The sequence below is a fragment of the Calonectris borealis genome, chromosome 8, assembly GCF_964195595.1.
Source record: "Calonectris borealis chromosome 8, bCalBor7.hap1.2, whole genome shotgun sequence".
In the NCBI taxonomy this organism is placed as follows: Eukaryota; Metazoa; Chordata; class Aves; order Procellariiformes; family Procellariidae; genus Calonectris; species Calonectris borealis.
The window spans coordinates 34,061,813-34,264,883 of NC_134319.1; the positions used below are offsets into that span (position 1 = coordinate 34,061,813).

Sequence of the window (203,071 nt, forward strand, 5' to 3'; positions counted from 1 at the left end):
ATTATGTTATGAATAGCTTAATTTTTTCCTTTGCGTTTTGTCAGTATACCAAGCCAGAGTCAGTAGTGACTGTAAGCCGTTAACATGCTGTCTTCATGTTCTCAGTCTGATACAAAGGTGTTGTGTTAACATTGGAATATTGTTAGCCTTGTTGTTTCTAACTCATACCTTAGTAGGCAGTTTCTGGAGCAAAACTTCTGGTCAAAATGGCCGTGTGTCTGAACGTCATGTTCGGTCCTGGTGGTATTTCGCCAGGATGAATTTGAGATGTGTTGTCAAGGAACCATGGAGAAACCCAAAATATGGATTGAATTGTTACTTAGGGGAGTCTCTCAATCTGTATAAATACTGACTCAATATTCAAAACCCAGAAGAGTTGTTAAATTATAAAATATTACTCTAAGGCTGGGAAAACTGACTTAATGATAGACTGTTACTATCTGGTATCGCGATACAGCAGAAGCCGTTACCCAGGAGGGGAAGGTTGTGATTTGGAAGAGAACCATCACAGCAGTCCCAGTTGAAAGCTTGCTGTGGGTGTGTGCGTAAGGAGGAAATCTGCAGCGGAATAATGCTGCAATGAAAATGGGTTGAACTCCTTAGGCTTTATCCTGAGATTGCAGGAGAATTGATGATGCAAAGACTAAGCTAGACTGTTGTGTGTTCATGCCCAGTACAAGATTATTTCCTGTAGTATTTTTCTACTGATATATTTAACCTAACCTAAAAAGATTTAAGATTCCGCCCCCCCCCCCCAGTCTTGAAATATTTCATGATGGCCTTATTTTTCCTTTGCATAATGCCATTAATCCTAGCTAGGTACAAGACTTGCCTTAAAATACTTTCTAAACTCAGTAAATGCGAATAAAAATAACTCTATACTTCAAAAAGATATTTCACTCATTCAGATGACCTTCCAATAGTTTATTTCCATAAATCATAGTGATGTCTGGGGATTTTTGACAAGGTTTTTCTTTTCACTCATGGTTGCAGACACTCGAACGGGCTCAAGCTATTTCTTTCTCTCAAGGGAAATGACTTTTTTGTTACTGCAGTTTTATTAGTGCTGGTGATATGTGATTATAGTGATTAAATAGTGATGATGCATGTCATGTAATTGAGATCAAGGTAGAAGAGCAGGTGTGTCACAGCACGTTTTCCTCAAGCTGAGGATGCAGTAGGTTCGGTCCCTGTTAAACAGCAGCAACAGAAGGGGAACTCTACGCTTCCCCATGCTGCCCCTGTAGAGTTCTGCCTTTCTTACGTTAGTGGTTTGAATGTTCCTTCCCAGAGACAGCCAACTCCAAAGGTAGAGAGAAATTTTCGCTTAGATTGCTCTTGTTGACGTTTTTTATTTACAATCCCATTTTTAAAGCTTTCTATCACACATACTTAACAAGTAAGTATTTAAACTAGACACAAAAATGATTTTCTGAACTGTCCTCTAAATAGTGGCAGAATTTAAGGGAATGTTTCTAGTTATTTCAGACTTAAAGCAAGCTGTAAGCATTAAAAACAAATGCTGTTTAAAAAACACACACAGACCCAACACCAAACCCTAGATTTGTTGACAAATATTGTGCCAAACGGAAACTGTAAGAGAAAATGGAAATGTTATACTGGCATGTTTGCAAGATGACTTTGACACCCTCCTTGCAAAAGTATCATGAAATGTTTCGCATCCAAATGTGTTCATGACCTTAGGTTCTGTGTGGCAAGCCAAAGTTGGTATTTTCAGCAAGGGAATCGCAAGTGCTGATGCTAAGGTTGTAGTCAGTTTTCATGCTTATTCAGAAGTTAAGTCAGACACTGAATTACAACTATTGTTCCCTCCAGTAATATTATTCTTTGTGGGCTAATGGATTTTCTTTTAGATAACAATATATGATGGGATCGTAAGATAACTTGATAGCAGTTAGACCATAAAATATTTTGTGGAGCATGTCAGAGAAATATCTTAAAGATAAACTTACTAAAAACCTCTGTTATTTGATACAGCATTTCGTGTTTGGAGAGCCAAAATTGACAAAATCCTTTAGTTACTAAAGATGGACTATTCCTGTGAAAAGATGGAATTTAATCTGTGTTTCATTGTGAAAGCTGTGTCAGGGATCTGGCTTCTGTCTGATTTTTGTGCTTTGTTTTTGCTTCAACTTTGTAGGTTGAAGGGGACCAGTTACCTCCAGAACATACCGTCAGCCAGTATGAAACATGCAAGATCAGGACAATAAAAGCTGGAACTTTGGAGAAACTTGTGGAGAACCTTCTGACAGCTTTTGGGGATAATGATTTTACCTACATCAGTATCTTCCTCTCAACATACAGGGCCTTTGCTTCTACTAAGGATGTACTGGAACTGCTCCTTGACAGGTAAGAGCCAGTATATCATGGAAACTGAGCCATCATTTACATGATAGGGGGATATTGTCAGGAATTTCTTCCATTACTTTTAGTGGACATGGACTTAACAACCCAATGGACAGATGTCAAGAATACTGCAAAATTTAGAATTTCAGCATAAACTTAAGACGTGTAAATGCATGCTGTCCACATCCCAACTCTCATTAAAGCATAGTCACCAGGTAGGGAAAATGTGCTATGTCTGACTGTTAAGGAACCAAACTGGGACCGACACAAGAAAATTAATATAGCCTTCCCCTCAGAAAAAAACAGAATGTCTGGGCTGCGAAGTCATACCTAGAATAGATTCCTGTGTTTTGCTGGATACTGATATTTTCAGACCTAACTCTCCTGTTTGGGTGCTGCTGATTTGAAACAGGGATTGTACAAACACAGGAAAGAATTCACTGTCCTCTTCTGTTACTTCACATGAACATGCAGGCATACATTTTTGCAGACAGCACAAGAACCACTTAATGTTATAAGAATAGCTTTTATGGCAAGACCGTTAAATCATGCCTGCTATAACTGTATAAATGCTTAGAACATGCAACCTTAGTTTTCTCACCCTAAATTCTAACTGAGGCATGACTGGGTCAGAGGTGATCTTATTTTGGGAGTATCATATTTACTGCACTTTCAAAATCAAGTGATGTACAGAAACAGTTATTCTGGCATATAGTAATTAGAACAGAGGAGTAGCATAAGAACTCCTAGGTTTCAGTTTGGCTCTCCCACTAGGTAGATAAGGAATAAGGCATGGATAAGTTATCTGTGCTTTTCTTTTGTATCTGAAAAGGAGTATAATACTACTTGCTTTGTAGGAATGTTGTGTGGCTTAATTAATAACGATGTTGAAATGCCTAGCTGCCAGGCCTGCTGTGATTGTAATAATAGCTGTGGTTGCTCAAGTGCAATAACTTCACAGCCAGGTAAAACGCCAGATGAGGAAAGAGCAGCCATCCTGGGGAGCAGACCGTACAGTTAGATTTACTACTGTGAGCTTTACCTTTCAGTCCATACCAATTCTGACGCAGAACATGAGGAGCAATAAAAATTGACAGTGCATATATACAAGAATATAAAAATGTTAAGGAATTCCTTCTTTTAAATGGGTCATTCTTTCTATACCCTCAGTTTTGGATTCTATGTTTTGGACATACGTATCTTTGAAGAATAAAATATGAAAGGACACCAAGTTTGTGTGGATTCTAGTAACTTTAAAGAGGAGCTGACTTGCCAAGTGACAGTGTGTCATGAGAATCTCATGCTTCCTAAGCATGTAAATTGCCAGAGCCACAAATTTATAGGAGAAACCAATGGTTGTATGCATATACATTGTAACTTTCAGCCAGTAATGTTTCATACGTGATTTATTGTACTTACTTTTACAAAGATACATTTTTAGCAGAAAAAGTTGGAATAAATAAAATAGTAGCTTTGCCCAAAATGGCTATTTTAAATATCATTTCCCTAACAGTGCAGCTTTTGTTGCTCTTTGTTGGTGGGTTGCCAGACTGCTCTTTTGGGATTCTTATGTATTAATTGACGTGTATCTGGGGAAATTTTCTTTCTATAATCAATGAGAACTTGTGAGTAGTTCAAATAACGTGAATCAGGCAGTCAAGGCTCTAAACCTGATGATACACACCTCGCTTTTCAATTAAAGGCTCTTAAGTTGTGTTAAGACAACTTATTTTATCTTAAAGTACGTTCATATATCCTGTTTAAATGCCCAGAAAGCATCTTTGTGTGCATTCCCCACCCAGTTCAACACAGTTTTGAGTTTTAGTAACTTCCATTCTTAGTTCTCTCTTACTGAGGTACTTCAGTAATACAAATAAATGTCCCACCTGAGACTGTGACCTCATTTTACAAAGCACTGTACAAACATGCCTAGAATTATTTGCAACAGCCCCCACCCTGAAGACCCTCTACTGTCAACAGATGATAAAGAAAAACAGTGAGAGGAATAGACTATGGTGCAGGTACCTAGGAGGCACGTACTTAGGAGGACGCAAAGAGAGAGTAAGGGTTTAACTCATAGCGACAGTTTTGGGATTCAACCTGGGTTTTCACGCATCCATATTTTTACATGTCCATATCTGGTTGGTTTTTGCTGTCCTCAGGAGGCAGAAGACTGTTATGCAAAGAGCAATTCATATATTGCACTTATTTAATTTGTGTAATTATAAAAGATCCCATGTATCTGAGGAGGAAGTTTAGAATCTACTATCAAATCTGTTAAGCTGGGTGATCGCCAAAGTGATGTTTTTGGAGAAAAGTTCTTGATGCTGGGAGGCTGCCTTGGGTCCTTGGTGGTGGGCTGGCTCTTTGGTCAGTGCAAAGCCCCTGGGCAGGACGAGGAAAGGGGTCTTGTAACTGTTGGGCTGTTTTGTCCTCCTGCGTGCTTCTGTGCAGAGGACTTTGCGTGTATAACCCTTGTATGGGACAGGTGATTATTTCATGTGCAAGTGTCTGGATCTTTTCCTCTTGGTCACCTCACCTGGCTGGATTCAATGGGTGCTCCAGGTGGTCCTGCCCAAGAGGCCAAGCTGTGGGTGCTGGGGGAGGTCTGGATGAACTGAGGCATGGGAAGGCACGTTCAGCTGCGGCGTCCCTGCTCGTGCTTTTCTCCCTTTGCACTTAATAGGGGATATCGCTCTCCAGAATTGTCAATTCAGCTCTTCAATGACTACTGAAATAATTAAATCTCTCTGTAATTGAGGATTGAAGCATTTTAAACTTGAGGTTGGGGCCAAAGGGGTAACCCATTGAAACAGCAGTCCATCCTACAGTCAATTAGCCTTGTTATGATTTTGATCGTTTTGTGGTGTTTCATCACTAGCCATTAAAATGTTTAAGCTCTGTTAAGGCTGCACTGTTATAAGGACGATGAAAAAGTCTTTTGGGAATCTTGCTTTTGCACTGACGTTTGTAGAGTCTGCTAGATAAACTGTTCTGTTTTCTTCCCATATTTTCCCCTAGTGAAAAGGATCGTAGCAACTTAAAAATAGAAACATACAAAATTAGTGAAACATTGAAGTTATATAAAATCAGATACTCAAAGATCAGGAATCTGAGAGGGGGAAGAACTCAAGATCTTTATGAAGCTCATCATCATGGGCTTTAGTTTCTATTTCTGTATTGTTTTCTTTAATGTAGGTATTAATGATAGGATTTTAAAAACAACCTGTAGAAAGTAATTACTCATTCTTTGAGAATCATTGGTCATGAGACACCTAAACTCTTTGGGCTCCTGTGAAAATGCCAGCTCCGTGCAGTAAAGGTTTCTGTAAATTGTATAGCTGGTGCAATTTAGCTCAGTTAACTCTGCAATTAAGTTCTTAATGTTTTCATATCTGGGAATTACATCTGTAATATTACAATTGGATTGCAGCACAAAAGAAGTGGCAAGTCTGATTTATGAGGCTTTGTTACGTTTTCTCAGGAGTGTATCAGAGGAGAGAAAACCAGCCTTGATTGGAAAAGAAATTAAGCAGACAGGACTAACTCAGCTTTGAAATGTGTGCATAGCCAGTTTATAAGGGATTTCATTTGAGCATTCAAGCAGGAATGAACAGGAAAATAGGTGTCCTCTTCTAAAGACCACGTGCTTGTTATTCACTGCATCGTTGGCTGCTTATTGAGGGGCAGGATCTTGGGCCAGACTTGTGCACTGCTGTGTCCTTGTGGTCCTGAAGAGATTGAGTTCCTGTCCCGTTGGTTTTTGGCATGGTAGAAGCCCTGCTTTAAGGAGGGACATCCTCTTGTGGTTGGCTTTGAGGGTAGGAAGGGAGAATAAAGGAAGTTCATATACTGCAGTTTTGCTTCAAACAAACAGCCTAAATGATATTTGTAGCAACATCTCAGGTAAGTTTGGGTAGTCCGGCTGTTTAGAGCAGCAGCAAGTCAGGAGCATACCTGACTCTAAGGAAGTCGGCCCTGCCCTCCTACTCTGATGCTGCTTTAAAGAGGTGAAAATGTCAGAAGAGGGCAAGAACACACAAGGGAGAAGTCTCCATAGAACAGAACTTTCTTTTCTAAGCCCAATTCTGATCCTACTGGCATGGGTACCTCTCAGAGCAAGTTACAACGTCTCCTTCAGAGGAAGGGCACGGAGGCTGCCTGACCTTGTCAACATTATCCCCAGCCTTTTATAATAAATGATAGAATCCACAGGAAATCCTAGGAGGTCACCACTTCCTTCCCCTCTCACAAATCTTAGGAGTTTGGTGTATAAGAATCCATGGATGTTTCTCTTGGCTTTTCGAATATCATGGATAATCTAGAATTTTATGGCTTGGGACAAAATATAGATGAAACTTAAGCTATAAAAGTTAGAATGATTTACATGCAGCTATGGAATATGGACTTGTGAAGAAAAGCAGATGTTATAAGGAAAAATAAAAAAAGAAATGGATGGTAATTGAATTTAACCAGCTTAGTTTTCATCTCTCCATTAGTGTAGAGTAAGTAGCAAAGAGCCTGCATTTTTGCAACTTTCTCGTTAGTGATACTTGTTAATAATAACAGCACAGAGACTAAAGTGGGTGTCAGTGCATAATCTGTGTTTTCTAAGTACTTGTATTTTGTTTTCCAGTGAAGTAAAAAAATAATGAAAAGGGCAATCTCTTAAAAAAACAAGTAAGATTTTGGCATTAGTTGTCAATTTTAGTTTCGTGTGAAGAGCTTGAGCCCTGTTTCTTATCCTTGGTGATAGAGCAGGATTATGGAGTAAGGGAACAATCATGAATGGCAACGCTGAGCTCTTGTTGTTTGGTCCAAGGGACAACAGTGATGTGGCCACATCAAAAAAGGCCCTTCCAACTTTTTACAGGTGAGCAGCTCCCTGACATAGAGTAGGAGGGAACAGCATCTGCACCTCCCAGTTGTAGGACATATTTTTTTGTAGGAACGTACACATTGACAAACTTCCTCCAAAATTTATGTGTGGAAGCTGAATCGCCCTCAAGTCCAGTGCATTCAGTTTATATTGGATTTGCTGTGGATACACCTCTCGCTGTGAGTTCTGCAGAATTGTCTGATGTATGCATTAGACATACACAAATCCAGATTAGACAAAGAGAGTCCTGGGACTCTTGGAAAAGTGTCCTGGGAAATCTGGATATTTTGTACCCTAAGTGTGTGAGGATACCTGTTGGTCATTTGATGTTGTCTGCAGAGTGTCCTGCCCAAGCAGTGCAAGCGTTAACTGATTTTGGGGCATGAAACATTTATTCTGTCCAAAAAAGGTGCGATGATCTTCCCCGAGTGACAGAGGCAAATAAAAAAGCAGATGCTGTACTTAAGAGAAACTGAAGTGTTAGGGCAGAAAAAAAAATGAACTTTTAAAAGGTTTGAATAACTCAGAATACTGCGTGCTTTTGTTAAATCATTCCGCACTGCGGTGAGGTTTTGTGGAATCTTCTGGGCAAAACCTTTTTCCCGGCTTGGGCCTTACTCTGTTAAAATAAGCTGTGATCTGCCCTGTGAGCGTGTGAGGCTCTGCAGCCATCGGTAGCTCCTAGGAGGCCTTTCGGGGCTGCACGCTGTAATCTTCGTTCCCTGCAAGGCTGCGGAGGAGTTGGTAGTTTTCTTTCTCTCCCGGTGTGGTAGGATGGACTAAAGGGACACGCGTGTTGCTTACCCTGCCTTTACTCCTCTTCACGTGACGTCGGAAAGCGGGAGGAGGTCCTCCCAAACACACACGGCTTCGGTTATGTCACGGCAGGGATCGCACAGCTGCACGGCGCTGGTGCTCGCCGTGTTTTTGATTCCCGCAGCCAGTGCTGGCATTGTCATCACAGGAATGCACAAACCAACGGGGCGGAGAGGAACATTTCTAAAGGTGCTTTCTGTCCTGCAAGACATCCAGTGCAGTGAGTGGAGTCACACAAAGTATCGAACAAGGCCTGTGAAAAGGTTTAAATTGTTAATGTACAATTCGGACTATTTTAAGACCGATGCAGTTCCCCGTGTTTCAGTCAGAAGACACTTACTGGATTTTCGGTGCTATGCTACTTATTGTAGTGGACTTTAAATTGGGCCCTTTGGTAACTTCTGTCTTTAGTAAAATCAGAGATGTGCTATTTGCTTGCTGAGCAACTTTTAACGCTTGTTGGAGATTGTGAATAAATCTGTTCTGTTGTTTTTTTTTTTTTCCCCCCCTTCCAGGACTTCAAATTAAGCTTTTGCTTTTTATTAAATTTGAGACTGGAGCCCTATTCATTCTTTTGGCTGGATTCAGCCTGTAAAGGTTTTCTTTTAACATACAGTAGAAGTCAAACTAAACAAAATCTTGGGCATAAGCTGGTATGTTGAAAAGTGAGGGGGATGACTTGTATTTTCAAAGCTATTTCAGAGTAATTGGACATCCGCATCCCTTTAGTATTCATGGAAGTTTGGCATCTAAATGCGGCAGACAGCTTTGAAAACCTGCCAAGTCTTTAACACTGTACGTTCTGATATTTTCTCTTTGTTTGGTAGAAGTGGGTAGGGAGATCTAAAAGAAAAAAATCTTGTTGGCATTTTGATGTGAAAACCCTTGATGGAAGTTCCTGGAGAGAGGAAAAGGAGACCAGCTCCTCCTGCCCCTGGGTGTGGGGATGCAGCGTGATGCCTCCGCAGAGATCCTGCGGTATCCCCAGTGTCGCCGGGCACGCTGTGGAATTAAACGCTCGCGAGTGTGATGGAAGCCAAAGATGTTTAGCTGTCCAGATGAGAGCAGAACCAGGCCAAGTTCCTCTCTTAGGTATTTTATTTTGTCCTGGTAATCGTGTTCCTTGCAACGCTGCTTAAAAGCGGTTACGTGCTGTGCTTGGCACAGTTGCATATAAAGTAGCAACCGGTCCCTATCTCAAGGAGTTCACAGAGAAGGGAACGGATACTGTTTGATGGGAGAGCCAGAGCTGGATGATGACCGCAAATAAGTTAATTTTACATTATCGCTTCATTTCTTCTGCTGGAGGATGGCTCGATAGAGGGTAAATGGAGAGGGAATAAAGGCAGAGAGAGGACGTTGAAGGAATGGGTCCTTCGTAGCAGCCTATGCTTTTAGGACAGTAGCTTTATATAGCATTTGGCTCACTGTTGTTGCTGTAGTGTCTATTCTTTTCTCTGTTGTTTTCCTGTATACCAGGTGGTTTGTCTACTCAACTGAAGCAGCAACTTCATTTCCATGATTCTACGTGTGTATAATTCAAAACACCTTACAATTCTTGCTGAGGATCTCTGCTTCCAGTCACTTGTTTTGATGCTTATAAGCCTTATTTAGGGATTTGTTTGGGGCTTTTGCAGAGAACCACCTTTCCTTGTTATTTCTGAGTTATTCGAAGAGTATTTTCCTCCCTCTTCTTCCCTTTCCCTCTTAACAGAGATGCAGGGGTGCATTTTCTACTCTATTTTTTCAGTATTTAAATTTTCAGTACTACCCATTACATTCTGGTCTCATTTGCTTAGTCAGTCCCTTTGAGTGGAGTCTATAACTTTCCAAACGCCAAGCAAGGCTGAACAGTTCTGTGGGCTACAGGATCCTTTTGTTTCTCATGTCTCTTTTTGTATGCAAAGCATTCATACAAGGCTGGGTAGTGAATGGCTCTTTGTCCAGAAGCTGGTGAGAACAGAGCAGTGGAAGTCTGCAGAAACGCTGTTCTTTACATCAGATGTATCATTAACTCCTCCTAACCCGTATTTAATGGCCTGTTGCTCATGCAGAGCTCTTGCGTTGAGAGATAGGCAGAGGTTTACATCTGGAAATATAACAAAGAGTTATATACGTCTCCCGTTTTGTACAGAAAGTTGCCTACGCTTTATTACTGTGTTATGAATTTATATTACAAAAATCAGCATGTGTCTCTCTAGTGGGATTTAAATGCAAGTGCCTAATGTTCTGCAAATACATATTTTATATTTCGTACAATACAAGGACAATGACATTGTGAGTCATCTCAATAAATTTTACTCTAAGAATTAATGGCAAGTTTTGAAAAATGAATATAAAAATTGGATTTTTATTCGAAAACTGAAGTTTTCTTTGCATATTTCTCCCAGCAGGGGGAAAAATGTCTTTCATCTATTGGCTAAGATGTGTTTTAGTCATCTTACCTAGTAGATGGCAGTGGAACATGAAATCCTCTCCCTTTAGCAACAGAACAGGAGCAGCCGTCACAGCATGTAATGTACATTATATCAGCAGCATGTCTTGATTCTGTCCTGCACAATCTCCGCTGAGCAGGCATCAGCATAGTTCTTTAAATATCCCCCCTATGCTCTTTTCGTATCTTTTTGGTAAGATGATATGTTACCCAGTGTTATTTGGAAATGCAGGACAATCTGTAGGTCTGCAAGAGCAAATATTGAAACCAATAGAGTTAAATCAAATAAAAATAGGTTAAACTTTACACTTCGGCTTAGCAAAGTGATGGAATTCACTGAAGTGTTTGGCAGTATTGTTCTTAAGGCTTCTCTGATTTATTCCATCCTTGCAGTAAAGCAGTGGGACGTACCTCAAATAGTTAATTGCATTCACTTTGAATTGCAAATGCTAGTAATGAGCATTTAGGGTATGACTGAGAGCTGAGAGAGGCCAGGTAGGATTAAGTGGTGAATTTGGGCATAGCCCAGAGTCAGAAAGAAGGTATCTATCCAATTTTACAGCTTCAGTAGTGCTGATCCCAATAAAAGGAGCACGGGCAGGGTGTGAAATTGCTTGGGAGAATATAGGAGAAAGCACAGAGGCCATTGATGCGCTAAAAATTTCAGCACAAGATTGACAGCCATTCTTGTACCAAGCCGTGGTTCCTCTGTGAATGCTCCTGTTGTGATTCACTGTGAGCACCGAAGGATCGAGGTGTTATTCAGCATGTTTTAGAAGTGGATCCTTACCCCGTTGTCAGTTTAGCTAAGCGTATTTTTCTTTAGATGTTTGGATTAGCTCTGTGAAATCGCAACAGCAAAATGGGTTATCCTGTATGTACCTCAAACTCTAAGGACCCTTTCTGTTTTAAGTCATCCTTAAAACCTACTGTCATGCTTCTGCTGTCTTATAGGACCAGCAGGATTGTTTCAGGATAACTGAGAAGAATTTGGGCCCTTTGAAATATAAGCTTGCAAGTTTTTATGCATGTGTTACGCCTTTTTTCCTGGACAGATAACATGCTGAGATTTCCCAAGTCTTCCCCACTGGTGTGAGAACGCAGGTTGAATGAGAGACAGCGTATATTGGTCAGACTAAGCTACCGGGGTCAAGCAGTCATGATTTGGTTCTCAGCTTTGTCACAGATATGCGGTAACAACTGGAGCAAATAATTTTTTGTTATGTCTACCTGCAACGTAGTTGGAGATGCAAGATGTGGTTTTAAATGAGCTGTTTCAGACAATGCAAGTGGTCTTACCACAGTACTCCCAAGGCTAAGTAAGCCCCAGCTGACCTCTTACAACTGCGGCTACGCTGCTCCTATCAGAGGGATTACTTGTTTGCCTTTGTTAGTTTGGGTTTACTTTGCAGTGCACTGGAATGTACGCAAACCCTCGATCTCTCTCTGCCGCAGCTTCCCCATCCACAGTGGAATTGTCCAACGTTAAGCCCTTGTCATAAGATTATTGAAACTTAAGTTCTTATTTTAAAGTATTGTGGAGTTCTGAGATGGTGAGCCGTGGTAGGGCAGAATATCAGTATGAGGGTGGTGAATGGTGGTGCTAACACATGTTCTTTACGATCTAGCAGATCTGCTGGTGAGGGTGAGCTTGAATTCCGTTACACTAGTTGACTTTCTGTACAGATCTGGGATTCTTACAGATGAAGCCTCAGACTGATACTTTAGAGGAGCATGAAACTACCACCTCTTATTTTTATCCCTTGAAACATTTTGGATGAATTTGCTACAGTTCTGACCTGAACCTTCTGGACACAAACCGACAGCCCGCTGTATTTTCTCTATCTGATGTTACTAGGATGTTGGAGCACAAACACTTAAAGATGCACTTGTACTCCTAACTCTTCAGATTAATTGCAGGTGCCTGACACAATTAGTTGAGCACAGAATGTGTAAAATCAGCTTGCCTTGTTCTGGACTGTGAGTAATTGTCCGCCTTCATTAAAGCTGCCTGTAAGGAACCATGGAATTCTTTATGGAGCTGTACATCTGAAACAACAGGCACTCCCATTGAAAATGAAGTACCTAATCCTGCCTTCAAGGCACGTGCATTGCCTATGTAGGTAAGAGATTTTGCTTTGCGCTGTTGGAGTTGTGCCCATGGTTTTCTCTTTCCCAGTGGCATTTTCACAGCGCCACGGGCCATTCCCACTCGTGACAACTGTGTCAGTAGTTTTGGCACAACTGGGCATTTGCCACCCGGAAAACTTTGTGTGAAATCACACTTGGAGTGAGAAGGAATGACAAATACTAGAGAAACAGAAACTGTATTGGAGAAAGTGGTTGTGTTACAGCCTCACTGCACACTGGAATATTGCTCTGGGAAAGGACGGAGTGAAAACGGGCAGAAAGGGTCTTGGAGCTGTGAGCAAAGAAACTGTTTTGGTTGATTCCTCCTATGAGCAGGCTGCTTCATATAAATTAACAAATTAGGTTGGAAGATACTGGCTGTCTCTTTAGGAATTTTTTCCTTCTAAATGAAATAATCTTCAATCTCCTTAATTTTGCCCAACTGTTAGATTCCATATTTGTAGTTTGAGCTAGAAACACTTTTTAGTTGTTTATGATAATTGTATATGTATTATGCTATTTGGGATTTTGCTTTTATTCAGTAGAGGTTCCTCTAAACACTCGTCTCATTTTTCAGGAATGGAAACCTGGAGACCTCAAGCTGTGAAGAAGTTGGAAGCCAGAATTCCTCCGAATCCAAAACAGTACTCAGGACGTAAGTGTGGTTTTGCACTGTACAGCGAGCCCTAGTCAGGATTCGGTATTGGAGGAGGATGTGGGTAGCATAGCTGTTGTTTCCTCTGAAAATTCACAGCACTGTTTGCTTGCTTAAACAAGCTTGTGTAAAGGCCAAATATCAACTGTCTCATAACATATCCAATAATATAACCCAGAGATCTTTCCGTCGGGGAAATTGTCTCAGAATTAAACATGAGATGAACACATCTAGGCCAACATTTTGTTGATTAAACAAACAAGGAGTGTTTGTTTCCCCTGCCTTATCTATAGTAGTAAATGGTTATTGCTTATGACTGATTTAATTGTGCATTACAACAGTGTCTGCAGACTAAAGCCGAGGTTGTTTCAGGCAACGTGTGTATGCATGTATCTTTTCCATTAGTGCCCCTATGATTTACAGTGTGCTTTTAGAGTGAAATTTAAATTCTGAAGTCGTCCTAATTTGCAAGAAAAATAGCAAAGCTGTTTTGAAATGCAGTTTAAATGGGGAAAAAAGTGGTTTGGTTATCCTCCTAGCATCATATGAAACTACGTTTTATCTTTAAACGTTGGGTGTAAAATGTGCCTTAGGTCATCAGCATTTGTACTTTGACATCTGCATGATCTGTGGTTTGCATACATCACGGCAGTAAAAAGGAGCTGCATCGTTGTATTTGATTACAATCTGTGGTGATGCTTGATTCCTGTCAGCATTACTGAAGATTGTTTTTCTATGAATTTATCTCAGCTTCCACCTGTTAAGAAAACCTTAGATTTTTTTATTGGTGTGCTGATTTCTCAAGGTGTAATTGAAGAAGCAGCCTTTAGTTTCCTTTTGTTTTGAAAGGGATGAAAAATGTTGAACTTTCTATCACGAGATACACAGTCCAAACAAGACTGAGAAATACACTGCAGTATTTTCATTCCTGGGATTCAGGCAGGCTGTCGATTCGAATCACATTCTGTTCTACAATATTGGGCCTGCCCTTCCCACTGCTTACCTCCGTGCTTTTCTGATGGCCTGTGTGTTAGGATAGGGGGGTTTGAGTCTGGCTTAAAACAGTTCAAATATCCTTGTCCAGAAATGTGCCGTTAACATAGTGAACACCTCCCTGTCCTCCATTGTCTGAATGGAGTGGTTAGACAGTGGGGTCGCTTTGCCTTCTGTCATCCATGCAGAAACTGTTTTGTTTAACCACCAGAGATAAATTGGTAAAAGCTCCTTGGCTGTGCGCGTTTCAATAGCTGTCTCTGAAAACACAATGAATTATGCTTGCTTGACTGCAGAAGAAATGTAGAGCTTAATTAATGTCTGTAAATGATACAGGATTCTCAAAGGCTTTAGTTAGAAACAAAATGTTATCGCTTGTTAATTTATTTTTTTTTTAGCACTTAGCAAGGACGGAAAGCTACAAGCTCTGATTATTTGGGCTGTTCCTCTTGCCCCATGAGACTTGACATGGGAGCTCAATTCTCCTGGCTGGCGTAACAGAGCGCTATCAATGTTTTCTCCCACTTTGCCATGAGAACTCAGCAAAGAACAGCTGGTAGTTAAAACTTGGTCACAAGCACCAAGAGGGCAGTATTATGCCTGCAATAATAGGCAGCCACCGGGTTCCCACACTCCCATCCAAAATGAGCTCTAGGGTCTCTTCCAGCTTTGGGCAGACCATTTGAACTTCCCCTATCTCACTCAGTCCAACCATAAAATATGAGCAAAAGCGGCACCCTTCCTGCAAAATAGATTAAGGATTTATATTGGGGATGAGGAAGAAAATTTCACCAGTATAAATCATGTTGGGATTAATCCCCCCCACCTTTTCATGGATCCAAAGGAGCTTGATTATGAGATGGAGAAAAAAGGGGTGAAAGTAATCTTGATGTTAGTGTCACGCAGGCTTTGGGCAAAATAAATCAATTTGTTGTTACGTCTAGAAGTTAGCGTGCAAGTGAAACAGCATTTAGTAGAAGCATGTTTGTTTTATTTAATTTTTTTCTTAACGGAGTTGTTTTCCTACTGACATACCCATAGGTTATCATATACCCCCTGCCTAGTTGTTTCCTGCTGCATCAACGCTGTCTTCCCTCTTGGCATGTAATCGTCACGTAACGCCTTTGCACTGACAGGGACTGACAAATGGATGGAGTCTGTGGTCCTACTCCTGTGGTAGCAGATGAGTTTATCTGACACAATTTTCATGAATATATTCAGCACAGCTGATTTTGATCCTTTGGCCCTCGTAAGATACCTTTTATGTCTGAATTTGATACCTGTTACCCAACTACTTATTTATAGAAAGCTCAACAATGAAGTTGTCAACAAAGTAATTTGTCAGGTATACGTGTTTTAACAGATCCTGTATAAATGTGAATTCACTTTCCTGCCTTAAAAATTTCCATTGCTCTCCATTGCTCTGGCTACTTGTCTCTTAGATATGATTAATGGTATCTGGAAAAGAGGTTGGCTTTGTACTCCTGTTGTGAAACACGTAGTTCTAGTAGTTCAGGTTTTCTCTTGTCTGGGATAATTCCAATATAATTGCATTTACCCTCTTTTCTCATAGAACAGAAACATGATATAATTGTGCTCTCGGTTTTATATGACTTGGAGAAATAAGAGGAAGAAGCAATAGAGCCCTGTTATTTCTTGCCATTAACTCTGTATTTCTCAGAGGAAAAATAACTTGTGGGGAAGCCCGTGGTCTGTGGCCAGAGATCTTCTGCATTTGTCAGACTCCTGTTGTGACAGTTCAGATGCTTTAAAAATCCATTTGAGGCATTAGAAATGGGGATGCAATTTGAAGCATTTCCACTGGTTTGACACAAAAAAACACTACAGAAGTTAAAAACAACAGCAGGAGAAGAATTTATGGCTCTTTACATGTCTCATAGAGCTTTAAAGAAGAGAGGGGTTTTTGCAAAAACTTAGGTATGTATGGGAGGAATATTATGCTGTATGTGGTGTACTGAAAGCCCAGAAGTTACTAATTTCTATGTTGAAATTCTCTGTGTTTTTTGTACATGTAGTATAGAGTTGTGACATGATTTGAGAAGGAAAATGCCTTATGTACGTAATTTTTTTAATTATTGTTTTAGCATTCTACCCAGTGCTCGTGTAGCTCAGAACCTGCAAGTCCTACACGAGGGCTTGAGCGCATTCGTGGCACGGCCTTGTTTGAGGGACTTGTGGGAGCTGTAAACCCACCCTTGTGTTTCCGAATTCTGGGCCTGAGCCAGCAGTTACTTCTCACACTTGTTGCAGTGACATGTAGTTGTTACTGACCCAAGATCACTTCAGCTATGTTCGGAAACATGCCTTCTAAGGATCTGTTCTGCCAAGGGGATTTTCTCCTGTTCACTTAAGCATCATTCCTATCATTTTTGGACCGCTGGAGTGGTTAAAAAAATCATTATTTTTCAACAGGGATCTGAATTACATCTAAAACAAAATATCTTTCGGGCTTTTTATTATTATTGCCCTTTTCTTTAAAACTTCGTTCAGTAATACACAGTTTAAACGAAGGTACTGTGATTTTGTAACTTTAAAAATACACAGACAGTTTGGACCTCAAAGTTATGAGTAAGCTCTGAACACCATCAAAAGTTTTGTGAGCTTAAAAAAACCTGCCGTGCATGACTCTAAGCTTTTTTTTTTTTTTCCTTCTTTTAAATATCAGGACCCACCTTAGCTTTTCATGTTCAGTAGCTTGCTTTCCACAGTTCTCACTACTTTCAGTCAGTCAGAAAGTTCATGATTGCAAGTAACAGAAGAATAAAGTCCACAAAAAGTCAGATATTCCAGTCAAATGTCGCAGTTAGATGGACTTCAGCCTGTGTTTCCAGAAATATGATGCCATGCCTCTCCTAATTGTCTGATAAGAGAGTTGTAAGGAGTAACTTACTTGACCCTCTATCTCCTCCTATAAACAATTCCTCTTGCTCTTCCTTGCATCATATAAGCAAGATTGCCTGGTGCTGTTTCTCAGTTCTGCATGGTTTTGTGTTGAGGTGTGACAGAGTTGCCTTCTCATCTTAGTTAGGTCGTCGTTGTCTTCAGAGTTCTTTGTGTTCACTACATGTTTTTTAGCTTAGGACTTCTGTTGACTTTCAAAAAGAAGAGTAGATATAACACACCAAGACGTGTCAATTCAGAATAAAACCATACATACACTAAACATTAAATAAAAATTATCAGTATGATGAGTAGCATTAAGAATTAAAGAGAGATCCATATGATAGTATAGCTTACATCGTTTGTAGAGGATTTGTACTATAATTCAATTATGTTTTTTGTTTTTTAAGTGAGGTTGTATAGTTCGAATGTGTCGTTTGGTACATGTGACCTGACAAAAAGCAAATGAGGAAAGAAAGTAGAGCAAAAAGAAATAAAGTACTTTTTCTTGTTTGTGTCTGATCTGAAGACCCTACACACCTTCACCCTTAAAGGGGGAAACTTTAATGACATAGTCGCATCCAAGAGATTTCAAGCACCTTTACATATTCTGGGAGAGGGATCAGCAAGCCAAACAACTAATGCTGTTTGGGGACTTCAGTTCTTCTGAAATGGTTGTGTGTATTGCCTACGAGATAGTTAGAAACAATGCTTTTGGTGATCTGAACTGATCGCTGTGATCTCTATTCAGAGCAGGAGAGTTCCTCAGTTAACTTTTAACTCATGGTTAAAAGGCAGAGTTTTCTACGCAGAATGACCTGTGAAATAACTTGTGCCCTACTTTCCTCTCCCTACTGAAAGATGGTGTTAGTTTTGATCTCTGGGCAATCCACTGCTGGCAGACAACTATACCCGAACCACAGACTTGTGAATTTAAAGAGGTGATGTATTAAAGGAGCAGAACATTTCTTTCCCAGAAGATAAGCACTGAAGAACTGGTTGGAGCTGGTTGAGGACAGAGAAAGAACCGTAAAGCCTTTGCGGTATAAAATATCGCAGCTGCTTGTACCTTTTGGAAGTCGGTAGCTTCACTGGATACTGGGACGCCTCTGAGTAACGTGAGGGTCTGAAGCAGTGCTGGGGCCACGTCACTGATAGGACTTGCTAGGTGTGTGAGACCTGGAGAGCTGATGCAGCACATCACACTCCATGGATAAAAGGTGCTGAGCTTGTTGCCACGAGTTTAAAAGATTTCTGTCAGTGAAGTTCCCAGAAGTGATTCATTCCTGTTCAGCACACACAAAAAAACGTCCAGCCTGGCAGTTCAGGCTTGCCTGCAATGTTTGCCTTCGGGGAAGACCAGTTTAATGTTAACTGAATCTAGTTACTTGAAGACCTCACTCAAAGATATAGCAGTACGCACCTGAGATTACCTGTGGGAGAGGTTTTTCAAGAAGCAGACAGTGTTGCCATATTGGTCCATGGACTTGGACTGTGATTTTTTTGTTTGTTTGCTTTCCAGCCATCTAACGTTGGTACGTTTTCTTTAAAAATACCCTTTAGGCGTGTTGGTAAATATAATGGGGAGAGGAAAAAGCGTGCCGTCTCCCCCTGTACGTAGAAATAACTCCTGTGTTTGTAGCTAGTAAGAGAGTCCACAGCCAGGGCAAATGCGATGAAAAGGAAATGCTGTGCCGTAAACAGTGAGTTGATTACGTTTACATCTCTCCTTCTGATGAAACCAAAGCAAGTTTAAGAGCTTTTATAAATCCCGGTTTAGGTTACATTTCTCAAGGATACTAAGGAGAAAGCGGTAGAACTGGAAAACTGGTCTCCTGGTTGCAGTATGAAGTTTCAGTGGGGATTTTAATTATCTTTTTTTTTTTTTTTCCTGGCTACATTGTATACTCACATCCCCAGTGCTGTAAAAGGGAGGATTCTTGCTGGAGTTGGACCAGCTGAATGAGAAGCAGAAACAGTTTATGTAGTACAGAATGTAAAATAACTGTAAGCCCTCAAACTCTCCTCTTCTGCAGTCCTAAGCACTGCCATGGCTGAGTTCTGAGGCTTTTAAATCCTAAATGAGCTTGAGTAACAGTAAAAGTCCTTTCAAGCCTCCTCTTGCAGTGTAAGGTTGTGGTTTCCGTCTGCTGCTGGCTTCGGTTTGCTGATTGGGAGTAGATTGGTGGTGCTCTCCCTCAGATGAATGACAGGCCACAGAAATGAATCAAAATGCTTGGGGTTTTCTTTGTTGTCTTGAATGTCAGCTCCTAGTTGCATCTGCTTTATTATCAAAATGTGGAATTTATTTGTTGCTAAAACTTGGAATGTGGCGCGATTGAAAACCGCAGACAAAGCAACTCAAAGCTAAACTGAAATCTCGTTGTTTCATTCCAAAGCAATTGGGTAAAACAGTTCAAATAAAGAAAATTAAGGAACCACATGGCATGTCTTGCATGTTTACCCCTCCTCTTCTGCATTAAAATAGCAAATACCGAAACCTTCAATGTAATACTGCAGCATTTGGAGTTTCTCATAGTGATAAACAAACACTGACCCATGGCTTCTCGTGCATTTAGACCTTGCCGACAGAAAACTCGTCTTTCGTTTCCTACTCAAGTTAACAGTCCTGCTGGAAAACAATGTGCACTGTTACAGTACCGCAGAAATAAAACTGGTCCTGAAACATTGTATTCCAGGAGAACAGACACCAAAGGAATGTGAGACAAATGGAAGAAAATTGGCTGGAAGTTTCTGATGCCTGGGAAATCCATGGTGGGAAGCAGTTAAGATGCATTTGGGAGAGCAGCAATCAGCATTCATTCCAGTAAAGCCAATTAAGCTAAAACAACAGCAGAAACCAATGTGGTTACATGAGAAGCGGAGTCAAAGACAGGGCAGTATAAGCAATGGAAGAGTGGGAGAGTTATGAAAACAACCAGAACCAAGCAAAAAAGAATAATTAGAAGAGCAAAGAAAAATAATGATTGGCATCTCAATTAAAACAAAGAACAACTAGCAGAGCTATTCCCTTAGTGACATTACATGCTTCTCGGCAAAAGCCCCCCCTGTATGCTATTCAACCAGTTCTTCCCAAATCAAAAGAAGAGTAGATCACTTGCTGGAAGTCATCAGCATTATTTACAAACGGACGGGGTGTGAGAAGCTACCCCTACATCAGCCTTTGCTTGCAGTTTACATACATTTTACCCTGATTGAAAGCTGAGATTTAACTGCCCATGTTGTTATTTAACAAGCAAAATTAAGAAAATACAGCTGGCTCGATTTAGTCTGTGTGAGCAAGCCTGAAAGCTATTGCATGGACAGTGGAGGAGAGGGAATAGCCCTCTGTAAAGGTTATTCCACTGATGGTCTTAAATATGCGTCTGGCAAATTACAGATAGTTTTATGCATGTTCCTGTCTAACTTAATAAGAAATCAGTCATTTAATCTCTTTTTTGCAATGAGGTTCTCCTTATTCTCCTTAATTGTTGAGATTCCCTTCTATACTCATTCTTTAGAAATAGTTGTGGTGGGAAAGAAAACACTGCTTTTGCCTTTTTGGCAACCAATGATCTCTTTAATTCCTATGCAGACCTCTTCAGGACCAGTGTTATAGCTCTCTTCCCAGTTGAGAAGACTACACAGAATTTCTGATAACCTGTTGAATCACATGTGATACGAAGGCCCCATTTTCCACCTCCTCAGTGCCCTGCTAGCTCAGCTTAACAGAGGTGTTAGACTTGGAGCTGCCACGGTTTCATCACGTTTTGTGGTAGCTCATGGGCAAATGGGGGTGGATGAGTAGTTGTGTGTTCCCAGTTTGTGAACGACAGAATCAGATACGCTTCTTCCACCTAACAGTAGGTAGATTTTGCAGACTGAAACCTTCAGAAGTGGGCTTCAAGCAAAGCTGGTATGGAAATCAGAAGACTTTCTGATAGGTGTGAAACTTGAAAGCATTGCTGAACAGAGCCCAGAGTCTGTGGTTGGCAGGACAGGAGTTAAACATTAAAAAGTTTTTTCTTATAGGCAGGAAAGGAAAAATTTATAGCTCATAATCAACTCATGAAAAATGTAGTCTGTGATGTTTCTTTCCTGTCTGAGATTTTGGAAGGCTCCCGTTCCTATCTGTCTCTGGGTCTGTCAAGTACAGGGAGTTTCTTCTCAAGGCCAGCAAATGTAAAGCTACTGCGAGATATGGGCAATTCTCCAGCCCGTTTTCAGAAAGCTTCCCTCCCTGACACACCAATTAAACAGTCGGGCGATAGGAGGTCAGTAGGGCACAGTGTACCTTTTTTCTCTTTCCTATTTCCCCTCTTGACTGAAATGATTTTGCTGGCAAAAATCAGTGTCTGTAACAGCTGTGAACTCCTCACCCTGCTCTGGGAGACTGGGTCTGTCTTCAACTCTGTTTATTCTTCAACTTATGAAAGCAGCCGTCCACCAAGCCTCTGGAAACTGAGCTTAGCATAAAGAGTGTGTGAACAATATTAGTGCTAGAACTTATCCTGTGGAGAGGCTCCTTCTTCCAAATCATTGCTGAACTGGTAAATGCTCATAAGAAAAGAATACCCAACCTAGTTTTTGGTGGTGGAGCCAGTAGGGATGATGGTGAGTTTGTGATGTGGGTGAGGAAAAGGGGCACAGAGCAGGAGGAAATACAGGATTAGGCATGGAGCGAGGCACAGCGTTCCCCTGCCTGTGGTGGAAAAGAAATGAAAATACTGTGGACATAGGACAGTGGTGTTTGTGACTGCAAGTGCTGCTGTGACGCAGCGTTCTGGGTGTGTGCGGGGCTAGAGAGGACGATTAAAAATGTGAGGAGAGGGGAAGGTGGAGCAAGAGCTTGGGAGCATCGCTGTGGGCATCTGTCTGTCGTGGCCTTTCTTGCGCCTTGGGATGTGGAGCTGGGCTGGCACTGTTGGCTTCGCCGCGGTGGTCGTGGACCACTGGCTGTTGTGTGACACCTGTCCTGACTGAGAAAAATGGTCCTGAAGCTCCAGACAAAAAGTTTGGCCATCACTGGCCTAAACCATGAAGACCGTACTTGTTGCATCTACGGCGGAAGCTTGCTTGAGCAGAGTTGTGAAAATTTGGCCCCAAATGGTTTTCAAACACCAAGAGAGTCTTCCAAGCTGCGCAATCTGTGTTTCATGTTTGCAATGAAACCCGAAATCCAGAATACGTTTGCGTGTTAATTTTTGGTTGTAAATCCTTTTTGTAGCTCTAACATTGTAATTCCAGAGTTTCCCCTGTCAGGAAGCCTAACCAAACAGTATTACTGACAGATTTCCAAATACGCTAATTAGAAATTCAAAGTTGCCACAATATCAGAGAAAGAAACAGAAGAAACAACAGACAAATGGATAGGGCTTGTAAAATAATATCTATATGGGATTAAAAGTTAATTGAGTTTTGAGGAAAAACCAATACGGTTAAAATGAGACAAGGAGAGCGGGAGAAACTATCTTTACTCTTTCTTAACTATTGGTTTATTTTGAATGCCCCTGAGCAGCTGAGTTAACCAGATATTGCTGTGGTTTCTCTACTTGCAGAACAAACATGCCAGTATTTGTATGCTGCTCTGATACGAGAGCTTTTTGGGTTGGCTTTTGGGTTCCTCATTGTCTACATATGAAATCTATGTTCGTATTTGAACTCCGCTCATGATCTCGTAATTTGAGGAAAGAGAGGTCCTCCTGGCATGCTTGTCCCTTTCCATTTTGCAGCTATTAACATGATAGACCCGGAGCCACTGCATCCGTGTTTTTGAGGATTTGAACTTTAAAAGCCAAGTGCCTGACTGTCGTGAGCACAGAGCACAGATGCTCTTTGAGCTGACACGTCGGTGTCTCTAACTGGATACTCGTGGTTAAAGGATTTTACCGAGAGCACGGCCCTTCTCCTCTTCATGGAATGTCATTGGGAGTATGGGAGTATGGAGTGTACTGTTATTGCATGAGGGTCTTGTGAAATGGGGTGATTGGAATAGGTATCAGGGAAGGTTTCTGTAGATGTGAAAAAGATGGCCCTTGGAGGGCTAAGCTCTCACAGCTAACTGCGTCTGCAGAGCCCTAAGCGTCTGCAGAACCGAATAGGACCTGCTGCAAACGAGGGCTGTTGTGACTTGGTCATCTCAGCTGTTTCTCTGGTGGCAGTGGAGCTCGTGACATCTGCTTCCCTACAAAAGTGTGCTTCTTCTCTCCTAAACATCTTCCCCCGCTTTCCATGACAGCAATACCTGTAAGTCACCCCTCGCGCCTGCCACAGCATTGATGACTACTGGGTGGAAGAGATCTGAAATACAGGGATGGTCTCAGTGTCACAGAGGAAATCTTCAGGACTTCCTTTCGTCAGGAACTTTAGATGGTTTTTGTGCCTTTTATTCTGGAACAAGGGGCTTTTCCCCTCTCACGTTATGTCCTACTCTGAACACCACAGTAGGTGATCATGAGACAGCGGCCATGGCCAGTGTGTCATGTTATGGGATCACAGACAAATAGTCCTTTTCCCTAATCTCTCTGTCAGCTCAGGTAAACAAAATTCTCTTTAAAAAGTTTTTTGATATGCCGCCTGTGTCTTCCCAGCCTGTAATATGTGCTGTGGCCAGTGCTAATTGGTGCACCAAAATACACATGCTGATTTACTGGCACAGAACCAAAAATCTCACAGTCTTTCCTGCAGCAGAAAAAAATAAGTTGATCACCATTTTTTATCCAGGCTTGAAATTTCTTAAAAAATTGAAGAAATTTGGTTATTTTTCCAGACTTTTTCCGGTTTTTCCACACTTAGTTGAAATTTGTCAACAACATTGTAAGTTATTTCTGGAAAACCATAGCATAAATTGTAAGTCTTATTTTCTTACAAAATCAAGTTGAAATGATGAAAAATCCCTGCAAAGACAGGATTTAAAGGAATTCCCACAACCATACCTTTGTGCAGTATTTAAGTACCAATCTAATAGGTGGGTGTGGATTAAAACCTACATAAACCAGGAAAAGTAGATAAATAGATCACTTCCCTCCGTTTCAGGCAGGGTGGAAACCACATTGATTCATCAGCTCTGGTTTCCCCTCATCCCCCTCAGACGGTAGAAGGGCCGTTCTCTGCAATTGGTGTCTTTTTATCTGCATGTGTGTAAGAAGGTCCGGGATAACTTTCCTGAACGAGATCCAACGCTCCTATAACTCCTTAAGCATCCTTTTCCTGCACCGCCAGCATGACCAAGATACCTTTTTGCATGGCATAATTTGACAGCCCCTCCTTGTCTTTGGGCAAAGGGTAAAATCAAGATTCTGCTGATGCATTTTTGTTACGCATTTCATCCTAAGATTAGCAAGACCAGTCTGTCTTCTGTGTTCAGCTATCTTGGCGCTTCGAGCTTGATACTGGGCACTGGCAGCACAGTGCTGCCCATGCTGCACGTGTCACGATTAGGGTTTTATCTTCACGGATGAGGCAATCTCACTAGCTGGGTGTGCTCGTGGGGATTAGGTTCAGGCTTAGACTGCTTTTTTGCACAACCCAAGGTTTCATGAACGGGCAGTCTTTCTACTAAGACAGCAGATGATGAGTAATACGGTGTGAAGGAATATGCAGCTTCAGTTTGATCCCCAGATTCTGCAGCAGCAGATTGATGAGAGGAAGGGCACCAAAGGAAGCGTTTGATTTAGCGCTTCCAGTGGGAAGCGGCTACTCTGAAGGAGCCACAAATACGTTGTTTCCTCCCTGCTATTTTCCCACAACATCCTAGGGAGCAGTAACGGAGCAAACATTGCAGCCTCGCCGGGCCGCAGCTTTTCCCACTAGCACAAGAGGGAATTAAGAAATTATGTTCTGCTTTTGATTGTGTGCGTAATGTCTGGTAGTTATTCAAACATGGTCACGGTACAGCTAAGCAAAAATACTTCAGCTGATTAGACAAAGCATAACTCCAAGGTAATTTGCAAGCCTCGCTTTGCTAGCTTGACAAACAGTGCAATACAGGGAAGCAGGATCATAATGAATGCCAGCAATAGAAAATTATTTGGTTTTATCTGAGGTGCTGGCTTTATATGCTTGGCAGAGGGCTATTTCTATTATTATTGATGCCGGAGCAGCGCGAGGAGCACCAGCAGCGGCAGGACACACAAGTACACGTGGGCAAGTAGAAGCTTGACTGAACAGGGGGCATTCCCCCAGCAGCTGACCCCGGACCCGCTGACTGGATGAGCCAGCGAGGCACGGAGCCCGCACCCGGCAGCGCGGGAGTTTTAAGCAGGCGAAAACAATCAGCCCAGCTGATTGCAACGGACGCCGGAGAATATCTATTTCCCAGCGGGCAGGGAACAGTGACTTTCCGTTTGTGGACGCTTTTGTGAAATTGTAATGGACCAGCTGTATCAGCTGAATGTTCACAAGTCCGTGGGGCCCGATGGGATTCATCCCAGAGTTCTGAAGGAGCCAGCAGATGTTATGGCAGGGCCCCTCTCGATCATCTACCAAAGGTCTTGGGAGTCTGGGGAAGTCCCTGCTGACTGGAATCTATTCCAATCTACAAAAAGGGCATGAGGGAAGACCCAGGGAACTACAGACCTGTTAGTCTAACCTCAGTCCCTGGAAAAATTAGGGAGAAGATTATACTGGGTACTGTTGAAAGGCATTTAAAGAATAATGCAATCATCAGGCACAGTCAACATGGGTTCACAAAAGGAAAGTCCTGTTTAACGAATTTGATATCCTTCTATGATAAGGTCACCCGCCTAGTGGGTGAAGGGAAGGCGGTGGATGCAGTTTTTCTGGTTCTTAGTAAGGCTTTTGATACTGTCCCTCACAGCGTCCTTCTGGCCAAGTTGTCCAGCTGTGGGATGAGCGGGTTCCCGGAGCAGCGGGTGAAGAACTGTGGCTGAAGGCCGAGTTCAAAGGGTTGCAGTGAATGGGGCTGTACCTGGCTGGCGGCCGGTCACCAGCGGTGTTCCTCAGGGCCCAGTCCCAGGGCCAGTGCTGTTCATCAGCGATCTGGGTGCAGGAGTTGAATGCACCATTAGCAAGTTTGCTGATGATACCAAACTGGGAGGTGCTGCTGACTCTTGAGGGACAGGAGGCCTTGCAGAGGGCTCTAGATAGATTGGAGCTTGGGGCTATGATTAACGGGTTGAAATTTAACAGGACGAAATGCCGGATTCTGCACCTAGGACGGAGTAATGCCGGGCCCAAGTGTAGACGGGGGGAGGAGTGGCTGGAGCGCAGCCCCGCAGAGGGGACCTGGGGGTGCTGGTGGGCAGCGGGCTGGAGAGGAGCCGGCAGTGCCCCGGCAGCCAGGAGGGCAAACCGCATCCTGGGGTGCACCAACGCAGCAGGGCCCGCCGGTCAGGGGAGGGGATTGTCCCGCTGCATTCGGCGTTGGCGCGGCCCCACCATTTGAGAAGGGTGGGAAGGTCCTTGAGTGCCCCCAGAGGAGGTGCCAGGGCTGGAAGGCATGTCCTGTGCGGAGCGGCTGAGGACGCTGGGCTTGTCGGGTTTGGAGAAAAGGAGGCTGAGGGCGACCCCATTGCTCTCCACAGCTTCCTGGGGAGGGGACGTGAGAGGGAGGTGCTGAGCTCTTCTCCCTGGGGTCCAGGGACAGGACGCCTGGGAATGGTTCACAGCTGCGCCAGGGGAGGTTCAGACTGGACATGAGGAAGCATTTCTTTACGAGAGGGTGGTCAAACCCTGGAACAGGCTTCCCAGAGCGGTGGTCGATGCCCCAAGCCTGTCAGTGTTCAAGAGGCGTTTGGACAATGCCCTTAATGCTTTAACTTTTGGTCAGCCCTGAGCTGGTCAGGCAGTCGGACGAGCTGATCGTTGTAGGTCCCCTCCAACTGACATAGTCTGTTCTATTCTATTATCTTAATTGCTTTATCTATCATTATTTGATATCCTGAATTTAATAGAAGGGTCTCAATATAGCTTAAATGGATTTGATTCTTTATTAGTTTGCATTTTGGGGTTGTAACTTCACTGAAGTCCCTAGCAAAATCTGACTGATGTCTTAGTAAGATTCCATGCATAAAAAGGACAAATTAAATTCCTTGCTCAAAAAGTCCTCATACTGCCTTCACATGGGGTATGAATGTCTCAGTGTTTTTATTGTTATATTAGATACAGATACATATGATTGCATCAATACATGCTGTATACAACCAGCGTGCTCTCTGTGTATTTGCTCATAGTGCAATAGCATCGATCTTACGAGCCTGGCTCGATCAGTGCTCTGAGGATTTCAGAGAGCCGCCCGACTACCTGTCTTTGCTGAAGTTGCTGGATTACCTGAAGAGGAATATACCTGGCTCTGACCCGGAGAGGAGGGCGCAGAACCTCTTGGAGCAGTTCCAGCACCAAGAAGTGGAAAACGATGGTAAGTTACCTCTCCCTTCTGTCTTCCTGTTCTCCAGACCGTATGGTACCACAGGGATTTATGTGGAGTACGCTGCATCAACTCTCATGCTAATTGACAATATCGTGAGGCTCACCAATGACTTTTTTCTTGTTTCTTTTTTTAAAAAGAATCTCCGTATGAGGCTGCAGGTTCTGTGCGGGATGAAATAGTCGTACAGTGTAGGTGCCTATGCCTGTTCATTCTGGGGTGGATTGGGAAATCCAGGACTTCTCTAATATTTAGCCAAAGCTTTGCGATAGCTGCAGCAGCTAAGTGGTTAATTGTCAGTGCACTTCCCATGTCATTGAGTTAAAACACACAGCTGCTCTTTAGCTGGTCTTCTCATTTCAACCCCCCCCTAAGAAAAGCCCAAACCAACAAAAAGCAAAATACAGAGCTGCGACAAAATACAGCTTGAGTCACAAGCCTTGTTGTCATGAAGCTTTTCTTCCTAGTTACCATCATGTCAAAGGAAGTGTCTGTGGCTGTTTTTTCCTATTTGAGTGGCCGGCTGCTGGTATCCAAGGACAGAGGAAAAACTTACGTTATTGGGGGTCACAATCTACTGAAACAATAGTGAACTGTAGTAACACAAATATGCTGTGTGCAGCGTCAAGCCTGACACATACCCTTATCCTGGTCAGAAAGCTTCCTGTGGCACAAGCTGAAAAGTCATAGGAGCTCACGTAGTGTGTGAATGAGAACTAGAATCAACTTCCAGCTTTGGTAGAGGGGCAAGAGGGAATAATTCATGTAATAAAGGATAAAGGAAATGACAGAAAGAAACGATTTCATCCCATAAAAATCATGTCTGCCGGATGTTCCAGAAATACCATGTCAATGCATAATAGTGTGAAATGCCAAATTAACTTGGTCGTTAACACAGACATAAAAAGGAGTACCGCACAGGGCCCAGGAGTTTTCCTTACTGAACACAGGTAAGTGGACAGGATTGCTAATATGTGCCTTTTGATGTCCTTTCCTGGGTTTGGTTCCCACAGGTCAAACAAAGAAAGCTCACGAAAGCTATATTTGTTCATCTGTTGTTCAAAGTGAACAGAGGTTCCCAGAAGCCCTGCTTCTGCATTTGTTTCCTCAAGTTGAAAAGGTTCCTTTCTGAGTTATAGATGGGTCAATTTGAATGATAACATTTTCCAAATTGTGGCAGAATAGAGGCTGTTAATTAGAATAAAATAAGAGGAGGAGAATGCAATTAACCTGCTCAGTCTGCAGAGAAGAGTTTTAGAAATGTCACTTTATCAGAGCTCCATCTTTGTTCATTTCAGAGATTTCTTTCAAAACTCTTAGTGTGTTGTCTGCAATCAAGACTTGCTGATAATTATTTTTCTAGAGCGTTCATATTGTGCTATGAATTTACAAATTTGGGTCTTAATCCTACAGTTTCATTTGTGTAATCAGACTTCCGTTCAGTGCTGCCATCAGCCGTGCCAGTAGATTAGATTGCAGTACCAGATACATAGATAAAAGCTGTTCCTGGCCTCAATTCTTGCAGCTTGAGCAATACAAAGCAAGGTGAGTCAGAGACTGCAAATTCAGAAGGGGCGCGTGGTTGCTCTCAGTGAAGTCAAGAGAGCAGTTGGGCTTTGAGAGGGCTAAATGGAGCAGAGCGATTTGAAGATGATGAGATACTTGAGTACAAGAGGATTCCAGCTCCTTGGAGACTAAAGACTGGTTACACGTTTTTGAAGGTGAGAGTGAAAGGAGAAAAAGAGACATGAAAAAAGAAAAGGAAAAACTTGCGTTGCACTCCAGGACCTGATTTTAAGGGTGCTGTGAGGTTTTGACTAGGATTGCAACTCAGTGATGAGAATTTTCAGTTGAATTTCAAGAGCTGAAAGGAAAATGAGGAGTTACGTAGCCAAAAAGAGAGAGAAAAAAGTGTGACTCTTGTAACAGTTCAGTAGAAGTCCATTTAATTATGCGTATCGTTACAAAACAGCCACAGAAAAATAACGCTGGAACAGAGGTCTCCATTTATCGCATTTAGCTCTGTCAATAAATTGTGCAATTGGAATGTACAGATGGAAATCTGGATACAGCCTGTAGTTGTAATTTGTTACATCAAAACTGTAGCAAATTACATTGATGATTATGTTTTGCTAATTAATGAAGAAAGGAAAAATGAAGTATTTTGAAAAACAATGATGAAGTATCACTTTATCTGCTTTTGTTCCTTTAATGTCTGTTCTGCTTTAATTGGGTATGAAGTATTGCACAACATACTCTGAAATGCGCTGCTTGTTTTTGTTAATGAAATCTCACTTGTAGTATACTCAGTACTTTCGTTGTTAGTCTTCAACAAGTCCATGTTTTTTTCCTCCCTTCTTATGGAGTTACTGTCGCCTTACAGTAAAAGGGATTAGGAAGAGGATTTATTTTCAGAGATTTTCTGTTTGACTTCCTCCTCTACCATGGGAAACAAGGGCATATTTCTTTGTGTTTTAATGTGGCTTTATTCCCAACCTCTGGGAGCCAAAAGGTGACATGGGAATATCTGTACTGGATCGGGTCCCTCGATGAGGACAGCTCTCCTCTCTCACCTCTTCACTGCTGCCCAGTGCAAATTTAGAAGCAGCATTGAGCGGAATGCTGTAGGTGCTCACTGTATTCCCTTCCCAGATAGGGAAGGTGAGGGATGCGGGAATAAACTCTCTTCAATATAGTCCATGTAGCCACAAATGGTGCCAAGAAATCCGATATCTCCTTTTATTTCCACACATGGGAGATGAAAACTGGATATAAGAGCATTCCTAATGCAATATTTTGGGGCTATAACTGCAGTCTCGTCCCTCTGCAGTTTGGTTTTTTTTTTTCCCAGATTATAAAATGCATAAATACTGAAAAGTAGAGCAACAAAATTCTGCGATGTTAATAAGGAAATTTTGTTGGGGGGATGGTGGTGTTTTTTCTTTCAGAAGAATGGTTATCGAATGGGTGAAGTCACCTCTCAGCTAAGAGACCCTGAACAGCACACTTCTCTAACTCCATTTCTTTTTCTTCCATCTTTTCTTTGCTAATTTAATCTTCTGGTCATCATCTTTCTCACTAAAATATGCAGCACAGTAGGGCCGTTACATCAGGCAGGACCCTTTGGGCATTCTGCCATAATATATACAGTGATGTTTTAAAACAAACAAACATCTGCTTTGATTCACTATTTCCTGTATAAATTTACTAAGTCGTGTTTTCCATCCTGGACAGATGGGTTCCATAGCACTTCCCTCTGTAACCTGTATGATGAAGAGGAAATGGAGATCAGCAGTCCAGAAGACTTATCTTTTTTCCAAGACGACCTTGTGGCAGAACAGTTGACATACATGGATGCAGTATGTGGAGTATATGTACTACTTGAAATGCTAGGGGAAATAGTGCTGGGCTTCTAAAAATTTTTTTTTTCAGTTATGTCAATATAAGTATAGTGTTCCAGAACAGGTCTGTTGTTGGGACGCAGAACACTGCTCTGCTGGGTTATCCAAACTTGCTTCGTTCATTGGGCTTTTTCCTTCAGTCATTCTGAAGGTTTGGGTTTTTTTTTTAAAGTGTGAATGTATATTGTGTAGTCTTTTTTGCAAAGTTTATTATTCGACACTTAAGAAATAGCACATTTTGACTATATTGCTACCTGGCCTAAAGATGTATAGGTACCCTTAACTCTAGTGCTCTGATTTGGTTTGTCTGTATCAATCTCCTTCAAAATATCATTGTATAAAAAATTTTCCCCTTGCTTATGCAACTGATATAAAAATGTCTCTTATTTTCCCAGGACTATTTAGCTGACAGTTCTTTTAGGGCATCAAGCCTATAAAGAGTATGTCAAAGTGTATATTTTAAACTAGGAAAAAACAAATATTTACCTTTTAATACCATGTTAGATTTAGATCCAACTTGTACTGTAAACATGCATTTCTTCTTGTGGACCATAGAGATCTAGGAGAATCCTGCTGACTTAACACACCTCTATGTCTCTCTAGACGCTCTTCAAGAAAGTTGTGCCCTACCACTGTTTGGGATGCATCTGGTCTCGAAGGGATAAGAAAGAAAACAAGCACCTGGCACCTACCATCAGAGCCACCATCTCTCAGTTCAATGCAGTTACCAAATGTGTTGTCAGCACTATCCTGAAGAGCAAAGAACTCAAAACACAGCAAAGAGCCAAGATCATTGAGAAGTGGATTCATATTGCACATGTAAAGCATTTATTCTAGACTGTTTAATGTTTCTTGTGCGGGTGCCTTGGAGTGAGGGAGTTGGGAGGGGAGAAAGGGCTTGTATGCATTGGTCCCAGGCCAGTGAACATCTTAGTGCTAATTCTTTCTATTTTTGACGGACTTTCTTTGTAATAGCAGATGGAGTATTGCCCTTTCTCCCCTCGGTTCCTCTACCCACCATGGAAATGGGTTTGATGCTTGTCTGTTCAGAGGGTTGGGAGTGCTAATCAACGGGTGCGGCAGACACTGTGTCTTGCAGATGGGGAGTGCCATATACTTGATAATGTAACATTTGTGGTAAGATAGGTATAAATTCAGCCAGTTCACTTCACTAGGAAGAAAATACTGCTCATATCAGTGAAAGAAGTGAAGTGATAGTTGATATCATCCAAAGGTTAGACTTGTTTTCAGAGGAAAGTTTAAGAAGAATGGAGTAGGACTGGCAGTGCTGCAGGCAGCGGGCACAGTCGGCGTAAGCTTTGCGCTTACCTGCCTTTGGCCATTCATGTTCAGTCAATGAGCATCACGTTCCCTCTCCTGCGTCTATGAACGCCACGGGAGTTGAAATCAGATATGGAGGAAGATTGTCAGCACAATTGTCTGTTTTCATACATTTATACATATGTGTGTGTATATATGAAAGTAAAGTAAATACAAGGTTTTAAGTAAGTGCAGACGAAGCTAACTTACTTCTAGGAAGTAGTAGCCTCTTTAACATGAAAAAAAAGAAATTATTGTTTGTACTCTTTTGTTTTGAAAAATTCTTGAGGCTGAAAAGTCATTTGCCTACTGAGTTATTCACAGATCACGTTAGGTACACAAAACAGCTAGTTTGGAGGGGGTGAGCGGTGCAAGCAGGGACCAGAAAAAATAAGTAGAATTACAATATGGTACCAGTCTCCTCATCTTCTTACCTTTCTGCTTTATCATTGTCTCGCATGTTTCTTTAACACATTTTTACTCTTTGCTTCAATTCCTTTCTCATGTAGCAGATTAGGTGTTTCTTAATCTTTGCATGAAAGGGTTTTGCATGCCTTCTTTACATAACTCCAGTTTGCTAATTTCTTAGATTTTATCTTTAATATTTTACTGCAACCTTTTTAACTCCCCTCAGAGCACTGGGCAGCTGGCACAAAACTAGATCTCTCTTCTTTTGAAGAGAACATTAAAGCACTTTCATATGGACGTGCGTTGACTTTTGTTTTAAGAATGGCATGGATTCTTTCCGAGCTATACAAAATAAGCAGTCATAAAAGGCTCAAGCCAAACAGAGGCTTTCCAACCTTGACAATGCACTTCTGTGCTTCCAGAGGCAGTATTGTTAGTCCTGGCACCTAAGCTCTGGCAACTGCATGGTTCAAGAAACTGGTATGGGGAAGTAGGCTTTCACCTCTCTTTTGGCACTTACGTCGACTCGTTTTTGTTATCATCTGATGGCTGCTTTATAGCCTGTGTGAATGGATTAGGAAGTCTGATGCCTATTTTCTGTGTGCAGATCTTTAAGTTGCAGAGGGTACCAGCTAAAGGGGCCCTTACGGGGCAGACTGGTCTGCAGTCTGGGCGAGCAAGTACGAAGCAGCTTCCTGCTCATCACGGGGCAGCAGGGAGGCCTGGGGAAGCCAGGACAGGCACCACGCTCATCATACTTGTTCTGTGGACGGAGAACGTTGTTCTCCACCTCTGTTGATTCAGTGCTTCTCCCTTTATTTAATTCATACACGTAATTAAATACTCCAGTCTTAGCTAAGCACATGAAAAATGCATGTGCACGCTCTACAAAATAATTGCACATGTAGAACAGCTAGTTGCATATATACTTAGCTGCCCACTTCTGAAGAAAGTTGCTTGCTTTGTGCATGCAGATGAGTGTTTTGAATAGTTACATGCCTGAATTAGAAAATAATCCACTCATTAAAGTGCAGTTATTCACTACAGCTAACTCTGTAACTTAGCAGCACGGAGTTCCACGTTTGTTATCTGTTGGTGACTTTTGGATCCCGTTTCTTGGTTTACAAGATAAACTGAATACTTTTTCTAACTGCCAGCCCTCTCTGCTCCACCTAGATCTAAGGTTCCTGAGCAGGAGCAGCCAACTTCACTCACACAATATTTTCTTTAAAAATAAAAAGTAAAAATGAAATCATTAATATCCTGTTATGCTTAATTTTTTTAAATCAAAGTTGCTTCTGCACAGGATTCTTTCTGGTTTTCCCCTTGTGAAGGACACAGCATGAAACAAAGTTATTCAAAGCAGTCTTAAAAAGTCTTTTTATATACAAATGAAAGCTTGCTAAGGTTTAGTCTGCAGTCAGTTAAATCATTGAGAACACAAAATCCAATATTGAATTCCTAATATGCTTTAAATTATGCAACGTGCAACTAAGTCAAGATGGTTCCAAATTGGATCTTCCAGTCCAAACTCCTGTTGTATTTAAAAAAACCCAGAAATGCTAAGAATTTGTGCCTCTATGTTCTCCCCAGCCTGAATTTCAAGTTGAACGTAAAGAAAGAAGGATCTCCTCAAATGTGTCAGTCCCTGAAGAAGAGCGGTTATGTGGCTTCTTTGGCCCCAAACCATGAGAGAATAGCTTTCAGGTCTTGTGTGTCCTACCACCTGATCTTGAACTTGGTCTTTACCTAGCCTAACTGCCAACCTGCTTCAAGTGCTGTCTGCCCAGTCAGCCGTCTTAAGCCACACTTTGTTAAATGTAGCCTCCTGAGTTGCACAAAGGGTTTTTTTAGGTAAATAAATGGGAGTAAATGTACTTGCCTTAGTTGTTCAGTCAATTTTAATGCAACTCGTGAACAGAGTTGCTGATATATTAAGGTCTGACTTTTGTTTATGCTAAGGTTGCTTTACACTTGTTTAGTCCTACAAAGGAAATAAATTATGTCTTTTTTCACTGTAAGGATCCTTTACATAATCAGCATTATTAGTGTAATAATCAGCCTCATAAAAATTTGCAGAAGCAGAATTGTAGTTTGTAGTTTGAATACCTGCTCATCTACATGCAACAATCAAATGGGCATGTGTTTTGTCTGCTTAATTTGCATGTACAGACAACTGTTTGTGAGGGCTTGTATTTGCAAGAGTTTCTTAAGTCTGTGGTGCCCGTGCTGTGGTTCATGAGCCACCAACAGATTTACAGAGTTCCTCGAGGAATCAAGGCCAGACTTTCCCCCTCCCTTCCTTGCTTGCATCTGCTTTACCAGGAATCTATGCTATTTTTTTGAGACTTAAGTTTTTCGGTGTCCTTTTTGCATCAAAGCTTTTGCCACAGAGGAGCTGCACAAGAAATGTCTATGAACCAGTCTCTCTGTTAGGATTTGATCCCAACTCTGGAAAAGCTGGGAAGGTTTTTCTCTTTAACAGTGTGCACATACTTGAATAACAGGTTATTCCTTTGCATGTCTTTATTTTTAATTGACACTTAGATGACTGAGGGTTTACATTTTAAATACCACATACAAAGACGCAAAGCCTGCTTTTTCCCCTAAAGGGTAAAAGGGATTGGTAACTATAAAGAGCTTTTTCAGAAGAGTAACATTTGTGCTTTTTAGCCTGGCTTGATGGACTCGGTTCCACTTTTATTTTTACTAGGAGAACTGGAAGCTGTAACACTGCAACATCACCACAAATACATGAAAGTGAGGAAAACAAGATATAAGTGCCAAAGCCCATAAAGTGTTTGGTGGCTGGAGGGGGGAGTGATACTTTTGATGCTCGGTATTTGTACAGCTGCCTGCTTAGCAGTGAGAATGTGTAGCAAGCATGACACCGGTCAAACAGAAGAGCACTAACATATTCGTAATGCTGACATTTAATGCTCCTGTATTTCTAACCGCTCCTTTCGTAGGAATGTAGGATCCTGAAGAATTTTTCCTCCTTGAGGGCCATCATTTCAGCACTGCAGTCCAACTCCATCTATCGGCTAAAGAAGACCTGGGTGTGTGTTCCAAAGTAAGCCTCCCGCTCCGCTCCTGTGGCTAGCCCCAAACAAAGGCAAAAAGCTCAGTGCTCTTCCTTTTCATCTTGTTTTTCTCAGTCTTCCTATTCTGCTCCTTCATGGACATCTGTTCACTTAGAAGAACCTCTCATTCCTGTGAGGCTCAGACCCCTTTTTTTGGGTCTGACTGCTGTGAGCTCCTCTTTCATATTGAGGGGACAACCTGCCCTCAGGGATACTGGGTCTCTTCTGTCCTTTATAGCACATTGGATATTCCACAATGTATTTTGAAAAACTGTGGGACTAGCTACTCACCCAGCCCATGCACATCACTCTCGGAAGGTCAGCAAAAGGGCACCATGATACTTGCCTGTTGTCCTCTGTCCCGTGAAGTTGGAGGAGGTCCAGGTTGCTACAAACCCTCACTAATCCTTTCCTGGTCCTGACATTTCCTTAAAATATATCCCCAAACTACAAAATCCAAATCTGAATTGAAGACAATATTTCTCACAGGGGAATACCTTTTTGTGCAACTGGCGTATCTACTGCACGCCAAGCAGACACCAGAAATCTCTCTGTAGGAAAGATGGTATTCTGCTCATTCAGTTTGGGAAGAATAGATTTTCTTTCCTTTGCCTTTGATAAACAAAGAAAAATGTCACTCTGCCACGCAGTATACTTCTGCATTTCCCCTAGAGAGAGGTGGGTCTTTCCTTCCGCTGTCCCGTGTTCCTGTTCCTGATCAAAATATTGCCATCTTGTGTTTATAGTGTTGGGTCATAGAAAGGGACTCGTACACTTAAACGCTTCTAGCTTTCCAGAGCACACGGAACAGGGCAAAAATGAAGTACTTAGGATACCTCTCACAGCTGTTTTTCTGTTCCTTTGTATCCATTTACCCACTTTATTACAACAATCTCACGCCCTGCAGTGCGATTGAAAACCCTGCTCAGGGTCTGCGTACCTATGGCGTTTCTTTGTGATGCTGTCAAATAAGGCCTGACTTTACTGGGAGCAGCAGCAGATCCCAGGAAGGTTCCTGGTAGATGTGCAGCACCTCATTGGATGCATTTTGGTGGTTTTATCTTTTATATGCCCAACTGTTAACGATTCATGAGAAAAAATAGTAATTGATCTGATTTAGAGTGCTTACTAATAACCTAAATGACTTAATCTTTTCCTGTCCAGGGACATAATGCTGATGTTCGAAGAGCTGTCTGATATCTTCTCAGACCATGACAATTATGTGACAAGTAGGGAGCTGCTAATGAAGGTGAGAATTATCTTGAGTTGCGAGGCTTGTGATCTCAATCAAAGCTGAGGTTAGCCCTTTTTCTAACTGCCAAAGCTCCTCTCTCCCTGAACTACTGTATGCGGTGCTCCGGGGAAGGCAGGTCTGTAAAACCTGTGCTTTTCTGCTGGGCTGAGCGGTGATTTCATTGTTCCTCAAAGAACCTACTCTAGCATTGGCCCGTTGAGCTTGGATACCCACAAATGGCGGGCTGCAGCGGCACAGATTCTGTGTGGGCTTGTTCACGAGATAGCAGGTCAGGACCCCTTGGAGCCCCTCAAGTTGAATGTCACGCTGCTGTAGTTAGGTAACTGGTAACGCTCCCTCGGGCACGGTGATGTCTAGCTCAAGAAGAGCTGCGTGCGCCGTACCGTACCTGTGATAGCGCTGGAGCCCCAGCCAGAGCGAAGAGGTGCTGCACAGTGTAATTTTACTGAGATGAGTTACAAATTAGCACTTTGACTTCATACTGCTCTGTATAGAGAGAGAAACTGCTCGCTTGTGCACCCTCTGAGCAGACCTGGAAAGGCTCGGGTTTGCACCCCAGTGCAGAGCAGCTTCAGATGAGATTCTCAACTGGGTTGCACCACTGTCGTGCTTTTGACTTCACTGGAACAATGCCACTTAGCTTCAGCTGAGGAATTAAACCAAGATATTTATCCGACTATCCCGTACCTTTCTTGGAAGTAGAAAACAGGGCTGGGAATTTCAAAGGAGCGGGCTTCCTGCTCTGTGTGTGGCCAGATGGACAACAAAGCAGGCTCTGTCTGAAACAGTTTGACTTGTGCGCTCTCCTGGGTGAACCCCAACAAGCTTGGGAGCTTGAAAGGAGTGAGGAAGAATAGAGGGAAAGGTTATATACTGTAGAAACTAAGGCATGTTTGTGGCAGTTTTTTCTGTTTACATAAAAAAGTTTCTATAAACTGGCTAACCAGTTTAGGTTTTGGCAGTTCATCCAGTCTATCTGGCATTTGTACCTTACCCCTTTGCCTTGGTATCCGAAACACTGTGTTTTGCTCAGGAATGATGGGTGAGCACATTCAAACCTGTCTGGTTTGTTTATCACCCCTTTATCAACATCTGTAGCTAGATTTTAAAGCAGATGAGACAATAATAAGTGTAGAGGGAAAATGTGTGTCCAGAACAGCTTATTTAACTTAATATTAAAAAGACAAAACAACAACTCAATCCGAGCCCAGACCTTCTGGCTCCCAACAAATCACACTCTCCAGCTGCTGTAAGTAGATTTGCAAAACATTTTGAAAGCAGTGAGAGGAGAAAAATTCCACAGAATAGCTAGAACCTCTCTTCTACTTCTCGTCTTGGACCATTTTGTAATGATTGGAGGATTAATGTCCACTGAATCCTTAAAGTCTTTGTTTTCTTTCACTATAAATAGTCTCTCTAGGGAAGCCGTGTTTGACCTTGCCTATCCATTCTGCAAATTTAAGTGTAGAGTGGACAAAATGCCATATGAAACAGGTTGGCCAGCGCAGAGAGGGAGCACTGTGTTCTCTCCTCCCCAAACCATGGCTCTGCTGCGAGCTGCAGTTTTGGCTTCTGTGCCTGCCCGCCGGCTGCTGTTAGAGAATATCGAGTTTACCTTTCAGGATCTCGAAGACATTGAGACAACACTCCTTTTTCATTTGCTCCTGTTTTTCAGCCGAGGAAGGAAATACAGAGTTTGAGTGATCTGTCCATTAACTGTGACTGAGAGAAGTAAACGCTGTAATGAGAGGATCTTTACAAGTGCAGGCTGTTGTTTTGTGCCTCTTAAAAAGACATTGATAATGATTCATGACCCATCTATCCGGCCACTGGAAAAAAGAACAGTAACTCCCAGCATCCCGTATGGATCCAGGGAAATGAAGGCTATAGATCTATTGTGAAATACCTCATCCATTCATAGGAAAGCTTGAATTGTGGAGATTAAACCTATTACCTCCATTTCCTGCGTGGTTTTGGATTAGTCAATAAGCCACAGAGGGTAGTTGCTGGATCTCTATATTGCGGCGTAAGAAAAACACCAAAGCATTACATAAGATAGAGATGTTTACTCGTAGCAGTCCTGACTAGGAAATTAAACAGAAATTCTAAGGTCAAGAGTGTCAGGGTAGAGTTCAGAGAAGCATCTGGGCACCTGAAGTATATCTAAGCTTCTCTGATTTAAACTCTCAGGAGATTTTCAGTAGCACTTAGCTTTGGCCGGAGTAGAGCTATTTTGCAGAAAAAATTCCCTTATGGTCATCTTGTGGGATTTTGTCCCAAATTCCCAATCAGTGTACGAGTCCCAGAAAATGAGCACATGTACGTATATATGCTGTGCATGTACCTGCACGGCAAATACTTTTGCCGACCTAGCTTGCCTGGTTAAATGTATTTGTAATTATTTTACACAAACGTAGTTGCCAGCTTACCACTTAACTCCTCCGTTAATCATCTTTTAATTCCCTTACAGGAAGGAACATCCAAATTTGCAAATCTGGACAGCAGTGTGAAAGAAAATCAGAAAAGGACACAGAGGCGACTGCAACTTCAAAAAGATATGGTGTGTCTGGGGTCCTTTTCAAACTGGTAACATAGTTAATCGTAATTGGTGAATTATGTAAGAAGCAAAATCTGGAAAGGTATTTGACAAAGCGAGTGTGCAGTAGGTAATGCTCTTGGATGTGCCCTCTGTCAAGCAAAACAAATGACATCAATGCTATTGATTAGCTGATACAAAGCAAATGAACCGAAAGGTTTAGACTGAATACATCGTCAGAATGTTTGTCCCTGTAAATATATGCCCAAAGCTGTCTTTCCCTTATGCTGTGCATCACAGTAAGCAGGTAATAAAATGTGTGTGTGTATATATCATACGTATAGACAACCCACATATGCGTACATCTGTATATATAAACAATTACACAGTGGGATTCGTGCTGCCCCCAGCTCAAGCTGTATGGCCTACGCTGAGCTGCCAAGCTCTAACAGCTATGGTTTTTAGTGCAATTCAGCTGTCATTTTACTCCAGTAACGCCCATCTGAAACGCTGGAGGAAATGGATATGCAAAGTATCAGCATAGCCAGTGCGTTCAGCGATCTGATAATGAGAACGCTCAAAGATTTCAAGATTTGGTGGACGTACGCAGGGACCACGTTATGTTCCCCGGCGCCAATCTTCTCCGGTCCCCTGCAAGGGGATAACTGGGTGTATAGGCTTGCGGGTCCCATCCCCACTTCCATTTGCTTCACATCCCAACCAGGTGTTCGGGATGGACGCTGAGCCAAGGCTTTGGCCTTAGTTTCAAGTCTTCCAGAAATTTACTAAACCTGTCCTATAAAAGAGTAATAAATGATTGATGAATATAAGCATGTGTTCATCATTTTCAACTGTCTTGTTTCTGTCCTACAAGAAAGAATTCCATTAACTGCTTTTGTTACCCTTTAGAGAGACATACGGGCAAAGCCACACAATTTTCACGTAGTAAAATACGTAATGTAAATACTGGAATTCTTGTGATAAAGAAAATCAGCTCTGGCCAGAGCAGAAATCGCATTTACTTTTAAACAAGCTCATGAAGCTTCTGACATACCAGCTTGAAAATTGCACAGACTTCTACAGAGATTGCTTTGTAAAATGTGTCTGGTTTCAAGTCTGCTCGTGAAAATGGCTTTTGTCTCAAAGTTGGCAAAGATTTAAAAGGACAGGGGGAGAGAAGTCTGGGATAGGAAGGCAAAAGTGCTGAATATAATTTTTTGTTTGTCTTTTAGTTTGACTGGAAAAATATGGATCCTTTGGAGTGTAGAAACAAGCATTTCCTTCACAAGTGTAGAAACAGCCTGACTTCTACAACTGCTAGCAGTCTAGAAAGTTTAGAATTTGAATAATTACTATTCAAATGCAGTGAATGGCTGGGGAAGATGGTAATTTCTTGGAGAAAAAACCTGTGACTTGATTTGACTTGACTGTCACATGGTATAACAACATCATTAAGTAAAAATCCACTGGCATGAAGCAGAGAGAGAAACTGCTTACACAGGCTAGCCAGGACCGTTCCCCAGCTCTTTCTCTTGCAGCAGGTAACCAAGGGACCCTGTCCCTGGTGCTCAACGCTTCTTCCACAGCAGGGCTCCCTGGTGACCCACTGTTAGAAATCAGTGTATGGTGGCAATATTGTAATATAAAACCACTTGGCAATATCTGTGAGAGCTCTCACTAGAATTGGATCTAAATTCTAGGTTAGATACTGAGGATGATGTAATGAAAGAAAACATAATTTATAAGACCACAGTTTGGCTAAGCAAACTACTTTTATTTCATTTTCTTATACAGGACTATTCTAGCATTCCGATTATTACCATTTCTCAGTCAATTAATGCAACATTGCTCTGATCATTTGCAGGGAGTAATGCAAGGCACGGTGCCTTATCTTGGTACCTTCCTCACTGACCTCATCATGCTTGACACAGCCCTTCAGGACTCTATCGAGGTAATTTGGGGCAATTTTTTCAATCCTAAATATCCTCCCTGCCTTCCCGGCACTGAGTGTGTCTGTTCCTGTATCTTCTACTGGGTTCTTGTGCAGTTCTTAAAAATGGAGGAATCTGTTTTCAAAAAAAAGGAAACAATATGCAGTTTTATTAGCAACATGAATCTTGTGTGAATTTGAGTGCAGTTATCTCAAGGGACAAGCTTAGCTTGTATTTTGCTTTGGCTTCATATAGGTTAGAAAATCTGAAGAAAGTAGGCTTTCCATTACTCTCTCTTATTTTTCTGAAAACAACATTTTAGGTGTAAAGACTTCTGTGAATAATTGGTAAAATACACAGAATCACAAATTCAGCTCTTCAGACTGATCACCGAAGTGCTTCAGTATTGACTCAGATGCATCTGAGCCCTAAAGTGATTAAAGACTTGTTTTTTCATTTCTCTGTAGCTGAACAAGCCGGGGGAACCAATCTAGCATAGGAAGGGAAAAAGGCTTGCAAGGGAGTCTGGTCGTTTAACAGAGACTGAGGATGGGGCCGATTTGCAAAGGTGTTTGTTTCAAAGGTTTTCAAATACCTTTGAGAATCGGCCCCATTAATGGAGACACTTGAGCAGCCATGCTGCCGGCGCTCAGCTCGTTGTACTGGTGTTGGTATTTATGATAAGAATGGGCAAATACACTTCTCCCTGGGCTGGTACTGGTTGCTGGTTTGTTTGGTGGTTGGTTGGTTTGCAACACTGCACTAAAGCAAGGCCCGTGTAAGGTTGCTATCTATCCACTTTCTTTTTGGCAGTTTCCCTTCTGTCCATGCTTTGTGTTCAGTTGGTGTTTCTGAAACTCGCTGGGAACGCTGCTAAACTCACAGCGCAGGCAAAAGCCGAGTTTGTTTCTTGAATGCAAAATCCCGCTAGCGTTCTTCAGGCCTGATCTCGACACAGCTTTTATGAGCATTCTTGTACTGGGCTTTTCTTCTTGGGCAGATTGCCATTTAGGCCATGAGGACAGACGTCCTTTAGAGACTCGGATATATGAGTGCGGTGGTTTTTACCAGATCTGGAAACAGGTATTTTTAGAAGGTCCTTGCTCAGGGCAGGTCTGTGCTTTACATTAGCCTTGCTACTTCATCCTGTTTGTGATTAAATTCAACTGAGCATGTGCTCTTCTACTCTGATCCCTTCTCTTTCCTTCCAACAGGGTGGCCTGATCAATTTTGAGAAGCGGCGAAGGGTAAGTTGAATATTCTGTAATCTTTAGTTTACCGATGCCTTACTTTTAGAGCATTCTCTTGGTGAGGCCTGTTGTCTTTGCTCGGGCATATAAAACGGCCGCTAATTTTAATGCAAGTTATTTGTACTTGAGGAAAGAATAGATCCCTGAAATGCTGTGAGCCTCTGCCAAACTGTCAGGGGTGGCGCAGGAAGAGAACCTACTTTTTAGATGTGTGCAATAGGGGAAGAGGAGCTGCAGGCCACTTACTCCCACGGAATTTACATCTGGGGCGGGCGCGTTCCCTCCGTTTGGTGTTCATGGGAACACGTTACACGTGTATGTCCTATGTGTTGAGGGTGAATCAGACCTGGTGGCATAAGACCTTTGCTTTCCAGAAGATACAGTTTGTAAACATCTTCCGTCTGCTGCAGTGAACTGTTTGTAGGTGAAAGGCTTCAGAGAGCGAACTAGGTTCTCGGGACTGAGAAATAAATGCTATCAGTCTTTCCTTTCAGCCCGATCCTTGTTGGTCAGAGATAAGTAACGCTATGTAGGAGTAAAGGTACTGGGGTTACATCTGTCTGAATGAAGCCGTGCCAGATCTCCCTCCTGGGGTCTGAAAGCAGACTTGGATTTGGCTGTGATGGAGCCATTTCCTTCCCTTAACTGCTCCCAGCTCTACAAACCACTTCTTGGGCTTGCCTTGTATGTATAACTGCACGGCTCAAGATACTAATAACGAGATACGCGAGCTTCTCCATGGTCATCAGTCCAGCTTCATACAAACCAGCAGCAAAGCTGCCCTCCGAGCCATGCCGAGTGCCCAGCTCCATTCCTGCATCCCGATTCTGTAACCTGCTCTAACACGAGGGGGTTTTATGAATTATTTTGGCAACGTGTGTATGCAAGTGCCATTACAGAACAGCAGCGCATTCTAGTCACGCCTGTTAAGGGTAGCATTTTATGTTCCTTTGGTGCAACTGTGAGTGCACAAAGTGCAAAGCCGGGGCGGATCAGACTCTCTGCTTTCATCGCAGGCCCCTAATTATTACCCTTGCTTGCTGCCTGAGAACCACCTCAGTACAGAGCACGATTCTTCTCTCGGAGCTGGTCTGGCCAGCGCGGGGGTGAGAGGGTAGGGTAATCTGAAGAATTTATGACCCTTTGCTACCCTTGTTCCTAGAAGGAACAACCAGCAGTGCTGCCATTCAGTGGGTTTGCGCCGGCATTACACTTTGGTTAGTACTTGGGAAAAGCTCTGTGGTTCCTTGTGTTTGTCTTCTGATTTGTGCGTGTCTGATAAAATGTTCACATTTCAATGCACATTATGGATGCTGGGGGTAAAAAAAAGGTCTTCATTGTTTGAATAACTGGTTCTTGATATAATCAGTTACTCAACTGAAACTGAACTTCAGGACAAACTAAGTTGGTCCTGGATCTGTGGTTGCGTATGTTCAGTATATGAATGAGTCTATTTGGCTTTATCGTGTTTTCTAATGAGAATTCCTATTTGATTATTTATTTTCTTAGGAATTTGAAGTAATTGCCCAAATTAAGCTCTTGCAATCTGCATGTAACAGCTATTGCATGACACCAGACCAAAAATTCATCCAGTGGTTCTGGAAACAGCAGGATTTAACTGAGGAGGAGAGGTAGGTTCTCAGTCCCGCTGGCAAAGCAGGCTTTTCTTACCCCACACCCGGCTGCAGGTAGGTTATGTCAGTCTTTAGCTATCCTCTTACAGGAACTTACATCTACTGCTGCTCCAGGAGAGTGGAAATACATCTGCCTTCTGCTAAACAGCTGTAGAAAACCTGTTGAACACTTAGCAGGGTTTAGTTCTGAGATTGGAAATCAGGCTTCTGACTTTGAAATATGATAGTCTGTTGTGTCTGGGCTGCCTGTACGCCCAGACACTGCTCAGAAGTCGATCCTAAGGGATGCCAAGATGCAGTCACTGAGCGTTCGGCTGGTGGATGCGGGCAGCAGGTAGCCAAGGCAACGCAGAGCTCGCTGAGCGCTCACCAGCTAAATGTCTCCTGGGCATCTGGGGTGGGTTTTGCAGCTCCGCTGAGTTCTGTGCTACTGCACACGCTGCCAGATCAACCCAAGACAATTTATTTACAGCATTTTAGTATCTCCACTAGGTATTTGAATACCACTCTGCTGCACTAAGAGTGTACTCACAGATACATACTGCATTCTACTGAGTCGTAGTAAAAAAAATATGTCAGCTTATCCAAGATTCACATGTTAAGTATTTTCTTGACTTTTTTTTTTAAATACAATGATGAATGTCATCCAAAAAAGCACTAGTTTTTAAAACTATTATAAAGAAGTGAAATATCCCCTTCACCATGGTAAAATGTAGACAGAGCTATGTTCCTTTTTGTGGGGTTGCAGCCTTCTATGAAGTGGGAATAACTGAAGGTTTCTCGAATTTCTTGAACATTGCTACTCTGAGATATATAACTAATAGCATTGTCTGTAAAAATTAACCCAGTGGCCTCTGTCCTGCAGTTACAGCCTTTCACGTGAGGTTGAAGCAGCTGCGGACACTAGCACCACATCACCGAAATCTCGGAAAAGCATGGTGAAGAGGTTCAGCCTGTGAGTACGATGGGGCGAGGGGCATTTACTGTGTTAATATGAATCTGAATAAATCAAACAAGCGAGTACTCATTTCACTAGCTGAAAAACCTGGCTGGGGATCCAGACCGCTGCATTACTTTAAGGAGACACCATCAGCTAGAAATGCACACTTCTGTCTGAAGCTGTCCCTTTCTATTGTTCTAAGTAATTATGAGGATTATTAATGATGAAAGAGGTTAGAAACAAACAAGCCTTGCTAAGGTGTCAGAAAAAGGAACCATTTTAGTGCTGGATTATAAGTTCAATATCTATTGTGTAATAACTTCCCTTAATGCAGTAGCAAAACAGAGTAAATGAGGATAAAGTCTGGCCTATTATTAGTCTAATTTGCTATACGCATGCAAAAACTCCGTGCAGGATTTTAATATGAAAATCAAGGTTAGCAAAAAGGCATTTGAGAATAGAAACAATCTGCCTAACTGCCTTCAAGTTAGAGAAGGAAAAAAATCATGGGGACGTGGTCCAATTTGGTCTAATCCCGCAAAGATTCAAACAGGAGGTGGGTGGAGAACGGGGGCACGCAGCTAAGCACACACAGGAAACAATACACTAGCAGGAATTCAGGGAAAGCTGCAGGGAATGAAAGCAGAGATCAAGGACTGAAGTAAAAATATCTTAAAGGCGAGAAATTTGAACCTGATGCGAGAGGAGGTATGAATGACTCCCACATACCAGTGGCATGATCAAGATGAGGGGGGAAGTGATTAATTTAACAGCACTATCAGCTCTTAACTCTCCTTTCCTGCTTGGTTCTTGTACCTCGTTTCCTCAGAACAGCCAATAAGCCGTTCATTTCATGTCAGCGATCCTGCAGGTTAGGGTCTGAAGGAAGAATAGATGTTTCCGATCTAGAGTTTTGAGTTATGATAGCAAAAAAAATCCGGGCAGCTGTTTGGAAAGTGTTTCGATGGGTCCATCCGAGTTGGCGGTGATACGTTATGAGAATGTGAGCTTTGAAGATGACAGTGCCTGAACTCTCGGTGGCCTCTCATTTGTGTCTCCCTTGGCGCGTGCCTAAGCCGTGCGTAAGAATTGTCGCAGCGGAGCACAGGCTTTATTCTCTCGTTTCTGACTGTTTCAGTGCTGTAGTATTGTAATTTACCCTATCAAGTTTGTTTGCACTATGCAGTCCTTGTCTAAAGAATTGTTTCATCTGCATTCTGAATGTATTTTGCAAATTAATACTGTAGAAAAGACTGGCATAATTCATCCCGGAAACAGTGAGTGACACCTCTCTAAATTGTTTTAAATCATTAGCTGCATGCTGACATAGCATCTAATTCACCTTGCTTCTCTACCGTATATATTATACAAGTTTGTTTCCTTTGACACTCCTTTAAATTTATTTGACCTGCATTTAGAAATGAGTCTCGGAGAGGGAGAGCCTATAATTTACACTTTCTTGTGATCTCCTCATTGTGTACCTGTCTGTTTAGACTCTTGGAGAGGAACTGGTATCAGTGGCACCTTTATTGAGTGAAAGAATTTGCAGCGGGGATGAATTTGCCTTTTGAAGACCTTTGCCCGGCGTATGGCCGTGCGTTACCTTTCACGCACTGACCTACTCACGGCAGCTGAGTCGGTCTTGAGCTGCCTTGTGTCAGGGGGACCAGGGTGTGCCAGCAGCGAGCAGGAGCCAGCTGCCATGCCTCTAACTTGCCCCTCGTCCCTTGGTTTGTAAAGGCATCGGGTTTACGATCTATCGCTTCCTGGCAAGTGAGTCTGAAAATTTAACAGACCGAAGTGGAGTCTCGTCTGCGATACTTGGGCATTAGCTCTGATTTTGGCCTCGCGGCTGGTGGGTACGCTAGGTCAAGAAGATATTGTGTTAGCGTGTGACAAACTCTTGACAAACCGTATAAACAACATAGAGGAAATGGAAACAGTAGGCCACCCCAGATAGGAAAACAAAACAATACGTAGGATTTTTGAACCAAGTGACAGCTTTGCTCAGCCCAGCTCTGCTCTGCTTTCACTTACGGGCTGTTACGCGTTCTTTTCTATACTAGGCTGTTCCTAGGCTCCGAGGTGATCGCCCATAGCACACCCATCAAAGAGCAACCCAAATCGACTCCAGGTGGGAGCTCTGGTGAAAGCACGGACTCGGCCAGTGTTTCATCATGTGAGTTTAATCACTCTGAATCTGAAGACATCTGCATCACTCCTGTAGGCACTCCTGATGATCCTCAGAAAAAGGTATGCTCTGGGCCTTGTTGCCAGCATAAATAGCCTGTGAGAGACTGTCGACACTGCAGGCAGGCCCTGGACGCTTGCCCAAGCGTGTTGGTCTTGACTAGAGCATTGCTTTCAGTGGAATGGAGAGACTCTGGAAGTAAATGTGTAAAAATGGAAGCAATCCAGTCAGGATTTTTGCACAATCCCTTCTATGTTGCCAAGATACAAGGCAGACTGAAGTTCTTCCCTGAAACCAGATTTTCTTGTGGTGCCTGGCGGTGGTTTTGGTTTAGGTGAGGCCCTAAGGCATGAGGTTAATTTTTCTTTTGGTCCCTTGTTGTACTTTTTGAGAGGGATGGGGCAGGCTAGCAGCCTTTCTACCTTGCAGCCTGGGGGAAGTGGGGTGAGGAGCCTGAGCACCACACTCACAGATGGCGGTGCTTCTGTCCAGCACACGGCAGCGTGACGTTAACAGTGACAGGGACAAGAGGATTCATAAGCCCCCACAAACAAAAAACAAATGAAACAGGAGATGGGATCAGCTGAAGAGGAGTAAGATCAACAGCTAGTCGTTTCCTCCTCGAACACCTCAGGTTTGATGAGTTACTCTGCTGTTGGCAGCCTGCTGCCGTGTCCATCATGCTCAGTCGTGTGTACGCTAGTGACAGCACTGCGAAGTCCTGGGGCCGGCAGAGCAGCTGCAGTTGACCAAGCGATAGGCAGGTACGGTCAGAGCTCGCCAGCCCTGCGGGTTTGACCTCCCGGGAGCTCCCTGCCGCCAAGATGAACGCCTTGCCTTGGCACAGTTCAATTCCACCGGGGAAGTCGGGGTGCGGTGCTGCTCCGCCTCCTCCTGCACGCCAGCTCACTCAGCACACGCAGCCGGTGTCTTACACAGAGGCACCAGCGCCCCAGGAAATCCCTCGTTTTGCAGAGGAGCAAAGCCCTACCCCCGCACACTGGCAGCTGGGACGCCCCACAGCAAAATGGGTGTAAGGCTGAAGCTGTGAGGGTTCGTGCTGGGAGCGGATGGGCCGGGCGTGTGCCGATACCATCCAGGGAGACAAAGCAATAAAGACAGGAACCCAGCAGAAGGGATCTGACGGGAGGGATCCACAGGGACGTCTTTCCTACAGACTTTTCCCTTTTGAACTAAATTGCGTTAACTGTATCGCTGAAGCCCTTTTTAGGGATGCTTTGCTGAAGAGTGTTATATGGGGGTTTAGCTTATGGATACTTTAAATAAAATTGTACTAAATATTCTTAAACCAAATGAAGCACGAGGACCCAGACGCCGGCACCCATAAACCGTTTAAACTCCTTAGCTGGAGCAGTTGTTACAGTGATTTTGATAACCAAATTGGAGAGGGAAGATCCTCTCAGCAGTTTTTGAGCGAGGCAGATGAAGAGAAAGGCAAAACCCTGAGCAGCAGGGAACGTAAGGGCGCAGTTTCCATCGAGGAAAGACTATTCAAGGAGAAGTGGCAGAGGGGGAGGCATATGTGTATTTTCACCCCAGTCCAGCTCCCGGTATAAAGGCTCCAACCTGGTGCTCAGTCCCAGTCCCCGGCTGGTTGCCCGCAACCCGATTCTGTTCGTTGTATCTGCTGCCACCTCCTGGCCTGCTCCTTCTGAGAGGCGAGAGCCGCGCACAGTGTCCGGCACACCCAATCGGACATAAGTTTTCATTAAAATCGTGCAATTAATCAAGTGAAGTTCACTTTTTCTGCAGGCAAGGAATACCACTGCCAGCCTGCTGGTCAGAGTGCAGATGACTGAGGTTTTTTATATGCCTTCTGCTTTCTCCAGTTCTTCCTCCAGAATAGCACACGCAGACCTACAAAACGTCCAGTTTATGACAGCGTTTTTCTTTCTTTTTGTTGTGTAGCTCTCTGAATCCTCCTCCTCCTCCTGCTCCTCCACCCAGTCCACGGAAACATCTTCCTCGGGGGTGTCATCTTTAATCTCATCCCCTTCTGTGCTGTCCTCCAACGACAAGTGCTCTCTCTCCGTGACACCCATTACCTCAAAAGCGCTGCCTCCTGTTTACAACCAGCAGAACAAAGACACGTGCATCATCCGGATCAGCATAGAAGACAACAATGGCAATATGTACAAGAGCATCCTGGTGAGTCGTGTGGGAACAGCAAAACGCTGTTGTGGGTGATGTTTTCATCTAGGGTGACTTAAGCGAACGGTGCTTTTAGTTTTGAGAACACCTATTCACTGAGCCAACTAATCGAACCTGGTTTGAAAGGGAAAATGACAAATGTTACGATTCAATGTACGTGGAGCATGGTCTGAATGAGAGGTTTGAAAATAGCATTTGTGGAAGGTTCTGGTCTTGAAATTAAAGTTTTTATTTTATCAACAAGTTCAAAGTGAAGCATTCTGATCAAGTGCAGGCTTTGCTGCTCCTGCCCTTCTGCTAGCGCTAGTTGCTTTTTCTCTAGCTCGGAATTTGTGTGCCAGTTTTGACACAAGATGCCACGTGCCAAGTTTTGCCTGGAGACGCTTTCCCCAGGAGCTGGTTTCCGGAAACCGGGAGCTGCACGCGAGGAAGCTGACAAGCCCTTTAATTACGCAGCCTCTCTCTGCGGCAAAGGTTGCCAGCCCAGCAGCAACCAGCGTTCAGGTGTTTCCCTCGATGCTGGTTCCATGGAGGGACACTGGCAGTGCCGGGCCGATGGCCGAGGGAGTGCGGGGCCTGTGCTGGCCCTGGGCGACGTGACTCGCCTGCACGCCATCTCTGCAGATACCTGACGGAGACTCAGCTGCTGAGCAAACACTGCGGGTCCCTCGGGGCCCGGGGGGAGCAAACACACAGGGGGGTTGTTCTTAGCACGTTCAGCTACCTTATGATTTTAATGGTCTGACCTCCCCAAATTGCAAAGAGCCGTTCCCCGAGGGCCTGACAAGCCCGGCTCCTGGCAAGACAAATCTTCCTTTTCACTGCATACGGCTCCGGAGGGACCCTGTGTCTGCTCCGGATGCACAGCACTTCCACAGCAGACAGTAAACCCAGTTACAAGGCCAAAAATCTTTGCAGGATGTCAAAGAAAGTATTTAGCACAGGAGACTGCAGATTAATTGATGTCTGCAAACAACAGATGGGGCAGCTATTTATGTGGACTTTTATGGCTAGAGAGGACAACATCTCATCTCTCCAACTGTTTGCTCAGGAGAGCAGACGCTGCAAGTTACTGCTGTCTCTTCTAGTACAGTATTTGTCGTCTTGAACTAAAAACCCACCACCACCAAATGTCACAAATACCACCTTTTAGTATCTAGCAGTACCTACTACTTCATTACCGACCCATCATATTTTTTCAGTTCTCTGGAATCTTTTCCAAGACCAAGCGGCCTGCAGAAAGGCAGGCCTTTGCTAATTACTAAATCATCATATAGAGTGAATAAGCAGAATGTCTCATTGCAACTCTCTCTTTCCAGCTAACTAGCCAAGACAAAACTCCTGCTGTCATCCAGAGAGCTATGTTGAAGCACAACCTGGAATCCGATTCAGCTGAGGATTATGAGCTTGTACAGGTCATCTCCGAGAACAAAGGTAGGGAAGCAGAACTCTGCTGCTGCTTTAGTTCTGCTGGATTTTGAAGGAAAGAGTAAAACACGAAGCAACGTTAGAAATGCCACGGACGTGTTGTCACAGCTGCCAGTGAGAATAACCCCGCTCGGTAACTGGTGCGCAGGGATGATTTATCACGGCTTTATAGAGGCGGAGCTCACCCGCGGGCTGCCAGTAGACCCTTGTATGTGCACCGCGACTGTAGAGCTATGGACCGAAGAGCAGCTGCGCTCCCCCGGGGCACAGTCTGCCACAGGGGTTGGGTGGCAGGGTACGACCTCCCCGGGGATGCCACCACTGTCACCGGTGCAAGGAGAGCTTTCAGCACCGCCTCCTCTCGGAGTGGCTGCCGGGGCCTCCGCCAGGCTGGACGCGGTCTGGGTTTGGCCTCCGTCTCCTGTCCTCTGCGACCCTGCGCCCCCTTTTTTGTAGGCCAGCTGCTGTGGGTGCCACCCGACGCAGCTTCGGCCGAAGAGGCACCGCAGGACAAGGAAAGGGGCCCTGGCCGCGTACCCAGTCCCTGTTCTCCCCTGGCTTTCCTTCTGCTACCTGCGGTACTGCAAATTAACTCTTGCTCTGGTCCCTCTTTTGCAGAGCTGGTGATGCCAGCCAACGCCAACGTGTTCTACGCCATGAACAGCCACGTGAACTTCGATTTCATCCTGCGGAAAAAAGCCTCGGACAACGGGCAGGTGAAAATGAGGGGCCGTTGCAGCCTGACACTCCCCAGAACTGCCAAACAGGGGTGCTGGAGCAACAGGCCCAGCAAAATTACACTGTGAGGGGGACAACGGCGCAGGGAGGAGAACGGGTTGAGAACTGTACCTTTGCTACCATCCAGTATTACGGAATCACAGCGGATGAATGTATCAGTATTCAACTTTGAAAATATTTGAGGCTGAAATGCAAAGTGAGCATTTGGTAGACCTACAGCCAGAGATGTGCCTCTCCTCCCTTGCAGCCGGATATGGACAGACAGACACGGATTTACGGGACAATACGGACTGGAATTTTTTTTTTTTTTTTTTTTTGTTTTGCACATTAGCCTAGGAAGGTGAGAGCCCCAGTTTGAGGGGAAAACAGGACTGCAACATTTGTCTTAAGAATACCACACAAGCCAACTCTTTTTGTGAGAAAACATTTTCCCTTTGTGCCAGTATTACACAGAAGAACGTCTAAATTTATTTTTATAAAACTGGAGAAGAAAAGTCTCAATACAACTCTGCCTGAACCAAGGAGGAGGTCCCAGCCAGCCTCCAGCTGACTGACGACTGACGGGAGCACTGGTTTGCGGAAGGTGTGGGTGAGCCGAGCGCCACTAGCAGCTGCTGCCTCCGAGAGGCATTCGCATCGATGAAGAAGCATCGCTGGAGACAGCAGAAACTGCAAGTGTGCGTACTGCTTTCACACAGCTGGCAAACTTCTTTTTTGCACTTGTTCCACGCCAGAAAATTACCTATTTTGGACTTTTTTTCCAAAGAACTTTAAAAGGATGGACTGCACTTGCTTTTGGATGAATGTCACGGTTTGTTCATGGACAAGGCAAACAAACACTACTTGTCTGGATTTAGGTCTTGTCTTAATGCCACTACAGGGTGGTTTTCCTTTTACTTTGCTAACCCATTGAACAGAAATCGATGCCTTTTGCGTGTACTCTGAAATGACTGATGTACCTCTTTGTAATGTGCAATCACTCTTCGAGAGCAAAACTTTTAACTCACGTTTTCATTCATGAGGGGCAACTACATGACCTTTTGTTTTAAAAGTGGGTATTGAGAGGAGATAGCCAGGTTTTAAGCACTACCCCAAACAACCAGAGATTTTATATACTTGTAGCGTTATGCTGCGTAATCTACAGGCACCTCCCTTGCTCTTTTCATACATCTATTAAATGAATTTCCTGACATGGTACATCCTTTCAGCTGGAATAGAGAGTTCAGCTGGAACACAGAACTTTTAATCATCTGTTCTCTGTGAAACTTTAAATAATGTACTTCTTGAGTCTTTTCCCAGAACACAAGCTTCCTTGAAAGTATAGTTAGAGGTTTTATTTTAAAAAGCCATAAATAAGACATTGGATTGTAAGCAGCCCTTACTGAACAGGCTGTCTTTCAGATAGATTAGTATTAGTTAAAGTAAATTCAAATACTGAATGTTATACTTGCCTTTTTTCCCACCAGTTCTGTAGCACTAGTGTTTAAAATTGGGCTCGGATTACATTTATCAGTGATAAACTCATGACGCAAACAATGCTGCGTTGTACCACCTTTTACACTACAGGAAGATTTATCACCTCTGTTTACAAGTAGCACCATGCAGGGCCTAGTCCGAATAGTTTAGGAATTCCAGTTGTATTTTTGTTGAGAGGGTGAAGATGTTGAGTTTGTAACTGAGCCTTAACCTTTGCCCAGAGTTAGGGCAAGATTAAAATAGAAGTTCAGTTTTCTTTGCATTTCAGTGTAAGCATGCATTGATGTCTGTACGGTATCATTTGTAAGGTATAGTGTAGAGGTTGTATGTCTGTATTAAGCTGAAAGGTGAATGTTCTTGATTTTAAAATTACACCATCCAAAAGGTTATATATGAAAAAGATTTTTTTAATTGCTTACCTGTTATCTTTATACAATAAGTATATAAACTTTTTTCCACTAATATTTGCCTGGCGTTGATCTATTTTCTTCTCTTAGACTTTATTACTGCATGTCAGTTGTGCTTTCTTTTTTTTTACACCTCACACCACTTCCCTCACTGTCACTCTCTTCAACTTCATCACTTTTACTGTTTTAACTTTCTCACCTTCTTCCAGCTCCCACAACTCCTCTTCCCTGCCATCCAGAGAACGTGAAACACCACATTTTAGCTCTATCCCCTTTAGCCGTAACCCTTCAGCCACAACCTTCCTTCAGCCTTGGTTCACTCTTCAACATCCCGCCCAGTAACAGTTTTGCACTGTGTGTAACACTGTCAGCGTTACTGTCGGGCACTTTTTTTTTTTAATCCCTCAAAGTTCTTATGAAGATGGCTTCCGTGTTTCTTCAGCAGCGTGGCTGGAAGGGCTGTCCAAGTAAAGCAGGCTCTCACCTGCGTTACCCGTCGAGCGGCAGCAGCTCATCAGGAGCTTCCTGGGAGCTGAAGGTAAACGTCAGCACAGCAAAAGCCAGCCCCGTGCGTCAGCCAGGGACACCAACCTGCTGTTGCTATGCAATATCTTGTGCTATTTTCTGAGCTTTCAGGTTAATGATTTCTGTTGTAATTAACTGCGTAACTTAGATTATACACAAATTCTACAACTTCTTCACGAAATCATTCTCTTTTGGGTCACTGAATGATTTCTGCAGCAAGTTAACACACACAAAAAAATTGTTTCCATCTTTTCCCCATTGTCCCCATCGTGTCATGTCTCCTCCTGGCCGCACAACCATGAGCTTGGGGTTTTCTTCCCCTCCCCTGCACACAGCACAAACGCTTGGAGTTTACGCACCACAGCCGCCGCTTCCACCTTTTAGCACAGTCCCTCTTCCCCTCAGACCTGCCATGCCACAACTCACTGCAGCACTGGGGGAGACTCCCAAAAATGCCGAAAGCCACACCGTGAATCCGCGAACTATGGCAGTTGCCTTTGCTATTGTAACATGAGAGGCCCTTTAGTGACAGGCACAAGAAAGATTACCCGGAATTTTTTTTCTACTTAAACTACCCAGTGAGACAAAACACAACAACAAAACCTTACTCGATTTCCTTCAGGATAAATACAATCTCTTCGAGAACTAGGAATTTCACATTGCCATATTGAGAGTACAACAGCACTCTTGCTTTTTTAAACAAAAGCAAAGACAGAGTCTTTAGGTTACCAGCCGTCTTGTTGCAGATGATGATAACCATTTTCAGGGCCTGTCACCATAACCCTTCTCGTGAACAAGCTGCCTTTTCAGCTGGCTTGCTACTTCTACTTCGTAAAACCTGTTCCTGGCTTCCACCGGTCTGCCACCACTGGGGCAGGCACTGCTGGGGGTTTTTTCCATCAGCTGGGAGCTCCTGGGGCTTAGCTCGGATGCTCCACAGCAGAGCAAAAACCCCATACCAAAAGGAAGAAAGGGGAAAAAAAAAAGGGGGAAAAAAAAAAGGGGGAAAAAAAAAAGGGGGAAAAAAAAAAGGGGGAAAAAAAAAAGGGGGAAAAAAAAAGGGGAAAAAAAAAGGGGAAAAAAAAAGGGGAAAAAAAAAGGGGAAAAAAAAAAGGGGAAAAAAAAAAGGGGAAAAAAAAAAGGGGAAAAAAGGGGGAAAAAAAAAGGGGGAAAAAAAAAGGGGAAAAAAAAAGGGGAAAAAAAAAGGGGAAAAAAAAAGGGGAAAAAAAAAGGGGAAAAAAAAAGGGGAAAAAAAAAGGGGAAAAAAAAAGGGGAAAAAAAAAGGGGAAAAAAAAAGGGGAAAAAAAAAGGGGAAAAAAAAGGGGAAAAAAAAAGGGGAAAAAAAAAAGGGGAAAAAAAAAGGGGAAAAAAAAAGGGGAAAAAAAAAGGGGAAAAAAAAAGGGGAAAAAAAAAGGGGAAAAAAAAAGGGGAAAAAAAAAGGGGAAAAAAAAAGGGGAAAAAAAAAGGGGAAAAAAAAAGGGGAAAAAAAAGGGGAAAAAAAAAGGGGAAAAAAAAAAGGGGGGGGGAAGGGGGAAAAAAAAGGGGGGGGGAAAGGGGGGACGAAAAAAGGGGGGGAGGGAAGGAGGGAGGGGGGAAGCCCTCTGTGGTTCATGCAGCAGCCTGGCAAATTCTTACTTATCACTTGTTAAGTTCTGCTAACAAACTCATTTTCGAGATGTGCGACCAAATGCACCTCCACCTTTGGGCTGCGGGTGCTAAACCTGCGCCGGGATGAGCCGTACCCCAGGACAGCGCAGCAAACAGCCAGGAGGCTGCGTCAAGCTGGTGCTCCTGCTCGCGCTCAGTTTTGAAGCCCGTTAGATGAGTCAAAAAAGAATAAGTGGAAAAATATCAGAAAAACATAGAAGTGTTTCAACTGGCTCCTACTTTTCCAAAACACAGTTAATTCTGAGTAGGGCAAAGCCTGGGCAACACCTGCCAAGGAACTGAAAACACAGACAGGAAAAAACAGCACTGGTGGAACCACTGGCCATCCAGCAGGTCTTGCGTCTGTAAATAAATAGAAAATTGTGTACATATACACACATACATGTGTGCATGTAGGTAAAAGAACAATCAGCTAGATTGAGGCCATATCTGCTCTGAAATGGACACATTCATTTAATTAATTACATTTTTATTCTTAATTTGTTTCCCCTCTCCCCTGAAACCGCCGTCAAATCCCTTACACCACTCACTTCCAGAGTCAACTAAAAGAAAAAACACACAAGAAAAAAGAAAACAACAAAACAACCCCAACGCTGTTGTCAAGATGTTTTTAATAAACTGCTACTGCTCTACTTAAGGAAGTCAAAGTTAAATAAAACTCAAGCTCCCTGAGCATCCAAACCAGCTCCACCGACAGCATCATTGCCCAAGCACTGCGTTAGCCAGCTCCGTCCCACACGAGGTCCGTGCAGCAGCTTCCCCCGGCGGCCAGCGCCAGCCGCATCCCGCCTCGCGCCCCTGCCCTCGCCACGTCTGCGGGACTTGCTGCAAGGCCGGGGTAGCCCAGTGGCTCCAACACCAAGGCTGTGCAGGTGACGCAGAGACCTTTTTTTATCATTTGAATGAGCTACGTTAAGGTTAAAAAAGCAGGGGGACTCAAATCCCATTTTTTTTTAAATCCATTACATATTTCCTGCCTGGCCAATACAGCGACGCTCCTCACCTCCCCGGGAAGAGCCCAGCAGGACCCCAGCCCAGCGAGCAGCTCCGGGAGCTGGGATGGCACACTCGCCCCCAGGGTGTCGGTCCCTTCCCTCTGCAGCCCCCGGCACAAGGTCGGGAGGACCATGAGGGTCATTTTCAGCCGAGATGTTCATGGAGAAAGTGCTTCAATAGGATCATGAAAGGTCAGAAGAGGAAGGGTTGGAAAAAGCAGAGCTCTGGCTGACACAGGTAAATCACTCCCATGGTTGGGGGAAGAGAGGCCTCTCTCGTGGAGATGGGTCTTTCACAAAGCACGCGAGGGCGGGAGAGATACGCAGTGGTGATGCACACGAACGTGAGCCCTTACGTGGAGAGGCAGCCACAACACGAGACCAGAGAAACGATACCAGGCCAAAGGGACTCGCCCGCCCAGCGCTGGCTCATCCCTGCTGTTCCGCCAGACTGAGGCGCACGTCACGTTTCCACAGTCACGTATCTACAGTGACACCTGACAACATGCTGGATGCTCACCAGTTCACGGGTGTCCTGCTTCCGAAGGCCACACCACGCTTCTTACCAACACCTCGGGATGGCCACGCTCGGCAGTGCTTGGAACAGGTCGGACTTGCCGCTCCTAACGCGAGACCTGAGGAGGAAGCGAGAGGGCTTGTCAGAGGGGAAGGACCCAGGTGAGCGTGGTGGCCCGCGGCAGCCCTGCTCTCCACACTCACCCCATCGCACCGGCATCTGCTCAGCCCGGAACGGCTGAGGAAGGAAGACGGCTCCGGGCAGCAGCTGCAGAACCGGCACGTTAATATGGCCAGTGACTCCACGGCAGAGCAACACAGCTGAAAACCCCCTGAGCTGGCCCTTCCCAGCCAGGGCTGCTCCCACCCAATGAAGAATACACACAGCGGCTCATCTTGCACCAGGTTCTATGTATTATCAGACCGGCTGATAGGTAATAACATGTCTTCTTTAGCAGAAAGCACAACATTGATCAGTAATTATTAAAAACAAACAAAAATTTAAAAAAAAAACCCAAACAAAACCAGCCACACATACTCAACCGCACAGATCTGCCAGCAGGCGAGTCTCTGGAGCGCAAGTCCGGGAGGGCGTCCTCCCACCGCAACAGCAGCCTGCAGGGCGAGCTCTGTGCCACCTAACCTAGGCAGCCGAGTCCGTCATCACCCGGCCTCTGAGAAACATTTAAAAAAAAAAAAACCAAACACCATACTCTGCTGACGTGTTAGCCTACAGCAAGTACATCAGAAGTCATCCAAAAAAAAAAAAAAGACAAGTTTGCTACTCACATGAGAAAATATCAAGACAAGTTGCCTTTTCGTCCTGTAACGCACGATTCTATCAAGGCTGTCGAGAACAGTACAACGCTAACATTTCTGTAGGTTGTTTTGTTTTTATAAAGATAGTCGTCAAGCAGTTCATAACCAAACTTTTAAAATTTAAAGTTCCTAGAAGTCCTACACTTGGTTTTATGGCCTAATTAAACAGGCCTGCAAATAGGTTGTCAGGCTTTGTTTTCCTGAAGGAATAAATTGAGGCAGGGGGTGAAGCAGGACATGACATGGACTAACTCCTCCTGTGTTCCCTTCAGACAGCGCAGAGACAAAGAAAACCAGCAACCTCCACCTTCTCTGCTAGCTTCCAAGATTTTAGACGTGCCAAGACATCAGTTCTGGCTTGGGAGGCCTGTTTAGATGGGATCTAGCAAGTTTTAAAATTTACGGAGGGGAAGCCAGCAATAGTTTTCTATAGAAGTGCGATGAAGGAGATGACCCTACAGAGGAGCGCTGCTCCAGTACACTGAACATTTTTGGAAACCATCTTGATTCCCCTTGAAAAACAAAACCAGTAACTCAAACGCTTGCCTGCAGTTTCTCGCGGTGAACAGGGTTATAAAAGCCTACGAACCTACAAGGCGTAACAGTTACACAGCAGCCCAGTTACAGCTATCCAGGAAGGTATTAACACTTGCACACCTCTATATATTAATCTTTATAAATACAGTATTCTACACGAGGAACTGTAGAAAGACGTCATTCAAGGTTATCTTTTTTACAAAAGCTTGTGAGGGCTTTTGTTCAGATCTCTGCCTTTTATTCTGCCAGTCTGGAACACTTGCTCTTTTTCCTCCTTCATCTCCCACCCAGTCCTAAGCGGCTTGGTTAGCCGTAACAGTCGGGTCCAACCACTGTGCTTTGCCATTCGAAGCAGTGGGAAGGAGACCACATGAAGAGCTGCTCTACAACTTTCAAGGGTGAAAAGCTAAAGTGTGAGGCAGGTTCAGAGTCCCGGGGGAAGCGGGCAGTCATAGTTCATCCCTGGAGGACGGCGCGTTGAGAGACGACTGGGAAGGCAGGGCATCCTTGTTCTGGGCGTCGCTATGGATCTTGCCCTGCTGCCGGGATTTCCAGGAGTGTGTTCTGTCCCAGTCCGTGGAGACGGTCTCGTTGTCCCAGATTGTAGAGGTCTCTGTGTCGCTGAGGTAGCCCGGCTGCCCTGTGTAGTGGGTGGGGTAAACAAGCAGGGGTTCTGCTGAAAAGGCTTTCAAGTCTCTGGACTCGTAGTACTCCATGTACTTCGCTCTAACGAGGGGAGAAAAATCATCAGGAACAGAGTGAACGTTCATCAGGGCCACTGCCTATAACTGAGACACAAGCCAATCCACGGAGCAAACAGGTCCCAGGGAGTGGAGGTAGCTGCTGGGGTGGGTCTAAAGCAAGCCTGACTCTCTACAGCCAGAACCACGTGCCTTACAACCACACACAACCTATACAACCAAAGCCTCCATAACCAGAGACAGCCAAGTGTCTCGGAACCAGCCCGCAATAGGGACAATTACCCCTCTGCAGCAGGGCTGTCACCTCCTTCGACCTGTGCCAGGAGCTCTGCTGCAGACAACCAAAAAGCACAAGGAGTAGCCCTGTCCCCCACCAGCCAGGCTGCAGAAGCGAGACACACCAACGTGATCTGGCTTAAGATCGTTCAGCAAGACCCATCTGGCGCCAACCCGAGCAACGAAGGCATCCTACTTACACAGGGTGCTTGTTGTACATGACCGGCAGAAATTCATCTACAGGCAACATCTTGCTGAAAGGCTCAGCTCCGATGAGTTTCTGAGCCCCTTGGAAAGAGATTGCGTACCCCAGGGTCCAGTACGAGTAGTCGGCTTCCACCAGGTTCATGACATTGGGAACTGCTTTCTCAGGCTCCTGCACTTGCATCCTTTTCCGGCCAATGTAGCTTAAAGGGCGAAAAGACCATGGAAATTGGAACCAAAGCGAATCTGCAGCAATTAGGACCACAAGACTGCTCATGTCAACCAGGGAAGGGCAAAGGGTCAATCCAAGAAGTAATTCCCAACCAGGGTCACAGGTTTCTCTCCTGCACCACTCCCAGACATCCAAGTCTTAACCCAGTGGGTGGTATAGCTATGAGAGACTTCATAAGGGAGCTAAGATGACACGGTCCAAGCCTCAGGACTGAGCTGTGTCAGTTCCTCTGTCACAGCAGCATCTCCAGACACCGTTGAGATCAACCAACACTGCCCACAAAGGGCAGTAACGATACCCAATGGGAGTTCCAGCATCAGCCTGCCCCAGAAGGCAAATCTGGTCTGATGGGAAGAGCCACCAAGAAGTCTCTGCCACCCTCCCCTGCACTCCAGCATTAACCTACATCTCTATCACGACACAGCAGGTGCTGCCGACCTCTGCGAGCCCAGGAGCTCCCAGGTGGCTGAGGGCCAGTTACTTACATAAGCTCCCAGTCTAGCTGGGCTTGTTCAACGTCATCCATCAGCTTCGTGAGCTTCCTTTTAAACTGGTGTTCAAAGCGCACATCATCCTCAATAACAAGCGTCTTCTCCAGTTCTCTGTTTACCACCTGAAACAAGAGGGTTCAGAAGTGATGACAGTGGCACAAGTGCGCCACTCCCTGCACCCTGAAATTGTTGGGGTCATCCTGACCTGGCACTGCCTTCTAGACCATGCAGGTGGGGAGGCTGCAGAACCACTCCCAGATTCACAGCTCAGCTGGGAGAGACTGCAAGAGCCGGTGAGAACAGTCCTGAAAATACCCTGTGGCTGAGCATCTGCATCCTAGAAAAACCCTCCATCTGATGTTGCACCATGTAGAACCCATGAGCTACCGCCTAGCATGACCACAGCAATCACCTCCTCAGAGGAACGTGCAGCAGCCTTTGATGCCAAAGCTGCTGTTCAGAAAAATCTCTGTTGGAAGAAAGTGTTCCTGAAGTCTGGGAAGGAGGACAATCGAGCATATCCAAAGTCTGGCCCTGACGACTTAGAGAACACACACGCAAAGGCATCCTGCATGTAGGTTCCCATGTTATCATCTGACCATAGCTTACCTGACCAACCTAGTGGCCTTCTATGATGGAGTGACTACATGAGTGGACATGGGAAGGGCTACTGATGTCATCTGTCTGGACCTCTGTAAGGCCTTTGACACGGTCCCCCACAACATCCTCTCTCAAGTGGAGAGGTATGGATTTGATGGGTGGACTGTCCAGTGGGTGAGGAATTGGTTGGATGGTCGCATCCAGAGGGTAGTGGTCAATGGCTCAATGTACAGATGGAGGTCGGTGATGCGTGGTGTCCCTCAGGGGTCCGTATTGGGACCAGTACTGTTTCATATCTTCATCAATGACATAGACAGTGGGATCGAGAGCACCCTCAGCAAGTTTGCAGATGACACCAAGCTGAGTGGTGCGGCCAACATGCCTGAGGGATGGGATGCCATCCAGAGGGACCTGGACAAGCTCGAGAAGTGGGCCCGTGTGAACCTCATGAGGTCCAACAAGGCCAAGTGCAAGGTCCTGCAGCGGGGTCGGGGCAACCCCCGGTATCACTACAGGCTGGGGGATGAAGGGATGGAGAGCAGCCCTGCCGAGAAGGACTTGGGGGTGCTGCTGGACGAAAAGCTGGACATGAGCCGGCAATGTGCGCTCGCAGCCCAGGCGGCCAACCGTGTCCTGGGCTGCAACACAAGCAGCGTGGCCAGCAGCTTGAGGGAGGGGATTCTGCCCCTCTGCTCTGCTCTGCTCCGGTGAGACCCCCCCTGCAGTGCTGCGTCCAGCTCTGGGGTCCTCAGCACAGGACAGACATGGACCTGTTGGAGCGGGTCCAGAGAAGGCCACAAAAATGATCAGGGGGATGGAACACCTCTCCTGTGAGGACAGGCTGAGAGAGTTGGGGTTGTTCAGCCTGGAGAAGAGAAGGCTCCAGGGAGACCTTATTGCAGCCTTTCAGTACTTAAAGGGGGGCTTATAAGAAAGATGGGGACAGACTTTTTAGCAGGGCCTGTTGCGACAGGACAAGGGGGAATGGTTTTAAACTCAAAGAGGGGAGATTTAGACTAGATATAAGGAAGAAGTTTTTTATGCTGAGGGTAGTAAAATCCTGGCACAGGTTGCCCAGAGAGGTGGTAGATGCCCCATCCCTGGGAACATGCAAGGTCAGGTTGGACGGGGCTCTGAGCAACCTGATCCAGTTGAAGATGTCCCTGCCCACGGCAGCGGGGTTGGCCCTAGATGACCTTTAAAGGTCCCTTCCAACCCAAACTATTCTGTGATTCTATGATTTAGAACTCTCAAGCCCAAAGGCACAGCCTGGCTCCTCAGCACTGAGGTCACTCCTGCTGGCTCTGGGCTGTTTGGATCAATGCCCTGCCCTGCTGCGAGGTGCCACAACTAACACCTCTGAAGGCAGAGGGCTGGCTGTATTTGGGTAACCACTGCCATTGCCCAGTCTTCTTTTAGTACCAAGTCTTTCTCCCTGCCTCCACCACACCTCACTTGAAATTATCCCTCCTGTTGATGTCAGGCTGTGTAACTGCACCATCTCTGACCAGCACAGCCCAGATCCTCTCAAGTGTCACTCCCCAGCTGACCAGGGACAGACGGAACCTACAGCTTTTACCACCCAAACAAGGCCTCTTAGCTCAGGTAACAGAGGTCCCTACTGTTAAGAATATTTATGATACGCCAACTCAAAAAAGTCCATCAGAGAGTCACTGGAACTTGCTTCGGTCCAGATGCAGAACAAGGGAAAAAAACGAGTTTTTTTTAAACACCATTTGTTCTTCAAAACCTTCTTGCCTTTCTCCTAAGCAAGCCTGCTCCAAGCAGGCTACTGGATGGTTTGTGAAAACAGTCATGAAAATATTCTGACAAAAATCACTCAGAGCTGTTGGCAAATGGAAAGCAGAGATGAGAAAGCTGAATGCTGCGTTGAAGAAAACCCCTGTGCGTGATCCTCTACGAACCAAGGAACACAGTTCCATCCTACACTTCCAGAAGCCTGCATCGTATTTGATGCTCTGCCCTAGGACTGGCTCTGCGCCTTCCTCTCGCGCCCGCCCACAGCACCTTCCTGCAGGAACCCTGAGGCACCCACAAACCCCTTACCTCCTTCCAGATGTAATAGTGACTAAGGAAGCAGCCGATCTCTCCCCTGGTTAGTGGCCTGGAGGAGTATGGGTCCCGGTAACCCGGGAGCATATCGATGCTGAGAGCTTTGAGCTGACTCGTGTTCAGTGCTCTGAGGAAGAGAGAATATCTATCACCATTTAAAAAAAAAAAAAGTAAATTCAAGTCAGACACAGACGCAACATGGGAAACGCTGCTGACGTTCAGAGGAAAGCCGTATCTCAAGAAATTCCTGCATTTGTTTCGCTCAAAAACCCGCAGAAAAATTATTTACATTTCTAAATCAAGCTGACAAATCATACCCTTAACTCTGCCAACGAGTGGCACCATCAACTTGTCAGGTGCTTGGCTTAGAGTATTTTTCCAAGAGGTCTTGATGGGTACCCAAGTCTCAAAGACCACTAGATGGCATGTGTGTTCCTATCTCCCTGAGATCTAAAATTTCTGCTTTGATTTCTCATTATAAAAACGTCTTAACACACCTTAGAGTAAGCTTGGAAAGGGCTGTGTCAGGGTTAACACCGTAGCACAACAGCTTTGTAGCACTAGGATGGACGATCTTCCCAGGAGATAACTGCTCTCAAACACTGTCACTGCTGGCTCCTTTTAACTGTGTGCCAGTGTTATAGTTCACAGAAATCAGTACGATTTTAACCTGATTTTGATCTGAACCACACTGCCCTGGTTCTCCCATGGACACTGCCTAATTGCAAAAGAAGAAAGGAGCAAAACTGCCCCAAACAGGCTGTTAGGTAAATAGAAGCGGTATTCACCTCTCCCCTCAGCCCCCCCTTCCCCACCAGAAGGGAGGTCAGGGCATCCAAAGCGATGGTGTTATGCACAACCCACTCTTTGCAAACATCAGCAACCCCAGCCGAAACTCACTTTCCATCCACAGCCTCCACTATCTTGACTGCAATCTCCTGCTCATAGAGAGTCCGCAGCATCCGATCCCGCCTGTCCTTCCGACGCTTCAGATTGATCATGAAAATCTGGGTAGAAGAGAAAGACATCAGCCTCCCGGCTTGGGAGAGAGGAAGAAATGGGAGTCCTGATCCACTCTTCTCCAGCAGCCCCACTGGAAAAGCAGATCTTATTAAAATACCAGGTGTGTTTTTATTCCAGGTTGCTTAGAATTTGTCAAAAAATTGGGGTTGGTTTTGAGTTGAAAGGTTAGAGGCTCGTTCTTTGTCTTACAACTACTTTTAATGGATGTTCTATGTCACAGGGAAAGTTGCTCTTCAAGGATGAATAAAGGTGAGAGGAGACCAGTTACAGCCCAGTCTATCATTTCCAAAGATATAGGTTGTTTTGGTTTACATTAAACAGAGTAAAACGGCCAGCCCCAGTCCCAGAGGAACATTGACCCACATGCTTCCCCACAACGCTGCCACTGCCTGTATTTAGGATGATCAGTGGGGCCACCGTCCAAGTACAAGGAGACAGCAAAGAGAGGATTTTTGTAATTACTTTGGGCACTGAAAATCCGCTGCTACCCCTGCCAGAGCAGAAAGCCTAGCACAGAGCCAAGACCGGGAACAGAGATGTCTGGGCAGGGCTCAGTCCAAGCCTGGAGGAGACAGACTCTGGTGGAGGGCAGAGGACCGAAGCCCTCATTTGCAGGTAAACTGCAGAGGGTCAGGGATATTTTGCAGTCCCAGGCAGACAAGTACAAGTGCAGCCTTGTAGCCTGTGAAGCAAAACCTCATCCCAGTAAGAAGCAGATCAAATTCCAGGTCAGTACAAATGCAAAAATAATAAATTGGATAAATAAAGCGCAGCCACAAAGGACAACATGGAAAAAACCTACACCAGCTGTGTCCTAAACACAGAGGCTCAAACACACAGAGCCAAATCAGGTTCAGACTTTACGAGTCATATAAACAGATGCAGCAGAATACACCAAGAAAACAAAGGCTCCCCTGATCACCACAACTCCCTCGGTCACGGTGCCGCTGCCACCCTGGCAGCTGTATACACAGGGCTTGCTGGCTCCGTGAATAACACGGACACTGGTTAATTAAAGCACAGCAGATTCCTCGCCAGCCTTCTCCCCTTGCTCTCTCCGCAACGCGAGGCAGAGTCGGGAGAGGAAATTCTGCGGGGTCTTGGGGCACTACCAGTGTCAGCAACCATCTTTCTAGTTCACTTTAACTTAAGGCCATAGCAAAAAACGCGGTGACCAAGCAGGGCGGGGGGAGAGCTGTCACAGTACAGAGACAGCACGCGTGATTTTCATCACTCCTGGACATGCCCAGCTTGGGCTAGAGCCCAGCTGCGAGCCTGGCTCCCCCAGCTGCTCCGGGCTCCCCAGCGTCTCGCTCAGGTGGGAGAAATTGTTCCCTTCTGTCACCGGAAAGCAGGAAAGGCTTCCCAAAAGACCAGTTTTTGTCGCAGAATGAAGGACTGCCAAGCTGCTCTGTAAAGTCAGATGTAGGGGAAACAGCACAAGAACTGGGGAGTTAAATAACCTGTTTTTCAGCCTCACTTCTGCCATCTCCTCCTGGCCGGATTAAAACATCCATACCATCCAGGCAGGAAGCCCAAAGATTTGCTGGGCACTGCCCTTGCACACAAACCTGCACTTCTAATCAGGGGTCTTGCAGCAGGTACTACATGCCCGCAGACCTGACTGGCCTCGTTTCTCCACAGCAAATGCCAGAGGGAAAGAATGCTCCCTGAGCCCTTTCCCTTCTGCTTCCCTAAAGTTATCCCCAAATAAGGATGGCTATTTTCTCCTTGCAAAAAGTTTAAGCGCAAAAGATGAGTGATTGGGAAAGAGCTAACCATGTGAAAAGATAACATACTCCACGGGAAATGGCTGGAAGCTAAGCTACAGGGAGAACCCAGGTCCTCTAAGTGATAAATAGGAAGACGAGACAAGACAAGGGCAGCAAAATAGGTTCCTTACTTCATCAAATCCCATCTTGTCAGGGTTCTTCGGAGGAACAGAGACATACTGAGAGGGTTCAACGGGAGGACGATCGACTGAAAGAGAGGAGAGATCCCAAGCATCACCCTCACGTACAAGCGGCACTGATATAACGTATCTGAAGTGTTTTCATCACTGGGCCTAAAAAGCCCCAGGGAGGTGGCACGTGAAGTCAGCGCAGAAGTGGGTGTAGCAGAAAGCGTCCGTGTTGCAAAGCAGAAGCCAGCAGCCATATGCCAGACAGACCTCATGACAAAAATGAGGTTCTGCAGCATCCTTTCCACATTAAAGATGCATTTTTGCATTTAATATGGGGAAATTAAGGGGTTTTGTGAATGGGGTTGACCTGACTGTGAAATGATTACATCCCTAGGTAGAAAAGCAGTGGAAAATGGAAAACTGCATATCAAAACAGTATGAGAGCAGTCAGATCAGGATGCAGACTCCCAAGGGGAAGAGAGCTGGGCCGCTAGCAGGAGAGCTCTACAAACATTAACTTGGGGGGGTCCATCATGGCAGGGCACAGCAACTTACTCATAGCCTCGATTAGGGCGTGCACAAAGTTCTCGGTTTCTTCTTGCAGCGTCTGGTGCGATTTCAGGGGCATGGGAAGGAAACCATAGTGTTCACGGTTGCAGATGAACATCTGTACTCCTGGGGATCGCAGAAAAACAGAAATTAGAGTCAGGTCTTTTACCAGAGGATTTCGTTGCTCTGTTGCGACGTAGCCACAACCAAACTTATGCCAGGACCTCAGCCCCAAGAAGTTCTGCAAACAATTCAAAAAACATCACAGTGCCATCTTCCCTTTTATTTGGCTGGCAGCAACTGTCCTCTCCTATGAAACCAACTTCTGCTTGCTCCCTAACAGCAGGTATCTTTAACTGCAATCAGTTTTCTCCTAGGAGAGACTGGGAACCCCCCTCTTACACCACAGAAAGGGTCTTTTTTGGCCTTTGCCTTCACGCTATGAAAACAATCCTACAGCAGAGGGCAGGACTGGCCCTTCGCAAAAGCAGCGTCTGATACACACAGCAGGACTCCGGCGGATAACTGGGGAGTACCACAGAAACCCCCATCCCCAAAAACCCACCTGGCTGCTCAGACCTGGCACCTCATCTGAGAATCCCTCCACAGACGCCGAGCCAAAAGCAGGAAGGGGGTTTCACCCCCGAGTAAGCCAGCCTCGCGCGATGCAAGGGCTGGCGCAGGAGCCAAGTGGGCTTCCACCTGCAGCTGTGCTGAAGGAGAAGCAGCAGCGATCCCGGGACATGGGGCCTCTCTCCCTGCACAGACCCAGGGCTCGGCAACAGCCTCCAAACCAGGGGGGGAAAAATGGGGCTCAAAGGTAGGGGAAAACACACAGGTTTCAAAGCTCAGGGTGAAGGGTGGAGGCATTTCCACTCACGAGTGGGCAGGACTCCCCCTTGCAACACAGGAAGGCTGCATTTGTCACACACCTGCGAGGGGTGAAGCGGTTCAGGCGAAAGGGAAGCAGTCCTGCTGGATACCCCACGCCTCCGCGGGGAGAGGGGCCCCTGCCCGGCACGCTGGGCAAAGCGGGGTACGGGTCTGTCAGAGCAGGCAGCCTCAGAGAGAGAAAAATTGAAACAAAGCGTGGCTAGGGGCGATGGAAGCTTTTGTCTGAGCTTCACAAGGCTTCTCTGTCAGACCGCAATAAATATGGAATGACTCTTCCAGGGCGGAGGAGCCAAGTCTGATCCCCAGCTTCAGCAGCACACGGTTGGCCAAATGCGGGCCCGGGCAGTTCAGCTCCCCTGGGATCACACGGGATGAAGCTGCAAGGCCCAAGGCATCGGGAGAGCTGCAGGGTCTGTTACTAGCCTAGCAAGGGATTCACTCGGGGTTTTGCAGTCAAGCATCTTCCCGCTTCTGTTTGCTTTGGCTAGAAAATAAAGACGTGAAAAAAATCAAAGGACTTTGAGGAATATATAGGATAACCATCTTGGAAGCACCTAGTCTACCACCCAAACATGGTCCTTTCCTCTCCAGGACTAGATTTTACAGTGCCCTGAAGATTAGAGGAAAATCCTAGAGAGAGGCACCAGCAAGGAGAAAAGATGCTTTCAAAAAGAGGTGATAACGTAACACCCTTCTACTCAAAAGCTTTTGCAACTGCTTGTTTAAGGAGCCGAATCTGGAGGTGCGAAACAAAGAGAAGATGCCAAGCCTCTCCTCGGAGCAGATGCCTTTGCAGGGGAGAGACTCACCCACTGCTGAGCTTGTTCACTGGGAACGTCCCAGCAACGTGCGATCAGCAAAACACTCTTCCCTCTGGACTGACCAAGCATTTGCTCGTTAGCGGCTATAACTGCAGCAGCACTGGGCCTGATGTGGCAACACACTCAAAAGCTACATCCAGAGAAGCCAAGGGAAAATATTGCTGTTCTTCTTCATTGAGCTCGGGTAAGATCCTTTATTAATTAACCACAATCTGAAAGCTGCTAGAACCCATACAACCGGCCAAGCAGATTTAAAGAAAAATGCACACCTACAAGCTTGTGTGCCCAGCCCCATGGCTTTTTTTTTTTTAATTTATTTTTTTAAATGAAACAAGCACAACCGTCCCCTTCCCTCTAGGAAACCAATGAAAAGCAGACACTACCTGGTGTGTTGATGCTTTCATGTATTAGTCCTCCTAATCCCTGGTATTTTTAGCAGAGCAGACCTGTCTGCATTAATGACCCCGGTGTTTCTACCATTTTAAGTTCTGCAAGTAAATTGCTGGTTACGCTACTTGCCAAAACACATTCAGCTGTCAGCTGCAATTTAGGTAAATGGCAGAATAAAAAATACTACCTGCTGACATTAATGGATTTGGCACTGATCTAATCAACTAATCTTATCTGGCTCACTGATCTCCGTTCTTATCTTCCGCTGGCTTAAACACAGTTAATCTGCACAGATTCACACCAGTATTTCTGTTCCTTCTGGGATAAAAGCTACTTTAAAATGGGGAGGGGGACTCACTCTCCACCTCTGTTTTTATAATAAAATAAACAATTGCTACAAGGGACAGAAAAGCTATAGATACTTGCATTACCATCAGCCTTTGTAAGGCAGTGACCAGATTCGCAGCCCTAAATCCACAGCCGTATTTCGGCAACCTGAATTTCCCCCGCACCCCTGTGACCAGACCTTCCTGCTGGCTGGCTCTAGGTCTTCAGAGCCTCAGGCTGAAAGGAAGCTCAGGAGATCTCGCTGGCTAAGTGCTGCCTTGTGAGTGCAAGGGGCTCTACAGAGACCACCTTTGCCAATAAAACACCCGCACCGAGTTCTGTTCTGAGCCAGCACTTCCACCACAGGCCACGTCCTCTCAGCAGAAGTGGGACGGTCTCTTTGGAGCATCACGAAACAGTTGCTTTGAGCAGTAGATTCACTGTTGAAAATTGATGGTTTGATCTGAGGCGTTAAGTGCAGTACTTGGCCTGGACAAAAGCCAACATCATTTAGGGCTTCAGGGAAGTAAGTGAAATTACTCCTAAAGGAAATTTACCTCGAACTCCATACATTTTTCACATTTCTGAACTTGGTCGTCATCCTTTTATCTTGAGTGACAAAACTCAGCCAACAATCTGAGCAGATCAATGGGCTTTGCTGAAGCAAAGCCTTTCATGTCATGGGTCAGTCCTGGGAAAAGCTAAAGTGTTCTAGGATGGAAGGAAAAAATGATGAGTTTGAATCCCTGAAATATTTCTTAAGCAGCTGAAGCTAATGCAATGCAGTTACCACACTCTTTGGATGCTGCATTTCTGGGACAGCTGTCAGAGGGAACAAGTGGGGCAGGTAGATTTGAAGGAGCCCGCTTTGCTATCCGGACTTAAACCTCAATTCTCCTCCGGAGCCAATATACCGATGTCCTGACTCTAAAAGTCGAGGCCCCAAAGGTGCTCTGCAAGTTCCCATCTCACCTCTGCCTCCCAAGGGTTCTCATTTCAGCTCTCGCTGCCTCTCCTCTATCATTCATCTTTCTCATTAGATGCCCCTCATCCTCTTGTAGCTGAATTTTAAAAAGCCCTGCTTAGTCTGCCAAGGCAACGCCATCTTTTTCAGTGCTGTCAAGAACTTTAAACCAGAAGCATCACTAAAAGGAAAGCTACAAACAGCTGGCGGCTGCTGTGCTGGTCTGGAAATGGTGGGAAAGGCAGTCTTCTCAGCCTGTCTCTTCTGCAGAAGCGACTACCAGCAACAACAAGCCATACTTCTTCACTTCCCTTTCTCTCTGCTTGCCCGTCCCCGAAGAACAGCCCTTCCTTCTCACCTCAACTTTGCCTCTTTTACAACCAGAGGACAGGTAACACCAGCTGCACATCACTCAGAGGACCCACAAACAACTTTTCCCTACTAATCCACCTCGGTAAGCCAGCAAAACCAGTCGTGAAGCTCTGAACAGAAGCGCATTTCATTGATGCTGCTGAGGTTTCATCAGTCCCTTTTTCCTTTATAAGGCCCCAAACTTTCCCCTTTTCAACACAGCGGGGCAAAGAACAATACAGATGGCCATTAAAAACGTACCTTTCCCAGGAGCTCCTTTCAGCTCTGACACTGCTACATACAGGTCTGCCAGCCAGGACTTTGCTGGAGACAGAATACCCACCAGATCCACTCTCCGAAAATAAATGGGACTAAAAATCCTCACCGCAAGTACAAGCAGCAGTAGCAGCAGTTTCATGCGCTTAAGAGACAGTGATTTCTCCGAGACACACAGAGCTCCCTGCAAACACCAACAGCCGTTCCAGGCAAAGGAAGAGGACACTGAGGTTCTAACTTGGCCTGAAAGGACTCCTGTATTTCAGGTCTAACTGAAATCCTCCCACTGTCCGGTAGAAACTGATCCCAGGGGTACATAGTTTCTCTCTGCTGTGCCCCAAGGACCTCAGGGCAGCTCAGTGCTCGACTGGTTCTCCCAAAGTACCAATGATACAATCTCAAGTATGCAGAGATTTTACTGCTCACACACCAGCTCTAACCTGCTCTTGCCTGCAAGAGATCTCCTCTCAGCACAGCCCACAGACTCCACATCAGTCCCCTGAAAGTTGCACTGACTTCGCTTTCAAAAAAAACCCCACAAAACAAACCCCCCCTACCTCTCAGACAATTCCTGCTGAGCTGCCATGAAGCAAAGCCTCATCAGCACTGTGGGTAAGCAGCTTGGGTTTTGTTTTCCACGAGGGCTGCTACATCTAAAAAGAGTCTTTGTTTTCCACGAGGGCTGCTACATCTAAAAAGAGTCTTTGTTTTCCACGAGGGCTGCTACATCTAAAAAGAGTCTCCTGCCCTCGTCCCCTTCCTCATGGAGTCTCCGTGTAGTGGTGACTTTAGATACCTTACCTGCAGACTTCAGAATGCCTTCCACTCTCACAGCATTCACCCGTGTCTTGCTGTGACACAAAGCAAGGGTGGATGGCACACGTTTTGTCTCTGAAACACTGCCCCCGTCCCAAGAACGGCTCCCGTGTCCTTTGAAGCTAGCTGTGATTCCAAACTGCACTGCCAGTCACTTGCTGCTGGGTATCCCTGACCAGATCCAAAAGAGGAAAGGGAACAGGGTCCGAACTCACCACCGAAGCCAACACATGACTTTTGGCCTGTGAACTCAAAGTAGAGATCTGCATGTCCCTACTAGTGAATCCTCCCCAGACATACCTGCTTGGCGACTGGAGAAGGCAAAGACCATGATATCATCGAAGCTCCAGGTGTAGTCCTGGTGGGGTGGGTAGAACATCAGCTTGGTGGAGGCCTCTTTCCTCAAGTCAATGAGGAACGTGGAATGAATCATCGGGACAGCAAAACAGCCTGTCCTCTTCCATTCCCGAATCAAGGGATAATCCAGGGTCCTTTTGTAATAGCCCTGCAAACACAAGGAGGGGGCTGCTTGTTACAAGAGATTTCTGTTTCATAGATGCTCCCTAGCAAAAGCTCGCACCCTTAACCCTCCCCAGCAGAGATGGATCAGTGCCCAATTCTCAGATTTGGAAGTGTCCCCCCTTTGGAAAGGGCTCAGTCAAGTATTTAGAAACAATCTCCATCCCCAAAGTTAAAGCTTGACCTTCTCTCTCCTTTTTAGCAGCTATTGGAAATCCAAGCCTTTCCACTGCAAAATTCCCTTGCAGTAGAGCTTCAAACCTCAGACTTTTTTCCCCTGGCTCTCCAGAAACCTTTTCTTGCACATAGACTCTCAGGTCTGACCCTGGAAGCTGCTGAGCTTCCGTGGCATCCTCCATGTTCAACAGGCACAAAGGACATTCAATGTCTCACAGACTAGGACCTGCAAATTATTTCTGACCACAACTTTAAAAAAAATCATTTGCTTCACTGCAGCGAAGGCAACATCTCAGTCTCCATCAGCTGTGTAAGAATCCCTGCTTCCTCCATCCCAGGGCAAGCAGGTTTAATTCTCACTCCTGAGCTCTCCCCACAGAGTCTGTCTGCGGGAGGCACTTCAGTCAGCTCATTTCTCTGCAACCACGAGCTTTGCTAGCCTTCCAGCACTGTGGGTGCGACACCCACGTTGTGCGGCTCACAGCTGGTTTTGCAGGTGCAGTATGTCTAAAGCTATCAGATTTGGAAATAAATACACTGAATTCCTCCAGAAAGAAAATTCTAACGCACCAATTAGACATCTGGATATGGCTGACGGTTGAATCCAGAGCAGATTCTGGTCTTTACAGAAATGATGAGTCACTTAAATAAGTTAAAGTTACTTTTACGTTATATTTTCCATGAGCACCCTAGCAAAGGCTGAGCAAATCACTGCAGAACCACTTTACCCTGGTTTTGTGTAGAAGCATGGCGTGGTGCATTTGTCTGTTTATGTATCTCCCGATCCCCCCACCTCTGTCCTTCAGATATCTAGCCCTCACAGTATGGTCAGAAGGTATCTCAAACACAGCCGGTCTGATTTTCATGAAAAGGAGCGAGCAGGTAGAGACCTTACTAGCAGCCCCACTGAAGGAAGGGTTAAGACACGCAACCTTTAACAGACATCCCAGAATGCCCACAGGTGAAAGATGCTGGAAACTAATCTTTCCTCCTCCAGTCACTGACTATGGAGTTTTGGGGCTTTTCACTGCTCGTAAGTCATCTGCAGTCAAGAAAGACTCCAACTTGTCAGCACTGTTGCCGTGCTCTCCTAAGGCTAGCTTCATGACAAGTAAATGTCAAGCTGTCTGGAGCCGGGTTTGGCTTGCTGCTGCTCAGTGCCAGAGGCTGTGTTTCAGGGCGTGCTCCAGCTGTTACTCCCTCCCCAAGTCCCCAGGGACAGCAAGGCTGAGAGCATGAAGCTGTGGGACTGCAAGCACAGGAACAAGAAGCAGCAACTAAAAGAAAAGAAAAAAATCAAGTGGGAACTTTCCCGTTCATTTGAGCAGCTTTTTTCACCGAATTCTGCAAGATGCATTTGCTGCTAGGTTTTTCGCTCTCCTTTTCTCAGCTAATGCTGGTAATGATGGAAACTTACTGCTGGAGAGGCAGCACTAGGGGCCAGGGCTGAGGCTGGTGCACACAGGCAGAGATCCACTTCAGCCTGTGGAGTAATGCTGATTTACATCAGTGGAAAACCCAGCTGCCTCAGGACCTAACCTTAAAAACTTAAAGGACAACGCCTTCGCTATGAAGTTTGTCTCCATTTTAAAACGAAAACTGAAACAAGTAAACACACCCCCATACACCCCTTTTCTTATCTATATATTTACTTCCCAAGAATTTGGGAAGTTCAGGACCTTTTCCTGATATTTTTATTCAATTAGTTAGTCTGAACTGTGGAACTCCTTGCCATAAGATGGCATGAGTGCCAAAAAAAAAAAAGATTCAGACAGTGATTTCTGTAAAAGAAAAAAATCACTGAGAGATTTAAAGACAAAGACCTTCCTCAAGAAATCATAGAGAAGGAGATTGCCAGAGGATAGAAAAATATTTTGGGGAAGTATCATTCACTTACTTGTTTGCCATGTTCTTATACTATTCCCTAGGCATCTGCTAGGAACCGCTGCTATCAGATGGACCTTTGGTCCGACCCAGTACACTCGTTATGTTTTCACCCTGCCTGTGGTCCCTACTTGTGTCCTTGGTAACACTGGGAAGGAAGAATAATGTTTTATACCAGGTAAATTGAAGAAAGGGGGAATGGCGTTTGCTCTTTTCTTTCACTCCAGCGATAATGACAACAATTAGTAACTGGTTAGCTCTCTGGAATAAAGCAGGACCGTGGAGCCTCTCCAAAGTACTCCCATTCACATGCCCCAGGGAAGCTCAAAGACGTGTGTGCAGCTCAGGCTTAAACACGTTTGTCTATGCAGCAGGGCAAACTTGTCTTTATGAAGAAGGAAAGACTCCGGGCATGGAAGTAAAAAAGAAATCCTGAAGCTTTCCGGGGCCAACATGGGAAAAAAGGGAAAATTTTCAAGAGAATAAAAAACTCTCTTGCTATTCTAGGAGACATGCAGCTTAGGATCCTGCCTCCTCAAAGGATGACAAAACACATAGCGGCAGCAGACTGCAGAACAGGTCAAAAAGCTGATCTCATTATTGAACCTTACCTGGGAGAAAAAAGCGTTAAGTACAGTCCCCATTTCAGCTTGACTGTCTTGGAAAGCCCATCTACAGCTTAGTCAAGAACATGTCAAAGGAAAAGAGTGAAAAAAGGCAAAAAATGACTGTGACAATAGATCTGCCCTTCTATATATTTGATTCCCTTACCAAAATCCTTGTATGGACAAGGTGATTGTACCAGGTCCGGTGGGATGCAGTTAATTTTCTCCATAGCAGCCCATACGGTGCTGTGTTTTAGACTGGTGCCCAAAGCGGTGTTGATAACACACCGATGTTTTAGCCGCTGCTGAACAGTGCCTGCACAGCATCAAGGCCTCCCCTCCTCTCTTCCTCACTCTGCCCCCCACAGCGAGTAGGCTGGGGGTGGGCGAGAGGCTGGGAGAGCCGACCCAAACAACCCAAAGTGGTTTTCCATACCATATAACATCGTGCTCAGCAATAACACTGGGGGGGAGTTTTTCCAAAGCAGCCAGTGCTCAGGGGATGGCTGGGCATCGGTCTCCTGGTGGTGAGTGATTGTTTTTGCATCACTTGTTTGTTTGTTTGGGTTTTTTTCCCTCTTCACTTATTAAACTGTCTTTATCTCAACCCATGAGGGTTGCTTTTGGGTTTTGTTTTTATTTTTCCTGCTTTTGCCCTTCCAATTTGCTCCTGCTGGGCAGGAGTGAGCAAGCGACTGGGTAGGGGCTTACCTACCAGCCAGGGTCGACACACCAGCGTGATGGGGATCAACTTGTAAAGGGATAGCTCAACCTTGTTCTGATTCTAAAAATAATGCTATTTCTACTACGCAACATTTTTGTAGCATATGTGATTTGAAAAGGTAACATGAAACTCTAATTTCTAGGCTCAGCACTTCTGTCCTTTACACCAGTACCCTTTATGTACATACTTGAGCCCCTTCAGGGCCAAGGGTGTTGCCCCACTACATAAATCTTGTTCATCTGTGACAAAAATAACCTACATACAATGGAGAGCTGTAGAAAGAAAAGCAAATTCCTCTCAAGATTAGCGTCACTATACAGGAAAGCTAGTCTAAAATAATGTACCGAGACTTTTAAGGCCATTACACAAATATATGGAACCACCTCAAATAAACTCTGGTGTGATTGTGTGTATATCAGTATTTTTTATGCAGTTAGTGGGAGTGTATCACTTCCCAGGACTTTCGGCTAAGCAAGCTCAGCTTCCTCCAGATGAAGCTTTTTCAAGTGAGGAATCTCAGAGAAGAAGCAAGTTTCAGTTATGTGCCTGCACACCCCGTGCAGGACATGTATTGCTTTGCTCATACCTACAGCTCGGTTAGAAAACAAAGCCTGAACACATTTAGAGACTGCAGTGTCCTCTCTACTCTTATTCCCAGATTCCCTATAAGTGTACGGTCCTTTCCCAAAGATACCCACCCAAGATTTGGGATGCCACCGCTGAGAGAAGAGGAAGCTGAGATGGCTGCATGACACCACTATCCTCACTACATGCCACCATCACCTCTGCATACCTCAGAGCTACAGCAGCTTCTTTTCAGAAAGAGGACACTACAAAAGCAGATGGGAAAGCCCATGGAACAGAAACGATGCCCACTGCTTCAAGGACACAAGGCAGGAGGCCTTTGAAAACACAGCTTGCAGAGTCACCCACCACCGTTCACGCGGTCACTTGCCTGGGGGGTGATGCCACACCAGAAGTTAGAGTAGAGAGAGCGAGACTCGAGCATTGGTGCCACCAATGTCTTGTTTTCTGCTATCATCAGGTTCAGGGTTTGTGGGTTGGTCAGTAAATTATCTGCATCAATAAACTAGAGAAGTAAGAGGGGAAGAGAAAAAGAAATTTGTTATTAGATGAAATTACTTGCTTCCCCTGACACTTTCTTGGGAACAAGGCAGCCAGAGGCTAGCAACTAGTGATAGGACAAGAGGAAATGGCCTCAAGTTGCACCAAGGGAGGTTTAGACTGGACATTAGGAGAAATTTCTTTACTGAAAGAGTGGTCAGGCCTTGGAACAAGCTGCCCAGGGAAGTGGTGGAGTCACCATCCCTGGAGGTATTTACAAGACGTGTAGATGAGGCACTTAGGGACGTGGTTTAGTGGGCATGGTGGTGTTGGGTTGGACTCGATGAACCTTAATGATTCTATGAGGTTGGCAAAAAACCCCAAAAGCACTGAGCTGGTCATTTTGATACCGTAGGGCACATCACTGTTATAGGTAAACCCAGGGATGGCTGCCCCTTCAACAAAGCTATGAGATGGGAAAAGATGCGGAGCTTCTGTCTGACTCCACAGAACGTTACTGCAGCACAGGGGAAAGGCAGGTGCGAGGAAAAATAACATTGCTGAAAATTCAGGGCAGGTTTATACTTTGAAGAGGATCAAGAAGAACCCTTAAAAACTGGCCTCACACCCGCACCTTGTCCAGAGGCTGTGGGAACACCACCATTAACTGCTGCTGTAGTGACCAAAAGCACACACCTTTCCACAACTGTTCTGCTGAACTATTTCCCTTTCATCGATAACAGGTGGGGTTTCAATCTGGGGGACCCTTGCAGGTACCTACCCACCACCAGGACTATATTCAATCCTGACCCTTGTGGAGAAAGCCTTGGGCTCACCCAGGGACTCACCCCCTAGCTGCAAAGTCTCTTGCTTATCTGACCAAGAAACGACACACAGCATCTCACTGCAGAGACCTTTGTCTTTCGACGGAGAGGAAACTTCTTGACAGCCTCAAGTATCAGAGTGACTACCTGAAAAGTTTTTGCCTGAGGACAGTTAATGAATCAAACCTTGTATTTACCAGGATGTAGTCTGACCACTTCTCTCGTGCAGCACGCAGGGCAGCCTGACGGAGTTTCATCACATGAGTGAATCGGGAGCTTGGCCAATGTTTTGGCCCAATTTCTTCTGGGTAAGACCTAGCAAAGAAAAAAGAAAGTGACTGCAACCCCTGTCTGGGCCCTATTACACTAGTCAAAAAACCCCAGAGTTCCCTTGCTGCCTTCTTTCCAAAAGAAAAACAGTGTTAGAGTCACCTCAGGCAACCCAGGAGAGGTTCTGAGGGAGAACGATTCCAAGTTTCGTGCTGGCATGTGTACACAGGGCACTGGAGAACAAGCAGCGCTGCAGCATTTCCTGCCGACCAAGCGGCCGCAAGCAAAATAGCACCCTCAGACCCAGGAGCTGCTGCTGCAGCGGCAGCCCTCACCTGACGTCAGCAGAGGTTACCCCACGGAAATGAACTGAAGCTGATTCACCTCATCTGACCCTCTGGTAAAAAGTCATCTCTCCTCTGCTAGGCTTTAAAGTTTAAGTTCAGAACTATAAATGCAGCTTCCTTAAGCCCAGTAGAATCAACAGAGCTGAGGATGTAAAGATGAAGGCAATTCGGATTCCCTCAGGGTCTGGGCATTATTAGTAACTGTTAACACATCCCGATAACAGCTCTTAAATCTACAAACACCCAACATCCAACCCCACGAGCCCGATCATGTAAGGAAAGTTATGCGCATGTCTCTGATCCAAAAGCAAATGCTTTGTAACAAAGATGGAAGGAAACTCAGGGACAGATCCCTATGTGGAATAAAAATTCAGGACTTTGAAACAGTGCCAGCATAAGCCAGTGAAAGAGCTAAGAATTTAAAAAACTTTTTACAGAACTTGAGAAAGCCAAGTTTGATAGGATAAAGAAAATTCAATTCCAATCAAAGGATTAAAAAAAGTCAATAAAACAAGCATTCCCTGTGGGTTTGTACCACAAATGCCCCACCACTGCACTGAGGACCTTGAAAGTAAAAGCAAGCCTAAAGAAAGGGGAAACTGATGTACTTTTCTCTGATGGAAGAAATAGAAAACAGAAGAAAACATGGAACAGCTGATCTTAAAAAAAAAAAAAAAAGGCAATGAAAACCCAACACACACGATTCTTTCACTTTGATATTCTGCGTATAAATAGGTGTTGCCCTTCATTCCTTAAAAGAGGATTCTCTTTAAACCTCACACCATATTTCAAGGCAATGATCCTGCAAGTCATGCAAAGGCACAATATACCGAATTAAATCTGGTTCTCTGGCTCAGAACTTACTGAATATTTGATGTCTCGGACAGAACTTTCAGAGACAGTATGGGAATGGGCTATGATTTCTCTGCTTCCTTGCAAATAAAGAATGACAGTTTTTATTCCCTATAGCTTTTGATGTGATTTGTTTATCATGCAAAGAGAGCAGCTGCAGATGCTAAATAACTGAATGGAAAATGCTTTCTTCTCTGAAGTTCTGCATGAGTTGTTTCACTCATGAAGTCAGAGACCTTTTTATGGGCTCCATAAGAACACCATTTTAATAGGACAGATCCCACAAAAAAAAAAATCCACATTTTAATGCTTGCACATTTAGTACATCATCTGGTTTGAAAACAGAAAACCTAGAAAATTTGACATATACACCAGCTTCAGTCAGCCCCTCATGCAGTACTCACTGGGGATCTTCCATCGGCCTCCACTCCACATCGTGGTAGAGGTTCTGCACGTTCTTCAGCCACTCTCTAAGAATCGCTGTGGTGTTATCAACATTGTGGTCAGTGGCCGCCCTGGGAAAATGAGAGCACAAAGGAAGCCTGTTAACAGAAGATTTAGGTCCTTTGCCTTTTCCCAGCTGGTAAACGAGTCAAACGGAGCCAGAACCTTCTCACAGGCGCATCCAGCTCTTGGCAGAACTCAGGGCAGCTCCACAGACGCGCACGTCCTTGCTAAGGCACACAGCAGAGCCCCACCTCCCCACAAAGACAGAGCACCCCTAACACGGGCATGCTTGCACATCGCTCCCCCGCCGCTGATCTCCTCCTGCCTCACAGCAATCAAGCGGATACAGGACCGAACTCTCTGTCCAGTTCATCCACTGGAAGAGACAAGACGGGCCACCTCAAAACAGCTAACCGCAAAGGTCCTATCTCTAGAAGCTGCAGGATTTTGCTCTGCTTGCTGCATCGCCCTGCGAGCCCACCGTTTAAGCTGCACAGCCCGGCTGCGAGCACGTGTACGCCGCTGCCTCACCCTATGGCCCAGGAATCACCCGCGCCAGGGTCGGGGGCTCTGCTAAGACACTGAGAGGAGCCCCCGCTAACACGCTGCTAGCAGAGGGAAGGAACGCCTCACCCGCTGCTCTACAGCACGGGTAATTATAGCCAAGGACTAGAAAGCCACTTGCCTTCAGTTTGCAACCTGCAATTAGCACAGCCCCGCAAAACTGGCCAGGCTGAGCACGGAGGTGGCAGGGGAAGACAGGGACACTCAACACACACCAGGATCAGCATTGGACCTCCTTCCCCCTACCCTGCCATAGCCAGCGAGCAGCAAGACTGCAGCTCAGAGAGAGGCAGCTTGCTTTCTTACTGTTTCGAGTTTGTGAAAACACAGAGGAGCTTTGCGCAGATGCTGCGTTCTGTTAAAACAGCACTCGGTCTCAAACGATGGGGTGGGAGAAACCCGCCTGCTTCCTCTATGGCCTCCGCCATCCTCCCTGAAAGCAGCATCCGAATAATGTTTTTTTCCTCAGGCTTGAGTAGTGTAGCTGCACAAACTGGAACAGGACGCAGAGATCCGTGTCTCTGACAGTAATCACGTGGAAACGCTCCCAAAGGAGCCACAAGCCCATCTCCGCCTGGGATCCTCAAGCCTTCGGGTTACAGGGCGAGCGAGCCAAGTCGCATCCCAGCTGCTCCTTTCCAGCGTGCGTTTCCCTGGGACCAGGGCTTTGCACATCCAACACCTGGCCGCTGACGTGGTCACGGCAGATCCCACAGCAAACTCCCTTAAGTCAAAGGGCTGCTCATTTTTCCTGGCCAGAAGGCAGGAAAGTACAGCCCCGTGGTAGGACACGGCCTGTGCAGCCACAGCTCCGCAAGCTCCACGGAGAATTTACAATCCCTTTGTGGTCCTCTGGGAGTATAAATACTGCCAAAAGGTCCCGTGGAGAGATAGCAAAGGTGGTGTGAAACACACCCCTAAGGGGAGGGCGCTGGAAGGCTGTGCCAAGCCCCCATCAACTGCTATAAATTGCCTATTTTGTCCTCCAGCTCCAGAGACCCAAAAGCTCTTCCCACAGCATCCTCCACCCTACCTGAAGTCAGAGAGACCTGTAGTTAGGGGAGGGCACACAGAAGGGAGAAAGGAGGCACATCCCAAGCCCTAAGGCTGCTCCAAGCTGCAGATGCAGTCTTTCAGGAAAATACCTCCACCCCAAGTCACCATCCTATGATCCTCCAGATGAGAATCAGGGCATGAACCCTTCCTAGTCCATGCAACCAGAAGATATCAATCCCATGGGGTTTAGCCTGGTTTAAACTAAAAAAGAATCAAGAATTCAGATTTTAAGTTTATTTATAATCGGAAGAACACAATCACTTAAGGACAGGAAGCTTATTTGTTGAATATTTATTCCTGTCTCTTAAAACAATAAATACTGAAAGTTCAGCAAGTGAATGGAGGCTGGTTTCTTTGCTATTAGCTGTTCTCCTATGACAGAGCAAGCCTGGGTTTAGTCGTAACTTTGGGGTTTGCTTTTGACCAAGACCCTGGGTCAGACTGCACTGCAAATCTAACTTGCAAGGATGTTTAACTGGACTAAAACAGTCATAGCGCTGACTTGGTAGAACAGACTAAGTCAAATTTGCTCCATGTATTTTATGGATTGCAGCTCATCCACTCAAGCCCCTGTTTTAGCACACTTGCTTGGGCCTCCCACAGCCACTGCGCATTTCACTAGTCTTGTTCTGCCTTCCTCCCACATTCCAGCTGCACAGTCAGCGAGCAACAGCTCCATAATTCCTAAAATACTAGAGAACTGTGAAAATGGCTTTTTGTTCATGGTCATCACTGGAGCTGCAGTGGCACCAAGAAGCTCCTGCCATACAGGACCACACTGCAATTAGGCATCACGCAAACCAAGCAAAGATGATGGTGGCCGTTCCTGAAGAATGTCGGAGTCCATCTTACACCATACTCTTTGCCAGGTCCAGGCTAGCCTTAAGGATCCTGCAAACCCTTAAAGTATGTACTCAGATCCCGCAGAGTCAGGTGCATGTGCCTGTTTCCCTCAGCAAGCCTCATCCCAGTCCTTCTAACCTTGCGAAAGATCAGCGGGGATATGTGGAGGGGTTTGCTGCAGTCGGGGAGGGAAAGGGGAAGCTTCAGCTGTGTGCACGTCAAGTTAGCCTTGGTGTTACGCTGGCTGCTCCCTCGTCTCAGCCAGATTTTTCTCTATTCAGCTTTGCGCACACACAAGCCCAAAATGTATTAGTGGAGGAGCTGTTTGCGGGGATGTGCGACGGAAACCCAAAGTTCACAAATGAAACACAATTTCCTTGACAAAAAAAAAGTAAAAATGTAGTGATTCAACCTCAGAGAAAATTATTAACATGATAGAAGGCTGTTTCCTCAATTGCTCAGAGTGGCTTCATGAAGCCCAAAACTTTGACTAGCAGAAGAAACCTTAAAATTGAAAGACAGTGGTTGACAGAGTTACTGCAGCTCTGCCCTCAAAAGCTAGCTGCCCTCAAAAGCTAGCCCTTCTTTGCTTCCCCAGGCAAGACAAGGGGGCTGAAGGATGCTCCTCCTGTCATGTCTTTGTCTCCAGCTCCTGCAAGGCCAGACCGCACAAGTTTCACTGCAGGGACACACCACCGTCCTGAGAGAAGCACACCAAGGACTGCTACTACCTGATCTTTCCCTGCGCTAAGGGCTGCCTAGGGAAAGAGTTTCCCAACAGTCAATCAGACCCCCCCACCTCGGGTTCTCCATCCTGCTCCCGGTAGGGCAGCATGCCCTTGACAAAATTCACCCCAGAAGACCCCAGCAGCTAACAACCTCCAGACAGAAGTGAGACACATGAATGGGAGCCTGGAGGAATCTCTAGACCTACCCACAAGGAAACTGCTAGAAGAAAAATGGCATTTTACTGCCAAGGCTGTAATGGTGTTGTTATGTAGAAGGTAAATTCACATCCCAGCAGACCTTTACGAAGACATTGATGAGACAGAGCTCTGGCACAAATAAAGGACTGAAGTCTCCAGGACTATCCACCCAGCAGCATTTCTAGGCCCGAAAGTTCTCAAAGGCAATAAAGTTTGTCACGCCCTAGATGAAACATGCCCTATGACTAGCAATTTGGCAAACCTTTGTTTTTCCAGCTTCGAGCCTCAAAAAACACCCAACCAAAAAAAAACCCCAAACAACCCAAGCCATTCCCAAAAGCAGCCATCACTATATTAGTTTCAGAACAATTCACATTTAAGATCAAACAAAATCAGTGCTTGGTTCTATTGTAATATCTGCACCAGTCCACCTATCCCCCCAGAAAAAATAGCAGCTATGGTGTTTGCAATACCACTGTATGGAAAAACAGGCACATACTTTTTTTTTCCTTGTTTTTTTTTGTTAAATCACAACCCCTGCACAGAAAAAACAGGCAAATAAAAATATGACCACGACTTCCCACTGGCAGCGAGAGCTCCTCAAGGCTTAAGAGGCACGTCAGGATATTCCCCGTTATAAGCACTTCTTCTGTAATAGACAGTTTGTAGGACTTCAAGAAGCCAAGTACACAGTTAAAACTCCAGTGCTCTAACTCTGATGGATGGACCAGTTGGACCCTGTTCATTCTTAATCCATTTTCAAGATGCTAAGGCCATCTCTGCTGCAGATACCACCACCACCACTGGTGGTCTGTTGCCCATGGTGCACATCTCCCCAGTTCTGGAAAACTGACTGTCTTTTCCCTGGGTGATGACAGTCCGGAAGGGTTGAGACACACGGACAGAGCAGCCATGTCTGGTACAGTGAGACAAGGCCATGGGACGAGACTGTTCATGTGATAAACTGAGGGTGAGAAAGCATCACATGGAAGACATTGTGCTGGCAGTGTCCTGTGCCGACTCCTCTTGGAAAAGCACCCAAGGTAAAGCAGTACCTCCAATACCTGCAGAAAAGCAATTTCAGCCTGCCCAAACTCCTCCTACAACAGAGCCAGGGGACAGAGGCAGCACAGCCAACAGGTCTTCTCTGCATGTCCTGCAAGTGAGTTTGATGGTGAAAGCACGCCACATAAGAGATGTTATCAGCCCTCCTCACTTGCCTCTCCTGGAAAAGTGTTTTTACTACATCCTCTGATCCTTACATGGTATGCACTTGATAGGGTGAGGAGAGTGGGCCACCTTAACCCAGCTCCACTGAGCTCACCAAGAACACAGCTTAGCAGTCCACATGGTCCTTAGACTAAGGCAGTGCTAGATTTTTTTTTTGGCATATTTTGGAAAGCAGTCTGGTGAGCACAGTACTATAATTTGAGTCCATCAGCATTTTTCTTGGCCTGGCGTCAGGTTCCAATCACATTTTTTGAGTGGATCAGTTTGAAACATTTGTGCAGTCAAGACCAAGCAGGAGCTACAAGAAGATACGCTAAGTGCAAGGCCACAGGAGGAGGAGAGGTGAGCTGGCTGGCAAGGAGTACAATCCTTACCCGTCGTTCTCCAATGTTCTCCATCAACTTCATGGTCTCATCATCTTCATGGCTTCTGCTGTGCTTGCTCATGCTTGTTAACACCTTTCTTCACCAAGGGAGCTCAAAACCAGACGCAGTATTGTGGATGTGGTCGAAGAAGTGCCTAGCCAAAGGGGAATAACCCCTCCCCTTGATCTCCTGGCTATACTTCTGTCCATGCTGCCCAGGACGCAGTTGACCTTCATTACCAGGGCACACCGCTGGCTCATGCTCAGGTTGCCATCCACCGTAGGTCCACAGGATCCCTGAGGCCTCTTCAGCAGAGCTGCTCGCCAGCCTGCATCACTGCAAAGGGTTCTTCCTTCCCAGGTGCGGGACTTGATGAAGTTCAAGAGATTCCCTGCAGGCCACTCTCAACTCGGAGCCAGCACACTCTGCCTGCAACTAGCAGTTGGAGGAGAAGACTTAAAAAGTGGGTTTCTCTCAAAAGGACAGGTTACATCTACGACCTTTGCACTAAAAGGGAGGCAACTTCACGTTCAAGAGCTGATGAACAATGTCTACAATTTAATTGAAGAAGAAAGGTCTCCTGTGAGATTTACAACCCGAAGCCTGTGTGACACAACCAGGAAAGACTGGTGGAGTGGCAAGGAAAAAAATTTAAATTCCTGCCACTCTTTTCAGAAAAGAAATTTTAATAAATTAAACTGGAACAGACCTCCAGATGGACGCTCCTATTCCAGTACATGGCAGCTTTTTCCACCCAGATTTAAACCCATTTCCAACAAATAGAAGTTAAATTTTAGAAAAGTTTGAGTGAGAATGTTCATGTAGGGGCTCGTGTCGGCGTAACTATAACCACTTCAGTATTTACTTTGGCTTTAACCTGTAGTCTTACCATGGACACAAGCCCTCATTGTCCGTGCTCAGCAAGTACCCCCTCCCAGAAAACACTCAAGTACCATGAATAGTGGAAAAGTAAGCGCAACGTTAAGCGACTACTGTTTTAATTAAGTAACATGTGAGTAGCAGCGTACAAGGAAAACTGCTCCTTTTACAGACTGCTCATATTTTTATAGCTTGATAGGCATTATGTTTGCAAGAGGGAGTTAATTTAGGCTTTGATGGTTGTCCTCCTCTTTTCCTCCCCAAAAATGGGAAAAAAAAGAAAATTTTCACCTTCACCATCTGTATAGGAAAAGTACTACAGGACAAAACCAACACTGTGTGCCTCTGGCTTGTCAGAGTACCGGTCACATTCTAACACAAGTTGTGGGATACTCTATGGCCAGGGGCCTGCAATAATTTTCCTGCTGAATTTAACATTTACCAACTCTCCCCTTTGGCAAACATGTAGGGAGGAAGGGCTTCAAACAGGGGTAAGTGCTTCACGTTCAAGAAGTGCACACTGCAAAGCAGAGTCAGAACCGGAGGCAGCTAGTTCTCAAAACCTAAAGCTATAAGGAGGATCCTTTCCCCTCCTGTCAGTGTTTTGAAGACTGTAGGGCTTGAGGAGGGCGTTGGGTTCTCCCTTTACTGCTATGAGAGCAAACTCAGACACCCAGGTTGAAGTGGGCCCTTCCCATCGCCCTGCCAAGCACGTATCACAGATGACAACGGTCGGGATGCTGCTGATGGTTGGGGTTGCGATGAGAATGGCTCACAGGAAGGGGATGTCCATGGCTTTCCAGGGCTCCTGCTGCTTCGGCACGCCGCAGGACTGAGTTGGGCATGTAACCAAGTCCCAGGAAAACCCAGAGATATCCATTTTAGCTGTCTCTCTTGCTTTTTCTCCACTTGCAGCCAGATATTCAGTCTACCCACAAAGCTTGCTATGGGATGTAGTCCAATATTGAGTTCCACTGAAACAAGAGCCATAGGCTGGCCACGTGCCCTAAACCCACAGGGTCTCATCCAAAGCGAAGCCCAAAGCCAATGGAAAGCCTGTTAGTAGATCACTCCTACCAACTGTAACATAGAATTGGGTGACAAAAGCACCAGTAGCTCACCGTGGCCATCTTCCACAGAACAGAGCGGCAATAAAGCGTTCTGGGAGAGGTTACGTCTCCAAACAAACAGTGATGGAGGAAGCATATTTCTTTATGCTGTGTTCCACAACTTGTGCTAACAGAGGTGCCCAAATACTCACGTTGGACCTAGAACCCCTCCATGCCCTCACACATTTGAGGCAGCGAGACAGAATGGGAAGGAGCTCACCTTTCCTGTTTTATTAGAGACAATACAGACTCATGGGGAATATGGCAGTTCAGACCCAGCTCTCTTACTGCTTGTTAAAGTTTGGCAAGGCCACTTGACCTGCCACCTTTCAGCTTATTAAGAAACGCTGAATTCTACAGTTATTCCTAAGGAAGTTACCTCCCAGAAGCATAAACCCTCACCAGAAATTTGGCTAGTCTGGGCTGTCCAGGGAAGCCTTGGAGACAGAAGAGTGCTGTCACCGAATGGCTTGGTCTTTGAGTCAGCAGAGCTGCGTCCCCCACTCTTGCTATAAGGGCTATAGCCAAAGCTGGCCCCACCAGATGCTTCGAAAGGGTTACTGGAAAGCTCAGCCCTCAGAGCATCTTCATGACAACCTTCTGTCCCCGAGCTAGCAGCCACGGTGCACTGCACAGGGAGTTCCCCCGATGCTCCGGGGAAGCACCAGGAGGGATTGCAAACCCCAGAGCACTAGAAAAGCCATGCTGCTTCATCCAGCGCTAGCCATTACTAACAAGTTGCTACAATGGTCCAACGTTTTTTACCACAGCAGTAACGACATGTGATGGACGGCGCAGTATGTGAATTTTAACTTAACTTGAACTAAAGAGAAAGCAAAACTAGGAAAGACAGCAAGGTACTTCTAGCTTTGTAAGGCTCGCTAGAGGCCTCCGAATTGTTTGAATCCTGCAGCAAAAGCCTTCGGCTTTCAGTCACTTTGGGCAGCTCAAAGAGCTCCCCGGTCCGAGTGGAGAACTGAGCTCAGTGTCACACAGGCTACCCTGACTGATGACTGTGCTTATTCTGGGTGTGAATTCAGCCCTGCCAAAAATAACAAAAAATAAAATCCAGCAATGGAGTCCTAATATGAGTCAAATACAAATTTGGATTTAGATTTCCCAAAACAAGTGGTAAATAAAGTAACAGACAAGTCATTTCTCCCTGCCTTTTTGTTTGAATACTGCCAGACTTAGAAAACCAATTCAAAACATAAAAACCACCAAACTGGCAGTTTCCACTGTGAACCAGTGATGAATTACCTTGACTAGGAAACAGTGCAGCTGGGAGAGACTGGAAGAGAAGGTATGGATTCTTAAGGGGAGGAAAAAAATTCAAAACAAGACGGAGGCAAAACACTTCTGCAACCCAGAGAGAGGGAGGCTCCAAGGCAGCGGAGAACTCCCAGAAAGCAGCTGCACCGTCACAACGGCCCGAGACAAAGCTTCTGTAGCTGTGGCTCTATCACCTTCCCCCCGAGGACACCACCCACCCCAAAGCAGCTGGCTTCTACTGCATCCAGCATGGCTTGATGCACAAGTGAAGAGCTGTTCAGCACCCAGTTGGGCAGTATACCCCGATTTCCCAAACTCTAGGGTTTCATTTCAGCTGTGAAAACGACCTTCTGTACCACAGAGGAGCAAGCGGAGTTGTTACTATCACGTACTTCATGGTCTCCTGCTCAGGATCTTCTCAAAGGTGCAGCAAACCAAGCAGGGCTCATTATATCTTCTCAAGCGCTCCCCCACCAACAGGTAGGTATGGCTCTTGTTCACCCAGCACTGAGGAGGCTCGGTTAATAAACAGTTTTCTTTTCATTAGAAATACTCCGTTGCTTTGTGGGTATTTGTGCTGCTCCCCGGACTGCCAGCCCTACCTCGCATCTATTAATCCGAGACTTGATACCTCAAATCTCAGAGCTGTCAACGGGATCAGAGGATAACGCATCAGGAGACGCCAGCTCACAACAACGCAGTTCACAGACGGTGAACAGATTTAAACCTTCCTTGCCACCACTTATTTTAGCACAATTATGCTCACACACTTCATTAATAAGGCCCGAACATTCAGGCCCAAGTTCAGAGAACTGTTTAAGCATTTAAACAAGTTGTTAAAATCTTAATGTATGCGTAAGACTTTTTGGCTTCACAGGGACTTGGCATTTGTTCTAGGGTTTTCCTTAATTAAGGACAGACTTTTGGAAGTACCTTCTTTTGTTTTTTAATTATTTTAACTGGGTCCCTAAGATGTCAGTTCCCAGCGGAGGGGCGGTCGGAGCCCAGATGGGTGGCAGGGAGTTGCGTGGGAGCGTGGAGCCAGTAACAAGAGCAGCGACGCTCTCCAGGCTGGGCAGCCGTACAAGAACAGGACCTCACGGTACAGGAATGCAACAAATACGTCTCTTCTCTAACTCTTTCCCCGTGCCCTTCAGCAGCTTGCGGATAATGGATTTTGCTGGCAGCGGCAGCGATTTTAAAACCTTCAATGATCTTCCAAGCCCAAGCGAGAGAATGATTCACAGATGTATGTAAGTGTGTACATACTTTCGTACACACCAGGATCTTTGCTCCTTCCGCACTACCTCAAGAAATCTCTCACTTTCTTGTCTCTCCCTCCCCGAAGATCCTCAGGTTGTCTCGCACAGTACAGTGCCACGACAGGTACGTGCTTAAGCCCAGTGGGCACAGACACAACGGGGGAATCAACATCTCCCCAGAAAAGCCATCAAGCTAGGGCTGCTTGTGGCTGCCTCATGCCGATAATCAAAAATCCATGTTTAACAGCTTCTCTGGCATCCGTGCAAGGGGAATTCTCTTGCAGGGCCAAGGAGGTTCCTGCCGCTTCAATCCCAAGTCCCCTCTGCGTCTTGCTTTAGTTCTCCCCGTGGTCGCCCTGCTGCAGACAAAGCTTTAAAGAAGCAAAAAAACCATCTGCATCTGACCTTGTGAATATTTCCAAGCAGACGTGGCTTCAAGGGAACAACTCCCATAAGGAAAGCCCAGGAAATCGCATACGCACAGGATCACGGCTGTGACTAGCCTCTGAAATCAATTTGCTCAAACGAGGAATTAATTGCAACAGTTCTGTAATTTCTGAAGGGATAGCTTGTTACCACCAATGCTAATTGAGACACCAGCTAATGCAGCTGTTCAAGATTAATGAAAGTGTGTAAGCCACTGGGAAGGAACACTGGTATTTAGAAATATTCTTGGCTCTGGTAACCGAAAATAGATAGGTTTTAAAGGGTAGAATCTGCTCAAATTTAGGTGCTCAGTACCACTGATTTTTCAACGGGCACATTGAACATGGGCCCATACCACATTACCCAGGGTCCCCCAAAATAGAAACATCTGAAAAGCTCTCAGTCTCTGTACCAAGCTTGCCAAAGAACGAGGGCAAGGCTCCCACAGACTGCCTTGCCTGCAGTAAGACGACTCAGATGATGGACCACTGCACACCCCGTACTGGAGGGAAAGGCAGACCCAAGTCATTCCACTCAGTGGCTTGCTTTTTTCATTTGTTTGTTTGTTTTTTTTTTTCTTTTTCCCCAAAAGTTATAACCATGCCCTACAAGTATCAGTAAGCACATGGTGCCTGCCTCCCAGCCCCCACAATGACAGCTTCCATCCGGGGGTATATCTTATGCTCTTTACAGTTCCACATACACAATATTGAGATTTTCAGAATGTAAAAGTAGGTTGTACAACATGCCAGGAAAGAAAACCTAATACCTCCCTACATTTTTCTTTACCTTCCCCACCTTTCCCCAAACCTCGCCTGCTTTCCGAGCCTACAATAAAGGTCCAAAGCTTGCCGTTATTACTGCAAGCCAAGATCTCTTTTGCCAAGGCGAGGACGAAGCCATTGTCCATACTGTAGTACTGGTATGGATGGACAGACTTCTCCTCCTTTGAAGCAGGCAGAGAATAATGGAATACTTGTGTCAGGATTATGCCAATCTGAAGAGAAGAGGATTAGCTGAACATAACCAAGTTATGTGATTGAGACAGGTACGCTCCATTTTTCCGAAGTGTTTAAGAATGTACCTTTCCAGACAAGCCATTTTTAGGAACTCTAGACTTAAAATATGAAATATGATTTCCTTTCCATTATGAATGGATTTTCACTCTAATCATATCCTACAAGACTTAATCAAAGTCATTCTGACACACATAGAAACACTTTTATTGTAATCCAAATACTGTACAATTATATGGCTACAAATAAAAATGATTTTTCAGCACTTGTCTAGTGCAGGCTGCCAGAAACAATGTAAGAAAATAGGAAATGGAAACAGAATATTTTAAATCATGTCACTAATTAGGAGGAGTTCGAGCAGCAATAAGAAACACACCAAGTTAATTCTGGAGCAAAGGAAAATTCAGGTTTTATACCAGTTGAGAATCTGCTCTGTGATCTGGAAACTGGCAGGATGTTTTGTGTGACACTAGAGTGAGTTTTACACAGTAATTGACCCTTTCATGGGAAAACTTTGCTGATATGCAACAATAAAGGCATTCTTCCCAAAGGTTTTCATCCAGCTCTTCTTTGAGGCCTTAGGAAATATAAAATAGGAACACAATGATTTGCATCTCAAACAAGACAGAGGAAGAACTCAATGAGTGCTAGTTACAGCGTTCTCCGAGTTGAAACCCAGATTTAGCGTTCGGAGAAGAGGTCTGCTTCAAGGTAGGGAAGAATCGCAAAAGAAATGTAAGAGGCAGCCATAAACTGTTCTCGCTACAAGCGAAGTGGCAAAGGATGCTTGGCTATCCAGAAAGATTTTGCCTCTGGAAAGAGAAAAATAGATATGTGTAGAAGGGCAGGAGATGCTCAAAGTTAAGTAATCACTGAAAATCAACGGTATTTCATATTTTCACATCAGCATGAGACTCCCTGGACCTTCCAACCTCTATACCCAGCCTGATGCAAACATCACTGAAATACACAGATTTCCTTCACCTGCAGTGACCTTCAGACTACAGCTCACCGGCCTTCTGATGTTTGAGGAAAGCCATTCACTCCATTCAGCAGTTTACAATTTTCATTTCTCTTTCCAAACACGCAAGCTTTCCCTTCAAGCAGCTATGCAGGTGGAGCATAAGTAATAAAGACACGTCACTGTCACACATCAGTAAGTCCCTGGGCTGCATTCATTTCCAAATCAGACTTTCTCCTATTGAAAGCACAGGTATAAACGCAATGTAACCAAACTGCTGGGACTCCCACCAGCACATGAAACAGGACTGGCAGGTTGGACAAAGACGAGCTGTGCTGCACGAGGTGCTCCCAGCATCCTGCAGACTTTCTGCGAGGGACGTGCAGGCTTCCAAACCGATGGTCTGTCGGGGCGGGGGGGCAAGGAACACACCCCAGCAAGAACAAATGAAAGAGCCATCAGGCAAACACGATGATGAGAGTCCTCGCTGCTCCTGAACTGCAAGGACATACCTCCCCCCCACTTGGTCAGCCTCTAGCCTGGTTTAAACAAACCAAACCAGGGCTGCTCTACAGCAAAGGCACCACTTTTTGTTAGCAGTCTTTCAACAAAAGCCCTGTGCAGTCCAGGCAATAGGACTGCCACCTCAATGTATGTCTCTGAAGTCAGCTCTGCATAGGGCAGATTTCCATCCAGACCCTGCGCCTCTCCAGTGGACCAGGAATTCCTTTGCTGTTGCTGCAGGCTGGACAGGACTGTCGATAGCACAACAGCACCAAGCCCTCCAGACCCAGTCTCCAACGAGTTGCTACCTGCCTACATACTCAGGTGCTCAGAGACATCACAAAGAAAACCTCAACAGCGAAACATTTCACGTATGTGCGGCGATTTCTGAAAAATGTGGCACAAATGCTAGGAGATATCTTCCGGTTCGGCAGGTCTGGAAGACTTTGAGGATTCCAGGTACACTCTCTGAGCAACAGCTTGCCAAATTCCATCTCTGTAGGCTTTTGGACAACAGTCATATTACAGTGCTCTGTACAGAACCTGCACAGCTTAATGGAGGTTCGTGCTTTTCTGCAACCCTAGTGCTCACCTCCTGAGAAGGTTCCCTTGATCAACACCTGCACAGAGTTAGAAAAAGTTGAGGCATACATATGCCCCAGGGTACTCATCCATTCCACCAGAAGCAACAATACGGCTTTGCCCACGAAGGCTTGGAAAAGGGGAGTTGCAAGCAGGAAGAAAGTCTGGACTCATCCACTATCCCAAGTTCAGGACTGTCCGAGTGCAGCAGCATGACCAAAGAGAGTCTCCCAGTGGCAATACCAGCAACCGTGAGAAGTATCCCATCAACTTCCAGAGGGAATTCTCAACACTCCTGGGGCATGCAGGCCATGAGCCCCATGCAAAGTATTGTATTTGTTGCACCATCCTATGGAAGTGTCTGATCATGAAAGACACCAAGACAAAGTGGAGGACGCCTTTGGTTGAAGAGCTCCTGGCCCTCGGCATCACCTGCCCTCCAACAGAGGAGAGCCAGCCCTCAGCTCCTCTGTCTGCTGGCAACGTACGCACTGGTATTCGTTTACACCTTCCCTCTTCCAGCTCTGTGCGGCTCACTCGCAGCGTAGCTGTTGAGAGAAATTAGCTTGGCCGAGCCGACACTACAAATAAATCCCCTGGCCAATTTGCACTCAGAAATATGACTCTGCACTTCTCCTTCGTGAAAGGACTCACTGTCTGGGCATGGAGAGGGCTGTGGTAGGAGCATGTACCAGACGAATAGATCATTAGAGACACATGGAGAAATCTCAGCACTGCTGTCAAAGCGCAGAGAGTATTGTTGTCAAAGGCAAAGCTCTCTTTGCCATGCTCCCAGTGCCATGCCACAGAGAATTTTGCCCAAGTTTAAAGGTTTAGACCCCGAGGTAGAGCTCCAGGCTTGCCTTGCTCAGGCAAAAGCAGTTACAACGATTTAATAAGTTTTTCTTCATTGCTTATGCACGCGAATCTCTTTCTACTCTGATGATCTGCAATGCTACCACCAGGAGTGGATGACACAGAATACAAAGACAAATCTAAACTCAGCCAGGAAGGGCAATTCCTTCCCAATTACTGGAGCAGATCAATTTCAGGTATGTGGGTGTGTTGTACCAGGTATCAGACTTACAGAAACAGAAGCAGACAAAGTTAGCAAGACTTTTTCAAAGGAATTCAACTTCAGGATGGCTCGAGAACAGCGGTTTTCAAACTGTGATCAGCAGACATCTGTGGATTATTTCTAGTTTGTTTGTGAAAGGTAACTTAAAAAAATGCCTAGCGCACATAAGTCAAAGTTTGCTATGCAGGCGTCTGCATTCCCACAGGGAAAAAAGTGTTGGGTTTACGCTCAGCTGACAGAATACCTCTCCCCTTTCACTTGTGCTAGAAGGATCGGTACCAACGCCCCCATCGGAATCAATGCCTCCACCTAAAACTTCACTGCGTGATCCCCAGCACAATCGCAGCAGGCAGCACAATACCCCACCTGTGCACCTCAAAACTCATGTAACTTTTGACACTATCGATAACTTGAGTATTCTTACAGTGCAAGATAACAGGATCAAGGCTGGCACGGGGAGGTAACGAACACTCCCGCTGTCCTGGGAGGGCTGTGAATTGCTGGGTGCCTGCAGGCAAGCTGGGCAAGCTTAAGGACGATGAGACCCCGGGTGCTCGTCACATTTAGTACAGACACAGAGGAGTAGAAACAGAAGTAAATTTCTTGGCTGCCTCTTCTACAGCCCCTGTACTGGCAAATGAGCATCCTTTGGGATGGAAAGCGTTGACAGAGAACCTGCTTTTAAAATAAGGCCAGGAGGTAGAGCAAGTAAAAGTCAACCAGGGACCTGTAACAAATTCCTCACAAGGAGGAGAGTTGCCATGTTTTTTGTCTTGTACTTCACAAAGGATCCAGGCACTAGCCTAGAAAGCTCGTCTACATAGTGTCCCCACCATGGGCCATCCCGGGCAAATCAGTAGGCAAGCTGGCCTTCCTCCTGCTGCCAGAGCACCTCCTCTTCCACGGACCACAAAGCACTGAGCCTTAGACCTGTCCTAAGGGACAACCAACTCCAACGTTTCTGGAAGCACGACCTTTAAGAAGGATCGGTCTTGAGTCTGCAGCCGCGGGAAATGTCATCCTCGCTTTTACAGCCAGAAGACATGTCAATTAAAGGCTTTTTCTAGAGCACAGCAGGAGGCGAGGGAAGGAGGACTGATCTCTTCATCAGTATATGGCCAGCCTGCCTCCTCACCACACACCCCAGCACCGCTGGGCACCCCCGAGCCATCCTCTACACCAAGAACACAAAGAAGAACGCACTGGTAAAAACCAGGAGAAAATCTGGCCTAAGAGCTTATAGCCCCAGATGATGCTGGGGACAGCACAGCTCCACAGCTAGGACGAGAACTTCGGATGCCATCTCACGGGCAAGTCGCACCACGGCCGATACGGGATTTGCATTATTTATCCCATCTAATATCGCCACGTGCGGAGGCACGTTCTTAGCCCCTCAGGTGCACGGCTGGTGGGAAATGCCACAGCCCTCCAAGAAGTCACAGGGCTTACACCTCTTTTCACCAAAAGAAAAGAGTTTCTGCTTTTTAAAGCACTTCTGAATCTGATCTGCAGTATCAAAAACAAGCAAAGAAACTTCAAAACACAATAGCAGAAATTAGCTGTGTACCAGATGCTCCTGGGAAGGCTGAGGCATGAAATCCGCCCAGCACTATCTCCAGGTTCTTCCAAAGATATCCAAGGTGTTTACAACGGCCGCTGCTGATGGGAGCCACGTGAAGGAGGCTGAACACACAGCTAAAATATGATCACAAAACGTACATCCTAAGATGTTGCTGGCTGCCATACAGTAAGGAAATGAAAGGACATGATGGGTGCAGGCCAGGACAATCTGTTTTCAAGGCAAGGCACGTGCACTGGCTTTACAGTTTGCATTAACGTTATAAAGAACCACACAGAAAAGGTAACGCAGGAAAATTAAAAATAAATAAATCAAAGGTTTGACATGGCTCCAACTGTCTCCAAATGACAAAATGGTAAATGGCTCCAAGCTTTCATCTCTGCAGCAGAGAAGAGGTGTACCCAATCAGCAGGGTAACCATAGGAGGGGAAGGTTTGGGAGTCAGGTTGTCTCTTTAGCTGTTGTTCAGTACCCACGAGTGGATAAGCCTACATCTTACATTATATTGCACTCACCATCCAGGCTTTAGGAGCTTACTCATGCCACCTTCATGGACTTAATTAATTCAGTCTCTGTTTCCGAGCACTTCAGTGACCCCAGGAAGCTCGGAGTCTTTGCCACATCATGTCTTCACCGCGCTGTTAAGCCAAGTTTGACATTAGGGGCCTGGCTTTCCCACCGCGTCCATCTTCCAAACAGTTAGCAGACCCTCCTCTTCACCACCTGCACTAAACTTGGTCTCCACCAGCACCCAACCACGCAGAGGTTATACAAGGGGCCAGCCAGGGCTGTGGCCGGGATGCGGTTTGTTCCACTAACACTCCGCGAAGTGGCATAGCCAAAGGCTAAAGCACCCTAGTTAGTCACAGGGCCAGGAATAAAAGATTTTCGCCTTTTCAGGGATTATCAGAGTTTCAGAGCCCTTGAAAAGGAACACAGCCAGAAACTTGCAAATCATTTACCTTACTGTATTCCGGGATGGAGGAATCGGCAATAAAAAAGCAAAACCGAAGAGTTAATGCTGGCGATACAACCAGCCCTTCCCTCCCAGAATAAACAACCCCCCAAACAGTTTAATAGCCCAACCAATGCATAATTTCTCCAAACCTACAAGATGAAGTTAATCCTACGCAGCATCTAATGACATCAGACTGCACATTTCCCTTCATCTACTGCAAATTTGCAGCAAACAAACATAGCGGGTTTCATTATCATAGTCATTCAGGTTGGAAAAGACCCTTAAGATCATTATCCTCTCACTGGCACAGGTTTCACTTGGCATAGAGCAGTTAATGCCAGATTTTGCTTTCACCAACATTAAGCTAAACTTTACAGCCATCAGTGAGTTATTCTAGAGTTAGACTTTGTTGAAGCCAGCATGGAACTTGAGACTGTGTAATTTTGGCCTAACCTTTCTCAAGTAGCCAGTTATACTGGAAAATGGAGCTTCTTCGAATTGCATGGAATGGTACAGTGCTTCAAAATAAATGGATTATGTCATATTTGCTGGCAAATGGCTGAAAATGTTTTACACGTAATTAAGTAAGAGATCAGAAAAACAACCACTGCGGCCAAGCAGGAAAAAAAATATTCAACCTTTACATACGAAGTAGAGAGTTTTCCTGGATGTTGTCTGTAATTTTGTCTATCACATCCAGCTTAATAAAGATGACAACATCTCATATGCTGAGAGGGTTCTGAATATGGGGAGGGACAGACACAGGACACAAACACCACTTTGCAAGCATGAAACAGTCAACTTACCAATTAAAACTTTCTGAATTTCTACCAGAGACAGATTTTACAGTGTTCTCACTTTGAATGACTAAGTGTACTCACATCTTCAAAGTACCTCTGGGAATTAGGCAATATGAATCAGACAGGTTAGAGGGCATGCCCCTGAAATCCAAGGCAAAGGTCTCAACCTCCCCGAGCGCTGCATTGAGGCAACATTATAGCTTCATTTTACAGAGAGGGAAACAAAAGCAAAGAGATTAATGGATTTTCACAAGCCACAAAAAAGGAGTGGGTGTCAGGGCTGGGAATGATAAAAGCCTACGCTCCTTCCAAAATATACAGTGAAATAAATTACAAATATTCAGCTTTTGCACAGCAGTTTACTTAACACATTCACAGAGTATTTGTCAGACTAGTGGTAAATTTGTGGCCATGGCAATCTCAAGAACAACTTTTCCTCATATTACTTTTAAGAAACTCTCAAAAGCCCAAAGACAAAGCCTCTCTTCCTGTCCAAGTATTTTGCCTTCACCACTGAAAAAACACCCCTGGGTTTTTGGAGATGTGGTTCAAGATTTATTTTTTAAAGCAGTGAAGCACTCGTATTGGATAAAAAGCAAAGCAAACAAACAAACAAAAACATCTCCAGGATTAGAAGTACTTTGCACACACTTGTAAGAAACAAGTAGATGAACTCTACCCGGGAGCTGGGGCCCAGACTCCAGCCTCCGCAGTGCTAAACACGACTTACTACTGCTGCGGTGTCTCAAAATTAGGGCCAAGTCTGTTGAGTTCCTCGCTCAACAGACGGCTTCCTTTGCCGACCCGGCGATCTCTCCCCGGCTCCAGCTGCGCAGGCAGAAGGGCTGTGGATGACAGAGGGCTGTGATTCGGAGTTGGTTTATTAACTGCCTGTCATCTTTTTGTAATTTGAAGCATGTGCTTCTAAGCAAGCTGTCAAACCAGGCAGCTGCACCTCTGTTTTTCTTGCCTAACTCAGCCCTCGGGTGGCAAAAAAAAATGTTTTTCTGTCATCTAATACAGAAACAGCAGAGAATAACACGGTCCTCTGAACTAACGCTACACAACCAACAACCTCATCACTTAACAGAGCTATGTGTAAGCAAAGCATTTCTACTTTTAAATTCCAAATACTCTGAGCTAGCTAAAATTTCTGACTCCGAATCCCTTTCATTTGTGATCTCATGTTTTGCTCACACATACAGGAATCCACACGGCTTCTCCTATGGAGGGAGGCATGGGCACACATGTGCGGGACACATGGCTACTGTTCGGTGAACACACGTGACATACCTCGGATGCCAGAGTCAGAACACATTTTCTCTTGGAAAAGACCGACTCTGGACTCAAGCTGATGGAAAACTGGTGCTATGCTGATGGCTGACTTAACTCTAAAGAGACGAGAAAGAAAAACAGTGAGTTCTCAACGATTCCCTAATCTTGTAAGCTAATAGCTCTGCAGCCTTCTATAAGTAATGTTGTGTATTTCTCATCTCCAACTGAGGAAAAGGGATCATGGAAACGAAGTGACATTTAAACAAAGGACGGGATTGCTTCTGTTATGCTACGCAACCCTGCTCCAACACCGCAATTCTCACTTCTGCTGGTCTGTCCTCTTTGGGGGGGTTTCCAAGGAGCGTCGCTGGAGAGGTGCAAGCCTCGGGGAGAGCCGAGCACTGCAGGCTGCATCAGCAAGCGCGGTAACTGCACGTGGAGAAGGATGCACATGCACTATTTATTTTAACTACTTCAGGTTTAATCCTGAGCACAAACACACAGTTTGAGGAGAGCTAATTTTTTCCCCTTCATTGCCTGGATGTAAGTAAAAAGAGGAAACGGGCACTTACTTAATCTCAGTAGCCACTTCCTAGTAAATTGACTGGGTAATTAGAAGCCCCATAAAATACATATTTGTCTTTATTTTGCAGAACGTGGTTCCCAGCTATGCCATCTCCAACGGGAAAGATTCACAGCCTAGATTTAGCCATTGCCAGCGGATGAAGTGCACAAGATAAAGTGCTTTCTAACCTCAGCGGAGAGACTCCCACACACATCTGCAGGCATTAGACTTGCCTGTCCCAGCAGGGACATGCCCTGACCCAAACAGCCCTTGCACGCATCCCAACACTTGTCCAGCAGCGTTCCCATGCCTGGACATTTGAGCTCCCCAGGGCTTTGAGGCAATTTCAAAGGCTACAAAACTGGATTTTTGGAATACCTGATAAACCCATCACAAGGCATTGCTGTGGTAGGGATGAAAGAGCAGAGAAGAAAGTGACAGTCCAGCTCCAATGAACCCACGGTCCCTCAGCTGAGTGTGCAGGAAACCGATCCCAGGCTCCCTCTTTGTCAGTGATAAACTCCGTCCTAACCACGATCCAATACTACAATAGGGAATGGCAGATGACATGTGACAATTGTCTCATATATTACAAAATATGTATCCACTTCATATAAAATAACATGGGCTGTCTTTGGAGACTTTGGGTTTTACATAGAGATGTCATGTATAAAGTAAGAAACAGAAAATGAAACCAAAGTCCTTATTTCAATTTCTTTGCTGAAGCTACAAAGTTTCTTAGAAGTTATGTTCAAAGGTGTCCAACAGATCATTTACTCTGACCTACTATATATCACAGGCAAAGCATCACTTAATGTCCCCATTAGTAATTCAAAGATTTTTAGCATCAGCTGCTTGCCACTCTAAAAAAAAAAAATTTCCTTTATTTTTTTTGGTTTTCATCTGAAACGGTCTCAGGCCCTTTTTCTGAAGCCTTTCAAATAATCCATCACGAATTTCATGTGGAATCCATACAACAGCAGCAACTGATGTGCAAGATCAGCTGCAACCAAACCGCCAATGTGTCATATCAGTAACTGGCCACTAGAGGGATTTCTTAAATAAATGAAATAAAGGTAATCAGTTAATTTCCTCATGGAAAAACTGAGAGACTGGTTCTGTCTCATTTGGGAAATCATTCTGCTCTCTCTTAAACATCTGCCAGCTTCTCAGTCGCTGCCTGGGAGAACCGACGGAGCAGATATCAGAGGGTTTCCGAGCTAGCCCGGCCGCTGAGGATGTTTTCAGTTAGCAGCCCCGTTTCTCAGGCTGCAGACCTAACCACCCGGGACAGGCGGCAGACACCTTACAAGACCATTTCAGCATAAACGATTTCTGCCCTGTAACAGTCGGGTAGGACTTTTGTTTTAAAGTGTTTCATTAACCTACTCAGATCATGTAACGTGATACAAGATCTAACAAGCTGAACTCTCGGTTTCTTTGGCTCCTTGGCTTCTTCCAAGTATATTCTTAACTTCTCTGCCAGAGTTCGCACGGCTTTATAGCTCTTTATAGTTCCATCTGCGTTGTCAGTTCAAGAGACCTGGAAGAAATATGCCTCTGTCGGTTCAGTAGATCTGGAAGAAATACATCCTCCAGAGCAGAAAAGGCTGGCGTTTTGGTCCAGCTATGTGCCCGAACTGCTATAACCAGATGTTTTTCTTTATCTGTGGGCTGTTCCAAAAGCGTATGTGTAGTAACCAACTTGGCCACACATTCTGCAGCAGCAACAGGAGCTGGTCAGATTTGTCAGGCGGGTGATTACTGCTGTTAGATGTAATATGCAATTGCTTTCCCTTAGAGATCTCACTCTATTGGACAGGGAAAAAGAATTGAGAGAGACTCAAACCGTGTTTCTCCTCAGCAAGTCTTCTCCGTGGTACACTGAATTTCTGCTTGTTATCATTTGTGATTTAGATTCACCTGCTCTGCAGTGGCTGGGCAGTCTGCATTCAAATAAGGATGCAGTCTGTAATCCAAGTGCAGCAACAAATGACGCACCTTGCAGCAGACAATATAGCAACCCTGAAAGTGATTGAAGCTCTCCACAAGTAGCAGGATCAACCAACACCATTGCACTGGCTTTCCTGAGTGTAGAAAAGAAATTATTGCTTTCCTTAGCCCCAGTCTAGCTCTGAACACATATTCCTCCCCCCTTAAATTTGCATCACATATATAAAGACAGGCTCATCCAAAAAGACAGATGTGATGTTTGTAGTCAAAGCTGCTGGAAACACCACTGATAGCAGCTTGATTCGTGTACTGTAAAACAGAGCTTCCTTCAAAGCTCAGGTATTAGGCAAAAAATCCTGGCAGCAGCCTTAGTTTGTGTGAAGTCAGAGCAGAGTTCTGCCAGCAGACAGCTGTGAGCTCACCGCTCTGAAATAACAACTCATTGACAAGACTTTTTGCAGAAGCAACAACTGACTTGTTTGTGTGAGAAATAAAGTGGGGGGGAAGTGACTGTGTTTTAGGAGTGATAAAGCAAGCCCACTCCGTGACTTAACAATGATAATTTGCATTTAAATCCTGCTTTAATTTAAAAAAAAAAGAAATTTTAAAAAATCATAAATTAAGAGAAGGTATTTAGCAGCAGTGACATTTTCATATTCCAGTCACACACACCGAACTTATTTCAGATTAGTGTTTTGAAAAATGAGTGTTACCAAAGTCTCTGACAGCCAGAGCCGGAGGAAAAAAATATTTGAAGAGGTGAAAGACCCAAAAGCAATTATTATTCTCTGCTAACCTATTTAGAAGAGTCTGGGTAGGCTCTTCCAGAACCCTGGAGCCAGTCATCTCAGAGACAACTAAATGGAAACTCCATCCAGAACTTCCTACCGAAGAAGCATATATCACTTGGAGCAAACACCAGCAGCATCCAGAAGCTGATTTATGCGAGTGAGTCAAGTAAATCTAACGGCGTAAGACTGGGAAAAATGAGCATAGTGCTGGTCTACTACTCTGTTGTTCCTTGCTCGGTTACAGGACTGGTTATGCTGGTGCCTCTTCCCAACAGTTACCAGGACTGCCCGTTTCATTTCAGGCCCAAGGAAATTCCAAGCCTTCTACTTTGTGAAGAGAACGTCAGGCCTAAGCCCATACCAACTTCCTCCTCATTTTGTCAGCTCTACAGAACTGGGGTCTGGAACCTTTGCCCTCTCCATCCTTGCCCCTAAAACAAACAGGGTACACACCAACAGCACAAAAGAGCACACAGCACTTGGCTCCCATCAGCAACAGGTCTCTTCCTAAACCCCCAGGACCTGAATAATCTGCTCGTATCTCAGTTTGCAGCAGCTTGAAACTCCCAAAACCTAACCCTGACCTAAGCTGTTCCATACAGCAAAAGAGAACAGAAGGAATTCACCTCTACCAACATCCCACCTCCATCTGAAGGCACTGAAGAAGACAGAACCAAGCCGAACTATTGAAGCTATAGAGTTCCAGGCATTAACTCTAGTAAAAGTATTCCCAGAAACCCCATACATACACTAACAGAGAATAAAATGCCATGCGCCCAAGTCAACATCAACCTGCTTCCCAACTCTGCTGGCCGTGCAGAATCCAGCAACAAATTCAGATTTCCAAATCTTACTCCTAACCACAACCCCCTGAAGAGCCCCAGTTCAATCCAAGAGGATCACTCTATAACAGAAGATCTAATACACACACTCCACCATTATAAGCCCCTTTTCTCCATCTGTAGGATCTGCACAGCTCAGAAGTAACTGGCGTTCTCAAAGGCTTCCACTCCCAAGACGTAAGTCCAATTCAAACCCTCACCTAGTAAGGAATCACTTCCATAATAAAAGAGATTATCAGACATTGGCCCCTACTGACACCACTCCTTCTCCTGACTTTCTAAGCCTGTACAACCTGTCAGTAAAACAGGTCCTTGAATATTTAGATTTCAAAACCTGAAAGCTAACCTCCAAGCTATTCCAGCTGTGGTACACAGAGGTCCCTTGGATACATCAGGAATACAGTGCTGCCCACTGAGACCAACCCTCTTCCCATCTCCTTTTGCTGCGTTTTACAGGATCTGCAATTGCCTCAAACACTAGCCTCAATTATAACTAGTAGACCCGTTCAGAAAAAGAACACACTGCATTGACAAACGCAGAACTAAGATAAGTAGAAAGGCTATTGCTCGTAAAATCCAGCAGCAAGACGGGACTCTCGAACTAGGGTTTGGTTGGAATTTGTAATATAAGTATTCCAGACACAGAAACCCCTTCCAAACTGTAAAAGAAGGGCATAAGGCCTTGGTCTCCCCTGGATCTCTTAACTCTGCAGCAGCAACAGAATCCAGCAATGACCTGAGTGCCTGAACTGTTGAATTTCCTAGCCGTAATCGGAAATAACGGATAAGCTGTACCATAAAGGAGAATATAAGGTGTTGCCTGCCCTCCTGCTGAGTACAGACTCCTTTCCAAGCCTGCAGGCCTTACTGAGTTCTGAAGTATTGAGAGAAACTCCACATTCTCCAATCATACGTCCAATCCCCTGACCATAATCCCATACTTGCACGCAGGAAAGCAATCTCGAAAGTCAAACAGAGCATAAGGCATTGTCCCCAAATGGCAACAGCCTCCTACCCCAACCCGTGGGCCCTGCGCAATTCAGCAATAAGCACTTCTGAAGCGTTGGGTTTCCAAAGCCTCGTACCACCTCCAGTGCCAGCCGCAGGAGCACTTCCCACTGCAACAGAGCGCAGGAGCTCCCCACGCCTGCCCCGGTCAACAGAGATTTCTGGAGAAAACCTGAACTTCACCTCCTCTGTTTTTAGTGCCTTTTCAGGTTCTCTTTTTCTAAATCCTAATGCCAACCCTAAGTTCAGCTATTCCTGCGGGAGGAATTCCCACAATAAAGGCCAACAGAATGCATTGATCCAAAGCAACATTTTCCCCAAACTTTAACCTTACCATAACTGATGTCAGGGACTAATCCCTCAACGATTACGCCCCCAGCAAGGCAAACAGACTTCCCAATCCTTTTTTCCTAAACCTTAAACCCACCCCACCCCTAGGGACTAATCTGAACCATAGCCAGTGGACGGAGCTGTACAGAAGACTGAACATAAGGCACTGGCCTCTGTGGACATCAATGCGTTTCTTCATTCTCACAGCTAGGACAGAACACAACAATAATGCTAAGACTTTACGCTTTTTTCTCCCCTCTTCAGACCCTAACTCAGATCATAACTCTAACCATAACCATGCCCAGGGAACCAAAACTACATTAAGAACCAATGTATTTGTCTTGCGTTATGAGCAACAGCCTTTCCCATCTATCCAGAAGCCACCTAAAACTGCCTCCTCAAGCTTTTTTCTCCCAAACACATACTGTAATCTCAACTCCGATCCCTTCTGATCACTGTGGTTGATCTAGACTAGTGTAACAAGCACGGCCCTTCAACTCATCTTTCCCCAAACTGCAACCTTCACGAGGGGACAAAACCGACACTAAACCAGAACATACGACACTGACTCTTTCCTAACCCTGCAGGCCCTACAGAACCTGAAAATGAAGTGGGTTACGTAAAATCCCAAACTTTAGCCTTTACCAGTACTGTAACCTTGATTCTAGTCAACATCACAGAATCACATAGGTTGAAAGGAGGTGTGTGTGCGAAGGAGGAATATATATAAATAAAAACACCTCTCCTCTCATAGAAACATCACTTGGCCCCTCGAGTGCATTACTTCTGTTACATTCAAGACTCAGGGTCATCTTGGCAGCATCACTGGTGACCACATGGATGAGCAGCATAGCCAGAAAGCTGGACAAGCTTCGGCAATCTCCCTGCAACATCCCAGGACATCAAATCAGGTTGGCAGATAGGTGTCCCTGTCCTCCACAGGAGATGGCTTCTGATAACTATCGCCCTCTTTCTCCTTCATGCAGACACTTGATTGAGCTTCAGCAGTCTCTGATGGGACATCTACCTCCTCACCTGTTCTCCAAGTCCTATACCCGTTCTGCAATTGCAGAACCACAGACAAGGAGCCAGAGCACCAAGTTTCCAGCCTCTCCCTTCCTGTGAGTCTTCATCCACCACTCCTTTGAGGAGATTCTAGCCATTCCTCCTTCCTTGTAACATGGATTCAGGATCTTTGTTCTGGAGGGTCTCTGTGAAGACCCTGTTTTCCTCCCATTCATCCTCCCCAATGGCACACAGCTGGCTCACCTCCTCCCACCGCTTTTTCACCCAGCACCCAAAGAAGAGCACACCTCTTGGCAAGGCCAACACCAACGTAATACTATATTATTGATACCGCAATACTAAACAAAGCCTTGGTGAATCCAATAATGAATCCACTGCAATCCCCCTTTTCCCAATCCTTCCCAGTAATTCTAGACAAGAATTAAGGAAAAATAAAACGCAGGCCATCAGTTCCTGAAGACACCAGAACTCTTTTTAAACCCTCAGTTTGCAGAAATGAGAAACAGCATGGCTACAGTTGTTTTCCAAAATAATAAAAAAAAAGCCTTTGCCCTAGTTATACAGTTCCCACTCTGACTTCTCATCTTTCAATGTGTCTTTTTTTGTTCGGATTCTTGCTATTCTAGTGTAGTGACTTGTACATGTAGGTGTTGTGCTTTTCACTTAGCTTTAAATCTTTTTGTCACTGCCTTTATGGGTTATGGTGTCAGTTACGAATTCTGGTTAGACTACAAGAACGGACACTATTAATTTAAGAAGAATTTTCAAGAGCAAAACCACACCTCTCAATAAACCTCAAAGGGAGTGAATAGCATTAATATGCACCCCAGCATTAAAACTCCACTGAGTAGCAAATCCGCAGCTAAATCTCAGGATCCTGGGATTTCACACCTAGGACAGCAGTGAAAATAGGCACCCTAGGACATTACAAAATCAGGACACCAAGCCTGCCCTCCATCACTCCTCTCCATGGGCTGTGTCACTGTTGCAGCATTTATTTATCTTCTCACACAGAGCTGCAGCTGGGAGACATAACTACGCCAGAAAGTCACTTCCCTCCTGGCAGGCAGCAAGATGAAGCGGCCAAGGACCACACTCGGGCGTGCATCAGGGCAAACAGCTAGCTAGCTGCAAGAGGCCGAGGCAGTGCAGCCAAGGTCAATGCTATGCACCTGCTCTCCTCTGCAGCAAACGTGAAACCACACTGGCTCCTCTCCAATGAGGTTTTAATCTCACTTAAACACACTGGTTTATTTTTTTAATGCAAAGAGGACATAACATCCCTGCATCCTCACATAATCTGGTAAGTGCTGATGATTGAAGGAGAGTCTCACTGCGAAGCTTTATAGTCCATGTTCCTCTTTGCCTCCTAGACATAAACTACAGGAACAAAAGAAGTTTCTCATCGCTTTTCCTGGTTGTCTAAAGCCCACGCTTCCTAATTAACCTCTTTGTAGGACTTGCCACAAGATGGCTTTTGACTATCTAATGTCACAGCACGCATATTAGTCTGACTAGGGGAACTTGCTTAAGTTCACTTGACTGAAGTCTGGTGGGGAATAATTCATGGATTCAAACCAATAAACAGAAGAAAAAAAGGAAAAAAAAAAATCAAAGCATTTGCATTTGTCAGAGTTAACATTTAACTTCCACATCACAATTAGCAGTTCAAAGTATAAATGCTGGAAAACAGCCTTTTCCTCCAATTTTCCTAAGTACTTTGTAAGGACAAGGATCATTGAAAATACTGAGGAAATAACTCAAACTACAGCCTGAAATTCGTATTCTACCCCCAAAAGGTACAATGGAGCATCCGTTTCAAGAGCAGCTGTTGAGCAAGTAGCAAAAACAAGATTCTGATCTGCTAACTGAAGAGATAACCACCTGCTATCAGCTTCAGGATATAAACTAACACTTCACAGTTAACGCAACCTAGTTTTTGCCACTGGGCAAAATCCAAACCAGACTGCAGTCACGCATAACTTTTCCTCTGCAGAGGGATCAAAGAGCGAAAATAAGCAAACAATCCTTTTAGAATCAAGGGAAGCCACTACCCTGGCCGAGGAATGAAACGGGAACAGAAACCTGTTCACTTCCATGTATCACAACCACATGGGCATCAGGGATAACACTGAAGCCAACACCTCCAGCAGTGCCAGTGTTGTAAGAGTCCCTGGAAAAGGAGCAAGGACAGACTTTAGCAAAAACATATTCCCATCCCAAAACAACATTAAAAGCTTTCATGCTGTTTTATCTCATAGTATAGTTATACGTTAGTAAGTGGGGAAGACATATTGACTATGTAAGTAACTGGTCAGAATGAAAGCAGAAGATATACCAGCCTTCACTCCTGAATAAGGAGATCTCATTTCCCAGCATGTCTTACAGCTGTCTTGAACAGGCGACCACCTCTCCCAAAGAAACATATGAAATATTGCATGAACATAATTCCAGTCCTCTGCAGTGAAACTCCTTGTTCAGTCTCTGGTACAAAATTAAGCCATTTATTTAGCAGTGCCACATCTGTCAAAAAGAGGATCAACATGTTATTTTACAAAACATTATCACAGCCAAAGTGGTTCTCAGAAAACTTTGGTGACTAAACTCCATTTGAAAGCATATACCCGTTCCACAGTCAGCTGGCAAAAGTTTAAAATCACCACATATTTATTAGGTCCCCTGTTAACTTTCCAAGCAGAAAACTGGAGTCATTCACAGTAACAAAAGTACTCTGGTCCAAGGACACCAGATACAGATATATAGATAGATAGATATGCATGTGCACACACACACACACATAACCGAAACCAATCAGTTCTACGTTTAAAAACTGGATTCAGGCACTGAATGAAGCAAATTGTGCACTCCCATTTAAAAAAAAAAAAAAAAAAAGAAAAGAAGTCCTTTTTTCTTTACTGATGAGCCTATCAGCAGTGCCACGTGCCTGTCTGAAGGAGCTGGGCATTCTGGCAGAAGATGGCAAAAAATCCACCTTGTAGAGAACACTAACAATTTTTTTATTCCTATCTTTCTTTAGCCTGAAATTTTGATGCATGTGGGCCCCATTTAGCTGTAATCCACCCTTGGCGATGAGCATCATCAACGTACACTATGCTTCACTAAAATAAAGGAAATGAGATGCACATAAATATATTGAAATAATACTAAGTCTGAGACATCATCCCAGAGGAAGGAAATTCCAGGTTCTGACAGACAGCACCCTGCATCGTCTCGGTCCCCTCTCTACCCCGCAGCCCATATGGACTTTCAGGGAGTCCCCCAGGACCAAAGAAGGACAGCGAGCGCTGGCGATGGGCAGCTCCCAATGTTCTGCACACCATGTGTACCACGGATCTCTTTTCAGAGAATCCTGACCCACTATGTGAGGACTTTCAGTCCCAGGGGACTCAAATAAATAATTGCAGGCATTGTGATACTTTACATAAAAGATCAAAAATGCCCTTCCATCTATGGTTCAGCATACATCCTGACAGGCAACAGGGCTAGCTGCCCTGCTGTCCCCTCTCTGGTCCCTCAAGCAAAAACTGCCTGCCTCCAGCTATTGGAACAACAGTCTTCATCCAAGTTTGTCTTCATCCCAAAGGTCTGCCACCCTGCTAGACTCACCCTCAGCTGATAGAAATTTCCAAGACACTCCTTGCCAGTGACTATCTCACTGGAACAGGTCGCCCAGAGATTGTGGAGTCTCCATCCCTGGAGATATTCAAAACTTGAACTGAAATGGTACTGTGCAGCCTGCTCCAGCTGAGCCTGCTTTGAGCAGGGGTTGGGACTAGGCAATCTTCAGAGGTGCCTTCCAACCTTAACCGTTCTAGGATATCCATGCATTAGCCTTAGGACACTCTGGTTGGAGGAGCACTGCAGAAGGGAAAAGGTTTTTGTCCTGGTAATAAGAGAACGACAGCAGCCACTGGATAGACTTCACCTGGATCAGACCTAACTGATCCCTGCTTCCAGATTCACCAGAAGTTAAGCTGAAATAGCTTGTATGCCAGCAATGTACAAGAGAAATTGCCTTTTTTTTTTTTAAGGGACAAATTAACTCCAGCCCTTTACAGCCAACATTGGTTGCAGCTGGTCCTTTGACCCACTCCCACAGCTGCCTGCCACTTGAGCAAGCTTCAGAAGACATGGCAGTAGACAACCTTGACAGTCTGCAGCCTTGACTGGATGAGGAATCCCAACCCCAGGCGACAGACAAGTCAGGGATGAAGTGGGATCCTGCCCTGGGCAGGAATAAACTAGATGACCCCTTGAGGTCTTGTCACCCCTACTTCGTACATATTAAAAAAATCATGAAAACTAGTTCTCCCTGACCTCTGAAAGCATCCAAAGACTTACAACCTCTGATATCAATCTCTGTCCCACTGTTTCTTTGTGACAACATATTATTTTATTGGCATCTAGCCTCTAAACACAACACCTGCATTACAAGGCACCAGGTAGACAATTACACAAGTGACAGACAAACGGGTAACAGGGTAGACCTGTCTCAAAACACGGTTGCCAAAGGACAGCAGCCAAAATAAATGGCTGCATTTTCATAGCATGCAGGATTCAGACCAAAAAAAAAAAAAAATCAAACACACACAATGTATTATATTCACGAGTCTCACAGAATTCCTATACATTTAAAGACGTCATTTTTATGGTATAATCCCCTCACCCCTGCAAGGCTACTTATTCAATTTATGAAAGATGCCAATATTCACATTCATGTCTAGTAGACCTTAATATAAAGTGTGGGACATGACACTTTAATGGGTCTTTAATGACAACAAAAAGGCATCAGAATCTGGCCATTTGTGAGCACAGTAGGAAAAATAGAGAAACTACGGCTACCCAGCAAATTGCCATCACACAGCTGACGCTTCTTTTAATGCTTCTCTGCAGAACTGCAAAGTTTTTAGCTGAAGAGCAGTTTAAGTCTTGCCATGCAGACCTCAGTGAGGCACACAGTAATTTTCGGCTTCTCTTCAAATGTTTCTACTGAACAATTTCATGATGTCATTTGCTTAAATTTGCCAAGACTTAGATGAGGGAGACAGACCCAATGGACAAAAAAAAAAGTTATTGTGGATATTGGGAAGGGATCATTTCTTTAACCTTCCCTGGTTTTCCATTTCTTACACAAATTTACCGCACTTTAGTGTAAAAGTGACCTCAGTAAGAAAGAAAAATCAAGACATGTCAATTATGAATACTACCTCCGGTCTTAATAAATTCAAGAATCTTGTGTAGGTTACTTAACCTTTCTTCCCCGATTTCCCCAGCGAGAAAATGGAAGTATTTTACTCCCATTCTTTCTTTCGATGTAGTCATCTAAATTCAAGTTCTTTGGAAGAAAGACTCTATGCAACATCTTGCACAACAGGAACATCACCTTAATCGTAACTCCAAAGCTGTGCAAGTCCCATCTCACGCTTAGCCCCACTAAGTCTATGACTATGTTATTAAAGCTATATAATAAATACATTTAAAATATCTACAAATATGAATGGGAAACTAAATGCCACAAGTTTAAATGACAAGCCAAGCGAAAAGTCAATTTAGTTTCTAAAACCTAAGTTTTAATATTGTCATGTGGAAGCCACAGCACAGGTGAGCAAATTTTAAATAGATGCAAAACACCAGTGGACAGAAGCAGCAGAGACAGAGCCAGCAGACTGGAACTTCAGCATTCCTAAGTGATTAATACTGACCATGAAGATTAAAGCGACCTTGTTGCACAAATGGAAACAAGGAGAGAAAACACAGCGCATTTGAAAGCCAATGCTTTCCAGTGAGTAATAGCACCTATTAAAGTTTCAAATGATTCCTGCATCTTACCAGAAATTGTCCTCTACGTAGAATTTTTCATATTTGAAAAGTAAACTGTTGAAGAATAAGAAAATGGTCAGATAGAGTATCATCAGCTAGTTCTAGACTAATAATATATAATTATGGAAGTTAATTATACTGATCTCATCAGCTTCTATTTTCAGCTACAACCAGTTCTTTTACGTTGAAACCATTCACTCACTGGAGCCAGTGTTACAGTATATCCACTCATCTCTCATCTGGGATTTATTCCAGCTTTCCACCAATCTCACCTATTGTTCACGTTACCATTTCTGAAATATAAGCACACTCCGATCTGCAAAGCAGGCACAGATTTTCAAGCACAAAGGAACTTAATTATTGCTTCCATGCACCAACTCATTTATGCAGGCACTTAATCCCCAGGTTAGTAAAAGATGAGAGAGCAGATGGCCCACAACTATGAACTGGCAGGTATTTAAAGATGAAAGTACAGACAACTTTCTTTGCTCTATCGTCACTTAATGCGAGGCTAAGGGAAGCGTAAGCCAGTGTGATAAACTGCTGAATACACACGCTTTTACGTTGCCCACTACAGCCAAGATGAACCTGTCTGACAAACAAACACTGCCTACCTATAATTGAATGGATCTCAAATAAACAGAGTCAGCATCGCTAATGTTCAAAACAAGACAAACAACCCCAAACTACCCAAAAGAGGGTTGGGGCATGCTGACTACATAACTTCTGAGTCATTTTCATCCAAGATAAAGAACATTTTTCCTCCCTTTGCAGTTCTCCAACACCAATGCAAACAATGCAGTAAGTCCTCCTAACTCGGCTAGGCTGGGTTCGCAGCACAGCGTCACGGGCGCAGCCCTGAGAAAAGCTCAGCCCACCCCAGTAAACGTGCCAAGCGCAGCCGCACAGGGAGCGTATTAGAAGAACACTCCCTAGCTCAAAAATAGACTGACTTGGATCCAACAGCCGTGTTTTAAGGCTCCCTACTGTTGCTGGGCACTAGGTGGTTTCTCACAAAGTTGCGTATTTTTGAGCCAAACGCTGGCTAGGCTTTCCCCAAGCACCTGAGGGGAGGGCTGTGACCCCTTCCTCCTCCGCACGAAGGGACAACCATCACCTCCAGCACTGCCCTTCCACAGCTTACACAAGCACCGGCTTGAAGAGCAGAGAGGGGAGCTGCTGCCAAGGTGGGGAGCCTTCGCCGTTCCCACCGTGGCGGCGGGCACTAACGGCTCACAGACGGGCTGCCTACGGCCAAGTCTATCCCAGGAAGCTAAGCAGGGCCAGGACAAAGACGCGAGCGCTGTTTCACAGGAATTCCCACCGTTGAGTCATTAACGCGATCCTGGGATGATCTGCTCTCCGAGACAAGGTGGCTGGGGTTAATGCAGGGCAGGGGCCATCCCCAGGAGGCAGTTCGGATGCAGCTTCCCGATTCTCGGAGGGGGAAGGAAGAGAGGAAGGAAGCGTTTAACTGAAGGGACATGGGTCACAAGGCAGCAGCTGGCCTCAGACCAAATGTCCTGCTCAAGTCATTAGTAGCCAGCAAGACCTTCCGAGGTTGCTCACAACCACAGCAACTGCAGAAGTCAGAATTAAGACCAAAGGGAAGAAGGGAGTACGGACTGTCCAGCATACATCTTTAGCTCAGTATCAGGCTCACAAAGATTGAGATTAATTGACAAAGGCTACGAAAAGAAAATTCAGTGTCTGCTTCAAACTCGTTCACTGTCTCTCAACCCATCTTTACTGTCACTCATAAAACTTCCACCCTAGAAATCCGTCTGAGGAATCCACTGTTGAATTTAAGCCCTCAAGCAATACAGAGAGCATTTGGGAGTTTAAGAGATTATATATGTTTTTAATTTTCATTCTCAAGACCTACATTTGGCTATTTTAAAATGCTGACTTACTCAAGAAAATTTTGAAGTAGAATATAAGTGGCAATGAAGGAGTGCAACTCTCTGACTACCACCATTTCACTGCCCTTCACACCAAGCCATCCCAGTAACACAATGGCACAGGGACGCAGGTAAATCCTGGAATTTATCTGTTGAAAGGACTCTGTCAGGCACAAAGTCTGAAATGCAAGACGCTTCCAGAGATGGACTGTATTGTTTCATTTGTTCTCAACAGACTTGATAGGTACCTCACGTGAGCTTCCTCTTGGTGGGTACTTTCTGTCCTGAACATCCCTGGCTCTGAAAAAGCTCAAGTTTTATCGGGGAGCTGAAGTGAACAGGACTAAACCTCTCCAAGGAATCGCTGCCTACAGGTGCCTACAGGTACTGCTCTCTGTGGCAACTCAGAGCATCTACAGACCTTCCTTTTCACTGGCCATGACATTTTAGTCATTCTCATTTTAGAAAGCTTGACATTTTCAACAGCAGATTTTCCAGTTTAACCATGCCTTGTGTCTGTGCGCAATCCTCTTAAAAATTGAGTGATATTCTTAAAAGAATCTTAGCATGTTTTAAGTTATCTTACACTGTTATTTCATGAACAGTCCCCACAAATACTTTCGCACAATACTGCGGAGACCTTACGTAAAGTAAGGATAATGCAAGCAATGTACTAAAAAAGTTGTAGAGCCAACCAATGCTCTGCAGGACTTCAAAAAAACCCCAAACTTATTCTGCACTTGACAGCGAGAGGTATTTCAGGATCCACCCTGCTTCGGTGATCAGGTCTGCACTTCCAACTCCCACTATGTTTTATAAACACCAAGCTTAGCTGAACCACAGTCCATATGTAGGGTCTGATAATATCTATTCTTACGCACATCTGCTCAGATGAAATCCAAACTGGCAAAATTCCTACTGATACAAATGAAAGCAGAGTCATGGACCTACACACAGATGAGTCTGGCATTCACCCACAGCCATACACCAGCTTGTAATTCCACAGCCACATTTGTGCGGCACGCCACATTCGGCCTGATATCACAATCTGTTCTGTGCACCCTAAATTCAAAAGGAAAAAAAAAAAAAGGCAAAAGAGAGCCATGCACTGATTATACCAGCCACTGATTTTCTGCAAAGACCTGTAGAGTACTTGAAGACAAGTAACAGCCACGTTCCTGAAGCACAAGCAGAAACATCTAATGCTGTCTGCTTAATGACACTTCAGCGTCAGCGATGTGACCAGGGGAGGGCTCCTCCCCGTTCCCTTTATGCAAAGTAAAACTTTACTGACCTTTTAAGTTAAGAGGAATCTCTCCGCTGACTTCAGTGAACTTTGGATCGGGCCCTATACCACCACTTCTTCTTTTACACGCTTACCAGACTTAAAAAGAAAATCTGTTTGGGGTCCTTGCAAGCAATTCCTGTTCCTCCCAACATTTATGTCAGGTTGAGTGGGAAAGAGTCGGGGTTTTTTCCTACCCTTATAAATAAAGGCAGATTGACCAGTTCCCAAATTGGTCTAATTCCTCCATCCCGACACAGACTTGATTGCCACAGCTGCCCCCATGCTGCGATTTCTGAATACATCTTTGAGTCCATCCCTCAGACCGCAGCCTTGCAACAATGCTCCTTTTCAATGCCCATCAGCACCTACCCAGCACGCCCGCTCCCCAGCCCTGCCAAACCCCGACCGCCTCCCCACAAAGCCCGGGGGAGCGGAACACCACGCTCCCACCCGGGCTCTCCACGAGTTCTTCGTGTCTGTGGATTCGGACGAACGCTAAGGCGGGTGAATATTCCCAGCCTTCAGGGAAAAAAACCTCATCTCCCTCCCACACCGCCTACCGCAGCCGTCCGCTTCGCTACCCCTCTCGCTGCCGTGGGAGCCGTCTCCCGAACACGCGTGTCGTGGGGCCGTCCTCGGGGGGACCCCGCGTCCCTCGCCCCGCCGCCGGCCGAGCTCTCTCCCAGCGAAGAGCCAAACGCCGGCTCTTCGGCTCCAGCGCCGCTTCGCCGCGGCTTTCCACCCCCCCCCGCTTCCCGCCTCTCCCGGGCAGCGGTGCCCGAGCCCCGGCTACCTGTGCTGCGCGGGGCGGCCCTCCGGAGGGCGGGAAGGGGCCGCTGCCGGCTCCCCTCAGAGCCCCCTCTCCCCGCCGGCAGGGTGGAAGCTCTGCGGGCAGAGCCGGCCAGGCCACAGCCCCCGCGGGGGGTCCCCGCCGCCTCCCCTTACCAGAGGGCGATCCTGCTCTTGGGGTAGCTCAGCCTCTCGATGCAGCCGAGGAAATGGGGCAGCGTGTGCGCGGCGTTGCGGGCGATGATGGCCAGGAGCACGGTGGGCTTCTGCAGAGCCGACTCGGGCAGGGGCTGGGGCTCGGGGCTCGACGACGGCGGCGGCGGCGGTGGTGGTGGTGGCGGCGGCGGCGGCGACTCCGGGGGCAGGCTGGCCCCGCAGCCGCCCAGCAGCAGCAGCAGGAGGAGGGGACGGGGGGCGCGGGGCCCGGCGCACGCAGCCATGATGGGCGCGGGGCGGCCGCGGGGAGCCGCGCCGGCTGTGCGGGGCGGCCGGCGCCGCGGGGAGGAGGAGGAGGAGGAGGAGGAAGAGGAGGAGGAGCAGCGCCGCCGCCTGCCCGCCCCAGCGCCCCCAAACCCGGCCTTCGTGGGCCGCCGCACCTCCTCCAGCCCGGCCCGGCCCACAGCAGGCTGCCGGGCGAGGAGGCGACCCCCGCCCCGGGGCAAGCGCGGCGCGGGGGGGGGTGGCCCAGGTGGGCTCCTCTCAGCCACTGGCTGGCTCCGGTTAGCACAGCCCGCACGCACCTGCGTGAGCTTGGAGCCGGTAAAAGCGAGAGTTACAAAACAGGCATTTATCAACCGAGTTTGGGGGTTGAAAGAGCCGTTTGGCAGCTCCCGCCACAGCCTGCCCTCCAAGCGCTGCTGCCACGGCAGAGGTCTCGGAGTTTGCTGCCTCTGTGAAGATCTCGCCCTCATCCTTCCCACCCACCCGGGAATGAAGGTGACTTTGCACTTCAGACGTCCAAAAGTGTTTTGCAGACATCCCCGGGCTGGCAGCGCGAAGCAGCCTCGTACACCGTACCCGTCCCACGCCGCAGGAGGGATGCGCAGTGCCATCGCTCCAGCTGGCGTGCGGCTGGAAGATGAAGATATTCCCCGTATTTCGTTGACTCGCCCTCCACAAAAACGTTCTCGTGAATGGACTGATGACAATTTAACAACAAAATAAATAAAACATGTTTTATTAAAATTATTGGATCATGATCTTAAAAGGGGCACAGTAATCACAGCTCTTGTAGAAGTTAATGAGATTTGGGCATGTTAAACTCTTTTCAAGATGAAATCTCTAATTAGGGGCCCCATCACGGTGTATCTGGTTTTTACTTGGGTAGGTAGTTCCTTCAGCATGAGCAGATCAACTTTAAGCAGGCAGCACTGTTGCCTGTGTGCTTGCCAGACTCAAAGAGGAGGAAACACTTAGCAACCAAGTAATTGTTTATTAATTAACCATAATTTCATTATTGTTTGCAGCCCAGGTAGCATATATATAGATAGTTCATGTCTGCAGTGTTCTTTGTTTATAGAACATAATTTATCACCCACACCAAATCACATTGTCTCAGTTTTCTGATCAGATGACTCCCAAAAAAACTAACGCAAAAAGGAACACCCTAGGAAAACAGTAAACTTCAATAAAGGATCTTCAGAGGTCGAATCATCTGCACTAAAATTTGAGAAGCTTCTGCAATTTGTAAGCATCTTCCTGAACAATTAATGAAAATATATTCCTCCGGTTGGCCCTTCACGACACCTTTATAATTGTCCTTCTAGAATGATACGTTAATGAGGCTTTTCTTTCATGGTTAGCTTGCCACATGTTGCTTTTATGCTTGGATTCATTAACCGAATAGAAGGAACAGCTTTGTGGTCTGTATGAAGTGATTAGGGTTTTGCAGGAGCCAGCCGAATCCGCATGCACATAATGCCGCTGTCGTCCACAGGACCGCTCGCGTTTGGAGGATGGGGACTAACGCCGCTGAACTGTGCTTGACGTGGAGGGCTGGCAGACAGCTTTTTCCATCCACTGGACGTTCAAGCTGGGTCCCCATCCCGTTTTTAGGAGGCTATGTGGCAGCTTGAGGAGAAACACGCACCTCCTGCGACTCCTCTTTGCCTCCTCTGCGGATGCGGTGTACCCAGCGCTCCCTTGCTCACGTGAGGGAATGCAGGGTATTTCCCTCACAACCCAGAGCCAGCGGGGCCACGTTAGCGCCGCGTCAGGGCCCAGCAGAGATTATTTCCCCCCAGAAACACGGGAAGACCTGGGAGGCAGAGACTGCAAAGCCATGGCTCTGTCCTACCTGCAACACAAAGCACAGAGGTGCGACCCCGTTACGCGTTATTGCTGTCAGCACATTTGCAGAATGTTGGGTGTGCTTTTTAGCCTGTGCAGCTCTTGATGTCTTCAGTGAAATCTAAAGTGCCTTCAGCTCTTTTCAGACTACTCCCTTCTTTTTGTTTTGTGAACAGCATCGGAACCATAGCCATTTGCTGGGGGCAAATGCAATGCCTCCAGCAGCATCCCACAAATGGCAATTTTTCTCTTCAAAATGACTTTCCAACTCACTCTGCTGGCTGCCTCATATTGGTACACAAAAGAAAAAATCTGTCCTTACCCTGGAGAGAGGACAGTAGATGCCTGAAACATGAGATGTTTCTTCATGCATAAGAGAAAGGAGTCAACGCAGCTTAATTTCTTACACAGCACGGGTGAAAGTTTGGAAAGTTCACGTCAACAGCTACCCTTACAATTCATGTCATTCTTACATCTATAAATGCATGTATCTTTATGTGCATATACAAAGAAAGCTGTATACATTTTTTACTTCTTTATTAGCGACCAAAATTATATCCTGTATTTTTTTTAAGCCAAGACCCAATCCTGCTGTGACAGGACAATTAACCACCCTGTGGTGAAATATTCTAGCTTTGAGGAAGAAACAGCTTTTTGCAAACGTTGGTCGCACAGAAATAAATTTAGGCCATTTGTGTCAGCCGCCTCTAAATATCCCCACCAAACAAGAAGAGTCCAGCTGTGAGAACTGTCTTTGGCAGTGCCATACTCCCTCGGTTTGGCAGGTAACAAACTCTCTGAGGCAGCTTTCTTCTAATTTAGACTTGTTTCCCACGCAGCAGAAAACGGAGGATCCGTCCTTCTGATAAAGCATATCATATATACGGACCTACAAGAATCTACAGATGAGCCTATTTCCTTTCGTTTGCTTCTTTACCTCTGAGGACTCAAATCCATCCAATTCTTTTCCCAGCAGCCAAGTGAACCACTGTTGCCAACTCTTCCATGAAAGTCTCAGAGATTGGATTCTCCCCCCCCCCCGTTTTTTTTTTAATTTTGTGCCCAGGGAATTGAAGTGCTGGCTAAAAAAATGCTTTTTAAACAGGCCAACCTCCTCAAAATCGCTTGAATAAGATTGGCCTCAATATGACTTCCTGTGGCTACAAACCACACCAATTTAGGTACTCAATACATATAGATTAATTTTCATTGATGCTTTACTATATAATAATCATTAAGCCTATAAACAAGATGGGTTAAAGACAACACTGTTCATTTTTCACTAGGTCCTGCATCAATATGATCGTCTCAAGATCGTACTTGGTATTCCCTCTAACCAGTGTAGCTGTTTGGCAGTTTCCAACGTCAGCCAGATTTTTCTTGGCGTAGCCTTATCAGGAACAACCACAGCGTACAAGCGAGGGCTTCGCAGTCTCTCATCTGATGTCACAATATGCTCTGTATATCTGTTAAGAACAGCACGCAGCTTTTTTTGTGCATGGATGCCAGCTTGAAGCTATTCAAAATGCCCTAAGAGACAGGCCTGACTTCGTTTAAGCCAGTGTTTGAAATTTATCAAAAGAGGTGCCGAGAGAGATGGAGCTGGTGAGCCCGACCTGGGACACTTTGCATTAGGCAAACGGTACTCGCGCTGGAAGTCAAGAGATATTTCTAAATAAAGCAGTCCAAGATGCTCTTGATAACAATACCTTGAATCTAAATCTCTTAAGCAGTCTATAAAAGCTTTGGACACCATACATTAATAACATATTCTTTGCTTTTGTTTCTGTTTTACTCTCCTTCTCCCTTCATACTTTCTCTCCAGGCAGTTCTCTCTCTTTCCAAGGGGACTTCCACTCAGATTAGGTTTTGTTACGTTCATTTGCAGTTTACTCTCCCCACGATTATTTTCCCCTCTTTCTCTCGAGATCAACACCTTCCATCTTTTACAGGGACGCCCTCCAGCGATACGGACACGGCCGCTTTCCCCTGGCTTACCCCAGCTCCCCGGGCTTTCCCCCGGGCTCCGCGGGCCCACCTTGCCCGGGGAAGGCCTCGATGGCTGCTCCGCTGGCCCTGCGGTAAGGGCGGCCGCACCCACCGTGCCTCGCGGGAGCTGCGGACGGTCCTTTGGCGTCTGTACGGCACCTGCCTGTGGCAACGAAAAATATTAAGCGTGGAGGTGCCCTACAGAAGTGCTCCCCGCCTCCCATAGGAAATATTCTAAACCCAAACCGGTTGACATTTGTGGCTGGGTGATAAACCCTGCCTTGTTCCCCTAAAACGTCTCTTCTCCAAGCTCCACATCTCTTTCGTGGCCTCCTCGCTCCTGCCGGGCCTCCGCGCTGGACAGGGCAGCTTCTGGCCCTGCTTTCTGGGCTACCTCCTCCTTCTTTGAAACGCCCAAGCCTCCTTGCGAAATAAGGCCTTGCAATTAGAAAAACGGGCTGCAGAAGGACCGTGTATAAGGTATATATGTCATCCTGGCCGTGGAGGCAGAGCCTTGGCTCGGGGAGGGGGGGAACGCGGTGGAGGCGGAACAGGAGCGGCGCCGCAGTTGCCGGGGGAGCGCTCGGCCGCGTGGCGCCGCCCGGAGCGAAGTCGCGTTACACCGTGGAGCGCATGGAGCCGGCGGAGGGGGGCTGCGGCCCGGCGGGGGGCACCTCCGCGGGCGGGCGGGAGTCGGGGGGCCAGGCGGGCTGGGCGGGGGGGGCTGGCGGCAACTGGATGGCGACTCACCCCACGGTAGGCCTGTGCGCGGGGGCGGGGGGCGCGGGGCGCGGGGCTCCGCGGCCCTTCATTGCCCGGGCGCTGAGGGGCGGCGGGGGGCCCTCAGTCACTCGGCGGGGGGTGGTGGGATGGGGTGGTCCGCTTTCCCGCCCGTGCCCGTTGCCCCGACCCCTGACAGGATTTCCCCCCACCATGGCTTTGAGGAGCATCTCGAGCCGGGGGGGCACGTAGGTAATCACGGGCACCCCGAGGCCGAGGGGCCGGTGAAGCGGGTGTCCCCCCCCGAGGAGGGGTGCTGGAGGGGGAGATGTTAATATAACGTGTTCCCTTATATCGGGCCTGTTGAGGGGGCTCGTCTCCCGCGCCGTGAGGGCTGTGGGGGGATGCCGCTTTCAGTAGGGGACGAGGTTGTAAATGCTGAAATCACCCCTGGAAAACGCAAGCGTCTTAAACTTTGACTCCATCTTAATACTGAAAACACGGAGGTATTTAATTTGGCCCTCATCTTATGTTGATGTACGGCAGCAAAAATAGGTAAAATTCATAGCCCTTCTCCACAAAGCTAGATCTGTTCCAGAAATAGTTGCGATTCCTCGTTTATTTGGCTTGCTTTCTTAAGGGCTGAAATAGGAGGAATGTGGAAAAAAGAGCTCTTAAGACACTGTCAGAAAACAACTCCTGTTTTTTTAATTGCCTGTTAGTCCTTAAAACTGGTTTCAGACTTCAGTGGCTTAGATAGCTGTACAGATTCTGGTTTGGTCTGTGTGTTTTTAATATAACTTCTGCTTTCCTTGACCAACGCTACTTTTTGGGTTTCAGTTCACCGAAATGATGTCTCTTGATATATCTGACAGTGCTCAAATCTATGCTGCGTTTGTGGTATACCTGGACCTCTTAGAAGGTAATTCAGTGGAGCGACTGGAGAGACCTCAGCAAATATACTTGCCTTTAAGTTGCTATCAAAATTTGTGCCCTAGCAGGACCTTTCCTACAAAAGTCCGTGGCATTCTTTTTGAAACTTAATGCAGTGATGGTTACCTAAGAAACAGATGGTATTTTGGTGCTGAAGATTTCTATCCTGTGCCTACCTGGAACCCTTACGAAGATTAGGACCCATTTTGTCCAGCAGTTACAGATGCAGGTGTTCCAGGGCAAAGGCACTCAGCATGGAAAAAAGCAAAAGAGGATTAGGGGAAGGAAAAGGGACATAGAAAGGTGAAGTTACAAGTTCAGTGGTTGTGCTGGTAATAGAGTCCTCATTTGTAGATTAGTGACAAACAGTGAGGTTACCATTTAGCAAATGGCTGATGTGTGCTGGCCTGATTAGGGTGCTGTTTTCTAGAAAGGGCAAGGATTCCTATAGGAAAGAAGATAATTTGGAAGTCTGGTGGCAATAATTATGACAAATGTAGTGTAGTCTTCTGGTCTCTTGTAAGAGTGGAGCAGAATTATGTGATATATAAACTGCTGCCTGTGATTGTCCCAAGTTGGCTTTATTGAAAAGGGACTGTGCGTAGGCAGGCAGCCAGCCTAATAAAAATAATTCAGTTTCTCTTGGAGGCTGGTGGTTCTCAAGGTCAGGGAAGGGAGGGATTTTACAGGCCAGAAAGCACTGTGTCTGTTAGTGTTACATCTCTGAAGAAAATGCCTTAATAGGCTTTGAGAGAAGTAGTTATGCAATGAAAACTTTCAGCCTTGTCCCTTCAAGTAGGAGGGAAGAACTGTGTGTCATCAATAATCATGCTTTTAGCACCTGCTCCGTCACAGTTTAGGGTACTGATAAAGTTCAAATTTGGATTACAGATGACAAAGATGTTTTTTTGTCTTCTTTTTGCCTTTTTGAAACCAAGCGTTGTTAGACAGATCCCTAGTCACCATCAATCAGCGTAGCTCTGGAGTCAGCAGACTAGTACTGCTCCCATGGGTTTCTTTAGCAGTAATACTGTTGTCAGAAGGGGAACTTGACAGTTAAACGGGGTAGTTGTCTCTCATGGGAAATCTGTGAGGAGAAGGAGAGAAAACAGAACCTAAGACGTTAACTTAAATACCAAATTTGATATTTGAATGCTTAAAACTTGTGTTTTGTTCCTTCCCATCGATGATGAACCTTTCCAGGGAGAAACTGGCATGAAGTGAAGCATGTCGGAGTAGCAGAACTGCAACTCGTATGTTTACACGCGCGTGAAAGAGAACAGGACAGTCTCCAAGTGATGGTGCCGGTACCTGTGCACATATCGTTAAGCCACGAGAGGTGAGGATGTGGTCAGTGTTTGGCTCACGTTACCAATAAGATCAAATGAAGAACAGATATATTTAACAGGTTGCTGATGACTTGGTCAAGAGGGGAAGGGGGAGGAAACGAAGGAGTATCAGAGGAAAGCAGTATCTCAGCCTGTGAGCAGAGTTATTTTGGGTGCTGCAAACATACGTGCAAAGTTGAGATTTCTTTAATTTTCTAAGCTGCATCAGTCTCTGCTTCTCCCTCCCTGAAAGTGGTACGCCTTTGATGTCAGCTTCCGCAGCAACTGACTCCTTCTGCTGATAAACACTTCGTATTGTTTAGAAGTTGCATATGCTCAAGGAAGTAACAATGGATATCAAAGTATGTGTTTGAGAGACAAGGTTAGAATACAAGACCTTCACAGCTTTTATTTGGAACATTCTTGTGCTGCTTTTTTGTAGTCTGGGAAATCTAGCAATACTTTTTGTGTCACTGGGCTTTAAAGTACCTAAGAGGAAAGAAATCCTCTGTGTCTAAGACCTGTCCAAGAATAAACTTTTCTTTTTTGTTGTCGAGTCTATGGATAAGCCTGGTGGGTTTGGTTTGCTTTGCTTTGCTTTTTGTTTTTAAAGTATAATTTGGCTACTTTCAATTGGAAATTCCTCTTACTTATCCAGAGTCTAATGAGTAACTGTCCCTTGAGCTGTGATTTTGACTTATTTCCCTTACATAGTCAAGACTAAGTAATTCTGAAGCAGAGGACAACACAGCTGTGACTTTGTGATATTACAGATATTTGCAGCCTAGTGAAATTCCGCCTCAGTAATTTTACAGTATATTTTAACTGGCCCTTAGAGCAGCCTCGAACACACGGTATGATTTACTCTCTGATAATGGCCGCCTTCTCTTGCTGGTGTTTGCCATTCTTTTCTGTGATGCCTCTGATGACCTGAACTATTTCAGCTGCATCACATGGTGGTACATTGTTCAATTTCTTCCGTTCCTACTCGTGGTAGGAGCGTGCGCTCAGGGCTGGCTTTACAGATCTTGCTAGTGTTTGCTGTTTCCTCTTGCTCTGTGGGCAGCAGCCTGACACAGCAGTAGGTAGCTAATGAATTGCACTTAGCAGGCGTGTTTGTGTGCGCTCTAGGAATGATGTTTTAGACATGCTATGGTTTTTGCTTTTTTTTTTTAGGCTTTAGAAGTGACAGATCGGTCTCTTGCGACCAGAGTTCCTTCTTAATTCTGCTATGTGTTTTCCTAAGAGTGGAACAATTCATTTGTGAGGGGGAAGAAAATACCTACTAGATATTGATGGATTTGAGTGATATCTATGTGCTGAAAAAGTCTTCTGTTTGCAAATACTGGTCAGTCACTCTTGTGGGCTTGGTCTTATAGAGAAATATGGTGTGATCTCCACAACAGAGGAAAGCTGCTGAGAGGTCTTGCAGAATGAAATGCTGAGTGTCATTCAGCCTCTCTGCAAGAAGCAGATCACTGTATGTGTGTGAAAGGGACACATTGCTATTCACAGTTCAAACTAGATTTTAGGTGGGAAAAGAAGGCAGCAAATTAGGATATGGGATCTTTGAGAAATTACGCCTACGTGCCGAGTTGTGCCTGTTTAATGTAGTAGGTTTCCACCTAGGTTGGAAACTTTGATTCCTGGCATTGGATCAGTGCCAGCAAGTATGTTCTAATTGCCTTTTAATGACAGTGAGATATTGCACTGCATATATGTCCTATCTTTTACTGTTTCATTGGGGCTTTTCATTTGGAGCCTCTGAACTTGTTTGTACTGTGGTGATACTGTTTGCTCTGCTTCTGGCACCAGTGCGGATGGAATCCATTACTGGAAGGATGTGTGTTAGAGAAGCAAAGAGTGAATGCATCACATTGATTAAAAGTACAGTTTGTGACTAGGTTTTGCTACAGAGCCACTATATAGAGCGTATTGTCACTAAAATGAGCTGAATACCGGGCTGTAATGCCAGGTGAGTCCATTAAAGCCTGTATGTGCTCAATACCCATAGATGTTGTCAGGCAGGAAGATCGTATACGCTTGTATTTGTGTTACTGAGCATGCATGTGCATAGGCATGCTTGGCATCTCATTAGTAGATCACCACTGATCAGAGGGGCCTGGTCTGTCTTCGTAGAGAAAGGACAGCATCAGCTCCTTGGACAGCATCAACCGCTCCTTTGCTGGAACAGTAGGCAAAAACCAGGGGGTGTAGACAATAACTGCAGCTCAAAGTTACACAGCGTAGAGGGAGGCCATTAAAAAGGCATCTTACAGAAGGAGTTGGAAACAGTATTACATTAATAATGACAGTGATGACTATTTTCTTGTTGTGATTCTTGATAGCAGGAGGCTTGTTAGGTATCTGATGTGTTAAATGATATTTTTTCGCTTGGCTTACCAAGCTATAGGTAGACAGGAAAGCTTTTGTACTTAGCTACTTTGCCCTTTTATTCAAAGCAATGCTTTGGGTTTTTGTGTTACCTGCTAAAGGTAGAGGAAGAGGTACGAGTACAAGTGAATGCAGCTCACTTAATGTTGACAGTAAGCCATTGGAGGGCGTTGGGAAGGTTCTGTTCTCATTGCTGGGCCTGGAAATGTGCTAACTGCAAAAGCAGCTGGTAAATGGCAGCATTTATGGGCAGCATTTCCTTGCTTCACCAGTAGGGCCTGAGTAGGGGCTGCAGGGGTGGTTTTCCTCTCAAAGCCACTTCAGCCAAGCTCTGCCTTCCCAGGTGTCTCATGAAGATTCCTGCTTGGCTGACACTCAAACGAGTGTGTCCTTAAAAGGCCGTAGTAAAGTTGCTGTGGAAATTACCAATGAGACACCTAAGCAGATGATAAATATCAAAAAAATAATCTGCTCAATGTTTTTTAGCCTATTATAAGATTTCATTGTGTCCAGTTTATGCATGACAGATAATTGCTTCAGGCAAAAGCTGTTCTGCTTACTAAGCTCATTACAAACAGCTTGATGGAAGCTGATCATCCTTCTATGCCGGTGTAAGGCTGCACAGTAACTCACTGAACTGCAAAATAATGGGTTCTGGAGCAAAGTGATCACCAATGCAAACAGTAGTCTCATACAATCTGGGAAGTGGCTTCATGCTGTACACGCATGCTCTTAAAATGAAGAGAGTTGAATCCTCTGTGAGTAAAGACCTGGAGAATAAGAGGCAACTTCTGTCTGTCTTGGACCATCCTCTCAACCACACACAGCTGGCTAAGGTTGTGTTTGTACGCCTTCGAATTTAGCAGTGATTCATACTTGCAGGAGGAATTCGTAGGTCCATTGGCTGGGACGTGTTTGCTGTTCACTGCTGCAGACGACATCCTGGTGCACAGCGAGTACCCAACTGCCAGTGCATTCCAGCATTGTGGCTCCCCGAAGGGGATGAAGCAGTTAAATACAGGTAGTCCTGCTTCAAAGCTGGCAGAAGTGACTTGCATAAACCACGCTCAACAAGTGTAGGAGAGCTCACAGTGTTGACAGCTGGATTTTCTAGATAGCGTTGAAGGCCTTCATCCTTCCAAGAGCCACGCAGTAAGATGCTGGATCTAATGGAATTACGCGCTGTCTGTCCTAGACAAATAACATTGTCTAAGCAAAATGTTAGTAGTAAACCATCAGATTAAATGATACGTCACTGCCCTGTTTGTTTTTTGTATGCAAGTGTTGGAAATGGATGAAGGATGAAGTCAGTTGCATGAGGTTATAGAGACTGCAAAGTTAGTTTTAGGCTAAGAGGGAAAGGGTTATTTTGTTAAAATGGTAATTTTGGAAAAAGAATACATGAATGTTTCATTTTAAAGCAGAGGAGCATCTTCAGAAGCAAATCTAAGGACTGGAAGCGATTTATCCTCTTCTAACTTGCAGTTTGTGCAATAGATCTTCCTCTAATCTGAAGTGGTTTTGCTTGTAAGAAGCACTGTTATTTTAAAGGCACTGGAAGTGTGACATGCTCCTTATCTTTCATCCTCTTTACAGTTTTGTCAGTAGCTCTTCTGCTATAAGCATTATTTGAGTTTACTCATACAATAAATCACACATTGAAAATGTAATTAATAGCTTCTAAATGCAAACTCTTTATTAATAGTTGAAAAGTGATTGATGTGGCTCATACAACTGAGTTGGTTATGCAGTACTATGACTGAACGTCCTATAGTGGTGTATCTTGTAGAAAGTTGCTGAATTCTGATTCCTCCCTTCTGCATGATTTGTCTTGTTTCCTTTTTCAACTTGCATGGAAAAAAGGACTTTATATTCCTTGGGGTTTCAGTTCCTTTTCCTGACCAGTGAGACACGTGGTGTTTTCTTTAGTTTTATTCTTTTTTTTTTTTTCCATTACAAAAACATTACTTTCTTCTGGCATCCCATGTTCCTGTAGTTTGGAAACAAACCCCAAGAAAGAGTGGTGTCCGTTTACCTCCCACCACCACCATGTGGCTTCTTCCCGTATATTTCAAGGCACTAAGTTAATCTAGCTGCAGGGCAGGCAGCAGTGTCTGGAGCGGTGTTCCTGATGGTGAGCCGTGCTGTGCTGTTTTTGTAGCGCTGGCGGAATTCAAGGTATTGTGCTTTACGGGAGGTTTCCTCTGCCTTGGTTCTCTTGTCTCGGGGCCTAGCTGAACAAGGCTGGTACAATGGCGCACTCCGATGCACGGCGTCGTGATCTCCGTAGTGGTACAGAGGCCAACTTGTGTTGACTCTCCGGCCCTGCCTTGCATGGAGGGGAGGGAGCTGTTCGGGCTGGCCAAGCCCGCAATGAATTATTCATCCAAGTATAAAGGGCAGATTGAAAGCCTTTGGCTTTTATGGCATGGAAGGCAGTAGTTCCATTTCAGCTCAATGGAGCACTATGCAACCTCCATAAAACTACTCTGAGCTTTCAGTGTTACCGCTGCTTCTCGGAGGTGCTTGCATGGCATGTATCATTGAAATACTCTCTTGTTTGTCACAAAACTTCCTGCCCATGTTATCTTTCCTTTATGATTCTATCCTTTTTTAGGTTTTGGACAGTCAGTTAAAACCTCAAGCTACAGTTGCCTGAAGTTCGCCAGTCGTATACCCGTTTCTTTCTCTGGAGCGAAAAGGGCGATGTCATTTTGTTAGCAGATCATTAGAAAAGATGGTACAGATTTCTGATGCGTGTTGAAGGCCCACCTAGTACGAAAGTCTTTTGTTAATGAAAAATTAAAATGGGGGTAAGATGGAAAATTCCCCTCTTTGGATGGATTTGTATGGATTTCTTTGTTTTGTTTTGCTGTTGGGTTTTGTTTTGTTTTTAAGCTATTAATTGCAACAGTAATAGAAGACCACGTAAGTTCACTGTTGCCATTTAGTTTGAATGGAGCAGTAAAGGCAGATGCAGGATGACATTCGTAGTGCTGTTACCTTAGCTGCAGTGGTCCTTGCGTGACGTTAGGTAAGTTAAACCTGCCCTTACGACTAATTCTTTGGTAGAAAAAAGCAGTCCCTTCTGACTGTAGTTTGTAGGTATCTAGAAAGCATTTTTAAAGTCCTTTTTCTGATGCAAAGGGCTTTAGAAATGCCAGCTCTTTACTTTGTATAACAGTGTCTCCTTCAGGGGTTGAGATGAAATCCTTTTCATCTCCTGCAATGTGAGGTGAATGTGAGTTTGCTTCTGAGGTGGAAACTGAGGGCTTCATCCTACTGGCACTTGCCTTGGTGGGAGCAGGTCCTAGCTTGCAGCAAACATGCAGATGCCATCAGTTTTTAGAGAAGGGTTTTCAAGCTATTCTGAAAACTTGGAACTGTATGATCTGCAACAGATGAGAATTCTTATTAAAAAAAATATTTAGTCTTATTCTATTTATGGAAACTTTCCAGTGTTTCTTGTGGTGTCTGTATTCCCCTAGCTTATGTATGTTATTTTCCTTTCACAGTGCCTTTGTTTGAGGCGTGCCTTTTTTTGTGGGAAACCTAAAGCTTCTGCATTGCCTGTTTTAATATTGAATGGCTTTTCTTCATGGGGAGGGGGCGAGAAGGGAAAGGAGTGGTTGCAGGATATTTTAACTCAGACTGCTCACTGTGCATGCAGCAGCACACACGCTTGATTGTTCTGTGCGCTCTCTTGGGGCTCTAGATGCCTTTTATTTTTTACCAGGTAGTCGTTGGCATAAATCCCGAGAAGGCAGCATGTATAGGGTTGACTGTCCCCCATCTTCCTAGCCAGGCGGAGCCTGTGGATGGGCGAGTCCGAGGCGATGAACAAGGCAGAGCCTGTGGGTGAACGTGTACTAAGGTGGTTGAGTATTGTGTTGCACAGTGTCCTTCATCAGATGACAAAGGTTTCTTCCAACATAGGCTTTACCTGAGACTGTACTGAAAACATGCTAAGCTTTTATTCAGACACTGCAGAACAGTATCAACCGTTTCTCAGCTGCACCTTTTCTCGTGTTGAAACCTTCTGCTTAAAACTTGATGTCTAGCCAGTGGAGTGGGCATACCTGAATGCCTGTTGAAAAGGAGGAACCAGGTAGAGCCAGTCCACCAAATGCTTGACACCACAGCTTCTGTGGGGTTCACGCTGTTGGACCATGGCCTGTAAAGGCTGGGGAACCAAAACCATTGTGGACCCCTTGGTATCAATGGGAACAGTGTTTGCAGAATGTGTCCTAACACAGTTGTGACTCGTGAGGAGAAGGCTGGTCAGGATGCTGGTGAATGGAGGTTATCAAGACTGTTGGTGGAGTATGCCAAAGTACTGGATGTTTTGAATTCCCCTGTTCCAGAGGCTTCTAATATTTGACACTTGCAGAAACATTAAAACCACTTTTACTTAAGCAAAAGCCATCTTTTATAACTGACATCACTTGTATGGTGTAGCAGACGTACTGGTCACTAAGGAGCTTATCTGTAACCATTAACCTAGCAAATGAAGTCAGCTAGCTCTGTTGGGGGGAGGTGTTACATATGGGCTTCTTGTTTAGGGCTTCATTTTAGTCATTGAGTGCAGCTGTTGTGCGAGATGGGCAGCCTGGAGGGCTGCACCTCTTGGAATAAAGGCTTCTTGCCTTGTTTGGGAGGTCAAACATGCATTCCTTTGAATTTCAGCTGGCCAGGGACACTTCTTGCCTTTTTTTTTTTCCCCACATAGACAGTGTTAGATGCATCAAAAGGATTAAAAAAACTGTACCTTTCCTGCAATATTTCATCTTTCTGTTCGTGGTAAGTAGCAAGTGCAGTGAAATCAGCACAAACCCAGATGTTCTCTGACTCCTTCTTTGAAATGTCCGCTGCTGCAGAGAAACTTTGTGAACATGCTGGACGCAGAAGCTAACAGTGATGCCTTCAGGGGAGGAGAGGAAATGCAGGCGTCTGATACAGACTTCCTGAATTCTGAAGCTTATTCTTTTAAAAGATACCCTCTCGCTAATCTGCAGATGTGCTGCATTGCATTATGGCTGGTTGTGGTACGCATGAATGAGAGCTCTTGTTTTGGAGCTGCCTGTGTTGAGAAAAGGGGGAAGAGGAGAATCTTGCATTTGCAGTTGCAGTTCTTTATGGCGATAGAGGCTGATTGCTCATGTGGAGTGGAAAGCATTGGGCTCTGTGGACAGCAGTGTTAGTAGATCATCCTGAGGCAATGGCATGTCTTTGTGCTCTTTACATAAAGCCTGAAACTCAGTCTTCCGAAAAGTAAGTCAGGGATGTGAAGAAATGTCATTAATCTGTTGTCAGGACCTGGCCACTTTTGGGATCATGGTGCATCTTCTAAGTTTAAGTGCTAAATGCGGGGGAAATAAATGTTCAGATGTCTGTGCTTGACAGTATAAGAAGAAATCAAGAGTGATGGGAAATCTAGATCTAAGGCCTCACTGTTGCATCCATCACCCTAATAGACTAGGATGAGAAATGGTGACAGTTACTAAAGAAAATACGAAGGAGCTTCTGCCCTGGCTGACAGGTGAATACAAGCCACTGCCCGGGTCTGCTTCCAATATGGGACTGTCCACACTCAACACAAGTTTGGTTTCTTTGGGTCCCAAAATTTCTCTCCCGGGTAGCTGTGCCCTTTTATTTGGCTTTTTATTGTTATTTCTAGTTCACATTCCCAGGAGAGAGAGAGAGACTAGTATCCACTGCTTCATAAAAGTCATGGATCGTTCTTTCCTCATTGGGTCTCTGCCATAGCCTGGCCTCACCATTGACAACTTATTCAGAGCTTCCTCCAGACACGAGCTACCGAGGTGTGACAAATGGATTCTTGCTCTCTGCATGTGTAGCATGTCTGGGAGGACACCTGGAATCCTTTCCCAGGCCCTCGTCACCCGCCAGAGCTATGGCAAGCCATTGTGGTGCCGGAGGGACCCCTAAAGAGGGGCTGGAAGTGACAAGAGCAGAAGGTGCCCAGCGTCACACAGAGGCACAGCGCTTCACTGCTGTGCCTTAGACATTCAGTTCGTTTGTCCCTGCTTACTGCTCTCCTGGTGCGCCTGCGATTCACCTGGTACTTACTGGTGCAACTCCAGCCGGCACATGACCCCTCTCACCAGGCAGTGCTTTCACTGGAAGGCCTTGCCTTATTTGAGGCATTGCTCATAGCGGGATGCATTTCGTGAGGCAGAGCACCTCCATCCATTAATTGCCTACAGCTTTGGAAGGCAGGCTTGCGTTTATGCTCTCCTTAATACCCACGGTGCAGTTAGTGCTCCCGCCGCAAGGCCCCGAGCCTGAGGCGCCTGCCAAGTAAACGTGCAGACAAAGCAGTGCCAAGGCAGGGAGCAGAGACGTTAACGTCGCGTTGCTTGAAGTGTGAGTCTTTTGCGGGTGTCTCTCTTCTGCCAGTGGCCAATGCAGTATCTCTTTGCTTATGTGTTCTCTTGTTATGAAATGTGCTGATGGTAGGAGGACCAGAATATGGCTTTTCACAGCCTTAGTCTCCCTGTTGCATGAAAAGACTAACTAACTGTATTGTATTGCCTTGCCTTGCGTTACGTATGGGCCAGTAGTGAAAGCAAAAGAAAAGGCACAACTGAATTTAGCCAAGTTGAATTATGAACAGTTCAGAAGACAGACGGATACTTAAAAGGGTCACGGGTTTAATAGCATAGGCTTTCCAGGCTGCTGCTTATTCTCTGCCGCTTTCCATTTGGCTTTTATTAAGGGATCAAAGAGGTTTGGAAGGAAGATAATGATTAAAGTTTGAAAGCTGATGCATTTAGAAAGAGCCTTATTTTCAACTACAGTGCCCAGCTTCAGAAATGGATGTTTTCTGGTGAATGAGATCTCAGGGGCACATGAAGAGAGGGGTGATTTTTCCCACTGCATAGCTGACCTCTTCTCAGAGCGTAACCTGTCCTGGCAATCCCAGATGAGCCCTATTGCACCCAAGCTTTAGGTGACGGAGAAGGCTCCCTGTGGAAATGCTTGCTGTGGGGAGCGTTACTGTTCTGCCCCTGGGCACTGCGCTCCTTCAGTACTTGCTCCCCAGTCAGAGCAGTAATGCAAGGACTCCAGGAATCCTCAGCTCTGAACTGAAAAGCAACTGGCATGTTATTCTTAAAATAAGATGAACAGGAAAAATTGCGTAACTTTGTCTTGAATTTTTAAGGAAGAGATTATTTATGCTGACTGTCTTGAAGGAGAACATTAGCCTTGTGGCTTCTAGTCTAGACAGGGAGGTAGAGAAACCTGGCTTCGTTTCCTGGGTCTTCCACAGACTGGCAGAGAACTGTAGCGCAGAGACTGGAAGACTTATCTCTACAAATGGAACAACTCTTAATTATTTTGTTCTCTAATTGAACACCATGTGTTACTAAATTAGATAATTGTTTTTTGTTTTTTGTTTTTTTTTTTAATCTAATGAAAACAAGGCCATTAGAGATTGCCGTGCTATGACTGTCGTAGTCGAAGTCGAGGCATGTGCACAGTAGTACACCTAAGCAAAGCTTAGAAGCATATGTTGAGCCATTTCCAGCAGAGATGTTTGTAACAGAGTATATTTTTATAAGATTCTTTGTTATTTGATTTCGTTGCTTGATTGTACGACTTTGGATTTTTATTAGAACAGATATTATGCTTTCTTTAGTGAAGACAAATTTGCAGAATAAAACCAGGCGGAATAAAAATAGCAATGGTGCACTTTTACCTTTGTGCCATCGTTAGGTGGTTGTGGACTCCTTTCTAACTGATTGTTTCCTCTTCCAGGATAAGAGAAATCCTGAAGAAAGCGTCTCTCCCACAAGACGATCCCGACACCCCGCTGTCAGTTACTTTGGCCATAGTTGAGTCAGATTCCACAGTAGTCTACTATAAAATGACTGATGGCTTTGTAATACCAGATCCTCCTGACGATACTGAAGATGTGGACAATAAACAGTGGAGAAAGAAAAGAAAGAAGCTTTTCAAATGATTAAGGCAAACAGACTTTTCTTGAACTACTGTCCTCAAACCTAAACAAATCCAGAAACTTATGCATGTAAATAAGTAGTGTGCTAAAGTCTGCCTTCTGCATTTCAAGCATCTGTTCAGGGAGAATGGAGGCTTGTGCAGCTGCACTGTAATGAAATGCCATTTAAAGTATGAAATGGGTCACGCATTTGAGACAAATTGCTCCTGGCTAATAAATATACTTGTGAGATGTTTCCAAAGTCTCTCCTTTGTATCTGTTCAGGTACATAACAGAATAAACACATCCTTACCCATATTGTAAATATTGATTAAAGGTAAATCTTACAGGTTTGTGGCAGGAGTACCGATACTAAGTTAAGGGCTTTGTATTTTACAGAGTGTCCTTATCTTAACGCTGTCAGAAGTGCTAACGCTACCTCCCAGGTTACATTTCTGAATGCTTACCTTCTTTCCCCTGCTTTTGGAGAAAATACTTCTCTAAAGAAATACCTTATTTTAAATTTTTCTCTGCAGAGGGAAAACTGACTATAGCAAACCCAGAGGCTACTAGAACAAAGTGTAGACTAATAAAGAGGGATGTCTGGATCTGCCTGAAGAACCTACGAGCAGAGACCAGCCCTTCACGTGGAGGTAGGTTATGACTGGATCAACCACACCTGAAAGTGTTGACCCAGGGTAGCGTTACCCACGTAGCTGAACGCACACCGTGCTAAAGGTCACGATCCAGAAACAGCATCAGGCTTTCGTTCCACATACAGTGTTGGACGACTGTCTAAGAACTGAAGGTACCTTGTGTTCGCATCCCAGTGCGATGAAGTTGTCTAAATGGTGTGCTGCCCTCTCCTTGGGTTTCCTGTCTGAAATAGCTTCGACCTGCTTTTAGTGCTTCACCGTGATGTTAGTGCTGAGGAGGAGCATGACAATGGGGCATGTTTTCATCTGTCGCCAAAGTATATCACCTTCTATGCTATGAGTGGACACTAGCTGTTACCTGCTTCGTTCAGCAAGCAGGTTTCTACACCCACTGTAATTTCTAGGATTTCTTCTTGGGTTTTTTTTTTTGACATAGCTTCCACTTGTTAAACTGGCTGCCCAAGAGGTGCTTCAGCTAGGAGTAAGTTAAGAGGAAAAAAACCTGACTTTCAGTTTCTTTTATGGGAATTTTCCATGTCTTTCACATAGAAGTCTTCTTCAAGTTAAACTTAGAGTTTCTTGGTAATCAAATAGCATCCCAGAAGCAGCTTCTTCAGTACAAAAACATCAATATGACATTTGTGTGGCCAAGGATCACGCATTCAAAATTTGAAGCACAAGAGCTCTTTTTTCGCATGGGTATAAGAATGGGAGAGAATCCAAAAAAACAAGCTGGAAATGAAAGACCATTTAAGCTTCAGTATCCCTATGACTAGAGTGGATGTTTTTATGGTTGCGGAGTTTGAACCTAATTTGGCCAAATACACTGGGAGGCAGAATGGTCTAGCAGGGAGAACCCAGGGCAGGAACGCCCTCGCACCCGGGTGACGTCGCGTTGCTTTTGGGTGCTGGTCCTGCAAGTGTTTCTCAGGCGCCTAGTCTAGGCGAGGGAGGCAAGTGCTTTCTGGCTTGTGCAGACTTCAGCCCTCTCGGGGTGTTCCTGGGCTCGCGGCACACGCTTGCCCCTCCCAGCTTTGACAACAAACTCGGAGGAGAAGGGTGCGCTGTCACCCAGAGCTCTCTGTGGCACCTTCGGGCAAAGGGGAAAGCGTTTATCATCAGCTTCGCCGCTAGCACCGTCGCCCGGGGGGACCAAGCTGACTTGGGGAACCTGTTAATCTGTGGGGAATGGGCTGCTGTGCATGCCCAGGTGCTTTGCTGAGCCCATCCTAGTCTCACTAATCCAGGAGCATGTAAGCAACCCTCTGATGTTGTCCCTTGCACTAGTGCTATTTTTTTCATCTTTTTATTGGTAGTATTTCTCACTGCTGTACATTATGACAGTACTGTTTCTTACAACTACCTCCTCACACATGAGCTGTGGTTCACTGTGGTGAGAGTTTTGGCAGTTAATACCAGCTCAGAAAGGTTTGTTTCTGGCAGTTTTTGTTTTCAGCTGTTAACCTGATCCTGCATAGGCTGGGTTTGGATGGGTTACAACTGTATAGATGTGTACCCTGATCTGTTAGAGTAATTGGACAAGCCATATATGAGGCTGTGTATGTTCTGATGCAGTCGGAAACAAAATGGTTGCTTTTTTCCCCTACAGCAAGGGGAGACTGTGGGTACGTGGGCTTTGGTCATGGAGAAAGGCAAAGAAAAATTCTCTCTTTCTCAGTCTTGCTCCTCTCATGGAGGAAAAATGTAATTTTATTTTGGTCCGATGCCATACTGCCTTAAAAGGGTACCTGTGTGCTAACTCCCGACATGCTGTGTTTGACCTTAATATTAATATTTCATGTACTCTACTGCTTATTCCATAAAGTAAATCTCACACTTTGCTAGGCTACATACCAACAGGTAAATTCTCCTTGTTATAAGCTGTTAAATACTTCAGCCCCAGTGTGAGCATGTGCTGGAAAAGAGCTGGTTTTGTGTGAAGAAGGCTGTAACAAATGCTACGCATTGCAGAATTTATATTTAAGCGACACATGCTTAACCCCAAAAGCAAATTCTTTTGCATTTGCTTCAATTTCTGGGAAATACTGCCATTTTGCAGTTTGTTGCATGACTGATGCTTGGCTTTTCTCCTTCATTATATTATTTCTAGGCACAGGAACAGGAGCATAACTTGAGCCTCCTTTTCTATACACTGAAAACTGCTTACCCAGTCTTCAGAGGCCGAGTTGGAGAAACTGTGTCCGGAGGCTTTGATTTCTGCCATGTGTCCCACTGAGAAATGATTATCTAGGCCCTTTTCCAGCCTCCTTAGATTGTGGTGGTTCTTTATTTCTGAGGAAAAAAAAAATAGAAGAATAAATAATGTCACTGCACTGTTTGTCCCATATGTATTGCAATGTAAACGAGGGGATGTTAAATGAGTTCAGAGCCAGCTGTGCCATTCCTTTACATTCCACTGAAGTGTTTCTCTGCGTCAAGTCAACAGCACACAGACCAGAGCCTCTGGTGTTCCAGGCACCGAATAAAGGTGGGAAGAGACTTCCCCTAGAAGTGTATCAGTTCAGAGCAGTATCGCACTAACATTCCTAAATCCATAGTATCTTGGTGCTGTGCCTGAAGTATTCAAACATTCCTCTGCTTTAAGTGTTTGTGAGACATCTGTGGAAGCATGAGCTGTGACATCTGGCCTCAACACCTTTGCAAATTCATCTCTTATTTCAGTCCAGAAGATTTTACAGGCTGCATCTTGCCATCTTTTTAAGTTTTTTGCAAGTTTTATTTGCCAAGCACAGCTTGATTTGTTTTACTGATCACCCTTGACCAACAGAAGGTATGTTTTAAAATCTTAACAGTATCATTTTCCGGTAGATTATTGTTTCAAGTCTTTTCTCTCTTCAGAGAGATATTTGCATTGAAGCTTCCCCACCGAGTAAAGAATGATAGAAAAGCAAAGTGATGTTTTGGCATGGATTTGATGGCGAGACTCGATGCCCAGTTACATAAGCGAGCGTCCGCGTTGGTTTATGCAAACTGTGTTTCCTTGGGGCATTACTGGCGGCGTCACCCGAACTGTCCTGTATCCAGCCTGACTGTTTGCAACGCACACAGAACATTTCATGCGAAAAAGCACAGGTCAAGAAGCAGAAAGCCTTGTCGGATGCATAAAGAGGAGCTGTGGTAGCAAGAAGTGGCCAAGAAACACGTGCTGCAGCAGACAGCTGCCGAAAGGGAGCGACTACTGCAACTTTTCCCTTCTCCACGCTGAATAAGCAGCAGCACGTGCGTATGTTTGGGCAGCGGGCTCCTCCTGTTGGCATCACCTACGCCTTGGTGGCTGTGCGTGTGCTGTGTGTAACCTCAGCATGGAGCAGCCGGGCGAGCAAAGGACTCCAGAGCATCGGCTCGTGATCTGTCCCTGCTTGCCAGGGCATGCCCGCCTGGCGGCGATGCGGTCCTGGCGGCGATGCGGTCCCTGGCGGCGATGCCCAGCGAGCAGTGACCAGATGAAGGTGTGTGGCTTCCAAACCACACCCTAAGCAGGATGCTGTCCCCTACAAAATGGCCCTCAGCATCCCCACTAAACAGTTCTGTTTTTCAGAAATTGCTAGAAGAAAGACAGTCTCCTCTTGTAATGCCTTCTCAAGCCGGGCAAGGATCTTTTGCTTGGACACAACATTGAAATATCAATAATATTACTAAAGCCAAACGATCTTAGTCTTTCTCTTTTCTGGGTCAGCAACCCTACAAAGCTTTTTGGTTTAATTTAAAACCATTTTTTTCTAATAAACAGTCCATATGAATTTATTAATCATCCTACTAGTATTGCAGGTCCGTAGGAATTACCTGTTTAATAGGTTGTTCCAGTAGTTTTCAGGAATCTAAACTCCATCAACTAGCCTGTAAGTCCTGCTTTATATAAATGGGCTTACTGTTAATCTCCTCCGGTCCTCCAGGGATGTTTCAGTCCTCCATTACAACCCAATAGTTTAAAACTTCCTTAAGTCATTAGCCAAAGCAAATAAACCGAGATAAATTCAGGCCCTACTAACTGGATGTTCTCAAACCAAATAGCCTTTCACTTCTGCTTTCCTTATTCCTATTCTACTTTAATTTTAATTGTCCCATCAATTTTGCAAGTGAAAGCAATAGCGCTGAACTCTTCAGCCCTTTCAACCCCTTCCATTAAGAGATGTGTGCTTTTCTTCATCTCCCTCCTGTTTTGCCTTTTCAACCGTTTTCTTACTGCATCACACCGCAGCACGCCCCGATTTTGCAGGACGGGGAGGAATTTGGTGCATCCCTGGTGCGGATCCTGCCTCAGCCCCCCCAGCTGCAGCAGATACCCACGGGCCAGGATTGCAAACAATCTCAGACTGTATCAACCAACAGCAAATTGCCACGCTGGCAAGTAACCCCTATGCAGAAATGAAGATAATTATGAGCAACTAGGGTTTCCTAACTCTTCAAAAATAGCTGCAGCTACATCTCATATTTCAGAGTATCCCAGGGAGTCGATCGCTTTTCCATTTTCGTTCCCTCATTTCTCAGATGCTCCCACTTTGGTGGCACCGTAAGCCCGAGGAACCCCGGAGTCAGCCACCACCTTCAGCAAACCTGACTGACGGCCCGTCTGCTGGGGTGAATTAACGAGCGCTCCAACTCCTGATTAGCTACATGCTCTGTGTTGTGTTCTCAGCACCTGACTGACATAATTTATTGCCCTGATGGTTTATTGTCTCATTAATCATTCTTTGCATCCCCACCTAGCTACAGGCTTCTCCCCATGTTTCTTGTCTGGCCGTCAAGCTCAGTTTGCCAAACCTGAGTGGCTCTTCTCATCCTTTTCGTGGCTTTTATTTTCTCCCTTTCTCACTGCCCTAGTCATCTTGCCAGCAATTGTTTTACTGTCGTTCGCTGCCCTCCTGGCCCTACGTGTTTCATACGTAGCACCCCATTCCTTAATTCCCCTCAAATTTGGCTTTTCCTGCTATCTGGAAGCTCGCCTTTCTTTCCAACCTTCCTGTCTTCTGCTGGGGTGCCTAGATGGTCTCCAGAGAGCCATCTACGCCCTTCTCTGTCCTAATCCAGGTACTAACTGGGCATCTCAATTCCAGACCAGACCGATCCCATTGAGCACCACAAATCTTGGTAAGATCTGAAGCAAGGTCTCAGGAGCGCTGTGCCGATGTCCAGCCTGCGGAGGAGGCTCTCTCTCTCGGCGAGTGCTGCCTTCAGGGTGGCTGTCACCCCCCTTTCTGCCACAGAAATACCCAAATTAACACCCGTGGTGGATGTTTGCTGGATAAACCTGCGGGGCAGAGCTGAAGCCAGCCGGCTGGGTTTGCACCAGAGGGCGCTTACGGACTGCTGAGCAGGAGCCTTCCTCTCCTGGCAGAGCCAGAGCTTTGCAAAACCCCCCTCGCCTTCTGCTGCCTGCTTCTCAAAAACAAAAAGGAGGAAGAAAAAAAAAAAAAACCCAATCCTGTAAGCAGCCACCCCTGCGATGGCAATCCTCCCTTCTTGAACGCTGAAGTGGTACTACGAAAATGCTAGCCTGGCTTGAGGCTGAAGAAATGGTGGTTCAGCCTGAAAACCAGACTTGGGCTCACGGGTGCTGGCAGGTTCAGTCCTGGATCTCCCGAAACAACGGGCCAAAGGGCTGTGGAGCCCGGGGCTGCCCTCGCCCTCCTGCCTGGAAGCTGGGACACGCACACAACGTCCTTGGCGGGGCACGGGGTTTGCTGTAGTGACTTTGCTGTAGTAATTTTGTATTCTCACAGAGGGAAGCATTGAAAATCGTGGAAACTAAATGCATCCGAAGGTGTTTGTCTGCCCGTGCCAATGATTTCCACAGGCGGGGCGTACCAAATCCTTCCGTGGGCCCGAGGCCCCCCTGCCCTCCCCATCCTCCCGAGCTAACGTGCTCCCAGCCAGCCCAGCCTCAGAAGGACAGTCAGTTCAGGGGATGATTACCTGGCGTCCCCTTCTTCGCGAGAGGCGAGCATCCCTTCTGCAAACTGGTCCGACATGACCGTTTTATGATACCACCACTCAGTGGGCGTGATTTTCTATCACAATGGACTTTTAAATAACGGAGTGAAAGCGAACATGATTTTGGCGTTCCCCGGAGGCTCAGCTAAGCCTCCCTGCTTAATAATAGCATTACATGACTTAATTAGGCTGAATGGTAGAGGGTTCAGGACACCGATTGTTGCCCCCTTCTCCATCTATTAGAAAACACAAGAACAAGACTTTGGGGTGTTTAAATCCCTCCCTACTATCCGGATCCTCCGCAGCTGATTTTTCCACCCCGGTGCCTCAGCAAGGGAGGCAGGGTGTGAAGCAAGGGCAGCCTCGCCAAGCGTTACAGCAGAACACCACAAAAGAGTCTTTTAGCTGGCCAGCACGCTTCGTCTCTGCTGTCTGCATATATTAGATACTGTGGTATCCTCTAACTAAACAGCCAGCACGGTGGTTTTCTCAAAACCTGCCCCAGTCCTCCCGCTTTACCATTTAATTGCTCCTTACAAGATATAAAATTATATCCGCTGTGTTAGGAAGCTGACCCCAGCACGATGGCAATCCCAGCTGCCCACCTCCTGCACAGAACCTTGCAGCCTACCTTCTAGATTCATACAGGCATTTTTTGAAAGCTTAGAATAAATATCTAGAGGGAAAAATGCAGCTTGAAACTAGCCATAAAACATCTTATTTAATATAAAAGAACATAAGATGACATAAATAATATAGTATCATACCAAAGAAGTGGCCGAGAGAGACTAGAAATACTTGCTGTGCTTAAAAATGTGGTACATTCTGTAGAATATAGTAGAGCAAAAGAGAGTGTGTCATTCTCCCAGGAAAATTTAATTTACTGAAAAAACAAAATTGAAAGTAGAAGGAAAGTATTAAATCACTTGAACTCTGGCATTTAAAACATATTGCTTATTTTCCTGAGAACCAGGTTGCTACTAGGTAAGCATTTATAACCATCACTGTCCTCAGAAGGGATGGGCTCAGCTGATACTCTGACCAAGCTATTGCTAAAGCAAAATTATCAGAACAGAGAGCAATCGTAATTACCGGCAAAATGGGTTTGGAGATGAGATAGTATGATAGATGAGAAACTGTTTAGGAAAGAAATCACGAGTTGCACGTATCAAGGGAAGTATCAGGGTGGAAGGAGGTTACTCATGGATTTGTTCAAGGGTTGATCTTCGGTCTATTATTGTTCGCTATTTTAATTGATGGTGTAAGACTAAACACAAGCACAAAGTGTCAAGGCAGCAAAAAATATGAAAGAGGAAGAGACTATCATGTGAGAAGGAGCAAATGACACTGAGAGCCAGGGGGAAATACCTCTGTCCAGCCTGCAGTGTCGCACATCCAGGTACAAATTCTGTGCTGTAAACTTTGGCTTGCCAGTTAGGACTGATGGAAACCAGGCTTTGAACATATTAGCCACTCCAGTGAAATGGCACCAAACAACATGGCCATGAAAAGACAAATGCAATTTCTAGGACCCCTCAGGCAAAACATTTCCAGCAGAGATGTGTAATCCAGCAGGTACCAGCACTGAGTAAGGCACGTGCCCCATTTCTAGGATAGGGCAATGTTGGACATCCAGGTCCCATTAGCCAGGCTGGGTAATGGTGGATGCCTCCTGCAAGAGAGCTGAACATGCTCAAAGGCTTCTTCACCATCTGATCAAACCCAGTTCTCATGGAAATGGAAGCACAGGCGTTGGATAACACCGCAGCAAGGGACGTCACATCGGCCAACGCTCCGCTGGCCCCTCCTGCCGCCGGAGGAGGAGAGGGTTGCTTGCAGGACCACACACACAGACCTTTTTCACCGTGGCAGGAGCAAGAGAAAACAGTTCCCGCATGCAGGCTGCTTCATACGGCGCGAATGTTATGTTGGGATTACGGGTTTGTTTTCACAGGAAGGGAAACGACCGGAGTATATGAATAATCGGGCAAGCGATTTATCCGCTTGGCTTGTGCGTCTCGGTTGGAGCTCTACGTGACTGGCAAGGGAGGTTCGCTGGGGGAGCGGAGAAAGAGGGTCAGGAGAGTATCTGCGTCAGGAATTTGGTTTCAAGACCACCAGGAGAAACACAAGCTAGGATCAGAGCTAGCTGGAAACAATTTTAAAGTGTATTTTTTAAAACTAGCTATTAAAATATGTTGTCTAAGTATTGCATCTGGTTAAAAGAGTTTAAGCTGAGCAAAGGGAATTTACATAGCAGCACAAAAATCCTGAAAACCTCAGGGTGGTAATTTCCCCAAGTCAGCCTAATTCCTGTCTAGCTTGTTCCGCAGCATCATCTTTAATTGCTAGAGCCTCACAGAAAGGCCTATGTAAGGAAAGGAAGATAATAATTAGCCTAGCATTTTTCTCGCCTTTGTTGTGAAGCTACAGGGGCTGGCCCTTTCAACATTTATTATTTGGTTAAATCGTTTTGTTCTAGTGGGTTGATAGAAGGGAGAACTGGGATGGAGGAAGGGTGTTTGCATTGTGCTGTGCAGGCGTTGCAGCTTCTATTGCCGACTTCAGGGAGATGAATTTTGTTGGCATGTGTCAGAGAAAGATTTCTCTCCCGTTCCACAAAATCACAGTTTTTTAGGAATATGAGAGAAAAATCCTGATGCTAATGTAGGGCACCTTGGGCATCCTAGGAAAAGCGCTGGGGAGAAGACCTGAAACTTTGAACAAATCCAACAGAAAAGCAGAGCAGAGCAATGGACGGAGTCCTTCTCTGATACTGCCCCTCTTCATCTACAGCACCCATCCAATCCTCTCTCCATGGATGCTGATTAAAGAACAAAAACTGGGGAAAAACCCTCACTAACTCTATAGGGTTTTTGTCTCAGCTGGGAGAAGGTTATTAGGCTGCCACTGCAGAAAGGATCTTGGAGAAAATTTGGGGAGATGACATGCCCCAAAGGTATTTGTTGTTTTATATTATCGTTGCTATATCCCGAAGGAGGCGATGTAACCGAAAGCATGGCAAAAACTTTAATGGGGCGTGTGAGAAAAATTGGGAATATAGTTCCAGCAAGACAAATTTGAATACTAAAGGATGAGGGATTGTGACCTCCTACCTCTTTTTAACAACTCCATATGAAAAAGGAAGATCCATCGCAAACCCAAGGGGCATCTGATCTAAAAGGAAGTTTTGAGGAAAACTCTTTTTCTCAGCGGCTCTTGGAGGAGCTGCAAGGCAGCTGGGATCAGAGTTGGGGCTCAAACCTATCCCAGCTCGCCCCAAGCGCAGAAGTGGGATCAGCTCATTTCTAGAGACCCAAAATGAGATTCAACAATATGGGCTTATGGGGTTTTTTTAGAAAATACACAAACAGAAGAAAAATAAGGAGCCTAGAAAGAATGAGAAATAGATGTATTTACGCAGTACTCTTCCAGCAGCACATGAGATCGGTGGTTCTCTGTTTTATTTTTTAATAGCTGAGCCTCCTCGGAAAACTCAGTCTCGATCCAGTGTGGAGGTAAGCAAATAACTGAGATCGCAACACAGAGGAAATTGCAAATTATTTTGGAAAGGGGAGGAACAACAGAGATTTAGAAAATGAACTTCAGCACCAACACTAATAATAAACCATGACGATTTATCACGGACCCACTTGGGAAGGGGGCCGGCAGCAAGGGCAAAAACCGAGCTAAAAGCGAGATTGTTTGGTAAATGGAAAGACTGAGGCATCCTGATTAGGGCCCGAGTGTGGGAAGTTATCTAAAAATAAACAAACAAATAAACCCCCAAAGCTCTGAAGATTTCAGCACCATCTGGAGACTCTGGGAAGAGAGAAACAGCTTGCTGCTGTAGGAGGTATTAAAGAACAAGGTTTATATATACACGTATAGCTGTATAAAGATGTATATCAAAGCAATGCACATCACCAATAGAGGTGAGTCCAAGGCTCAGAAGTTGAATCCAATTGGAGATGTCTGAAGTTACAGTTTATTTGGATGGAGGCTGGGGTTTGGGATATCTTGTTTTACTTCTGCTCCAGCTTACTGCAAAAAGCTACTCCCCGCTCGCCTTGCGTGTCGCCCGTCTCCCATGCCCCAGTGCGGTCATTGCGTCGGGCAAGTGTGATGGAAGGGAAGGGGAAAAAAAGTGGCATTTACGCCACTGGGACATTATAAGGTGATTTGGCGTGGACGGGGGATCTTTTGGACCAGAAGCAGTAACAGACCCAAACAAAACTGTGCGTGCAGATCCCAGAGCAGCCATCACCTGAGAAGGGTACAGAAAATCCACTAGAAAACCACCAAAGCTGGAAAGGTGTTGAAAAACCCCACAGGATTTGAATATATTGGCGGAAAAATAATCCTATGAAAAATAAATAGATGTTTTTGCCAGTTTGCTGGGCTGAGGTGCCAAGTGCTGAGAGAGGCAACGCTCAGCCGGAGCCCAACTCCCCATCCCAGAAACACCGTGTGTCGGGGAGCTGTGCCAAGCCCCAGCCAGGAGACCCTGACTTGTAGCTATCTTTACATTGCTTAATGCACACGATTTGTCTCTGAGGTGGAAAACAAAAAAATACGGAGGTGCAGGGCCTTATTGCTGTGATGAATTTTTTTCAAGGTGGACTTAAGGACTCTCGAGTCTTCAGGAGAAGAACCACGTTGCATCCCAAAGTGGTGGGAGCATGTACGAGCCATGAACAGGTCCCTTCTCCTCTTTAGATCCCAGTCCAGCCCCCAAAAAGAGGCCATTTACTTCAAGGTGCGGAGAGTTTTTGGTTTAGCTATCGCTTCCACAGCAGGTTGAACCAGTGAAGTGCAGTTGAATTGCTAGGGATGAGCAATTAAATTAAATTAAATTAAAAAGTTAAGCTCTCATTATCTGAAACTGAGCACTGGAAATTAATAAACACTTATGACCTTAATCTCTGTTCCTCGGATCTCTAGCAGCAAAAGGGAACAGCATCACCCCTGCCTAATTTCCTCATCTAATTATATAGGATTACAATGCTTACAGCTCACTAATGCTTGTGCATCGTTTTGATATTCTGGTGAAACACCCCAAAGGCAGGACTTCTGTATTCAGGGCCGTGTCCGGACGCTCTTCGATTAATAACATATAAAGTAACATGCCGATGAGAAGGATAAGGACTATTGAGTGACTCCCCATTTACCGAATGGAAAAAAATAGTATTAAAACCCATAGTAAAAGACTGTTTTAACACTTACTCACAAGAAGATCAAGCCCAGGATGACAAGAACATCAAGCCCAGGACGACAAGAAGATCAAGCCCAGGACGACAAGAAGGTCAAGCCCAGGATGCACCGGCAGCCTGAATTCTGGGACTGACTTTGCAACCCTAAAGCTTCCTATAACAGACCCAAATTCCCTTCGGCGGTGTGACACCGATCCCGAGGTGGTCCTTGCTCCTTGTCACTGCTTTTACAGCCACCGCAGTTGGTGGCCAGCAAATGTGGTGAGCCGCAGCTCCACCACCAGCGTCTTTGGGGGGTCACACCACGTCCACCCTCCTCCGCTTCAGTGCCTTTGGGGAACTAGCCCCCAAAACCAGCGTTTGGCAAACATACAACTGTAAGCTAGTTTTATTTGGGGGAAAAATACCAAGCATCTCAAAGGATGGCAAAATTATCAAATATCGTAGAAAAGCAGCCCAACCATGCACATGTCCCGTTTTCCTGGTAAGCAGACCCGGCCGCAGCAGCATCCTGGCCCCGGCAAATCCCAGCGTGCTCCCAGCCACCAGCATCAACCAGCATTTACCGCGTGAAGCCAGAGAAACCCTTCCTCTGGGATGCGGTGTCACTTCCCCACATCAGGGCTGACAAAAAAACCCATCTAACTCAGCGAAAGGTTCACGTTTTAATACAGATGTCGGTCTTGGGGGAAAAAAAACTGCAACAACTAGCGCTTCTCACATCGTATAAGCATTAAGGAAGAAAACACGATTTTAATGGAAAGCTGGGACATTTTGTAGTTCATTTTTTTGCGCTGAGCCAGGGTTTCACCTCTGAGCAACTCTCTTGCTTGTGCATCTCGTGCTCTCAGCCAACGTCCTCCCGGCAAAGCCTGCTGCCGTGGCCGGCAGCTCCGCCGCCTCTGCCCCAGCCCCGCTTGGCCCCGGCGGGGAGCCGGCCCCCCCCTTCCCCTGCCTTTGGTTTTGGAGCAAGCGCTGCCGCTCGTCTGTCGGCGGGGCTATATGTAGCTGCCGTGCGGCGGCATTTCCAGCTTTCTATTTTCATAAATGCCGTTTCCCGGGAAAGAGGCTGAGCCGCCTCCGATCCGTGCGAGCACCGGGAGGCAGGAGCCGTATTTTTGCTGTGCGCGTGGATGATTGCACCCGTGCCGCTGTGCAGAGATTGGGGTGATTCCCCCTGGCCCTGGCACAGCTCGGCATGCTGGTGCCGGTGCCGGTGCCGATCCATCCGGTGCCCACTGGGATGCGGATGCACAGCCCATTCCTTTATTCCAGCGCATCCTACAGCTATTCCCCCTTCCCCTATAGCACCTGGAAAGGTTTTCCTCCTCCTTGCCTACATTCCCCCATTGCAATCACTTGTGGAAAGGTTTTCCTCCTCCTCGGCATCCTCCCTGATGCCATCCCTGCTCCAGCTGCCCGGCCGGACACCGTCCGCATGGGCCAGGGCACGACAGGGCTCGAGGTTGGGTCACACTCCATTGCAGCAGTCGCTTTCTGCCCATGTGGGGTTGCAGAGGAGGTGGAGGTAGCGCATAAACGCAAAGATAATATATAAAAAGAACAATAAGGCGACAGGGAAACAACAGCAAATAAATCCAGCATGGGAATATCTGTACAAAAATCATTTACATGGCTGTTTGAGTTTTTTCTTGGTGGACCGAGAGTTTTAGGCTGCACAGGGTTATTTCTTAGACACCTTAAAAATCATCCACCAGCAGCAGTGTGCCCTGGAAAAATGACAACTGGTTACCGCAGCCCTGGGACCATCGGCATGAGATCAAGAGGGACTGGGACAATTTCCCCCTGGGAAGCGCAGAGGCACCTGCCTCCCTTTGGGCACCTTCCCACCTCGCAGCGAAGGCAGTTTTGCAGCTTTCTCCCTGGGTAGCAACTCCAGCAACAGACTTTTACTGTGTTTTCTTTAGCGCAAAGAGCCTTTTATGACCGTGCGATGTGTCAGCCTAACAGCCCTGCAACACGGAGCATCGCAACACGCTCGGCTGGTCTTTCAGGCTGTGAAAGGTATCTAAAGCTCCCATTTTTTTCCATGTCTTTCATGCAAAGCCTTTCGAAGGCTCTGCTGTGAGAAGTAATGCCCTGGCAGACCCAGACCCTGGGGGACTCCCACAAGCAGCTGCAGCGAACGAAACCGAGAGAGGAAAAGGAAAAAAGTGATGCTTAAAACACCAACACACCTCTGGGGTCCCACCTGGTCCTTGCAGGGTTTCTCTCTAGCGCAGCATCTCCTTGGCCTGAAAAAAACCTCCTGTCTTTTTGAACTTGTGGTCAACAGATTCTGGCCAGATAAGCAGAGTATCCTGAAGAGCTTCTCATCAGTACTTTGTGCTCAACGTAAGCCTGTTTTTCCCTTTCTCAGTGTTCAACAGGCAGCAGCTACCTGAAAGAGCATCTCAGGGCTGAACCTGGTCTTCCAGGCTGGGACAGCTTTCTCCTACTGTCAGAGGTATTCCTAAATATTCTTAAATATTAGCTATGCTAGCGCAAGTGATGGAATTGAAGAATGGGGCTTTCGAGAGAGATGCTCAGTGACTTGGGTTGGCCAAGCAGGAGCTGCAGTCGCACAAGAAGGGGCCACCCAAACGCTTTGGGCTGGAGTTGTTTTTTTCTGAATATCTGAAGAGGATGCACGCCACCGAGCGCTGCCCTCAGACCGTGACTGAGAAGGGTATCACAGCATATCAGCATATCAGAATTTGGGGGGGGGGCGGATTTATTGCCACGAAGAAAGAAAATCCCATGCAGGGCAGATTTTGCTCGCTGCCTCCATTTTCTTGAAGCCAAACTGCTGGCCCACAGCAGGGTAATTCAGCCCGTACGACCGAGTGACTCACCCAAAACATGCAAACAGAGTGGTGCCGTCAGGCTCGGGCACGAGAACCGGAGGAACCTGAAGCTAAAAATACAGCTCAGCAATTACTCCAAGCCCTCTCGGACTGACGGGGCCAGCACACACGAACAAGCCACCGCCTGACGCGCCATTAGCATCCAGCCAAGCCGAAGGGGAGAAGCCACCGAGCTGAATTCAGGCGCACCGGTCTATTTTTAAAAGCTAATTCGCTCTTTGTAACTTGCAGCGTAAATTCATTCACATAGAAAGCACACTGGTGCCTCTGAAGATGATATATTTAACCCAGCACTGTCTCGAAGCCATATCTAGTTCTTACATTGTTTTCACACGGGAACGTGCTCATGAGGAGCAGCAGTTTGCTCAGGATGCCGTCCTCTTTCTGACGCGATTCAGCCATAAGTGGATCACTGGCTTCCAGCGGTTCATCGATGGTTTGCAATAATTTCAGAAGCTGCACGTGCCCTCTTGTAATCTGGCTTACCTGCGGGAAAAAAAGAGAGGTGGGGAGGAACAAGCAAATTCTGCCCTGGATTTTTCTTTCTTCTTTGCAATAAACCCTAAATTCTGCCCCCAAACTGACATGTTATAATATCCTTTTCAATTGCACGCTGAGATCAGTGCTCCGTGGTGTACATACTCTTGAAGTATTCCTAAATTCCGTCACTTATTTGCTTCAATGCCTTTTTCCTTCCTAAATTATCCTCTGGGTTTATGACCGTTTCTGTTGTCTCCTATTCCTTGCAGGGCCCAGGGCATGTACATAGACCGACCATAGAGCAAACACCCCGTGGGTCCAGTGTTTTCCAGTATCCCCATGACCAGCTCGCACGTGGCAGACAACCAATTCCCTCGTCCGGTGTAGCCGCATTTGGGATTTCTGTGCTCAGGCTCAGGGCTGCTCTCCCATCCCGGACCTCGAGCAAACCACGCAGAGCCCGCAGATACCACCTGGTATCTTAATGGTTAAAGATGTCCACAAAGCCTAACGTTTCAGCTGCAAAGCAGCTAAAATATTAATTTAGAAACTTAAAATAGACCATATGCACTCCTGGGTGCATAAAGGTGGAACGCATCCCGATCCGCAATGTGTATTTACAGCCCAGAACTTCACACCGAGTGCTCATTCACTGCCCCTCTCCTGCACCTCTTCCCCAGGGAATTAGCAGGTCGTGCCGGCTGGAGAACCCCCACTGATACCCTCATTTCTCCCCAATGCTGGGTTTTTGTGCAAAGGGGTCTGTCATCGTGCCTGAGAGCCGACACAGCGGGCTGACGGCAGCGGACCATTCCAATACGGGGATAGAGCAGATACAAGCCGTAGTTACCTTAGTCTATGCTTGTAATAGAAAATTGAGCCCATACAGACCCAATAAATTATCGTCAAATTTCCTGGCCCCACCACAAAGTCTACTCATCCATCTCTCCATCACTCACAAGCACCTGAGTGGAGAGAAGTCGTGCTCTCTTGAGCCCAGTGAGCAAAACATGGAAAAGCTGGAAACCACCTCAGTATTTAACACTGGAGAGTCCATTGTACCTTCCCCTGCCCAGATAAATTTCTTTCACCCCCTCTACTTCTTCTCCTCAGACAATGTTTCTTCTGATGTTATTCCAGGACTGATATCAGGCTCCTTTGATGCACTGAAATTCCCCAAAGAACAATACTCAACTTTCGCACACAACCCTTATCTGCATGTATATATTCCTCCTCTCTGCCTCCAAGGAACAGTTTCCTATGATCTTCCAATGTTTATTTAGGTCATTTTTGTCTGGATCCAATTTTCTCTTTGGAGAAGAAAGCCTGCATATGTTTCTTCAGATGTCACTCTCCCTCCCGTACAGTCACAGTAAATACGCAGCTATGAAGTCTTTCCTCCATGTAAACATTGAAATATAGAAAAAGTACTCTAGTTATCTTCAAGATTTACCCCTTGGGGTAACCGCTCCCCTTGAAGTCTGTATTAGCTTTAGCGTTCACTTCAATTAGCAGCATTAACCCAACACGGAGGCAATTTCCAAAGTCTCCACCCAAGTTTCTACTACTAGGGTTGCTTCTCCCAAAGTCTCCGAAGACATATTCTGCACATTTCATGCAAGTGCAGCGATTCACTGTATCCATAGGAACTTAAAAGACACTTTTTATAGATCCGATTTCAGCTAAATTCAGCCCTCTGGATACGAAACGGTTGGAGAGCGGGAGCTGGCTGCGGCTGGAGGCAGCATGTCCTGCTTCTCCCTGGGTAAGGTCCCTTGCCTTGACTACCGGCTGCCCTGCTACAGCCAGCCACTACAGGATTGCAAAGGAGGAAAACAAGGCTGTATTTTTGTCTAATTATCAGGCAGCGATAGTTATTCTGAGGCTGCCAAGTCGGTATTAGAGAGCCCGCTGAATTTCTGATGGTTTCCGCAATTTGCCACGGCCCAGGTATCGCTCGCACGCACATAACCAGTTTGTTCTTCAGTAAAACAGCCTCCGGCAACACCCGGCTCCGGAGGAGGAGGGCTCGCTCGCTGCCTTTCCAGCTCCCAAAGCCGGAGGGACTGGAGCGAAATGGGGCTTGAGCCAACTTTTCCCATGTGGAATAAAGAGGACAAATAAGCCTCCTTAGGATTCAGCTCACAGGCTTTGGGAGATGCTAAATTTCTGCCCAGGGTTGCTGGTCTTTTGTAGGCACTAATCCGCTGACATGGCAACTGGATCCACTTGGGTGGATCCTCGGATAAGCACCAATTTCCATGGCAGGAGTCTGCGTGGGCAAAAAAAAAAAAAAAGCCCCTTCGTGCCAAAGGAGCCGGGTGCCAAATTCTGCTCGCTGTAATCTCTCGGTGAAACCACTTATCTGAAAAGGCAGGAGGAAGCTGGCTCTGGTTCTTTGCATAATTAAAGGCCTGGTGCTCTGGGCACGTACCTTCGGAGTAGAAATCTTATTCTCCCACTTCTCAGCTCCCAAGGAAACATGACTTAGCTAGAGTGTCTTGGAAATATATAGGACCGAGATCTATACATCCCTCCCTTGCCATCTGATAGGTCCAGCGCCAGCTCCAAGCCAGCTGCGTTTCAGCATTCGCATCCACGCCGGTGGGAGCAGACCTGATATTTCAGCCACGGGTATGAGCCTGTGAGATGAGTAGTTACATCTCATCACGTGATTTAAAAGCTGCTTTAAGTTTGGGAATAAATAGTCCTATATTCATATATATATATATATATCTGTGTGTGGGTGTGCATAAAAACACACAGGTATAGATGAGACAGGGGTTATTTGTATCAAAAGCAGACTTGTAATAAACAAAAAAAAAGTATACCTGAGTATCTGGGGATGTTTCGCTACGGCCGCTCAGCGGCTTGCCCACTGGAAATGATTTCTGGCTGACAGATTTTACTGTAAAAGTTCATTTTTTCACCCAGAGAAAAGTATTTATTTAACCAAGCCCCTGGGAAAGAATAAAGGTTGGACTGTCCTACTTACATGAAATAATTTGTTTTTAAAGGTTTTTTTTATTCCTCAAGTGGACATGAGTGGCCAAATTTAATAATCTTCTTCTTAACCTCCATTTGTAACTTGTCACAGTAAGGTGAGAAAAGGTCTTTATGCTCTCCCTTGGAAAGCAAGGCAAACTCTTTACGGAAAAAAACCATCGCTATGTTATAGCTCTGCTATCTGCTTCAGCAGCTTCACGACACGGGCTCTTGGCTTGTTTCCCACCGTTCAGTTTTATTATTCAGTTCCCTGTTTTTCGCAAGGCTGCTCCCCTTGTGAGGGATATTCCTGCACTTTTTACCCACTTTCCTTAATTTTTTGCCCAGAAGCTTTGCCAAGAGTAGCTCCCTACAATGCCTGCGTAGGGACAGGTCGCGTTTCCATAAGGCTGGGACGGGAAAGGCAGCAGGTATAATCAAATATAGCTGCCCAAATTTTGGAGGAGAGCCTTTTAAAGACAGACTGAAACCCACTGAGCTGAAGACCAGCATCTTCATGGCTCACCTGCACGGTCCTGCTACTACAAGCATTAAAACCTGCGCTATTTTAATGTCCTCCTCAAAATGCTAAACTAGCTGGAAATTTGCTGGATGGCTTTGTCAAAAGCAGTAAATCTGGATGTCTTTTGGCTCTGTCATTGGAGCAGGGTGAGGGTCTGACCAAGCCGAGCCAGCGCTGCTGATGGGAGATGGGGCTAACGTTTGGGCTCATTCACGTGGCTCAGAGCTCCAGGAGGAGTTCCCTGTGAGATGGGTTTGTACGGCTCTGAAAAGACAGATTTTCCTAACCTGCTCCCCAGCTGACGACGGCGAGCGCTTACGCTTCTGCGTATGATGCTGATGAACAGCCCTCGTATGCTCACTCAAGCAGACAAGCTATTTTTGCATGAGTAACCCTGAAACTCTTGACAGGATTGAAAGTCTGGCGATAAGAAGGCTGTGCTCTGCATCCAAATGGAGTTATAATTTTACTGCTGGGTAGTTTATATTCAGGCACTGCTGCTTAAGGACGTAGCTATAGGATCAATGATGTTAAGAAAGAAGCAAATTAACCAACAACTCATTCATAATGTCAATTCTGTCTAGAAAAATTACTATTACTGTCAGCGCTGGAACAAGGCTGGTTGTTCAAGCGGGTTGAAATGCGTCTTCTGCGATGTTCGATCCCCACTGAGGTGCCGTGGATAGCAGCATCGAGAAGCATTATCATGGGCAAGCGTTAGACATCGTCTGGATGACTTTGTCTTTACAAGACGGTATTGGCATATCTGCGCCGGCGGTGGGGGAGGACGTGAGACCTTGACGCAAAAGTCAAATCTAGCCCTTGAACAAGCACGGCATTTCCACCCCGACGGCTGCCAGCGCCCAGGGATACTCCGGCATCACACGTACAGAGCTGGGTATCGGAAACATCTCGAGCACCCTGCAGCATATTACTCGTGTTGTAGCTCCCGAGCCTGCAAATACACATCAGGTCGCAGCAGAAACACGAGACGTGGTGACAGTCAGAGGAGAGATTGAGTTAACAAACATGAATGCGCTTACGGCCTTGTGCTCCCACTCTCTATTCATAGATCTGTGGGTGCTGACCTCCTGCTGACCTACGCCGAATTACCGAGGGTCTAAGTTTCATTTGCTTGGGGTGCTTTGTGGAGGACGGAGAGCGTGCCCTGGTACGAGTGCAGATGTAGGCTGCTGTGAATGAGCTGAATTAGTCCACTTGTCAACAGGGAACGGCCAGCAAACACAGAGATGGCACCTCAAGTGACAATTGATCTCATTTTAGACAAACTTGTCTTCTAACTTTGGAGTCTGTAGGTGGGTTTGGGTCTTCATACACATTTACAGTTGCGTTTATTAATAGGAATTGATTGGCAATGAACTAATTCAAGTACCAACATGACTAATCTAATCGATACACCAGCTTGGGGTGGGGAAGCCTCTAGCTGACGAACCATTGGCAGATGTAGGTCGTGCTGGTCCTTCCCTCACTCGCTCTCTGCTCAGTTGCACTGATACAACCCTTGGGACGAGCTCCCCAGCAGCCTGCAGGCTTCTTTGTTTAAGTCCGGATCACTTCAAAACCACCAGCTGCAGAGAGGGAACAGGACAAGGGTCCTGGCTCTTTGTTTGCAACCCCTTGAGTATAAATCTGGGGGAAGACTGATCTGCAAGCCAGGGCTGGGCTAGGAAAGACCACATCTCACCGAAGGTGAAGCTCATTGGCAGATGTGCCATTACTTGGTTTGCATGCTGAGATGCTACGGACCAAACGTGAATCTCCAAACTGTATTTTGCAGGGAGTAAGCATGAATGCTTGCAGGGTTACTCTTTCTATTGACATACACTTCTTAGGTGCTCAACCAAGGTCCTAATCCCAACCGGTTTGAACAGAAGAAATGGCAATCCCAGCTGAAAAGCACTTATAAATGCAAAAGACTAAAAGAACAAGACAGTACCGGTCAGCAAGAGAGGCTGCTGGGCACTGACACCATTGCAGCCAACATTGTGGAAGGAGCAATGGCAAGAAAGACCTCACGCATCATGCCGTCCCCTCGAAGCCTCACGAAGGTGAGAAGGAAAGACGAGTTCAGTACAGAGATGAGGTTACAGCAAAACAGGCTGTTGGCCAGGCGGGCTTGCACAGCTGCGCAAGATGGGAATTCCTTGATATTCATAGTGAATATATATTTCCAATACTCCTCAATATTCTCCTCCTTAAACCTGGCTGCCTCTGCGGTCCCTTGTAAGGTTTTACCCTAAAACCCATAAAACCAGCAGGTCTGGGAGGCACCACCGACACATACAGTGGGGCTGCTCAGATCTTATTATAAATCCATAGCGCTGCCACTGAACGTGATTGTTTTCCAAGACTAAATTTTCACACATCAAAACCGATGTTCTGAGCATGGATATCTACAAACAATTTTTGGGGGGTTCATCTGAGACAAATGTAAGAAAATTCTAATAGTATTACAAGCCAGCTCCTATTGACTTCAGAGGGAGCATGGATGCAATCCAAGAGTATTTCAAGCCCATAGAGCACCTTCCCTCTGACTCCAACAGCCTCTACATCCTTTGCTGATTAATGCACTGTAGTGCATTATGAGTTATTCATGCCTTCATGGTTGGGAATACGTGAGCCCTAGAGCGCTTCCAAGCTGCTTATCACCAGCTGTACAGCTTGTGGGCTGCGAGGTCATGAGCAGAAACTCAGCGGAGATGACAATCCCAGGATAAGAGCTCAAACTGGCACCTACCTGTCTCAGCTCTGGGATGCCATTACTGGATGGTGGTCCCTTTGCAGAAGAAAGCAGCAGAAAGCATGCGGCCTCCAAGAGGCCCTTGCAACCATCAGGATGGGAATGGCTCCAAAAGGGGATACTTAGCAGATGAAAGATGTTTGTTTTCAACGTCGTCTAGCTTGGATATGCTAATCCATTTTGTCATCCCTCAGATGTGGAAGTGACTGTGTAATAAGGCCTGACAGAGAAATTGTCAGAAAAATGGGCAAGCAGACCCCTGCTGTCAAACAGTTGACTTCTGAGTCCCCCTAGGTCTCTATTAACTCATTATTATGCACTTTTGCCATCAGTCTTTTGATCCAAAGAACGGATGACATGAGCGTACACCACGTGAGCAGGTTTAGTTCAGTCTAGCCCAGCCACCCTCTGTCAGCTCAAAAATCACACACTGAGTTTGTGGACACCTTCCTGAAGAAGTCCGATTCCAGTCGTGACCAGGTATAGGCAGTAGACGCAAACTGTTGTACATGGGAGCACAGACTCCCTGGAGGCAGTAGGTCAAACTGGTTTCGCTCCAAGAAAATGGACAGGACCCCTAGCAGGGTTTCAGGTGAGAAATCCTCCTTTTGCTAGTACCGAATTACAGAAAAGTCCACAAACTAAATGCAACCAATGACAAAGGTTTTGTCTACCCACAGCCCAGTTAATTCAACCCACGAGCAAGGTGAAGTTGGCCTGAGGAGCCTGTCCCCAGGGTTATTTCACCACCACTTGACCTTTCAGTCTAGAAAGGTGCTTACCTTGTCTCAAGCTTCTGAGGGTTTTCGTAACAACCTAGTTCTTGGTTATTTACTGTGCCTGGGGACCAAAAAGAGAGACACATTCCCAAAGCCATCCACAAAAGGCAGAGAAATGCCCGCTTTGGATCCACCCCTAAGATGTCCCTGTTCTGTGCAGGACAGAGATTGATGTGGCACCCATTCCCACCCAAGCGACACCAGGTTGGACCAAATTTAGTCAACTTCTGTACCCTAAGAAATTAATAGGTGAATCTAGGAGGTGATGTAGAGTGAACCAAGTTGTTTTAAAAAATGCCTCTCACAATAAGGATGCAAATTTAAGATTTTTGTTATTCCACTCCCTTGTTATGTCAAGGCGGTAGAGTACAACCACCGCTTTTTTCTCTAGTGGACTTTTCAGTGGGAACTCTGACACCCCACAGCTACAGTAAAAAATTAAATGATGTCCTACATCTGACAGTGGAGTTACTTATTTTACGTTAGAGACTGATGCATAGCTATGTGTTAGAGAAAGCAGTCACTGTTGATTCACCCTCCCTTCAGGATGCCATTGCTACAGCGAAGCTGAAGCCTGGAGCAGGCCAAAACTATATTTCAGAAGCAGGAAGACATCTCTGCCACGCCGGTGTTAGCCTGAGTTTGGAGGAGCTTCTCTCCGCAAGTTGAAAACACAACAGAGAGGTAGGTCAGGTCTAACGAGCCCTGTAAAAGCTTTGTAGCATCATTGAGGGCTTCCGCATACGCTACACCAGCTGTGCAGAAACACCTCCGTAAGAAGGGTGCATTTTTACTTTGATTTTGTTTTGTTTTAAATAGCATTTGAGTACTCAGTTTGCCAGCTGTAAGTCTGAGCCGAGTATTCCTGCGGGTTCAGTAACCCCACCTGCAAAGAAAGAAATGTCCCAAACAGCTTCTGAATAAGATGTGAGAGATTCCCCATTCATGAACAAACAAGGAAAAGTAAAACAAGCTTACAGATAAACCACCGCTTATATTGCAGTGTAATGTTTCTGTGATTTAAAACCTCTTTTTATGGCCTTGAATGGCCTAATAGGGGCATTATCTTATTAGCTCTGATGACGGGGGATGTACGGGACACCTTACAGGTGACTCTGTTTTCAGCTCTTTTGGATGCAGACGTTGGCAACGCAGGGATTTGGGGCCAGCCTGGCTTTGGAAGAAATCCTGTGTTCTTCATCACAGTACTTTTCACTACAGAGGATACATTTGGAGAGCCTTGAAAATTTGGAAAGTCAGACTTTGCCCCACTGAGGATACGCAAGAGATGAAAATCAATGCTGGGAAAATCAAAGGTGCTGATATGTGCATTATTCATCATATAGACTGACACATCCCAGTGCACATGGCATAGAGATGCAAGCGATCATCTTCATTTCATTGTTCGCACAAGCTCCTTTCAGCTCAAAAAAGCTCATCAAAGCCCATGAGATCACGGCTGGAGCCTAAACACTAAAAAGCTTTCAGCAATGATAACGCTTAAAGAATCAACTTCCAAAGAGCAAGTCAGGAGAATGGAAATGAGACAAGGTTTCCTTCTCACCACTGCTTTGATGGACAAGCATTAGCCTGTGACATGTCTCGTTTCTGCATCCTCCAAAGCGGAGCTTGTGGAAAAAGCAGGGTTTAAGACCATTTATTTGAATTCTCGGCAGCTGCTCGGTTCAGCTACACTCAAATCTCTCACTTATTCTTTGCAAGTCATCTGTAAACAGCCAGGGAAAGGGCTTTTTGTTCTCACAAAACGTTTGGGAAGTGCCTCTGTGTGCTAAATATCCAGAATTGTGCACATGACAAAAAATGTATTTGTTCTTCCATTTGCAGAACCTCCCAAACATCATTCATAAATAGCAGCTGGGGTGAGTGTGTGCTTTGAAAACTGCCACCGCTGAAAATGGATTTTAATAGTTACTATCTGCATACTTACAGAAAGGTACATTCAAAAAACTAAAAGGAGATCTGTGAAGTAAGGGGGGTTTTTTGGTCCTTTGTACAACTGCCAGATACTACCTGCAAAAAAAGCATCGTTTAAGGTTCCCTGTCAGTGTAATTCAAAGGTTCATCAACAAATTCCTGGGCTAATGTTCAGGTCCAACAGGTCCCCCCCCGTCGCTGTACCTCTGTCCATGCCTGCCAGCATTACTGCTGTACCAGATTTAGCAGCCAGCCACGTGACAACACCCCGGTCGCTGTGTTCATTCAGAAATCCGTGCCTATTTTTTGAATCCAGTCATTTAGGACGTCCTCCTCTGCATCGTACTAATCGCGACGTACGTCACCAAGGCAATTGCCCGGTGAAATCCAACCGAAATTGCCAGTTGTGTTCCCAGCCCACTATTTCCGCATATCAGCTGCGCAGAGCAGTTTCAATGCTGCAAACAGGGTATAAAAACCCAGGGTAGCTGCAGAACAAAAAAATTCAGCTTATTTACATTTGTGCCTCATTATTCCCCGCCTGCGAACATAGGTTCCCTTCTCCCTTCTCCTTTAGGGAGAGCTGCTCCACAGCCTGCTCTCTTCTCATGCAAATAAGAGCGCTCCGTGCATGAATAAGCAAAGAAGATTGTGTTTTCCTCCCGCTTTAGAGAATTCAACCCATCTGGAAGCAGAAACGATGTTACTTAGGTGATGGCACGGGGCAGGAGGGAGGAATAGCAATAGCGATAGAAACGTGTGTGAAAGGAAGGAATACGTCCAAACTATTTTCCAAGCACTTAAAATACTAATTAGCAAGACAAGATGCAACGAGGACAGCAGTTAAAATTAAGCAAATAATTTGGCTGCTAATGCTGCTGGGCTTGCTGTAGTACAAGCAGTGCCTTTGTATGGCACCAGACGAGAAATCTACATTCACATCCATCCTCGTCTCCCCATCCCAGTTCTTATATTTTTCTGCAACGTGATCCTGTCGGTTAATTGTTAGAACAAGGGGAAAGATGTCTCTCTCCAAAAAAAGCCCAGCTATGTTTAAATAAGGCACAGCCCTTCCTTTCCCTTGCTCAGGGCACAGCGGGCACAGAAGCAGCAAGAAACTCAAGCTGTGAAATCTTGGTCAAGGAGCTTTGAACTGCCCAACCTGGGCCGGGGTTGATGGTGATGACATGTATTTCCTGGAATTTCAGCAGAAAAGCAAAATAAAAGTTTCCACTAATAACATTTTGGTTTTGTTGCCTTTCTTTCTATTTGAGGAGAAAAAAAAGAAGACTCCAGAAAGGTAGAAAGCAATGATGACTTTCCCCATCCTTCAGACGCAACGTAGGAAGAAGGATTTGCTCATTCACAGCAGGATGAATCCCATCATCACACCACCACAGCCTGAACACCAACTTTGCCACCGGTTCACAGAAAACCCCCGTTGGATTGGCCACCATTGGACCAGCCTGTGGTCTCATGAAAGGCCTGCCCCTCTCATGCCTACGTTGGCCAAGTTGTCCAACAAAACCGCATCCTAAATGGCAAAGGTGGTGTAAAAATCTGCTTATCCCCCAATTAACTGGGGATTGGTGGGAACTTCTGGATGTGTTGCCCAGGGATGCTGCCACTGGACACCTTTATTTTGGAGATACCTTGTCCTAGTCATTGAAGCTGAAAGGATATTAGAACAGGAGGAGTCTAATTCAATGGGGGAAATCTCCAGTTTCTGGTGAGATTTTTTTTTTTAATATATATATCTTTAACAAGAGCTGTCACAAGAAGCAACACAGCTTCTCTGATAAGGTCAGGGTGGGGAAAAAGTGAGGATTGTCGGTGGGTTAGTTGGACTATTTACCGCACATAGTGACCAATGTATGATGGTTGAAGCCGTACCGTGAAGCAAAAGAACAAAGGCTTTAGCTTGTGTCTGGCACTGACCAGCCACGCCAGGGAAAAAAGACGTTTTCCACGACAACAGGAGATGTTGCAAAGTGACAGATGCACTACACAAGTGGAAAAATCCTTCTTCCTAAGCCAGAGTCCAACTGGACTTCCAGTTTCCTCTAAGCCATGCGAGCAACAGCTCCCTTCCAGTATTTTCCGCCTTCTTCTGTAAGAAGGAGAAGGGAGGGAACCTGCAGGTGGGCTTGGGCTGCTCTCCAGCTCTGCTCCAAGAGCTTCTGTGTGCGGAGGTGGTGTACTGTGATGTGCAGCTGCTGGAAACAGTGAAGATGCAGTTGAGAGACAAACCTACCCAACCTCTCTGCTGCCGTCTCTTACTTTCCTCGGGGGTGGCAATCGTTGCCCTTCTGCATTTGCCTCTTTCTCCAGTGCTGTCTGTCTTACAATGGAGGTCAACAAGGACAGCAGTTTGCGTTATTTCTGAGCAGAGAACCTCTTTTGGTGGCTTCTTGTTCCAATTTCAAGGATACCCATGGTCCACGTCCTCATTTGCTTTTCTTTACAGGAGACTGGCCCCTTGGTAAGTAAATCCAGAGGTTTGGCAGCTCATGCACTTGAATCCGTCCTGCCTCCTTTGGTGTGGTATCACCAGTCCAGTTCTCTCTCCCTGGTTTCCCTCTAAAGGCATCACCTAACATGGTGGTCCGACTCACTAGGTGTGATAAACTTCCCTGAGGGACATCTGAATAATGACCGGGCAGTTTCCGATAGCTGGTCCCTTCCTGCTCCTCACGAAGCTGGGGAGATGTGCTGGACACACGCTACCCCTGCGCCATCCCTGGTACCTGCACAACGGGAACAAATCCGGAATCTCTCGAATTGAGTGAATTGATCAGGATTTAAGAACAGCACTTTGACAACTGAACTTGCAATAGCCACCCAGTTCCAGGAGATGTTGCTGTGCTTTCAGCTAAAGGCCTGACGGAGCTTGGGAATTGCGAAGAGTTAGGGAAAAGGTTGTAAGCGGTCTTGGAGCATGCGAGCAGGAGTAAAATCACCCACAGCTGGGGCAGTTCTGCATTTTGCAGGCTGTGAAGCGGAGACGCCGGAGGCCTCTATCAAAAGGCAGATGGGTGGTAGCATCAAGGATCGGGCCCCCATTTCCAGACATCTCTCGCACCTCGCACCTCAGACTGTGCTGCCTCTTCATACTTGTTAGTCTGATGCCACGCAGAAGACAGGGCACTGCTTTAAACAAAAATTCCATTCTTCTCAATTGCCTTTTCACCTACAGTAGGAAAAACCTCCCAAGCTTTCTAGCCCACCTCATGGCCAGTTAAACACAACCTTCTAGAGAACAAGACAACAGGAGATACATACACTTCTTCTAAGCTTTTAAACAAGACCCTGGATCATAATTTCTCCAAGGCTAGGAGCAAAGTCCCCAGGAGCACCGGAGAAGGGACAGGGCTCAAGTACAGCGTGACTGGAGGGATCACTGACGTGCCCAGATGTCCTGGTTTAACTGGGCCCGTCCCGGCGCGCCAGCAAGATTAGTCAGCGTGCTGCCTTGGGGTTTGCTCGGGGCAGAGGGTTCGCGCTGTCTTCTGTCGCCCCCACCCAGGCTGCAGCCCTGGGAACGAGCTCATTCCCAGCTCTCGGCAGGAGCCGAGGACAGACGTCTCTTCGCAGGGTCATTACCCATGCTCGGGGTCACCCTGCATGACCCAGCTTGGGGGGCCTGCCTCCTACATTTGTTTGTAAAGACTGGCCACCCTACAAGGAGAAATAAGGACAACCAGAGAAAACAGGAGCACATAAAGTCGCTTTGTTCCCATGTCTACTCTGCATGCACAGAAGGAGCTTCAGCACTGTGTTGTCAATACCCAAGAAGACTTGCAGACCAGAGAACGCTGGCAGCCCACCTCGGTTCTGTTGGCAGCCAGGACCACTGCGGTGACCCTTTTGCTGCTGGCTTGCTCTGCTGTATCCTCTCCGTCCACCATAGCATCGCTGACCCTCTTCTTCCTTCCAAGAGGGTGCGGGACAGTATCTGCAGTCCTATCGCCGGTGAGGAGCAGCACCGGAGCTCAGCACTGCTTCAGGTGCTGTCTTCAACCCAGACAGACGATCTGTTGGTAGAGCCGTTCCCCTGAGCCATACCCTTATCCAACATGAGCTCTGGAAGCCAAAATCCCTTTGAGAGCAATGAAAAGGGTGTTTGGGGTAATTAAACTCTCCTGGGTGTATTGCCCTCCCTGCCCCAAGGAGATTGCCATCTCATTGGGGGAGAAGCATAGATGTTACAGCAAAAGTTAAGAAAAGATGATGATGATAACAGACACGGACACATGGGTTGCTCAGAGGGTTGAGTCAGCATTCATTTGCCCACAGCGAAGGGGACGGGTACGCTGAAATAGCTGTTTGAGAAGCCAACTGCACTCCAACGCCTAATCCCTTTTAAACCCAACTTAATTTGCACTGCTCGGAGGTAAGTAAAATTCATGCAGAGTTTTCCCAGGTAAAGAGGGATCCAGGCTGTCCGGTTCCTATTCATCCAACCACTTACGTGCAAAGTTATACACATGTCCAGGATCATCCATATACAGCCAAGTTCCTGAAGCACCCATTGAATGTTATTATTAGAAAGGATCCGAGTGTACGACACTAATGCAAAAAACCCAATCGTGTCTAGACACAAGTCTGATAACAGCAGTTCTTTAGCCCGGCTCAACAGTCTGCTGCAGAGGGGAAGCAACGCGTCGGGGGCACAAGATCCTGGTTTGCGCCCAATGGAATTGCTTACTGCAGATGGGAGAGAGGGCTTAAAAGTCTGGGCACCTTCATGCTTTGCACCGAGCTTCAATCCCCAAACGGAAAGCACTCCTCGAGACAGAGCTGCTGTTTCCTCTCTAGCCATCCCTCAACCTTCTGGTTTGTACTAAGAATATATCAAAAGTAGACTAGAAGTATGACTAGGATGTGTCAAAAATAATGGAGAGCAGGGAGAAGATGCACTGTTTTTGAAGCACTCCAGTTTTGTGACTGAAGCTGGCTGTGGGCACAAGGAATTAGGTGTTTGCCGATCTAGTTGAGGAACACAGGGGCTTGAAACCTCCATTTGCTCTTACTTCTGCCCATCCCAAATGGCTGCACCTCAGGACAAGGACTGGTGCAGAAGTAGCAGCTGGCTCCAAAAGCATGGCATGGGAAGAATGAATGGAAATATATACTTTGTGGTGACCTCCACACTGGCACGCTCTGAAACATCAGCTAGAAAAGCACGACATAGAGGTGGTGGTGGGCAAACACTGGGGCAGTCCTGAGTGCCAACATCGAGCAACTGGGGTGCAGCTGGGCATCTGGATTGGGGGTTCATTTTAAAAGTATTTGCATGCACTGAAGTGCCTTAGAGTTCAAAACAGCCTTAAGGAGGTTGCAGAATTGGAGCTGCAGCTTCAGAGGTTCCTGGTCTGTACTAGACCAAAGAGCTCTAATGAGACAGGGCCACGGCCGGGGCTATTTGATCTTCAGTGAGCTCCTTGGTGAGGTTTCAGCTCGCACCGAATATCACTCTTCCAAGCAGTATCTGGTTACTGGGAGAGCACGAGCCCTGGGCTGACCCCAGAAGGCGGTAGGGACAAAGCCTCCCTTTTGGGCAAGAAAGGCACGGGAGCAGGAAAGGAAAGCACAGTCCTAGGACACAGCCTGCACAAGACCACTTGTGTTCAGAACTGGCCATCAGGCCCTGGCCTGTGCCTTTGAGCAGTGCAGGTGCAGCCAGAGAAACTGCAGAACCCCCCAACGGCTGGAGAATGGGTTTCTGCAGGCGCCCAGCTGGGTAGGTCAGGCTTGGCCAAGACGCAGCCTAGCACCAGCTCCACTCAATACAAATCTTTCTGATAGAATGAGGAAAATCCCTGCTTCCCAGGGCTTGGCTCCACTTCCAAAAAGAGCCATCATAGCTACATAAAACAGTAGTCATTTTTACGCTTTCGTGTGAACTTTCCCAAGCTCCACCACTCCAGGTTACGGTGCTGGGAAAAGGCTACTGCACACCTCCGAACGAGCCCAACAGCCGGTTACTGAACTGGAGGTGGCCATGATGGAGATTAGTGTCAAAGACGCAGTCCTCCCCGTGTGTGATTTGCTCTCCAGAGAGCTGCGCTGGGCATCTTCCATTACTTCGGTTTCTTCCCTCTCTCCACTAATGCCACGCCAAGAGCACTGCCGTCAATCTGCTGGCTTGCACTGAGTTGCAGTGGGGATGGATTTGGGCAGATGGATGTTCAGATCCTCCACCATGTCCTGCAATACTGAAGTGCCCATAACTGGAAGGGGCAGGCTTGAAAACACCTTTCTAACCTGCCGATGTCTCTCTTTGCATGCGCGCAGGCACCTATAGGCATAAGGGGCACCTTCAGCCTTCGTTCATGAACAAATGAAGCGATTCATGCAAAAGCATTCACTGCTGCGTGCATGTCGGGGTTTACAGACGCGGATATCCTTGCACCACCGACATATAGCAAAGGTCTGAAGCAGATCTGAGGTTACACAGTCTGGCCCATGACATTAAACTTGCGTGACAAAACCAGAAGCTGAGCATCAGCTGTTAAGATTAGATCCCGACGTCAAAGAGTTTCAAATTAGAAGCACAGACAAAAGGGAAACCAGCTCTACCTCACAGCAAACTCCTATTTCGCTTCTTGAGACTCTCTAATTGCTACTATTTTTAATTGCATATTTATACCATAGACTATTTCTTTCCCTTTAAGGAGACAGGATTGAAATCAGCTCATAATATTTCTACATCTTTTCATGGAGGCGTTGAAGTAACTGCCTGCTCATTTTTACTTTTCTAAAATGTATTTTAGGGCAGCAAAAAAAGGACTTGATAAATACCAGAGAAATGAAAAGTCAGCATCTCTTCCCAGCTGGGAGACCTCGGTGTGGGTAAGAGAAGGAGCCCAGCTTGCAGGGCAGGAACAGGGCTCGAGGTCCTGACCCACATGAGCCCATAGCCTCTTCTTTTCAATCCTCGATAAATGTGTTTTCAAACCCTGCTTTGGTCCAAGTTCTGGGGACTCTTCCAATTCATACTGGCCTCGTATCTGGATTTATTAAGGTTATATACAAGAACACATATCTGCAAAGTGTTACAATACACTGGGTTTAATGTAAAGCCTTCAACATCTTCATAATGCAAGAAAAAACAACTTTAACATAACAGAGCCACCTCCTCTGCTCTCCAACATCACCCCAGGCTTCCCCCCACCCCCGTTAGGAATGAAGGGATTCTTGCTAGTGCTAAACTTTAAATTTAGGTGAGTTTTAGTGCCATGGTGCTACTGAGCAGCTTCTTCAATTAACGAAGTCCCTGAGCTTCTAGGTCCATCACAGCCAGCCAGGAGCAGGCAAAGCCACTCTGGGAAGAAAGGTTTGCTACCTCCGCCCTTCCTTGCCCCACGTGGCAGAAGAGGTGAGTTGCTCTTTGCAATCCTTCATCTTCATTCTACAAGGTCAGTTCTCCTGAGTGAGGACACGGAGGTTCATCCCTTGGTGTCACTCAAAGCAGATGTCCCCTTCTGATCCACGGAGACAACAGACCACCTCTCCTTTTTCAAGACAACGGTGAATCAGACCTCTTTTTTGGCTTTCGTGCAAGTCCCTTAAGAATGCGTTCGGTTAGAAATCCCCTTATACCATACTATATTGCAGGTGCAGATACAAATGCGATCAAATGAAAATGTAATTCATCTTCTGTCCAGTAAGAACTGCTGCTTGTGATGGGAAGAGGCTCTCAGTTTGCTTTGGCAATTGGTCCAAAAGGATATAAACGAAACAGTATTCCTTCATTTTTACCACTTATAACCAATAAAGCGATTTCAATAGTGGAAAACACCAAACCCTGAGCACAAGCACTTTCTTTCGCTCAGTATCTTTCGCTGGCAGGTTTCAGTAGGCTGCAGTTAAAGAAAGCTTCACCATCTCCCCGAGGGCTGGAAGTGAGGAAGGCTTCGTTAAGATGAAGAACCGAAGCAGATGTTGAGGTTTAAATTCTCCCCGCTGCCAGCGCAGAGAACCCAAATGGGGGGATCAAACACCTCCACGTCAGCCTTCAGACATCTTAAATTAAGCAGTCAGAAGATAAACCATCTAAGGCAAGTCTAAGTGAGTTGAAAGCTGTAAAGAATCAAAACTGAAGCACTGATAGACTGAAACCTTGATTTACCTAAGCCCAGCAGACCACACCGTGTCACATTTATCTGTTTTATGACTGATAAACATGAATAAAAGTGTTTTTATCAAATAAGGTATCACTGCTGCAGAAAAAAAATAATCCTTTATTGCCCAGAAGGTTCCTGTTAGAGCCTGTAACCAGCTGTACATTGACTTTAGGAGTCTACACTTACGGGGCTGTCAGGAAACTCAAAACAGGCTCCACCTAGCAGGAGACTTCAGTGAGGAATTGTGGCCTTTGACAGAGTTGCTAAACCAGCTTCAGAGCAGCTCGGGTTTAAATAAGCCTGGCACTTCCAGGTCAGGGTTTTTGTTGAGAAGGCTAGGACAAGTTTTCCTGTACTTGGAAGTTCAAGGATGAAGGTGCAGCAGGAGAGGTGCTACTGCTTCTTTCAGACTTGCAAGAGCTGTACTCTTTTAGTCCATATCTTCACCTTCCAGATCTTCACCTACCAATCTTCAAGGTGGATTTGGAAAGACAGAGGGGGAAGAAAGCAAGGCAGGTGGAAGCACCCTGCCTCTCGTAACCCTTAGTGAATGAGGGAGGAATGAAAAGGAATGAGGGAAAAAAAGCGCCCTAACACTTAACTTCCAAATTTAAATTTTGTTCAACTAAAAATCCAGAAAACTCAAAGTTTCACCATTTTTTCAACCAGTTGCAAACTTTGTTCAATCTTTTTAAGTTGGCTTATTACACGGGAGACCCCCATTACCTTCGGGAGGGCAGGGGGGGAAAAAAAGAAGAAACATATTTGAAGAGATGTTTTAGGGATAAAACCCTTTCTGGGGGTGGCCTTTTTTGAGAATTGGCTAAGGCAGGTGGACAAAATATCCAGCGTGACCACCAGGTACCTGTAGCAATGTAGAGCAAATGGAGAAATGTGTTTGGGGTTTTTTGTTTAGTTTTGGTTTATAAATGCCTTATAGGATCAGCGCTTCAGGAAATAAACCTCAAAGGCACTATTTGGATACCATGGAGCCATGCAAAAAAATTTATGTAGAGCCTAAAAATCAAGGAATAGTGTTAATGCAAGTCTCAGATGACCTGGCTGTGGGCTCACTGCTCAGCCCTTCCAAACCGTTTGCTTCAAAGCAGCAATTTAGCTTCAGAGCTGATCCAAATTCTCTCCTAGCTTTTCTCAATGGTCCATGAGCGCTTAGAAACCAGATGAGGGCTGCTTTCCCTTCATCCCTCCTGTCTATACTGAAGCAGAAGTTCCTCTGCTTTCAACTGTGAATAAGGGGAGGAAATCTGTTGGGAGGGCTGCGTACTCCTGGTGGTTGCTCCTGCTCAGGCTCTAGATACGGCTGCAAAACTCTGCTCTTATGGCTTTTAAAAAAGCGCTGTGAAGTGTGTATGCAGTTGCTGTGCACTGAATTTATTTTAGGAATGAAGGAGGATGCTAGTACACAAATGGTCCATCAGTGCCTCTTCCATCACCACGGCCCTCCTCGCAACGGCAGAGCTGGCTACTGAATCGAAGTCTATCTCCACCCCTTCAGCTGAAAAGCGACTAGACCTCCTCACAAAAATAATTGTCTGTAACAGGCAGTCTGCACTGTGTGCTCTTGACAGTCACACCTAGTTGACACCAGCTTGTTTGAATAACACAATTATTCAGGTCAAGAGGGACCTCGGAGGTCTCTAGTCAACCTCCTTCCCAAAGCAGGAGCAGGACAGGTTCCAGGAGGGATTCCTGAGTAAACTCACTTGTAACCAGCCTTCAGGTAGAGAACAAACCACTAACCACTACGCTTTGACCCAACGATCTGGCCAGTTCTCCCACACATCTAGTAGTCCACCCATCCAGACCATAACATCCCAATTGGATACAAGAAAGCTGGGGGAAACGGCATCGGAAGCCTGGCTAAAGTCAAGGTAAGTGACATCTGCTGCTTTCCCTCATCCACAGATTCAGTCACCTCTTCTCAGAAGAGAATCAGATTGGTCACGCATAATTAACCCTTTGCAAGCGCATGCTGGCTATTGCCAGTCACCACCACCTTCTTCCGCTGCCCAGAAATGTGGACTTGCTCCATGATTTTCTCAAGGAGCAAAGGGAGTCTGACTCCCATTCTCCCTGAGCAGCGGGCAGCCTGGGACCGAAGGGCGAAGCACTTGTAGGTTGTAAATCAGACTGTCAAGAAACAGCTACCAGATGCAGAAGCCACTTGGAAGCTACCAAGAGCAAGCTGAACTTCAGATTAACAAAAGCTGAACAACAAAAAAAAATGCCCTGAGATGTAATAAACCCTACAAACAAACACCAAAACCCGAAGAAAACCTCACCTCCACAAAAGCCTGCCTGGATAAATAATTCACAAACGGTCAAAAAAACAAAACAGGGAACCACCCACTTCCCCAGACTGACAAAAATGGAAGGGAAAGACAACAACAAAGTCAACAGCCATCCAAACAAACTGCCCAAACCCAGAAACAATAACCCCCTCCCTCCCAACCTGCTGAAAAGACCAACAGCAGTAACGTTACCTGCTGTAAAACTGTCCAGGAAAAAAAAAAAAAGACTAAAAAAAAAGACAGCAACCAAACAATGGTTTGTTGGTTTCTTGGAAATATTTATGAACAATATTCAGAGGAAATGTTCTCAAGGGGAAGTCATGTAACCAAGTACAGAAACGAGGCAGAGATGGGAAAACAGATGGATCGGGCTCTCCAGAGGGGACTTTGATGCCTAACGAGTCCAAAGTCATCAGTTCGTTCCCACCACGCACATACATCAAGCCTCTGACAACCTCGTACCTTAGCTACTGACACTCCTGATGAGATACTTGAGCTGGCAAGAGGTTGATTTATTAACTCAAGAGATGACTGATGCCAGTAAGGATAAAGTCATCCAGTTTTCAGAGGATTTTCCAACCCATTTGCTTTTTTTAGTTGAATATTGCAAATGTTCTTTAACTAAATACCCATAGGATGGTTTGCTGTTAATGGTCCTTTCATTTATTTGCTTACAAGTGAGAATTTTGCACCAGAGGGGACCATTTTTGCATACAAAGTAACAGACCACAAGGCAGGTATAGATAAGTTAGAATAAAATAATGCAATAGTTATGACTTCTGGTCGATGGAAAGGTAGATGTCTTTGTAAGTTAGGGTCCGTTTGAAGAAAATGTAATTAAGCACTGGGGTCATATTAAGATTTTAGTATTGTGTTGCTCTAATGTTTTGTTTGACCACAGGTAGGAAATAATTGATTGACTCTTTAGAGGGTATCACAAATAGAGTACCTCTTCATGCATACATCAAATACACCTTCTATGTCCCTAATCAATATTGACACTAAAAACCTCACTGGGAGCCTCTGAATAAGCACAGTCTGTACACCAAATATCTACAGGGGAAACGAGTCCACCAGGAATAAAACACCTACCTCAAATGGCTCTTTGAAGTCTATATTGACACCCATACAGCTTTCCATGTATTAATAATTAGTGGTGCTGTTTACCATCTGCATAAGACAATTTATTTGGAGGCCTAATCAGCATCTTTAATACATGCAACCATCTCTTCAGCCCAAATTTCGGAGGCCAAGGTAGCAAGTGGCTAGTGTTTTGCAGTCCCTCCAGGATGGCACAGTTGCCCGGGCCGTGCAGCTGGGACATCCAGCATGGTTTTCACACCAAATGAGGGCAGCACGGCGTTTCATTACACAAACACGGGTCTGAGCTCTTTCTGAAATAATTTGTGCCCAGCAGGTAGAAATAAAGCTGAGACTGTTCTCAGGCATCTCTAATTTCTACACCAGCAAAGCAAAGCTCCAATAATGAATACTCAGCGTCTGATGGCATCCTCCTAGAGCTCTGCTCAGAGCAAACGTGGCAAACATCCATTTTTGCAACTGGATCTGAAAGCCCTTGCTATTTTTTCTTAAAAGATAGCTTCAGACGGGCCACATCAGGACTGGGGGTCCTCACCCCAAGGATGGCTCAGCATCCTCCTGCAAGCAGAGGTGAGCTACGATGGTTCATAGGACACCGTCACGCATTAAACATAGCATTTCCCAATCTGAAAGAACTGCTTAAGAGATATCCAAGCTTGCGTCACGTGAATTTGGAGACTTGTTTACAACTAGTAAACAGCCTAGGCAGAGCTGTTGTGGACATTTATAATCCGTGTCACCAGGCTCTGCATGCCCTGTCCAAGAGTGGGGATGCAGCAAGTCCTGCTCTGTAGAACAGGCTGTCCTCTGCCCTTCTCAGCCTGTTATCCAGGTCCTGAACTGGAGTATGATATCATTGCTTTGCCCTACTCTAGATTTATCTTTAGCAGAAGAATAGCATGATTACATCGGTCACAAATGCATCGAGACAAACGCGCTGTTTATCACTAGAAATATTTGATTCAGGACTTCACGCCTCATGAACGGCGCATAATCTCCAAGGAAATTTAAAGAAATTCCAGGCAAGTCTCTGTGGCCCCCATACGCAGCCAGCCAGCATTTATTAATCTTAGGAATAATTTAAAAGTTCTGCAAGAATAAAAGAACAATTTTATGTACATTTTAAATATACTGTATGTTTGATATCCTGCATTAAGTTTCCAGGACACATTCTCACTATGCTAATAATCTATTGTCACTAGGTAATTGCTGTTCTTCATTCACAATTTACAGTACTATTGAGTCTCTTACAGCATGTTTTTTTAAAGTTCACCAAGTGTTTAAGCCAAGGAAGAAAGGAAGGTCAAAAGAATCTAAGCAACTTGCTGAAGGTCCCTAAAACAAAGGCAACAAAACCCAGGTGTCTCCACATTGGCTCAGCACTCTTATAAACATATTTTACAGCCCTTCAAAGGTCAAAGCCAGAAAGAGGTTGCGAAGAGAAAATAAAAATATATGTACACAGAACACTTTGCACACCAAACCTGGAGATACACAGACCTTTGATAAGCCTGAATAAAAGCAATATCACTTGTTGACCATCAGAAACGGAGTAATGAACTGTGATTCCGCGGAGGGAAGTAGCACCAGACCTCCCTTGTCTCCGAATCCCACGCTGATGGACCAAGCCTGATGGGGGGAGGAATGGACCATGACCCCAACAAATTTCCAAAGCCCCCAACACTCCTCTAACTGCCATTTCCACTAGCACGGCACCTCTACCACCTGCCTTGCCACTTGGTGTTTAGAAGCTTTACAGCTTTATTAGGATTGCACCTTGCATTAGGTAAAACTACCAGCCTTTTTCTCACCGGCTGGGATGAGATAGGATCCGTTTTGCTACATCACTCAAGGAAACAGGGCTGTCACAAATTATGATTATTATTTTAAGGTGGAAGAAGTTAGAGTCTTTCAGCGCTGGAATTGAGGTGACCTTTGAAATAAAATCCTGAGGAGATGGTAAAAATACCAGTTTTGTTTTCGCAATGTCAGCGGGGTAATGTCACAAACATGATTTTGTTTCTTTCTCACTCATACGCACCTATGGAAAAGGACTGCCTTCCCACTGGAGAGTTAGAGGAGTAGAAGTGATCGCTGCAACTCCATTTTAGATTCCATTTTGCTCCATTTACCTCATGTTCATTACTGTGGGGTTTCTTAACATTTGACTGCACACAGACATTTCCTAATATATTTGTACCTCAAACCTCAAGTACGGACGATTTCGGTGCTGAAGCCTTTAACAGTTGTCTACACTGGGTAAAAATGTACAAGAAAACATCTTTGTGAACACCAGCCCTTACAACTTCCCAGTCTTCAGCCCCTCCAGTGCCATGGCGGCTGGTTACGCCTCTGTCGGATTCCCCCTGCCGGCTCTTCATCTTCTTTCCAGAGGTGAAACCAGGGGACAGCTTCAGCGTTCACTGCCCTAAGAGGTGACTAACAGACACATTTTGTTTCTCCCCACACGAGCTCAGAGGGATCACGTTTTAAGAAACACATTGCATACACAGACCCATGCCATTTTAGATGCCCCCGGAGCATTTGATATCGTACAAGTGTCGAGAGAAAAAAAACCACCCACCTCTTGAGTGGTATCAAAACTATTCTTTATGATGAGTTTCATAAAAGCGACTCCCGTTGATGCTTGAGCAGGGAGTCTCAAGCACCACAGCTCAAACATTGGCCAGATGAGCCATTAGAGGTGAGCAAGGAACCTCAGCACCTCTGAAACCATCTTAATGATTGTCATCTTCTAGAAGAAGCTGTCTTCTTAAAGAAATGAGAAGTTTGACTCCTTTACTGAGGAAAAACAAACAAACCAACCCTCTCCAAAACCAGAAAACAAAAACCAAACCCCACCTTTGAATCAGAAATCAACTATAACTACACTGGAGAGAACTCAATATATATATGTATAAATGTCCCTGCTCACCTCAGGGGTCCTGAAGACGCCTGTGAAGCAGCCAGGCACATGAACAGAGGCGATGAAGAGCACTTTTAAGACTCCACAACCAATGACTCAGCCTGCTGTCAGACTAGAGCAGCTCAAAAGCTCTGGATATCCAGGAGTACAAGCTCCACCACACCAAATGAGGGAGAGTTTTCATCCCAGATGATGTGCCCTTCCTGAATCTCCTGAGCCCTCACGAAGCTCATACAATTTTATTTTAAACTTTTTAGCACTTCAGGACAGGCTAAGAGAGCACCCATTCTTTTTCCTCCCCTCCTTGTCCGTTCTCCATCTCTTCTCGCCCTGAGAGGGAAGGGAACATCTCCCAGTTGAAGGAGCATCTCCAGCCCCGCTGAATGCCCGCCGTCAGCAACAACAGGAGGTCAGTGCACAAAGTCATTACGGCTGCTTGAGTCAGCGCTTGGTTTTCCAGATGAAAGCTTCCCGCAGGCACTAATCCTGCTCCTCTTGGCCCAACTGCTCACAACCCCACAGCCAAGCGATGCTGCTGTCGTCACACACCACCTTTACTTAATCCTTCCCGAAAGCTGCACGAACATTTGAGAGCAGGCAACCTGCCGCCACGGTGACTTTTTACAAGCCCTGAGTTGCAACACCCAGGCCAGCTCTGAAAGAGGTGGCACTCCTGATCCTCACACCCCGATCCTCTTCCTAAAGCTATTTCAGCACTGAGGTAGGCTAAAGCTGAGTGCTGGGGGGCTTTGCTTCTGGGAGAAGGTAAATGCAGCTCCTGGTCTTTGACAACGTGACTGCTGCATGGGATGGTTAAGCCCGATGAGCCTTTGGTGCAGAGATTTAGCTCTAACTCAGTTTTTCAGAGTCAGCCGTCCCCATCCTGCCAGGTTCTCCTAGCAGGGACACGCTCCAGGAAGGGACATTCAATTTGGATGGATAAACAGTAACGGCTGCCAGCAGGAGAGATTAACTGTAAAGGTGAAAAGGTTGTCAGCAAAGCTGTGCTGAATGTTTTCGGTGAAACCTGAGACTCAGGTACTGACCTCCAAACCCAGGTGAGCACAGGAGGAAGCACAGCTCACGCTGGTTTACAGATGCACCATTTCCCCACAAACAAGGACCCGGTTTCAAAAGATCGGCTTTGAAACAAAATGCTTAATAGCAAGTGAGATTCACATTAAACCAGGTGAAGTGTTGGATGGTTAAATGCAACTGTGGCAGCTGATGAACTTGATCCAACATCAGGTCTAGATGAGTGCAACGTACCTCCTCCAGAAGGCACTTTGCAACCCAAAATTTTCCACAATTAAGGACATTTAAGGGCAGCGTTTCACAGAAACGGATGAGTTTTGAAAATCTTCTTTTGCTTATGTTGTCTTCCAGGGCGAAGGGAAGGACACAAGCCAGGTAGCTGTTGGTTTCTGTCAAGAAACTTCACTTACATGTGAAGTTTTGACTCCTCTATGTGTGCTGGCACCTGCTTTTCCCTGCTACAGCTGACCCAACACCTCAACACCCCAGCAAAACACAGCCCCCGGGCACTTGCCCTCGATGTGCTTACCACCGTGCTTCTGGCAGGGTGAAGAGATCAGTCCAAAGTATCAGGTTTGGGGGCCGGAGGAGCAAAGGATAAATGGAAACACATGCAGCATTATTCACATGGCTAAAATGTACCCGGAAGTTTCCCATGACTTGCATGCTTGCCTTCCTTTATATATATATATTTTTAAATGAAGCTTGGCAGCAGTTCAGACCTAGGATTAAAATAACTGCTTCGTGTCATCCCAAGGCAAGAGCAGAGGGCACCTCTGTGCTTTGCCAGCCGCTCTGCCCTGGCTGCTGGCACAGGCTCCTCCTGAACAGGCATGAGGCAAGAAACATCCTTGTTCACAGCCATTATTTGGAGACGTTCATGCAGCTATTCCCTCTGACGCGCTTTGGAAAGCTCCGTTGAGGAGGTTTTTAAAACCAGCTACCAGTTCCTCACATCAGCGCTGATAACCTGCGCTACACACAAGTCCATACGGAGAAGGTCCACGTTAGGTGGTAGCATGAGACTGTAGGAGCGTTCAGTTCACCCCAAAAAAGTTACGAAACTTGCAGTTAAAGATCAGCTTCTATAAGGCTGCTATTGCAAGAGAATCTGGCTTTTCATTTAGAAGTAGATTTCTTTCCCCAACTATGAGGGCCTGAGTGTTTGAGAACAAGAACTCAATGTTCAGAAGCCAGGAAGCAAATAAAGACCCTGAGGTTTCTTTGTATTTTTTAAAAAAAAAAAAAAGTTATGACTGAGGCCTGACTCATGATTTTCAAATTCTTGGAGGCAGCGAACTTAGTAATTCTGTAGTCTCTTGTGGATTGGGACTTTCATGAGTTTCTTTGCGCATAAGCTAACAGAAGTTTCACACAAGCCTTTCAACTCCATAGCCGTACTACATGGAAATCTGTTTCACTGAATGCAGTCCAGGAAAAGCTGGGCTGTGACTTCTACAGGAGATATTAATGAATAATACATCTAGCTGTTTTCAGCAAATTCAAATCTCTAATGAAAAGCAAAGGCATATTCCCAGCTTGCGCTCCGCTGAGCATCAGGTCAGATCCCAGCGATGCAAATCCACGCTCAGGAGCAGAATATAGACCTTCAGCCTGGCTTAGCACACAGAAAGCCAAAAGCTTTGCTTTAAATATGCCACTTCACTTGTTAAAAGAATGGTTTATATATATTGGTTTACACTATTGGATACTATCTTTCAGCGCAATCACAGCATATTATCCTTTGTACTCTGCGCCACTTCCAACACCCAGGGTCATTCAGCCATAGGCGACCGGAGCCTAGAGGAGCTTCAGCCCTACATACGCACTGGGCTGGGAGCGGCTGAGCCTCCAGGACCTCCGACACCCAAAGCCTTAACCCCATACAGCGATCGCAGGACAAACAGACGAGCCTTGCAGCGTGGTCCCAGAAGCACGGACTCATCCGTGCTGCAGAATGCCGACGGCCACATCACGGAGTAGGCTGGGTTTAGGGGTCTCTTCCTCAGGAGAGGAAGCAAGAAGCAGGGTCGATAGGTTTGCTTTGCAGTAGATGTCACCGGTCCTTGCCTACGCTTCGTTATTACAATTCATGCTGTGGGCCATCTCCGTTTCCCACAGCCCGGCGCTCTCCGGAGCACAGTGTGCTGCGCCTGCAAGTTGATAAGGCTGCTTTATGATCTATGGCGGCTGGTTTTAATTAAAGCTGCCTCCTCTGCATCGCTTCTGGCCTCGTGCAGACAGGAACACAAATGATTTCGTCTTCTCTGATCCACTAGATGCCAAGCTCACAATTATGAGCTGCCATTAATAAGGAAGCTTCTCCCACCGCTCCCGCTGGCTCAAGCGGAGTTGGAAGAAGAGAACTAAGGAGAAGATATACAGCGACGGCAAAGTAACCCTCCACTTCACTACACTGGCTGAGCAGAAAACCGATTAAGCACATTACCTTCAAACCTCCCCATCTCGAGAGCTCCTGGAGGGCAGCAGCAGAGAACAATGAGAAGTCAGCCCACGCCGGTCACTCGCTTGCAGTCACCTTCAGGGCAGCAGACAGCTTTTAGTCCTTTGAACTAACGAGACAGGTCCTAGTCAGGAAAGCACAGTGTTTCTTACTCGTGGGACTCCATCCTTAATTCCCACCGACGCCTCCTCTGTGCGCGTGTGTAGGTTAGGGGTCCAGTTACATCTGGAGTCCCTCCTCCACCCCTCCACAGGTGGGACTGAGGACATTAAATGGGTCTTGACCACTCTCACCTGGGCTAGGCAACTCTCTGCCCAGGAGCCCCCAGGCCATGGCCGAGCTATGCCATGGGTTGTGCTCCTGACTTGCTGTCTGTCCTTCCTGCATTGTCCTCAGCCTGGACCTGCTCTTTGCATGATCATGGGGCTGTTGGGAACCTGCTGCTGTGGTCATCCAGCCCTGCCACCTCGCTCGGGTACAGGTGGTCAGTGAGGGTACCCTTAGCTCCTGGCTCATGTCCTCTCCTGGGGCAGCCTCCTGCTGCTCCCCGACATCAGCTGAGGCCATCTCAAGCCCTGAGCTGAGCACTGTGAAGCCTGAGGCCCCCCCGCAGCTCCAGGGGCTTCAGAGGAGTCCCCAGGCTTGTGGGCAGGGGGACATGGGGTCCCAGCTGGAGTTGGCCCAGGGCCACCCCACAGCACCTCAAGTCCTGTTTGCCCTCGGCACCCCTGCTAGGTTTCCTGGTCGAGGCAGCCCAGGAAGCTCATCTCCTGCCGTCTCAGCTAGTCATGTCTCCTGTGAGGCCTTCATGGAAACCCCAAGCTGGCTGGTGGATCTGGGGGTCCCGGGGTCCGTGCTGTTGAAGCAAAAGTGGTGTTTTTCCTCCCTGACCTGACACTGGGATCACCTGTCAAGGTCAGAAAAATTGCAGACAGTTTTCGCACAAAGCCAGGCTCGAACCAAAGCTTTCCGTGGGCACAGAAGTCCTACCTGATGTTCTTCTCGGCTCTTTTTAGAGTATGCAAGGTTCAAGCAAGCCAGTTTATCTTCAAAGCACCCTGATAGGGAAAAAAGAAAACCCCCAAAACTCTTGACCCTGTATTCCAGGTGGGGAAGTCAAGCAGTTGGACCTTGCTTTTAGGACCACCTTTGGCAGAGATAGTATTTAAACTTTGTAGCACCAGACTATTGATGGTTAATATTCTTGTTTGCAGAGTGGGAGGTTGTCTTCTTCCCCGTATAAGTAGGACAGCAGAAGACAGGGCTGCCAACAGCCTTCCTCAGCCGTCAGGTCGTTCCTCCCAGCCTCTCTATGCTTGAGGGCTCTTAAAATTTAGATGGGAGGCATCACAGCTGCAGTCAACTCAAGACTCCCTGTTGAGGGTCATGGTGGGAGATGTCATTCTGCAGCAGAAGTTACGGCAGACTTGATGGTGCTCTGCACCAAGAGCTCTTAGTCATGCAAACATGCGAATAAGGAACATTAAGCCTTTACGTCCTGGAGCTGATGAGAAAGCTTTATGGTCATTTCAGGATAGCAGGCAGTTTCATCTCTTTAATGTGTGGGATGCATAGTGTCTTATTTCTTGTATGTCTCCAATGTTGTCATAGAAGCAAGTAACGTATTTTTCTGATATAGATCTACTTGGGTACATCCCAAGCTGGTACATTTTGTGCTTAGTTTCTGTCTCCAGAGGACAAGAACAGCAATCTCAAACCTATCTGAACTTCTAGGATATCGTAGCATGCTGTGTATTTTAAAAGGACCCGTGGTATCCATCTAAAGTCAACAGATTCAAATTGCAGGGGGTGGGTGGTTGTACCAGACAATGCAGCAACGCTGCTCAATTGACTGTTAATGCAAAAGTTAAAAAATTAATTTATTTGAAAATACCAAGTATTTTTAGAAACAATTTGTACATTCAGCCTTTAATGTAGATGGGGGGGGGGGAAGACTTTTCATGACTACAGTTGACCTGGAATTTGATTCAAATGAAAAAGCCGAACAAGCCCAACTCCACGCTTGGAACTTATTTTTTCATGTAAAGTTCAAAAACTACATAAAACTGGGTGCAGCCACGAAATCTTTTCCCCTCGTGAAAATCAAAGTGATGATCTGACTCCATTTAATTCCCGGGCTCTGTAACCAGTTTGCGGTACTTATGGCACTCAGTGATCCCACAAAACCAGAATTCAAAGCCGGGCACTTGAAACCAAGTACCTGAGCTTGAGTTGTGCTTCAGCCGGCATCCACCTAGGGCCCACCCCATCAGGGTAAGGAGAGCACATTCACCTACAGAGAGGATTTCAGTCACTTGGCTCAGTCCTTAATTTCACACGGAGAATGACCTCCAAGGAGATTATGGCTTTGAACTTCTTACCAAAGAGCCCTTGTGGAAGGGCTGCGTCATATTGACCGTCTCACACGCTGTTTCACCACGAGCGTCCATCCGTTCATGTTTTCTTTGTCTGTTTAGTAATGATGGTTCGTTGTGGAGCCTGTTTCAAAGATAGGCCTACTAAGAAGCTGGATCTGCAAGACACAAGACTGCTAATCAGCTCTGGGAAGGTGTACCTCGTTACGGCCAGCTGGAAGATAGGGTCCCAGCGCTCCAGCTTGGGAACCAAACCCTCCAGCCTTTGCTCAAAGCTTGATGTTGTGATGACTCAAATGAGCATTTCTGCTAGTGGTCTAGCAGGAATTGCGTATTATGCCTTCTGTGTATCTTAGCTGAAGGAACATTTTCCATAACATATGGAACTTCAATCTATGTTTATACCAAGGCATGTCACTTACAAGTACAGAACTGCCTCCCATGTCAAAGAAAAAACAACCACCCAGGAGATAAAGTACTACTCAAAACTATCTCAGAGCCAAATGTTTTTCTTCCCAGAGAAATGAAAGTCCAGAATAAAGAGGACTGCTACCCTGAACACGGGGATCCATGCAAAATTCATACAAATGGAGCTTCCTGCGTCCTCTCCTTTCTCACCAGGTGCCCCCTGTGTGAAAGCACCAAAGTGAAGTAAACAGCACCCAGCTGGTCCAACCTCCTTCACCAGGAACATCCCTTCATCCTGCACAGTCGCGTCTCAGAAGGGGATGGATGGAGACACTGTCCCTCTCCGGAGCTAGCAGGACACTGTATGCAAGCAGGCATTTGCTTTGAGCTTTGCATGACCAGATATTTGCAGCCTAGCATCAGATCTCTATCTGGTGCCCTCAAAAAGACTCTCCTTCCCCTCCCACATCGTTGCCCACACTCGGCAGCGTTTCTGCAGGCATTTACCAAGCTGCGCCGTCCCTCCGTGGGCTCAGCCCGGGAAGAGCCAGCAGCCCCTCTTGCTTTCATCCAACCTCTGGCAGGAGTCCCTGCATAGCTCTGGTTTCTGCCGTCTCCCCTCGCACATCTCTGCGCCTCCCGAGGATGCGGAGGCTGTGCCGACAGCGCCGACAGCGCCCGCTCCCCCGAATCGCCTTTTTCTGGCTGAGGAGGGAAACAGGGTGCGCCGGCCCTCGGAGCGGGGCCAGGGACCTCCCGCCTCCGTCTGCAGCAGCTTTGGGGCGAATCCAAACTCAGGTAAAGCTGCTCTTGCTTTTTCCAAGGGAAACGGGAGCAGATTTCGGCTCACCGGTACAATTATTTCAGATGATCTGGCAAAGAGGCTTTTGTGCTTCCCTCTGCTATAAAAGATGGCGATCAGGGCTCTCATGGAGTCACAGATGAGATCCAAAGCTTCGGGATATCACCGTGCTCCCCGGCAGCAGCAGCTCCGAGGCGCAGCCTGAGGAGCCTCCCGCGTGATTCGCAGGAGTGACCCTTCGGTAGCAAAGCTGCCTTTTCGCTTTTGCGAACTAGCGGCCGTTGTATCCCAAAAGGAAAAGCCGAGCGCTTCAGTGCAACAAAGGACAGTTCCAGTGCCTGCTTTTGCAAACTGAACTTTGGTTCTCCACATAAATCCTCCTCAGGTCCAACCGTCAGGTTCATCTTCAGAGAGGATACTTCACCCATCTCCATCCAACCTCAAAATCGATGGAAAGGTGTAAAGATGGAGCCAGGCTCTTCTCGGTGGTGCCCGGTGCCAGGACAAGAGGCAACAGGCACAAACTGAAATATATGAAATTCCACCTAAACGTAAGAAAAACTTGTTTATCGTGAAGGTGGATGAACAAGGCAACAGGTTGTCAGGAAAGGCTGTGGAGTCTCCAACCTTGGAGAAATTCAAGCACTGTCTGGATGTAGTCCTGGGCAACCTGCTCCAGCTGGTCCTGCTTCGAGCAGGAGAGTTGGACTAGACATCTCCAGAGCCACCTGGAGAGATGTCCAACCCCAACTATTCTGTGATCTGGTGATCTTTACTAGCTTCATTTCATCCGAAAACATCATTGTAACTTTCTTGAAAGGAGTTGCCCACACCTTTCTGTAGCACGTGGACATCCTTTCACAGCCTTTTCGGCTGAGGTTTGGGAGAAAGCTTGTCTCTCCAAGGAGGCACCATAACCGTGCTCCTTTCCTGACCCTTAAGCAAAGTCTTTCCTAAACAGCAGTCTAGTTTATGGTTTAATTTTCTTTTTTTTTTCATAAAGTAATGTCCCAATCATTTTTTATTTTCGTTCTTCTGTGTGTGGCAGAAGGCAGACATCAGAGAGGACTAAAGCCAAACATGGGAGAACCGGGAAGCAGCTTCAGGGTCAGAGTTACCTCAGGGTTCTGTCACATCCATTATTATTCATAACGAACACGTGTCCTAGCAGTCCTGCCGTCACCACGGGGAAAATAAAAAGCTTTGGACAGTTCTAGGAAGGGTCTCAATTTCGAGCCAATTTTGTATCACAGCCTATTTTTGGTCAGCGCTGCTCCTTCGGGTCCTCCTCAGAGCTGCTGTTACGGGAATCATCTTTTCTCCCCTAGAGAGGACCATCTCTTCTCCTCCCCTGCGGCTCGTGTCCTGGGTGATAGAAGTGGAGGCCTGACGCTTACCTGGTGGGAGTTACACCAGAGTCAGGGTGAAATCCACACCCGAGCCCCAGCGAGTTCAACGGGGCCAGAATTACCTAGATGTCTGTTCAAACAAAAATACGTATTTGGGAAACCTTATTCAAAACTGTATTCAGTCACGTTTCAATATTGAACACTCTATTTGCTGCTGGTAAATTTTTTTTTTTTTTTTTTAGAAAATCATTTTTTAGCGAAATAAAGACTTGTGTCACTGTTTTGCGAAGCTAGCTGACCTTGTGCTAATTAACTGTCTTTGAAGGCACACAACATAACCTCGTGCTAAGCAAAACAATGAGCAGCCTATAAACAAAAAAAGAGCTACTGCTAAATTTCACATTTTCAGGTTTAAACTTAAAGATTTCCACGGGAATAGGAGGTCACTTCGCTGGCTATATTTATCTCTTTAAAATTAACAGAAAGGAAAAAATAGGCCCTTTGCCCTCGAGCTGGAACATAAGGTCAGGATGACAAGTGGCGCTGGCAGGGCTGCGGGGGTCTGGCCGCGTCCGAGGCTCCTCGCAGCTCAGGTCATCACCATCAGAATACCGGCACCGCCCGGGGCTCCGATGCGCTGCGTCCAGCGGGCTGGAAAATGATATTCCTCTCGTGTCCTGAGTCATCGCCCTGCTGTAGACAAAGTCTCCATGAGATTTAAAAAAAAAAATAATAAAAAAAAATAATTAAAATAGCATGCTCAGTCTTTCCTGTCAGTTCCTGGCATGTGAACACTAAAAACATCAGGAGAAAAATACTCGCCATTCGTTTCCAGAAGCCCTGGGGAATGGAGACGTGAAATCTGGGAGTGACTCAGAGGCTCTCCTAGAAAATGGCACTTGTCACAGGTCCAGATATTCCACTGATCCAAGGAGCTGCGACCGGCGAAGGGCCGAGCCATCACTTCAGCCCGTTACCTGCAGCGGGGTCTGCTCTGACCTGTCTCTGCAGGCTCCACTGCTGTGATTAGCCATGATGGGAGCCGTCTTTCTGCTGGAAGGAAAAGGGACCCTCGCCTTGTGTTGGTGCTCCTGCTCTCCTCTGCTCTCCTTTTGGCCCTGCTCGGCTCTAGCCGGGCTGAGGCTGGCCCACCTCTGTAGGGAAACCGGCACGAAGCCTGCCGAAACGAAGGGATGCTGAGCTGCGGTTACCGTGAGCTGGAGGACAAGTATGGCTCAGATGCCACCCCAAGCCAACGCTCCACAAAAAGCTACTTTTGCCTCTCTCATCGGACACGCTGTTTGGACAATTCAAGTGTCCGCAGTGCTAGAACAACTGACGATGAAATTAGAAAGCAGATGCTGGTTTGGTAAACCTGGTTTTGGTGTTACTGTCATTCTTCTCCACCTGTAAACCTTGACTGAACACGACCTCTGTTGCAAACCCAAAGCGGGCAGACCATGAGAGTCACTGGAAGCAGTCAAGGGAAGGAGATAGCAATGACATGGACTGAGGGGTCTTTGACACTATGAATGCAAGTGAAAGCAAAAATGGAAAGCAGTAACTTCGACAATCTCATCCCTGAGAGGAGCCAGGGAGCAGCAGGGACCCCGAATACAAGCCTTCCACCCCTTGCTGGCAAGCCGCACGGTGGGGTTTCAGAAGCACCCCTAGTTAGTCCGTCCTCGCCCACAGGAGCCCATGGGCATCCCGCTCCTGCCTCTGTCCGTGCTTGAGCGGGCTGGAAAACCCCGCGGTGAGAGGGCGGCCAGGTCTTCTCGCCTGGCTGAGCTCAGCAGCATCACTGCAAGGGGGAAGCGAGAGGACTGAGGATGTCCCGTCCACCTTCTCCAGCTGAGTCCAGCAGGCGCCTCTGCTGACCAACACCTCCTGCAGCCCAGCCGCTGGCCACCATCCCTAGGAACAGCCGGGCTTCGTTTCCAGTCTTCATCCAGCAAAAGGGATCGCGTTATCTAACGAACAAGAAACATCAACTATACTCTTTGATCATCTCGACTAACTCCCATGGCACAATTTTAATTACTGTCCCAAGGACTATGAAACTTGAAGACACTTCTTTTTTTTTTTTTTCCCTTTTTTTTTTTCTCCTGAAGAAACGCTTGCCGTGCTGGGCAGATGTACGACGTAACTGCAGTGCCTCAGGCACCCAGAGCAAGTGGAAAAACCCAAGAAATACGTACCCACGTCGTGCCGAGCTTCATCGGCCTGTAAATAGCGGTGATGGCCCTGAAGCTTCCGGGGGAACAGGGGAAATAAATAAATACTCCTTCCCCTGCGTACCACCGGGCTAAAACGCAGCAGGCGAAGGTCCCGCCGTGGGGCGAGGTTCCCCCGCGGGGCTGCAGACGAGGCTGTTGAGTTTGAGGCTGCTGACTGGCATTTGGAAGGAATTTATTCTGCCAGTGGAAACTTCTGTGGCCAAAGCAGTTAGAGAGGGAAAAGCCAGTTAAACTCCTGCCTTTCTCTACGGAGGGTAAACTTAGAAATATGACTTAGACGCATAATTTAGAAAACCAAGATAAAAATCAAGCCAGCTGCTTCCCCCGGAGCTTTTTTTGTGATTATTGCTTACCGGGACAGCCGCATGGACTAAGTGCCATGTTTTGAGCGCAGACTTCTCTGGCTAAGCCGTGAAACCCACCAAGTGTAATTTCTGACTGTGTAATTTGTCCTCCTCGAACAGACTCAAAAACTAGTGAAGCAGGACGGAATAGGATGTGAGTTGCAAAGCATTTTTGTGCACGCAGACTTCGGCAACTAGTAATATCTGTATTATGGTATGATGAGACCTTTGGCAACTAATTTGTCAAGGCTTTTTCTGATGAGAGGGTATCAGCAGATGATAAAGTTGAAAGTCTCGACATACCAGAGGAGCTGTGTTTGTCCGTGGACAGTGAAAATTAATTTACCGCTAATTTGGCCTCGGTCTAAACTAAACCAAAATGAATGCCGTGGTTTCATCTCACCCTAGGCTGGCTTCCAGTCGACAGCTCTGAATAATTCAGGAGAAAGCCTCTCTCCTGCCAGTCACTGCTGCGGGCAGTTCCCAGCACCACCAGCCCCTTCAATATGCACCACCCCGGCTCCTCGCGCCCCCGGCAGACGCTGCCCGCCCGGGGCAGGGGGAGGGCAGCCCCGCACAGGCCGGGGGGACTCTCGTGCAACAATGAGATTTCTGTCGTCCGTGTTGGTTAGGCACTTCCATGTGATACAGGGAAAAGGCAAAAGCCAGCTCTGCACGTGCATCCTTCTTCATCGTGTTAGGAATAACGCAGTGCGTAGCTTTAATAAATTAATTGCTGCAGTTAAAAATCTCTCCTACTGAGTGAGGTTTTGGTTAATAAGAACAATTATAGAGATCTGTGCATTTGGGCAGATGCAAATCAATAGTGGGACACTCTTCTGCTGCATCCTGCTCCCTGAGCACCTCTTCTGACGAAGAAGTTTCCTGCAAACAGAGTTGCAAGAGCACACTGCGATGTACTGAAATATCTTCAGTCGCATTTTGTACTGGGGTCTGACAACAGTCAGGTTCTCCAGCCATTTCCATCGTGCTCTCACACAGCGTCCCAGCTTTCGATAAGAAAATGTTGAAACCTCGGCATTTTGCAGACTTCTGTAGACATTGAGAAATCGATCTCCCCAGGGTTCTGGGCACAGTTATTAACTGCTTCTGTTTCTAATGTTAAAAACTGTTGTTGTGACTTCACTGCCCCAGACAGGCATCATGGAAAAAATGGTGCACGGCCCTGATCCCATCTCTTGGTGGATTAAAATAGGCAAATGACTTGGAGGTACAAGGTAAGAGCAGAAGGCTGTGAATCGGATCACGCACAAGCTCCTCTTGGTTTCCACTTGCACCCCTTGAACAGAAGCCTGAGTCCCTTCCACAGCGCAACAAATTCACGCCAAGCTCTTGAAATGATTGTTGTAACATCTAAGCTATCCTCACGGTCGTCCTACTACACATATCCGTGCAGTTAGAGCTGCCGCGGTGTTTCTGGTGGGGGGCGCAGGGTAGGCAGGTCGCCCATTTGCTCCTCTCATCCAGCTGGAGTGTGGAAGCCACGGAAGGATTTCTGCCAAGCTGCTTTCCAGACGGTTGGCCCCCAGCACATACTGGTGCCTGGGGTTGTTCCTCCCCAGGGGCAGGACTTTGCACTTCTTCTTGTTGAACTTCATGCGGTTCTTGCCGGCCCATTTCTCCAGCCTGTCGAGGTCCCTCTGGATGGCAGCACACCCATCTGGTCCATCAGTCACTCCTCCCAGCTTTGTGTCATCTGCAGACTTGCTGAGGGTGCTCTCTGCCCCATCATTCAGGTCATTAAGGAAGGTGTCAAACAGGATTGGCCCCAGGATCGACACCACCAGTGACTGGCGTCCAGCTGGACTTTGTGCTGCTGATCACAATCCTTTGACACCCATGACGAAATCACCCATGCTGGTCTGCTCAGTCACCCTGACCCACAAGCTCTCAGGTGGCTCATCACCCATCCCTGGGCATATCTCCATCCATTCCCTCTGCCCTCTCACACAGAGCGACTCCCCCTCCCGGGCCGTCCTTCCCAAAGAGCCTCCAGCTGAGTGAGCGATCACACCATGCCCCCATCATCCCAATGTGCTCGTAGCCCTACAATTCACGAAGACCTCCCATTCCTCCTGTTGGTTCCCATGCCGTGTCCACATCTTGGTGAGCACGTTCCCCTCACTGCATCTTTTCATCGCTTTGCTGCCAGCAAGCAGCAGTGAGGGCCAACATCAAAGTGGCCCGTGCATCTCCTCCGAGAGACAACCACCACGACCAGCTACTCCGCAAGCACACGTGGCAGAGGTCTGGGCAGCAAATTGAAGGATTTCAGCCGTGTTGGTGGTCCAGGTAGGTTCTGATGAACACAGGGTGGGATTTCAGGGTACGATGGGGAGCTCAGCTTCCTTTTAAAAAGCCTGAACGCTTACAAACATCGGTGTTAAACTGGTGCCGTCAGATTTGCAAATTCAAGCACTTCAGAGATGCCAGCATTGAAGTTTCACATCCAACTTAAATCGGTTCTCTCAGCCGTTGATCACTGGCTCACGCACATTTTTCCCCTGAGCAGACAGACCTCAGGAACGTGTGGTTGACGTGTGGTTTGAGATGACGCTGGCTTCAGCTCCAAAAGTGGGTCATGGTCCCAAATCCTGCTTTCACCAGCTAGTCAAGGACTTCCTCTGTGCCACAGTTTCTTGTCCCTGAGTGGTGCCAGGACAAGTCTTCGTGGGGCCAGGCTGTCAGCTCAGTTATGGACATCACCTGGTTTAAAAATGAACGGCTTTGCCCCCGCACGTGGGCATTTGGTGCGGTGCACGGGATGGATGTGCTCTGTGTCAGCCTGGGGGTAAAAAGGTCTGTGTGAGGATGGACACTGGGTCCTCTGGGACCCCCTCCTCTTCGCTGTAGAGTGAGACAGAGCCCGCAGGGAGGCGAGGGGTGACCTTACGGTCCGGGCGGTGGAAAGCCCCCAGCTGCCACCGCTGCCGCTGTTACTTGGGTTTCGTCCACGCGTTTCTCAGAGACAGCTGCCGGGTAATGGTTCCCCAGACTCCTGCTGACTGGTTTGAGGTCCTGCTGGTCTGATTTACAGAAATGCTCGCTCATCGCTGCAACTCGAGTCTCTGAGAGCTCTGCCGCTGCTGCCGCGAGGGGCGTCGGGTCTCTCTGGAGAGCCAAAGCCTAGGCAGATGGACATTCAAAACCAACAGAGAGCTGTGCCTTTACCTTTAGGGTCTTTAGTTCCTTGTCCACAGGACGGCCACGGCGCCAGTCCCCAGCTTGGCAGGGGTGGGGAGGGTTCTTGCTGGCGCAGCGCGAGGCAGCAGACCGAGCCGTGCCACTCACCAGAACGTGCAGGAACGTCTCACATCAGCCTTTCAACCTGTGCCGAAAACAGAGGAACGGGACACCGGGTGACAAGGAAGAAGCAGGCTGTCGTGTTGACTTGGCATTAAGTGCTCCTCTAAAGATTAAAGCAAGGGTTCTGTTCAAAAGCTGGAGGAACTTGCAAGGGAGCTGAAGCTGAAATAAAGTTGTGATATGCCTCGTCTAACTTTTGAGTGGGTGACTTTCAGAGCTACTAACGAAAATAAGCCTATGGCTCACTTTCGGTGACTCCTCTTCATTTAGGGACCAGTTATTACCAGATCAACGTAACGAGCAGTGTCATCCCCAGACGCTTCATCCCCACGGAGGTCTCCCACCACCGCTGCCAACACCTTGTTTGCAGGGAGATCGGTGGCCTGGCAGTTCACCTTTGGGCTCCACGGGAAAGCAGCTGCAGGAGGAAGCACGGAGAGGTCTGCTTTTGTCAGGCAGGCTCTGGCAGCTTCCCAAACGGGCAGCTTCCAAGTGCAGGCCAGGAGAAGTCTTTTAGCCTGGTTTCCTGTGCAAACGAGGCTGTTAGGATCAGACCGTGATCGGCTTTAACCCAAGCTAGCTAGCAAGCTGCAGTAAAGATCTTAAAAAAATTGAAGTCCTCTAAATTTCATAAAAACAGAGACGCACGTAGAGAAAAGGGATGTTATTGATGCTGCTGCAGAGAGAAAGGCAGGGAGAAATTGCCTCCTAGATGTTGTCTTCAGCAGACGCTGCTGGCCATGGATGTACTCACCAACGAACCCGCAGGCACGAAGCTCCAGGGACCGGCTTGTGCTGCCTTCTGCCTGGGTGACACGAACGGAAAAGAAGAGACACGCGATTGCCAGGGGGGCCACAGGCGATGTGAGAGGGGAACTGGTGAAAGGAAAGGCCCAGGAGGTGAGGACAGGAGAAGTGAAGCTGTTTTGCAGAGAGCTTAGCGTCTGGAGGCCCTGTGATCGTGTGTTGGAAGAGGTTTGCTGGACTACGGGCTACGGCAGTGCAAGAGGTGGGGTAATGTAGGACAGCCCGCAGGAAACCAGGCTTCGTGAAACAGCTTGGGTTTTTATCGGGGTTTTTGGTAGGAATTCATAATATTCCTTCTTTCAATTTTAAGCTTTTTGTTTTTTTTTTTTCCCTTTTTGGGAGAGGATTAGAAAGTTGGCTAGCTTAAATCTGTGTCTTAAGTGATTCTGATATAATTTTGGGCTCTCTCATTACTAACCAGAAGAAAAATAATATGCTGGGAGATTTCTTGCCCACCTCGTACCGTCCTGAACCAGAGGATGAGCCTGCTGACAGCGAGAGCCAAACTGCATCCCCACTGTCCTGGTTTCGGCTGGGATAGGGTTAAATTTCTTCCTAGTGCTGTGTTTTGGATTTAGTATGAGGAGAATGTTGATAACACACTGATGTTTTCAGTTGTTGCTAAGTGCCCTGATAGTCAAGGACAGCTTCCATGCTCTACCAAGCAGAGGCTGGGAGGGAGCATGGCCAGGACAGCCAGCCCAGCTGGCCAATGGGGTATTCCATACCATGTGACGTCATGCTCAGTATATGAATGGTAGGCGTGATCCAGGAAGTAGCTATTGCTACTTGGTTATCGGTCAGCGTGGGTGGTGAGCAATTGCATTGTGCATCACTCATTTTGTATATTCTATCATTTTATTATTTTGTTGTTGTTGTTGTTGTTTTTGGTTTTTTTCCCTTTTCTGTTCTATTAAACTGTCTTTATCTCAACCCATGAGTTTTTCTCACTCTTACCCTTCCGATTCTCTCCCCGTCCCACCGGGGGGCGGGGAGTGAGCGAGCAGCTGCGTGGGGTTTGGCTGCCTGCCGGGTTAAACCACGACACCCACACTGCGCTAGTTCCCACACTGATGCCTGAACCCATACTGTGAAAAGCCATCAGAAAACAGCTACAGAAATCCAGGTAGAAAATCCATTTCAGGCATGATAACAGATTTTTTTCCCTATCCAACACTTTCCAACGCAAAAAACCCTTCTTAGTATAGTCTATACTTCAAGAAACATTTTTTTTCTCTGGAGGGACATGTTAGGACCCAGCTTTGCTACGAACATTTCTGCACAGCGAGTGTTGCTCACCTGCTGATTCAGAGGTGGAGAGGAAACCTTTGGATTGTGATAGCGAATAGGACCTCATCAAAGCTTTGAGCCAGTACTGTTCTTCCCATACCCCTGCCACAACCTCAGTTGCAACTGATGGTCCAGGTGCGTTGGGCTCAGTAACGATCTGGTCCGTTTATGACTTTGCCATGACCACGGTGTGGGGAAGGACCATATCCCGGCCATGGCTGTTGGTGAGGTTTCAGTGCTGAAGGCCACCTTCTTCAGCAGATGTCATCTGCCTGAATTCACGGTTGTTTTCTGCCTGAAGAGAAGAGAACTAAGACTTTCATGCTTTCCTTTCTTGTCCCAGCACACTCGGCAGCAACAGTTGGCAGCCAGAAGAGCTCAAGCTGGATCTTCTCCTACCCTGAACCTTCTCAACAGCGCTGAAGCTAATGGGCTGGAGCAGGTAGGACTGATGTGGCTGATACAATCTTTATAACGGAGAGAGTGCCCAAGAAGCAGTATGTTAATTTGACTAAATTTAAAGCTAGCAGCTAGGAAACAGCCTCAAAGCTTTTAACTTTTAGCCGAGCACGTGTAGCACTGTAAATGGCAGAGAGAACAGGGAGTGGAAGAGCTTGTTAATCAGAGTAGGACAGCACTTAAGTAACGGGCTCTCACGCAGAAAAATAGTGTTTAGCTTAGCTCCTGCAGCAGTTTTTGTGCCACGGATTACTGTTTTTGCAGAGAAAAGGGACGGAAAGCTGGGTGAGTTGCTCATGGGTCTTCCTGCTTCAGCATAAATACGTCTCACATTCAGCTGCACTTGGCAAACCAGGGGAAGAGACTGCAACTTGGCAAACCAAGTTGTATTTAGCCTGTAGCTAGAAATGTTTATAATTTGTTCCTGAAAACAGCCCTGAGTATGTCATCGCACTAGAAAGTGTTCAGCTGGTGTCAGCTGGAGTGCGGGAGGTAGGCAAGTACCTTGCAAGGAGTCTGTGGATCCAGGTATCTCTTGTATTAAAATACCCGCCACTCGCTGCAGTGAAAGGCTGAGCTTTGCGATTTATTTTTACAACTCCTTGGGGTCAAATCACCGTTGCAAAGGAAGATTTAATGAGAAGGACTGACCCATCCTGCTCCTCCTGCTATTTGACGATGAAATTTTAACCAGCATCTCCTCAGAAGACAAACTACTGGTCAGGCCAATTTCGTATAATCGAAATTTCTATTAGATTTACATCACATCCCTCTTTCACATAGAAGGATTTGCTCTGGTACATGCGTACCCTGACTAGCAAGCCCTGTCCCATAAGGTAATGGCATCCCCTACAGCCACCGGTGCCACCAAGTCATCAGCCACCCTTCTTCACTCCAGGGACTTGTGCCAGGGGAGGAGAGCAGAAACATTTCTCTGAGCAGAAGAGGTCAAACCCAGCAAGTTCACCAGGGAAACGTTTACCCATAGCTGGGTTTGGGGCAGCTCCTCAGGACCCCAACCAGAAAACCCACTCTGAAGACCTGATCATCTAAAAGCCTGGGAGGACTGGGAAGCATGCAAGCAGAGTTAGTCTGTCTTCACTAGCGCACTAAGCCGTGGTTTGAGGGCTCCTGAGCTCTAGTTATGGCCAAATATTTTGTAGGCATCATAGAAGAGGGGTGGGGAGAAATGGGTTGTAATTCCAGCAAATCTGTGAACTTCTCCAGCCAAGTACGGCTAGAAGCATCTTTGACTCAAAGCTCTGAGCCTTTTCAGGTATCCCTCCTTCTTCCACCAGGAGAATGAAATGTTCTTACTAAAAATGGGGGCTGGGGTGGGATGCAAACTGCACCTAAGCACCTTCCAGCCTCTCAGGACACTTGGCTTTGAATTTCAGGTTTGAAGCTTAGACCCATCTTGAATTAGAAGGATAATGACCAGCGCACACCTTAAAACAACTTGGCTGAGGCTCTGCCTTTCTTTTGCCTCAAACAGTGAGCTGCATTTTCTGCAACTTTAATTGGTGTCATCAGATTGTGATGGCAGCTTTCCATTTCAAACAGTTAATTTTACTTTATAAGATCGATGCCTTTAGTCATTTGTTCTTTGCAGTTACTGCAGATAGTAATAATCAGAGTATTTAAAATATTAGACTGCAACTTTTCTGCAATGGACAAAAAAGAAAAAAAGCTGGAATATCGGAAGGTAATGACAAGGTGGTTGGATGTTAGAGCCTTTTCCTGACAGGCAGAGTTCATATTCCTGGCCAGGATTTGGTTTATATTAGGTAGAGAAATTGAAGTTTTACTTTAAAATTTGAAGAAGGACTTGTGGTCCTGAAAGCCAGAAAGCTGCTTCTAACTCCATCTACCCTAAGAAAGGACATTGCTTCTACCCACAGCCCTCGCCTTGCATTGCCTGGCCAAGTAGACCGTTCTGAAAAGCTACCCACACCATGACTGCTTTTACTGCCTGTGGCAGCAGATCGCAGTCCAAAAGTAACACTCATCCAGGGTGACATACCTGAATGTTTTCATTGTCTTTGGTACTGTCGTTATGTTGCAAAACCATCTAGTCTCACCTATTTTTCGTTTACGGCTTAATACGGCCTAGGTTTATATCGTCTGAGTAATTACCAGTATGCAGGATTTTCACTCTGTGAAGCATAGAAGTTCTGGGCAGACATTTTAATTTTTATGAGCTGTCATATCCTGGAAAGATAATTAAACACTCTTCATTTTCCATTTCAAATGGTGTACAAACACCCGACATTAAAACCAGAGAGGTTTCCAAAAGGGAACATGCGAGTAGCTTCAAACTTTCCTTTGGCACCCAGCCATCAGCAAGGTTCAGCAGAAGTTCACCATTTCCCATTGTGTAAGACTATTTGTTTAACATTTCTTTTGTCTGAAGTGGCCTTGTCAAATGAGATCTCTACATAATTTTCCTTTGGCCCTTCACTCACATCTGAGCCGTCACTCCCGTAGAAGCAGTTTGACTTTAGGCTTAACAGGAATGTAAGCATAAGTAGATAAAGTTATACAAAATTCATGTAACTTTTCAGCTTAATCATAAAGTCATCCTTCAAAAAGAGACTGGGCAGCCTCAGAATCTCATGGTGTAAAAACCCAAAGACACTTCCAAGGACCAAGGTTCAATAACTTGGCTCACTTCGCCTTTGTAGACAGGCTAGCCCAGGTTTTGCAGCTAAACTCCAATCTCTAAAATTATATTTTGACTAGATGAAAAAAAAAAAGCCTCACATTGTTTTGAGTGAGGAACATATCCTTCTTCACACCTGTCCTGCACAGCAATGCTGAGCGGGGTTAAATGCTCATCACCTTCCTCTCCTTCAGCGTGAAGCCATCCACATGCTGTAGGGACACGTCATCCGTGATGCCCTGGAGGGTCCCTCTGACACGGTGTGTCCACGTCTTTGCTCTATAGGATATAACGACATCCCCCTAAACAAATTAATGTCATCTCCTGGCAGGTCTGTGTTTCAGAATGTAAGCGGGGGCTGAAACCAGAGCTGCTGTAACCGCTCCGGTTCCTGCTCCTCGGGCCGTGGCTGTACAGGCAACTGCTCCAGCCAAGGCTTTCAGCACGAACCTGTCTGGGGATCTGCTCACCCAGCCGATATTGAACCAGAGTAGCGGTATTTTCTCTTCTTTTAAGACCGTAATAAAGATAATATGGAAAGGATCTTGCTGAGACCTTTTGAAGTGTTATATTAACAGGTAATACCACTAAACATTGAACAGATCCACCTCCGCTAGTATTTGACAGGCAAATGAAGAAGACCACATCACTGCTGGCACAGAACCACGTAGGTTGGAAGGGACCTCCGGAGGCCCTCTGCTCCAGCCTCCTCATCAAGGCAGGTCCAGTCACAGCAGGCTGCTTGGGACCATGTCCAGTCAAGGTTTGGGTACCTCCAAAGACGGAGGTTTTACAACCTCTCTGGGCAACCTATGCCAGTGTTTCTCTAGCCTCATGGCAGAAAATTCTTTTCTTCTAGAGAGTTGGAATTTTTACCTGAAAGACACGTACAATCAAAAGGAAAAAAATCCAGGTCTAGCTGGATCTAGAAGCTACAGTCATTTCTGGCGTAGTTTGCTCAGCCCTCAAAATTTCCTCGTTAGCATTTTTCCACTGCAAACAAAATTACATTTCTCCCTAATCTACTCAATTGTCTATATACCTTACTTGTGTCATAGAAACTGCCAAGGCTATGCCTCATTTTAATTTCTTGATGGCCTTGCTCAAAGGCCTGCTGTCATTGTATGGAAGTCCAGTATATTTAAAAAATCAATTACAGAAAATGCTACAGTTACAGAAGACTTCCAGACAGCTTCTTCAGCTTCAATACGAAAGAGTTAAATGGCTGCAGCAAGAGCAGTTGCAGACGGCAGGGTTGTCTTTTCAAGGGTCAGTGCGTATAGCGAGAAAGCAATGTAAGTCGATGCAAGGGATGTAAACAGATCATCCCCAGCAGGATCCTAAGCCAGCCCTACACCACACCCCAAAAAGCACGGCCCTCCCGGGGATGCATCCTCCCCCCGGCCCCAGCAAGTCGCCGCTCTTTCCCTTTTGCCGATCTCCTGCGAAGGGGAGGAGGAAACGGGTTCGGTTAACGCCCCGGCTAGCTAGGAGCGACCGAGCACACTCCTCACGTCGCAGCGCATCTCATCATCTACGTATCTTTAACCTGGAGACACAGATCTCGGTTTTTAAAGGGACGGGGAGCCTGGCGGGTGCAACACGCCAGCACTGCGCTGCAGAGCCACGTGCGGAAGGGAGCTACGGCTCAGAGGGATGCTCTCGGCTCGCAGCTCTCTTTCTCTCCCAAGTCTTTGGGTTTTTTTCAGCGGCGGTCACCAGGCCGGCCCTCGCTGCTGACAAGTGGCACGGCATCTTTCTGATGCTTCACCTAATCTACCGTACCCTTCCTTCGTTGCCGGAGATGAGGCGATGCTAACAGAGTATGCACCAAATGTCAGCTGAGAGACGGGCTGTCCCCAGAAGCAGAGCCATCTGAATTGAGAAAAGATGAATAACTTGATGTGATCACAAGAATTAACATGTCTCTGGGAGGCTTTTGGCAAGCTCCTCATTGTCGCATACATTCAACGAGCGGCTCCTTGCCGTAATATCGTCTTCTTCAATATCCTTAGAGAATAGAAAATAATGCAAGTTAGTTGTACGTTTGCCTCACACAGGGGATGCTTCAGCTCTTCCCTGTTCTCGTACTTGAGTGATACATATCTATCTATGCAGTATAAATCAGAAAATTACTATCTTTGGCACCTATAATTTGAAAGATTCCTCCTCTAACAAAATTAAACACTTCTGAAATGTTGGTCCATGATGTTAAAGAGCTGCTGCTTATTGTCTCATAGGAACCCGCATTTCTGCAGTGGGAGACACTTGGAAGTTTGTAAATGAACAGTTATTTCAAATTTGAGAGTTGTATCAGAAATACCTATTATTTCTAGGAGATTTTTGGAGGAGTTTATTCTCCAGCTTTTCAGGAGGGAAAATAAAATTGTGTAAGATGCAAAACCGTCTCTTTAGCATAGCACATTTTCCATTTAACAAAGAAAACCAAGCAATAATTTCCATCCTGCTGGAAGGAAGCAGCTATTTGCACAGTGTACTCATGTAGGCTCCCTCCGTGTTAACATGCGCCGCAAGCTGTAGCTATTTTAATGCTTTTTAGCTCCGGCATTCTTACATGTCATCGAAAACATCCGGCTTTCTACCAAACAAATCTGTACTCTAATGAGGTAGCTGTCTGGAATACATATTCCTTTACACGTTATCAGATAGGTAGTTTGAAAATGAAACAATGAAATACACACACACCAGACCAAAGGAGCTCCCCAAGATGAAGATCCTGCGTACATTGTACGAGGGTCTACTTATGGCCAAACTGGTAAATCGTTCCTTCGCTTTCCACATTGTTTTTACTATTCTTTTCTTTTTTTCAGGGCTGAGCACAAAATCTGGTCTCTTCCCTGGTTCTCTGTGTATGTGACTTTGCCTGTTACAAAGAGTCGGTAATGAATACGATTAAGCTGGCACATCCTTAAGTCACATTAAGCTGCTTCAAATACATTCTTCCTAATATACCAGTTCTCTTCTGCGTATCAAGAGATTTATAAATCTTCTCTGATTTCTCCCAAAGGAGTTTACTCCTTCACATCTTTATAGTTAGACTATGTGTATTTTGAATTTATCTAGCGTCCTTCTGCTTTGACCTTCACCACGCTTCCTTCCCAGATCTGATTTTCGTGTTGATGACCGGGTCTATTTTCACGTGACTTCCTACGAGGTCATAACTCCGGTGTGTTTTTGCTCTCAGAAAGCAAAAACCCCACCTGGGGTTTCAGGGGAGGTGCAGCTGCCATTGCAGACTTCTCAGCCAGCCAGCCTTGCACAGGGAGCGCTCACAGCAGGGTCATCACCTACGGAACGGTGGGAAGCTTAGTCGTGGTGCTGCTCTCTCCATGCTTAGAGTTTGTGGCTGTCTAGGAAGGCTCACACAGACTGTCCCTGCTGTGTATCTGCCGCCTCTCCCCAAAGCAAACTTCTCCCCCATTTGTGCATTAAACTCACCCAGAGGTGCATCCGAGGTGCATCCGAGGTGCTATCTTCTTTGATGCTTAGTGTGTTGTTTTGCTCTTCTAAAATACCATGTATCACCTCTCTACCACATTCAAAAAAAGGTCAAACTACCAGCTGCATTTTCTCTTCTACCCCAGATGATCCTTCTATCCATAAGCTGAGCTTCAGAACGTAGAATTGCCAGCAAAAGGGCATTTTCACTCACCCACTTTCTCTTCTTCCCAGTAAGGAATTGCTGCAGCACTGGATTAAAAAGCGATAGCTGCAGGTAGGTCTGGAGCCCACCTCGCCACACTTGTGCGGTACCGCACCGGCTCCTCCAGCCTGTCGTGAGACAAACCCTCGGTCCTCTGTGGAAGCGCAGTGGGACATACAGTGAGGGCTGAGGACTGAATCCACAGGACTTTTGATTTTGAAAACTAATAAATTCCCAGTTATTAAGCTAGTTCTTAGCTCCGTTACCCCATTCCTGGCCATGTGTCACCTTCTGAAACCTCCTCCTCTGTTTTCGCCGACTTCTCCATCTTCTCATGCCTCACTCCTGTGGGACTGTACCCATCTGAAGAGCAGAGCTTCTGTCCCCTGTCCTTTCACGGGAGGCTGGTGTCGTAAGCTTTTTTCTTGATGCAAGGTGCCTGTCCCCTTCGGGGAGGTTATGCACGCTGCCTGGTTTCATGCATCCAGCTTTGGTGCCTTAGGAGATGCCAAAAAAAAAGCCTTCAGCAGAGAGCATAGCTTAGCTGGACTGAACCACACGTGAATTAAGCAGAGGCGAGACAAACCAGCTTCCTAATGCAGACATTTAAATTAGGCAATAAGATTCCTGCCTGCACCATCTCTCTAATGAACTGCCATCGCCTGTCCAGCGCTCATCCCAAGTTTGCCGTTCGGCTTTGACACGAAGCTCGCTGCAAAGAGGTGGGAATTACAGCTCGCCTATATGTAGGAAAACACAGGATTTTGTCATGCTCAGGTCAAAATTTTATTTTAACTGCTTGTAAACCAAGGTCGGGGTGCTGCTAACGCCTCGAGAGAAAAGTGTCATTGTGGCCCTTTCCTTTATCTTGTCTGGAGGACTAAAGGAACTAAAAACTGCATTAAAACATTTAATTTTGGTGACAGACTTGCAATTAACACAACAGGTAGAGAGGGGCTGCAAATACACGGGGACATTTATAACATCATTCAAGACTTTTTTTGCATGCTGAAGCAATAAAGCTAATTCAACATGTAATTTTCTGAAGAAATTCTCTCTTGAGGTCTCAAAATGTGTATGTCTGCCAGTCCATCCTTCCTTTGCAGATACATTTTTTTTATCTTTGCATCAATTTCTCCCACCATAAGGTTTCGAAGAGGGATGTTCAGTTATATAAACGCTGGAGCTGGTTTGGGCATTTGCCAGCTCCAAAGGCATCGTGTTTGCTATACACCGGGCTGCTTTGAAGGATGTCTTTCATCTAAAATATTCCATCCTTTAGAGCTACATTTTATCTATATTTTACTGAAAGAAGTTTCTTTCACCTCCCACTGGCATCCAAAGGAAGGGATGGCAGGGCTGAGGTAAATTAAAACTGACTCCAAAAAGGGAGGGTTATTTTTGTTAATAAAATTAGTAAATGCCTCTGTCAGAAAGCTGTGAATACCAGGAAGGACAGTTGCTTCAGGTCAAGTAGAAATACTGCATTTATTTAGACAGCACATTTCAACCCACATTCTGGGCAGCGGTGACAAGAGATGCCAGGGCAGACGTGGGGCAGTCACGGAGAGCGCTCAGGAAACATCTGGGCTGGCCCAGAGGAGGTACAGCATCACGAAGACGAGGGAGGCAAGTGTTCCTCCTTTTCTCTTTTAGCAGAAGATAAAGTAACAGCAGCACATTGCAGCACTAAGATGTGTACAAGTACGAGCTCCAGAAACTCACGCAGCCACCTTACGGCACAGAAATAACCTAGTTTAGATCTATCGCAAGGTTGACAAGGAAGTCCTTCGAGTCAATCAAACAACCTTTCCTGCAAACCCCGACCTAAAAATGAGCCATAGTTGCTTTCCAAACTCAGATGACCGAGTTCTCTTGTCCTGATGATCTACACTTGCCTTCCGCTTTGCCCTCTGCCAGTCAGGAAAGCTGCTGTGAAGCTATCTCTGCTCACAATCTGTAGCCCACGTAGAAACAGGAGCTATCTGAAATGTCCCCAGGGAAAACAACCTGGCTCACATTTCCCTGGGCTTTACTCATTCCGGTAGAGTCACTGTACCTTGGGGTACTTCTCTGCACCGACGTATTCGCTCCGTCAGCAGCTAAAAGGAAGACTCGGGTAACTTCCTCCTGATACAAGCCTGGAGTTTTACTCATACAGTGCAATATTTCTTTATTAAGAGCACCATGGAATCCCGATCCCGGCGAGATAACAGGTGCTGATGGGGAATTTTCGTCCTTTCACTAAGGCACGCTTTATTCTTGGTTTTCGACATAGTTTTTTCACTACTGACACCAATGTGCGTATTATCTAAAGAACTGAGTGGGACCATCAGGTGATGCAGAGGTAGAAGTGTGTTCTTGTGGTTGAATACAAAGTTTGGAGTCAAGAAGGGAAATCATCTTGGGAATTATTTGCTTGGGAATTACTTGACAAATAAAAAACTACCTTAAATGAATTATGGACTTGATCCAGTGTAGATTAACTTTACTAAATTCATATGAATAGTCTAATTGCTTTTGTAGTTCTCAGCACCTAAATCTCTGCCATCGTATCACTATGCAAAAAATCTGAATGATAAGAACTATTAGGAGCGTGCAGGAGGACTATTTTGCCATCACTTTTAAAAATAAAAAATATTACAATATGTTAAGTAACATGAGTTAAGTAACATAATGATGGTTTAAGCACAGTAACATACAGTAGGCAGAAAACAGCAATGGTTACTAGCCAGAAACGGAGAATTTTCAGTAGCACCTGCTTCTTTCTCGTGACCCCGTCTTGCAGCCTCTGCTGTGAACAGAACTATTGATCCAAGAGAGGATGTTTCGCTCGGAGGTTTGAGTTCAGGCTCCTGTAGGCAGGCAGCTCTACTCCAAGCACGCAGCCCAGCAGTGGGCTCAGGCCAAGCAGAGATGACCTGGTAATTCACAGTCTCCTTATTTTCCGACGGGTAAGTCCTAGCCCAACCACCCAGGTACTGATTTTCCTTTTGTCTGCATAGGTACAGGTCCTTTCTTGAGCGTAAATTCAGAAAATACAGTTCCTCTCTCTTTTGCAACCATCCAGATTTCAGGCCAGCTTTCACTTACCTTCCAACCTTCATCTGCAACTGAGTCATCTTCCATGCTTCCTGTAGTCGGGATTAATTCCTCCTTCGGCAGAAGGGATTTCCCCTCCAACTCTTCTGCCACAGACTCCTTCAGCAAGTCATCTTGCTTCCCTGCCTTAGCTTCTCCATCTCTGTCACAGGAATCAGTACATTTCCCTTTCTCGGGGCTCTTTTAGAACAAACCCACTTCTATCCGCAAGGTACTGTGATGACTGCCACAGAAAACTATGTAAGCAACATAACCATGGTGTGCTATGTAAGCAACATAACCACGGCTATCAATGAACGAATGAATGTACTGCATCTCTCTTCCCAGCTAACCACGTGTTAGGAACGGAAAGTTAGAGTCACACCAAGGAGATCCTGCCAAACAAATATCAGTTCCTCCACAGACAGGGCTGGTGTGGCAGGTAAGGGGCAAAAATTGAGGTCTCCCACATGGCGTTGAGGATTTGTGGGGCCCAACCTCAGAAGGTGGAGCAGAAGGAGGAAGAGAAGATGCTTAATGGAGCAAGCATAGGCAAGATGGTTTCCGGGACAGAGGCAACGGTGATGAAGAGTAAAGTTTGGAGGCACTTTTAGCACCTCATTCAGGAACCAACCTGAGATTTTAGCAGAAAGCCCTACTAACTGCTCTTCCCCCGCAGCCCCGGTCACACTAATGACAGAAAACACGGTCTCCCGAGAAAAACTGCAGCTATAGAGAGTGCTGAGGTTAATGAAAACATCATCCAGCTCTCCACTTGGCATTTGGACTGTGCCAATATTGACCAAATCGCTGATGTTATTAAATAGACTCCCTTTCATTTGAAATGCAAACAAGTAAATATTAGTGCTACCTCTAATGAGACTTGGAGAATGCACATACCAAAAAAACCCTGTTCATTACCCTTCTGCATTGCTTAGAGCGCGCAGAGCGTTTGGAAATGATGTGCTATATCTCAGCTAGATTAGACCCAATTATAGGAAAGCTGAAAGCAGAAACAGCTTGCAGTTTATGCTGGACCCTAGCTTGTGAATTGAAAATGATACCGAAATGCTCTGTATTCATGGTCCATCTGTATTTTCTCAGCTCAGAGTTAAGGTCTGGCAAACTCTCCATGCGGTCACAGGCGTGTGAGAGCATTGCAGTGCTCCCGGGACAGACGTGCCTGAGAAACCTCACCGTACCTCCCTGCGATGGACGGGACGGGACCAAAAGACACCTGAACTCTCTGGGCTTCCAGGGGTGCTTTAATTTTATTTTCACAGTCACACCAAACCAAGGAGGACCCAATCCTGCACGCACTTTGTACACATTCTTTGCTATGAGTATGGACTCCTTCTTAGGAGGGTAAATAAAATATTTACAGCCTATAAATCTTGGAAAATTGTTTCTCTTTCAGCAGCAGATCCACTTTCCTGGCCTGTTCCAGGGCAGATTGGGTAACACTCTCCAACTCATCTCCTAGCCCACAGCGTTTATGTATTTATAGAACATCGTGGAAAAGATTTTGTGATTTACATACGATTTTCTGCCAGAGAGGATACTGAGCGCTTCTCCTACAATACGAATAATATTCTGAGTATATTGTTATGAGAGTCTTTTGTAATACAGCTTTGTAGTACACAGACTTTTTTTTTGTTGGCTTCGCTTACATCTGCTGTTTTTTATGGGCTCTGAACCACTCACATTTCTGAATCATTTGCATTATTCTTAATACCATTGTGGCTGAGATGAGAGCTGGGCTTTTACACGGCACTTTACTAGCAGGACATGCATGTTGAAACAAATCGTAATGCTAGGGATTTGTATCTTCAAAGTGCTGTTCAAATTCAGCAAAATAAAGCTTTGCACCATTTGGGTGAGCAACCAAGAAGTATTTATTCCTGTTTCACTGGGGACTGAGTGGCTGAAGTCGACGCGGTGCCCAAACGAGCCCAGCAGACAGCCCAGGTGGGACCCCAAAGCCGATCCTCACCGCCCAGTCCCCACCACGCCGAGCAAAGAGCAGGCTCCTGGTATTTTGCAAACGGTTAGTCGCATTCGAAGAAGCCCTAATCCTATTTTGAACCATAGAAACCCAACCTTCGGCGCAGCAGGGAAGGGGATGTTCCCACGCAGCCTCAGAAGTTATTGGGCTAGATTTCTCCCCGTCCAACACTATGGAGTTGGGCGAGGGTGAACCACCTCCAGCCCTTCTTTAGTTGTACGCACAAATATATAATGAGCTTATGTATAGCATTCAGTCTCCCTTCTGGTCACAGTATAGAAAATATAGGTAACACTTAGATAACACTTAATCCAGTTAAATGGAATAAGATTACTGGATGTAGCTATTTTCTGAAAGGAAGTACAGGAGCACAGGTGGCTGCGGAGATGGGCTGAGTCTTGTTCCCCAGTTATCGGGATGTGTGTTAGGACATTTAGGAGCCTGATTTGGTCCTCATTGAAACAGAAAACAGAAAAACACTCATCCTCTGCTTCTTGATAACTGGGCTCTGCTCAGTCTCTTAGTTACACTGCTTTTTTGTTCACTTATCTGCTCCACCTGCAGCTAAAGTCACAAGTGTTGGTGTCTGCTAGAGAGTACAAATAGGTCAGCCTTTTTCCTCCGCCTTCATCACATTAAATGAGCTAATAAAATATCTGGTCCTGCTCATCCAGACACCTCAAAGCCTGCCGTGGAGTAGATCAGCATAAAGAAGACATTTGAAGCCAAGGTGACATCCGTTCAGACCACACACCACCACGGCCGAGCGACCATCGAGGCCCGCTGCTGACAGGTACCTTCAGACACGCTGTTTTCAGCCAATCCTTAAATTTCATCAGATTTAATCAGATTTTTCAGACCACTCAAACACATTTGAGGAAAGGCGTTACGGAGATGCGCAGGGACGATAAGAAAGGTTTTGAACAAAGCTGACGGCACAATGTTCTTTCATTTTTGAAAGGCTTTGCTGGATGGACATCGGGTACTGAGAACTGCCTTCCCCTTTTTGGTCAACAGTAGAAGTCACAAGTAGCGCAAGCCGGAGGTTCGGGTTTGCTCCACACCTTTGGTCTGCGGACAGGAGCTCACGGGGGAGAGCACAGCCCCACGGCAACCGAGGGAGGAAATAACGCTTTGCATTTCTTTACCCTAGCTGTGCAAAGTTGGGAAATCTCCCTTTACTGTTGCATGAAAAGCAAGGTTTTTTAAACTCCAGATGAAGTGCTCCACCTCTGAACATTAACAGAGGCTTGTTTAATATCTTTAAAGGGTTTTTTTTTCAATCTGGCTCAATCCAGCTTTTCTTTAGCATCGCACCTGGACCTCTGAGTCACGGCGAACTTCAGACACTGGCAGTTCTTTCCCTCTCCCTTCTCCGAAGAGCACAGACACACGCAGACACAAAACAAACAACAAACCCAGGAACAGATGTTTGCACCATCTCGGGCATACTACGTCGTAAAAAATTTACACCGCTACAATGCTCGGAGGTAGGTTAATATTTAATTTGATTTATAGTTTCTTCAGACTCCCAGGGCAGTAGTCACCTTAGGGGAGATGCCTGGAGCTCCCCATCCCACCAGCAGCAGGCTGCAGATGTTGTTGGAGCTGATGCAGAAAGGTTGCAGCCTTCCTTTCTTCTGTATCGCCGTCGGTGAGACTTTCATCTCTTACCCCCCGCCCAGAAAAGGCTGCATTATCTCCACCTTTAGCTGGACCACCTCGCTGGGTATGGATACCACACGCTTTGCATAGTCATGTGCCCAACTCCTGCCTCCGTTGTGGCTCAGCAATTTAAGGAAGCTGTTAGTGACCCTCAGCTGGTTTTGCAAAACTACAATAACGTCGATGTCAACAGGCTTAGACTGCAGAAGAAATGCCTATCTCTTTTTTTTCCCTAAGGTCAGATTCCCTTCCATTCCCCATGGCCACAGGTGATGGCTTCTGGGTACACACTGTCTTTTTGCCACGGAAAGCACAAGTTCACCCACATGCAGACTGGCATCTCTCCTCCTCGCAGAGGTCCGAATCTGGACTTTTTTTGTCATGGGGGAGGGCAGCAGATGGGCACCCTACTCAATCCATTTGGCATCCTGCACGAGAATGAGGGACACCAGCAGATCTTCGGCGTAGTCCCTCAGAGACAGGTTATACCAAAACAGAGTCAGGGAAGACTGGGCAAGACGTTCAACCTTCCCCACGTCAGCCTGCGGACCTAACTCAGTTTTCCCCTCACCTGTCCTTGTTGTTCAGCAACAGAAGAAGCTGGTGAGAAGACTAGGCACTCACCCTGCTTCACAGAGGTCTTTGGACTTCAAAAAAGGGAATATAATTGAGTTTTGTGAAAACAAGTAACACAGAACTACTTTTTGGTACTGCCTTTCACTGGTTTGAGAGTGGCCGGAATGCTTTTGTGCCATTTTTAACCAAAGATGAGCCCCACCACGGCCTCTCACAGGGATGTATAAATTTTTGAGCTGGACATTGAATCTGAATTTCTAGATCCAAAATAGTCACCATTGTTTGGACATTAGCTCAAAGTGATGGAAAGACCATTTTTTCATTCTGCTTAAACATGTGTAAATAACACCCGAACTATGTGTCATATTTTAACACAGTTCAATGGAAACACTAATTCTGATTTGGCTTCAAACCAAACTAAACTTACCTAAAGTTTCAATTTTTAATCACCATAAGTGTCTATTATGACTTTCTTGTAGATTTTTTCAAAGCGTAGTCTCAGATACTTGCCTTTTAATTCCTCCTATTCCTATCCCAATTCCTCTCTCTGCCTCTAAGCTACAGAGATGATTAAGACAAGACTGTTGGCAACATCCTCCCTACCTTTTTGGAAGGAACATCCTTCTTTCTACTAACTTTTTTTCTTCTTCCCCCAAGAGAGAAACTTTTGAGCAGCCTAGGGAGCAAACGAGTTTGTTTTGATAATGAACTAAAACCACTTTTTTGAGTAATTACTGCTGAAGTGGTAGCATTTCCATATATCTCTGGGTTGAACAATGACAGTTCTGGAGGAAGATGGACAAAAAGACACTAACAAAGTAGGCAAGCAAGAAAGGCAAAACATTTTGCATGTTTATTGAGGGAAAGCTCCCTAAAATGACAATGGAATGATTGCCTTCCTAAAGACCATCAAATTGCCCCCTGAGGATGGGATTAGCCTCACTTAGTTTGACATCAGAAGTTAGGTGCCTGTGCTCATGCTAGTTGTCCCAGCAAAACACAAGCCTCCGGGAGGTCATTCATTTCATCTTGAGATAAATCAGCCTTTGGAGGTCCTTATTTCTCTCCACTGACTTTAAAAGGAGGCATGGATGACTAGCTGTAGCATGGACATCTAACTTTGAGGTGCCTAGGATAAGGCAAACAAATCCTACCCTACATCTCCGTATCATAACCTATACATAAAAATTACAATAAAAATGCATTTGTGATTAATCACATATCCATACAAGTTGTGAAATTCAACGTAATAGTTCCCTTATCGACTATAATACACACTTTCTGTCAGTTTAATGTTTTCTGTAAAGGTGCGTAGCAACAATCACTCCAAAAGAGCTCAGTGTTTTGGACCAAGTTACAATTTCTAAGGGAATCATAACTTTGCCTTGATTTGAATGCAATTAAGTTCTCTGCCATAATAGCAGCATAATGACAAAGAATATTTTTTCTTTATTTCCTCAGCTTGGAAATTAAAAGGGAATAACACACAATGTTGCACAATGAAATAGACCTTCAAACCCATACGGACAGCAGTATTCTCAAGTCAGTGTATTCTCCTTTCTGTATGAAAAGTGATGCAGACAAATTCATGTATATATTTCTTTTTAATACCCACTTCCAGTGCATGAAAAGAAGGAAGTTGTGCCAGCAGTTAAAACACAGCCTCTTAGCCATGGCTTGTAGCTTTGCTTCTCTGGCCCACTCTCTGCTTTAGGCTACTTTTCCGAATCATTGTTTGCCCATCTGAGATGTTGAGACGTGACCTTGATCTCATAAAAGTTGTGTTCAGGTTTAACTTCGCACACGGTGCATAGTCCCTTGCTGCGATGCTGATAAATGGCTTGGTAGAACACAAATGATGACTTCA

The 203,071-nt window shown here is 45.9% G+C and overlaps 3 protein-coding genes across 3 annotated transcripts; 2 read left to right on the plus strand and 1 right to left on the minus strand.

Moving 5' to 3' along the window:
* The first annotated feature begins 206 nt into the window (after positions 1–206).
* RGL1 (ral guanine nucleotide dissociation stimulator like 1) lies at positions 207–53,787 on the plus strand. Its single transcript, XM_075157014.1, has 18 exons — positions 207–243; positions 1,248–1,309; positions 2,162–2,370; positions 13,204–13,281; positions 27,369–27,553; positions 30,797–30,921; positions 31,567–31,782; positions 35,661–35,764; positions 36,939–37,023; positions 39,500–39,589; positions 41,430–41,516; positions 42,711–42,743; positions 44,256–44,377; positions 45,246–45,335; positions 47,387–47,573; positions 49,441–49,680; positions 51,003–51,117; positions 51,730–53,787. The coding sequence occupies exons 1-18, from the start codon at positions 207–209 to the stop codon at positions 51,915–51,917; spliced, it is 2,253 nt and encodes a 750-aa protein (XP_075013115.1). The 3' UTR covers positions 51,918–53,787.
* A 4,040-nt stretch (positions 53,788–57,827) lies between these two features.
* Positions 57,828–114,856, minus strand: COLGALT2 (collagen beta(1-O)galactosyltransferase 2). Its single transcript, XM_075156953.1, has 12 exons — positions 114,573–114,856; positions 79,355–79,465; positions 77,679–77,796; positions 76,548–76,682; positions 71,984–72,188; positions 66,851–66,970; positions 66,296–66,372; positions 64,270–64,376; positions 63,364–63,496; positions 60,691–60,818; positions 59,970–60,176; positions 57,828–59,518 (listed from the first exon to the last, which is right to left on the minus strand). The coding sequence occupies exons 1-12, from the start codon at positions 114,854–114,856 to the stop codon at positions 59,242–59,244; spliced, it is 1,902 nt and encodes a 633-aa protein (XP_075013054.1). The 3' UTR covers positions 57,828–59,241.
* Positions 114,857–119,327: 4,471 nt separating this feature from the next.
* Positions 119,328–132,291, plus strand: TSEN15 (tRNA splicing endonuclease subunit 15). The gene is made up of 4 exons (XM_075156952.1): positions 119,328–119,450; positions 120,255–120,336; positions 121,551–121,686; positions 131,852–132,291. Exons 1-4 carry the CDS (start codon positions 119,328–119,330, stop codon positions 132,054–132,056), a joined length of 546 nt encoding a protein of 181 aa, XP_075013053.1. The 3' UTR covers positions 132,057–132,291.
* The last annotated feature ends 70,780 nt before the right edge of the window (positions 132,292–203,071 follow it).

Excerpts from the sequence above, each read along its gene's own strand:
- RGL1 (XM_075157014.1), top strand. The coding sequence starts at position 207 with ATGGCCGTGTGTCTGAACGTCATGTTCGGTCCTGGTG. Across the intron at positions 13,282-27,368 it reads TCCAAAACAGTACTCAGGAC|TGCAATAGCATCGATCTTAC; the intron begins GTAAGTGTGGTT and ends ATTTGCTCATAG. Across the intron at positions 27,554-30,796 it reads CCAAGAAGTGGAAAACGATG|ATGGGTTCCATAGCACTTCC; the intron begins GTAAGTTACCTC and ends CATCCTGGACAG.
- COLGALT2 (XM_075156953.1), bottom strand. The coding sequence starts at position 114,856 with ATGGCTGCGTGCGCCGGGCCCCGCGCCCCCCGTCCCCTCCTCCTGCTG. Across the intron at positions 66,373-66,850 it reads CGCCCTAATCGAGGCTATGA|TCGATCGTCCTCCCGTTGAA; the intron begins GTAAGTTGCTGT and ends CCTCTCTTTCAG. Across the intron at positions 63,497-64,269 it reads GTGGAGGCTGTGGATGGAAA|AGCACTGAACACGAGTCAGC; the intron begins GTGAGTTTCGGC and ends TCTCTTCCTCAG.
- TSEN15 (XM_075156952.1), top strand. The coding sequence starts at position 119,328 with ATGGAGCCGGCGGAGGGGGGCTGCGGCCCGGCGGGGGGCACCTCCGCG. Across the intron at positions 120,337-121,550 it reads ATACCTGGACCTCTTAGAAG|GGAGAAACTGGCATGAAGTG; the intron begins GTAATTCAGTGG and ends GAACCTTTCCAG. Across the intron at positions 121,687-131,851 it reads ATATCGTTAAGCCACGAGAG|GATAAGAGAAATCCTGAAGA; the intron begins GTGAGGATGTGG and ends TTCCTCTTCCAG.